This window comes from Condylostylus longicornis, unplaced genomic scaffold (assembly GCF_029603195.1).
Source record: "Condylostylus longicornis isolate FDR11 unplaced genomic scaffold, ASM2960319v2 ptg000124l, whole genome shotgun sequence".
Lineage (NCBI taxonomy): Eukaryota > Metazoa > Arthropoda > Insecta > Diptera > Dolichopodidae > Condylostylus > Condylostylus longicornis.
In genome coordinates, this window is record NW_026578092.1 from 311,327 (window position 1) to 599,684 (window position 288,358).

At 24.0% G+C, this 288,358-nt stretch overlaps 8 protein-coding genes across 57 annotated transcripts; 4 read left to right on the forward strand and 4 right to left on the reverse strand.

The window, feature by feature from the left end:
- Positions 1–11,679: 11,679 nt before the first annotated feature.
- On the reverse strand, positions 11,680–12,915 carry LOC129614861 (lactoylglutathione lyase). Its single transcript, XM_055529809.1, has 3 exons — positions 12,698–12,915; positions 12,146–12,369; positions 11,680–12,086 (listed from the first exon to the last, which is right to left on the reverse strand). Exons 1-3 carry the CDS (start codon positions 12,866–12,868, stop codon positions 11,843–11,845), a joined length of 639 nt encoding a protein of 212 aa, XP_055385784.1. The 5' UTR covers positions 12,869–12,915; the 3' UTR covers positions 11,680–11,842.
- Positions 12,916–13,675: 760 nt separating this feature from the next.
- Positions 13,676–15,297, forward strand: LOC129614852 (phosphoglycerate kinase). The gene is made up of 2 exons (XM_055529796.1): positions 13,676–13,907; positions 13,986–15,297. The coding sequence occupies exons 1-2, from the start codon at positions 13,799–13,801 to the stop codon at positions 15,122–15,124; spliced, it is 1,248 nt and encodes a 415-aa protein (XP_055385771.1). The 5' UTR covers positions 13,676–13,798; the 3' UTR covers positions 15,125–15,297.
- Positions 15,298–15,875: 578 nt separating this feature from the next.
- Positions 15,876–19,708, reverse strand: LOC129614848 (ATP-dependent RNA helicase DHX15 homolog). The gene is made up of 6 exons (XM_055529792.1): positions 19,536–19,708; positions 17,846–19,110; positions 17,526–17,789; positions 16,671–16,793; positions 16,233–16,586; positions 15,876–16,164 (listed from the first exon to the last, which is right to left on the reverse strand). The coding sequence occupies exons 1-6, from the start codon at positions 19,583–19,585 to the stop codon at positions 16,037–16,039; spliced, it is 2,184 nt and encodes a 727-aa protein (XP_055385767.1). The 5' UTR covers positions 19,586–19,708; the 3' UTR covers positions 15,876–16,036.
- Positions 19,709–20,291: 583 nt separating this feature from the next.
- On the forward strand, positions 20,292–24,495 carry LOC129614853 (kinesin-like protein costa). The gene is made up of 4 exons (XM_055529797.1): positions 20,292–21,642; positions 21,700–22,100; positions 22,166–23,056; positions 23,122–24,495. The coding sequence occupies exons 1-4, from the start codon at positions 20,522–20,524 to the stop codon at positions 24,027–24,029; spliced, it is 3,321 nt and encodes a 1,106-aa protein (XP_055385772.1). The 5' UTR covers positions 20,292–20,521; the 3' UTR covers positions 24,030–24,495.
- A 2,742-nt stretch (positions 24,496–27,237) lies between these two features.
- Positions 27,238–196,217, forward strand: LOC129614844 (cell adhesion molecule Dscam2). Of its 50 annotated transcripts, XR_008697410.1 has the most exons (25): positions 27,238–27,462; positions 51,737–52,445; positions 99,611–99,943; positions 110,942–111,130; positions 118,473–118,622; positions 123,061–123,187; positions 137,966–138,810; positions 138,908–139,069; positions 148,568–148,864; positions 167,890–168,009; positions 168,106–169,332; positions 169,398–170,237; positions 170,301–170,409; positions 170,467–170,643; positions 170,758–170,924; positions 177,716–177,928; positions 181,355–181,522; positions 183,603–183,752; positions 184,995–185,299; positions 185,377–185,551; positions 185,641–185,802; positions 186,794–186,808; positions 191,091–191,154; positions 193,048–193,189; positions 195,270–196,217. XR_008697410.1 is itself a non-coding variant. In XM_055529772.1 (24 exons), exons 2-24 carry the CDS (start codon positions 52,385–52,387, stop codon positions 195,346–195,348), a joined length of 6,108 nt encoding a protein of 2,035 aa, XP_055385747.1. In that variant the 5' UTR covers positions 27,238–27,462; positions 51,737–52,384; the 3' UTR covers positions 195,349–196,217. The 50 variants fall into 50 exon arrangements, 49 of the variants coding, with proteins under 49 accessions (XP_055385747.1, XP_055385752.1, XP_055385753.1 ...); XM_055529772.1 differs by lacking the exons at positions 110,942–111,130; positions 193,048–193,189 and adding an exon at positions 103,313–103,474; XM_055529777.1 differs by lacking the exons at positions 110,942–111,130; positions 123,061–123,187; positions 193,048–193,189 and adding exons at positions 103,810–103,971; positions 126,082–126,205.
- A 19,358-nt stretch (positions 196,218–215,575) lies between these two features.
- Positions 215,576–217,794, forward strand: LOC129614860 (sterol O-acyltransferase 1). Its single transcript, XM_055529808.1, has one exon. It carries the CDS (start codon positions 215,772–215,774, stop codon positions 217,488–217,490), a length of 1,719 nt encoding a protein of 572 aa, XP_055385783.1. The 5' UTR covers positions 215,576–215,771; the 3' UTR covers positions 217,491–217,794.
- A 1,357-nt stretch (positions 217,795–219,151) lies between these two features.
- Positions 219,152–231,537, reverse strand: LOC129614842 (probable serine/threonine-protein kinase DDB_G0282963). Its single transcript, XM_055529735.1, has 4 exons — positions 231,404–231,537; positions 226,562–226,758; positions 226,086–226,496; positions 219,152–226,037 (listed from the first exon to the last, which is right to left on the reverse strand). Exons 1-4 carry the CDS (start codon positions 231,421–231,423, stop codon positions 219,283–219,285), a joined length of 7,383 nt encoding a protein of 2,460 aa, XP_055385710.1. The 5' UTR covers positions 231,424–231,537; the 3' UTR covers positions 219,152–219,282.
- On the reverse strand, positions 226,815–230,228 carry LOC129614843 (striatin-interacting protein 1 homolog). The gene is made up of 2 exons (XM_055529736.1): positions 230,078–230,228; positions 226,815–230,000 (listed from the first exon to the last, which is right to left on the reverse strand). The coding sequence occupies exon 2, from the start codon at positions 229,912–229,914 to the stop codon at positions 227,188–227,190; it is 2,727 nt and encodes a 908-aa protein (XP_055385711.1). The 5' UTR covers positions 229,915–230,000; positions 230,078–230,228; the 3' UTR covers positions 226,815–227,187.
- Positions 231,538–288,358: the final 56,821 nt, after the last annotated feature.

Sequence of the window (288,358 nt, forward strand, 5' to 3'; positions counted from 1 at the left end):
ATTATTAAATAATCGATATACATATACATATTATATATCTTGTATATGTATATATAATTAAGTACATATATATATTATATATATATAATGTGTTATGCATATATTATATATATACATAATTCCGCAATAGAGTTAATTAATTATAATATTAACATAATTATATAGGTATTGTATAAGATCTAATTATAAGATTATTCTATATCAAATTTAATTCATATGCATACATTCATTCATACTATATATGTATTTAAATTTTCTTTAATTTAATGTTAATATATGTGTAATTAATTTATATATATTTAATATATATAAATATATATATATGCATATGATACACGCAAAAATATAAGTAATTTTAAACAATTTATTAGCCTTCCTCTTCCTTCTTCTGACCATAATAATTATGTTGTTATAGAATGAAAATAATCTAATAATTATTATTATAAGGAAAATTATAATTAAAAAAAATTATGATATAAATAAAGGAATAGTTTAAATATTATATACAATCAGTGAACAGAAATAACTGTATATATGTACAAGATTAGAATTATAATAAATACTATTCTAGATAATTATTTGCTATTGATTAGATATGATATTAATAATAAATTTAGTATAAAAAGAATGCATAATTCAATATAAATATATCTTGTATATATATATATATGGTATATATATATATATATATATATACATATATATACCATATATATATATACCATATATACATATACATATATATATATACCATATGTACATATACCATATATATATATATATATATATATATATATATATATATATACAATATGGTATATGTACTTACGCATGTATACAAATATTTATAAAATAATATTAACATAGGTATATAATATAGTTTTAATGTAATTAACCACTAATTGTACAGACAATGTATGGAATTTCTGTTATAACTATGTGAGGGTTTCCTATAGTCTAATATTATTCTTGAAATCATCGAAAATTTGCATAGAATTCAATTTTCACTTTATTGACTTTAAATAACAATTTACAATCAAAATCTTATAAGTAGAGCAACAATTAATTTATTCAATTGTAATTTTAACACAAATTATTTGGAATACAAACCCAAAGGTAATTCCAACAAATTATACATGACAAAAACAATCGTTACGGCAAAATGCTATTTCTTTTTGAATTTTTTGATGACTTTAATTGCTTTAATCCAATTTATGATAAATTTTATTAAACTACACTCTTTACAATTTTTGTGATACCTTCTATTTTCAAAAGATTGAATTAGATGTGTATATACATGCATATCGAGATAAATTCCCAAGTGAATTAAAAATTTCAAAATTTTTAACTGTAATTATTTAGGTAATATATATATGTACATAAGTAAGCACATATGTCGTCGTAGATTGTAGATTTGTAGATTTGTACAACTGGGGCAACATTGCACGGCGACCACATATAATAATTTATTGCGCAATTGATGTCAAGCAATTGATGTGGCCCGGGAGACCGCCACTCCATCGCCGGTATTTTATTAAAAAAATATTTGTCCATACATATGTATATATACTGTATTATAAAAGAAGAAACTGTAAAATCACGAATTAATAAAGGTGGTATAATTATAAAAGAACGGCTATAGAATATGCCAATAGAATAATAATAATATGCATTTTCGAAAAGATGTTCATTTGAATTTGAAACAATAATAATATCAATTAAAATTTTAATTACATTATACTGCGTAAAACTTATACATATATTGTGTTATAAGAGAGATTTTTATTTTATAGTTCCTATAATAATAAATTTTATTCAGAAAATATCAATTTCACGATACTCTTGTGGTGATTTTTGTTGATTTTCTTTATAATATAGACTAGATTTTGGAAAATATGTTGTTAATGGAATTACCTCTACATTTAATATAGAATTTTATGTAAATGCATTGCAAAGTAAATACGCACTTATATATAAGTATAAATTTATGATCGAATCGATAAATATTTGGAAAATATTAAAATATTTTAAAAAAATAACAAAGCGCCAATGATAAATTTTGTGTTCAATTGCAATCGAAACAACTTCCAGATAGGAAAAATTGCATTTTATATGCATCCGTTTATAAAATAAATTAAGAAAATTAGTTAAGAAAATTAAAATTTTTTTTCGGTACCCTTCATATACTTATTACTTAATTTGCTGAATAATTATTTATGTACAATATACATACATATATGTACACATAATACACATATTAAAAAATTTCATGTAACATATGCACTTTTGTTTTTATTCTTATTTTTCTTTTTTGTTGCTGAATCAAATCATCATCATACACTTAATCTTTTATATCATTTTAAATTTTATGTGTGAACATTCGTTCTTTTTTTTTTATTATACTCCACTATATGACATCTATACTCTTACATACATTTATGTACATGTGCTTATCTCTATTTACCTCATGATATTGAGTACATACATACTCGTATGTATATATTGTATGTACACAAAATACTGTTTGCATTCCACAATTCATAGGTATATACAAAACACTCAACATAATATTATGTAGGTTTACCATTCCATTGGTGTATACATCATGTTAGTAAGTAATGAAAAAAAAACAAAACAAAAAAATGAGCAATGAGTACCCTGATGATGACCACATGATATTTGATCCATAAATAATAAGTGCATAATAATAACAAAATGAAAAAAGAGAAGAAAAAAAAACCGAAGGTAAAATCATGTTCAAAATACTCAAAAGTAGGTACCTACAATTTTTTAAAACTACAAATAAAATAAATTATAAATATGTATACGTATGTATGTATGTATGTAAGTATAATGTTCTATTTATCTTTAGAATGAAAAATATTCAAATAACAAAACAATAATATTAAACTATTCCAAACAAAATTATTATAGATAAAATATAGATATGCAAGTAGATAGAACTAGAAGAGAATCGCAGTATACCCGAGTACAAACTTCTTAATTTCAAAATACACACAATCATACAACAATTTTTTATATCCCATACTAGGCCCATTAAAGTGTAATTTTTTATAATTTTTTTTTTTTTCTCTTCTTCTCCAATTCAATAATAGAAGTGCACCTATATTATCTTGATATTTTAAATAGAAAAAACAAGAATGACAACAACACAAACAAAAAAACAAAATTCTATTACAAAAACCATTTTGTATTGACAGTCTCGGGTAAACGAGTGAGTCTTCTTCTTCTTTCAAATACTTAACATTAAAAAAAATAATAATAATAAAAATAAACAGTAAAAACAGCAAAATTAAACAAGAAAGAGAAGAAGAAGAAGAAAAAAAATTTTTTTTTTTTATTCGCTCCCTTTATCTTCAAGTATTTTTCTTGCCGACCTAGAAACGACATAAAAAATTAAAAAAAGAAAAATAACAAGAAGAAGAAGAAAGAGAAAAAATTTATAAATATGAGTACAATGAGTAGCATAATGTGCGGTTGTTAGGTATGCATTTCCATTTCAGTATTTTCAATCTTTTCAGTTTGTTATACTTGTATATTACCCATAAATACCCTATATCCCTATATAAGTACCCTATATTTATTATAATATTATGAGTTTGTGTGTATATAATAAATTTTTTTTTCTCTCTCTCATTTTCTATTTTGAAATGATTTTTTTTTTTTTTTGTTATTTTTGGTTTCTCCTATTTTTTTCTTTGTCTATTTTTATTTTGTTAATTATTATTATTATTCTTGTGAACGAGCTCCCCTAATAATTTAACCCTTTTTAAATTCTTCATATAATATATGTACAAACAAAAATACATCCATACATACATACTTATATTTACATTAAAAACAGGCATTATAATATTATTGTAACCATTACATATACAAACATACATACTCGTATATCCATAACTGTTATACATTAATAGATTTGTATATCAACATTTATTTTATAAGTAAAATATTTATAAAAATATAACATTTGTAATGTATAATATGTACATATGTAAGTATATACTCTATATAATTGTCGTTGACATTACCACCTTCAATATTGCAATAGAACCGCCGCCAACAACCATTCACCACAAAAGAGTCAGCTTTCAACTGTGTAAATACTTTTCATGAAAAATAAGAACAAAAAAAATATAATATAAATGTTGGGTATGTATATATGTATATATATGTATAATGAAAGCAATATAATATTAAATAAAAATGTAAGTTAAATATTTTACATACATACATATATATCCTATTACCGTACTAGATATACTGTGTGTATACATAAATGTAAATTTATATGAAACAAAATTAAAACCTTAAATGTACAACAAACCATTATACTACATAATGTATGTATATATAAATCAGGCTATACTAAAATAGTATATTAGTACTATATATAGTGATAATATGAATTTAGTATTTATGTATATTAAGATTACTTACAGGCTATTATTATACACTCTATATATAGGTTCCCTTTTTTATATTACACAATGTATATATGTATATAAATGTATGACAGATAGATCAATATAAAATCGTACTAGAGGTGGGGGGGGGGGGGGGTTGAGGGTTAAGAATTACCCACAATAATTTCAACTGTAATATTGGTTAGAAATTTTACATACTACTAACAACGAGTAGTAATATAATATGTAACCGAAGAGAAATTTTTTTTTTATATGGAAATAAAATTCGCATATACATATATATGTATGTATGTACATATAACACATTTCATATTATATATTTTTTTTTTTTGTTAAGCATTGTATAATAATTTGAGCTCCATTTATATTCCTAATGGAAACTTCACCATAAAAACTTTTTTTTTTTTTTGTATAAACATACGTATACGTATACATGTACATATAATATGATAAGATTTATATGTATGTATGTATGATTGTATATAATATTCAAAAAAAAATTATTTTTTTTTATTTTTTGCTTCAGAACAAAATGTTGAAAAAAAAATTCAGTGATTAAATTTCAATATTGAGCAGATGCAAATTTTTAAGTTCTTCTATAATAAAAATTTGGAAAGAAAGATATTTTTGTTAATTTCCGTTCGACCGTCTGTTCTGCTGGCCGCCCGTCCGCATTTCCTTCTACCCATTCTTGTGTATGTATGTTTACAAAACTTCTGCATCGTCTAAAATAGAAAGTGAAAAAATTTATATACAAATAGGTCTTAAATAGAAAATTTTTTTTTTCTAGATAAAAATTTTATTAATCTATCACCTAATCTAAAAGTTATAACAGCTCAAAATCCTTAAAAATGCAATTGTCGAATATATATTTTAGACGCAGAAAAGCAATGGAATTTATTTTTTCTCTCTTTATCTTATAAATTTTTTATCAAATTTTTTTTAATTTCTTTTCCTCTTAGACGGTAATTTGTATAGAAGTTGACATTACTCGTACCACCTTCATATAGAAAAATTTTTAGTAGCTTTAAGACGTTAATTTATTCTCCAGTTCTTCTCATTTCCAAAGTTATTGCTTTCTTCAAATTATTAAAATTTAAATTTTCAATATCTTATATGTATATCCGAAACTTTGAGCTATTATTGACTTTGAGCGACTTTACAATTCGACAAACTTTACAACTCAAAAATCTTTTTACTTCGAAGCAATATGAACTGTTCCCTTGAATATTAGCATAACTTTTTCTTTTTTTCTCTTCAAATCAAAATCTTTATAACTCGAACTGTTTTTATAGAGGTCTCACTGTACCTAAAAATTAAATCTTAATAGCTCGCACTGTTTTTATGTGGGTTCCACTGTACCTTAAATTAATTATCGAATTTGACCATTATAATTATATTTCTTTCAAAAAAAAAATTTGTTTATGCCCCTAAAAGTATGCAATAATTTATTTTTTTTTTAAAATAATGTAATAGACAAATTATGGTGTAATAAATGGGATGTTTTTTAAACTCATTTTTTTCTACACTTGATAAGGTATACAGTTGAATATATAAGAATGTCTCTTAAATCATGGAACCTGTTAAATCGCATCTTTTTCATTATTTTTAAAAATTATTTTATTGAACATTGCGTTCCATTATTAATAAACCAACACTGATGTAAAGATCATTCAGCAGTAATTTTCATGAACCAACTAAAAAACAAAAAATAAACAACAGAATAATAATAACACAGAAAGTAAAAAAAAAAAAAAAGAAAACAAAATAAAAGGGAAAAATTATACATGACTACGCCACTCTATTATATATCGGATTTCGGGTTTGTCTTCTTTCCAAATAATAAGTATCTATAGAAACTTTTATTATTCTTTTTTTGCTCTTGTTCTGTTTCTGTTTTTGCTTTTTGCCTTCTTTATTCTCTTTTTTTTTCAATTTTATGTAAATAGGTGTATATTTTATGTTTGTATGTATGTTTATGTTTAATATCTGTGTTTTATATTACTTTTTTTTTTCTGTTTTATTACGTTTTTGTATTATTATTCTTTGCTGCTTACCATTTTGCTTATATCTACATTCCCAAGTTGTTGTTTTTTTTTTTTCCTTTTAGCGTTTCTTTTTTTTTCTTTTTATTTATTCCTCTTTTTTTGCTGTATTTAGTTATTGTGGATGAATAAAATTTCAACAACAAAACGTTTGATTCATATTCCATTCCATGAATGCATGTACATTTCTGTATATATATATATATATATATATATGTAACTATAGGTATATAAACATCCTTTATAGTTAAACTCATAGTTATACAAAATAATGTAGCTATAGTCATAGTTATTGTTAATAAAAAAAAGGTAAACATTCAATACAAACACGTACATGATAAAATTATTTTCATCGCCATTCAAATACTCCACGTGGATTAAATATGATATTTCTCTTTTATACATATTCAATTTTAATAAACTATCTCTTTTACACTTATATTGAATATAAGATTTTCTCTGTTTGGTTAGCAATATGTTGTTTCGTCGTTCAAGCAAAGCAAAATAATATCAAAATGAGTTTTTGCCTGCTAAAAGATTTTTGTTTTTCTCTTTTGTTTTTCTTCTTATTCTGTTATTATGGATATTATGTTGTATATATGTATATATGTAGGTAAATATATATATGTTAATGCTTAAAAAGTATAATTTTATATTTTTTTCTGTTTTTTTGCTTTCAAAACGTAAAAGGCGTCTACAGGCGTAGTTTTTATTTTGTTTGAAAAAAGAAAAAAAAAAAAATTTTTATTTTTTTTTTTTTCTTTACTTTTCCGGAGAAAAGAATTTTTATACATAAAATTATCTGAAGATATTTTTTTTATATGTAAACTAAAATGTAGATATGTATATATGTATATGTATAAAACCTTTATATATGGGGACTACTTAGAATTTGGTATCTAGACATCTAGACCCAAATATAAGTATGTTTGGCATAATAACAGAAAATTGAACTAAAGAAATATACAAAAAAAAAAATCTGTAGAAAAGGCAAAAAAGAAAAAATAACAAGAATATGAAAAAATAAAAATGAAACTGAATAAAAAGGAAATATATGTGGCGTATATTTTTTTTTTTTCTTGTTTATTGGAACTGAAGTAGCAAAAATACAAAATATAGGAACAAGAATTAAGAAAACAAAAATATAAAAAAAAAAAATTATAAATGAGAATTGAATTTATTTCTGTTTACTCTAAGGTTTAATAAATTTTGAGCTTACTTATAAAGTGACGTAAGATTTTTGTTTCGAATTTCGTATATATCGAAAATATACAAGTAGCAAATTTTGTATTCATAAAATCATAAATGCGTGTATGATTCTCATCATTCTTTACAAAAAAACACTAACAAAAATATATTGATAAAAAGAGAATATTTGGATCAGCTACGTGTACATCACTAAGTTCACGAGATACGACATTTTTTGTTTCAGAAATTTATGTTGTAACTCGAACTATGTCGTATGAGGTAGGAAACAAAAAAAATTTATGGCAACAAAAAGTGAATTAGACAAACTATTTTATAATATAATAGACCTATTTTTTAAAAAAAAAGGGAAAAAAATTAAAAAAAAAAAAAAAGCAACAAAATATAATAATAAAATTCAATATTGTTGATATATATCACTTTAATTCGTATTTTTATATATCACTTTACCAGAAATTTTCTTATAACAAAATTCGCAAGTCGCAAACCATATGAAAATTATCCAAATTTATATAATGTCGTAATTCGAAATGTCGTATTAGAAGATGTCGTATCTCGACGACTTAGTGTTATAATTGTCAGTTAACTTGACACATCAAAATATTGATTAAATTAGAATAAAAATTTTCTTTAGAAATAGCAAAATATACTAAACTATTATTGTGTTAAATATAGTCGGTATTAGATTTAAGATACTACCACTGTTAAGTTAGACTTTAGTGTATTAATGTACATAATTATTATTATTATTATTTTTTTTTTTTATTTTATTTAAAAAATTTAAATCAAAAGAGCTTTATTTTCATATTATTATCAAATTTAATTAAATTTACATAAATATTGTATAACATACATACATTAATTTTAAATTTTAACAAAAATAATCTTAAGAGCCGCTAGCAAGACATGAATAAAGTGTTTTAGTTTTTATTACCTTTGATTTGCTTACTTCAATTCTATATAATGTTCAAAACAAAGTTTACTACGCCTGTAGACGCCATTTACGTTTTATATTTAAGCACGTAAACATTGCAACTGTATGATCACATACAAATCAAACAGTTTGTAATTTTTTACATATAAACTTGTTTGTAATTTTTATTTTAACAAAAATCGATTTGAATTGACACATTTAATAATTGATGTATGACACTTAAATTGTAGTTAATGCCTTAACACAAAATGTTCGCATGTGATATGCGAAATGATATTACTGTAATATTTTTATTTAATTTATAACATATTGGAAACAATAATCTAACCAGTTTTTATATATGGTACTTATTAAGATTTAAACGATTCGTTTATTATTTTATTAAATTTCAATTACTAAAAAATTCAATCACTTTAATAATTAACAGTTTCATTTAGAAATGTGACATTTAAAATAGTATTCGGAATAATACCGATAAAGTACATTTTATAAAGAGTATGAGTAAATAAAAAAATGAACCGTTTAAAATTATTGAAATAGAATGTCAACAGAAATATTATGAAGAAATGTCAAACTTAATATGTCAAACTTTTATAATTAGACGTTCTTATTTATTTTTTTTTTATATTATAAACGCTCTCAGTATTATATAATGGAATTTAAAAGATTTCTTTAATAATTTTGGATATGGGTAGAGTGTATATGTATGTAGAAAATATGCCACAAAAAATCAAAATTGTAAACATTTTGGAATAAAAGAAAAATCGAATAGGTTTCTTTTTTTTTTTTTTTTACTTTATCTTTTGCAAAAAAAAAAATTCACTTTAACATTAGCAGTATATGAGTTGAATTTATGCATTTTTATATATTATATACATACAAAAATATATATGTATGTACATATTTATATGTATCCAGATTGACTTTAACGATTTTCAGTAATTTGGCAATTCACAAAAATATACTGGAAAAAAAAAATTAATCAGAAAACATCGACAAAAAATTGGAAAAAAGTTAAGGTTTTTACTTGCTTTTTTTTTTTGCTTCTTTTGTATACGTTCGCCTCAATTAATACCATTGTCAGTTAACTTGTTTTTAATCCTTTTTGTTTTTTTTTTTTGCATTTCGTTCCATTTCATTTCGTTTAAATTTTTCTTATAATTTTTTTTTTTTACTTTAATCCCCATAGAAAATTTATAAGCGTTATTAAAACAAGTAAATCTACCCTGAGTAATATTTTATATAATGAACTTTATATTTAAGTATATTTGAAAGTATATTGGATGTATGTATGTAATGTGTATGTGTGTATATGTTCTATTTTATTCGAGATTCTTGTGTATTACTTTAAAAGGCTTATGATAATTTTTTGCTTTACTTGTTATTCCTTATAAAAGTGGGTAGTGATTTACATTGCTATATAATATTTTTACACTTGAAAAACAATAAGGAGAAAATAAAATATTGGATAAAAAAAAAAATGAAAATGAAAATGATATGAAATGAACCAAAACGACTAATTTCAATACTTTGTAGGCGGTAAAAATTAAAAAATTGAATTTAAAATATATTCATAAAATAAATGATAACAAAAAAAAAAAAAAAAAAATTGAAAAATAAAAAAAAATTCTTAAAGTTAATTTTGTGCATCAGGGTCCAGGACATCTCGTATATGAAAAAAATAAAAATTTATTTGGTATTTTTCTTTCTTTTTTTTTTTTTTTGATTTTTTGTTTTTACAAAACAAGAATGATTGCACAGTCAGATCAAATTGGATTCTTTAAATAAAACTTGTGTTTTCAATTTATTTTTTAATCTTTTTTTTTTCTCTCTCCTTTTTTTTTTTTGGTCATATTTATTTCCTACTTAACATGAAATATTTATTATAAAAGAAGAACAAAAAATTTAAATTTTTTTTACGGTCATTCGCATTCCGTTTATAATGATAATGCACATACTATACAAGATGCATGTATGATACACAGGTATGTTTTTGTACTAAATTAAATTATAATAATATTGATGGGTGTTAGGTGATAACACAGTATGTCCTTGTAAAATATGAAACTTTATATTAGAATTTTAATAAAGTACAATAAGTACATTAATATTTACAATAATATTTACAGAGGTTAGATATGTGATACAAGCAAGAGTTGAGAATGTTATTTGAGAAAACATAAGAATTGAAGAAAACAAGTGTCATAGATTTTCAATGTGTTATATGTATATATATATATATATATACATAAATAATATGTGTAAATATCTTAATTTTTGATTAATTTAAGTAACAAAAAATAAAATAATAAAATATGTATGACAGATTCACATGTTTATATAATGTACATTATTTCGTTGTTAATTTAAGTTACATAAATACTTTTTGTAAGAATTACTGTAGTATATATCTAAATCTGTAGTATTATATATACAAGTCCAGCAAATGTAAAACTTTAGCTCTGTTCTATTGTAAACTTTTAACCAAGTTATACAGCTGAAATATTCAATGTACTTTGTTTATATGCAGATGCAATGTATGTAGTTTGTATTTATTCAGATACCGTTGACTAAGAGTACAAGTTATATCCTCTTGTATTCTTAATTAGTGGCACAGTCCCGGTCTATATAAAAAAAACTGTAATATACATAAGTACATAGAAGTTTTTATAGTAATAACAAAAAAAAAAACTTAGCTTATATTCAAGTATTTCTCATAAATGCAAGTGTAAGTTGTGCACCTTTTCGGTGTATTTATAAGTATGTGCATAGATAGATTCAATTGTAATTGTGATTTTTTTAATAAAAATCAATTCTAGGTACTCAAAATTATGGCTTGTAACAAAATTTCTTGAAAATCTATGTAGTAAGTTATAATTAAATATGTGGTACAAATATCATGTAACGATTAATAGCATTTGAGGTTTTCATATCTTTTCAATATTTAAATATTAAATAAATTTTAGAGATAAATTTAATTTTAGAATTATAATCTAAAAATTTTTCTTATTTTGTTTTTAAACAAAAATTAAAACTATTATAATTATAATAATATTTTCTGATTTATTGCTTTACAGCCTTTAAATTAAACATAAAACAAATTATTGAAAAATATTTTAAATATTTTAAAAAATCTTTATAGTGATTGCTTTTTCTTATAAGAAGTCTCATTGTATTAATGCATATCTGTATTAAGGCACAATTAATTAGTAATTAGCAACTGTATTTGAATTGAAAATTTCAATCCAATAACCATCAGGATCCTTAATAAAAGCTAATCCTCTCATTTTACCATCATCAGGTTTTTTAACAAATTCAACACCTAACTCTTCAAATTTTTTACAAGCAGCATATACATCTGGAACTTCCAATCCTATATGTCCAAATCCTCTTGGATCCGAATTTCCATTATGATAAGCTTGATTAGGGTCATTTTCAGTTCCCCAATTACTTGAAAAATAGTCTTTCTCAATAAAAAAACTAATAAAATGTAAATTTAAAATTCTTACTGAGTTAATTCAAGTGTTGCTTTTCTACTTAAAGCCCATTTAGTTCGTTCCTTTTTCTCTGTAGGCACTTCATCCTCTTTTTCGAACCCCATAAAATATAGAGAAAATTTAGCTTCTGGAAAGTCTAATTTTTGCAATAATGTCATTCCCAAAATTCCAGTATAAAATGGTATGGATTTATGTGGATCTTTTATACGAAACATGGTTTGTTGAAATAAAAATTCCTGCAATAAAAATGGACCTTTAATATGTATGTATGAATATAAATTATATGAAGTATTAAATACGCAGTTTTGATTTAGAACTAAAAATATAGGTATAGGTACCTAAAATATTTGCTCATATTGTTTACGTGTTTTTTTTTAAACCTGAATGCTCTATGTTTTTAGCTTTATCACATTAGTACCTGTATGATTTGTTTCAATATGGATATTTTTGTACTATGTACTGGTGCTGTACTATTTTGTTTAGAATAATCTAATAAGTCATAACCAATTTAACTACTTGCAAAGCAATAGGTATTTTGCATTTACATGCTAGTTCTTTATTTACCTTTGTTGAAGGGTCAGCCTTCTTGCATAATGCCTTGGCTTCTTCATCTGTTAAGCCTTTGGAATCGCTCATTGTGCGTTTAACAAATCTGGTCCCGTTTTTTATTCCACTAAACACAGGTAATTGGAAGAATCTCCGATAAATATGTGACACATTAGCCGGAAAACTCATAAATTTTTGACAGCAAAATTATTAATTGTAAAAATAAAAACAACTGTTGCAAAAAGCAAACTGAATGACAATGGCACATATTTAACGAACGCTTTAACGTCTTAAAATTGTATTCAAATAGTCGATCAATAAATTTTTTCAACTTTTTTTAAAATAAGATCTGATTTTTTACCTTTTTTAATATGAGATTGTTTTATATTACTTTTATTTTGTACGAATATAACACCATAAAGATGTTTAACATACAAAACAATTTTGTTATAAAAATTTTCAATTCATTAAGATAAATACTTTATAAATAAATGATCTTAGTAAAAAAAGTAAGCTTTCTCACGTGAACACGTTTGTTTTAATCAAGAATTGTTATTTATTATTTCGACAAGTCTATTTGTTTTACCATATACTTTGACGTTGTCAAAAAATCTTTTCTATATCTTTTATTTTTTCAAACTTTTTTTTTAAAACAATATATGTTTTGATGCTATAATTTTTGAAAAGTTTTGACCACCCTGCATAATATTACTATTTATATTAATATTATATTATATTAATAATATAATTAAATGAAAGGAACTTTATGATTGAAAGCAAATCGCATTCCGGATCTACGCGTTTTAAGAGTAACGTTATAAGAGTAATTTGTGAAAAAGTACCACCAGTATTCGCATGTTCAATTTTATTCTATTGTGAATTGTTTAATAGCGCTATGACATTTTGTGCGTTTTGACATGCGAGAAAAAATTCGTTGAACAGCTTGCAACTTGCATAAAATGTTTTTTCAATCATTTTCCAATCTGTCAATTTAAATAAGGTCAGTTGAAGGTTATATCTTCTGTGAGAAACCAGCAAAGCAAAGTTTTGGGTGCAATAAATTTTGTTTCTGTCTGTCAATTTTTCCAAAATATTAAATTAAATAAAAATTTAATCAAAATGGCATTAAATAAACTTAGTATTGAAAAATTGGAAATAAATGGCAAACGCGTTCTTATGCGGGTTGATTTTAATGTTCCAATCAAGGATGGAAAAGTTGCTAGCAATCGTAAGTTTAATCTTATCATGTAACAGAAATTTTGTAATAAGAACAAATTTTTTCCATGACCTTTGATTATAATTTTAGAAAGAATTGTTGCTGCATTAGACAGTGTGAAATTTGCACTGGATAAGGGAGCAAAATCTGTAGTCCTTATGTCACATTTAGGACGACCTGATGGAAACAAAAATGCAAAATACACCTTAGCTCCTGTAGCAGAAGAGTTGAAAAAACTTTTAGGAAAGGATATTATTTTCTTAAATGACTGTGTTGGTGCCGAAGTTGAAGAAAAATGCAAAGACCCAGCACCAGGATCAGTAATTCTTTTAGAAAACGTACGTTTTTATGTTGAAGAAGAAGGTAAAGGTGTAGATGCCAGTGGCAATAAAATAAAAGCTGACCCAGCCAAAGTAAAAGATTTCCGTGCCAGTTTGGCAAAATTGGGTGATCTTTATGTAAATGACGCATTTGGTACAGCTCATCGAGCTCACAGCTCCATGATGGGTGAGGGATATAGCCAACGCGCTGCTGGTCTTTTATTGAATAAGGAATTGAAATATTTTTCACAAGCTTTAGATAATCCACCAAAACCATTTTTAGCTATTTTGGGTGGGGCAAAAGTTGCTGATAAAATTCAACTAATAGAAAATATGTTAGATAAAGTACATGAAATGATAATTGGTGGCGGTATGGCATTTACCTTCTTAAAAGTTTTGAATAACATGAAAATTGGTTCATCGCTATTCGATGAAGAGGGTTCAAAAATTGTTCAAAATTTAGTTGACAAAGCAAAGAAAAATAATGTTCAGCTTCACTTGCCAGTTGATTTTGTTTGTGGCGATAAATTTGCTGAAGATGCTGCAGTTTCAGAGGCTACCGTTGAATCTGGTATTCCAGATGGTCATATGGGTTTAGATGTCGGACCTAAAACTCGTGCTGCCTTCGCAGAGCCTATCAAGCGTGCCAAAATTATTGTCTGGAATGGACCACCTGGTGTATTTGAATTCCCCAATTTTGCAAACGGTACAAAAGCTATTATGGATGCTGTTGTAGAAGCTACAAAAGGTGGTTGTGTATCAATTATTGGTGGTGGTGATACCGCATCATGTTGCGCCAAATGGAATACTGAATCTGCTGTTTCTCATGTTTCAACTGGTGGTGGCGCATCATTGGAGTTGTTAGAAGGTAAAGTTTTACCTGGTGTAGCTGCCTTATCAGACGCCTAATCATGATAAATTAAATTTCAAATGACATGTGTTATATTACATCTAATTAGAACTTAAGCCCTAAAGTTACGATAACTTTCACTGTGTTTATATAAAATATTCATTGTAAATTATTAGAAACCGAATATATTGTTTATTTTAAACAAATAAAAGAATTTCAAGTTTCAATACCATTTCGAATCGTTTCATTTCATTTAAGAATTTTGAAAAGGAAGTGTACATTTTCCTTTTAATAACTAAATAATTTCAAGAGTAGAAACGGTGGAATGTAAGTTAGTGTTGCTTTTCTTTGAATGATAAATAACAATTTTTAAAATACATACATAATTACCTAATTAATAAAAACTCTTCAAATTTGAATTCATTTATTTTCCCAAAAATAAGAACAAATTAAAAAAATTAAAAACTAAAGTAAAGTGCTTCTAATATAAAATTGTGAAAAAAACTACTTTTTCTATAGATACGTTATTTCGAACTTCTAAGGAAAATAAATTTTGAGTCAAAATTAATCCCAAAATCGTAAAGTATGATAACTAGAACATTAAAAATTAAATTTTGCTCAAATATTTTCTCAGTTTACATCATTGACTTTGGATTGAATTTTCAAACAAAATGATCTACATGTTTCATAAGGAAGATTTTAAATTTTTAAATAAAAAGGTTTATGACTTTTCAAACATATTACTTACACATAAAATATACGTTTTTTGCTTAAGAAATTATATAAAAAAAAGGAATTATGTACTTATAATAAAATTAAAATCTTCTTTGTTATTATTAAGGATTACCTTGTAATATTACTTCAAATACATATTTTTATATGCTATTTTAGTTTTCATTATTCTGAGTGAAAACTATTTCAAGTGATTAATAATAAATTTCAAAATACTAAATGTAAATTAATTTCAAGTCTTAAAACCCTTGCTGATACTGTTTCGATTCTAGCCGAGCTTGAAACATTTCCAATTGACGTTTAGCTTCACATTGTGGGAAGTTATTCATATCATAATATTGTGGCGCTATTTTTAATAACCATTCAGCTAAAAATACAAGTTTTAGTAAATCGAGATTTCATTAGTTCTCAATAAAATTGGATAGTATGAATTACCTTTAACATCAGTTACAGTTCTGATATAATTCTTTGTGGTTAATACAAATTCATTATACATAACCCATTCGGGCTTATGATCTAAGCAAGTTGACGGATGTAATTGAACATTTTGATTATCCTTTATTGTTAAATAATGCCCAGTCCGTTCTAAATGAGCAACTTGCATGAAAAATCCTTGTACCAATGCTTTACGTATATTAATATAATAATCCTTCGATTTGAAATCTGTACTTGTCCGTTTCAAATTGAAACGCTCCATGATACGGGACAGTTGTGTTCTTACGTTATCGGCTGATTTTAAAGAACGATAATTGATGAAATTTTCATAGCACCAATTGGGATCCTCATTACCTTAAATAAATATAATAAAATATTAGATATAATATGCAAAATCTAATATGTAATATGTAAAATAAAAAGGACTAAGATACTTACTCTGTTTAAAAGCATGATATACATTCAATAATGTTAAATGATCACCATCAATATGTGCAAATCGCATCTTTGCCTCATCTGCCGCCTTCTTAGCTTCATTTGGTCGTACAAAGCACTGTGAGACTAAATATATTTTTGGGGCGACGCACGTCCCGCATATATAGTTGATTTGTCATTTTGTTAAGTGATTATACACCTAAGGGCTATTATTTTTGTTCAGTTTCATGTGCGATATTATATTCCTATCATTTCTTACTTCATTTGCACTTATCTTATTTATTATAATGTAAAACTACCGCCTAGTATAGATACAAGTCGATAACTATAAAAAAATTCTTTAAAACTGCTAAACAATGTTATTTAAGGTTAACTCGAAAATTTTTAATATAAATTCGTTATTCAAATTTTTGTCGTTTTAAAATATTATTTCCTAAATAATTTATTACCAAAAAAGTTAGAATTAAAAAGCTAATTTTTTGAGAATTAATGGAAACAGTATGTAACAAATTTTCAATACTTCAAACCAAAAATTTTTATCCAGTAATTAAAATCTATTAAAAATTTCTACAAAAATAACCAAACCTATATAAAATGCACACTGTTTTCATTAATTCGGGTCGCACATGAAACATTTATCCTAAAGGTAAGTCGGTTTTTTTAATTTTGCAACATTTTTAAATACTATGCATTAGCAATATAAAATGTTACAAAATATGGAAAATGAATCTGATATGAGGGATTGTGTTAGTCTAGAAAAAGACTGAATAACTAATAAATATAAGAGGGGGTATAAGTAGTCCCTAACATTCTTAATTGGATTATTTCTTAAATACAACCAAAATCTTAAAATCTCACCCGATAACATTGCAGTAATTGAGAGAATTTCATTTGAGCAGTTGTGTTGGCAGCTGGCAATCAACATTTTAGCAAGTTGAGGATCTAGTGGAAATTCTGACATCACAGCTCCTAAATCGGTTAAATTTCCATCATCATCCAAAGCAGCAAGGTAATTCAACAATTCCAAAGCTCTCATTAGTGTCTCCGGAGCTGGAGGATCCATGAAATCAAAATGCACTAAATCATCAATTCCAAGTTTCTTTAATTGTAAAACCACAGTTCCTTAAAAAAAAAAAAAATTACTAATTTTTGTTTACTTTATTATTTCTGAATTTTACCTAAATTTGATCTTAAAATTTCTGGATAAGTATTGTCTTGCATTTCGTGTTTGTACGCCTTTTCTGTGTATAAGCGAAAACACTTTCCTGGTTTTGTACGTCCAGCACGACCAGCCCTTTGTTGTGCAGATGCTTTACTTATAGGAGAAACAAGTAAACTTTCAACTCGAATTCTAGGATTGTAAACCTTTTGCTTTGCAAAACCGGGATCAATTACAAACACAACACCGTCAATAGTTAAAGACGTTTCTGCTATATTGGTTGAAACAACAACTTTTCTACCAATCGCTCCATTTGGTTTATTAGGTGGTGGAGGTTCGAAAATTCTTTGTTGTAAATTTGGAGGCAAAGTTGAATATAATGGAATACATTTTAATTCACCAATTTCAGGACCTAAATTATCAGCTTCACGTTTAATTCTTTTGCAAGCTTCTTCAATTTCTTCTTGTCCAGTTAGGAACATTAAGATATCACCTTCAATTTCCTCACACATATGAATTTGAATAACCGTTCGTATTGCTGCTTCCAAATAATCCCTTTCTGGTTCGGGCGTGTAAAATATTTCAACAGGATGTGTTCGCCCTGGCACATTCATGAGAGGCGCGTTATCAAAATATTGTTGAAATTTACCAGCATCCAAAGTAGCTGACATGACCACAAGTTTTAAATCATTTCTTTGTTTGATTACTTCTTTTAGAACACCCATTAATAAATCAGTTGCTAAAGTACGTTCGTGAGCTTCATCTAATAATATTACTTGATATGCCTCTAACATTGGATCCGACATACCTTCGCGCAATAACATACCGTCCGTCATATACTTCAATATCGATTTTGCAGATGTACAATCTTCAAAACGAATGCTATAACCAACTTCTTGCCCCAAAATAACGTCCATTTCTTCAGAAACTCTTTGTGCAACAGACATTGCAGCTACTCGTCTTGGTTGAGTACATGCCACTCCCCTTTTACCTTTGGTTAAAGCATATTCAACGCACCATTGTGGAATTTGTGTAGTTTTTCCGGAACCAGTTTCACCAACTAATACTATACATTTATGTTCATTTAATAATCTCATAAAATCTGCTTGATACTCAAATACTGGCAATGTGATCCTTTTCTTGAATAAATTGTAGTATCTCTGGCTATATGGTTGCTTAGTAAATGGATTAATTGATTTAGATTTTTGGGCCGCCATATTTGCGTTAGTAACATATGAAGCTGTTAGTGCCGCTGCAATTGATGCTCCTTGATTCAATTCTTCCCTAAAATATTAATAATTAATAAATATATATTGTTAATTTTGACTTAATATTAATGCAGCAGTAACTAAATTTGGAAAGGTTAGTTGATTATCTATAACGATTAAAAAATCGATAATATTGGCAAAGTATCTAGTATAAACGTTTTCAGAAAACGTACATATTTATGGATTTTTGATCAATCGGCCATAATAGTATACGAAAATAAAAAAAAATTCAAGGTCAGCCCGTAAAAATTTTGTTACTGAAATTAATTTTATATATGTAGATAACTAGAAGAATGTATTCAAAACTAACAGGAACAATTTCACTTTTGTTAAAATGTGATAGTTGAATTCAGGTTCAATAAAAAAAAAATGTGCTTTTTTGTGATATTTTCTACGTTCAAATTTTTTCCAAACATGGAAAGCCACATCATTGTTACTTACTTTTTCTTTTTTGGAACAGTTTCACCAACTTCAATACGCCTTTTTGACATAATATACAATAAAACTTTTTTAAAATTAAAATTAAATAAACTAAAAAAACACCATAAAAACGCTTAAGCTAGATTTTCACAAATTCTTAGCTTTGAAATTAATGAAATGACGCCAGCTAAAGGAAGAACAGGAAAATTTTTGCGAAAAAATATGACAATTTACTTTTTTGACAATTACAAGCTGACAAGTTTATTCTGCCATCTTTTGAGAAATATATGCACAAGGTTTGAGTTTTTAATGAAAACGAAATTTTAATATTTTGTTCTTATATGCTACTTATTTAATTGCATCTTTATTTTATTACCCTTTTCATTCAATACTGAATTGTTTTTGTAGAAATAAGAAATTTTAAGGCTTAAAAATTAAAAGTCTCGGAAATAATGATCGGTAACATAAATTGTTTGGTTTTGTTATACTTTGTCCTTTATAGCTGAATTATTAGTTGAATAATATTTTGAGAGAATTTTTAAAAATAATTAATTTACATATTATATAGATATCAGAATATCGATATTCCACGTCACGTTAACAGATTTTTCTTAATTTTATTAACCTTTTATATATACCATAATTATAATTTACGAATGTTATTCACGAAATATTGTGAATTATATTCTAGAATGACATTAATTTTTCAACTCTTCTAGCTACTATTTTGATGACAAATATGTCAATATCAAATGCCAAAATTAAAACCCAAAACAATCAGTCAGAAATTAGAATAGAAATTTTTAAAGAAATTTTCCGCAAATAAATTGAGGAAATCGTGTGAAGTGATATTAAAATTATAATATGGAAAATTAATAATTGCTACAAAAATTATTTTGCTATTTTTTTAACATAAATGAAATTAAAAAAAAATTTTATTTCTTTAAAATTAAAATTTTAATGATTTTGATAAGTGGCTTGGGTGAAATTTGTGTGCCATAGCAAAAATGGAAATTCCTATTCAAGTGGCTGTTCGCATTTTGCCTTGTATGGAGGATTCACCATGCGTTCAATCGATACCAATGAGCCCAAATTTTTCCCCAATTAATGGTATTATGAATAATATCGCAACTGGTATAATTCAAGTTGGATCCCATTCGACGTTTCCAGTTACTCACTATCTTCCACCAAAAGTTCAGCAGACCCAAATTTATCACCAAACTGTTTATCCGTTGATTAGCCTACTGCTAGAAGGTTTTGATGCATCTGTTGTAACTTACGGGCAAAAAGGGACAGGAAAAACTTATACGCTTCTTGGACCAGGTTTTGATTGTATTTATAGTGAAGCAGAACAAGGTATTATACAGAGATGTGTTAGAGAAATTTTTTCCCAGCTGGCAACAACGCATAGAGAACGTAGCTTTATTATTAATATAGGTTGGGTTGAAATCAGAGGAGAACATGTTAGAGATCTCTTAGAAGTTGGAAGCGTCGTGTGTCAATCTGTTACTGATGTATTCCATTGGCTACAAATTGGCCTATCAAATAAAACAGATGATGGAGCTCATAATTTGTTTACCCTTACCCTGGAGCAGCATTGGGTCTCACAAGAAGGACTCATTCAACATAGATTGTCAACTGCAAGTTTTAGTGACTTGTGCGGTACTGAAAGAATGTATATGATGAATAGTATGGACCAACATTCTAGTATACCAAAAGATTTAGGATTACAGTGCTTGGAAAGGATTGTAACATCATTAACAGATCCATCGTTAATTTATAATAATAATATGATTGATTATAATCAAACAACTTTGACGACATTATTAAAAGATTCATTTGGTGGTAGGGCCCAAACTTTGCTAATTTTGTGTGTGTCTCCATTAGAACGGGACATGAATGAAACAATTTTCAATTTACAATTTGCTTTTAAAGCCCAATGTGTCAGAAATTTTGTAATAATGAATACTTTTTCTGATAACAATACACCTTTATCTCCAGATGTTAACGGAAATATTCCAGGCGAACAAGATATTCCAGTCAGTGGTAGTGTTGATAATTTTGGTATTCAATTTGCTGCATCACAGTGGTTGAAATTGGTATCAAACGCTGAAGGACTTTTTACAAAGTAATATTTAATGTGCGCTATCGATTATAATTATTTTGATTTCCTTTAACATTTTAGGTTACTTGGAAATAAGAGCGTTATTGACGCTGATCGTGAGCAAATTGAGGAGTGGTTATTCTTAAAGCAGGAATGTGAAGAATGTTTAAGTTCAAATGAAGCAATTCGACCACAAAAACCTTTGGGGCCTATTCAAGAAACCGAGGAGCCTGAGGAGGTGATTAGCGAACCTGAGACATCATGTCAGCAAAATTCTGACAATGATAGCGATAACGAAAGTGAAACTCAAGGAACTGATTTTGATGAAAAGATCGAACAGTTAATGCAAAACATGAAGATAAAGACTGATAATTTAATTCGGACTAAATATGACGATTTTATGAAGTCCCAACCAAAAGCAGTTATGGAAAGTAGTGAAAGTTTTAGACCGGAAGAAAGAAAAACTTCTTCGGGTTTGGGAGGTATACTTGTTATCAAATTATATGAATATGCAATTTAAACATTTTTTATAAATTCTATGTTGCAGGGCGTCGAAGATCTATTCAACCGGGTGCATCTCTTAGTAGTGCTGAGATAGCAATGCTTAGTCGCGTAGCTAGTCGAGGAGAAAACTTATCAAAATCTCCTGAAGATTTTCTAGAAAGTTCTTCGGAACATCATCCAATTCGTATTCACAATAGTCCGATTGATAATTTACAAAAGAAAATTCGTAAAATCGAAACTGATATTGAAGCAAAACAACGACAAATCAAAGAACTTGAACAAACAATGTCTCTTAAACAAAAACTTATTTCCGATCTCATAAAAAACAACGATACTCGTACTACAGCCAAACAACGTTTTAATAAGAAGAAAGGAAAATTGGAGGCTGAATACGAAAAAACAAAAAAACAGTTATCAAAAGCCGTTGTAAATGGACGTGATAAAAACGAAGTTGAACGGTTGAAAGCCTTAACGTCTCATATTGAACAACGTCTTCAAGATTTAGCATCAATCAAACACATAGCTGGAGAGAGTGGTGAAAAAGTAAAAAAGTTACAAAAATCTATTCATGATTCCAAAAAACACATCGAAGGGTTACAGAAAAATCTGAAAAAAGAAAAAAAGACTAAGGATCAATTAGAGGCAGAACTAAAATCTCTCAAAGAAAAAGAAAATAACAAATCATCTAGTCTGGATGAAAAAGGAAAAAATTTGAAGCAAGTTCAAGCTAGAATTTCTCATTTAGATCACGTTTTAAAAGAGAAATCTCAAAATTTGGAACAATTTAAGAATACCGAAGAACAGGAAAGCTTACGACACGAGATTCGAAATTTAAGAAGAACCAGGGATCACCTTTTAGAACAAAGGTGTACATTGGACCGCAAATTAAAGAAGGAAAAGATACTATCACATCGAGAAGAACGGAAGCTTTTAGGTTTGTACCAAATAAGTAGTTTAGCACATTGATCAAAAGGTTTTTTGTTTGTTTTTTTTTTTTAGAATGCGATGAGGCAATAGAGGCTATTGATGCAGCTATCGAATTTAAAAATGAATTAATATGTGGCCGAAAATCAATTGATACTAGCGACCGCGTTCAGCGTGAAAAGGGTGAACAAATGTTGATGGCACGTTTAAATAAATTAACTGAAGAAGAGATGCGAACACTGTTATATAAGTATTTTACGAAAGTAATTGATTTACGTGATTCTAGTCGAAAATTGGAAGTGCAATTAATGAATTTGGAAAGAGAGCGCGATGCATGGGAATGGCGTGAACGTGTTTTAAGTAATGCTGTACGTCAAGCACGCTTGGAGGGTGAGCGTAATGCTGTTTTATTACAGCGACAACATGAAACAAAGTTAACACTTATGCTAAGACATTTAGCTGAGGAAACAAGCACAAGTTCAAGTAGCTTTAACAATGATCGTATGCCATATCACCATCATCATCAACAAATTGCCATTGGAAACCATTTAACTTCCCCAACAAGTCCTCAGTATGATAGTAGTGGCTTAGAGTCTACTGATTTTGATATCGATTTATATAAACAACATGCAGTAGTTGCACCACACAAACAATTATTGAAAGTCAAGCACTCAGATTTAGGATTATGTCCTTTGCCACCAGATACTTTAACCAAATATAAACCTTTGGATAAAATAAAAGAAAAAGATCGTGAAAGTAAAAATAAATTATTTGCAAAATTTCAAGTTTTAACACGTTACCATGGCGGTGGAAATTCAAACCATCAAGGTAGTAATGGGGCAAATGATAAAAAATCATCTAAAGGAAATGATTTACCTATACCGGAAGAGAATTTAAAACAATTGTTGTCTGCCCCGCCATCAACAAAGGTTACAAGACAAAAGAATAAAATAATTATTCAAGATCCATCTCGGAAAAATTAATCTTTTTTGTTTAAGAAAAGTCGCATTATGATTTTATAATTCACTTAAAAAGATGAATGTAATGAAACAAAAAATCATTTCAAAAAATTATTCAATTACTTATTATCTATGATAATCAATCGTCTGACCGATTTTCTTCACACAATTTTCTTTCAATTATTCGTTTTTTTTTTTTTTTTTTGGGTACTTGGGTACTTATTTTCTGGATTTTTTAAATATGATTTTTATTATATATTGAGTATACAACGGTGTATTCTTTAAGTTAATGACAAATTATTGAGAAGATAAAAAAATTTTATTTTATTTTTTCATGTGACACCAATTTAGTTATTTCAAGAATTAAAATAAGCGTAAGGTATAAAATACTCAATTGTACTTAAAAGCAGATTTTATTGTAAAATCGCAATATTTTCGATTTAAAATTTTTTGATCTCGAATTTGTATTTTAAGGAACTACATATTTCTATAAAATTTGTCCATGATTCATGATTAATAAATTCTTATAAAATCGAGAAAAAAAATCGTAGAAAGTAATGTAACAATAATATCTTGACGTTAAAAATATTAGCATTTTATAAATAATAATGCAAAATTTCTCATAATTTTTATTAAAGTTATTCAGTAAAAAATAATTAGAAGCACATATACTAGAGTTTTATAACTTATTGGAAAACTTTTTTAAATTTTTAATGTGGAAACATAAAAATGATACCATTGATGTATAAAATTTGTGTTACTTAAATTACTATTAGATTTAATTTTTTTTATTTATTTGAAATTTAACAAAAATCATGGATATATTAAAAATATGTATATAAATATATGTATTTTAATATAAGTTTAATAGAAAACTTTACATATAAATATTGTAGAATTACAAATTTTCCTGCATATTTTTTTTATTTATGTAATTTCATATGAAACAGTTTAACTGGTGATGCAGTTACAAATAATATTTTACTTCGATAAATGCAATTACAGTAAATTAAAAAAAAATATATAATATTCATGATAAATTTTTATGAAAAATTTAAAAGATATTAAAATATTAATTCAAATAACATGACAAAAAAAAAAAATTAAAAATAAATAACTTGGAATATCGTCAACTAACGTAGTAGAAATAAAGATCATTTTTGCACTCGTATCATTTAAAAAACAAAATTTTTGAAAAATTGCTAAGTAGATAAGAATTTTAAAATTTTTCGTCCAAAAATATTAAAATATTAAAAACGAATTTATTAAATTTTTTTTTTTATTTAATGGAGAAATTAAAATTATTTAATGGCGTACTTTAAAATTAATTCAATTAATATATATATATGTATATATATATTTTTATTTTCTAAAAAAAAAATGCGCTTCGTATATTGAAAAAATAAATTTGTTCTTTAGATCTTCAATATTATTGGGAAGTTTTTGTGTATCGAATACCATTTATCAATTTACTAAAATCGTTTTTTAGACTTTAATGAAATTTTGAAATATGTAAATTAACATATTGTATTTATTAAATGTCCATATCGAATATTTTTTTTTTAGGTTCATTCATGTGAATGAATTTCTTGAATTAAATTTAAGTTATTAATAATATAAAAAAAAAGAAGTCATTCTACATTTAAAAAAAAAAAAATTTGCAATATTTGCAACATAAAATATCAAAGCCATAATTAATTTACAATACTAATGTAACAAGATATTCTTTATATTTAAAAATATAAAATTGCATCTAATGTCATATTAGATGCGAATAAAAAATATGTCTTTTTGAACTTGTAGAGGCAATTTGTTTTCTTTATGTGAATTAAATGTGAAATATTTGTAAAATTTAATTTTTTGTAATATTATAAAAATTTAAAAAAATTTTATTTTTTTTTTTTCCAAACCTTGTTATCGGGGTTTAGTTGTATAAAATATGTTAAAACTTCAACTATCTTGAAGAGAAACCATTTTATTTTTGCCATAATTTTTGAATAAGTTTTTTTTTTTTCATTTTAAATTAGTATTTTTTAAATTAAGTTTTCAAATTAAAACACTATAATTTGTAAATTTTTATATTTTTATAATTTTATTTGTATAGTTAATTAATAAAATTTAGTTTATGTAAAAATTTTTATTATGTAAGTTATAAGTGTATTTTAAGTCTATGTAAAACATTTTTCTGATAATATCATTGTTAAAAATATTTGGATAATTATGAAAAAGAAAAAAAGAAAATATTACAATAGATAAAAAGAAATAGAAAAAAAAATTATATAAAAAAATATAAAATTTATTTAAGAGATTAAAAGCAGAAAATAGAATTTGTGTTATTTAGATTTTAATTAATAACAATAAAACTTTTTAAAAATAATAATTATATTAATTATTTTTTTTATAGATTATAAATTTTAAAATTTAATTAAATTTACTTAATTTAAAAATTTTCAAAATATAATATTTAATTATAATTCAATATTATAAAGAAAAATAAAAACACACACACACATAAAAAATATTTATGTTTTTAAATTGCAAAAAGAAAATTTAAATAAATGTTTGGAAAAATTAAGCAAATTATAAAATGTGAGTTTTGATTTCCTTAATTAAAATATAAAATGCAATTCTGATGTTTATAAAATTTTTTAATGAAAAGTAATATGGAAAAATTGCCTAATGATTAATAAAAATTTCTAACAAAATCCTTAGGTCACAGTACAAAATTAAGTTTTTGTGAAGAAAAAATTATTTCGTCCTTTGTACTTGATCCGTTTAAAGTTAAATTAAGTCTGAAGCTAAAGTCTGGTAAATTTGTTCCGATTCGGAATATTGGAAAATTGGTTCACTAATATTATACTATCGCTCTATTTTATGATGTTGATAAGTGAAATATTTATTATTTTCTATTAATTTTTTTAAAAATAAAATTATAAAATTTGGCCATATAATTAATGCTCATAAAATATAAAATTATTACAATTATAACACTTTATTTTACTACTGTTTGTAATGAACTAAACAAAAAAAAAAACAAAATTTTATTTGAATCATAAAAATTTCTTATTTTTTTTTTTTTTGTTTCAATATATTGGAATTTATACTGGAATATTGGAATATATTGGAAATAAAATTAAAATTTCCAAAAAATCTATAGATACAAATACAAAGAGAGAAAGTAGCTTTACTAGTATACAATTTGTACAATTAAATCAGTCATCGTTGAGGCGTCGTTAACGGTGTGTCTGCGTCTGTTAATTTTTTCGTCGGTATAACCGTGTTGGTGCTTAGTCATATATATATATATATGTATAATTAATTTGCATATTTATATATGCATATATAAAGCATTTGAAAATCCATTCATTGATCATTTTCATTAAATTTAAACAATTTTAAAATTTATATGATAATTGTATATAATTAAATTTTTTTTTCGAATTTATAATAAAAATCGGTAAGAAAAAGAAATTACAAAAACCAAAAAAATAATATCTGGTTGATTTGTTTTTTTTTCTCTTAATAAACAAATATTAAATAAAAATTGAGTTAAAATTTCCGGCATTCATTCTGAACAACGAAATTATTTGGTGGGCAAAATCGATATTTTATTGTTACCAATACAAATAAAAGTATTCTGATTTTTTTTGTTTGTTTTTTTTTTTTATGAGTGGAAAAAATATTTTTAAATTGAAATTAAAAAATTTTTCAAATGAAATATAAGAAAAATTATGATTTAAATGAGTAGAAATTAAGAAATTTAAGTAGAAATTAAAAATAAAATGAGAAAATTTAATAAATAAAAAATGAAAAATAATTGCTAACATAAAATTTGCATATGTGTTAGTGAATAACTAGTATTGTGCAAAGGATAAGTAAAAAAAAAAAAAAAAATGAAAAATTTTAATTTTTGCATGGGTGGGTCACGAATTCTTTTTACCATAAATGTATGTGGATTATTTTGGATTAAAAACGCTATTTGGATTAAAAATTTTTATGGATTACAAAAACAGGATTATTAATTTTTAATTTTATTCAGATTTTTGCTGGAAATTAATAAATTTTATGTGAAAATTTTATAAAAAAAATTAAGCATCCCTAGTCTTAAAAAAAATTTTTTTTAATTTTTTTTTTTTTTTTTTTATAATTTAGTTTCTTCTACATTTGTTTATGGAAATATATTGGAAACTTTATGAAATTTATGATTATTTTTAAATATTTTTAAATTGACATATACTTACATTTAGAAATTATTTAAAGAGGTGAAATTTGACAGCAAAAAATAAAGTTTATTTAAAATTTGACTCTGGATCTTGAAAGCTGACTCTTGCTTTTATGTACTAGTTCGACTTAATAAGAAATTTATTTATTATTTATGTATTTATTTTGATTATTTAATCCATAATGGTAAAACATGAAATTCAAAATATTAATATTATAGTCTGTCTACTTCCTTTTTGGTTAAAATTTTGAAACTTCAGTTCACTGATTTTTTAATTTGTGAAAAAGTGTGCGAGCATTGTGTTGCAAAAACTTAATAATTTGGGAAGGAAAATCGGTCTCAGATGAAAAAATATTAGTAAAATATCAGATTTTTGAAAATTTTATTTTATTTGGTAAAATTTTAAAAAGCAGATTCATATTTTACTCATTTCTTTTTACAAGCAAATGATATTATAGCCGTTTCTGTCGCACTCATATTTCTATAAAACTTCAAATAAACATCATATTTTGTCGTTCGTTGTCAATTTGAAATAAAATATTAATTCAATGAAAAGGACAAACATTTTTAAAATTTTTTAAAATTTTAAGAAATAAAATTTTATACAGATTGGATCAAAGAAACTATTCTATAGAAATAATTTTAAATACAAAATAAAATATATTTTTGCAGGTATTAGTAAATCATATTTTGCGCAAAATCTATCACTAAGGATACGAAATGGTATCTATATATATATATATAAAAAATTGTATGTTTATATGTTGATTATTTGCTTAAAATATATCCTTATTATCTTTTATCTCATTTTAACATATTTGTTTACTTTAAAAGTGCTACTGCTACTGCTGCTGATGCTTATACTTTCTAATTGCTATAGAAAAATCAGAAAAATCAAAAGAAAAAACTAAGGATTAAAATATGCTTTTGAATGTAGTTTTATAAATAATTTTAGGTTTGTGTCTGTAAATATGTACATATTAATGTATACTTATGTGTGGTGTTAAAAGTACAAAGAATAATAATGTCTATAAAGGCATGTATTTATATAATATTTTTTAAGTACATACACATATATAAATTCATAATAATACATACTTATCAAAATAAAATGAAAAGGACCATATAACATCCATTTTTAAGTATAAAAATTTAAGAATTTCAATTTAAAGGAATTTATTTTAAAAATATTCTATTAAAAAGATTAATTTTTAATTAAAAACTATTTATTGAAATTTTAATTTTATTTATTTTTAAAGTTATTTTTGTATATTTAATTTTGTTATAAAAATTTTGTAAATATGTATATGTAAGTAATTATATATAGGTATGCATATTTAAATGCGTGCTTCTACATATATGTATGTAGGTACTATATTACAACAGTTCAAGAGTTCAATGAATTTTTTTTCGTAATTTATTTAAAAAAAAAATTTTGAAATATTTCGAGAATATTTACGTTTTTTAATTTATAGTTAAAATATTTTCATTTGATTATTAAATAAAAGCAAAAAATATTTGTGCTTATATTGAATTTAACGAAGATTGTTCTCATCGCATAATAATTATGTCACATAATTAACGCTTCATATTGCGTTCTGAGACTTCACAATAAACTTATTTTCTTCTTCTTTTGGGTTACAAGCCTGGATGGGTTTTCGCCTCCATGACATATCTCTTCCAAATTTCTCTATCTGTTGTTTTTCTCTTGTAAATTTTAAAATGCCCATTTTGGTTATTTTGTCTTCAACATTATTAAGTCACCTCTTTTTAGGTCTACCTCGTCTCTTCGTTTGGTCGAGGTTATATTGTAAAATATTCTTCGTTTTCCTATCATCTTCCATTCGCAATACGTGTTGCAGTTACTTTAATCTTTGCGATTTAATGAACCTGACAATATCAGCATTGTTTATTATTTCATTTAACTGACGACTACTTTTAATAATATAGTTCTTTCGGTCCATAAATTTTTCGCAGAATTTTTCTTTCAAATATGCGTAGTTTTTCTTCTTCATTCGATGTTAAACAACAAACTTATCGGTATACTAAATTCAAATGAAAATTTTTGACAATAAAAGAGAAATTCTCGGTTGACTATAAATTGAATTTATTAAATTTTTTTGACACAACATCACAAATTTTTTTTATCGGAATAACTACTTGAGTTTTAATTATTTGTCTAACAAATTATGATCAAAATTAAAATTTCTGTTGATTGTATAGCAAAATATTAGCAGTATTTCGTGTAACATACGAGTAGTTATTTGGCAATAAATCAGTGTTATATTTTAGAAATTACAATTTATAAGTATGCATTCATAATATAAAATTTCATTACATTTTCCACTGATACTTAAAATTTATTATTTAGCTTTACATTAAAATTGCCTTTATATTTTCGACTATACTCATGAAATCAAACGATTTACTTTGATTTCATTTATAACTCATTCATATTATCGGAGTTTTACTGTTGTGAGCAATGAATTTTTTGTATAATATGAAAATGAATGAAACGGTTTTTAATGTCATTTAACAATAAACAAAATTCAATAAACATAAAACAAAACTAAAGAAATGCATAATTATTAAATTATAAAATGGAGAGCAATATTAAGTATTTGCAATATCTTTGAATTTAACTAGATTGTAGGTAGATAAATTATAATTTCGTATGGGATTGAATGTGTGATGAATTTTAATTTTCTATTTTATAAATTGCAATTTAAATTGAAAATTTCAATTTTATTTAAAAAAAAATTCTTTACTTGTGTCTTTCTTTAATTTTATTCTGAAATTTATAAATTATTGTAGTTTTATTACGTAGCTATATATGTAGGTGAACATATGTACATACCTATGTAGTTTTGGGACGTAGAAATAAAATTGAAAAGTGAAACCATTTGCTTTTTATTCTCTTCATTCATTCGTAACTATTCTTTGCATACATTCGTGTTTAGTTTAATATTCTGTGAAGCATAACACTCAGACAAAATATTCAGGCATGACTGTAAAAAAAAAATGTAGATATAAATGTATACTATATTAGACGTACATATGTACGTAGCCCAACCATATAATCTTTGTCAGTTAAATGAAATTCAAAAAAATTTCTAGTGAGTTCATTCGAATTTTAAAGTTTATTTTGATTTGATTTGTTTTTGTAGTTAGTATCAAAAATTTATTGGTTAATGTTAACTATATTTTAAATTATTAAATCTGATGAAATCTATACATATTTATGTATATTTATTGAAAACACTGAAAAACTATAATAATCATTTATTTATTATGTTTTTAGTGCAGAATTCTGTATTTTAGCTTATTCAAATAGAACTAAGCAATTGACATGAAAATTGAGATTTTGCAAGTTTTCAAATTGTAAATTTCAATATATACAAAACAATGAAACCACAATTTAAAGCAAACACCTATATATGTATATAATTCTGTTCAAGTTAGATATTAGTAGGCGCTCATTTAACTTAGCCTTTAGTGAGTTTATAAAATATTTTGAGAATTGAATAGAGAGTTATAACTAGCAAAATTTTTATTATTATAAAAATTATGACTATGCAATTTAAATGGTACAGATTTTTAAAAATACGAGAAGGTCATTTTAAAACACATATTTGATGAGTGAAAAAAAAGTCGGTTACATATGCCACGATTTTATTTTTTAGTTCTAAACCCAATTTTAATAATAATTTTTTAAATTTCACTTAAAAACCATAGTACCTAATCTTTTAAGTACCCAAATTTTTTTTTAAATTTTTGTATTAAATTTTTCTTATTCATTATTTTGCAAGTACTTTAATATTTACTTAACCATATATATATATATATATATGTGTATGCGCTTACAATCCAGACAGACAGTCACATATTCATACACATTTCTATGGATTTATATTTCATTCATATGCGACATTTTGTATAATGTAAAAATCACATTTTTTCCCTGTGTTCTTATTCTAAAAGAATTTTTTTTTGTTTTTTTTTTCAAAAAACTTCTGGCATGAGTCATGCACATGGTTAAAATATCCCAATTCAAAAGGATAACGATCTCTCCTTTTATTTTATAATTTACAAATTTTTCATAAAAGTCCACTATTATATGTATACAATTTATGTATACAAAGTTACTCGACCTTATCTACTCGAATATAGTATAAGAGTAAAAAATAAAAAAAGGAAAATTAAATTCTAACGTGTTTGGCACCCCCTTTTTTTTGTATTCCTAAAATAATATTTATTATGCGACACATAAATTCTTGTAAAAAAATTATAATAAAAAACTAAAGTTTTTGCTTATGAATTTGTCATAAATGTGAGGAAAGTATGACGGTATACAACGTTTGTATATTTTATATAAATATGCGAAACATAAAATATTGTTATATATAGAAGAGGAATTGGAGAGGGGGGGGGAACAAAAACCTCTAAAGAATGAACCCCTATTATCAGAGCTGAAATTTATTTAAAACATATACAGAATTAATAAACCCCTTAATTAAAAATATCCTTTCTATTTTGCTTTATGTCTATTGTTTCCTGGATTTTATTCATGTATATAGATTTACTTATACTTATATTTTGTTGTAAATTATCTTGTACTCTATATATAACAAACGAGATTTTGTGTCTGTATTTAAAAGTAAAATTATCCTGTAATAAATTATAATTCCTTCATAGTTATAAGGTAAATATTTTTAAAGGATTTATAAGTTTTTATATATTTGTATTACATATGTACCTATATTTATGTATTGTAGGTATTCTGAGAGCCCTAAATACTTTATATTTTTGTTTGGGTTTTATAAACCAGTTTAATATAAAAAATTGCGGCCCAATTTCTTTTCAGTTTTACTACATTAAATTTAATTTAAATTTCTTACAATAAAAGAAAATAAAACGTGAAGAGAGGAAGCGAATTAAATTGTTCTATAAGAGATTTTAATTGTACTACATATTATATGGAGTGTATATATAGTGTCCATGGAATATTTTTTGCAAATTTTTAATAATATATAGGGATTATAATTGTTAATTTAAAATGGAATTTTGTTGATCGTAATTTTATTAAAATTATAAATAATTTTTTTCTTTTGCGCACAATAATTTTTAATAAACAAAAATTCTTAAAAAATTGAAATAGAAATTTTTTATAGGAGGAATCTGAATTATTCGACAGTAAAGATAAATTATTTATAGGAATATATTTTTATATATTTAAACATTATAATCCTTTTCATTACTTATATTATCATGCAAAGTAAACAAACACATTCATAATAATATTTGCACGTACATACATAGTTATAGTGTAAAAAGGTCTATTATAAAACAGGATTTTAATTGTTTTAATAGTAAAGAAAAAAAAGGAGAAAAATATTTTGTTGATTTAAGAAATACGTGAATATTTCATGAATTTAAGACGTAAATAAAATTCTTAAAAATTAAATTTTTCTGTAAAGAGAGCGAATGAAAAGGGTAAAGAAACGAATATGGTTTCTTATATAGAGAAAACTATAATTAATGTTTATACATATTTACCGTTATATATACATTACATTACTATTATTTTGTACGTATATAATCACATATTGAATACAATTTTATCCCTTTTTCTTAAATTTTAATTTTTTTGTATAAAATTGTGTAAGTTCTGTGTGTAGAGAATTTTATGAAATTTTGTATAGAAATATATATATATAGAATAGGTTAGGTTAGGTTGTCGCGGCTCCCTGAAGGGTACACATTGGCCAACTAGGTCCGTTGTGGATCTCCTCTCTCCCGGTCCTCATTTGAAGCAGCCCGAACACCTCAAAAATCGGTTCAAATTTCTAATGCTTACATTCGCTAAGTCATATATGTATATAGAACTACCGTAAAATTAAATTAAGAAAGATATTTTAAAACTTTAGTTAAAGATGATTATACAAGGGAATTGTAATATATTTGTAGCTCATAATATAAATTTTCTGGTAAATATCAGAAAAATTAAGAGAAAAATTAAAAATATATTGTTTAAGAGTTACGATTATACGCTGTGTTGTAAGTTTATAATTCTTTATTGAAAAAATAAATTTATATATTAAATTTTTGATGATTTAAAAATCTGAAAAATGTCAATATTGAAAATTATATTATGACGTTTTCTTCATTTTGCTTGATTCTTCTTGATTTTGAAGCAACTATAAATAAGATTTAATAATTTGCGATTAATTTCGATTAATAATTGAAATTGCTCAAAAATGACTCAAAATTAGCTCAAAAACGAGTTTTTCCGATAAAATGTTTGACTTACCTTCAGATAAACTCAGATATTGAAAGAGTTTATCGTCAACACATTTCTTGCCTACTTACAACATAATCTATATATATGAAAGTTATTTAATTATAAAAATATGAGCAAAATTATTTAAATTCAACTAAAATACATGAATTTTATATATATAAATGTATTAAGATGCACAATATTTATGCTCATATATCTTACCAAAAATTGATAAGAAAAAGCTTATATTTTTAATTGATAACAGGCCGGCTGTGAAATTTTAAAAATCTTTTAAAAAAAATTATTTATGTATATAGGTACGTTTTTAATATTGATAATTGCCAATTGAATTGTCACAATTTATTTACATAATTTTTCTCATTTTAACATTTTTCTCATTAAGCTTAACTGTAATCAGAGAATAAATTTTACTTTAATGAGCGATTTTTTTTTTCGAGTGAAAATCATTTAAAAATGTAATCGATATGAGTAAGAACTCCGATTAGTATTTCGGGTAACCTAATAAATTAAATGAGTATACGTTCCCCGACATATCCATCCATTGTAGATTTATTTAAGAGTTTTATAAGCGAAATATTTTCTGAAACAAAAATGAATAACAAATGAAGTTGGGTCAAATGAATAGTTTGTTGAGTATAGTTTTTTTCCTTGAACAAGTGAAAATATTGCTCTATTACATTTTAAATTACTTTCATTCATATACCAAAAAAAATTTCAAAAGATGCACTCGTTTATATAACGTCCTATATTTAGGCATATATTTAGGATGGGACGAAAAATAAAACAGAAACCCAAATAAATGTTAGTATTATGGTCGAATTTAAGGGTTAATTGCGTGAGTTGAGATAAATAATTTTTATTTGTTGATGACATGGAATTTACAGTGAAAATACGGAAATAATAGTGGTGAAGATACGGAAATAAGTTTCTAATAATAATCTATTTAAATATAATAATATTTCAGCTGTCTTTCATAAAGAATGCGTAAGAGTATTGTAAACAGCCCCGCGGGCGGACGGGCGGGTGGTATCTAATAAGCACTTCTTTTTTTTTTTAAATTTACGTAAAGTGCTGAATTATTGTGAATTTCATTGTGTAATAATCACAATGAAATTCACAATAATTATGAGTTCAAAATTTTAAAATTATTAACAATATTTTGGGTATAACACAAAAAACGAAGTTTTTCTTTAATATTATAACTGCATAAGATAACATTGAAAGAATCCTAGTATTCTAATTGTATGAACAAATGATTTGTACAATTGTTCTTACTACGCACATATCATGACATATGAGTTTATAATAAAAATGATAAAACAAAGCAAAATATTAAAAAAAAAACAAATGTTCCGGATTTAATGTTCTAAATAAACATAAAAGGAAGGTATAATGAAGAACTAAAACAACAACAACAATTTAGGAGAATAAAAATATGGGTCAATAAGGGGAAAAAAACGACATGATTAGAGGTGATTAAAAGTTCATGGAACATTAAAAATGGGGTGGGTGATTTAAGATTTAAGAATTAAATGATATGATAAACAAGAATATATAAGTATATATTTTGTAATAAAAAGAAAACATTGTTATTTTTTTTTGTATGTTAATTTGTTTTTAACATGTCTCTTTGTTATTATTATGACAAAAATATGTGAAATTGTAAAATTTTTTTACCTGTATGTATTTGAAATATTAAAGTCTGCATGTTTAAAGAAATATATGAGAGTTTATTTAACTTTCGAATTAAATATACATATACAGTAAGTATTATAGAGTATAATGTGTCAATAAAGTTGTAGAACAGTTTTGAATATATTTAAAGAATATATTCTTTAATTTTGTTGAAAGAATTCTTTAAATTTTTTTTAACAAATTAAAGTTTTTCATAAAATTTAGATGTAAATTTTAATTCTTAATTTTAAAACAATAATAAATTTTGTATAACAGTTGGTTCTGTTATATAAGTGAAATATTTTTCTGTAATTCAAGATTTAAACTAATATGTAATATTTAACCGGAATATTATTAATATAATCACTTGAAATATGTTATTGACTTTAAATTAATGAATTTAATTAATAAGACAAAGGACCTTTCTATAAGTAACGACATAGGTATAATATAACATTATGTTTTCTGACCAAATATTATTTATTAAGTAATATAAATAAATTTCATTCACAATAAAATTATTATATATTAAATTCTATTTGAAATAATCATTGAATTTTTGAATATTTAATTTATTTTTTTTTATTCAAACTTCGCTCCTGGGAGGAGCATACGGCTGGTGCACGATATTCTAGATAACTATGAACCACTTTCTTACCTAATTGATGTTTACTAGGCAGGTGACGGGCCTACCATAGTTTTATATTAAATATATTTAAGGTTATTTATTTTTACCATTTTATTTTGCTGGTATTTTATTGAAATATGGCAATTAATTAATATTAATTTTTTATTTTTATATGTACTATGTATAAAGCTATATAATATTGAACCTGACTGGGCTTTGAGCCCGAGACCATTCTGTTAAAGGACCAGTGTAATAACCATTGACACCATTGGTCAGGTCGAAATATTTAAGTTGCATTATTGATAAAATTGAATCTGAGTAATTTTTTAAAAAGAGAAATGATGACTCATTTTTCCTCATTGATATTTCCATTGTAAGTTGTTTATCGATATTTCAAATTGTACAAGGAAATTCTCGTATAGTAGTATCCTTGATAATTTGTATTTCTTGACAAGTTATTCAAAAATTATAACATATACGGAAAAATTTTTCTTATATTTTTTTTTATTATTCTTCCACAAAATTGTAAAAACCTTATTTACTTTTGAGTTCATGTGCTTAATAACTAACTTTAAATTTACAAAGGTTAAAAATATTGTTTTTGCATATAATATATTTTTTTTTGTAACATAATATACTTGTTATTAACATTCAATTTTGTTGTATATTAACCCTCATTACGTTTATTTTACTTTAGGCTATTTTTATAATATCAAGGTTTCTCCATTTTTTTTTTGTTTCTTTTTTGGAAAATTAAATAAATTCAAATACAATATTATTAAATTTGTATATATATACAATGTATGTGTATATGCAAATGTATTTTTTCCAAGTCTTTATTTTTTGAATATATTTCGAAAAAAATGAAATAAAATGGAAGTAGAAGTTTGTTTTTTAACATAATTTTAATTTACCATCCCCATATCGTATACATGCTAAGTATAGTGTTTTTTTTTGAATGAAAATCAATAAGGATTATAAGGACAAAAATATACATGAATATGTTAATAATTGCATATATGAACTACATACATATATATAAGGTTACATTTGCATATATTTTATGAGTGTATGTATTTTTTTTTGTATACAATCTAAATATAAATATTTTTTTTATGCGTTAGAGAATATATAGAAAAAAATAAAATAGGAAAGTTTTTCTTTTTTTCATTTAGAGGTCAAATTGAAAAGTAAAAACTACTCAAATTTACTTATATAGTTGTGTATTATATTACAAAATACTTATATATACAAATTAACATATATATATACTTGACGTATATATGCATACGTATATCGTAAGTAAATTAGATGTGTAAAAAAACGAAACTCTGTTGGAGTGTAAAATTTAAATATAAAATGATACTTTGCATATATACATATATATGTATGTAAATTGTAAATATATAAATATGTTTGTATATATGTATGTACAGCATATAAATAGAAACAAAGCAAATACAACAGACTAAATTGTATATATAAAAAAATTTTAAGTTCTTGTATGTAAAAATAATTTAATCCTGTGATGATGAAAGGATTAGTGCTATATGTGCAATAAGATCAAAGGAAATAACATCTATATTATACTTGCATGTGAAATTGTTAATTAATCTTGTTTTTAATTTTGTTTCTGTAAAAATTTAATAATTTTTGTTTTAATTTGAAAAATTTTAAAAATAAATAAATAATTTTTAATTTTTACATATTCCTGCTCCTGAAATCTATATCAATTGGATTTGAAATTATTTCAATTATCCAAATCAATTCCAAATTAAATTGGAATTCTAATAAATAAAGTCACATTTTGAAAATAATGCAAATATTCCTTTAAATTATGAAATACTTGTTAATTTTAACTTTTCGCTATTTTCATTATAATAATTGAGTGACTTTGGTCGTATTTTATGTCTTTGACTTTATTTCATAGTGGCATAGAAAATTTTATTTTATTTTGTTTTTTTGGAAATCGAAATTTTTTTAAGAAAGGAAGGGTCTGTATGTGGATATTTTTTTGACAAACACGTGTCTAAATGATTTGATTACATTGTATTATATAGTATATAATGTAGTGAAAATAGTGTTGCCGTTGTTATTATTATTAAGTGAATTTGTATCATAGAAACTTTTATTAAATACATATGTAAGTACTACAAAGTACTGAAATATATTGAAATTTTAAAATAAAATTGATAATTACTCTAAATTGATTGAAATTTATTTAAAATTATTCATTTATATCCCCCCCCCCCCCATTGTATATAGTTCGTTGAGTTTATATACATACAAAAATAAATTTCCAAAATTTTAATTAACCGGGCATTTAAAATTTATATAACACTATAAAATTAGTAACCAAAACCCTTCAAAACTTTGTATAACAAAATTTGTCCAATTAAATTAAAACAAAACGAAAACACAATTTGGGAGTAAATGAAATCGTATATTTTATTTTTAAATCATTTGATTTTTAATGAAAATTAATTTTGAATTGAAAAGAGGGTCTAAAATATCAATTTCTAAATATGTATGTATGTATAAAATAAATTAATTAATTTTTTAGGGAAATTTTTTGTTTGTTGTTGTTTTTTTTATTCATTTTATAATAAGGGTATTTTAAATAACAAAAAATAGTATTTGTAATATTTACTGTTTTAGTATTAGTAGTATTTGTTTTTTTTTTAGAATAGAAATTTTAAAATATATTGTACCTAATGTACCTACATATTTTCCATTAAAATTTTAATCACTTACATTAATTCCATTAATATTAATTAATTATCAATTCATATATTATAATTATTGAATTTGATTTAACAGTAATTTAACAACAAATTGTTATACCAATACGTATTACTGTTATACATATATTAATATTACGATATGAGTTATACATATATTAATATACATATATTAATATTATACATATATTAATACATGTATTATACATTACCATATACTGTTATACATATATTAAAATTACGATATGAGTACCGTATACGTTATACTTTATGTGTAAATTACATCATTCATATAATATGAATATTATAAACTATGTAAAATTGTTTATTCAATGCAATCAATGAATTTAATTTAAATTATTTATTTGTACTCGATATATTGCATATACATACTATTGTTATATATATATAATGAATAAATATTTCGTTTTTATTTTTTATTAAATTTTTAAATTTGTATTTTATATAACAATTTACAATATAAAGCCATTAAATATAACACTTTATAAAGAATGTTTTAAAAAAAAGGAATTAATTTTTTTGTTCTATTTTTATTTTCATCTTTTTATTGAATAGACTTTTATGCATTTTATTTACATTTTCGTTTATATACTTATATATTTAAAGTGCTACACCATATTTGTGCGGCTAACATTAATACAATATGTGTGAGTTTTCTATAGAATTGCATTTATAGATATGGTTATGGTATATCAATAAAAATCTCCCACATTTATTTAATTACAAAAGAAAAAAAAAAAAGGAAGGCAATAAAAGATCAACTTTTAATTTTAAATTGAGAAGTTTTTGGTTTGATGTTTAAATGAAAATAAACAGAGGCAATAAATTAAGGCCCTCGAATTTAGGTTTATTAAAGTATGCGATTTTTTCATAATAAGAAAATAATTTTGCATGTTTTAAAGATTTAAGGTTATTCTGTATAGATATATTATTGTCCTGTATATTTCGATTATATTTTCTGATTTTTATATAAAGCAAGTATAATAAACCCGCCCCGTTTCTCTAACCTTATATTTTTAGAAGAAATTATAATTTATGACCATTTACAAAATGAAAATGAATTCAGACGAACAAAAAATACGAATACTCAGAGATATTATTTTATTTCCGTCCTCGTCTTCCGAAGGTTACCACAACGGGCCGAAGTGGTTTAAGTGCACCATTCAGGGGCTTTCGTCAATCTAATATTCTGAAGTTATTCGGCTATCGCTTTCAGACCATCTACATATATACAAAAAACGTTTTCTCAAATTATTTTGATAAAGTGTGAAATTTCTAACCCAACAAAAATTTCAATTTATATAGAATTACTAAAATAACATAAAAAAACAATTAAAAATATTATAAAAAAAAAATTTAAATTAACTTACTATATTAGTGTATATATAGGCATATGTACACAATGTATATTATTATATAAATAGCAGCATCATCACGTCATGAGGTGTTAAAAGCACACACATTATGGTCATGTCATTTATTATTATACCCAAAAATACTCCACCATATAATATTAATGTACATTCGTACATATGTACATATACATATTATGTTCATAATATCAGCAGGTTTAAATTGATTTTCCTGGTTTTGTAAAATTTATAGTGGAATGGCTCATAGAGCTTGTATTTTTTTTCTGATTGTACACTTTTGTTCCAAAAAAAAAAATATACCAAATTTTATTAAAAATATTTTATACGAGTACTTACATATGTAGATATACGAGCATGATATACAAGCATGTGTAATAAACTGTGGGATCATAAATCGATTATTGGAACAAAAAGAGGGGAGAGATGTGGGAACTTAATGCAAAAAAAAATAATAATAAAAGCATCGCAATATCACTGCAACTATAAAAGATGTAAAACCAATCGCCAGATTGAATAATTATAGATCTTTTTATTTTGATACTATGATAAATTTTTAGATTTATTAAGTTAAAATAAACAAATAAAATTTGATTGGAAACTTAATAACCATAAATTTCAAGACTTCAAATTGAATATCATGCTCAAAATTTATAGGTTTCCGCTTTCAAATTTTATTATACAGCATGGTCGAAAATTCTTATTGCATGATGCAGTGTTGCATCATTAACAAATTTAAATATTAGATTCTAAGCTTTTATTTAAAAACAGAGTTGATTTCCAAGCAAAATATTGGATAAAGTTCTTTTGAGTATTTTCTTCTTTTTCTTAATTTCCAAAAATGTTTTATCATGTCGAATATAGTCAATTCTTCAGGCAAAATTCTAAAGTACTCGTATACAAGAATTTTAAAAGAAATACAAGAACTTTAATAAAAAAACTTTAGTTAACTATAACGTGAGAATGATAGGAGAATGCTTTTCATTGAATATTACACACAAGATATTATTAAATTTTTCTATGATATAAAAAAAGTTTTTCCTCCAAATTTTTTCAGGCAGTTAATGCTACGAATATGAAATTGTAATTTTATAAGAAAGCTTAGAGGCAATGCCGTTTTCTTATAAAAAATTTCATATATATTTATTTAGGTATTGCCTTCCTGGGTGACACTACGTTTTATATGAAAAGTGAAATTTATATTAAAATATTGCAGTAAAATTATGTGGTGTGTATATTATTGTACACTATAGTTAAATTAATAATATTGTACATTCAAAATTTACATGTAATTAGTAAATGTAGTGTAAAAATTGAATAGATGTAGTTAGAATAGCTTTTATGGTATAATTTTGTTTTTTTTAATTGCTCATATTCTTTGGTAACCGGTACAGGCTGCTGATACGCAACGCGGCAGTTAAGCAAGCCAATCAAAAATGGGCGAGTAAAAGCATGTGTAAAGTCACAACAGAACTGTGGTTAAGGATGGATCTGCTTCGCACTGGGGATCTGATGTCTCTCCGCCGGAGAGATATTGGAGCTATGATACGATTCATTGTCTAATTGGCGAACACGCCAGAAGAATGGGCTGCCCTACGAACAATCTCTGCAGGAGCTGTTATGACGAAGACGATGGCCTTTTTTCCTTTGCTCATGTCCGGCTTTGTCAGGAAGAAGGCGGATATTCTTTTGGTCACTTTTCTTTTGATAGACTACGGATCTGACGAATGTAAATTCTAGGGACATTAACCGATTTCAGAAAAGCTCAGGCTAGTTCTCGTGTAATACTGATCTATTTGTACCTTGCGGTAGCCGCGCTAACCTTACCTAAGCTAGTAACTAATACCTCTCGCCGTACTAACGCTCAACTAAATAGAGGCCACTTTTCAAAATTCGAAGAATAAAAAAGGTTTTGAATTTTAAGTCACAGTTAGATGCTTACACGTCTCGGATTTGCTATCCGATTATGAGTTGAGATTCTATTAAAAATAAATAAATAGTGTGTATATATACAGTTTATATTTATTTTTAAAAATAAATAAGGATAATTATTTCCAATTTATAATAAAATTTTACTATATTAATTATAAAATTTAATGATTAAATATTTAATAAGATTTTGTAAATATTTTGTTAATTTAAGCATAAAATTTTGTAATCCCAACATAAATATTTTTAATTTTGCATTTAAATTATATTAGCGGATAATTTTGAAAATTTCTGAACTAGATGTGTTTTTTCATGTACTATATACATTATGTTGGCATATAGGGTGATTATGGTATGAAAATGTTACCACCTAGAACTTAATATCAGTTTATGTATAAGCCAATTTGATGCTTCATAAGTTAATAATTACGTTAATCTTATAAAATTTTTAAGATTAACGTAATATGGATTGCTTTTTTTACGGTAATTAAAACTTAATTATAATCTTAGTATTTATGTACATAATAAGATATTAAATTTCATGAAAAATTGCATATATATAGGCGCAATACATATAAGATTATAAGAATATAAGATTATAAGAACAAATATAAGAATATAAGAATATTTAATTAAAATGTTAAATGATTTTATTAAAATTTAATTTAGAAAATTTAAATATAATTGGTTAGGCATTGATTTCTTGGCACATAATGGAGTACAGTGCAAAATTTAATATAAATATTTTAACTTTTTAAAAAAAATTATCACTGCTTTAAAACTTCGTTTACAGAAATTTAATTTCTCGAAAAGTTTTGAAGTGAAAATATAACTTGAAACCTTTATAACCCTTAATTATTATTTTGTTAATTTAAATTTATAAATTTAATTGTTACATAACAATACAATTAAAATGATTAATATTTTGTATATGTTTTTTAAATTTATGTTTTCAAAATAGCTAATTTAAGTACCTACCCAAAATAAAGTAATAAATTTTTAGTATTAAAAATTAAATTATTAAAAAAAGAAACATTCTCAACAATATTCCGAATATTTGGAATTGGAAAACAAAATTTAAAAAAAAAAATAAATTTTGTTCTTAGCTCATTGTGACCATAAAATAAAATCGTCATTCCAATTGAACTACCATTTTAAAAGGTCATCAACGTTTTAGGAAAAATATTTCTATATTGTGTGTATGAATTTCTTTATTTTTTTTGGTGATTTGTATAACAAAATACTTGTATACAATGTAAAAGTCGATTAAACAATGTGTAGTAGCCATGTTTCATAGCACATTATAAAGTAACCATAATTAAAACTTAATTTACATTCCAAATACTATAGGATTGTATTCATCGAATTTTATTAAAATAATCGGTAAATATTTTCACCGCATAGCCTATGATATCTGCTTATTTAGAGCAGAACTATATACTAAGTTCTAAATTTTTTTTTAAAAAATATCCCATATCAGTTGCGCGTTTGAAAGGGATAGTCTGTACATAGATGATATGCTGTACCTATTTTAAATAATCTAGATGATTGTCTGTAATAATCGTAAATAAAATATATACAAAATTCATGTTAACATGGAATCTTCATCTCAAACTAATACAGGGGTTTTTACCGTTTGCTATCTGTCTTTCGAGAATTTAAATAGAAATTGAATTTCGACATTTAATTTGCTTTCCATTGGGTACTTACATTTTTGAAATTATTATTTAATTATAGAATCTGAAGGTATACAAAAAACTTCTTTACACAAAAAACCGGAACATTTGTGGTCGATCATATACTATATTCGTATAAAAAGCTCTTTCATTCAATTGTGTCACAATTGAAGCGGTATTTCGAATCTGCATGTGTTATCTATGTTCACATAATTCATTATTAATCAACCCGTTTGTTTCTTTTCCAATCTTGCCAATTACAATAGAAAATTTTTTTAAGCATAATATAGTAAAAGCAAGTTCCTCTGTTGGTACTCTGCGGTGTTTTTACCAATTTGCATTTAATTCCAGCCAGTACTTTAATATTATCTTAATGATTCTTTAATAAACTACAAAATTATGAGAATATAATATGGATTCAGCTTTAACTTAACAATTTTTATATTATAAACAAAATATCGAATTTTCAATTCATTTTGAAATATTTTTATCGTGTACGAGCTACTACACAAATAAAAAAAATTTTTTATAAAAGAGTGCCACTAGATTAGACACTAAACATGTTACAATAATTTTTTTTATATTTAAAAAAAAAAAAACAGATCTCCCTTATCAATTTGACCTCTCACTAAATAGTAGCATTCTACAGATACATTAGAATTTAGAAAGCAACAATGCCGAACATAAAGAAAGAAACACACAGAAGAAATGTAAAATAACGCGTTAAAAAAAAATTTTTTTTTTTTATTTTTCTTTTTCTTGTTTTTAATATTACTTTTATTTTTATATTCTTTTAATTCTTCAAAAACAAATTATATTGATAAAAAAAAATTATTTTTTTTTTTTCTGTTTTTATAAAAATCATAGAAGCGCTCAAAATCAAAATTATTAATGTTTATAAAAAATATCATACATATACCTACATACATACGTGAATATTTTATATGAAGTTTTGGTTTTTTTTCCCAATACACTTAATAATATAATTTAAATATACATACATGCATACATAATTAATGTTAATATATTTGGGGGAGACATTGCGTGACAACTTCCGGGCCCTAAATAATATTGAAATATTGTAAATATATATATATATATATATTTGAATGGACATTTGTATTATGTATTAAAATAATATTGATTGTAACATATAAAGTTCTATACAGAATTAAATAAGTAGATATGTACAAATGTATTTTATATGGTTTGTATATTTTAAATACTATACAATTGTTTCTTTTGCAGACGGTAAATAAAAAAACTACACAATATTGTATGTACGATGATGTTAAAAAATATTTGAATACATATGTACATATATAGGAATTCATTGACATGGTCTACTATGTACATACATACATATACACATATATTTTGTACTATAAATTAATAATATGTATGTGTTCATCATATCATTTAAATGAATTTAAAAAAAAAAAAAAATTAATATTATAACGGTAGATACGCCATTTATATCCGAACCCTCGTTAAAAATGTTTCTTGTTTTTTTTTTTGTTGAAAAGTTTTTTTTTTTTTTGTATCACTTTTGCAACTTTACTAAATACAATTTGTATACATACATACATACTTTTTATTTGCGTAGGATTGCGACAATATGTTATGTATGGAAGTGTATGTTTGTTTGTGTGTATGTATATAGGATGATGAATTTCAATTTAAAAATTAAAATTTGTTGAGATGGTATTTTTTTGTGTGAATTAAATTAAAAAGAAAAATTTACAAATATATACTAAATATGTTATTTATATTTATGTGTAAAGACAATTTGTATAATAATTATATTACGAGTATTATGTGTTATACGTATTGGAAGATGTGTGTATTACATGTATGAGTTTATTTTTATTAAATTTTTACCTATATATACATATATATTGTATATAGCAAATAATATGTTAAATGATTGCTATTTATTATAAATGACACCATTTTACATTGCCTATATATATGCAATTTTTTTCAATATATATTATAACACATTTTTAGACAAAATTACATGTGTATAACAGTATTGTGAGTGAATTAAATATGAAATAATATGCGATAAATTCGAAATTGTGCAAATACATATTTTAACTACATACATATATGATTATGAAAAGAATTTATTTTCTTATTGTATTCTTTTGTTTTTATTCTTTCTATATATGTAAGTATATATACAAAAAAAAAAAAATTTGTAAACGGAAGAACTCTTATAATATGTAGCTCTCTACTCTAGTCTACTTATAAATTTTTATGTAAAAAAAAGCAGGAAAATATTTTATGTCATGTAATATACAATATATATATAAAAGTCAAATCATCAGAAGGAAGATTAAAAAAAATATACACGGGATAAATTGAACAATTATATAAACATATACATATAATGTGGTGATAGTATCTTATATATGCACTTACATTATACTCTTGTATAAAATTTGTATACAGAAAAAAATAAGAGAATTTTTGATGTGATTGCCCTAGGCATTATATATGCAGTGTATATATGAATATATCTTCCATATACAAAGTAAAAACTTATATATGAATTATTATAAATAGTTATACTTATAATAATTGAGTATCTACTTGTATACATTGTATAGATTTTATTATGTATATAGTCTACAAGTTTAATTTATATAACTGCAATATGTTGTACGTAAACACATACATATTTACTTTATACAATAAAGATATTTATATATATGTACAAAAGTAGATTTTTTTCGAGATTGTTTAAGGTATCGAATTTAATTCGAATAAGTACCATTCATTCTATATAATATGACAAACGAAAATCTTTAAAAAATACTCAAAAAAAAAAAACATATTCATTCAAGTTCAATATAATAATTTTTGAATATTGTATTTGTACATGTATACGTATGTATATATGTATATAATATGAAATCTATGAAAATTATTGAGATATTTTTGTATATATTTCATACATAACAGTTAATATAATCATGAAGTTTAATCAAATTTTACTCAATTGCTATAGTTTATTAGATTTTTAGTACTTAAATAAGATAACAAGTGTGCCATTTTATATAAATGTAAAATTTTTCAGAAATTATAAATAAATTTGATTCTTTTGTATTCTAACCTCACATTTATTTTGATTATTCAAATGGGAAGTTGAATTTTTTTCAGAAATTTATTTAATACTATTTTGTACTGTGAAACAAACTGTGACTCAACTTTGATAAATTGAGGTGTTTATCCGATTCAAAAACAAGGATTTGTGCTTTCATTACTTTAGGTCCGCATTTATATGCAATTATAATATGCAAATATTATAATGTTATTAAATTTTGCAAAAAAATAGGTATTTAATAAAATATATTCAAAAACTTGCACTAAAAATATTAATTTACTTAATATTAGTTCTCATTTGATTGTCAAATTTGAGAGAAAATTCGGACAAAAGTTACATACGCAAACAGCATTTTGAGTTTTTACAGCAAAAAACATTTGATAGTGAATTTAGGACCGAGTTGATTTATGGGCGTACATTTGATATAAATGTATTTAAAATAAAGAAATATAAATTTTGGAAAATGTTAGACGGGCATTATGACAAAATAAAAACCATTTCCGAAGTTTAAGTTATTTTATCGTAAATAATCTGTTTTCTTCATAATAATTCATAAATTTAAGGAGTATAACAGTTTAAGTAGAAAGTAATTTTTAATTTGATTTTAATACGAAAATTGTTTGAAAATTTCTTCATTTTGTGTAATAATATTTTTTTTTAAGATAAAATTTTATCCTTAATTTTTTACTTCCACATATTATATTCATTACCCGCATATACATACACATGTGAATATACATCATATACATACATTTATTCAACTGCATTATTCTATTGTACATATATACGAATATGTATAGAATAATACATACGAGTAGTATATATTATTCTATACATACTATATTTATGTATATATACGAGTAGTAATAAAAGTATAAAGACAGGAAAATTTATTACAAATTAAAAAAATTAACTAGAGCTTCATTACCTTCTGTAAAACCATCGTCTTTCATCACTATATGTTCTGATGGTTCTCATCAGAGTTGAGTGATTCTTTTGAAAAGAAAATTTTTTTTTGTTTTTTTTTTTTTATAATGTTTTATATCCGGCTTTTTGTCTCGATTATTTGATTTTGAAATTTCAAACTTTAATTTCTCTTTTATATATATACAATTTTTTTTTTCTTTGTTTTATTTTTTTGTCTCCTCAAAACGAACGTTATAAATAAATCTATAAAAAAAAAAATATTAATGCAATTAGAATTACTACTATAAAAAATAAAAATAAAAGTGATATTATAAAATATATGACATGATATAGTAATCTAAACATAAATGTACATGCATCAGTATGGACGACTTACATACAGAAGTACACTACACACTATACAGTATATTAATTATAATATACGACATTCATACATGAATGGTGTATTAGAGTGTAAAAAATTGGATAGTGTAACATTTGTGTATAAAATAAATTCTTATTTTTTTTTTTGTATAAAAATTATTAGACCACAATTTTATTTAATTACTTTATAATGGACGATCGTATAAGCAATTATTAGTGTACACTTACATGTGTTCTGTGTTATACATACATGGACATGAATGTAAAATGGAAATATTTATAAATTGTTTGAAAACTTTTGTTTTGTTTAACTGAAATAATGGAAATTTTTAACTATAATTAATATGTTTAAGTATTCTTTTTGTTATAATTGAAATAATTTGAAAATATTTTGTTTTTAAATTGAAAAACTTGAAAGTTTTCATTCAAAATTTATAATAGTAAATTGCTTTTGTGTATTTAAGGTGGTGGTGATTTTAAACAATTTTTTTCTTTTATTACAATAATATTTTTGTTTTGGTTCTTTTAATGTATGATTTCTACATTATTTTATGAATTTTTAATTTTCGAAAATATTGAAAGTCTTTTTGGTGAAAACGAGGGGGGCAATTATATTTATTATTATACTTGAGTAGTTTTATATAGTTTAATTGAATTAAAAATAAAAATTACTAATGTGACTTTTTCGATAGTTATTCGAATTGCAATAAAAGAAAACCTTTATTTATTCCCCCACCGTCCTCCCGCTCACCAATTCCTAAAAATGCGAATTTTTGTTTATTAATTGTAACAAACTCAAAAATATTTTTTAAACACTGCAAACACAGAAATGTAGTAGCTGGGTTTTTTTCACAGCGACGTAGCATAACTGAGAATGAAAATGACAAAATGAAATTAACCGTTATCTGAAACCTGTTTTTTTTTTTAATTTTTGATATCATTTTTCTTCTAGACTGTAAATTGTAAGGATCTGAAATATGTATGAGCAGCCACTCTATACTATAATAAATAGTATATTTCGTTGGAAGAAAATTTTTTTCCACCTCCATGCTCTCTTCAGTTATCACCAAGTCAAATTCATGAAATTTGAATTTTCGACACCTTATATTGCCGGAACCTGTAAGTTTTTTTAAATTTTTAGAAATGCATAAATGACATGCAATCAAAAAAAAAAAAAATTATTTTTCTTAATTCATGAAATTATAACCTTTTTAAAATGGCTATTTTTTTTTGTCTCATCCTAAATATATGCAATAATATGAAATATTTTTTATTATATGAATGAAAGTAGATAGAATGAAGAAGTTGGTTTTTTAATGTAATAGACTGTTTTGAAGATCAATATTTTCACTTGTTCAAGAGAGAAGTACTAAAAATAGTTCTTAATCAGATTAAATTAATTTTTTTTTACCATTTGCCCGTAGTTGTTTGAAGCTCGCTGAAAGGAAATACATAGTAGTGACATTGGCATCTATTAAAAAATTTCAAAAAATTCCGAATTAACCACATTATTTTGAAAATCACTTTCAGTCACGTACAGCACGTAAATATATTACAATTTTAATTATATTCAAATAAATATTGAAAACTAGTTCAATTTTGAAATATTTGATTTTTTAAATATTTTTTTTTCGTTTGATTTATTTATGCTCTTTGATGTTATTAAATGTACTTTTAAGGTTTCATACATGCATATATAAATAATAAATTTTTAAAAATTATAATTTATCATAATAAATTTTCCAAATTTGGTTTATTTTAATGCATATAAATATATAAAAATTAAATATGGGCATATGACAATAAAAATATCAATTATATGCTATAATACTAAATAAAATAACATAAATTTAAAAATATTTTCCACTCAATTAATTTTAAAAGTAAAATATAAGAAAATTTGATCCAACAAATAATTTAAAAAATGGAAATAAATTCATAATAAAATAAAAAAATAATAGAAAATCTTTAAAAAACAAAAATGAATCAACCAGATCAATTATAGACCTATTAATATTTTAAATAAAAACAAAAAAAATTTACCTTAAGGGCGTATGAGCACAACATGTTTTTGATGAAAAAAAAAATTTCATTAAAACAATATTAAATATACGCCCTCAAAGGTTAACATAAACCAATCAACCAACAATAGAAAATCCAAAATTTATTAATATAGTTAACATCTGTTATACAAATATACAGAAAATATGCATTTCGAATTATAATTACTTATTATAAAATTAAATTTGACAATTTTTCACATATTCCTACATTTTTTATACCTGTACGAACGTATGTCCGAAGGGTGTACTAAATTCGTCTTACGGTTTGTAACGCTAAGAAATAATAATCTTAGATATAGACTTAAGTATATGTTTTTGATTAGCGTCGACTTCTAAGTCGATTTAATCATGTCTGTCCGTTCGTTCGTTCGCCCTGGCGATAGGATAAAAACTAATTGAGCTACTCTTAAGCTCACCAAATTTTCACAAATAATTTATAATAATAAATATCGGAACCCTATTTAGTGTTTTGGGTAGCTGCCTTACAACTTCGGTATTATCACAGTTATTTGGTATTATCACAGAAATTATCACACATAGTTGACAGTGTCAATTTTATCTATACATATTCTCGTTTTTTGAATAAAATTAATTTTTAAAACAAAAATTTTGGATTTTTTATGCTGGTGTCGTGGGTTAAATCTTAAATTTATGAAATAATATTTTAATTTTATTTAAATTTATTTTTTATTTTTCTATTACAGATCGAATCAACAGCATCGTTTCACTCTTAAAAAAGTGATCGGTGTGCGAATAACCGCACCGCGTCGTAACGTTTTTTGTTTTGAACAAAAAAACGTTAACCGCGCTTACTCACCATCTATCTTTAGATTGCGAATTTTCGAATTTTCTTGGTGGTTATAATTCGCGACGATATTTTCGCTTAAATATTTGTATAACAATTTAACGATTTTAACCGTTATTGTCTCTGCCACCATTCAATACGCTTTACAAAATTTAAGAAAAAAAAAAAATTGGAAGTGTTTATTGAAGTGAATAAAAGAATAAGAATTTGAAAAATAAATATTTAAGTATAAAGAAATAAAGAAGTAAAAAATAGAAAAAGAGTGAATTAAAAATTAAAAATAAATCTAAAAAAGAAAAGTTTTCTGAGAAAAAAAAAATATTTGAAAAATTTAAAAAAAGAAAAGTCATTCAGAATATTTCATTGAAGTGCAAAAAAAAAAAAAATTCTTTAGTGAAAATTTGTTGAAAAAAGTTTTCCAAAAAAAAAAAAAAAATTTTAAGTATAATAATTATTATTATAAGTTTTATATTTAAGCTCAAATATAAAATTCTCATTGGATTAAATAAATTACAACAACAATAAAAGGCGAAATACAGCAGACACTATGGGATTTACTATAATAAAGTGGATTACGTTTATTGGATTTACGGTATTGATTGGTTTGGGTAAGTTTCAATTAGAAAATTTTTTTATTCTTATCTTATTTGTCTGGGTTTTGCCCTTTTTTTAGTTTGAAAATAAAAAAAAAAATTTGTCTTTTTATCATTTTCAGGATTTTCGTTATATATACGATAGTAGTTTTTATGACCATTGAAAAATTTTTTCTTTGATTTCAATTCTATGATTCTTAAAGGAATCGTGTAATTCAATTGAAAAATGAACATTTATTAAAAGCAAAGTAAATTTTGTTTTTCAAAATAATTTTCTGTCAATAAAATTATTTAATAAAATTTTGTAAATTATTCAATAAAAAAATGAAATTTGCACAATGTAGATAATGGCCACACGATCGTACGAATTACGAATACTTGAAAACTGGTAATAAGCATTAGAAAGTAACATGTTAGAAAGCTAGTGTCAGAAATTAAATTGTAAACAGCTTACATCTTATTTATTACATAAGCGATTTTAATAAATAATAAACTCGAAATTTCAATGATCATACAGTAAAATTTCGATCAACAGAATTTCGTAAAAATATTACGGAAAATTTGATTGACATTGCGACATCTGCGACATCTTTTACCAGAATATACACGGTCCTCGAACATCTAAAAAAAAACAAAAACAAAATTGAATCCTGCAAAAGCAATTGCTAAGAATTCGACTTTCCTACTCTAAGTGTGAATTATTGGAACTAAAAACTACTTATGTATTTTCAATTTTTGAGTGCTTTTGACGTTTTATACAAATGTTAAACATCGGGTAACCGAAAAATGAGTATATACGACATTTTTTTTTAAATTTTTATAAAGTGCATTCGTTTATTACTCATTCTAATTACGGTTCGTTGAACTTTTTTTGTTTTTGTTAGAATTATCTTATATGCGCAAGTAATATGCTCTATATTAATATAATACTTAACATTTAAAATAACATATGATATCATTTAGGAGTTTGTTGACACAATATTTATGTAAATTCGAAAATTTTTCGAAAATCCGTTATCTCGAATATTTAATTCGTATATTAATTATAATATATATGTATATAACACATAAGTACAAACACATATTTAGGTTAATTACCCACTCCTTTTTGGTGTTAAAGTCATTTATCATTTTGTTTAAAATGAGCCCATTTAAACAATAAACATAATGTATGTTATGTATGTATGTCGAATTTCACTTTTGTCTTTTTATTAAAATTGTCACTTACAAAGAGTTGAAATCTTATATAAGATGATTTTAAATTTAAATAAAAATAAAATTCTTTTTTTGTTTTTTTTTTTCTTAGCCCTTTTTAAGCATTATTTAAAAAGTGTTTTATGAGTACATAAGTATGTATATATGTACATATCATAGTTTAATGTTAAATAATGTTCATACATAATAATGAGAAAATAAAACATTAAATAAACTATACCTACATAATAATACGAGTATAGGGTCGGAAAACATACCAAAAAAGTAAAAAAAAAAAACAAAATAAGAAAATATTTGACTTTAATACGAACTTACTTAAGGTGTTTTTACCGACCGCATTGCATAAAATAAGGGAGGTTGTGTGATAGTTTGATTGTAATTTTTGATGGGAACGAAATTCTCCACGGTAGGGAAGGATAAATAAAAGTAAAATTTCGGTCTGTCGTTTTACTGGTTTGTCTTTATGTCGGTCTGTGTGTTTACGTGAATATCTCAAGTTCAGCTCAACCAATTTTGAGAAAATTTTATATGTGAACTTATTTCGGCTATGTTACGGATTGATCAACTTTTGAAATAAATCAAGCCAATACTGGGCAGGACAATTTTACATTTTTGCGCGCATATAAAGAGTCGACCATTCAATTCAATTGAAATCTAATACATACATATACTTAAATTCGGGGTATTAGCACAATGAGCCTACCAATTAAACCAATTGAAGAGATCAGATTTCGGTCATATGTTGCTCACCTCCGGTTTTTTTTTTATTTTTTTCTATAAACATTGGTGTGTATTCTTTTTTAAAATGCTCATATTATATGTGGTGTTAAAATATCGTATACTTATATCGTATATAAAAGATTAGTGTAACAATGACAATCATTTACAAACAAAATAAATATAAAAAAAGAAATTTTAAATAAACTAAAAAGGAGAAAGAACGACAACATTTTATGTGCACTTGATTTTTATACTTTAACAAAATTTATTACTATAAGTATACTACATAATATTTAAGTAGAAGTACACATATTGTGCATTGTGCCATTGGATTCTCGTATAAATAAATAAATATTCTTATATTAACATATTATATGTATATAGATTATAAAACTTTGTATATAGAAATATTTATTCATTTCACACATACATAACGACATATTATTGAAGTGAATTGTTTTAATGTACAAAGTAGAAAAGAATTCAACTTAATTTATTGCACAAATCTACTTAAGATTTTTTTTTTAAATGGCTGAGAAAAATTTTAAAAAAGGCAAACCAACTAAGTGAAGTACCCATTTGCGTATGTAGTTTTTTATAGTTTGACGGAATTTATTGTCATTACTCGTTTATATTCGTTTGTAGTTTGACATTTTATCTTTCAATATTACTTGCCTCTTGTATACGAATCAATGTCTCTTGGTATCTATAAAACGTGTACCATTAGAAGTGGAAAATTGTTTTTGTTAAAATTTAATGAACCTTAATTTTATGAATGATCTGAAAAATTATATTTTCTGCTCTTTTATAATTATTTGATTTCGACTTAAAATGCTAACATATTGAAGTATGTACATACTTACATCTGTATAGTTTGCGGTCTGCATTTTTTCTCGAATATACTTGGTTTAATAAACTGAACAAGTTTTAATTAAAATTTATATCAGATTTTTATCTAACAATATGGTGAATTCACAAATTTGCTGGATTATTTAGTAAATATGATTGAATTCTATTAAAATTTAAGATATTTGTTCTGTTCATTGTGGGAATTATTGAAAGTTTATCTTTCGTATTCATACATATAATATTTTTAACCTTTTGTGTTATCCATTTACTAAACTAATACTATAATAGTTCTATATTAGTACGAGTATAATAAAATACACCATGTATGGGGAAATGTACATATGAACACATTATACTACGTACGTTCGTTTATGTGCTGTTCCCATCAAAAGTTTTTTTTTTTCTTGTTGTCATTGTGTGTACTTTAAAAAAATCCTGTAACATATAATATACATAGTTAATATTCATAAAGATTTTAAACAAAACTATAATAAACGAGAAACCAGAAAAAAAAATTATTATTCCCTTTTAATTTTTTTGTTTTGTTATAAGACATTTTTGAGGAGTCGTTTTTGTCGTCTCTGTCATATCATCATTTTAATCAGATCTGAATTTAAGTAAGTAGTTCGCACAACTATTCATATGTATATAAGTATATTATATGTGTTAATGTGTATATAATTTCATATTTATAATTTATTATAAGCAAGCTACTGCTTGATGTTGGTGACATTGAAATTATAGTACATACATATTCGTAATGCTTTGCATATCATATAGTTAATATCTATATATACATAAGTACAATACATATAAATTTGTATATGTTGGCATATACGTACATACATATATGCATATTATGTATGTACATCATTAATGCATCATTGTGTTTAATCCGATTCAAAGAATAATGTCACATTACTGTTGTATCTCTTTACAAAATGAAAAAAAAATATTATAAAAAAACATTTTTAATTTTTAAGTTCCTAGACTCTACTATATAAATAAGTTATAAAGAAAATGCCGCATATCTTATACAATTTTTGTAATAATAAAATTTTTTGTTGATTTTGTAAGGAAATGAATGAGGATGCAAAAATTAAATTTGTTATATATTTTAAATTAATAATTTAATTATTATGAATTATGGAAATGCAAGTTTTATGGATTTAATGTAAGGTCCCCAGTCAGGAATAATGGTGTAACACACAAAAATATATGTATACCTATGAAAGACTAACAACTATATAGACAATGTTACAAATAATTATCCTAGAGCTAAAAGCGGAAATTGAGTAATATGCAAATAATTTCAAAATTTCTGCATGTAATTAATATTTTACTTCAGCTTTAAAAAATAGATGATAAAAGTGTTAACATACTATTTATAATGAATGTATAGAATAGTGCTGAGTCCAGAATTGTAGAGGAATTTGTAAAAGAAAAGAAAATTTTTTTTTTGTTTAAGAAAGAAACTTGTTTAAGTGGAATATTGCTTATAAACCGGTTATTTAACTACACATAAATTGTATAAAGTTCAAGATCATAATGTACATTTGTGCAGATAGAAAATCAGAAAATCAGATATATATACATACATATATTTATTTATGTTGCATGTACATATGAAAATATATGAGATAAAAATGATTTTTACAATCAATTGTGCATTTATATCTAGTATGACATCACAGAACAAAAATATTCAAAGGTTTAAGTATGTACAATAATATTTTCGTACAAATTTTAAAAAAATAATTATGTAATTTAAGTATGCACATAATATTAACAAACCATATAGTTATACTTACAGTTCTTACATATTCAGAAGAAAAAAATCATCGCTATACTAAGTAAGACTCTTAATTCGTTCACTTGCACTATACTTGCCCGCCATTCTTTGTAAAATTTGTTAAAATCATAAATGATAAATAATAATTACAAATTTATTAAAGGTTCTCCATGTACATATACGAGTATGTATATATATCAATATGTGAATGTATATATATACAAAATACCTTGTTTACATAAGGTAATTCTTCACAGATCATTGGCTGAATGAATTCCTCAAAATTAACTGCAGTATTAAATTTCATCTGGTTGTTTTAGAAGATTTTAAAATTTTTAAATAACAAAAAAAAAAAATCTTGAGAATGAAATAAATTTATCGTTATTATTATTATTACTTAATTATACCTATTGTATACCCATAAAAATTAAATTATATTGTGTTGCTTCATATTGTGAATTATTAATGCTATTTAAATGTCATAACAACACTAATTTTTTAAAATTTTTGTACACATCTAAAATAAAATAGAAAATTTAAAAAATAATTTAAATTCAAGAAGCAAAACCAAGTTTATTATCACAAATAAGTATACGGAATTAAAATATGAAATGACCGGGAAATTGAAATTTGGAAATAAAGCAAATGAAGTATGTACTCAATACTCAATATAAAACAAATTGCTGGTTTGTTTCAAGTACTCGGGGGGGCTAAATGCAATATTTTTCCTTTTTTTTTTAATTAATACGAGAAAATAATTTATATTATTCAAATATTAATTAATAAATGGTATTATGGCCTCTCTCGAATGCGAAATTATAAACCATGAAAAAAAAAATAATAATTTTTTTTTTTGTTTTTTCTCTTCAACACCAAATTAATTTTCAATTCATTTCAATTAAATGTCACATAATAATATAACAAAATTTGTACAATATCATAAAAAAATTGTAAAAAAAATATAAAATTAAACCGATTTGGAATATGATAACGTTTGTTTTTCAATATGTATATTTATGTCATTATATACTATTTTTATTTTAATTGTACATTTTCGGATTATAGACAATGGAATCTCTATGTTATACATAGAATATTTTATACGCACGATTCTATCAATTTTCCATATATGTAACGATGTATGTACCAATGGATTTACTTACTTGCGCAACATGAATATTAAAGAAATGTGTATATTGACGGAAAAATGAAAAAGAGAAATAAAGTTATTATGACCGACTTTAGGGTAATTTTAATTATTTTTAGTCGGTATGTTGTTAATTGTAATTTTTAGGCGGCATGTTGCAAGTATGCTGTTAGTGTGATAGAATATGTTATAAATTTATATATTAGCCTGAGTAGAATGTCATCCGATTAAATAGGTAGAAAAAAGAATTTCGCAAACATATCAAAAACGGATGCCTCTGGCGCCCTCAAACATGCTAATTTGAAATTTAAATGTAAGGTATAGATATTTTTCTACTAAGTTCTATATTCTCACCCTGGAAAGCCAAATTCGCTTTAAAAGTTTGATTAAACAATACATAGATTCAAAGGTGTTTTATGTGACTGAAAAAGCTAAGATTTTTCTCAATCCTGAAAAAATTCATGATCACTTCCCGTAAACGTCACAATCGCAAATTATGATCACTCGAAACTATCATGTTGTACGAGTACTTTACGTATGTGAAATCAAACAAAATCCAATTAATTTGCAGCCCTATACTTGAACACTTTCTTAAATTTATTGAATATATTATAAATGGATAAGAAATTCGTAATAAATAATTTACGTAATTCATTTACGTATTTTACATCTATAGGTCCAGAGCGTACAATTCTATGAATCAGTATGTAAATTTTTAAAAATAGTAAAACATAAAAAATTAAACAAAAGAGAAAAAAAATTAAATTTTATATAAAGACATGATTAATATGGTTTTTGAGGTTATGGACAAATATTGGCAGGAAGTTAAAAAAAAAAAAGTTTTGTATTTTGCTCTTTGCTTTGTTTTTGTATGTTTCTTTAATAATTTTTAGTAGGGAGGATTAGAAATTTTTTTTTTTTCCAAAACAATAATTGTAAATTTAAAATTTTTAAATTTAAATAAAATATTTTGCTTTTTTTTTTTGTACATGAATGGCATACATCAAAAACGCAAAATGATTGAAAAGAAAAACAAAAAATGTTTTGGCATTTTTATAATGCATATGTAAGCATGTATGTATGTATGCACACATATGTACAACTTACATATTATCAAATCTCATTTTAGTATGAAAGTATAATACATGAATCGTGATTGATAGGTTGATGCCCCCTACTTGATTGTACGATATATTTTTCCTTTGAATTTTATAATTTATTGTTATAGGCCATATATGTACATGTTTGTGTATAGATTTAAATATGCTCTATACTCTATTTTATTATTTATAGAGAAAATAGAATTATTCAATTGTAATTTTAAATATTTGTAAGCTATTTTTAAAATTCCCTATGAATTAGAGTCTCTTTAAGGGGAATTTATAAAAGAATATCTTTACTTAACCATTTAATTACCATTATATTTTCTAAATTCCTTAAATACATGCACAATATCGAATTGATAGAGATAAAAATATTCTATTTTATATTCAAGATTATGTAATTTTAAATATAAAATAAAATTATAGATTTACTCGTATTTGTTCTGCTGCGGTACATTTGGTCAATTCTTAAGAAGTTCGAATTTGATTTTATTCAAAATAGTGTTGCAATTTTTTTTATATTCTAAATTTCAGAATTTCTTCTTGCCCTTAAAATAAATTGTTTTTTTTTTTTAATATTATATATAGTAATTTATGCATAGCTCTTTTACAGTATTTTAAACGTATAATATGAAACATATAAATTTACTTCTTAAAAAAGCAATTGCTTGATCAATTTTTAAAGTTAGAACGCGTCTTGTAGATTCTGTAGTAATAGGTCTCACATTACTATTATCATCTAATAATTCATAATTATAATCTCCAATGAAAAAGTTCCTTTTCCAAGTATCCATATTTATAATTATAGCTCTTGTTTGGGAGTAAAATTTCAAACCTTCGGTACTAAGTTCAGTAGCAAGTTATTTAATAAAGTTCCAAAAATACAAGAATTTTGAATATTTTAAATTTCACTAGTGTGTACTAAAATAAAAAAATGTTATTGTAATATTTTAAAAATTTTCCTCTTGAATTTCAATATAAAATTTTTTAGTGAACTTGGTTGAAATTTTTTTTTTTTAAGTTCTCTGAATTTAGGTACTCGTATATATATATGTAGGTACTAGGTAATATACATACATATATATGTAAATGCAGTATGTACATTTTCACCGACGGTATTACACGCAATAAGTAAGGTATGTGATGGTACCAAATTTTACATGTTGAGTTTTTGATAGAAATCTACTTCTCCGTAGAAGGGAAGTCTAAATAAACTAATTTTTAGAGAGATGTTTGTCTATTGGTCTGTTAGACTTTTCGACTGAACTAATTTTTATAAAAATATTACATCTGAGCTTACTTTGTCTATGTCACGATTTGATCAACTTTTGGAACATGTCTTGTATCGTAAACAATATCTTTACTGCGGATCGATTTTAATTATTTGATTATTTTTGAGAAACTGTTCATTAGATTGACTTTAAATCTTACAGATATATATGCTTTATTTGACTATACATTAAGCCAATTAGCTTTTTAAGGAAATCAGGCGTCAGCAACTGGATTTTGTGTTCCCCAGTCTATTCGTATATATCCCAGTGATAACATATAAACTACTTAATTTATTTAAACCAATAGTTGCCATAAATTTTCAAAAAAAAAATATGCCCATCTCTCAGAAAATATTGTAGCTAAAGAAATTTAAATGGCAGTTCCCAGGCAATTTTAATTTTTATAAGTATCAAAGACGGTCGAAATGTTCAATTATATTCCAATATATTATGTAAGAGCGTATATTATATTTTAATTTAAAAAAAAATGAAATATTTCCAAATAATTTTAGTATTTTATAAAATCCTTTCACGTAATTTTAATACTATTTAAGAATTCTATAAATAATTTTTTAAATACACAATACTTATATGTACATATATGTACATATATAAAATTAAGCAATTCTCTAAGGGTGCCAACACATTACTTACGAGTATCATACTTGGTTAATTTTTGTAATATGTAAAGTACACTATGAAAAATTATGTTTATTAAACTATACCTCCATAATGTGACTGCCATCATCACAAATTCATAATAAAATTATCAATTCAATGATTAGCATTATCATCATCATTTTAGATGTATATCGACAGCCGGTGTCCCAATTTGGCTTTTTTTTCTGGACAGATATATTTGTGTATATATATATGATTGTATAGCTATAAATAATTTTATATTAACAATAGAAACAAAGTCGTAATATGGTGTGCGTATTTTTTAATTCTGTTCCTATATGTACTTTTTTTTGTTTTTCGAATTTTAATCACGTTCCCATAAAAATTCATTTCTTCTTAATTTTCTAAAAGTTGCCCATATGCATATGGCTACAATTTGAATTTACATGCACACAATATACAATTATGTATTGAAGATTTAGAGGTTCTTATTTTTTCTTTTGTTGTATTCCATTTTATACGAGATTAATTTGAAATTTTTTTAAGGAATTTATGGCTGCATTTTGATAGTCTTTATTATACTCTTTCTGCATAATATATCATAGATATTTCATTTAAAAAATTTTCAAAAAAAAAAAACAGAGAAAAACAATAAAAAAATCCTTTGCCCTCTCAAATTTTGAAAAACAACAAAATCTATTTTGGTTTCTTGGCATTTATACAAGTATGACACTGATGAAATTTGAACATAAAAATTTAGAAATCCAGAAAAATTTTTGAAAATATCAAAAGAAAACAAAAACTCTAAAATACAAAAATTTCGAAGAATTGGGGAAGGAAAAAAATTTTTTTTTTAAAAAAAAAAAAAAGGGGAATTTCTAATTTTAGAATTTTATTTGATGTGCACTGAAAATGGTGATGCATTTTATTAATATAAAAGTGGGTATGTAGTAAATTTTAAAAAAAAAATTCTTTTACAATAAATTACAAAATTGTTTATACCACAAGTGAAGTGTTTTTTTTTGTAGAGTAAACGAGAGGAAAATTAAAGAGAAAAAATGATGATGAAGGAAAGGAATAAAGTGCATGTTATAAAATTAGACCCTTAATGTTATTTGTTGCGTTTGTAATGTTTTGTTTTCTCTTTAAAATTTTAAAACTTTCAAAGTACATTAGGTTGGAATTTGTATGGAAATTTGAAGCTCAAATGAACTTCAAACGATTTTTTTTTTTTCAAATATATGGAGTAATGGAAAGTGTTGCAATGGTCGGTCAATGATTCAAATATTGGAGAATCATTGCTATTACTATATAATGTTCTAACACCTCATAAGACATAACATGCATGACTTTGTCGCCGTAGCCCTGTAATAGATCCAAATTTCACAATTCTAATAATGTATATTAAAAATTTTATTATTTGCTAAAACCGTAACAACTATTCCGTCTTACAGTACTTAAAAAGAGTTCATCTCCGTTTCCTTCTTCAAAACACAAAATCTACAAAGCTAAACTGATTTATTCCAAATTGCTTATATGAGCAGCAGTGAAAGAGAGGTCCTAATACCTGAATCGCTTTTTTAAACCAGCAGATAAAAGATTACAGAATTTTTCATGTTAAGAGAACAGTTTCTCTTCAATCCACTTGGCAAAAATATTTGCCTCATCATTGCCGTATTTATTCGCAAAAAATGACCGATCTCTACGACAAAACGATTTTATTTTTCCTACCCTGACTCCATCAGTTTCTGGAGTATAAAGTAATTAAATTTTATTGAAAATAATTTAAAAAATTAATAGATTTTTAAAATCGAATTAAAAAAACGTATAAAAATATATGAATGGAAATATTAATTTGATTAAAGATAATTATTCAATTAATATATGTACATATGTATATGCATGTGTACTCGTATCTAACGAAAATTTATATATGAGTTTATAATATTATGCATATTTTATTCATTAGTTGCATACTAATTAATTGCATATACTATGACTATGTAGATATTCTTATAAATTTATATGAAAAATTTATTTGAAACTATATTTATTTAACACCTGTACGATGAGGTGATGAATTTTCTTTAAATGCCAAATTATTTTCTAATTTATAAAGATAATAAAATCTAATATAAATTTCCGCTAAATTCTTATAAAAATTTATTTTACTTTCCGTTTTTGTGCTATGCTTTTTTTTTTTAAAATTGTGATAAATAGGAAATTTCCTTAATAATTCGTAAAACATTCTGTGACGCTACAAGTAAGTATATATACACAATTAAATATTTATTTAATAATATAGTATATTATTCTATCAAGCATGTATACTTACTAAGTATAAAGGCATAATTCTATAAATATATTTGTTATATTCAAGCTTATGTGCTACTTATATAGATTTTTGCTCTATAGTGTAGTATTCGGTTTATAGTATTTTTTAGGTAACATTAATAATATTAATTTATATTCTATGTATGTCTCAAATAGTTTTCTTATAAAGCTTTTATTTATGCCAAAATATATAGTAGATTCGTGGAAGTAAAGACAGTTTTTCTTTTATCATACCTGTTGACTGCTATATACTGTCTTTGCTAATTAACTTGTTTGTTATTTGATCTTTTGTTCACTGAAGCTTTTAATATTTTTTTATACCTGAATCTTATAATATCTTTTATATGTTAGTGTGTAAGTTTTATATATAAGAAAGTGTTTTAATTTTTTTTTTTGCATGGAAAGAGAATTTACTACAAAATCAGATGTAAATGTTTTATTATGTGTGTATTTAAAAAAAAATATTGAGAGTTTAAATGCTATAATTCGTGCGTGTTGTTTAAAAATTAAAAATATTATTCAACAATATTTTTGTAATTAATGAAGATGATGACATTGTATTGAAAAGAAAAAAAACTAGTTTAGTTATAGTATAGTTATATAACATTTTATAGTGTGTATTAATAAATTTTATAGACCATTTGTGTACTATGTATATATATATAGGCACTCTCTGATATTAAATGTCATATGGCAATAAAATGAGGTACGCTCTTAAAATTTTTCCAATTTACACTTTAAATTTTAATTATTTACGATCTTTTGACAATAAAAAAAAAGAAAAAAAAATTTGAGAAATTTTTCGTTTTTTAACTCAGAATATCATGTTTAAGTAGCTCACACAAAAAAGATAAGCCTAACGTCTATCATTTGTATTATCGCCATGTTGGTCTATTAATTGAGAAGATAAGTTGCACACAACAACTTAATATAATTTCAATAGCTTTACAGCTGACAAATATCCGCTATTTTTCGGATAGAATTTCTTCAATCTGATTTTATTTCGTTTTTCAAAACTGCCCCGATATATAGATAATCGAATTCCTTCCTCCTCCTCCTCCTCCTCCCGCTACACACAAATGATTTTTAAACTTCAAGGGATTAACTTCCGAGAACATTAACGCCAGTTACGAACCATCCTGAAAATTTCTATAATACATCGAAGTCTCTGTCTTAAGTACAAATTTTACGGGGAGTTTTAAGTGTTCATTCAATAAAAAAAACTCCGTCCCTTCTATTTTAACCGTAAAAAGCAGAATTAAAATTTTCAATATTTATTTAATTAGAAAATTTTTTTACCGTAAAATTTCTACACAATCTTTAGTAATATTTAGTCATTTCATTTGCAGAGGAATTTTATTCGCAATTTTATAAATCTAAAGTTCATATTCTTGACATTATTTTCAGAATTACATAATCACACAAAATATAATATTTGAAAATAAACATTTCTGAAGGAAAAAAAAAACATTATAAAGTAAATAATGTCTAATTTATCTTAGACTTGAAACAGCTCAATCAATTTAAAAATATTGTTGCAGTTTGTGTCATTATACTGATCTACATAGAGATACAAAATGCTTCTGTTCTTATGTTATTGTTTTATAATAGTACAGAACAGAGCATAGAGAATGTAACGCCTTGCATCTTCCATGTGTTCATGCAAAATCAACATATACAAATTTCAATCTTATATATTTTAAAAATTATTCTAATTTTATACATAAAAAAAAAACAAATATTTTTTTATAACCAATTTTTATTTTTATAGAATAAAATCAACAAAAGCAAAAAAAAAAATTGTATTCTAATATCCTAGATTAGCAACAAGACACAGAACAGCCAAGTTTCAAATTCCATATTGTTACAATTATTTTTTTTTTTTTAGAACAAAAAAAATTATAGGGAATTTAATTAGCATTTCCCAGTATAGTATGGGCCATAATTCGCCACATGTTTATTTCGCTCTTAATTGAATGGAATTGAATAATAAAGTAAGAAAATAAAAAAAGAGCGGCAAAAGGTCGCGTTTGGTCCAACATTGGATCCCTAATATTATTTTTGTCTTTCTACGTTTTATTTTATTTTTTTTTTTTACTTTTTGCACATTCACAATAATGTAAGTGAGTTTTTTGTTTTTTTATTGTAAATTTAGATTTTTGCTTAGACCAGATGCGTTCACAATGCTACATATAATATGTATGTAGATATTATACCTATTTTGACAAATTTACACAATGTACACATTTCATTTCTCGTTTTCAGAATTATTCGATTTAATTAAGAATAAAATGGATTCTGTATGTAGTTTTTTTTTTTTTGTTACTCATATTTTCTTGATTGAGTGGGTCATCATTCAATTAAAAGTTATTTTTCAAATTGAAATAAATATGATCATAAAAATTTTCGCCATTTTTTTTTTTTTTTTGTATAGTAACTGAATACGCTTGTGTAATAGAATATTATGAATATAAAATGTAAACATGTCTTGAAAATAAAACTTTTGTACTTTTCATATTTTTGAATAAATTCAGTCAGTATAATTTAAAGTTTAAATTTTTTTTTTATTCTCGATTTGTAGACTCTTAAGATTTCAATGTTATTTTTGTGTAACGCAAAAATAGACATTGATCATAAGATTTTTATATTCGTTGAATTCGAATATATTACAATATAAGTTTTATAAATTGAAAATTTTCAAGTGTTTTATATTATTATTATTATTTTTGATCTGATGGGATCCATTATCATTTACATCTGAATATGTACGTATATACGAACATGTATTTCGATACAGATACTAATGGATGATAGTGAATATTTGTATGATATAATAAGTATATACAAAAAAAATTTTTTTTAAATATTATTTCATATTTAAGATTGAATGATTATCTCAAATTTGTATACTGAAATTTTTATTGTGTAGCAGGCAAGTTAGAGCAATCAAACAATGTTTGATTTTATAAAATATTTTTTTTTTAAATGTGTATAGGTATCACAAATTCTACACAGAATTGTAGAGTTGCATTGTAAAGGTATGATTTTCTGTACAATTTCTATTTTAAACTGAAATAATTGAATAAATTGAATCAAACTGAAGAATTGAATTATTCGAAAATTCGAATTAAAATCAATTACATTATTTTTTAATATAATATAGTAAAATATTTCTAAATCAAAAATTGAATTTTCAAACAATTCAAATATAAAGCGCAACATTTTAAACAAATTTAGACATAAATAGTATTGACATTGTTATTTATTATTTACAAATAATTTTAACAATAAAAAAATTGATTCGAACATGTTTGATTGTGATGTTGTAGGGTTTGATTGATACATATTATTATGAACAACTTTTGTCATTTTAACATTATATTGATATTTCTTTAACACGTCTTAGAGTAAGACTTTGAAGGGTTAAAAATGATATTTTAAATTTAAATTAAATATGGAAAAATTCTGTAAGGCGGCAAAAAAACAATTTCCTTAAGCGCAAATATTAACCATATAACATTAATTTTTTAAATGTTACAGAGACTTTGCATACATACTTAATGTTAAAGAGACTTTGTACATACATATAAGTATGTATAAATATGATGAAATTTAATTTCCCGAATTGGATTATAAATTATGTTACTTAATTTTTTAAAAAGTACTTAAAAACTATTGCTTATTTTGCAATATTTTTTTAATATTTATAAAGAAGCACTCAAGTACTTAATTAAAAATAATATTGAAAATGTTTTCAGACAAATTGATTTTATAAAAAATTAATATAATGTTTATAAACATACAAACGAACATAAGTAAATATATATAAAGAGCCATTCAATTAACACGCATTTAGATTTAATGATGATACGTGGGTTAACAAAGTAAAATTGCAATATGACTAGAATTTCATTTTGTTTTTTCTTACACACTCTGGTTTTTTCTTTTTATTATTCAATTTAAATAATATTATTTAATATGTGTAAAAACACATATGAATATATATGTAATGTAAATGTAAATTGTGTTTCTTTTTTATTAATTTAGAATTTGACACAGTTTTAAATTTTTACAAGCGATTTCATGTCATATAAGTACATTCACGTCTGTTTTTTTTCTTTCTATAATATCTTTAATTTCGCGATTCATGTGTGGTTGGTTGAACTACATACGCTGAGTTTTTTTTTTAAAGATAAAATAAAATGCACAATCAAATGCACTATATTTAGTTGTACAATAATAATCAATAAGAGTTTTTATTGAGCCCCCACAAATATATGGTAAAATTGTGTAAATTACAAAAAAAAAAAAATAAGTAGAAAATTGTAGGTTTTTGCAAAATAATATTTAGAAAGGTTCTTATGCATTGTAATGTATTTGTGTGTGTTTGGTTTTAATGCTGTTGCTAATTGTGTATAGTTTATTAAATTTTTTAGCTTTCTAAGTAATTCTTAGAGAATTTATTGAATTATACCAATTATTACTGTTTTTAAAATGTAAAAGGTTTTATATCTCCATCTGCAATGTTATAATAAATATTTGGAAATCTGAGATTTTTTATTAGTGTTTCATTTTGGGTATAATTTACGGGTGTGTACATTTTCAATAATTGCAGAATTTTTCATTAAAAAAATTCAATAATTATTCCAAATTTTGTATATCAAAACTATAACATAATTTAATAATCGTATACAATTTGCAATTATGAGCCGAGTGCATTCGAAAAAGTTCATTGAGAATGAAAAAATTCTGTAATTTTAATAATTAAAATTAATAAAAAATTTTGTGTAATTTTTAAATAATTAATAATGTATATCCTATAGTTGTGCTGATTAGAATTTTATCATTTTTATTTTGTTTAATATATTCGAATATATTTTTATCGTAAATTTATATTGGGTTGGAATGAATAAGTAGGTTTTTTTGTAAAAACAACTTAGACAACATACTAAAACACTCAGTTTTGCTCTAAATATGCATTTATAAAATTTTGATTGAATACAAATGAATTTTCTTATGAAGATCTTGTCATATTTAATTATGTATATTAGAGTTTTGTAAAACTTGACCAAATATTTTTTTAAGTGATGTCAGAAAAGAAATATTAGATTCTATATAAATCGCACATTTCGAAATAAAATTATTTAGTTTGTGTTCTTACGCAGTATGTAATTCCGAAAAGTGATATCTTTTATAATATACTTACTTATTAGAAATAAACTTATTCTCGAAATAAATTTGAATTCATAATTATATTTCACATATTATACTATTTTAAATCTGTATAGCAGGTTTGCTCAAGCAGACGATCGCGATACGAATTTCAGTCGATTTATGACTAAAATCGAGAATATTAAAATAAAATTTTTTTTTTAAAAAAATTTAAAAAATTATTTTAAAAAAAAAAAAATAAAAAAATTTTTTTTTTAATATTTGATTTTCTAAAAATTTTTTGCAAGTAAAATTTCTCGAAATTTTTTTTTGCAAATAGGAAAATTTTTTTTTCTCTAGTCACAATTTGAAAAATTCAAAATTATACTTTAATACGACTATAGTAACAATTTGGCGATATCGCGACATCTATTGATTTTTTTTTGAAAGATAATAATTCAAATGGCTGATATTAGGCTTGCAGTGCTCAATACAATTCCAAAAAGAGACGACACATAAGAACATTTGGTTCAACATCAACGGGCATACATTTGACTAAAATACGATCAAAAATCTAATTAATTTGATATTTCCTAATTTTTCGATATTTAATTTATTTAGTTTTTTATTTACTGTTTAGTTTTTATTTACTATATATGACTAGTTTTTGAGGCAATTGGATCTAAGAAACTCGATTTTAAATACAAAAAGTAGGTTGAGCAGCTCCGGCTGTATAACACTTCCGTTAAGAATAAATATTTTCAATCTTGCGCTTTGATTATTTACTGCAATTTATATTGTTCTATGTTAAAAAAATATTAATGAAACTAGTTGATTTATTACATTTAAAATCCGGTATTAAAAATTAGCTTTATATTTTATTCAAAGAATTAATGAACTTAACCACTTGATAACGAAATGTTTTAAAATTTGTAACATAATGAAAAAAAAAAATTTAAAAATTCTAAATGGACAAACTTTAATCATTTATAGTAGGTACGTGACATATTTTTCTACCATGTGTGATGTGTGCTACTGTACATCTATAGTGTACGTCTAAAGTTTTACAAATAGTGCTGTTTAATTTCATAATAAAATTTGTATGTGCATATATGTATGTAAGTAGTTTGTTAATGAATCATAATTGTCACTCATGTAGCTTTAATCTCAATTTATTATGAAATATTTCTTATTTTTTTTTTTTTCTTTCGTTTATAATAAAAAATTTTTTCTCTTTAATTATTATTTTAAATTTCCGCAATATCATCCAATTTGCCAATACAAATAGCATTTTAACATAAGCATATATAAATTATAAAATATAATTAAAATGGACATTTTTCATACTTTGTTCGTATGTACATACATATATAAAAATTTAACAAAGGGATGATAACCCTTTGACTTCAATTAATAGGAAAAAATAAACAATTTATTTGAACGTACACTTTAGAACAATTTATCTACATACATAGATATTAATTTTCTTTAAATAGATAGTATATAAATACAATTGTATATACATAATTATGTTGTGTATTGAATTGAGAAAAAATTTGTGTAGGAATAACTTAAAATACGACATTTAAAAAGTAAATGTATGTATACAATCATTATAGTTTAGATGTGAAGACGCGTCTATGTACATAGATACGTTTTATAATAAAGCCGGTTCTTTGATTAAATCATTTATCTGAAATGTTTACGCAGCTGTATGTTATGTTGAAACTTTTCTTTTGTACAATGCTATTTATACTTATAGTTTATTGCAAAATAGAAAGAAAAGAAAAAGAGAGAAATCATCAGAATAAAATCGCAATTTTTTTCGAAAATTATTAAAGATTAGATAAAAATTCAGATTTTTTTTTTAACGTGACATAGAATAAACGCATTAATTAAAATTATTTTTGTGTGTTAATTTATGTTAAAGGCATTCATTCATTATACGTATTGTAAATATATGAATGATTAAAAATGAAAAGAGATTTTTTTTTCTATTGTATAAATTCAGCTAGATTCTTTATTAGTACAATGACTTAAAAACATACTATTTCCTATTTAAGTTAAATATTATGGAATTTCTAATAAAATGATAAAAAAAAGGAATAATAAATATTTTATTATGAGGCGTCTAGAATCTAAATATTTAGAAGCTATATAAAGATCATTTGAAATAAATCATATTTATGTATGCATGGATAATTATGAAAATATTTTGGTTTATATATAATATAATTGAGAAATTTTTCATAAAACAAAATTTTGAGGTTTAATTGTTAAAAAAAAACATGGAAAATAAACAAATTATTATTAATAAATTTTCTGTATAGTACGTTTCGAGTAAAATTTTTTGAGTTATTACTTAAGTTTCGAATTATTATGCTTACATTGGAATAACAGCAATAGAACTTAACCTGAATTATGTAGTTAAATAATAAATTGTATTAAAAAATTGTATAATTATGTAATTATTTATTTTTATTATAGAAAATCTTATTGAACCTATTAAAATTATTGCATATTTTTAGGAAATTATTTTGATTTTGCCGTTTTCTTAAATAAATGCGCATATATATGTATGTGCATTAAACCACGAACAATTTAGTGTGTGGTTATAAGTTATAGTTTACATTTATATTTTAACAATATTCAATATAAGTTCTTTTAAATTTTCTACAAAAACTTTGATATAGATAATTAAAATTTTTAATTCCTTATACAAATGTCTTTAATACAGATAAATTATTAATAGAAAATTTATATTTATTTTTTCGATTTCTGTCAATCGCTTTTATAAAATAATTCTGTGCGATCGTATTCTGTCAAAAATTTGATCTAAACATTTAATTTGAACTTAAAATACTGCAGATTATGTAGATGTAGAGTACAAGATTTCCGTACAGAGCGGAAAAGTAAAAAAGATAATGTGTATGTAGTCGAACTGTACCTTGAACTAAAATAAATATTTATTTATATTTTTTGACATTAGCTTTACACAAATTTTAACTAAGTGGTTAATAATAAAAAATTTTTCAACATCTTGAAACGAAATAAAATCAATTTTATATTATGACTCATATGAACCATTTTTTTTTTTAGTTTCATATGAACCATTTTTGTTAGTTTCATATATAATCATAATTTTTTCAATTTTTTAACGCAGATACAGTACGACTATAAAAAAAAAGAGCTTTTTATGAATACCCTCTTTCATTTTTTAAATTTTTATACAAAAATTTATGTTTAAGTTTAAAAACAGTTTAAAGTACATGTAGGGGGCTTTCATTTAATTCTGTTTAAAAATAGTGTATAATATTTTTATTATAATAACAATAATCAATATATGTACATACATACGAGTATAAAGAGATAAAGGCAAACAGTAAAAGACGAACAGATACAAATATACTCGTACGTATTCCATCACATTAAGTAATCTAAGCGGTTTGATATGTTTTTGATAACCAGTTTTTTTTATAATTAAACTTTTTAATATCTGAATTATTATTGATATTCCAAATCTTTGTATTGGTATCAATGTATGTGTACAAAAAAAAAATTAAAAAAAAATTGTAGATAGAAAGAGAAGTTCTTGCAAATTTTATCTTATTGTATATATGTACATACATACATGCATACATATGTATAAGTAAATTTTTTCGATACATAATTAACTAGTTTTGAGAGAAATAATGTTAAACAATAAATATTTTTTTTTTATTATTATAACTGCTAAACTTAATTAATAATAACTAGTTTACAATGAAATAATTATAAAATTTTAATTACAAATGATTAAATTGCATTTTAGTGAAAGTATATAAGCTATGAAATATTCATATTAATTATCTAATATATAAATATGTATAAATTATTAAGTAATAAAAATCTCAAATGAATTGATAGTGTCCGCTTTTTGTTTAATGCACGCTTAGTCTTATGCAATTGCAATTAAATTAGAAAAAAGAAATTATTTTAAAATTATTTCAATAGTACTAACAACTACAAAATGTAACACTTTGTGTCACATAATAATTTTATAAGCAAAAATTACTCATAAATTGAAATATTTGAAAAAAAATATCTAATTGTCACAATCTAATTATGTTTTCTTGCATTAATGACTATTTATTCATAAGTGGTGTGTGTATAAAATTCCTGATCAGTCTGTACAAATGAGTCTCTGAGAGAAGTAGCTACGCACAATTATTCACATTTTTATATCGAAAATAAAAATTAAATTTTCAATATGTATTTAAATTATTTATAGGTTCTCATTCCTGTATAACAAAATTTTCATACAAAATAGTACTTTCACTTACAAATTACTCTCAAATACTCCTCCAGTTACTAGTTTAATTTTAAATTTTATATTCTTGTAGATCGGGCAAAAGTTACATAATGAAGCTTTTAAAATAATTTTAAACCCTGTTTACTATTGGATATTCAAATTTTTTTAATTAGAGGTTTAAATTTAAAATATAATTTCTATAAACATATTTATAATTCAATTATTTTTTTTTTGTTTTTGTGCTATATTGTAGTTGTACCATAATTATTTTTAAAACTTTCACATGAATAAGATTTAAATCACTATATATTATGTTTCAGAATTTTGTTGATAATGCAAAAAATGACTAAGAATATTCTGTATCATAATTTTATACTTATATTTTTCGTCTCCATTTTACATGGGTAAAAATAATATTGAACTTGAATGTGTCACGTTTAAAGATAAAATTGCAAATTATTAAAAAGTTATAGATTATTATATACATATAAATATGTAAAAATATAGAAATATTCTTTTATATTAAAATATATTTTATGTTATATATATATAGATCTAAATTTATAATAATAGAAATGATTCATTTAATTTCTGAAGTAATATTTTTTCTTACAAAGATCATTTCAAATTTCTAAATATAATGAAAAAATTAGAAAGAAAATTGTTACCTGTTTCATTTTTTATTTAAGTTTTTAAAAGACTTCATGAATAATTAATGATTTTGTATATAAAATATGAAATATGATATATTCATGACTATACATTAAATTCTTTTTTGGGGGTTTAATAGAAATTTTGTATTACTTAATAAAATAAGTGCTCATAAAAACTAAATCTTACATTATAGTGTGCTTAATTAGGAAATTGGTATTTGAGTCTTATAGTTGAGTTGGTAACTATATTCCTATATTTTTTCTATAAGTGCGTTTACTGACGGTTGAAAAATGAAATTTAAGATTTCCCAAATAAAAAATTTTTATTTAATTTTTAAAATATTCATTAATAAGTAGTTATTTTTTATTTCCAATAAGAATCTAAATGTTGTAATGGTATTTTCCTTTCTACAACACCACACTATATACAAAATACCTTACACTTTTAAAATTTAAAATGTTATATTTCGCATATAAATGGGGGACATACAAATTTTATTAAAATTTATAAAAAGTAAATTAAATCGCTTATTTTTTGAGGTCTGGTATTTATACCATCCCACATACATAATTCGTGGAAAGAAAGTTGAGTTAATTTCGTTTTGATTTCTGCTACATTGTTTATAACTTGGATTGTTAAATTAAAATTTTATGTACATATTTTTAAATTTTATGTACTTATACCTATTAATATATTGAAAATTATCTGATTTTCATTTCATGAATATTTAATAAAATTTAGGATTTGAATAATATGAGATTTGTGTTGCAAAACCTTATTTGGAATGCAGGAATTTATTTAATCGTAAGACAATACACTAAATAATTGAATTTTAAACAGATTAATATTGAGATTAGTAAAATTGTACAGAATAATAAGAAAACTAATGAATGTATATATTATTTACATCAAATAAAAAATACAACTTTTTTTAAATAATCTTGATAATTTAGAAGAAGGTGTAATCTATTTTAAGAATGTCACTTTGAAATATGCTTATATTTTGGTCGTATATCACTATTCGCGTTTAATTTTCTTTATTATATATAATTATTATAAATAAATAAATTTAATTATTTTTGTATGTATATAGCACTTAATTCAATATACAAATGTTCACAAATATAAATGTACATATATTGTGCAAAATTAAAAGTAAAATTGTAGCATACTTGTAGGTATGCTGTACTAATATAGGCAGTCATAGTATGTAACTAATTTTGCATATAATGCTTACTTAAGCTAAATATGAACTCTATTACTCATTAATAATATAAAATGTATTAGCTGTCTTATTAAATTATCTAAGAACATTAAATTTTCCTCTAAAACATGCAAAAATATGAAATTTTTTTCTAAATTTTCTTTTTATATTTAATTTTTATTGCTTAAAATAACAGCTTTATTGATATGCAAGTACAATTTTCTCTTTTATACAATATTAAATAAACGTAAAAATAATTTTTTATATTTTGTAAAAAAAAATTTGTAAGGTTATGTTTTACATTTAAATATTATGTATCTATATACCAATATTATGAATTGGACGTGTAAGATTGAAGTAAAGAATAACAGATGAAATATCATTGTGTGTATATGACGTGATGGTATACAAGAAACGAAAAGAAAAATTTTGGCATGCGTACTAATTGCAATAACTTTTATAAATACATATACAATATACTTGCATATTATATATTTAATATGATAAATTTGTTTAAATATATCAACATACATATATACAGAAGAATATGTACGTACATTTTTGATTTTTTGTTATATAGAAAGTTCGTTCAACTAAATTGATAAAATAATTTTCTTTTTATAATTCGTTTTATCGTTTCTATTATAATAAAAATATAAAAATATTTTTTGAAAATTTTCTTTTTGGTATTTATGTTGTAATTAATAATTTTTTCTTTTTGGTTTTGTTTTTGTATTTATTAGAGAATATTTCAAGAATTTTTCTTAAGAAATTCTTTCGTTCTAAATTCGTAATAATTATTAATGATTCCATAAAAATAATGTAAAAATTTACTATTTAATAAATTTAGTAATAATATGAAGGACTATTCGAATAGTTATTCGATTATTGAGTATAATATAATTATGCAAAAAAAAAGAAGAATTTAATAAAATTTTTTTATATTAATTTAATACTAAAAATTTTCCAATTTTAATTGAGAAAATTAATTCAAAGCATTACAATAACTTATTTGCAGTGATTTACAACTAAAATATTTTATGAAAAAATTCATTCCTTAAATATTTCGATTTATTTCGAATATTTTATAAGAAATTTTCTATAAGATTACGTAAAATCTATGAGTATTATAAATAAAAATTTTCAATATTCTTATTTTTAGGTACACATATGATACAAAGACTTTGTAATATTAAAAATTGAAGACTTTTACATTCGATTGCAAAATAATTTTCCTAACAAAAATATTCAACTAAATAATCAATTAAATAATATTACGTTAAATGCATTTAAGATAAATAATGCTTAAAATTATAAATTATTTTTAAAAGTAGATTATTATAAAAAAAAAATTATTCAATTTTTACAATTAAATTAATTTATGTATACACAAGAATGTAAACTTAAATCAAACTAAATTGATTAACATATAAAAAATTCTTAATTAATTTTACGTATTGACAATTTTGTAAATTTCATTACATATCTACATTTATTTTACAAGGTTTTTTCATTTGCATAATTACACAAATTGTGTGTCAGATCAAAACACATAAATTTTTACAATGGATCCCAATTAAATTCTCACAAATCCAATCTTATTTGTTAAAAACTACATTCCTCTTAATTTAAATGTGCACACGGAATTATGTAAAACGTTCAATATTTTAAAACAGCAACCTAAAAAAGAAAAATAAATAAGTTTTCTATTAATTTTTATTTTTCAAAAAACCTCTCTCAACTATATTTAATTTCAACTTAATTTTATTATATACTTAAAAAAAAATAAATTAAAGTTTACAACTCTTAGATGCTTCTCTGTAAAATATAATTTAATAATGTAATTTTATATTTTCTAACATTTTTGTGTTTTTAAGAAAAAACTTCTGCAAACATATCTACTTATGTAAAATATATGTACGTCTACACATAGGCACATAGTCAAAGAAAAAAAAAAACAAGTAAATAAAAACTATAGAAACACTTTATAAAAGAAAAAAAAATATGCCGTTATTAAAGTTGCTTAGGGAGCATTCACCCCCACAATTTATATTACAAAAAAAAAAGAAATAAAAATAGAAATAAAAGACAAAAACAAAAACTATATAAAAATCTTAAAAAATGGAAAAGAAAAATTGCAATACTTTTAATTTATTGTAATCGTTAGTCGGAATTACCATAGGGATTGATTTAATGAAAAACCATTTTACCGTTATAATCAAAATTGGAAAAAACTAGAAAGACTTTTTTCACTCAAACGAGCGTTTACTTCTCTGTTTATAACGTTGAACATTTTAAAAATGATGTGGTTATTTGCCAAAAACTGCTAGCCAAACTATACCAAAGAGACAATACCAAAGAGTCACTACTTTATGTAACTTATTTAAGTTAAACAATGCTAAGGTGTAAAACGAATTATGTACTTTTGTAAGTAACAAACAGCCGCTATTCGGGAAAATAATGGTTTACATTAATCTGTTTTGCAGCTATCACGAAGTTCTCTTACACCCACTCTATATTCTACAGGGAATCCCATAGGGGCTATTAACATTAACTATCTTCATTATTATATAATATTAATATACTATATTACATTTTGCTATATTTTGTACAATATTTTTAGTAATTAATAGGGAATATTAATAATCAGCGAATTAATTTTAAAATTTCCTCAATAAGAATGTATATACAAAAATCTCAATAAGAATGTTGTTATAAATTTAAATACATACATAATCCTGAAAACGTATCATCATATCCTATTACATACATTATAATCTAATAACGTATTTAATATCCACACTATACCCGTAATTTTTTTGGTTCTTTAACATAAAAATCATATAAAAATATATTTAAAATGTATGAATCATATATATATATATATATGAGTATGTATATGTACTTGTAAATGTGTGAAGTATTGAAATAATGATTTTTCATTTTTATTTTTTATTTTCTCTTTGTTTTTCTTTTGTATAATAAATTATGTATTTTGATACTACTTTTAAAAAAATACAACAAACTATGTTATGTAGTGTCTTATAATTCATTAAATCCTATGTGCTCATACAATTCTCTCTTTATTATTATGTTAAATAAAAAAAAAAAACAAAGAAAAAATAGTGGTAAATCCATTCAAATGCAAACAAAATATAAAAGTCCTTGCTCAGCATATTTATATATTATGTATGTATATCATATAAAAGTATGTTGGCAAAAACTAACTAGAAGTTTTTTCTAAAATTGACTGATGTTTTTGGTCCATATCACGAATACTATTTTTTTTCTTCTTATTTTGTCCTGTATTATTTTAGACTTTATGTCGTTTTATGTATGTTTTATAACGAAAAAATGTACTAGGCGATATGTGCATAAATACATTTTAAATGTGTTATATTTAAGTATACGTATATATGTACATATATTTATGTATCTATATACATATAACAAGGAATACAAACACACTTTTCCATAGCACTGCAAAATTTGTGTATATTGAGAAAAAAAAAAAGAAATGTGACAACGCTGCTTTTATTTTCTTTCTCTCTTCTTTTTTTATGCTTTGTTTTTATTTTTTACGAGAGTTTTGAAAAGTTGACATTATTCCCGTAAGGATAATGATTGTAAGGATTTTTTTATAATGTAAATACACATACATGTATACGTACATACTTATATTCTTTTATTGAATTTAATAGGTGTATTTTAATAATGAAAGAATCTTATGAGAATGAAGGGAAAATTGTTTATTTTTCTCGTTTTTTTTTTTGCATTTTATTTTTTATAATTCTTTATTTGGTAAAAAAATCGTATTTTTCTATTTAAATTTTAATATACGGAACTATAGACGTTTTGTTGATAATAAAACAAAAATGTAAGGTTGCCACATTTATGACAAAATTTTACATTTTGGAATTTTTTTTTATTATTATTATTCTTAATATGAGAGAATAGTTGCATGAAATTTTTTTTATTAATTCTTTATATAATAAAAAAAAAAACAAACATACTTTTTAAGATGAAAAGAAAATTTCCTTGACATAAATATATATGTAAGTATTTAAGTTTGTATATGTATGTAAGTACATCACTTACTTAGCTAATAATGTGATTTTTTGGAAGATTTTCAAAAGTAAAGAAATATTATACATGTGACTTTAAATTAAAAATTCAGAAACTACTTATTATTTGGGTAATTTAAATTTTAGTTATTGGTTGTAATTTAAAATGGTTGAAATTTTATATAATTATGTATATACTTATACATACATACATAAGACTGTGAGCGTCAAAAAAAACCGCTCAGTAGAATCTTTGCAATTTAAAAATAAATTTATAAAATTGAAAGTTCACTCAATTATTAACAAAATTTATGAAAAAAAACTAACAATTGAAAAACAGTAATAAAACCAAAATTAAAAAAATTCACAAAATATAGCCGTTTTTACGCGCCAAAACAAAATCGCTCAGTTACAAAAAATATTTTAAATTTTTGGAAAAATAAAATAATACTGCGTTTAATCTCCTAGGCCTAGATTCAACCAGTATTTCTGTTAATTCAGAAGATATTTTTTGCCATTTTTCTAAAATTACTTGCTTCAGCTCTTGCTTGTTACGTATTTCTTTTTTTTTTTTATGTACTTATGCAAAAGATCTCACAAATGCTTAATAGGGTTAAGGTTTGGGGACTGGGGAAGATGATCTAATTATTTGGGTGTTTTATATAGCAACCATTCTTTGACAATAAGGGCTGTATGTTTAGGGTCATTGTCATTTCCATATATAGTGAAAAAGCGAATATTAAACAAATCACTGTAATAGATCTGTATATAACTTGATATAATTTAACAAGAGCAGAAAAATGGCGATTAACTTGTTTGGATGTTAAATGGGCCCAAGTCAATTAACCAAATTAATTTGGAAAGTATTAAGACGCCGGTCAATTTAAATAAGCTTTTCTTTAAACTTCACTATAATCTTGTAAAGGGTAATTTGTCTTCTAAACGTCAACTTGGCTATATATATATTTTATCGAACTTTTATAAAAGTGAAAAAAAATATAACAGTTTTGATTTTTGTATCAAAAAAAAAAAATATGTGTGTATGTATAACTCAAAATAATTTATAGTTATTCATTGATATTTTCATTGAAAAATGGTTCTTTATTATTTTTGACGTAAAGCTCTATATACCTAGACTAGATGATTTAAATTGTTAAAGTTAACTCTGTTACGTGCCATATTCTAAACCATGATAAATTAATTGAATTCATTTTTTAAAGGTAGGAAAGACAACCTTTAAGAATTTTTAGTAAAAAGAAGAGAATTAATTTCTTAGAAAACGTTCTATTACTATACGCTCTATATATATACAAATGACATCCTTTAGAAATACTCATGTAAGCTGGTATTAAAACATGTATAGTTTATTTGCTAGACTCGCATACATACACACATTATGTGTTTTGGTGTGTCTGGAAAATGTTCGTGTTTTTAATTAAATGTAGAAAAATAATATGTTTAAATAAATTTATTATTATTATTATGTATCACTTTATTTCATCTTTGAATTTATTCAAATATTCAAGAAACGATTTCCTTTATTTATTATGGTTATTAATTAAAGGATAATAACAAAAATGTTTTAAGTATTCTTAGTTTTTCTTTGTTTTCTGTTCAATATTAAATAGGTATATTATTAGGAGTCACGCAACAAATAACGTACATATATTATTTGTTTACTCTATATTATGAAGGAGGAGGATTTAAGAAAATTTTATATTATTAAAAGTTATTCCTTTTTTTATTTTGGATTTTTTTTTTTTCAATTTTCTTTTATACTTATTTAGCTAATAACCTTTATTATAAGGATATTTAGTCAAGTTAATTTGAATATTTAGGAAATTTATCAAAAAATTAAAAATCGACTTATTTATTTTAAGTTACGTATTAATAATATTGATAATATATTATCGAAACGTATTGAATTTAGTTTTAAATCAAGTAATTTATAATGGAATCTTGTGTCTGATATGAAACTATATAATTTGAATGTATAATTTGATGAATATCAAATTCTAGTACAATAAGTGTAATGTAATTTTACTAGAACCAGTGCGTACTAAGTGTATATACTGAAGTAATTATTGAAGGTGGTGGAAATTTTAAAATGACATAATCAACTATAATTAAAAATAATATTTTGAAATTGTTCTTATACACAAAATTTTGTATTTAAAATAATAATTTTTTTTTTAGTATGGTGATTAAAATTATTATTATGAATAACTCCCACATGCAATATTTAAATTATTATTTATATTTTTTTTATCCTTTTTTTAAATTCTTTTAATAACATACAATTAATTTTTGTTAAAAGTCATAAAATGTTATGAAGTTAAATATGTTGGTCATATTTTTTTTAAATTTGATTAAAAGTAGGAAAAGAGTTTATTAATGTGTTAATTATTATTGTTGTAACGAGAAATTAGTCAACCTAACACAATTAGACAACACAATAATCAAACAATAAATAAGACAACACAAGTTACTACTGTTAAGCATAAACTCCGATCAAACATTTAAATTACAATGAAACTCTGAACCTATGTATAAGAATACTTTTACTAACATCTAAATCAAAATTTAAATTGGCAGCACGCAACATTTATTCCTATCATATACTTTATTGTAATGAGGAAAATTAGAGAGCCTCACCGATCTCGAACTTTCGATTGGGACAGATATCACCCAATAAGAATGGCGAAACAACAATAAGATTGCAATTGAAGGCGATTACTGTTGTTCTTCTATATATTATTTAAGTTTCTACTTTATTGATTAATAACTTTATTATTTTTATAAAGAAAAGAGCATGATGGGATTAAGTTTGTGACCTGGTTTCTGTTAATAGAAGTGTGTCAGAGCTATATCCTTGTGTTACTGTTACGTACGTGTTCGTAACTGTATTAGGCGTTGCCGGGAATCTGAATTGTCAAATCAATTATTCAATGAATAAACTGAAATTCGATATTTTCCACGTACCATCCCAAAATATATTAAAAAGTTTTGTATTTTTGTTATTAATCTATTTAGTATAACATACGCCATATCGTTCATATCAAAATATGAAATCAATTTACAAAAAAAAATTTTATAAATATTTTTTTAATTTTTTTTCCATTTAATTTATTTTACAAAATCACTTACATATTACACATGTTCATTTATTTTTCCACTTTTTACTTTTTGATCATCAATCCTTTTAAATTGAAAATTTCTTTATCTTTCTTATATTTTTTGTCGTTTTTATTGTTTAAGAACATTAATTTTGCCATTGAATACCTAAAATAAAAAAAGAAGAATTAAAATCATTAAAACCTTTTTATATAAAAATTTCTTATGTTAAGTATGCGTAATAACAAGGGTGCGGCAGGTCGAAAGATCCATAAAAAATTAAAAGAAAACAAAAAATTATTCATTTTAAAGTGAAAATTTTCATGCTCTATTTAGAAAAATAATCAAATTGATCGTTATATCAATTGATCTTCAATTGAACTCTTAAAAGAAATTATCATAAACAAAATTGGAATGACTTTAATGATCAAAACAATAAAATAAAAATGAGGTATACATACATACATAGTTTTTTTTTTGTTTAAAAGTACTATTTGTTTTGTAAATTTTTTGTAGAGTACGGCAATATAGTTTTGTGGTGTACTGAGGTGCGAAGTTCTTTGATAACATATTCGTATAAAATTTGATTTTTCAGAATTATGACAATTTTTATTATACTGTTGACTAGTTTTACTTTAATGTACAAGCCTAAATATATTATATTTTATTGTATCTTAAATGTAGAACTTCAAAGTTTAAATATGAGGTTCTTAACATAAAAAACTAACTTAAAACTAAAAAAATAAACCATATACATATAAAAACTTAAAATGCTAAACTGGTTACGAAGTTGTTAACCAATTTTATTTTATATCAAATCTCTAAATGTTAAAGAGAATATCCAACTACCGGTTTAATATTTTACAGTTTATAGAACTAAATTATGTAGGCTACTTTATATCAATGAGTAGTTATACAAATTAGAAGTGTTAAAAATTTTTGAAATATTTTGTTATTAATAGTGCTAATACGCAACAAATTTGCAATTTTTTGTTAAATTTAATACAATGTGGAATTATTTTTACACATTTATTATCTTTTACATTAAAACTTAAAAATAAATATATACATATACATAATTATGTAGTAAGTATACTTTATAAGTTCCACATAAGAACCCTTCAAAACTTACGTAAAATAATGAAAAATAATAATTGTTTTCTATATATTTGTTCATGGTGTGAAATTAAAAATTGTTTGTGGTCTTATGTTATTAAGTTTTTTCGTAGGTGGTTCATTCAAGTACATCTTGTAAAAATTAAAATATATAAGCATGTAAAAGTTATACTTATAGTATTCAATAGATATTTTCTTTTCTTTTTGTTTTTCTAATTTTTCAAACCACCTACCCATTTTATTCATTTAAATGCTTAAATATATTAAAATGGTTAACTAGAATTTTTCATTCTGGTTATTTTTATGAATTTTTGTCAATTCATTTATTTGGTTATTATGGTCAGTTTTACTAAATTTGGAAATGGTTAAATATATACTATATACATATAAAGAAAAATTATATTGAAATTTATGTTGAGGGTTATTTTTTTTTTCTGTAATTTTTAATTATACATTGTTGGATTTCTTTGAAAAAAATTTAACGCGGAGGAAATAATAAATTTTTATAAATGTAGTTATTTAGCAACTAATATAGTATGAAATTTTTAATTAAAATTTACTAAGTTCTACTATAAACTATTTTAAATAGTTGTTGCAAATTGAAACAGATGTTTGAAATTGAACAAATATTAACATTAAAAAAATGTTTTGTTAATAACGAGTGATTTAGGCACGAAGATTTTGAACTATAATTTAATGGTGCTCAAATTTCAAATGAAAGTGGAAAGATTTCATACAAAAAATTTGTAGTTCATTATGCTTAAAAGCTTTCACGTACGATTTTTTGCTAGTCTAGAGATTATCAAACAATTTTCAATTTTATTGGAATCCAGTGAAAACAGAATAAATATATTTATTAATTTAAAAAACAAACTATTACTTAATAAATTAGTAATTTATGATCGAAAATCCTTATCAAAGAATTCCTACAAAGCAAAGTTATTATTTATATTTTGTAAAATAATTTTATGCTTATACTCTTATACAAATTCGATCGATTATTATTATTATAAAATTATTTTAGATCAATTTTTTTTTTAAATAAAATTCACTATAATAAGAGAATCAATATAATGAACGGGAAGAAAAGATGAAAAAGAAAAACATTATTTGTTCATTATTTGTCGTCTGGGGTCATAAAACATGCAATCAGAAACTTTTTAATTTATTATGTTCCTTTCTGTTGCACTTTTTTTCTCTTTTCCTTAATAGTATGAGGGGGGAAGACTATTCAAAACAATAAATTGAATAATGCAAAAAAAAAGAATGGAAAAAGAACAGAAAAGAAAAGAGAAAAATATTTTCTGTCTGGCGATGAAACGTTACGATATTATTGTTGAACTTGCTGGATTTTATTTCATTAACTTTTTTTCTTTTTTTTTTCTTCAGTTATTTTCCGCCCCACCAAAGCTACGTTGTGTAGTTATTTTCTTTTTTGATTGAAAGTTTTAATGGTGCAGTATAGGAAGTATAAATTTATTTTATAGAAAAAATCCTTTTTTTATCCTTAATTTTATTTATTTTTAGTCAAAAGAATATAGTTTATGTCTTTCTTGAAATTATAATATGAGTTTGTTTTGGGTATAAACAATAGAGTCGTGTCAGTCATAGTCACGGTTTTTTTTAAAGTGATAAAATTTTTAAAATTATTGAAAAACTTGAAATATTTTAGAAATAATGTATCATTAAATTTCGAAATAAAACAAATTATATATATGTTGCCTGAAAATATGCAATTTGTTGCCATTAAAGTTAATTTAGAAGATAATAGCAACTAAATATTAAGTATTTGAGGATCGAAGTCGCAAAAGATCCTATGGATCAACGTTAGAAGGACCTCAGTTCCTAACGGGAGAAAAAAACTATGTGTATGTATTTCTATCTATGAGATAAAATCATGAAAAATAATTTTTAGAACCACTAAATAAACATATTTTTAGTAATTAGCAAAAATTATAAATCCGTGAAAAATTTTGTGTTGATTAATGAAAGCTTTCTTTTTTTTCTTACTTCTCTTCGGAGCATAGGGCTTCCATTTGACTTCTCCTCGTTATATTTTTTGGTATTTGCTTGACTTGGTCCCATGTTAAATTTGATTTTTCTAGTTCTGACTTTACCTTTCTACGCCAAGTGTTCCTTGGGTGCCTGTTTCTTTTGAAACCTTGTCAGCTCATATTAGTATCGGGTTTTTTTTAGAGTTTGTCTGACCCAATTCCACTTTCTTTTTGCTATTTGTCGACCGATAGATTCCTCGTCCGTTATTATCCAGAGATCTTCGTTACTTATATATGTTGACCAGAATATTTAGGTCAACATATATTAATACATTGATCAACATTGTCGATTTTGAAGTTAGCCAAGTTTCGGTGTCGTGTTATGTTAATATTTTTGCGAAATATAAAATTTTAGATATAAGAAACGAAAACTCCCTTAACAACTTTGATAAAGTGCGTATACTTATAGCCCACCAATAACTCAAATCTTTAAGTTGTTGGTAATTTTGAATACGCCACTTCTCTGTGAGCAGGGGATTTGTTGTATGTTGTCTAACACAATTGCAAAGAGCAGCAACGAAAGTGGGCAACCGTGTTCGACTTCTGTCTGGATGGTGAATAGCTCGTTTAATTTTTGCTCTATGTATTACCGCGACCCCAGCTTCTTCGTACAGCATTCGAATTATGCTGATTTATTAGTCTGGGGTTCGTGCTTAATGGTGGCGAAAGCCATCTTGAAGTTGATGAAGAGCATGAATAGTGATGTTAGGTATTCTCTTGACTGTTGTACTATTATTCAAAATGCGTTCGTTTGATCGACAGTACTCTTCACCTATTGTATTTTCAAATTTTTCTCTTAGCCTATACTGGATAATTGGTGTCAACACCTTTGGTGTTATATTTGGTAGTGTGATGCTCCTTCAATTATCGCAAATATGAGCCAATTTGCCATTTTTTGGTAAAAAACTTTTCTCAATGAAGACCCCAATTGTAGTCGCAATTTCCATAAGTTCTTGACTAAAAGTATAATATTAATAACTTTACATTAAAGTGTTATTTTTGTCTTTTGATTTTATTCTTATTTGAATTTTTATTTCATATTATAAATATTCATGTACATATGTTTAAAAAAAGTATGTATGTATATACATACTTTTTATTTAAATTATTAATACAGTATTTGATAATAAATAAAATATTGAAAAAATAATATTTTATGGCATTTGCTGTCATAGTAAATAAATCAAAAGTAATTTCGCACACTATCATAAAACAGTTGTTCGCGCTTTCAATTCTAATACTGACACAAATTTATACGTATGTGTTTATTATCACAATACATAGTAAGAGTACCCTACTGTATAAAATTTGTTCTATTATGATTCGACTATGTTAAATTTAGTTGAAATCGTGTCGTGTGTACGAATAAAATATACGAATGAACTTTCAAAAATAAAACTTAAATTGAAGGTAAATTTGTTTTTTTTTTTTTTTTTTGGGAAAAGAATAAGAAGAGGAGTAAAATAAAAAATTATAAAAAAAAAAACGAAAAAATTCAAATACTATGCCAATAATTTATTGATCGACCAAGTCAACGACTCTTCGAACAAAAAATTTGGTTTGTTACGTGTTTCAATAACAAAAAGAAATTTTTAATACAACAAGAATTTTTTTTTAAATGAATGGACTCTGTTAAGTTAAGTTATAATTGAAGTTTTTGTCGATTCAACTTTGATCGAAAAATTTAACTCATCGTGAGTAAAGAAAAGTGAGCACAACCACTTATACGCACTAGATAAACTCATATTTTTAATTTACAACGATCCACCGTGTGGTTTCACAGTTATTTTAGCATTTAATTGACATTTTAGCTATAAAAAAAATTAAGGTTATGTTTTACTAATATATCAAAACAGGCCGTTCCATTTTCAAACCACGTATATAAGCTCATGAGTAATTTGAACGTGTAAATTACGGTCAAATTATGTGTCAATATTCAACAAATTTCTGCGTTTTTGTTTTCACTTCAAACTTTGTATCTAACATGTATTTTGCCAAAAATGTTTAACACCGAAATTGTGTTTTGATCCATCTTTCGATTATGTTTCACCATAACTTTGAATTCAAAAGTTGGTGCTTATGAATAATTTTGAAATTTAAATGAAGGGGAAATTGTCATCATAAACCGTAACTATAATACTTCAAATTTTGGATTAAAAGAAACAATTTTTTTTACTACGCTAAGCACTTTACTCAGTTGTTTTATTATTCATGTAAGCATGTGTATAATAATTTTAAACTTTTCTACTTAAAATTCTATTCCAAATACAATTAAAACCAGTTAGTTACCTGTCAATTAACCAGTTACCTGTCTACATAATTTTTTTTTTTATTATTATCTTAAGTAACTTGGAAGTTATAAAAAAAAAAACAACAAAATCACGAAATATTTTTATAAATGTGTAATTATTAGAAAAAAAAACAAAATAAAAGAACAAATTTTTGCATAGGTGACGTAATTTCCGTTTTATCTATAGTGATCGTGTGGCGTACGTTGGGAAGTAGTGTTCGTTTTTTGTAATGTACGATTATTGTAGATTTATTGAAGTTATTTTACGTGAAAAATTTTGAAAAATGTATGTATGTATGTTAATAGTGAAGAAATAAAAAAATATGGACAACAGAAATTTAGTTGTTCTTGGTATTTTTCTTTTATTATTTTTTGCTACTTATCTACTTTTGTTTTAAATTTTATTTATTTGTACATACATATTGCAAACTTCTGTCTTGTTTTCGAAATTTTGAACTAAGCATGCAAACAAAAATTATTAACAAGTTTTTCTGTTCTATTTGTTATCGGAATTTTGTTATGAAATTTTAAAGAATCATTTTCATCATTGAGAATCGATTTTTATACAAATGTATATATGTACATATGTAAATACATATTGATTTGATGAAACCGGAAGGTAATAATTTAGAATCATGTCACTACACCTAGTAGAATATACTTTCTAAAAGAATTTATAATCATTTTGTTAACTGGTTACTAGAAAATAATTGATTTTGAATTCTGGATTCAAGAAGAGAATTAATTTTTTTTTGTAATTCTTATGAAATGAGAAAAGAATTTCTCATAATTGGAGATAATTAAAATTTCTTTATGAATTGGAGTTTACAAAAAACTATAATCAATTGAAAAATTTTTTTAGTTCACGCAACGTGTAACTCGAGAAAATTCAAAGCAATTTAATCGAATTTAAATTGAGAGCTACTTGTACAGCAGTAATCATAAATATTTAAAATTAATTCGTCACGATTGCATGCAAATTCTTTCTACACATAGCAAATCTGTAGCTCATTATTTTAATCACTTCCTTAGATGCTTTTCATATTTCCTAATATATTTGGAATATTTTCTAAATTTGTCATCATTCAAAACAATATGATTTAATGTGGTATGTATGTAAATTGACACCGATTTTTGTGAAAAGAGCCAGATATACGTCTATTATGTACACATGGTTTACCTAAAAAAAAATTAACCTAACCTAAAAAAATTATGCTTGTACTTACCTGAATAATGAATTACTTACACAAAAAAATGTAAAATATTCACTGACTCGTTTTTCAACTGGGAATTGTTAATAAGGTTATTTATTAAAAATGATGTTCCATTATTTATAATTGAATTCACGGAGCTTCAAATGCTTAGAATGATCGATCCTTCACGATTTGCCTCTAAAAAGAAAATTTATTTTATTGTTGTTTAAATTTGTTTCACGTAATTTTTTAAAACTTTGTATTTGATTTAATAATTCAAAGAAAGTTAGTAATTTTCTAAAATTGTCAATACCCAAAATATATTCCATAGTTAAAAAATTTTCGTTTTAATCTATATTTATTTATCTACATAATATACATACGTAAATATATAAACATTATTATATAATTTCAATATCCCTGAAATGAATTCTGAAAAAAAAAATTTAAAAACGTTTGTTCAATACGTGAATTGTTTCATGCATACTTAACTAACCAGCATTTTTTAGTTATTTACCATAAATTTAGAATTCAATTTACTTAATTTACGTATAGAAAAACTTTACTAAAAATTATTTCGTTAAGCATTTGAATATTTAAGTACTTAACGAAAATATTTAAATATTTGATTCTCTTTTAACTAAATAAAAATAATTAGGTACATTGAAATCGAAATGATAAGACAATACAAATTAAAAAGTAATTATCGAACGGGTAATATATTTTTCACGTTCCTCCATTAAATTGTAAACAACTAGCGTAAAATGTTATAAAAAATTATACTTGTGAGAAAAAAATTAAAAAATAATATGCTTTGAGTTTCACTTTGAAATTATCGCATCTGTTTAATTATATTTACGTCGATTTACTATTAAATATAGAAAATTAAAAAGTAAATCGAAACAAAAACAGAAAATTACTTTCAATATTGTTTTACTTGATCCATTTTTTTTTCTTTTGTTACCATAATTTGAGGTATCTACGGTCATATTGTTATAAACGCACGTTTTATTTTTTTAATTTGAAATTCTTTACACACATGTTTCCCTTTATTTATAACAATTAAATTAATTTTTTTGATTACCCATTGAAATCATAATGAAGTAGCTATGATGGCCACTTTAATTCGTGACATGAAGTTTATGACTAGTTTATGTGAGCACAGTTTATTGTACTTATAGAGCGGATTAATTTGTTTTCAATTTAATTTTATATATATATTTTTTTTTATTAATTTTAATTTTTTTTCTAATTCGAATTAATATTGCGTATATTGCTATGAAATAATGAACATAACTTCTGTTACAATAAGGCAAAACAACCTTAGTGAATTTGACTGCAATTTATCTTATAACGCAGCAATTTTAGATGGTTTTATATACTATTCCATTTTGATTTAGGTTGTGTTTCTTTGCCATAGTATAGTAGATATTTAATTGTAAATTAGCTCTTATTTAATTGTATTTGTTCTTTCATATGTGTGCATTTAAGTACACAACGTTTCTTCTTAAATAATCAATTGAATTTCGATTTTTTTTTCAAATTTGATTCCATTTTTCTCTGGAGATGTTATAATTGTATGTTCTTAATACACACATACATACATATTCATGACTTAGATAAAAATCTTATGAAATTTAATTAGAACTTTAGTAATAAGAGTTTGTGCTCCAAAAATTAACACATTAAAAATTATATGGAGAACACATTTTCAGTTCCCAAGATTAATTGCAAATACATGCATATTAAATAGTACGCTTGCATAAAATATCAGTATATACAGTTTACGAGTAAGCTATAATTTTAAAATCATCCGCAATTTATTCCATTACTGCAATGTAAATGAAAGTTTTTAATTATGAGCTCTTGAACATTTTTTGTATTCCAAAGAAATAATTTAAATTTTATTATTTTATTTCAATTAAAAAAAAAATTTAATTCGTCTCACCAGTGTCAGAAATTTTATAAAGAAAGTCGGTACGCTATTTTCAGTTATGATGATTTTTTTTAAAAGGCCGCGAATTTTAAAAATATCTTAGATTTTTTTTTTATTTCAAATAATTTCTGCTCGAATGAAATATAAATTCCATTTTGAGAATTTTACGATTGGTTAAGGTCAGCAGATGTTCAACATCTGCTTTAAATTTTTTCTTTTGTTTTTGACTTTTTTCTCTTCTCCTGCATTATTTTTTCTTTTTTGTTTTTTAGGATGAATAAAAAAAAAACCGGTTGAATTGTTACTGTAAAATGCACAACTAAATCTTAAACAATCCTGAATACGTACTTTTATAAATGAGATTTATATTAACTTACATAGCTTATTTTGTGTGTATGTTTCTATGTAGACAAGCTTAAGTATGTACATCTTTGTATAAAACGTGTCATGTACAAAGGGAATGATGAAAGTATTTCATTTCAAGTGTTTGCGTAGGTTTTTTGTTTGTGATTTTCATTATTCTTTTTCTAACTAAGGTACATAACGTACCTAACCTATAGCGATATAAGACAAGAATTGAGATTTTTAAAAAATATTTTTAGGTTATGATACAAGTTGTAAAATAATATGAAAGCAAATTTGTATAAAAGAGGGGGAAAATTAATATTTGCAGATGTTCTGAATTATTTTGCAGGAAAGTAGATCTACAAATTTGGTTTTTTTTGTCGGAAATAAAAAAAAAAAAACATTTTAAATTGGAAAGGATGCGGGTGTGATTTTTAATCTTTTTTTGTGGATATAACTTCGCAGTTCACAATATAAATAAGTTACAGTAGAAGAAATTTAACAAAATAACTTTAGATGCAGTTTTTAATTTTGTCTTTCGTTTAATCGTAGACGGTACCACACAGCCACTAATTTAGATATAGACCGAAATATCTCGAATAAGTTGAAATAGTTTTTTTTTTTATATTTGTGCAACGTCTATAATGTGTTTGTGTACATTGAATTAATTCCGGAACATTATTGTGATTTTTTCATATTACTTACTATTCGTATTACATTATAAAAAATGGGAATTGAGATTAACACTATAAATGTTGCCAAATTTGTATCCAAATTTCTTAAAACTCATTAAACAAAATTTCAGTCTTTCTAGTGTTAAAGAAGATATCCCAATAAAAGAATACAAACATCACAATTTATAATGTGATGGAAATGTACATCTAAAATTTTGTAACAAAACTTGTTTTTCTTATCTAGCACAACAGTATTTATAGATTTACATATTTGTGGTTTTACGACAATAGATGAAACCAAATAGCTTTAAATGAAAGTTTTTTTTTTTAAATGAAATATTTTCTTTATACATTTTTCTTTTATACAGAGTATTATAGATATATTGTCTATGCGCCTCACTAATGTTTAAGTTCTGATTTTATGTTTCTGTAAAGTTCAAAGAACTTTCATTTTATTTCTTAATTTTTTAATTTATACTACATATTGTACTCAACTATTTGAAAGAATGGTTATGGTTTTAAATATTTTGAAAATGCAATTCAAAATAATATTAGCTAAGGCATTGAAAAAAGGAAAAACGATATTAAAAAAAAAAAACAATTTTTGAAGAAAAATTATAGATACTTGTGGGTATACATACAAACATATAGTAACAAATGAACAGAAAATTAAAAATTATAAACATGCACACGTAGTCGCAATTCTTGTAAAATTTTATTTTTGTTATACCATCGATTAGAATGCTGCAAAATGTTGTTATTTGGAAAACGTGATTTGCAATTGAATTTTTTTTTATTCATTTTAAATTTAAATGCCTAAATACACAATATGACGTGTTAACCCTATACCAATTTAGTATTGATAGAATTTTTTATAGAAATTGTCGTGATTATTCATATGTGTGTATGTACTGATTTCGTTCACGTGAATATTTAAGTGGGTTTTTTCAGACTTTTTTTTGAAAAAATATACTCAGTTACCTGAGTTATTTTCTTAGGCATTTTAAAATTTGATTTAATAGAAACCAAATTACAATGATAATGCACAAAATTTTAATTTGTTTTCAATAACGATTGTATATAATTCTTTATGCGGCAGTTGTCGGGAGTTCGGCAAAAAAAAAAAAAAAAAAAGAGACGAATTTTTATTACCTCTTTGAATGTCCAGCTCTGCAAAGAGCTAAATTGTTCTCGTTGAGTGAGATGAGCATGCATGATGAGCATATTATCTGTAGTAAAAGTATCAAAGATTTAGACAGTTTCCTTAGGAAGACGGAATAGTTCTAGTGACCGACCTTGTATTTGAGCGCATTTTTTGAGAGTGCTAACAAAACGGCACATCTATGGTAGTTGGAGAGCTATTCAGTCCGATTCGCACTAGCCATCTAAACCAACCAACAACCCTGAAAAAAATTTTTGCTTAATTTCAATTTCAACATTTAAATTTATTGTTGTACATAGTTTTATTTTATTAAAGATGATAATATCAAGATTTTTACTGATTTTATTTGCAATTTCCAGTATATTTTTAATTTCCGAGATTAAAAATTATTAGATTCTGTGACTTCAAAAATGCAGTACAAAAAGTTTTAAAACAGTTTTAATACAGTTTTACTACCGCCGCAAAGCTTTTAATACCACTGCGTTGTATTAAAAATACGAAAGCTTTTACTACCTTTTTGAACATGAATTTGACGATCTATAAACACAAAAATATTACTTTTGCTTTTACATAATGAACGTTACCAAAGTTTAAAAAAAAATAGCTCATTATACTAAATTTTAGAAAAAAACTGGACGGCTTACAATTTTCTGTCAAAAATTAGCTTTTGTTTATTTATTATTTAACACTGGTAACATATTTATGACATGTATATAAAATGCATCCTAAATTTTTTCGCTACTCTCCGTGACTTCAATAATGCTTTAAAAAAGATTTAAGTACGGTATTAATACGGTATTAGTACCGTCTCAGAGCTTTCAATACCTTTACATTGTAAAAAAAACTACTAAAGCTTTTGATACATTTTGGAATACAATTTTTACCATATCAATACAACTTTGACATTTGTTTGAAAATTTCAATTTAAAGTTTTGTGCAAATGTTAATTTTAAAAAAATGAATGTGTTCGCAAATATTGTTGTAAATAATTCAATTGAATTGAATGGGAAATCCGGTTCTACATCAAGGATATCATTATATATTTTGTTCCATAACGTGGATTTCTTAAAACGTTTTGATACGAATTCACTTTCGTATTTCAGCCTCACTGTAATCAATAATTTTTTCCTATCCACGGTCCATTTCTTATTACTGCAAAAATTAAATGTTAAATCAATATTACATTTAATGAATTAAGGTATAACTTACTTCTCTTTTTCCATTTTTTTTTTCAAATTTTAAAAATATACGTGAAGGTTTAAAAAAACTTTTTTGTTTATCAATTTGAAATATGACAAATGACACTAAATTTTGTATACCTAACAAACGTTACCACACCACTGGAAAAATAGCATTCTTATGCTTTATTTTGGAAAAAACTTGATAGCTAGCACTTTATTGCTGAAAATATATGCTAGTTTATTTTATCGGTTATTTCTGGTAACATTTATATGACAAGGTATAAGAAAAGCGTGCTCGATTTTTTCGATACCCGATTTACTTTTATTTTACGTCTCCATTACGTATAAAACGCATTTTGGAAAAGTGTACAATGTCAAGAGCTTTTAGTAAACTTTTTGGAATTTGATACTTTGTAAAATTTTACGTCTTAAGCGCATTATTGAAGTCACGGTCTCTCTGCTTTTATTTTACGTATCCACTACATTTATTTTACATTTTTGAATATGATACAACGTCAAGAGCTTTTATAATACATTTTTGAATATGATACATTGTAGCAAATACGTTTTTACTGCATTTTTGAAGTCACAAATTATCAACTTTTAGATCATGTTGATTCATTTTTTTTTCATACAATTTATGTACATATACATATATGTACACAGATGGGAAATTGGAAATATCAGTAAATTTGAAAAAAAAAAACTTTGTGTTACAAACTCTTTTTTATTGAATTGCATTTTCAAATAAAGCAGTAGAGTCATTATACTATTAATATGGCCAATAAATTTTCAATATAAAGTGATTGATATAGATACAGGAATAGTATCCTCCCTATAATCTGCATAAATTTAATAGAAATTTATTTTCTTAATACATACACATATTTTGTATGTACATATAAGTATAAAACTTGGTACTCATGATGCACTAAACTACTCGTAATTCATCGGTTATATTTCCTTTATTATCTACTATAAAGAATTGGGCACATAAATTTAAACACATTATGCATACATACGTGTATCAAGAAGGAAATTGAAAAAAGGATGTAGGTGGACGTTATAAAATATTTATGATCCTATTAGTTTACTGTCTAACTACCTTTTTTATATGTGTTCTTATACTATACAATCATATTATTTAAGTATTTAGTACTTCTGTATACATATAACATATTGTTACATTTTGCTTTTGCTTCTTCATATTATTATTTTATTGCCACTTTAGGTAAGGTGCACGAGAATTAAGAAATCGAGGTGCAATGTATATTTTATTTTAAAAAGTTAATAGAATTTTAAGTTACAATTATTAAAAAATGTTGTCTTTTATTTTTAAAATAATTTGAAAATTTATTGATTTTTAAAATTCTTAAAATTTTGTTTAAAAACAAAGGTCGGTACAAAATTGTACAAATTTCCTCTTTCTCACTTTTATTTTAAAAAGTAAATTAAAAATATTTCAATTTAAAAATATCTACGTATGTATATCTATTTAATAGTCAGAAATTAAATGGAGAAAAAATTAGTGTTTGAACAAACTTTCCAATTAGTAATAAGATTTATTTTATAGGTAGTTTAAAAGTTTAATATCGTTTTAAAAATAAATACCTATGTAAGTAATAAAATGTTTTATGATTTATGTCAAGGGTAACACTATTAAATAAAATAAACTAAAATTTATAATTAATTTATAATTATTTTTAATATATTAATTTATAATTTTATGTGTATGTAAAAGTTTTGAGTTTAATATATTTACTTTATTTGTCTTACCCACAATAACAGCGCATTTTCTCAAGTTTTCAAGTAACCCGAGCTGGTGTTTAATCTAAATTTAAGTGTTTGACCATCACCTCTCGATATAAGCAATTACAAATGGAATCTAGTGCGTGTCTTCATAATTTTAAATGTATAAAATTCATAACAAACTAATTAGGTTTTTAGGTAGGTCTCAAATTTTAGAATGATTTCAAAAATGCTATTCATTTTAAAATTTTGTCGGTTAGGTACTTTTTTGAATTTTCTAAAATTTAAGTTATGTACAGTTTTCTAGCAAATTCATAAATTTAGATCATTTTTATTAGGTCTAAAGATTTGCGGTGCCACCTGATTTTGGTTTTTTTTTTGTTATAGTGTGCTAAAAAAGACGCCTTTTAGTGCCAAAAATAAAAAATTAAATAAACATATTTTATTTCTTGTTTATATTATACACATATTATACATATATGTACATACATCCATTCATGTTAATATAGTCCAGACTGATAAATTACCCATATTGGATGTATAGATATTTATTGAACCAAAAATATTGTTTATTTTATCATAAAATAAAGAATAAGAAATTTTTTGGTGAACTTTTATATTGAAGAAAATTCAAGAATAACAAAAAAAAACTTTGATATTTTTGTTCTCAAATAGGTACATACATATATACATATGTATTTATTATCGAATTTTCGAAACCTTCCGAAATAAACTTTTTATAAAATGTTTACTTATAAATTACAAACAAATAATATATAATTGATGAGGAATATTACGAGGCAATTGTAGATAACGTTGAAAAATGATTGTATTGAACTAACTATAATGGTTTTATTTCAATTTATCTAAAAATGCAAATTGCGTATCTACTTAATTTAAGATTAAATTAAATCTTAAGATGCATCACAAGATGCATTTTGAGTTGTTCACTTATTTTAAGTGCAAATTCGTGATACATTCTCATGTTTAGTATATTATGTTTTTGCCTTATATAATCAGTTACGTTATTCAAATTCTAAAATGATGTTTGACTTAAATTTACTTTTTATTATCTATAATATTTAAATAATTATTATAAAACTCACCGTTTATATAAGCATTCATAAAACTCCATACTTCATATTGGAAATTTAAAGCTTAGCTATATTTTCAATAATCAGTTGAAATCAGTTTTCCGCTCCATCAATGTTTAATTTGTATTAACAGTTAAATAGTTCATTAATCGTTTTATGATCTTCTTTTGCCAAGCCAAAGCATTTCGATTAAGGTCCAAATGATGACAAAAGAGTTTATTATTATCTTAAAATTTTTTAATGTTATTTTCCATAAATTCATATTAACTGAATCATAATTTTAAATTGTCACCATTTTATTTTTTTTCTTTTTCATAAAATTTATCGCTTACGTTCTATATTATGTACATAGCTGGGATTCAATGAAAATTTCAAAAACATGTGTTGGAAATATTAAATTTTCATATGAAATTGTTCTTTTATACATTAAATACATCCGTTTTTACTTTTTCTTTAAACAAAAACAATAAGTTTATAAATACATTTATAACTAGTAAAAAAAATTATGCAACGTAATAAAATTATATTTGATCCATCAGATCAGATTTTCTTTTATATACCTATGTAGTTAATTTTAACTACATGTAATATACCTATGTAGTTAATTTTAAAATTTTTCGAAATGGAAGTTTTGACGAAAAATTTTGACGAGTTTTTAACGAAACTCCTTTCCATTGGACGTTTCAATTGATTGGAAATCACTAAGCCTTTCCATATCAATTCGATTCGTTTTTTTACAGTTGGTAGCAGTGTTCCCACTCGGTATAAAAAAATGTATCCAATTTCCAAAAAAAAAATGTATCCAAAATGTATCTAACCTCTTAAAATAGAATTATTATACTATAGTCGTCTTATTTTGTACAAATTAACCCATAATTAATATTAATTTGCTTTATTAGGAAATGTGAGTTTTGTTATTTATAGTAAATTCTTTAAGAAAACACACGCAACTTCTATTGCATTTTAAATGTAAAGGTTAAGGTCAGAAAATGTATGTATATGTCCTGTTGTTCTTGAACTATGCGGTAAAGACGATTCATCATGAAAACGGACAAATTTTAAAAAATATAAATTTGGTGTAAGCTAATTTAACGGACATTTCCCGTTCCTAACGGACTAAAATATTTCTGACACGTTCTTGTCTAAATATTCTAGATTTAAATACAGGAAGAGGCAGCGCTTATTTAATAAAGTATTTTTCTTGCTTTCTTTTAAAAAATTAGGAAACCTCCTTAGAAAAGTCAGCAAACAACATTTTTTGAAGATAAAGGAAATTCGGGATTTAATATTAGCAGCATTTTAACTGTTTTGTAATACTTATTTAGTGTTTGAGAAATAACTGTATCCATATTTTACCAAAATTTTCAAATGTAGCCAATTTCGGCATTTTAGCAGATTTTAGTATCTTTGTAGCCAAGCTCAAATTTAAAGCAAAAATGTATCCAAATGGATACAATTGTATCCAAGTGGGAACGCTGGTTGGTAGTTTGCCTTGTATGATTTAAATTTTACATTTAAGAATTATTTATATACTTCTTTTGACACTTAAAATGTGACAGAAGTGCTTTAACAATTCTGAATTTTAATATTATGATTTTTATTGAGCATTTTCGAAACAAAATGAAAACATCCAATGACTGAATCAAATAAAGCCTTTTCTTATGTAACGTAAAAGATGGCGATACCTTTTTGACATTTTTTCAAATGTACATACGAAACGGTTATGTAAAATATTTAATTGGGGATAAACGCATATTTTAGAAATACATATTTATTTCTTTAGGACAATTATGACTTTATCATCGATTTATTTTGTTTATAAACATAAAAATTGTTTTGCAATATGGCTAATGCTATAATTAAGCTCGGAACATTTCATTTTTATTATTTTCATAATTTCAATTTTATATGTTATGTACATTATGCCTATACATACATACAAACATAAATATGTTTCGGTTTTTGAAATTCGTGTTATGCTTTGAATTTATGTCAGAATTTTTTTCTTATTAAAATAATTTATCAAATTCAAACGTGAATACAAAAAAAAATATTATCTAATGATCTGAAAATAAAACCTCTGGTTTTGTAATTAAAACGCATTCATTATTCTCATTTCTTATTTTGTTTTTTAATTATGTTTTAGTAAAATTTTAAACACATTGCGCAATCCAAGTTTTGTAATAAGACTTTGCGTGTTACTTTGATAATGTTGAAACTAACTGTCTGTCAAATGTACACAATGATATTTTATTTTGATGTTTTACTCAATTTCTTCGTACATTAGTCTTATATTATTTGTCACTTCATCTTCGTGTTTGTTTTATTATAGAGAATATAAATGTAAATTCCAAAAAAAATTAAGGCTTTAACCGCATTGGACGGATGGTACGTAGTGATTAAGGTCCTCATACCCGTATATTATTTAAATTAAGTGACTTAAATGAACTACGCGTCACACAAAGTATTATAATTTTCGATTTGGTACATTTGGTACATGCGACGCGTTGGTACATTTTTTTTTCTATTTTTGGATTCTTTTTTTTACTGTCATATTGATAGCTAATGTCAATTTTCATGTAAAGCTACGATTTTAAAATTTAACGATAACTTATCTACGCTTCTTTCTGAAAATAAGTGTAGTTTTAATTTAAGAGATTTAGATTTATCCTTCTTTTGAAAAATTAAAAAAATAAATTAAAATATCCTTCTTTTGGAAAATAATTTTAGAATTTTGAAAGAAAAAATTAGAGTTGAAAATTATACATACATACAAACATATGTATGTATGTACATCTAACTTAATATTTATTAACAGCAACATACTTAAAATTCCTTTTTTAATTATAATTTTAGTTGATAGTGCTACAAATCCATCTGATGCTGATGCAAAAGGACCAACATTTTTAAAGGAACCCACAAATCGTGTCGATTTTTCAAACTCAACTGGAGCAGAAGTCGAATGTAAAGCAAGTGGTAATCCAGCACCAGAAATTATTTGGATACGTAGTGATGGTACAGCTGTTGGTGATGTTCCTGGTTTAAGACAAGTATCTTCTGATGGAAAATTAGTTTTTCCACCATTTAGAGCAGAAGATTATAGACAGGAAGTTCATGCACAAGTATATGCTTGTTTAGCACGTAATCAATTAGGATCAATTATTTCACGGGATGTACATGTTAGAGCTGGTAAGATAAATTTTGTTCTAAAGAGTGTAAAAAAATTGGTAATCAAAAAGCATTTTATGTGGAAATGCAATGAAAAAAAAATTTATGATTCACCAATTTTTAATTTTAATATTTTAAAAAATTACTTTTAATTCGGGATTGTAAATTGAGCGAAATTTTTAGTATTTTTAACTCAGTTTTATAATGAGTTCGAAATATTGATTGAGTTAATTTATAATTTCTAGAATTCTAGAAAATTTGTGAACTGCGATAGGTTCATTGTGTATATCAATTTTTCAGTGATCTTTTTTGGTCACATTCAATTTGAAATTTTCATTTTATAATAATTTTAACTTTGAACTTCAATTGAATTTTATCATTTCTCAAAATATTTAAAAATTTTTCAAGTATCCACCAAACTTTCACTTTAAGTAAGACAATGTGACATGATTCCAATTGAATATTGCTTCCAATTGATTTAGAAAAAAAAAGCTTACAAGTAATATTTTTTTACTTGAGAATTACATTATACTAGTGTTGATATTTACTAGTCGCTTATATACTCTCACATGCTGGTTAAAAAAATGAAATAAAAAGTGAGGCAAAAAATTTAATTTGAATTAATTGATATGAAAAGCTTAGTGATTTGAAAATTAAGCTCTTTACAATCCCGTAAGTATTTCAGATAAAAAAATTTTAGGTTGTTTTTAGGTTTTTTTTTTTCGTCTTGTTGAACTATTTGAGGTTGAATTTTCTTAATTTGGTTTTTGTTTGATTTAATGTTTTACACATCGTTTGCTGGCTTCGAAATTGTCATGGTTTCACCGAGATTTGAAGAAATATTCTGCATTCTTGCAATTGATCCACTCTGTTCAATTCAAATTTGACGATGGTTTTTTTGCAATATTTAAAAATCTGTTATGCAAAAGTTGTTGCCGATGATAGCTTATTACTCTATGACCTATGTTCTTAAATAAATCACGCAATTTCTGGTACTTACACCATATCTACATTTTTTGTATTTGGAATTACCATTTCTGTTCTGGATAATACGATAATTTTCTTTTGTAAAATTGATTTACTTGTCTGAAAGTTAATCTAGTCATAAAACATTGATTTATTTTAGTTTTTTTTTGTTGCAATCAAATTTTTTTAAACAAATTTTTTGAAAAAACAGGAACAATATTTTTTAAACAAAATATTGTTCCTGTTTTACAGTTTCACACAATTTCATATTTATTTCTGTTTTCTTTCCTTTAGAAAGTGACTACTTTGTCGCCTTAGTGACAGGTCACGCAAATCTGAACACTTTTCCATCACATAATTTTATTATGTTTATAAGATCTATGAAAATACATATTCAACAAAATAATCATAATAATGTGTAACATGAAAATTATATTATTGTTTTATAAATAAATGCTTAATATTAAGCGGTCACTGTAAACTTTTCAGTTTTGGTTTGTGTTTCACTTTCATATTCGTGCAATAAACACCCAAATAGTATTATTTATTATTAAGAAAATGTAAGTAGTTAGTATAGTTGTGTTGAATTTATTTGCATTTAATATCAAGTTGTATAATTAAGCGTTATGTGTGACAATGCCACTATAAAGAAATGGCGACAGGTACAAAAAAGAATTAATAAACAATTTAATGGATTTTGGCAATTAAGATTTAAATATTTGCTTATATGCCATGCTTACATGCCAATTCAAGTGTGTAAATATTATGAAGTAAATAAAATACAAAAAAAAAATGTTAGTCATAACGATTAAATTTTTATACATACATACTTAGTAAAAATGCTTTGCTACTTTTTCTTTATTATCTGTATATAAACTTTGACTCACATATATGGTTTATTGTGTATGTGAAATAAACAAGAGCCTCTTAAGGTCAATGGAAATTGTGTTGAAAAAATTAATATTTTTGTTTTATTTTTGCGCATTATACGCAAACAAGTTAATTTTCTTTTTAATTAGTCTTTATTGTTTAAAACATGTTATAAGAGATGTTTTTAATTAAATATTTGTATGTATATACCTATTACATACAATTACATTTTGATATATTTTGGTTATACAGAAATATTATAAATCAAATTCCTTTTAAAATTATACTTAAGTTTTAATAAAATAGAGAATTATATTTAACAAAGACCAATGCCAAAGGTCACGAAATTAAAACAAAAAGTACATAATTATGTTTAATTAGCCAAACATATATACATAAATACGCGTGTTTGCGTATATGCATATGAATAAACTTTCACTTTGTGAATTATTCGAAAAATATTTTCATTACCGGTAATGAAGCGATTTTCACATATTATAAAGTATGTACGTATATATATGTATTTCAAACTTTCAAATTATTTTAAAATATTTTAAAATTTTTTTGTTATTTTTGAATGTAAATTAAAAGAAGATTTTCATTTTTATTATTTTTTACGCTCCCCTTGCTGTAGATAATTTCGATTGCAACTACAATATTTTAAAAATAAATCCTGCATTTAATGAGAACGTTAAAATCATATAAAAGTAATACTGAAATATTATTTTTCTTATTAAATAAATATTTGACCAAGCCTTTGTATTTTTTTTTTTGTTTCAAAAATTTAATAGTCCTTTAACAAAAAAATGTAATCGGGAATTTTGTTTTTGAATTTGGAATGAATTAAAAAGCGATTTATATTATTTATTTAAAGTTAGCATTCAGATTTTTTAACTTAAAATTTCAAATATTAAGAAAATAAAGTTTTGTTTATGAATAATCAGAATTTTTGGACCCGTTTCTTTAAGTAAAGCTCGAAAATTTACCGAAATATTTCAAAATTTACTTACATTTTTATAAAAGCTCATTTACAGCCTTTTAAACGCTAATAGAATTTGTTTTATTTAAAAAAAATTGAAACACAAGAGAATTGATTGAAAATTCGATAAAAAATATTTAATATTTAGTTCGACTACACTATTATTATTTATTTTCGTTCAGCTGAGTTGCAGTCATAGTGAGTTAGAAAAATTCTGTTTCACAGTTTTTTAATCAAAATAGTACACCATCATTTCATATTTGTCTTCTCTGTACATGGACGTACAGTTGTTTTCTTTAAATGTGCGCCATACACCGTTTACGTCATTCTGTATAGTAAATTCCTGTTGTAGACAAGTATTTTTATATGAATTTTGCATATAATATGTAGTTACTACAGTTTAAAAATTGAATACTTTATGAACATGCGAGTTTTTTTTCTCTACGGACTATTTGTATGTCGTATACATACTTAAAATATTAGATTTACCTATCTGTCACGAACTAAAATCCTTTTATTTCTTGTCAGTTAAAGAACTGAAAAAAAAAAATTAAATAAAATAATTTTTCAAACAGTTGTTGCACAATATTATGAAGCAGATGTTAATAAAGAACATGTTATACGTGGTAATTCAGCTGTGATTAAATGTTTGATACCATCATTTGTTGCGGATTTTGTTGAAGTTGTTTCCTGGCATACAGATCATGAAGATAATTATTATCCTGGAACTGAATATGGTTTGTTTTTTGTGATATACTGAGAATATTAGAATTAAAAATCGTCATTTCTCAATGAAAGTGTTCTTAGAATTTAAGAGTTAAATTTATTATATTAGTTATAGGGTTTCGTTTTTAAAATAAAAGTAATTCCTCTCTATATCTCTCCTTAAAATTTTTTTGTCCGATAATATTTTACAGAAAATTTTTAATTGTTTTTTGATTTTTTACAATCACATTGTTCTACAAGTTTATTAAAGGTTTTCATTTATTATTTTCTTTTCTGTTATTTCAAATTTTACTATTTTTGTTTTTTTTAAATGTAAATTAACTTTTGAATCATATTCAATATATAGTTGTATCACAATATTATGAAGAGGACATTCATAAAGCGTTTGTTATTCGAGGAAATTCAGCAATTTTAAAATGTGATATACCATCGTTTGTTGCTGATTTTGTTAATGTTGTATCTTGGCATACGGATGAAAATGAAAATTTTTATCCTGGAACAGAATATGGTTGGTTATTGATTGTTATTATCCCAAAAAAAACTAATCTAAATAAAATTTAATAATTTGAAATCTTTAAATTTTAAATTTGTTTAAATATAAACTAAAACAAAAGAATAATAAAAGGAAGGGGGAAAATAATAAATTGTAGTATAACGTTAATAATTACATAATTCATATTGTATAATTATTTTAATATTACATTTTAAAATAAAAAAAAATTCCTTTGGATCCTGTTTTACTAGAAACCATGTTGTTAATCTTGAAATAATTTTATTGATTTTTATATTCTTGTGGTTTTTTTTTTTACAATTTTTTGGTTTTTTTATTTTCCGTTCGTCAATGATTATATATGTATATATGTTTTTCTTGGTTTTAAGATGCTATTTTACATTTTTAGTTGTTACACAATATTATGATACCGATGTTAATAAAGCATATGTTATACGTGGTAATGCTGCTGTTTTAAAATGTGAAATTCCATCATTTGTTGCTGATTTTGTTAGTGTTGTATCATGGCATACTGATGAAAATGAAAATTTCTTTCCTGGAACGGAATATGGTTTGTTCTATTATCCTTATATTTAAGATATAATATTAGGGATATATACTTATATACATATACAGAAAATTTCTTTGAATACTCATATCAAATGAAAAAAGTCTTCTTGAAGGGGGAATCAAATATACTCAAATATCCTTTGAAGTATTCGTATATATCAAAAATATCCAAATAAATAACCTTTTGTAAAACATTTTATTATATAATTATTTACTTTTCTATTAAAATTGTGTGCTTAAGTATAATTTTTAATTTAAATTTTTTGCATTCTTGTTTTTGGTTAAATACTTTTTGTTTTCTTTGTTTTTGTTTCTTGGATGTTAAGATAGAAAAGTTAAACACAGTCTTTTTTGTTTTGTTTTGTGAAAAGAAAATTTTTGCAATAAAATAAAAATTCAATTTGGCTTTGTATAAGGGGGAAAATATTAATAATTTTTGTTTTTGTAAGGCTTCTTTAAAAAGGATAATGAAACGTGTTATATTTTTTGTTTTGTTTTTAAATGTCTATAGGGTATAGAAATTGAATTCAAGTTCATATTATAAAGATAATTAAGATTTTATAATTATTCTACTACAAGGTTTTTTATATTTGAATTTTTGTTCTATGGTAATAAGACAAAGGAAATGAATGTTTTGTATGAATGTAGTAAGTACTTTCATGTGTGTCCTCAATTTGTACGAGTACTATAATCATACTTAAAGTTTTTAATTCAATAGTACTTTTATAAATTATTGTTCTTAAATTAAATTTATTAATTACTATTATTCACTCGTTTTCATTATTTATTTATTATTGAGGAAATTTTGCTTCCCTTGATAAATATTTAATTTGAAGATTAAAAAATTCCATTATTTTGAATTACGTATTTAAATCATAAAACTTCAAGTCTGCATAACTTTGTAAGGAGTTTAGAAAAAATACAACAGCTAAATTTATGCGGCATAATTCAAAACTCTGTATTACCGTTCCGGTATTACCCCAAAGTTTTGGTTGCAATAACTCACGCTTGAAATTGAACGTATAATTGTAGTTGTTGAATGAAAATTTCGTGGTTTTTGAATGTTTGTATAAAATAGGATTCTCTGTAAAATAATATTTTATTAAGCCTTAAAATTTTTTTTAATTAGTTATTAATTTTCAATTTTAATAAGAATTTCTAATTATATGTATTTCAGAAAAATATTAATCGGGTTGTTCAACTCATTATAACAATATTATATGACAATTGCAAAAAAGTTAACGACTTTAATAAGAAGTCACATCAGTTCAACTAAATATTGTTCACTTTACATACTCGATTTACTAACAAACAATAGTTAAATTATAGGAAAATTAGTTTTTTTTTTATTAAATTTTCACAGGTTTGTTTACCATAATGTAGATTAATTTTGCTTTAAATTTTAAAGTGATGTCTTATAATAAATTACTTCAATTTTAGTTTCTTTAGGTATGTACAAAATAAAGAAGATTTTTTAAAAAGTGTGTGAACAAAAACATTCTATAGAGCGTGAAAAATAAAATTCAAACAATAAGGAAACGACGGTGACTAATTTATATAGCAACACCCTTAAACTAACAAAAACAAGGGGAAAGAACAACAAACACAAGAATAACAATTAATTGCAAATAATTTAAAAAATAATTTGAATTGGTCTTAATAGTTTGAAGTGGCCCTATTTTTTAATATCTCCTTAATACTTTGTGAATAGATCATTTGTTATAGTTGTTCTTTTTACATAAGTGAGGAATAATGACTAATGGATATTTAAATTAGAATTGGAAAATGTATAAGGAGTGAGAGATATAAAAGAAAAGGGGGAATAAGAATTGATGTTCCAGTAGAACGTGGATTAAAATTAATGCAACACAAAAGTAATATAAAAATTTACGGAAAAAATCAAGTGCTTCTATACACAAAAATCAACAAAAAATTTTATATTCTCATTTAATAAAGGTGAAACCTCATCATAATGGCTTTTTGAGTAACAAGTTTTCCTACTGCCGGAAAAGATATTAGAATAAAAATCGACTTTTTTCAAGTGATCTTACTGTCATTAGAAATTTTGTTATTAGTGAAGTTTATTATTTAAATTAAAATTCTAGTAACCTTTCCATTCACTAGATAAATAATACCTAAATACAATGCTGTACTTCTACAAACATTTTAAGTTGTTTAAAAACAAAACTTAATTTCAAATAGAGTATAACATTTTCGTTTTTAAAAATAAAGACTAACCCCTAAATAACTTGTTCACATTACTGGAAAAACTTTTACACATTTTAGGTGATGAGAAGATTTAATAAAACTTTGTTTTATTCAAAAGCCACTGTTAGATATTTTCCGCTAGAGTAATTCTTTTTAAAATTTCGCTGACCTTGTATTATTTAATATGTTAGACGTATAAAAGAAAATGAAATTTTTTTTTGTTGTATACATATTATTTACTTAGTTTTTACTTTAATATTTACAATGTGTAAATAAACTAGATGATTTCAATTGTTTTAACCTTTTTTACGTTATAACTTTAATAGTGTCTGCCTACCGTTTGGTGGTTTTACTGATATTTTCAGCGTATAAAATAACTTTAGTTATTTTTTCAAGAAAAATTTTTTGTTAAATAGTTTAAGAATATTGTTTAGATAGATCTTGGCAACAAATTTATTCAGATTTATGCTAATTGAGTCATTAAATGGAAACATTTTAGGTGACTAATAACCAACTATATGCTTTGTGTGAGTTGAACGAAAGAAAATTTTGGATAAGGTGCAAATGATCGAAATGAATTTTTCTATTCTACTGCATAGCTTGTAACTTAGATACGTAAAAGCGTTTAATGTTAAATTATTTTCTTCAATGATGAAATTTGAGGTCTCATATAGCGCCTTTCCTAGCTGCTTATCATTTACAAAGTGCAATTTGGATTGCCGAAATGTTAATCTACATGCAATGCATGTTATGTTTCTTCTTTACAACCGCCTGGTTAACTACGAATAAAAAATATTTAGTGATTAAAGCTTTACTTTTATAAAATATCAATTTTTTACAGTTCATTTAATAGAATTTTGAGTCGTTAAATTTTCGTTACCAATGTGTTCACTTACTACTTACTGCAAAATTTTATTAGAAATAAATTGTTAGTATTTATTATGCAAAAAGAAAAAGGTGTTTATTCACATCAATGAGTAATGTGTATTCATAGAAGTTAAATATTTTAAAATAATGATTGTGTGATGCTAGTAAAACTACATATTATGTACAAGTATGTGAGTAATAATTTAAAAGATGCGCGTTCTTAAAAAATTACTTAAATACATTTGACATACCTATTTTTTTTTTTATTCCGCGTTTTTTTTTTATCATTTGTTTTTGTTTTAAATAACATGTTGGTGTGACGTTTAACATGAATGCTATATAATATTTAGGTATAATTTTTTTTAAGGTGAGGTTCAAATGATAGTTATTCATTGTTGTAAACCTATTAAAATAAATAAGGATGGAAATAAAAACAAACTACAAGTTCAATTCATTTATGGTGTGAAATTTTGTATTTTTGTTTTTTTTTTTTATCTCTTCTAGAATAATTATAATTTAATTCATTTCTTTATTGTAAGTTTTAATGTTTCATTAAATAAAAAGCAGATTAAATTGAAAATTCTTTTGTGATAACAATCTTAATTTTGTACAAATATACTGGTACATATATTTAGGTACACATATACAAATCAATTAGGTGCAGTAAATGTTACTCAGTCGGTGTTAAATTTTTTACTATAGCACTAACTAGTTTTAGTAAGTAGGTACTGTTCTTTTTAAAAAAAAAAGAAAAGGGTGCAAAGAACTTTAAGTACACACATTAAATTTTATTTATTTAATTTTCTAGTGAATGCCAAATAAAGATTTTTTTTTTATTCACAACAATATATTTTATACAATTTGATTATGTGAGCTACATAATTATGTATTGTAGTGGAAATAGGAACTTGATTTAATTAAAATTTTTTGTTGACGGATTTATTTCTGAATATTCTTAATCTTATACATAAAATTTTAATTGAATTTTAACAATATGATAATAAGGAGTAACTGTGCATTCGGGTAATAAATATTTTAATATATAAAAAAATTTAAATAAAATATTAGAAGATAAAGTAAAGTGTTATACAGAGAATTTTATTATTTTTGCATTCTTTTGTTAAAAACTTCTTTAAATAAGATTAGATCATTCTTGGTTTCTTAATGCTTATTACAGATTTGGAATTATATTATTTTTATTCAAATTGTTTATTGTAGAATCTGTATAAATGGGTTGATAGAGTTGGTTTAAGAGAAAATTTGACGAAAATAAGCAATTAGAATTCCTTAAAAAAACTCCAGAAGAGATGAATAACTTTGTCAAAGGAACGAGTCAGTTACCTACCGCTTTTTAGGCAGAAACTCTACCAACTGAGGTACAGAGGCATGAAGAAATATTTGCGACATAATATAAATGATGACTTTTTCATTTGTGAAAGTTTTGTGTTAAAGCTTTGTGAAAGCAAGGAAAACAAATTTAGTAATGGCTCCCAGATTCAGAAACATTGTTTCTTTGCGAATACGCCAACTCATTAAAATAATCCTTTTCAATAAAATGCTTTAATCAAAATGTTTATCATATACCTGGTTATTAATAATAATAATAACTAAATTATAATTTATTATCATGTGAGCCCATTTACCTTATACGTGTACATACATATATACGAAAAATATTGTTTTACGTGCGATTGTGACTATATAAATTTTTTTTAAGATTTCTTTCTTAATATTATTGAAACGCTTTGTTAAATTATTTAAATTATCACATAATTTATAACATTTTTATATCAAATTAACCTTTTAAAGTGTTTGTTAACATTTCAACTTAAACGTATTCTAAGAAAAATTTTTCATTTATACCCTACCTTACATTTCAATATTGAATGAATCTCTAAGAATCTTTATTTTACGGAGATGGATATAATAATTTCGGAACAAATAATATTGCATATTGAATTTAATGTTTGAATTAACAGGAGTTAATGATTTTCACATTTTAATAATTATATTAACAAATATTATATTATTAATTTTACAAAAAAAAAAAATTCATTATCGATTTTGTATAATAGACCCTAAAATGTGAATCTATATAAATGATAAACATTTTCAATGATTTTTATGTATTCTAGAACTATGTAAGGAAATCGTATAATCTATTGTACAAAAGAATGAAAAATTTCAGAAATGAGAAATTTGAAGTTTGATATGGATTTTTTCTAAATGATCGAAAATGGTCTTAAGAAATCCAAAGTCGGGTTTTTTTCTGGTAGAACTTTATTGGAAATCGTGTGGACCAACCTGTCACTTAGAGACCCGTGTGTAAAAGTTAAATATCACAAATGCATCGGGGTCGTCAAGGTCAACATCCATCACGCCAAAGTTACCTTAATTAGTTCACCAAAGAAAATTTGGACATCGTCATGAGGGCACTCATAAAAATGACATTTTAAGGAGTATCTAATTCCTATAACTATCCACATTAAATGTGGGGTATAAATGTCATGGGAATAAAATTTCAACGTTTTGTTTTTGCATTATTAAATATAATTTTTTGAATAATCTTCTACTAAATCAGTGAATTAACAAAAACAATTTAATCATAATAAGAAATATAATTTATAGTTTTGCTTTCGAATCTCATGAATTGTCGTATGTATTTATGTTAACATACTTGTATGTTTGTAGAAGCTTTCTTCTTTATAAGCGTAAGTAGGTACAACAAATATTATATTTTTGTCACCATATGGGAAAAGATGATGAAATATAATTTTAGAGGCAATATTAGAATCACGTTTTTTATGTCACGATCTAATTCATAGCAGGAAATTTTCAGTACTTATGATTCAGTGTAAACAACAATGATTTTTGTTTTAGGATGATTTCATTTCAATCAATTTTGATGATATTTTCTAATTTATTTTATTATTTTAAATTTAAAAAAAAATTGTGTGCTTTTTCACTTTTATGAGATTTTTTACTAATATCGTGATTGTGATTTTGAACTGATTTTATAATTCGAGTTGAAATAATCAAATAAAGTAGGTTTTTATGTTAGGAAGGTGGACATTCTATTCACAAAAATATTATGATAATGTCCAATAAAAATGTCCAATAAAAAGTAGATCATCTTTGTCTAGATGTATAAAATTTTTTATCACAATATGAGAAAATTCACGTTCTCTTATAATGGAATTGTTATGATTTTTAAATTAATATAAATTTAAAGATTAAAGTTTTATATTGAAAAATTGTTACAAAAAAAATTATTATTATTATGTTTATTATATAATAATCGGTAATAAACTTGTAATAATTATGTTACATAATACATATATAGTTGTTCAACAATATTATGAATCTGAAGTTAATAATGAATACGTGATACGTGGTAATTCAGCTGTTCTTAAATGTTCTATACCATCATTTGTTGCTGATTTTGTTCAAGTTGTTTCATGGCAAGATGAAAATGGTGATTTATATGGGACATTAGATGAAAATAAAGGTCAACATCAACAATTATCAGCTGGTATATAAAAAAAAAAATTATGGATTTTTATATTTTTGTTTAGGTTGTAATTGCGTGATTTTATTATTACAGTTGTTGTTTCCATTGTATTCTATTTCCCATGAAATTAATATCCTTCCCGTTATTCCTTTTGGATTTGAATTAAACTTGGTTCAGAAATCGAAAAAAAGAAAATAAATATAAATGGAATTTTTTATTTTTTTTAAAATATTTTTTTTTGTTTTTTTTTTTTAAGAAAAATTTTCCTTTATTTTTGGTTGTAATTTTAACACTTTCATAATTTAAATTTATTTAGTTGTTAATCAATATTATGAAGCTGAAGTTGTATCAGAATATGTTATTAAGGGTAATACTGCTGTTTTAAAATGTACAATACCAAGTTTTGTTGCTGATTTTGTTAAAGTTGAAGCATGGGTTGGTAGTGATTCTACAGAATATTTGCCATCTGATAATTTTGGTATATATAATGAATTAATTATAATAGATTATATTAAGTATAAACGAATAATAAAAGAAAATAGAAAAATAAGTGTAGGTATTTAAAAATTAAAGGTATAGGGCTCCATTCAACACCCTTTTTTTTCTAAATGATTATGAAAAATTGAAATGATTTCAAAAATTTCCATTTTATTTGGTTTTAATTACCAACTTTTTTTTTTAAATAATTTTATTTTTTGCTATTTTTTTTTTTTGGGTTTAATAGTTGTTAATCAATATTATGGTGCTGATATTCTTATGGAATATGTTATTAAAGGAAATTCAGCAGTATTAAAATGTTCGATTCCTTCATTTGTTGCTGATTTTGTACGTGTTGAATCTTGGATTGATGAAGAAGGAACTGAATTAAAACCTTCTAATAATTATGGTTTGATTTTGATTTGATTTAATTATAAATATTGGATTATTTGTTACTAGAAACTTAAAAAAGAAGTTGTATAAATAATTCCTTGTCCTTATTGAATCTGATTATTAAAAAAAAAAAACCTTTTCTAAGAATTTTTGTTAATTAATATTTTAATTTTTATGGTTTTCTGTTTCTCTATTTCTTTAACATGGGTAATATTATATGGGTTCTAATTATATGAATTCAATTTTGTAAAATTAAATACTTCATTCTTAATTTTATTAATTTTTAGTTTTGTTCTAATTTTTCTTTTGTTTTGAATTTTTCATAAAATTTTTCTCAAATTTATGTGAATTTTCGCAAAAACAAACGTTTGCATTGCAGTTGTTCCCTTTTTATCTCGAATTTTAAAATAGCATTTTCTTTTAATTAAAAATTCCAAAAAGATTGTCATAATTACAGAGTTTTTCCAAAAGGGTTTTTTTTTTTTTATTTCGAATAGTTTGACGAATTTACCAATTCCAAGGATGAATATTTTTTCTTAGAAATTAATATCGCAGTTTGGAATACGAAAAAAAATGTGTGCGATAAAATTTTTTCATTTTCAATCAAATTGTTTTTGGTTTTTTTTTTTGTTTTTGTGATTTTTTCTCTAAAATATCGGAAAAAAAATCACTTTTATCAATTTTATAAAACTAAAATTATAGAAAAATTTTATTTTAGTTGTTAATCAATTCTATGAAGCGGAAATTATGACAGAATATGTTATAAAAGGCAACTCTGCAGTATTGAAATGTTCAATACCATCATTTGTAGCAGATTTTGTACGAGTTGAATCATGGATTGATGAAGATGGTGAAGTTTTAACGATAACTGATAAATATGGTTCGAATCTCGATAATTTTTTGTTTCTCTCTAATATAATTATATTTTATTTTCGCTCGTCTTCTATATAAAATAATTACGATTAAAAGTTGTAGTTAAAATTTAAAATTTGAAATATGTACATTGTTTTATTCTAAAAAATTCATTGTACAAATTATATATAGTTTTCAATTCTTTGATTGATATACAATAATATTATATAATTGTAGTAATTTCGCTGATAGTGTGTGATTCTCTTCCTTTTACAATATTCATACATATATACATTATATACATATAATTTTCGTTGTATAAAAGAAATTGACGAATAATAAATTAATTTCCATCTTTTGTACAGCACAGGAAAATTATTCCTTATTCTTAATTAAAATTTATATATATATTTTTTTTATTGCACAAATAATTTTTAATTTAAATTTATTTTTTTATTTATTAAAATATTAATATTTATATATATTATTATTTTTATAATTTTTAAATTTAACTTTATGTTTCATATTTTTTCAACATTGTATAATTTATTTTAACCCGTATAATATTAATTTCTTGTATATTAAAAAAAGAAAATTTTAATTTTTAGTTGTTTCACAATTTTATATAACTGAAGCTGAAAATGAATATGTTATAAAGGGTAATTCAGCTGTTGTTAAATGTAAAATTCCATCATTTGTCGCTGATTTTGTTACGGTTGAAGCATGGGTTGATGAAGAGGGCAAAGAATTATGGCGAAATGATTCATTCGCTAAATATGGTTAGATTTTTTGTAAAATTGAAACTTTAAATTATCATCTAATTATATACATATATATATAATAGAATAGTTGATAAATTATTATGTTTATATTGTTTAAGCATATTTGCAGGCATTTTGTATTTTTTATAATCCTTTTTCCAAATTATCGTTATATTTTATTGAATACTTAAATGTTATAATGTAAGTGAGGTTATCGCAATAATATTTCCATTTTTTTTTTTAAATTTTATGTAAATTTGTTATACTTTCAATTATGTTTCATTTTATTATTTAAAATATCCAATTATTTTTAATATATTTATGTAATTTCTTGTATATTTGCCTATACTTATCACATAGTTGTGATTCAAACATACGAAGCCGAAGCCGATAATGAATATGTTATTCGTGGTAATTCGGTTGTTATGAAATGTGAAATTCCATCATATGTTGCCGATTTTGTTTTTGTTGATCTTTGGATGGATTCTGATGGAAGGACTTATTATCCTGATAGTGATAAAGAGATTGGTTCGTGATTATAGCAAAGAATCTTTTCTATATATTGTTTAATTTTATAATAATGTGTTGGTAGATAAATGATTTTTTTTTTATAAATTTAGCTACATATTTTAGATTTATTTTCATTTAGGGAAATATTTTAAAAATTTAAATAAGCAACATAATGAATGAATTTATAATTTCTTTTGAGCTGTTATTGGGTTGATATTAAGCATTTTAATAGAAAATACCACAAAAAATAAATGGAATAGTAGTTTTTAAAATAAAAATACCCAATTTCTTTTTACCCATTTCTAAATATTTCTTGGTTATTATTATTATTTTCTTTTAATTTTTTAATTAAAAATAAAAAGTATAAATTTATTAACTTTAGATTTTGATTATCTTCTACTATATTTAGTTGTTCATCAATTTTATCAGACTCGTGTTATAGATGAATTTGTATTGAGGGGTAATTCAGCAACATTAAAATGTCTTGTACCATCATTTGTTGCTGATTTTATTGATATTGAATCATGGGTAGATGATGAAGGAAATGAAATTTATAAAACGGGAATTGAAATAGGTAAAAAAAACTGAAGAAATAATTGATGAAAACTTCAGTTCGATTTTCTTTCTTCAAAATATGTTTTAAGATCATTTCTCATAAGATAATATATGTGGTTAAGTTATCCTTAAAAATATCCTTTCAGATTTTATCAATTATATATATTTACTTATATGTATGTATTTTATATATTAATACATTACTTTCGAAACAATAATTTTATCCTACCTTAACTTGATTTTCTTTTTATTTTTCTTAATAAAAAAAAAAACTTTAGTTGTAAATCAATATTTTGAGGCACAAGTTTATGACGAATATGTCATTAAAGGAAATTCAGCTGTTTTAAAATGTCAAATTCCATCATTTGTTGCTGATCATGTTGAAATTACTGAATGGGTTGATACTAATGGGGATCATTATATTAAAAATCGAACGGGTATAATTAGAAAATAATTTTTAAAAATAAATAAAATTTTCAAAAATTAATAGAAAAAATGAGTATAGAAATGGTTTTTTTCAAAATCAGATTCCCATTCCTAATCGTGTAAGGTTAATTTTTGAGGTTAATTTTTTTCTTTTTATTATTTATTTAAATCTCCGTACGTTTAGAATAATTTTAGAAAGTATATGAATATAGGTTGTTAAAGAAGAGAATTATCTTTTAAAAAAGATTTTATAAATGTTTGTAAATTTTATCCGCTAATATAACCCTGGTGGAAAATATAGGAATAAATATTCTCTCACGATTATAATTAAAATTTAATTTTTAAATAAATTCCTTTTCAAACCTAATTGTATAGCTTTTTGAAATTATATTTTGATTATTTCAAAAAAAAAAAAACAAAATTTTCCAGTTGTATCACAAAGTTATACTGTTAATGTTATGGATGAAGCGATACTACGTGGTAATACTGCAATATTAAAATGTCATATTCCAAGTTTTGTTGCTGATTTTGTATATGTTTCATCATGGGTTGATGAGGAATCAAATGAAATATTACCAGCAACTGATAAAAATGATTTAAGTACTGGTAAAATAAAAATATAATTTTTAATAAAAAAAAAAAAAATATATAAAAGAATTCATAAAATATTTTTAGAATGAAAAATAAAATTAAAAAAAAAATCATACCATTTCCATACAAATATAAAATTCGATTTCCGAAAAATATTCAAAAATTAAATTATTTCATTTAATAATTTTTTCTATATTTATAAAAAAAATTGAATAGATGCAAGTATATTTTTTGTGAAAATTATTTTCGAAATTGCAATCTCTTTCGCCAATTCATCTACCATTTCTTATTTTTATGAAATTTGTTTCACTCTTATTCGCACCCGATTTTATTGTATTGCGTAAACTTTTTTTTGTTTTTCGAAATTCGAAATTTAAAGTTTCAGTTGCTCTCGCTCGTTCCAAAGGAATTATCAATTAAAATAAGACATCAGTTATTAATTTTAATGTTGATTAATTTTTGGTTTTGTGATTTTTTTTTTTTTTTTGATAACTGAAAAAAATTAGGGGTAATAACCATAAGACTGCAATTAATCAGGCCTTCAAATATTAGATTTCTAATTTTAATTTTTTGTTAATTAATTTTTTAAATTAATTAAATTTAATTTTTTTTTTTTTGTAAAATAATTTTATTTCTTTTAATTTATTCGTTTCATTTTGTTAATATTCGTTATTAATAATTTCATTTTTCTTTAATGATTCTATTTTATTTTTTTTTTGTTTTGATTCGAAAGTTTAATTTGAACATAATCATTTCTATCCCTTAATAATCCTATGCTCCAAATAATCCATAAGCTTCACGGCTTACCTTAATCCTTAATATTCCCCCTTCATATTCGAAAATTAGTTTTTTAATATATTTTGTAAAGAAAACTTTAAATCAAATAAATTCAATCAAACTACATATATAAATTAAATAATAAATTATTGCATTAAATACCTTATTTTATTGATGTTTGTTCTTTTTAAATATTGTGTAAGAATAATTTTTAAAAAATTATTCTAAACAAACTACAATATAAAATAAAGTTTACTAATATTTTAAATGCTATACACCACACTTATACACACATCCAAAATTGGTATGGTGATTTGATATAAAAACGCTGATTTGACACAGTTTATTTTGGCGTATAAAGACTTTGATGTCGAAAGACGCATTAGGCTGTGTTGTCTTGACATGAAAAATTGTTCATACTTTAAAGAAACTTTACAAAATTAATTGATAATTTTCTGGATTTTTAATTTTCTGAAAAAACAACAAAATTATTGTTCTAGTACAAATAAAATGTCTTTTTGCAATTAAAAAATATTTTGGCAAATTGTTCTTTTCAGCTTTTTTGATGGCATTTTCTATTTAAATAATAATATAAAAATTTAATGAAACAAACATGATCATACAAAATGTTTGATTGTTGTTAATATTGTATTAACAACATATTTAAGTATTTAAGTATTATAAATAAAGTTTTCTTTACAACATATTTTCATTGTATAGGAAAATTTAAATAATATAAAATTAATTGAATTTTAAGGAAATAAATTTGAAATTTCTTAACTTAATTTATCATTAATAAAAAAAAAACACTTTTAAAAATTATATTATGCTTTATAAAATATTAATTAACATATTACAATATTTATTGCTCACTCCTAAGAGCTGTATATTATTCACAAAATTAACTAGCATTTTCAAAATATAATGTTACTTTAAAAAATAATTTGTAAATTATAATTAGAATAAAATATAGAGGAACTTGAAAATAAGACAATAATAACAAAATAATGTAAGAAATTGCAAATTTATTTTAAAAATCCTTTTAAATTGTAAATGAAATGTAATTGTTGTACAAGAATTATAAATATTTTTATTTTTTTAATTAATTGAATAAAATTCTTTCTCACCAACCAATTTTCTAATATATGTACCTAATTCATGTAATTATACTTTCATATATAAATTATTTCATTTTTATATATGAGAAATATTAAGTTCATTTTGCAAATTTAATTTAAATTTAATATAAAATTTCTTGTAAAGTAATAAATAATATGAAAATCAGAAAATCAAAGAAAATTTCATTTACAATTTTAAATATTCATAAAATTCTAAAATTTTATCAAAAGGTTTTTAATATTTAATTAAGTAATAATTAATCATAGAGATTCACTTTGGCAATTATATAGCATTTAATTGATATTAATTAATAATTAATTAATATATTCATTTAATAATAACTTGCTTAAATATCTAAATCATAATTAATAAAATAACAATTTATTATTATATTAGTAATGTTAACTGAAATAAAATTAATGTTAACTGTAATAAATTTAATTATTCAAAATATTTATAATTAATAAATAAAGTGTAAATGATTAATTATTACTATTGTATAAAATATATTTGTATAAATTGTAATTCTTTCAAAAAAAAACAAGTTTTTATTAAATAATGTTGAAAAGCATGTTTATAACAATATAAAATGTAAAAATAAATTAAAATGTACATAAAAAATTTGAAAATTTTGTAAAAATGAACAAAAAAAATAGCAATTATGAAAGAGATACAATTTTTATAAAATTATTTTTAATAGCATGAATTTAGTTTAAAAATTAAAATCATGCATGCTTTTCAAAAAACTTAGTTAATGTTTACATAAAAAAAAAAATTAAAAAATTTTTAACAAAAATTTCTAATATTTAAATTTTATTTTTTTCTTTTCAATTTCTTTCTTTATATTAATTTTTGTTTTTAATAAAACAAAATATTAATATTGCAACAAATAATATGTATAGATGGTAAATATTTAGTTCTTCCATCTGGTGAACTTCATATTCGTGAAGTTGGTCCAGAAGATGGTTATAAAAGTTATCAATGTAGAACAAAACATCGTTTAACTGGTGAAACACGATTGAGTGCAACAAAAGGACGTCTTGTTATTACTGGTAAGTTATTTTGTTTACTAAAATTATAAGAAAGAAAAAATATAATATTTTTCTATTCTAATAATTTTCTATTTTAATAATTCAAATAGAATAATAATAATAGAATAATAAATAAAATTTTTTTTTCGAAATTAATTAATTTGTTATATTGTTTTAGTTAAAATTTGAGTAAACGTTCATATACTTATAATAGAGGATTGCAACTCTTATACCTCTTATCGTGCGGAGAATATGAAATTGTGAATTCCGATTTTTTGTTAAGCGTAGTACAGCTGCAAAGTATAAAAAATACCTACTTTCCTTTTTTTTGTAATACACTTCTCCAAAATGGGAAGTGTATATATAAAGTTCCAATATAAAGTTTTGTTTATTTTGTTTTAAAATTTAAAGAAAATTAATAAATTTAAGATTTCAATTTATTTATTATTCTATTATAAAATTAAAGTTATACAGTTTTGTAAATTATAATCAAATTTAAAATTTTCTAAATTTGTAGACTTTATTTTTTATAATTTTAAATTTACAAAATATTTATTCAAATTTTTCATTTTGAAATTAATATTTTTTTACTGATTAACTTTGATTTTATTTAAAATTTTATAATACAAAATATCATTTTAATAATTTTTAATTTAAGATGCCAATTAAACATCAGACTAAATGTGTTTTTCTTACTGAATTTTCAACAAATTTGGTTTGCACCATATTACTTTTAAAAATTTGGTGAAAGTTCGGATAGTTTTCTATTTTTCCAATTAGATTTTGATACTTTGATTTTCAACAAATTTTCATTTGATCAGATTTTATTTAAGATTTAAACTGATGTGTAAAAGGCACTTCAAAATTTTAATCAAAAATAAAATTCATATTTTAAATTAAAATATGAAACAATTTATATTGGTATAATTATAAATGATATTTTGGTCAAAGAAAAATAAATTTATGAATAAATTTTGAAATCTAAAAAATTAAATTTGAATAATTGAATCAAAAATGTACAAATATTGTTTTTTCATAATATTTAACAAATTTTTTAAATATTTTATTTTTTAAATTTACAAATAACTAAAATTTTATATGGCCATAAGTGTTTCTTTAAGAAATGAAAATTATTTTGAATGATTGTTTTCGATATTTCAGAATTAAAAATTTTAATTTTAAATTTCATGATTTAAATTCAAATTGTCAATTTGAATTAAATAAGAAACTAAAATGTTAACATACTTAATTGTATTAATAACAAAATTAATTGTATTATTTTAAAAAAAAATAATTTCAAAATTATTCATAAATTTATTTTAATTAATCTTTAATTAACAAACATTAAGAGTTTTGTAAATTGTAAAAATAATAACCAAAATTTTTTTGAAAATTAACTTTTAATGTTTGTTAAAATTATGTTTAATATTTAAAAGAAAAAATTTATATATATATATATTATATTGTATATAATAAAAGCACAAATATTAAAAGTTGTTGTAAATTATGTTTAATTATTTTAAATTCAAATTTTGTTTTCTTAAATTATTTTAATTTTAATATTAATTTAATTAAAATTGTAGTGAAAAATATTTTTGCTTTTATTAAAAAAGTTTTAACTGCCTGAATGTTGGGATAGGGTACCCTGTTTGTCGCGTCGGTTATAATTAAATTGAAACTAAAGTAAAAATTAAAATTTAAATTAAAAATTTTATTATTAATTTACAATTGTAAATTTTTTTAATAAATTGGTTTCATTCGTTCTTAGTTTTTATTGGAAACCAATATATAAAATTAATAAATATTTCATTTTAAATTAAAATGCTTTATAAAAAATCAAAATGCTTGACTTGAACTTGAGAAGCGCCTACCTATCTAATTACCTATGTATTAATTCTAGAAATAATGAAAATTGAGAAATTTTGTTTTTGTTTCTACAGAAGAAAGTTTGTCTGTTTGTTTTTTCTTATTTTTCTTGATCCTTAAATATTTAAAATTTTTCACCAGGTAAGTGAAAATAAATTTTCTTTACAAAAACTATTTTTTGACTGATTAGTTTTACACGTATTTGATATTTCAAATGAATATTAAATATTTTGTTTTTATTTACAATATGTTATTAAAATTAAGATAAAATATAATAATAAAAAATAGAAGGATTAGAACGAATGAATTTTTTATTAAGATAATTTCTATTAGGATTCCCAATTAATTCTTTAATTGATTAGCCAATATTTCTTTTATTATAAATTCGAGATGGCTAGGAGTTCATAAAAGTTATTATATTGAAATTGAAGTAATTATTGAATTTTGTTGTGATTTAAGATACTAGGAAACTTTTAGAGAATGTAGTAAATCTCTGCGAAAATGGGAAACAGTCTTGGAGTTTAATTTAATTTTACTTTATTTAGCATTTAACCGGACAGGTGGAATGCTCTAAGAGATATTCAGCTTTTTAAAATTATTTTTGGAATTATTATTCGCATTTTGAGAGTGCTCATTGCCAATATGCTGGAATAAAATTTTCTTGTTCTGTAATATTCTATATTAAACCACTACTAGTTTTTTGTTCCAAAAGCCGAAATTAAAAACGAAAAAAGTGCAACTGCTTGCAACTAACTTTAGTTGTTACTATCGGTAACTAAGTGTTATTAATAAATACATTTTTAATTATTGGTTGCTCTCTATTCCAATATTTAGTTTTACATCTTTGAAAAAATTCAAGCATAAATTGTAACATTGTTATTAATCTCAATTTGCTTTAAAGAGCCTGTTGGAAGTGTTGGTCCTAGATTAACTTCTGGAAATGATATTAAAGTCCTTTTAATGCCAAGAGATTCATCTATAACGTTAATTTGTCCAGCTCAAGCTTTCCCAGTTCCTGTTTTCAAGTAAGTGAATAGCGATACTTATTTATACGAGCTAATATTTAGTGAAATACATGTTTCAACTATTTGCTTATATTCTTGTTTTGAATTGAATAATTAGAGCTAGAGAAATTGTCTTTAATAAAAAAAATTTAAATTAAAATATTGGTCCCAAATCCCAACTATTTCTATATCAGAATATTGATAAAGTTTATTAAGATTTTTATCTAATAATCAACTTCTTTTTGTCTGTTAATTTAGAACCGGTTGGAAGTGTAAGCCCTAAAATTAATGTTGGAGATGAATATAAATTATTAAAAACAAGAATCGGAAATTCTATAAATATATTGTGTCCAGCACAATCATACCCAACTCCTGCATTTAGGTAAGATATGTGACAAATATTTAGGGAAGCATTTTTTCATACTAGTTTTTAAACAAAATGAGAAAATTTAATTTCAAACGGGTACCAGATCTCTAGATTTCATTTTTTTAAATTTTCTAATTATTTGTTACGCGAGCATTTTATACTTTATTTCTAATAGAGCCAGTTGGTAGTGTTGCACCTAAAGTAAACTTTTTAGAAAAATTTAAAATGATGGATTTACCTTTAAATGGAAGTATTTCAATTTTATGCCCAGCTCAATCATATCCGGTACCAGTGCATAGGTAAAATATTGATTTACAACTGTTTTGAAATTTTAAATTTTGTCCAAACATTCAGGTTTGAAATTAATTGTATTAAATGTTTTAATATTATGTTAAAAATAGCGCAAAATTGATTATGAAAAACTTTTAGAACCCGTCGGAAGTGTTTCTCCAAAAGTTAATTTTCTTGATAAATTAAAAATGATGCAAATTGCTCAACAAGAAAGTTTGTCAATATTGTGTCCAGCACAATCATATCCCATCCCAGTATTTAGGTAATTTATTCCAACTAATTGCGATTTTTAAGTTAGTATTTAAACAATTATAAATGAAAAAGACATTATAATTTCAAATATGACATATTTCAGAGCCTGTAGGATCCGTTGGCCCAAAAATAAATGTTCAAGATAAACATCAGTTTATTGATGTAGATTTTGGTAGAAAATATTCTCTATTATGTCCAGCTCAGTCTTATCCAGTTCCGGTTTTTAGGTAACTTACCAAAACAAAGTTTGGAATAATTTTTTTCTTTATGTTGTACTGAAAAATTGCATTTAAAATAGCAACATTGAAAAATCATCTTGTTTCGTATATCCCAAACCAACATTCTCGCATAAAATTATAAAATTTATTCTAATTCAATTTTGACAAATTAATTTTAGAACCTGTTGGCAGTGTTAGGCCAAAACTTACTATTAATGATAAACATCAATTTAGTGAAACACAAATCGGTGACACTTTTTCGTTACAATGTCCGGCACAATCATATCCAATTCCAGCTTTTAGGTAGATTATTTTTTATCTTGTATTGTTTTAATTGCACACCTGAATATATTCTATAAATTATAAAAAATAGTTTCCGATTCCAACATTCATAATTCTTTAGAGATTAATTGAATTTTGAACTACAATACTTACTCATATTCACTTCTTTTCATCTATAGAGCCCGTGGGTAGTGTTCCACCAAAAATTAATCTTCACGATAAATTTCAAGTAGTTGAAGTTAAGAATGGAACTGATTATTATTCTTTACAATGTCCAGGTCAATCGTTTCCCATACCAGCATTTAGGTAAATACCATTCGAAATGTTAAATTTTTAGCCCCTTTTTTGTAGAATATTATAATTGAATTGTTGAAAAAAAAATCTTCCTTTATAGGGAGTGGTATATGAGTCAATTTGATAAATTTTGCAAGATATATAGCTTGGTCCGTTTACTATTGAATTGTTGTAGTTTAATTTATTTTATGTAATAAATTGCTCACATCTCAACATTGCAGTTAAATTTAACTATAAACGGAATTCTTTACAAGAGCTTCCATATTTTGTTATTTTTAAAATTTACTTTAGAACCTGTTGGAAGCGTTGCACCTAAAGTAGATATTAAAGATGAAATTAATTATGCAAGAGTGAAATTAAATGGAGAAATTGCTTTAATTTGTCCAGCTCAAAGTTATCCTATACCAGTATTTCGGTGAGTTTTTGCCAAAAACTTTTTCAAAATAGCTAATATTTTTCAATTATCCCAACATTGTGCAGTCTTACAGCTTTTTTCTAAAATTTTATTATACTTCTCTGAACACTTTTATAATATTAAAAATATATTCAAATAGAGCCAGTAGGTAGTGTAGCTCCAAAAGTTGACATTAAAGATAAAACAAATTTAGCTAATGTTAATTTTAATGGTGAAATTGCACTCCTTTGTCCCGCTCAGAGTTATCCAATACCTGCTTTTCGGTGAGTTATTGATGATTTAAACACTTTATCTTGTATACTAATTAGATTTCCTTTCCCAACATTGAGGTTTTTATTGTTATTTTAATATTACATCTAAATATTTGTTAATTATTATCCTAGAACCGGTTGGTAGTGTTGCTCCACGTGTAAATGTTAAAGATGAATTTAGTCACGCTAGAGTTGAATTAAAGAATAGTATTGCATTAATTTGTCCAGCACAAAGTTTTCCAATACCGGCCTTTCGGTGAGTTTGTATGAAATTGAGCCAATTTGTAAAAACTCAATTACACATTTTCAATTAATTAAAAAATTTAATTCGATCCAATTAATTATGACTGAATGATGAAAGTACATACTATCAGAAACATTATCCCAATATTTAGGGTTTTAACGAATTTAATTTTATGATTTTATAAAAAATAATTGATGGATAAGTTGAAATATGGTTTTTTATAATTATGTACACACATAAAGAGCCTGTAGGAAGTGTAGCGCCAAGAGTATCGCTAAAAGATGAGCTTAGTTTGACCCGAACTTTATATGGTACCAGTATTGCGTTGGGTTGCCCAGCACAATCATTCCCTATACCAGTATTCAGGTAAATATTATTTCGGCAATCTTACCTTAAGAAAGTCATGCAGCTTAAAATATTTTTGCTAAAACACTAAATAATACTAAAATTTCGCATTCTTTAATTGCTTTAAAAAAAACTCAATTTAGAGCCTGTTGGAAGCGTTGCTCCAAAAGTTAATATAAATGATGAGTTTCGTGTTGCCAGAGTTCAGAATGGTGGTAGCGTTTCTTTAGTATGTCCAGCACAATCATATCCAATCCCAGCTTTTAGGTAATTTAATCTTTGTTCTTATATATTCAGGTAGTTTGATATGAGTAAGTACGTAAAACAAAAATATTATTCATTAATTTTTGTTTTAATCATTTATAATAGAACCAGTTGGGAGTGTAGCTCCAAAAGTTGATATAAGCGATGAGCTTCAAGTTGCAAGAGTTTTAAGAACGAATAGTATCGCTCTTATATGTAGAGCTCAATCGTTTCCAATTCCAGCATTTAGGTATTAAAACTTTTAAGATTACAGTTCTTTTAAAAATATTTGAATTCTAGGCAGTTGAAATCTTTATGCAATGTTTTATTTTAATTTGTTAATATAGAACCGGTTGGAAGTGTAGCTCCTAAAGTTGATATCAATGATGAATTAAAAGTTGCTAGGGTCTTAAGAAATTATGCTACAGCTCTTGTTTGTCGAGCTCAATCATTTCCAATACCAGCTTTTAGGTAGGTGCATAATACAAAAGCCCGAACAAAACTGCAATCACAAATTTAAGCTTAGTCCCAACATTCAAAAGAGCTATGGCATTTATAATATTAAATTTACTTGTTGATTCACCTTGGTTTTTCTTTTTTAAAAACAATATTAAAAAATTTTGTAGAACCTGTTGGAAGCGTACCACCGAAAATTGAATTCAAAGATAAATTTGCTCATGCTCTAGCTAAAAGTGGTGTTTCATTCAGTATTTTTTGTCCAGGTCAAGCATATCCAATGCCTGTTTTTAGGTAAATTTAAAAAGGTTATTTATTCAAGCATTCAGGCTCTTATTTATCTATTTAAAATATTAATTTTATATTTTATCTCTCAAAAATTGTATTATGATTTTAATTATTTCAAATTTGTTCTTTCATATTATAAAGAACCAGTTGGTAGTGTAGCCCCAAAAGTTAACAAAAAAGATGAATTTTCTCATGATAGTGTAAATAACAATGAAAATATAGCATTAATGTGTCCAGCTCAATCTTATCCAGTTCCCGCTTATAGGTAAAAAAAAATTAATGAAGGCTTTGTTTAAAAGCAAAACTGATGTACCATTCATCCTATGGAAAATGTTCAGGCATTTAAATTTAAATAGTTGAAAAGAAAAGCGTCTGTTCGTAATTAAATGATTCACGTAATTTTTCAGAACCAGTTGGAAGCGTAGCACCCAAAGTGAGTGTTGCTGATCAATTACAAAACGCTGCTTGTAAATTGACTACTGACATTGCATTATTTTGCCCAGCACAATCTTTTCCTGTGCCAGCGTTTAGGTATTTTTTTATTTTTATTTATTTGCTGTTGTTGCTCTAGCTATTACCCCAATATTCATGGCAGTCCAAAGTCTTATTCGACCAGTTAATCATACCAATTTTTTTTTTGAATTTGAATTTTTTATGAAATCAGAACCGGTTGGTAGTGTTCCACCAAAAATTAGTGTTGCAGATCGTCGAAAAGATGCGGAAACTGATATAAGTTTAAGTGTATCAATATTCTGTCCGGCTCAATCATATCCAGTACCTGCCTTTAGGTAATTGTTTTTAATCAATTATTGGGTCGAGATAGTCTGTAAAGTTGTGTTAGTACTTTATTCCAACATTCAAGGTCAAAGTTTTTGTTTTTTGAAAACACTATTAAAAATCTTCCAATTCTTAGAACCAGTCGGCAGTGTTCCTCCAAAAATTAATACTGGTGACAAACTTACAGATGCCGGAGCTGGCGTTGGAAATGCATTAACATTGTTTTGTCCAGCTCAATCTTTTCCCATTCCAGCTTTTAGGTATACTTATATTTGCATTTAATTTTATTCAGCAAATTAATATGAAACAAAAATATTCAAAGTCCCAACATTCTTCATTTTTTTATAGATTAATTGTAACTTTTTAAAGCTATATGAAATAAAACTTTTAATTTTCAATTTTAAATCAGAACCAGTAGGAAGTGTTGCCCCAAAAATAACCGTAGAAGATCGTTTTAAAAATGCTGAAGCTAGGATTAAAAACAACTTCAATTTATTTTGCCCAGCTCAGTCATATCCCGTTCCGGCTTTTAGGTATTTATAAATAAGGTCGCAATTCGATTTGAGTTTTAAGAAAAATTTCTGTGTAAACTTATATCTTGAATTTGTATTTCGTAACTTATATCTCGTATCGGTATCCTATAAATTTCCCAACATTTAGGATTTTTTGAAAAGTTTTTGCATCAAATTAAGAATCTAACAAAAATTTTTAATATGTATAATTAGAGCCTGTTGGTAGTGTCGCACCGAAAATTGGAGCTGAAGAAAAATTAAAGAGTGCTGGTACTGAAATCGGAAAATCATTTAATTTATTTTGCCCAGCTCAATCGTATCCCGTCCCAGCATATAGGTTATTATTATTATTCTATAATTCATTAATTTTATAATTGTGGATTAATTTTTAATATTTAGGCAGTTAATCACTTTAGTAAATTTGTTAAATTTGAAATTCTAACAAAAATTTTTTACAATTTAGAACCTGTTGGTAGTGTCGCTCCAAAATTGGCTGAAGAACAAAAACTCATAAGGGCAGCTTCTAAAATTGGGAATTCGTTTAATTTATTTTGTCCGGCTCAATCGTTTCCTGTTCCAGCTTATAGGTTAGAAAATAAAATAAATTGAATTACAGGCGAGTCAAGTAGTCATATTGTATAAGATCAGTGTTTCTCGCAGTTAAAATTTTCGGCAGTTAAAATATTGTCAACTTAATTGAAAATATTTCATATTAGTCTTTAATTTAAATAGAACCTGTGGGTAGTGTCGCTCCAAAACTCTCTGAAGAAGAGAAGTTTAAAAGAAGTTCTATTCAAATAGGAAGATCATTTAATCTTTTTTGTCCTGCACAATCTTATCCTGTTCCAGCTTACAGGTTAATAACTTATCATTCGTAGTTTTATTTTAGAGCTATCTTGATACAACAATCAGGCATTTTATTTTTTTAGATTTTGATTTAATAAGAATATTTTATTTACGAATACTTTTAACAGAACCGGTAGGAAGTGTAGCACCAAAAATTGCATTAGAAGAAAAACTTAAAAATGCTGGTGCTCAAATCGGCAGATCGTTTAATTTATTTTGTCCAGCGCAATCATATCCAGTACCGGCATACAGGTTTGCCTTTATCTTATAATTTATGTATTGCAATATGGTTTAAACTCATAATAACGTTTAGGCAGTGAAGTTTTAGTAAACTTATTTTTAAGTAATTGTTAAACGAAAACAAAATAAAAAAATTTCAGAACCGGTTGGTAGTGTCAGTCCAAAATTCAATGCTAATGATGAATTAAATGCTGTTCGTGGTCGAATAAACAATTCAATAACATTGTTATGTCCTGCTCAATCATATCCGATTCCTGTCTTTAGGTAAGAGAACTAAGAGATGTCTGTTTAAAACAAAAAGTAGTAGATTGCAACATATCTGGCAGTTTTTAAGTTTTTAGAAACTAAAATTCAAATTCTTAGTTGTAATTAAGTTGTATTAAAATTATATAGAGCCCGTTGGAAGTGTAGGTCCTAAATTTGGAGCTGAAGAAGAATTAAAAGCTATTCGAGGAAAACTAAATGGTTCAATAAGACTACTGTGTCCGGCACAATCCTATCCAATCCCTGTTTTTCGGTACGTTTTCATGTAGTAATTAAAATAATTTCTGTTTTCTATGCGAAATAGGTGCTTCTCAAATTCAACGCACATTTTTAAATTCAGTGAATTTTTATCCCATCATTTCCTAACTTAAACTTTACAAATATTCGATAGTGAAACTAATTTTTTAAACATGTATTTTAGAACCAGTTGGTAGTGTTGCTCCTAAATTAACATCTGGTGACAAAACTCGTACTGTAGATGTTAAAGAATTTTCAAATTTAACATTATTGTGCCCAGCACAGTCGTTTCCAGTTCCAGCGTTTAGGTAAAGTAGTTCGAAAATATGCGCTTATTTTAGATCCCCAATAAAAAAGAAAGTAGAAGTGTTCTGACATTCAGGCGGATTTTATTTAATTTAGTTTTAGCCAGATTTTGTTTTTATGCAAAAATTTATTCAAACAAATGATTTTTTGGTGAACACATATATGTAGAGCCTATTAGTGGAACAGCTCCAAGAGTCGCTAATATACAAAAGTCTGGAGTTGATTTTGTTAGCATAGGTAAAGCAATAGCCATTATGTGCCCAGCTCAAGCATATCCCGTGCCGAGTTACAGGTTAGAATATTTTATTAACATCCCAACATTTAGTTGCGAAAGTCATGTTTATAAATTTTTAAAAATATATGTAAAAAATACATATTCAATATTTCATAATTTTCTTTCCATTACTTTTTCTAGAACCTGTTAGTAGTGCTTCTCCAAAGGTATTGTCTGTGTCTAAATTTGATGTTGTTATGTATCCAAAAGCTTCAAGCATTGCACTGCAATGCCCAGCCCAAGGTTTTCCTGTACCTGTTTTTAGGTTTGTAGGTTATTGCAATTGACATAAAGGTGCCTTTAAAGTTCAAGTTTAGCATTTAAATACTTTTTTATATTTAATGGGAACACTATCCAACTACGTTAATCTATCCAATTTGATTTAATTTAATAAATTCCACTTTGTACCTTTATTATGTATGTATTATTATGTAGAACCAGTATCGAGCACAGCACCAAAAGTACCACCGGTTAGTGCTCGTCCAATAACGTCAGGTGGGGGTGATGCTGTTTCTATTTTATGCCCAGCTCAAGGTTATCCTTCACCCAGTTTTCGGTACGTATATATTAAAACTGCAAAAAACGATACATACTGAACCTGTAGAAATTTGGTGGAATACTTTTAAAGGGTTCCGAAGCTTTGTATACATGCCCTCTCAATCTTCAGGCACGTTTTTTATAATTATGTAGCTTTATTAATCAATATTTTTAAGTTATTTGAAAACTTTAACTTTTCCTTAATATAATTTAATAGAGCCTGTTTCAAGTACACCACCGAAAATTAATTCGTTAACTTATAAACCAAGTATAGTGGAAGAAAATGCAAGTGTATCGGTTTTATGTCCTGCTCAAGGATATCCAGCTCCCAGTTTTAGGTATAAAATTTAAAAAGTATCTTGTTTTCTTCTCAGCTGAGATTGGAAGGGAAAAAATCTTAAAACACTTAAGTCCCTACCAGGCATTTAAACCTTTACATTCCTTTATGTGGATGAAACCAATCTGGCTTATAAATATTAAAAGATATATAATAAAAATTTCGACAAATCACTTGAAGCTTTATCGCAATATTCAGGCATTTAATCAATAAAATCTCCTTAAGACGAAATAATAAACTTTTGATACAAAAATAGAACCGGTCTCAAGTACAGCACCAAGAATTCCATCAATGATGTCTAAACCATTTAATGTACCTATAAAAAGCGATATATCGATATTATGTCCCGCACAAGGGTACCCTGCCCCTAGTTTTAGGTAAATTTAAAGTAGAATTATTAAAATTTCAAATAACTTTTAAGTTGATTCAAAGATAAAAACTGATGTTTTTTTTTTTGAAATATATTTAATTCATATATATAGAACCTGTTGGAGCAAAAGCTCCAGCGATTTCAGGTGATTTGAAACGTATTTGGATTGAAAGAAATCTTAATCAAACATTTGCTATATTTTGTCCTGCTCAAGCATTTCCTGTACCAGCATTCAGGTTAGATTTGAAAAAACTCGTATGTTATTTAAAAAATCAAATGTAGTATATACGAGTAATTGCGAAAATAGTGTTGCAAAGCAAAAAAAAAAAATTAGTGTTTTAAAATAAATATTAAACAAATTCTATAGAGCCTGTGGGAGCAAAAGCGCCAACTTTATCAGTTAGCACTAAATGGTCAGGAATTGAACATCCTTTTGGTTATGATTTAACGTTATTATGTCCAGCTCAAGCATTTCCAGTTCCTGTGTTTAGGTACTAAAAATAGTTTAAAAATTCTATTTTATAAAATACTCTACTAGCCAACATTCAGAAAATTTTGGTTAAAAGAATCCAATTTAGTTTTTATAATAGGTTATATGAAGTTTTCAAGTTTTTTTTCGAAATATTTTAGAACCAGTAGGAGCAAAAGCACCTACATTATCAACTGATACAAAATGGTCGGGAATTGAAAGACCATTCGGTCATGATTTTACATTATTATGTCCGGCGCAGGCTTTCCCAGTACCCGTATTTAGGTATAACAATAAAGTATAAGCAAATTTTATTCATACTCTTATTATTTGGGACATAATTTGAAAATTATACTACTATTTAGTAAACTTATTAAAATTATAGTCCAGTGATTCTCTAATTTCCTAAAACATGATTTGAATCATAATAAATATGTTATTGTTTATTGAACTTTTCATTAAGTGCACTAACACAAAATGAAAATACAAATTTCCGCATATTTATCACGTGTGAAAAAAATTTAAGGTCATAAAAAATGATCGACGTGAAATACCGCTATCAATTAACTTTGTATTATAGAAAATTTACAAATAATTAAAATTTTCTAATTATTTATTTACACATTTACTCAAGCTGAAACACAAACATTCTACATTTGTATAAAATTTAATTTTTCAATAGTATTCACACATTTGTACTATAATTTACTAATTACTATATGTACGTATATATTTTATTGCAATAACAATAAATTTATCTTGTTGGTGTACCCCCCCCTCTACATTCTTTGTACTCTTTACGCATATTTTAAAAGAAAAATCCACGTTGTTTTCGTTCATTAATAATTATTATTTACGTTTACTACGACATTGTCAATTATTTTTTTTGCTTTTTTTCTTTTATTTTACCACTACATATGAAATGGAATTTTCTAATACATGTACAATTTAAAAAAAAAAAATAAAAATAAAAAAATAGTACTATTCCAGTATAACTTGTTGATTCCAAAGTTTAACTCTCATTCCAATAATTTTTATTGGAAAGTAAATCAAGAGAATAATTTTCCAATTGAGTAAATTGGAAATTTTATTCTCTCTTTTTATGATTCCATTTGGAAAGTGAAACACATGTTCTATTATTGTTTACAAACAATACACTTACAAAGTTGGTCTAGGTCATGTTTATCTGCATTTATATTCTATTATATTTTCAACACAAATAAATATACGTACATATTTGTAATTTAATGTATTAAATGTAAAGTTTAAGTGTGTGCGATAAAAATTTGTAAACAATGATTTGATTGTGTTGAAAATATGAATGTGTTAGTTGTGATCAGCTGATTATTATTGTCAAATATTTTCTTTCTTTTTGTTTACAAACAAATCGTATTAATAACGTGATACAGAAACGTGACTAATTGGAATTTGTAGTGAAAAAAAAAAATTCATTCATAAAATTCTATATTATTGCAAATCTATGTATACTAAAGTTAAGCGTTGCCACATTAGTAATATATTATTAGAGATAGGTATGTGTTGTAATAATTTTTATATATTATGTTCGTATGTAAAGTAAACTTGCGCAGTTTCATTGTTTTTATTAAAATTTTTATTTTCATTTTTAAAACAGTATAGTAATCTTTTTTATATTGAGGATTTTCTTTCGTAGTTTTCCGTAGTTTTTTGAAAGGTGACAAGGAAAAATCGTGATTGGAACTTTTTTCAATGGTGTCTGCAAAAAAGAAGAGAAAAAAGGAAATTTTTATTGTGTATACCATATACGAGTACATAGTAAATTTAAGAAATTATTGTATATAAGGAAGGAATAACTTGTGTTGAATTTTAAGTGATAAATTTAAGGATGTATAGTGAAATAATTAAAGGAAATATGAAAAGTGAAAGTAGGTTATTTTTTTTTATTGTGAACCTGTTGATATTAGGTCAGATTACATGCACTTCATTTTGTCTGTACATATTTATTTTTTACTGTGTGTATACACAATACTACTTATATGTACAATTAGAATAGTATGCTATATCGTATCTTTTTGTTTATTATTTGATCACGTGTATCATATGCATAGTATGTACAAGTACCGGTTGTTTGTATATATCGAAATTTTTTGTGTATTTTAAAAAAGGAAATTATCAATAAATTCATATGAGTAGTATTGTGAATTCTTTTGTATTTGTAAAAATTATCTGATGAAAAAATAAATGTGAATAAGTATGTAGACTAGGCGAATGACCTGGAAAAAAGGATGCCGTCAAAACAGAGACTTTTGTTATTTTTGGCATAGGTTTTATTGTTGGTTTTTTTTTTTTTTTTTTTATGAATTCTTGTGTATGTATGTATGTATATGCTAAGCATATTATATTTTTACTATAAATAGAAATTCTAGAAAATGAAAGTTTATTTTCACTTTTTAAAATAGCACATATTCAATGGCATACCTATAATATATTGATGTACGTATGCAAGTATGCATATGTAATAGATGGTTTTGTGAAGTGAATGTGTGTATTAGCGCAAGGGTATATAGTGAAAGTATCTTGCTGCATAAAACAATAAATAATTGTTATTATCAGTGGTGTAAATTAAAAATAAAATTTTATGAGAAAATTTTATTTTGCATTTCAAGCTTTTCTAGGTTTACGTTCATTTTTTTCTGCTACAACGGTTATTAGACCTAACTAGTTTTATATTATAATTATTTATTAAATATATATTCATGGCAGTTGAAAATCAAATAAGTTTGTAAAATTTTCTAATACATAAGATGTAATTAAAACTTCCATTTAATATACAGAACCAATTGGTTCAAAAGCGCCTGCATTTACTACAGAAGTAGCAACATTTTCTCATAGATCACCAGAAAATATTTCTTTAGCATTAACTTGTCAAGCTCAAGCATTTCCAGTACCTGTTTTTAGGTAATTTTTTTTCTTTAATAATAAAATTTCATATTATTTAAATTTTTTTAACGAAAATAAAATTGAGTATTTGGTTAACATTTTGGCAGTCTAAACTAAAAAATTCGATTGCTCGCATAAAATATAAGGTGTAGATTTTAACTATAAAAAATTTTTTATAGAACCTGTTGGTCATAAGGCGCCATCTTTTCCAAGTGTTGCCAGCACATTTACAATTTATTCTCCACAAAAAGAAACACTTGCATTAACTTGTGAAGCTCAAGCATTTCCTGTTCCAGTATTTAGGTGAAAAAAAAATATTTATGTTTGTCAGGGAAATAAACGCATATATAGACTTATTTTTTAAAGAAATTATATTTTAAATCTTTAGTTTACCTTGTTCTTAATTGATATTAGATATATCACTTTGATTTAAAGTGTTATTATAGAGGAATAAAAAAAATTTTAAAAATATTCAGAGCAGTTAAAATTTTCTATTGATTTTGTAACATAACAGAAGATCACTTATGTAGTAAATACAAAATTACAGAGCCTGTTGGTGCTAAAGCCCCAACATTTTCAAGTGATTCAAAAGGAAGTATATTTGTGCGTTCTGTTAATTCAAGTTTTGCTCTCTTGTGTCAAGCTCAAGCGTTTCCGGTTCCTTTAATAAGGTAAAAAAAATTCACTTATATATTGTTGATTAAGTCGCAGTTTCATGTACTTAACTCTTATAAAATTTCAGGTTGTTAAATATTTTTATTTTTTATAAAAAATATTTATATTTAATTATTTTATTTGTTGTTAAAATTTTAAGAGCCAGTAGGTGCTAAACCACCAACATTTGCTTCGGCTTCAAAAACTAGTAGCTATGTTGAAAATCAGGGAAATAGTTTTTCATTATTGTGTCAAGCTCAAGCATTTCCGGTCCCCTTAATAAGGTACCTATTAATAAAAATAAATACAAATGAAAAAATCCGTTCATTCAGGGCAGAGGTTTTTAAATAACTGTAAGGATTAATGAATTTTTGTTCGTCTTTATAAAATATTATTTTAAATATTTTTAAAAATTTTTAGAACCAGTTGGAGCAAAAGCACCAACATTCTCAACCGATTCAAACGTATTTTCATATACTAGAAGTATAAATCAAAGTTTTGCACTTCTATGTCAAGCTCAAGCATTTCCTGTCCCATTAATTAGGTAGGTAAAGAAAAATTATAAAATTTGCCTTAAAGAATGTTCAAGGCGGTATGAATGTTAATAATTATTTGAAGTTCAGGTGGTTTTTAGGTCGTTTTTATAAATTTTTTTTTTTTGAAATATTTATCACTTTTGTTGAATTTAAATTTTGTGTAATATCAGAACCTGTAGGTGCAAAACCACCAACATTTTCAACGGATTCTGAAAGTTCTAGGTATACAAGACATCTTAATCAAAGTTTTGCTCTTCTCTGTCAAGCTCAAGCATTTCCGGTTCCATTAATAAGGTAATTTTAAAAATAATTAAGACAATGGAGATATTAATTATGCGGTGTTACGGGAAATCGTTATTAGAATTTGACAAAACCATTTTCATTTCATTTTTTGATAAAGATGATTTTGAATTTTAACGATTAAATGATTTTTAGAACCGGTTGGAGCCAAAGCACCAACCTTTTCAACTGATTCTGATATTTCACGATACAGTAGACATCAAAACCAAAGCTTTGCACTTTTATGTCAAGCTCAAGCTTTTCCAGTTCCATTAATAAGGTAAACATTTTATAAATAACTACAATTCAATAAATAGTTTGTTTATTATCCAAACTTCTTAACAGTGTCAATATTTTACTGTAATTTTACTTTGCTTATGAGTTTTGCTATTTTTGTTCGTCTGTCCGTGAAATTCGTGAACGCAGGAAGAGAGCGATTTGAAGCATATAATGAGACGAAATATTGCGTTAAAATAATATATAAGAACTCTTACATACATTGTGTATGTATACACAGCTCGTTTACATAAAGTATTTTGTATAATAGTTTGTTACCTTGTAACAATTTGAACACTATCTCTATACGTCTAAAGTTACTAAAGGTACTAGCAAATATTTATAAAGTCCCAACATTTAGTGAAGCATATGCATGTACATATATATTCAAGAAAGATATCTTAGTGAAATATAATACAAATTTTAATATGAAAATTTTCATGTTACAAATAGAGCCTGTTGGAGCTAAAATTCCAACTTTTTCTAATGATGCCAAAAGTTCAACTTTTATAAAGCATGTCGGTCAAAGTTTTGCCATGTTATGTCAAGCTCAAGCATTTCCAGTTCCGTTAATAAGGTACGTTAAATCGTGACCATTCATTCATTTGTCCTATTCATTTGTGAAATTTTCGTCTATAACAAATGCATAGAAAATCTTTTTGGTATTAGTATTCGTAAATTGCTCTTAAAATTTGTGGTAACTAAAATTTTAATACAAAAGTTGTATCCGTTCCCGTTCCCATAACCAGGCACTTTTTTTTTTTAAAGTCCAATTAGAATTTAATTTCTCATTCATAAATTTTTATAATTAGAACCAGTTGGTGCTAAGGCTCCAACATTTAATACAGATTCCAAAATATTTTGGTATACAAGAAATAAGGATCAAAGTTTTGCTTTATTATGTCAGGCTCAAGCATTTCCAGTTCCGCTTATAAGGTATAAAAAATTATTTGTAAGTCAAATATAGTACTTATTTAAAAAAAAAATATTTTCACATCTTTCTCTATCCCAAACAAAGGCACTAGTTTATTACTTCTTTTAGTCTATACTATTTGTACTGATAATATTTTTGACATTTTAGAACCTGTTGGTGCAAAGCCTCCAACATTTTCAACAGCAGCAAAAAGTATTTCATACGTTGAAAAAGAAGGCAATAGTTTCTCATTATTATGTCAAGCCCAAGCATTTCCTGTACCTTTAATAAGGTGAATTGTTTTTTTAACGAATTTTCGTGCAATTTAAAATATCGAACATTAAGGGTTTTATTTTCCTAAGATTTAGGCGGTTGTTTTTGGAAGATTTTTATAATTTAGTTTAAATTTTAGAACCAGTAGGGGCTAAAGGTCCAACATTCTCAACTGATTTAAAAAGTTCTTCTTTTGAAAAACAAGTCGGTCAAAGTTTCGGAATGTTGTGTCAAGCTCAAGCATTTCCTGTGCCACTAATAAGGTTTGCAATATAAGATATTAAAAATATTTATTGATTTATTATTCTAATTTTTTGCCAAGGTGGGCATACGTGAAAATTTTTAAAAATTTTTAATTTTGTCAAGGTAGGGTTACGTGAAACTCTTTAAAAAATTTTTGGTTTTTTTTTTTTTTGCAAAGGGGTACGTGAAAATTTTTAAAAATTTTGGTTTTTGCCAAGGTAGGGGTGCGTGAAAATTTTTACAAAATTTTGAGTTTTTTTTGCTAAGGAAAGGGTACGTGAAAATTTTTAAAAAATTTTTAATTTTTTTGAAAAAATAGGGGTAGTTCCAACTCCTAACATTGGGTTATTTACATATTAAAAATATTGTTTTAATTAAAATAGAAGTTTTTATTTCAAGAACCTGTTGGAAGTGTTGCACCAAAAATCTCCGGCGGTCGTTTACAAGAATCGACTATTACAAACAAAAGTAGCTTAGCAATCTTGTGCTTAGGGCAATCATTTCCCACACCATCTTTTAGGTATTTTTGATTTGAAAATCGTAATGTTCTTAAAATTTTTACATAATAGCCCAATCCCAATATTATTGCAATTATTTTTTGAATTTAAATTCGAGCTTGTCAATAAAATATTTAAAAACTTTCAAAGTTTGAAAAATTCAAAAACACTTTCAGAACCAGTTGGAAGCGTTGCACCAAAAATATCTGGTGACCGTCTCCAGGAAATGACAGTGAAAAATAATGCAACACTCGCAATTTTATGTTTAGGACAGTCCTATCCGGTTCCGGTTTTTAGGTAATTACATAATTTCGAAATATATGCAGACGAAAGGGTACCAATTTCCATGTTCTGAGTTAGTGCTTTGATAAGTACGATAGAAACTCTTCTATTGCAGAGCCAATTGGTCATGTTAAACCTAAAGTGTCTTCTAAAAGCATTGAAGTTAGAGATGTTCCAGTAAATGGAACTTTTGTAGGATTATGTCCGGGTCAGGCTTATCCAGTTCCAGTGTATCGGTAACACAAATACTTTGATTTCCTTATAATTAGGCATCCCCAAACGCGTTTATTAAAAAAATGCTTTTGGAATATATTATGCAATGCAAAAGTGAAGCTATCACCTAATTTTTTTTTAATTTCAATATTGCTTTATTGCCATTTAGTAAGAAGTAAAAAATCAAGTTTTAGTCATGTTTGCATTGCATAAACCAAAAGCTGTCCAATGGAGGATATCATCTTCCGAAAAAATTGCTTTTTAACTAATGACATAATTTATTTTATTCCACAGATGGTATAAATTCATTGAAGGAACCACGAGAAAACAAGCTGTCGCACTTAATGATCGAGTAAAACAAGTTTCTGGTACATTAATAATTAAAGATGCCGTTGTTGAAGATTCTGGAAAATATTTATGTGTTGTGAATAACTCTGTTGGCGGTGAAAGTGTTGAGACCGTTTTAACTGTAACAGCTCCATTATCAGCGAAAATTGATCCACCAACACAGACGGTAGATTTCGGACGACCAGCGGTATTTACTTGTCAATATTCCGGTAATCCAATTAAAACTGTATCATGGCTTAAAGATGGAAAATCAATTGGTCATAGTGATCCAGTTTTACGAATTGAATCAGTTAAGAAAGAAGATAAAGGAATGTACCAATGTTTTATACGAAATGATCAAGAAAGTGCAGAAGCAAGTGCCGAATTAAAACTAGGAGGACGTTTTGACCCACCAGTTATTCGACAAGCTTTTCAAGAAGAAACAATGCAACCAGGACCAAGTGTATTCTTAAAATGTGTAGCTGGTGGTAATCCAACTCCAGAAATTTCATGGGAACTTGATGGTAAAAAAATTGCTAATAATGATCGGTATCAAGTTGGACAATATGTTACTGTAAACGGAGATGTTGTCTCATATTTGAATATAACATCTGTGCATGCAAATGATGGTGGTTTATATAAATGTATTGCAGCTAGTAAAGTTGGTGTTGCACAACATTCGGCAAAATTAAATGTTTTTGGTTTGCCTTATATTAGACAAATGGAAAAGAAAGCTATTGTCGCTGGAGAAACATTGTTTGTAACATGCCCTGTAGCTGGTTATCCAATTGAATCTATTGTATGGGAACGAGGTAAGTATATTAAATTAAAGAAAATAAAATAGTTTTTTTATTTGAATAAAATTAAACAATAACTATCAAAATTATTCAATATTTGTATAAATTTCAGATAATCGAGCACTCCCAATTAATAGAAAACAGAAAGTCTTCCCAAATGGTACACTTATTATAGAAAATGTGGAACGGAATTCAGATCAAGCTACATACACTTGCGTTGCAAAAAATGCTGAAGGATATTTAGCTAGAGGTTCACTTGAAGTACAAGTTATGGGTAAGTTAGAAGGTTTCATTTTTTTCCACTTTTCGTTTAGCAGGAAAGTGGACACATAACAACATGGAAAGTATTAAGGATGAATAAGAAGAAACGAAATTGAAGTAATTTCGGTGCTAAATCGAATTCAGACTCAATTTATTTCAATAAATTTTGTGTCCTTAATGCTATCCTGAGTTAATTTTTTGCATTAAATTTTTTATATTTATCAAAGGATACAAAGAGTAAAACAACGAAAATATTTCATAAGATCATAACTTCGTTGAATTTAAATGGTTTTAGATTGTTTTGTTTTCTCGATTAAGTGCCCCCATTTTTGATTTTTTGTTTTTTTTTATTAAATGATATACGTAACTTAGTATTAAATGATATACATACTTAGTTTTACCACAAATTGTTCCGTTTGATTTCGGCGATGAACCGATTAATATGTATGATATGGTATCAGCGACATGTACTGTAAATAAAGGTGATTTACCCATTGACTTATATTGGACAACATCACCAAGTCCATCTAATGGACGTGAATTACGTACAAATGATGGTATTCTAATAACAAAAACAACTCAACGTATCATAATGCTTAGTATTGAATCAGTTCATGCAAGACATCGTGATAATTACACATGTGTTGCCAGAAATTTAGCTGGTGCTGCTTATCATACAGCTGAATTAAGAGTTAACGGTTAATAATATGTTCTAAAATTAAATAAAATTTATGGTTTTCATAATTTCCTTTCTTTTTTTTTTATTTTAATTTAGTAGATATTTGTTTTATTTAATTCATTTAATATAACAACTATGTACAGTAAAACTTATTTATAATGCCACTTGTAAGGAATTTATGGTCATATATATTCATGCAGATAATTCTCTAACAAAAACGCTTACTAATTTTTACGCTTAGTTAAGCACTTATATTTAAATAATTTCTCCACAATAAAATTTTGAAAATATGTGAACTTAAATGATTCAAGAACATTGAGCATTTCAAAAGTGTTTTTAGAAAAAACTGTTCAGAACTAGGTCTTCTCAGACTTAAATCCCATTTTTCTGGGTAAATACTTCTAGTGGCTTGAATATCTTTGATGTTTTGGCATTTGGGATCAAAGTTTTCATGATTTAAGAATTATTTGGTAAAAATTTTTAAATTTTAAATTGTAACTTGACTTAAAATTTGAATAAGTGATGAGAAACCGAAGATCAAAATTGAAATTTATGGATCACAGTTACTTCTGTCTATGACATTTTATAAGAAACTTAAGTACTGTTTAAAGCTGTTAAGCTTTGTGACGCTAAAAATTTATCACAAATGTCAAAACAGAATTATTATCAAAGTTATAAATCGAATTATGTTTAAATAAAATACTAGAGAATGAGAAATTCAATAATATATTGCCTAATTTGTTCAAATATTTCAATCGCAGACTAACTTGTAGGAAATTGATTATTTAATGAAAATTCCTCATGAATACACTGTGTTCCTCAAAATAGTTTACTGTATTGTAAATTATTACTTTATATAATGCGTAAATTAGTTTTTTATTAATTTTCTTTGCTTATTATAATTTTATTTTAAAATTTTAAGTTCTTCCACAAATTGTCCCATTTGATTTTGGTGAGGAAAGTATAAATGAAATGGATATGGTTTCGGCATCATGTACTGTCAATAAAGGTGACATGCCAATAAATATTGTATGGTCGAAAGATAATGGTCGATTATATACAAGTGATGGTATTTCAATTTCACGTACGAATAAACGTATAAGTGTTTTGAGTATTGAATCGGTAAGAGCTCGACATGCTGGAAATTATACATGTATTGCAACAAATCCAGCTGGGATGGTACAATATTCTGCTGAATTAGCAATTAAGGGTGATTTTGTATATAAAAAAAAATGATTTTCTTTTCTTTTCTGTAGTTTATATGAGCGATTTTATTTTATTTATTTAAGATTTAATTTGCATTTTATTTTCGATCCTTCCTAAAAATACTTTCTATCGAAATGAATTGTGGTACATATTTTCAAAGAAAATCTTAGTACTATATTACTTATTCAGATGATAATTTTAATAACTTATAAGAGTGTATTACAATTTCGAACAGTTTTACCACAAATTCTTCCTTTTGATTTTGGTGAGCCGACTGACGCTTTTGATATGGCAACCATAAATTGTGCTGTTAGTAAAGGGGATATACCAATAGATATATTTTGGAAATTTAATGGGTATCGTTTAAGAGGTACAAATGATGGTATTGTAATAACAAAAAGTGGTAATAGAATTAGTATGTTGAATATTGAATCAGTAAGATCGCGTCATAGCGGTACTTATACATGTGTTGCTGCTAATGCAGCTGGAAGTGTTGAACATTCAGCTGAATTGCATGTTAATGGTATATACTTGATAAGTTTTCGATTAGTTTCAATAGTAAAATAAAAATTAATTTATTTCATTTTTTATATATTTTTTCGAATTTATTTAGTTAATTAATATCCTTAAAAATTTCCAATTACTGTGTAGTTCCACCTCAAATAATGCCTTTTTCTTTCGGCGATGAATCATTTAATGCTGGGGATAGTATTGGTGTTCAATGCATTATTGTTAAAGGTGATGTTCCATTAGGTATTAAATGGACGCTAAATGATAAACCAATCAATGATGATGATGGTATCACTATTACAAAAATGTCTAAAAAGACTAGTCTTTTGAATATTTTATCGGTTGAAGAAGAGCATCGGGGTATATTTAAATGTATTGCTGAAAATGCAGCGGGGGTTGCTGAATATATGTCTGAATTGAAAGTCAATGGTTCGAATTGTTTGAATATTTAAAGAAAATTTATGCACTTTTTTTATTTATGTTTGCTTTTTTAATTTATTATTTTGTTTAAAATCCTGAATTCAAAAATTTTGTTCTCAAAAGTTAAGAGAAAATTTCATATGAATAGTTTTACCACAAATTTTGCCATTTGAATTCGGTGAGCCAGTAGATGCTTTAAATATGGCAACTGTTAATTGTGCTGTTATAAAAGGTGATATTCCAATTGATATTTACTGGAAATTTAATGAATATAGAATTCATGGATCAAATGATGGTATTTTAATAACACGTAGTGGACAGCGAATAAGTGTACTAAGTATAGAGTCGGTAAGATCACGACATATGGGAAAATATACATGTGTTGCATCGAATGCAGCTGGGAGTTTTGAACATTCAGCTGAACTACACGTTAACGGTTATTAATAGAATATTATCTAATTAATTCTGGGTTTTAAATATTTATTAAGTTTTTGATTTGCAGTAAAAATTTTAGTTAATAACCTCAATTCCAATTGACAGAACTCTGATAATTAACTTGATTATGATGACTTTTCTTATATTATCAGTTCCACCTCAAATAATGCCATTTAGTTTTGGTGAAGAATCCTTCAATACTGGTGATAGTATTGGAGTTCAATGTATGATAGTAAAAGGTGATCTTCCTTTGGGTATCTTATGGACCTTAAATGGATCTCCAATTGCTGAAGATGATGGAATAACCATAACAAAACTATCAAAGAAAACGAGCGTATTGAATATAGCTTCGGTTGAAGAAGAGCATCGGGGCATTTTTAAATGTATTGCTAAAAATGGTGCTGGATATACTGAATATTCTTCTGAATTAAAAGTTAACGGTTGTTAATTTGTGGTTTTTGTTGGTGTTTTCTTTTTTTGTTTATTGTTAAAATAATCCTTTCTAACTTTGTATTTATTTTAATTTTCAATAAAATTTATTCCCATCCCCTAATTCAGTCGCGCCACAAATTGCTCCATTTACTTTCGGAGATGAACCGTCAAATACTGGTGATATGGCCGGTGTACAATGTATGGTACCAAAGGGTGATTTACCAATTGAAATAAATTGGACATTAAATTTCAAACCTGTTATTTCGGGGGATGATGGAATTACATTGCTTAAAGTAAATCCAAGAACAAGTTCCTTGAATATCGCATCCGTTGATGCAGAACATCGTGGTACCTATAATTGTATTGCTAAAAATAAAGCCGGATTTAATGAATATTCATCAGAATTACATGTTAATGGTATTTTACAGAACGATTAAATTTTAAAGTTCAATCTTATCTTTTTTTTATTTAGTTTTAATTTCCATTTTCCTTCCATTTTCCTTATGAATAACAAACTAAACATACAGAATTTAATGAATTCCTTGTTGAATATTCAAATTATAACACAAAAAACAGTGTCTCCTCAAATTCTTCCATTCAACTTTGGAGATGAGCCATCAAATACTGGAGATATGACAGGTGTGTCGTGTATTGTACCCAAGGGTGATTTACCGATTGATATTATGTGGACCCTTAATTCACAACCGATTATAAATGGTGATGATGGCATAGTTCTATTAAAAGTTAATCCACGAACAAGTTCCTTAAGTATATCATCTTTAGAAGCTGAACATCGTGGCATATATAAATGTATTGCTAAAAATCAAGCTGGAACGGTAGAATATAGTTCTGAATTACATCTGAATGGTTAATTTCACATCTAAAACTCATTTTATCTAATATGTTATTAAAAATTATTTTTTTATTTTTTCTGCAACATTATTAATATTGATTCCAATTCCTATTGTCCTAAATTCTTGCCGTTGAATAGTGGCTCCACAAATTTTGCCATTTACATTTGGTGATGAACCATCTAATACCGGTGATATGACTGGAGTTCAATGTATAGTACCAAAAGGTGATTTACCAATTGACATCATGTGGACTTTGAATTTTGAGCCTATAATTTCTGGCGAAGATGGAATATATTTATCTAAAGTTAATCCAAGAACAAATTCTTTAAGTATCTCCTCTTTAGAAGCGGAACATCGCGGTATTTATAAGTGTATAGCTAGAAATCAAGCCGGGTTTGCTGAATATTCAGCAGAATTAAATTTAAATGGTTTTTATTATCAAAATTTAGATTTTTTAAAACGTGTTTAAAATTTGTTTATTACAATATTTTTTTATTATTATTTTCAAATTATCCTTATTTCCTTCCGTGTGCATCATTCCACAAAATAGTTGCACCACAAATTTTACCATTTAATTTTGGAGAGGAGCCATCAAATACTGGGGATATGACTGGTATTCAATGTATCGTTCCAAAGGGTGATTTGCCTATTGACATTAATTGGACTTTAAATTCAAAACAAATATCCTCTGATGAGGATGGTATAACTTTATATCGAATGAACGCTAGAACAAGTTCGCTCAATATTGCTTCATTAGAAGCGGAGCATAGGGGAATTTACAGATGTATTGCGAAAAATAAAGCTGGATTTACTGAATTTTCGTCTGAATTGCGTGTTAATGGTTCGAAATTAAATTCCTTTCTACTTTAGATTGTTTTACTTTAATGTTTTTGTTGTTTTTCTTTTTTTTTTGCTTTAAAAATGCCTATTAATTAATTTAATTTAATCCGGAAATTAGTTTCACCACAAATAATGCCATTTACGTTTGGTGATGATCCATCAAATATGGGTGAAATAGCCAGTGTTAATTGTGTGGTGCCTAAAGGTGATTTACCACTCAATATTTATTGGACATTGAATTCTGCACCGATAGTTACTGGCGAAGAAGGGTTTACGATAATGAAAATGAATGCTAGAACAAGTTATTTAAATATCGATTATCTAGAAGCAAAACATCGCGGAATTTATAAATGTATTGCAACCAATTTGGCTGGCACAGTAGAATTTTCCGCTGAATTATTTGTTAACGGTTAATATGATTCTTTACAATTATAAGTCTGTAGAAAGTTTTATGATTTTTTTTTTAATTTTATATTAAATTTGTCCTGAGTTCCCGTGTTAAATGTTTCGCCATTTTAAAAAAATGTTTAGATTTTAAAAACTCAACAGAAAAAAATTAATAAATAACTTAATTATAAAGATGAAATGTGATTGTGCTCTGTTAAGATTTTCTCTCTATTTTATTGCAAAAAATAATAAATATTAGTTGCACCTCAAATTATGCCGTTTGCATTTGGTGACGAACCTTTCAATACGGGTGATATGGCTGGTGTTCAGTGTATGGTAATGAAAGGTGATTTACCATTAGATATACATTGGACTCTAAATTCAGAACCAGTTATTTCTGGAGATGATGGAATTACAATTTTTCGAATGAATGCCAAAATTAGTTCTCTTAGCATTGCTTCTGTTGAAGCTGCACATCGCGGTATTTATCAGTGTGTAGCCCGAAATAATGCCGGATTTGATGTTTATAGTTCTGAACTTCATGTTAATGGTTTGCATAAATTATAAAATATTAAAAAAAAAAAATTTGTTTTTTATAATTTTTTTTATCTATAATTTAAATTCCTAAATGTCCACCTTAAATATAATTCTAAAAGTGATTCTTCTTATAACTGAAATTAAAACAGTTCCACCACAAATATCACCTTTTACATTTGGTGACGAGCCTTTAAATCGTGGGGAAATTGCAAGTGCAACATGTATGATACCAAAAGGTGATTTACCTTTAGATATTTATTGGACATTGAATTCAGCTTTAATTGTAACTGGTGAAATGGGTTTTAGTTTATTAAAAATGAATAGAAGATCAAGTGTTTTAAGTATCGATTCATTAGATGCCTACCATAGAGGAATCTACAAATGTATTGTTAATAACTCAGCTGGATATTCTGAATACAGTGCTGAATTAATGGTTAATGGTGTGTTAGCAAAAAATTCTTGATTCTCTTCTATACGATATTTTTATTTAATATTTATATTTTATTCTTAATTTTATTCCCAACCCTTACAAATTTTTAGGTTTAATTGGATATTAAGATATCAAATTTAATCCGTTCTTCATATTCGTGTAACTAGGGATTCAAGTTCATTTCACACAAAATACTTATTTTTTTTTTTTATTTTAAATACATATGTAAATTTGTAATATAGTTGCACCGCGAATACTTCCTTTCGGTTTTGGAGAAGAAACGGTAAATGTTGGTGAAATTGCAAGTGCTACTTGTCTTATACCTCAAGGAGATTTTCCCATTGAAGTTCATTGGACCTTAAATGATTTACCTGTAATCAATGGCAAAAATGGATTTACAATTTTACGTATAAACCAAAGAACAAGTTCTTTATATATTGAATCATTAGAATCGATACATCGGGGTATTTATGGTTGTATTGCTATCAATAAAGCCGGAAAAAGTGAATATTACGCTGAATTACAAATAAATGGTGTGTTTAATAGATTTTTTAAGTAGCACTAAAAATATTACATAAGCAACTATTATTTAAATTACTCGTATAGAGGAAGTGGATTTCAACTAAATTTGATACTTTGTAAAATTGATACTCAAAAAATGGTGTGCATTTATTGCAGTTGATTAAAAACTTTATGGTGTTACTGTAAATCAGATATCTTTACATTAATTGATTTGATTTCTCCTTTCATTATAAATTTTAATTGGTTTTTGAAGGATATTTTTATAAGACGACTTTTATACCTTCAGTTTCACCACAAGTTTTACCATTTTCATTTGGTGATGAGCCTGCAAATACTGGAGAAATTGCAAGTGTTAATTGTGTTGTTCCAAAAGGTGATACTCCAATCAATATTCATTGGACGTTAAATAACGCTCCTATAGTAAATAGTGAAGATGGTTTCACAATTTTGAGAATCAATCCGAGAACAAGTTCTTTAAATATTGATTCGTTAGAAGCTTTACATCGTGGAATTTATAAATGTGTAGCGATGAATGCAGCGGGTCGTAGCGAATATACTGCCGAATTACGAGTTAATGGTATATCATATTGGGTCTTAAAATTAATTTTGATGTTTTAGTATTTTTTCAAAATGGTTTTGTTATAATCTAATTTTTTGCCATTATTTTCTTTCCAAATCAATCATATATGTTCGAGTAAATTTAGTGTGCATTCTTTGCAGTCGAATTGTTAAATTGTGTACTATAAATTCATTTATAAATATAAAGTTCGAATGTATGCTTTGTTTTTTAATATGTAAAAATATCTATTTGCATTTAATTATTTAAAGTACCTCCACAAATAATGCCATTTATGTTTGGAGATGAGCCATCTAATAATGGTGATAGTACAGCTGTTAATTGTATGATAACTAAAGGTGATTTGCCATTACAAATTCAATGGTCTTTAAACGGTCAACCGATAACATCGAGTGAACATGATGGAATTACGATAGTGAAAATGACACAGAGATTAAGTTCTTTAAGTATTGATTCAATAAAGGCTCATCACCGCGGTACTTTTAAATGTATTGCTACAAATAAAGCAGGAATTGCTGAACAATCTTCTGAATTAATTGTTAATGGTTAATTTTTTGTATTTTATTTATACATACTTTAATATTAAATTTTAGATTTATTCAATTTTGTACCCATAATCTGTATGTACACACAGAGTAGTTTTTGTATTTTTTATAATAATTTTTATATGAAACTACTTATGTACCTATTGTTGTGTTTATTTTTTAAAAACAAAATTAGTTCCACCACAAATTGTCCCCTTTACCTTTGGTGAAGAAGCAACGAATTCTGGTGATAGTATGGGTGTTCAATGTACTGTTACTAAAGGAGATTTACCAATTAATATAATTTGGATGCATAATAATAGAACAATTGTATCTGGGGATAATGATATTATATTGGGTAGAATGTCTTCCAAATCAAGTACATTAAATATTGATTATATATCAAGTGATCATCGTGGAATTTATTCTTGTGTAGCTGTTAATAAAGCTGGAATGAATATTTATGAAGCTGAATTGAAAGTCAATGGTTATAATTATAAATTTGAATGTTAAAATTTTTATATTTCATTTCTTTTATTATTTATTTATATTATTGCAATCCCAACAATATTAATTATATATATTTTTTTTTGTCGAATTACAAAATTTCGATTTATATAAACGTTTAAAATTAAATATTTTTGTATTACCCCATATGAAAAATTGTATTGCGTTCAATCGAAAGTCGATATCAATGTTTTTTTCCAGCCCATGTCAATATTATGCTAATGATTATTATATTATGTAAAATTTGAACAATATTGCACATAAATTTATGTTTAATTTTTTTATTTTGCTTAATGAACATTAAATATAGCATAAATGTTCATTATTCATGGCAAAATTTGAAAAATATTATAATATTTAATAGTCATACGGGGTGATTCATTTATAAGTGTGATATAACCCTTTCCAAAAGGTTAACAAAGTCTCTTATACAATTAAGAAATTTGCTTTATTTAAAAATACTTTCTCAGATATTGGACATTTCACTATTACACATGACAATGCATTTATTAAATGAATCATCCGGGTGTCGTACAGGAACTTATTATAATTTTATTAATTAAATTTTATAATTACAATACATTGTAATTATTTGTTATGGTATCTATATAATAAATATTTCTTATTCTTCTATACACAATATAATTATAGTATTACCAGAAATTTTACCATTTCAATATGATGGTATTTTAAATGTTGGTGATTCTGTTGATTTAATATGTCAGATATATAAAGGTGATAGACCAGTACAAATTTCATGGAGTTTTTTACGTTTAAGTCATAAAAAACATAAAGATATTCAACCAGTAATGCGTACACATCGTATTAGTGCACAATCAAGTGTACTTTCAATACCACAAGCAACAGCTTCACATACTGGAACATATATTTGTACAGCAACAAATATTGCTGGACAAACTTCATATAGTACAAATTTAACTGTTAATGGTATTATTTTATATTATCTATAATATTTTACCGATAATTGCTAATTTTTTTTTTTTTTTAAAATAAATTATCCAAAGACTGATAATTAAATAATTAATTAATTTCGATATAAACAAATCCAAGAGGTGTAAAAAATTAAAGTGATAATCTTCTACTAAATCAATATAATTGGAAAAGGTTTGGAGTAGGCTTACCATACTAACATAATTTATAAAAATTTATTAGAGCGTATATTCTTATATGTAAAGCTTTTTTCTGTTTTAAATTAATAAACGCAAATCAAAATTAATTCTTTAATTGTAATGGTTCGGTAATTTTGTAAGGTTCATCAATTTCGAAAATTGTATCTAAAGTCATTATTTTCTTATAAATATTTCATTTAGAAACATTAATTGTAATTATTAAAATCATTTATGTAATTACAATAAGTTTTTAACTATTTTTTTTTTTTTTGAAAAATCCTTTTTATATTTAAAATTCAAATTATACATGACGCAATCACATGTTATTATATATATACATATTTGTACATTTTCTTCAGTTCCACCAAAAATTGTACCATTTACGTTTGGTGATGAGCCAGTAAATTTTGAAGAATCTGCTTCAGTAACATGTTTAATATCAAGTGGTGATTCTCCAATTGATATTGAATGGTTATTCAATGATTATGGTTTAAATTCTTTTTCTGGTGCATCGGTATTCAAAAGTGGAAAAAGAACGAGTATTTTAACAATTGATAGTGTTAGTGCTAGAAATGTTGGAAATTATACATGTAAAGCTAAAAATCAAGCAGCTGCTGTTAGTTATACTGCTGCACTTATTGTTAATGGTTATTATTCTATTATTAATTTTAAGAAATTTTGAAAAATTTTCATTTTTATATTTTTATTTCACTTATTTATGATTTTTGCCACCACCTAAAAATATATACATATATTATTTTTTAAATATATCAAAATATTTATCTAGTTTACTCCTATATTTAAGTAGACTAAGTTGATAACGTTATTAAAACTTATGGATATGTCATAATTGATAAAAATTCGATTTTTTTTTTTAGTTTTATAAAATTAATTGCTATTTCGATACATTTCTCTGCAGTTCCCCCTAAAATTATTCCATTTACATTTGGTGATGAACCAGCAAATTTTGAAGAGTCAACATCAATTACTTGCCAAATATCTAGTGGTGATCCTCCAATTGATATTGAATGGTTGTTCAATGATTATGGTATTAGTTTATTTTCTGGTGTGTCTGTTTTAAAAAGTGGGAAAAAAACAAGTATATTAACAATTGATAATGTAAGAGCAAGAAATGCGGGAAATTATACATGTTTAGCCAAAAATCAAGCTGCAGCCGTAAATTATACAGCGGAACTAATTGTTAATGGTTAAAATCTCTGCAATATTTTTTTTTGCCAAAATAATATTAATTTTATTTCTTTATTTTTTAATTTTTGATTTCCTTTATAAAATCCATTCCTCTCTTATTATATTTGGAATATTTGGAAATTTCAGTGTATTTATGAAAAAAAAACTGACTTAAATTTAAAACTTTTATTTTAGTTAAAAAAAAAAACTTGTATTTGAAATAAAAAATAAAATAATTGACTAGTACAAAATAATTGTGTAAAATTAACAGTCCCACCAAAAATCGTTCCGTTCTCATTTGGAGAAGAACCAGTGAATTTCGAAGAGTCGGCATCAGTTACATGTCTTATTTCAAGTGGGGATTCTCCGATTGATATAGAATGGCTATTTAATGACTATGGTATAAGTGCGTTTTTTGGAATATCAGTTGTCAAGGGTGGAAAACGTAATAGTATGCTAACTATTGATAGTGTCAATGCAAAACATGCTGGGAATTACACTTGTTTAGCTAAAAATCGAGCCGCGGCTGTAAACTATACAGCTGAATTAATTGTTAATGGTTAAAATGAAAACAAAATTCTTTTGTTTAAAAAAAAAATAAAATTTTTATTTTATTTGTTTTTTGTTTAAATTGAATGTCATTTATAAATCCTCTCCTCTGTCATAATTTCTAAATGAAATAATTTAAAATATAAAAATTAATACTCGTATGTTAAAAGAAATGATTAAAAATTATGTTCATATATAAAATAATTATAAAAATTTCACAGTTCCGCCAAAAATAGCTCCATTCTCCTTTGGAGAAGAACCAGTGAATTTTGAAGAAACAGCTTCAGTTATGTGTATTGTTTCAAGTGGTGATTCTCCGATTGATATAGAATGGTTATTTAATGACTATAGTATAAGTGCGTTTTTTGGAATATCAGTTTTGAAGGGTGGAAAACGTAATAGTATGTTGACGATTGACAGTGTTAATGCAAAACATGCTGGAAACTATACTTGTTTAGCTAAAAATCGAGCCGCGGCTGTAAATTACACAGCTGAATTAGTTGTTAATGGTTAATGAAACCGATATTCTTTTGATTTAAAAAAAATTTGAATTTGTTTTTTTATAGTTAAATTTTTATGTCCTTTAGAAGTCCCGTCCTCTCTCGTAATTTTTAAATACAATTATAAAATATAAATACTAATAGATATGCGTATTTTGAGTAAAATACATGACTTAAGTTAAAAGTTTCTTTTAGTTTGAAATCTTTGCAATCAAAATGATTAATAAATTAATAAGTTATAATATATTCATAATATATTCATACAACTCTAATATAGTTCCGCCAAAAATTGTTCCATTTTCATTTGGAGACGACCCAGTGAATTTTGAAGAAACGGCATCAGTAACGTGTATTGTTTCAAGTGGTGATTCTCCGATTGATATAGAATGGTTATTCAATGACTATAGTATAAGTGCATTTTTTGGAATATCAGTTTTGAAGGGTGGAAAACGTAATAGTATGTTGACGATTGACAGTGTTAATGCAAAACATGCTGGAAACTATACTTGTTTAGCTAAAAATCGAGCCGCGGCTGTAAATTACACAGCTGAATTAGTTGTTAATGGTTAATCGAAAATTTTTACATATTGCAATTTGTAGAATCAAAAATTTGGTTTTTTAATCAATATTTATTATTTTATTTTCTTAATTTTTTTCAATTATTTTTGATATAGTCCCACCAAAAATTGTTCCTTTTACGTTTGGGGAGGAACCAATCAATTTTGAAGAAACGGCTTCCGTTACTTGTATTATATCGAGTGGAGATTTTCCAATTGAAATCGAATGGTTATTTAATGGTTACGGTTTAAGTACGTATACTGGAATTTCAGTATTAAAAAGTGGCAAAAGAACGAGTATATTAACTATAGATGGCGTGAATGCCAGAAATGCTGGCAATTATACATGTTTGGCTAAAAATGATGCGGCAGCTGTAAATTTTACAGCTGAATTAACTGTTAATGGTTATCTAGCAAGAGAATTAAAATTATTTCAGTGTCTTTTATAATTGATTTTAAAATTTTTTTTAATTTTAAATTTTAATTTCATTAAAAAATTTCCTAGATCCTTAAAAAACTTATGTATATTGTTTTTTTGTTTTGTTAATGTATATGTATAAATTATAGTGCCACCGAAAATAGTTCCTTTCTCGTTCGGTGAAGAGCCAGCTAATTTTGAAGAAACTACTTCTATAACTTGTATCATATCAAGTGGTGATCAACCTATTGATATTGAATGGTTATTTAATGGTTATGGTTTAAGCACATTTTCTGGTGTATCAATAATCAAAGGTGGAAAACGTTCTAGTATATTGAATATAGATAGTGTTAATGCTAGAAATGCTGGAAATTATACTTGTAAAGCTAAAAATCCTGCAGCAGCTGTAAATTATACAACTGAATTGGTTGTAAATGGTTAATATTTTTGATGAGATTGGTTTTTTAAGAATTAGATTTTTTTTTTCTTTGTAAAGCTCAGTTTCTAATTTATTTCATTTCATTTGGTATTTTATTTAATCCTTACCTAGTCCTTAATCACGATTACAGAAATTATGAACGCCATATTTAAAATGCATAAATTTATTTAAAATCTAAAATAAACTTATATGAATAGTATTTTTTTTGATTTTATTGAATAATTTGATCTTAAGATACAATGAATAATTGTTGACTAATTTTGAAAATGCCGTCATTTTAATAAATAAAAAATATTTGACAGTCCCACCAAAAATTATTCCATTTACTTTTGGAGAAGAACCGGTAAATTTTGAAGAACCGGCAACTGTTTCTTGTTTAATTTCGAGTGGAGATTTTCCAATTGAAATTGATTGGCTTTTTAATGGTTACGGATTAAGTACATTCCCTGGAGTATCTGTAATTAAAAGCGGAAAGAAGACAAGTATATTAACAATTGAAAGTGTAAACGCCAGAAATGCGGGAAATTATACATGTATAGCACGGAATTCTGCAGCTTCTGTAAATTTTACTACGGAACTGATTGTTAATGGTCAATATATATATATTTTTTTAAAGATATCTAATTTTTCTGTAGACTATTTTTATTTTGTTTAATAAATTGTTATCCATTTTTATTTTTCCCCATAATCAGTTACTCTAAATTGTATGATAATTTGAAATGTGTTCAATGTTATGTAAAACCACGCATAAAATCCTTTATTAACCACTTTTACGTGCAATAAGCACAATATGTTCTTGAAATTTAAGAACATATTAAAAGTAAAGATTAAAATTTGTAAAAACTATTTTTTAAAATTTTTTTATTTTTTTTAATCTCAGAATTAAGAGTATGTCAGTTTTTGTTTTGCGAACAACTCCAAGACTACATAAGATTATTATTATGACAATATTCTCATATTTTAAAATGTGTGTATTCAAAATATTTTTATTTAATAGTGCCACCAAAAATAACACCTTTCTATTTCGGTGATGATCCTGCAAATTTTGAAGACTCAGTTTCGGTATCATGTGTCATTTCTAGTGGTGATATGCCAATCGAAATTGAATGGCTTTTTAATGATTTTGCTTTAAGCGAATTTTCTGGTGTATCAGTGGGAAAAATGGGTAAAAGAACAAGCATTTTAAATATTGATAATGTTAGTGCAAGACATGTTGGAAATTATACTTGTTTAGCTAAAAATCATGCCGCAGCTGTTAATTATACAGCAAATTTAATTGTTAATGGTATTTGCATAAAAATATTAAATTTACGTTTGAAGTTTTTTTTAGTTTTCTTTTTCTTATAATTTCATTTTGTTTGATTTGGTATTTAGTAATTTTTTCATATACCTTTATCGTAATGATTCTTATTAGTGACAAATAAAATAAAATCCAATTGATTACCCTTAAGTTAAAAAAAATTGTAAAGAAAAAATCACTGATTTTCTATACTTACAAATAAAAATTTAGTTCCACCAAAAATAACGCCATTTGATTTTGGAGATGAACCTATTAATTATGATGAATCAGTTTCGGTAATGTGCGTCATTTCAACCGGTGATATGCCAATGGATATTGAATGGTTATTTAATGGTTATGGTCTTAATTTATATACGGGAGTTTCTGTTGTAAAAGGAGGAAAAAAATCTAGTATGTTAACAATTGATAGTGTTAGTGCGAAAAATGCTGGAAATTATACATGCAAAGCAAAAAATCATGCAGCAGCTGTTAATTATACTGCGACATTAATTGTTAATGGTTATAAATTAGAATTAATTAATAATTTAGCAATTACTTTTGTGATTTAATTTTTTTCAACTTTTTTATTTTGTCACTATTTTTCTACCTCTGAAAATATTTTTTTTTTTTAAACGTGTCCTTTAAATCCGCATCTAGTACCGCCAAAAATTACTCCATTTGATTTCGGAGATGAACCAGCTAATGTTGAAGATTCAGTATCAGTTATGTGTTTAATATCAATTGGAGATATGCCAATAGATATTGATTGGTTATTTAATGATTATGGATTAAATTCATTTGCTGGAGTTTCAGTTGTTAAAGGTGGAAAACGTTCAAGTATATTGAATATTGATAGTGTACGAGCACATAATGCTGGAAATTATACATGTAAAGCAAAAAATTTAGCAGCTTCAGTTAATTATACAGCAAATTTAATAGTTAATGGTGCGATTATTATAAAATTAAATTAATTTTAGTATATTGTTGAGTAATTAATATTTTTATTTTATTATTTAATTTATTCCTATATAGAAACCTAGTATTGTAGCAGTCGTAAAATATTATAAGTATTGCGGAAATAAATAATTAGAATAGATTGAACTTAATTTATAATCTATTCATTACAAAAAAATGATTATATTAAGGTTCTTCTAACATTCTTTCTTTTTGTATAAATTGCATAATTTCAAATTATTATTTTTAAAAATTAAAAAATCAATTACTATATTTTATTAACTAAAAAGTCCCGCCAAGAATAACACCATTCGATTTCGGAGAATATCCAGCCAATTTTGAAGATTCTGTTTCTATAACTTGTCTTATTGCAAGTGGTGATATGCCAGTTGATATAGAATGGCTTTTTAATGGATACCAACTAAGTATATTCTCTGAAGGTATTTCAGTAGTAAAAGGTGGAAGACGTTCTAGTATTTTAAATATAGACATAGTAAATGCACATCACGCTGGGAATTACACTTGTAAAGCTAAAAATCATGCTGCAGCCGTTAATTATACGGCCGAATTAATTGTTAATGGTTATTTGGTTTGGTTTTTGTGAATGCAATTATAGCTAATTTTCTTTTTTTTATATTTAAATTATTTTGCTTTTTTTTTCTTGTCTGTTTTAGAACCGATTTCCCGCACTAGTTAATTATATAACGTATAAAGAATATTAAAATAATTTTCCAATTATTGTATCCGAGTTTTATTACTCTAAAATTGCTTGTACTTGTTGATTAAATAAAAATAGCCCTATGGGTAATATCAAAGATGAAACTGAGGTTTTCAACTGAACTAGGAGAAAGTAAATTAATTGAAAATTGCGTAGTGTGTGAGTAGTAACAAAAAGTAGACTAGGGTTATTCAACTTGTAAACCACAAGATAATCGGTTTTTCTTATTTTTGAACTTAACATATTTATAATTTGAGTATTAACGTAGTTAATTATTATTTAACATGCTATATAAATACCTTATTGTTGTATTTTATTTTAAAAGTTCCACCAAAAATAACACCTTTTGGATTTGGTGATGAACCTGCTAATTTTGAAGAATCAGTTTCAATAACTTGTGTTGTATCAAGTGGGGACATGCCAATTGATATTAGTTGGCTATTCAATGATTACGGAATTAGTTCATTTTCTGGAGTTTCGGTTTTAAAGGGTGGAAAACGATCTAGTATATTAAATATTGATAGTGTTAATGGAAGAAATGCAGGAAATTATACTTGTGTTGCAAAAAATCATGCTTCTTCTGTTAATTACACTGCAGAACTAATAGTTAACGGTTAATAAAATATAAAAATTTATAATTAAGAATTTTTTTTTTATAATTTTTATATTTTTAATATTTATGTTTATTATTTTAAGAAAAAACACAAAATCCTCCTTTAATTAAAACCTGTAATGGACCGCTAAATTGTTAATAAAAAAAAAATTATATATAGTGCCACCGAAAATTTCTCCATTTGATTTTGGAGAAGAGCCAGCAAATTTTGAAGATTCAATTACAATTACTTGTGTTGCCTCAATTGGAGATATGCCAATCGATATTGAATGGTTATTTAATGGTTACGGATTGAATTCATATTCTGGGGTTAGTTTTATGAAGACTGGTAAACGTTCGAGTGTATTAAATATTGACAGTGTTAATGCAAGAAATGCCGGAAATTATACGTGTATTGCTAAAAATTATGCCGCATCCGTCAATTTTACTTCTCAGTTAATAGTTAATGGTGATTTTACACTCTCTTTACTAAACAAGTTTTAGTTTAAGATAAAATTTTATTTTTAATTTATATTTTTGCTAATAATTTAAGAATCCCAATTCCCATCATGTAATTAAATTCTCTTTAAAATAGAACTATATAGTTCTTGAAAGATATTTTTCTAGTTTAATATTTAAAAAAATATTTAAATTGAAATATTTAAACAGTTCCACCTAAAATCGCGCCGTTTTCATTTGGAGATGAGCCAGCAAATTATGAAGAATCAGCATCGGTTACATGTTTAGTTTTAAGTGGAGATTTTCCGCTTGATATTGAATGGTTATTTAATGACTATGGTTTAGATTCATATTCTGGTGTAAGTTTTATGAAATCGGGTAAACGTTCAAGTGTATTAAATATTGATAGCGTTAATGGCAGAAATGCTGGAAATTATACATGTATTGCTAAAAATCACGCTGCTTCCGTGAATTTCACAGCCGAATTAATAGTTAATGGTGATTGATAATATTTAGTTAAAAAATAATTTGATATTGAAGTTATGTTTTTAATTTAAATAAAATTTATTTTTTCGTTATCATTTTTTGATTAATTACAATTCCTAAATTGCCGCTGACCGAAATTGAGATTGTGTTGTGTATTTTTTGTATTATCTAAATGTGAATTCATAAATATTTTTGGCTATTTCAAGTAATTTTCATTTTTGAATATAGTTCCCCCGAAAATAGCGCCATTTTCATTTGGGGATGAACCTGCAAATTTTGAAGAATCCGCATCAGTAACATGTTTAGTGTTAAGCGGAGACTCTCCAATTGATATTGAATGGTTGTTTAATGGTTATGGGCTAAATTCATATTCAGGAGTATCAGTAATTAAGGGTGGAAAACGTTCTAACATGTTAAATATTGATAATGTCAATGCTAGAAATGCTGGAAATTATACCTGTACAGCAAAGAATCAAGCTGCAATTGTTAATTATACAGCAACTTTAATTGTTAATGGTTTTTAAAATTAATTAAAACTAATCAAAAAATCATATTTTTTTTTCATTGAAAATATTTGATATTGTTTGTTTTTTTTAATGTATTTCTTTGCGTTTTATGTTAAGAATATTAGTTTAATTTTGTTATATCCAAATCCCCTGATATAATTTAATTCGTTGTTTTTCTTAGAATTCCAATACTCGTATTATAATACAATTTCTTGGTAAAATTATTATTATATATATGAATTATTTATCAAAAGTACCTCCAAAAATTACACCATTTTATTTTGGTGATGAACCTGCAAATTTCGAGGATTCAATTTCTATAACTTGTGTTGCATCAATTGGTGATTTGCCAATAGATATTGAATGGTTATTTAATGGCTATGGTTTAAATTCATATTCTGGTGTAAATTCAATGAAAACTGGAAAAAAGTCAAGTGTTTTGAATATTGAAAGTGTGAATGCTAGAAATGCTGGAAATTATACATGTATTGCAAAAAATCATGCAGCAACAGTTAATTATACAGCTGAATTAGTTGTTAATGGTTATTTTTTCATTATTAATATAAAAATATAATTTGAAAAAGAGTTATATTTGTTTTGTTTAGAAATTATTTTATTTTTCAATTCCGATTTTCCAAATATCGTTCATAGACATTAAATCGGGATAACTTTACAATTTTATTAAATTTTTTTTTATTTTCTACATTTTCAATTCTTTTTTTAATTTTCATACTAAAATTACATTCTAAACTACATTCTAAATAGTTCCTCCAAAAATTACACCATTTTATTTTGGAGACGAACCGGCAAATTTTGAAGATTCAATATCAATAACATGTGTGGCAGCAATTGGTGATATGCCAATTGATATTGAATGGTTATTTAATGGTTATGGATTAAATTCTTATTCTGGAGTATCAGTAATTAAGGGTGGAAAACGCTCTAGTATGTTAAATATTGATAGCGTTAATGCTCAAAATGCTGGAAATTATACATGTAAAGCGAAAAATCATGCAGCATCAGTCAATTATACTGCTGAGTTAATTGTGAACGGTTATTTAAAAAAAATAATTTATTTTTTTTGGCATTATTTTTTTCTAATTTTTTTGGATTTTATTTTTTTGTTCAATAAATTAACCTTTATATATATAGAAAAAAAAATTTTAATTTAAAAATATTGAATGAAAAATTTCAGTTTCACCAAAAATTGCTCCATTTAATTTTGGTGATATACCAGCAAATTTTGGAGATTCAGTTTCAGTTAATTGCCTTATATCAAGTGGCGATTTACCAATTGATATTGAATGGTTATTCAATGGTTATCCAATTAGTTCATATTCTGGTATATCAATATCAAAGATGGGAAAACGTTTAAGTGTTTTAATGATTGATTCGGTACATGCTGGTCATGTTGGAAATTATACATGTAAAGCAAAAAATCAAGCAGCAGCAGTTTATTTAACTGCAGAATTAATTGTTAATGGTACACTTTTTAATTTAAAAAAAAAAAATTATTTTAAATCTTTTAAATTTAAATGATATACTTATCTCCTCATTTTTTTTTAAATTATGACTACGAGTATTAGTTTGAAAATATATTTTTAATCTTTTAAGTTGTATAATTTTCTATATTGATGATTTATTTTGGGAATCCTTCTTCTATTTTTTAAAGTTTTTAGTTTAAATATGCATGCATGTGGGCTTCTAATGACACCAGCTTTGTATATATTTTAATTTTAAAATCACAATAATATCGTATTCCAACACAATTTGGCAGTAGTCATTATAAGTTGGAATTATGAAGGAATCGATGCTATTAAAATTTTAAAGCTAAAAATAATGATTATTGTTGTCGTATAATTTATGCTGCCTTAAACTGCTTTAAGCTTAAGAATGTTAATCGCTTCTTTTCATATTGTATCACAGCTTTTTTGTATTCACATTTCTAGAACAGAATAGAATATTGTTGACGCAAAATCATTGAAAAAATTATTATTAGTTTCAATTTTTCAAAAAATTATTATTAGTTTAAATTGTTCAGTAATTTTATGTATTTTGATCAGTTGAATGAACAAACTGATTTTGACTTAGAAATGTTAACGTTTTTCTCCGATTGTCTAGCTGGGTATGGATGTCACATCTGACTTATAAAATTATAATTTTCCTCAAATTCGTGAAATCGAGCTTACTTCAAAATTTTGTGTTGAAAAATTTCTCGTTTGAGCCTATATATGTACCTACATTAAATGAGTGAATTTTTGGGATAAAAGTTTTAGAATAACAATTTCGTTGTTTGATATTAAAAAATATTTTTTTTAGAAAAGATCTTAAATATCACATCTTGTTTAATAAGAATATTATTTGAAATTTTTTATTTGAAATTAATAAATTTGAACGAAAAAAAAAATTACATTCAGTGCCACCAAAAATCACACCATTTGATTTTGGAGATGAACCAGCAAATTTTGGTGATTCAGTAACAGTTCAATGTACAATTTCAAAAGGAGATTTACCAATCGATATTGATTGGCTTCTCAATGATTATCCAATTAATTCATTTTTGGGTATAACAACATCAAAAATTGGTAAAAAAGTTAGTGTTCTTACAATTGATTCAGTAAATGGAGATCATGTTGGAAATTATACTTGTAAAGCACAAAATTCTGCTGAAACAAGTTATTATTCAGCTGCATTAGTAGTTAACGGTTAATATATAAAAATTCATTACATAATAATATACATATATATTTTTAGTTATTATTTAATATTAATTTATTATTATCATATACCTGCATTTCCTATAAAACATGTATACATTATTACGTATTATATTATAATATTCCCTGTATAGTTCCGCCGCAAATCTCGCCATTTTCTTCTGGAAAATCACCAATTCATTTAGGACAATACATAACCTATCAGTGTACAATAACTGAAGGTGATGTTCCTTTAGATATTTTTTGGACATTTAATCATCAACCGATTCCAGTTGATATGGATGTAATGATATCAAAATTAGGTCGTCGAAGTAGTGTTTTAACAATTGAAACTGTTAGTGATCAACATGCTGGTATTTATACATGTCGTGGAGAAAATTTAGCTGGCCGTGCTAGTTATTCTACCGAATTGAAAATTATAGGTTATAATAAATGATTATATGTACTAAATTTACTGTTATATTGTCGGAATATACTTAAGTATCAACTGCAAAATTTGTTGACTTGAAAAATATTTATTTTTTTGCTTTATTCTTTTCTTATATTATGTTATTTAAATATTTTTTTTTTCAATACTGAATTATTTTTTTAATTTTAAAGTCCTACCTAGAATTGTTCCATTTGCATTTGAAGAAGGACCAGCACAAACTGGTCAATATTTAACATTACAATGTTATGTACCGAAAGGTGATTTACCAATTAAAATTACCTGGACATTAAATGAAAATTTAGTCAACGATATTGCTGGTATTACAACAATGAAGCCAGGTCGTAGAAGTAGTGTTTTAACAATTGATTCCGTTGATCGTCATCATGCTGGAAATTATACATGTAGGGCTGATAATCGAGCTGGATATAAAAAATTTACAACTGCCTTAAATGTATATGGTTAGAGCATAATATTGAAGTATATAGCTCAAACAATTTAATACTAAAAATATGAAATAATTTGAATTTAGAATAGAAAGAAAATATAAAAACTACGAAATATATATCTTTCCTTTTTTCCTGATAATACACCATATTATTATATTCTTATTAAATATGATAAAATTTACAATATAAAATTGTTGAAATCACTGATATATTTAGTGCATGAAAATTATATCTTGATATTTATAATATCTAATCTAATCAAAGCATTTATTTAATTATTATTAAAATTATTTTAAAAAACAGCATGACAAAAATGTTCAGCACATGTCAAAATTTAATTATAAAAATTAACATGCACTATTTCAAGGCATTATTTTTTGTAGAGTTAAAAGGGTTAAGACTTCATTTAAATTCCATTAAACAATTAGAAGATTTTGACAGCCAATAAGAAAAGGCGACATCTTTTGTTACATTTTCAAATATGAGTTGAGAAATTTATTGTCAATTTCTGCATATTTCTAATTTTTTTTTTTTGTTTTCTTAATTTACAAATATTTAACATATTGGTTCGTATTATATATAGTTTTGCCAAAAATAGCACCTTTTGCTCCTGGATCAGAAGCATTTTATCCTGGTGATTATTCAACTTTACAATGTTCAATAATACATGGAGATCATCCGCTTGTTATTTATTGGGAATTTAATGGTGTAAAATTAAGTGATTCCAATAGTGAAACATTGGGTATTGTTATGTCTAAAATGGGAACACGAAGTAGTGTTCTTACAATAGAATCAATACAAGGACATCATGCTGGAAATTATACATGCTATGGAAAAAATGCCGCTGGAATGACAAATCATACAGCAGAAATAATTGTCAACGGTTGTCATTTTATTGTTTTACTTCGATTGTTTATTTTTTTCTTGTTTTCAATTTTACATTATTTATTTTCATTTTTACAAGAATAGTCGTATTTATTTTTTTTATTTTAAATTTTTTTTAGTTCTTCCAAAACTCTCTTTGTCTAATGTTGGTGATGAACCTTTATTTGTTGGAGATTATTTTCAATTAAGTTGTCATGTTGTACATGGTGATTCACCTTATAATATAACATGGTATTTTAATGATGAACCAGCTGATCAAATTAAAGGAATCACAATATTAATGTTAGGAAAAAGAAGTTCAACATTAAATATTGAAAATGTTCAGGGTGAACATGCTGGAAATTATAGTTGTAGAGGAGCTAATAGAGCTGGTGTTACTAGTCTTACAACAAAACTATCTGTTAAGGGTTTGTTTTGCTAATTTAATTCAATATTCGATTAAATGATAGGATAGAAATACTATCTATATATAAAAGAGAATAGTGCACGTTTGAGAAACAAAAAAAAACAATAAAAATAAAAAAGTGTTTTGCTATTCTTTCTTTTTTGTTATTTAACTAAATTATTAACGGTAGTTGGTTTTTCCTCTTATGTGTTTTCTATAGTGAATCATTTATGTATTTGCTTATATACATTTTGTATAAAAGTGCTTAAAATATCGTTAAAAATTTGGGATAGGGAATACATTTTAGTTTCATTTTCGAATAAAAGAAATTAAAAATAATAGAAATAAAAATCTAATAACCATTTGTTTTTTATAAGATACAAGATCCAAGTGTTTTGTTTTAAGTTAGAGTCGTTTGTAATTCGAATGTAATGTAAAACAAAAATTATATACACTTTGCCTATATAATGTAGAAATCTCTCAAATGGAACAATTTCCATTAAATGAAAATGGTGCTAATGGTGGTCAAACAGTTCGTATTGTATGTCTAATAAAATAACTTCAAGGAATTTATTAATAGACTTATATTGGGTTTAAGATAATCAATATTTTGAGAGATCATAACATAAAATTAACGAATTAATGTTATCGATACGTCAGGTCAGTGTTGTTGATTACTGGAAATTTTACATGAATTGTTAAAATTTGTCTGGTGGTATACGACGTCATTCTATTTTGAAAGTCAAGGGTGAAATCTTTGATAATAATGATAACAACATTACATGTATATTTTTCCTATTCTATATGCATTCGTAAATATATGAAATATCTAGTTTTTAAAAATAATTTTATTTTTTTTTTATTTGTTTGTAAAATTTTTTTCTCTGACCTATTTCTCTAATTTTACATTGTGTATTTTTTTTTTTTTTGTTTTTTCCATATACATATAAACATTTTCAAAGAAATTCCATCCTTGGCTCCATTATCCTTATCGGCAGAAATCAGCCAACAGGGTGATTATGTTCAATTTACATGTATTGTTACAAAAGGCGATATGCCAATACAATTTGAATGGATGTTAAATGGTAAAATAGTAACATCATCATTAGCATCTATAACAAGTGTAGGGAAACAAACAAGTTTATTAATAATACAACAAGTAGGATCATATCATGCTGGAAATTATACATGTAAAGCAAGTAATAAAGCTGGTAGCACAATGCAATCAGCTGGACTTGCAGTTAAGGGTACAATAATATAAATATATAAAAATAAAAAAAATAGAAAATAAACTTTTTTTTCGATAAAAATTTTCTTAATGTATCTTAATATACATGTATACATGCATATATTTTGTAAATTTTATTATATAGATTAATACACAAAATTTGTACACTTTTATAATTCTTCACACTATATTAGCGCTGTATATGATTATGGCTTTTGCGATCATATTTTGTTTTTCTTTAAATATTTTATTATAATGAAAAAACGGAGGAGCTTTTTGTAATATTTTGCTTATTAGCTGTGTAAATTAATTGTGATCTCATATTTTGTTATAATAGATAGGATCGTTGATTTTAATGTTTGGCTTCATTTTAAGCATATACGTAAAATATCAACACACTATTACACTTAAAATATATATTATTAGTTCTACTAGACGGTGTTATATTTTTATATGGAATTATGGAAATAAAAATCAAATTTTGGTTTTTCACGGATAAAAGAGTTTTCAATTAACAAACCAACTACACTAAAGATTTAATTGGTAGTCTTTATACACTCTTTAAAGAAGTACAAGCAATCATGATGTAAGTCAATAAAAATATTATTTTCAAAATTTCAACAATTCCATTATACGTATATTGTTATTTTGTCGGAATTTAGTTGCAGAGCTTTCCTTATTTTTGTTTTTGACTTATACAGTTGGAAATAAAATTGTGATTGAACTGATGAATTTTTCAAATATTTGTGAAAATTCTTAAGCATTTCAACTTTTTAATCGAATTCAAAACATTTTTAAAAAAAATTCACTTTTTATTAGGAAAATTTATAACAAAATTATGAAAGTGGTTTATTTTAGCTATAAAATAATTTGTCTATTCTGAAAATTTCCTTGCTGTATTTATTGTGTGGGGTTTTTTTTTGTCTTGTTCATATTTTGTGAAAAAACTTGTATCATACACAATACTTTTTGAAAAAAAAAAAACACTAATCTTAACAATTCTATTAACTGAAACAAAATTTTATAACTGACTTTCAAGGATGTTGGGGATTGTAAATAATTTAAATAACAATGAAAGAAATACACATATGTTAGTATATAGCCTTTATTAATAACTGTTATATTGCAATAATATTGTGTATAATAACCAATTTTTTTTTTATAATTTCTCAAATAATAATCAACCCATTATTATTAAAAATGATATATGTTTTATGATTTTGCTGGCTGCAACAAATATATATATATATATATATATATATATATATATATATACATTTTTAATTTTTCTTTTTAATTTTTTTTATTCATGCTGTAAAGAATGTATACAAAAATAATGCGTTAATTTTGCATATTATATGAGATAAAAATATTTACTCATAATAATTACTTACTATAATAACAATTTATTTATGCAAAAGTACACAATCAACACACTACAACTATAAATAAAAATAATTCAATATACACAAATTAAAAAAAAAAAAAACTTATATAAAATATATTTTATTTACACACAAAATTTAAATTATGCATTTGAAAAAAATGGCGAAACAGCGGATATCCTAATCCTTTCTTATTTTTTTTATTATTCCTACACAAAATAATAATTAACAATTAAATAAATTATTTTATGCACAAATATTTATTTTCAAATCAATATAACATTAACACATCAATCAAATTACATATACACATACATTTCATTTAAAATAAACATTACAATATGACAAAAACATTATTTAAAAAAAAAACAAGGAATGTTTTTATTTAATTTTTTTTTTTATTATTATTATTCCTGCATAGAATGCACACCATTTACCGTTCATTTTTAATTATTTTGTTCACGTACACAATTATAAATATATAATAATTAAATGTTTTTAAATATTCCATTATTATTATTAATTATCCTTATCGTTTTAATTGAAATTGTGTTTCGTTAATTTTTTTTTCGAACTTCTAAAAAAAAAATTTGTTTAATTTTGTTTTTCTTTTTTTAACTTTATTGTAATTTAAAATTTTAAAAATTATACTAAATATTTTATTATAAAAATATTTAAAAAATTTCGCTTTTTTTCATTGGTGTTTCCTGGGGCTTTTATACATAAACATATAAAAAATTACATTAACATTCGGAGAATATTATACGGATAACGATAAATATAGTATATAGAATCTGTTGATTTCTCTTGCTTTTCCTATTCATGAGAAAATTAAAGAACGAACTACTAATACGATGAATTACGATTTAATTTATGAAAAGAAAAAATGAAAATTGATTTTAAATATAAAAATCGTAAATTTTCTACAAAAACAAAATTAAAAATAATTGTGTCGTGCATATTTAATAAAAAATAATAAACAACATTTGATCAATTGGAATTGCAAAGAAAATTCATACTAATAACCGGATTTCAACCTTCGAACAAATCCTTTCAAATTCCGTCCAAATCCTATCCGTTTTCCAGATAATTTCCTTTCTAAAATCTTTATTTCTTTTAGTAAATTTTCTTTTAAATTTATTAATTTTATTTTTAGTTCTTAAATAAATTAAAAAAAAATAAATAATAAAATTTTAATTTATGGTTGTAAATTTTGGTCAAATGTTTAATAGTTCATTCTCGTGAAAGTGATATTTTTGAACGAAAATATCATGGTTTCTTAAAAATACAAAAAAAAAAAATTAATAAAATTGTCTCGAACTTATATTTCATATTTGGAAATTAATAGAACTTGAAAATCGAATATACCTCTTAAATTCGTGAGATCTCTAAACTACGATATAAAATGGACAATCAACTAACATCAATATATTCTTATGCAAATATGTACAGTTACTTCTAATCTATGTTGTTGTTCATAATATAATATACTTTACAATCTACTGTAAATTGTAATAAGTGAAAAAAATTATAACTTTAAGAAATAAAATAATTTTATATATTATAATATACAAAATTTTGTAATTACTTACAAAACTTACTATACTTACTATGATAAAGTAACCACTCTAAATTCTTTAATATAAGTCATTCAACTGAGCCATTTACTAATTTTTACATGTAACATAGTAAAAAAATATAAGTGGTCGAAAAATTTAACAAATTCTGAACCCAATGAATGGGAGTAAGAATATTTTGTAATTACAAGAAATATGTTTATATTTTGTAATTTAAATAAAATGTTATTAAAAAAAAAATGTAAAATAGTACTGTAAAAATTGTATAATTTTTATCAAACTATGAAAACTGTTATATAATATATTGATGTATTAATCTGCTTTAAAAATATTTATATTATTCTATAAATAATATAATTAACAATTATAAATAACATTTGACGAAAATATAATATACCATTATGCATGCTCTGATTTTATTTTAATTTTATATTAAGTTTTTTACACCTCTTTTATTTGTCCTGTTCATTTATGACTTTTAGTTTATTTTTAATTTAATTTCTTATTGATGTTTAAAAAGCTTTATTATAAATCAAATATTGATTTGTTCTAATTTTTATAAAAAAAATTTATAACATAAATTATTAGTCAAAAGTAACAATTACGAATTTTCTAGATAATTGACAACTACCCAATAAATTGCATTTTATTTCAAATTGTAAAAAAAGTGATGTGGTTGTATTTAAAATTAACTTTAGTGCTGTGGTAAGGCAAGTCCAATTTTAGCGTAGCTGCAGCAGTCGTTTAAAGTGACAGATCGCGATAATAATTGCTTTTTTCAAGTTGAAAAATAAAATATTATGCATTTGACAATTAAATTTTTTGTTTCTTACAATTTAATTTTCAAGAATAAAATTTTGAGCGAAAATTTATATAAAAAGAACAAATCAATAGTTGCATTTTATAAAATTTGATGGAAAATAAATTAATTGAGATATAAATTTTTATTAAAATACGTTTTATCTAAATCAAAATTTTTAGTTATTTATATTTTATTATGAACTATGTATATGTATGTAATATGCATATACATATGTATGAGTATAAAAATATTTTCCATTAAATTGAAAGCTTATTATAATTTAAAATTTTCAAACAAAAAAACTAACTTTAAATTTTTATTTTCTTCGATTAAAAAAATATAGTACCACCAAGATGGATACTTGAACCTACCGATAAAGCTTTTGCTCAAGGATCAGATGCTAAAGTTGAATGTAAAGCTGATGGATTTCCAAAACCACAAGTAACATGGAAACGTGCCGTTGGTATGCATTAATAGAAATTTTTCCTTTTAAATGTTTTACAGCCTGTAAACTTTCTTATTAAATGAAAAAAAAAAAAATAATTTTTATAAATGATAGGTGATACTCCCGGAGAATACAAAGATTTAAAGCAAAATGATAATATTCGTGTTGAGGAAGGAACCCTATTCATTGACAATATACAGAAAAATAATGAAGGATATTATTTATGTGAAGCTATTAACGGAATTGGTTCAGGATTAAGTGCAGTTATTATGATTAGTGTGCAAGCTCCACCAGAATTCACAGAAAAATTCCGTAATCAAACAGCTCGTCGTGGTGAACCAGCTGTATTACAATGTGAAGCTAAAGGTGAAAAACCAATTGGAATTTTATGGAATATGAATAATATGAGATTAGACCCAAAAACTGATAACCGTTATACAATTCGTGAAGAAATTTTATCTGCTGGTGTTATGTCAAGTCTTTCTATTAAACGTACTGAACGATCTGATTCTGCATTATTTACATGTGTCGCAACAAATGCTTTTGGAAGTGATGATGCCAGTATTAATATGATTATTCAAGAAGTTCCAGAAATGCCATACGCTCTTAAAGTTTTAGACAAATCCGGTCGATCAGTACAATTAAGTTGGGCTAAACCATATGATGGAAACTCACCATTAAAACGTTATATTATTGAATTTAAACGGTCACGTGCTTCATGGGATGAAATTGATCGCGTTATTGTTCCTGGACATACGACTGAGGCTCAAGTACAAAAACTTAATCCTGCTACAACATACAATATTAGAATTGTTGCTGAAAACGAAATTGGAACATCACAATCATCGGAAGCTGTAACAATAATTACTGCTGAAGAAGTACCATCTGGAAAACCACAAAATATTAAAGTTGAACCAGTTAATCAAACGACATTGAGAGTAACATGGAAACCACCAGCACGCTCAGAATGGAATGGAGAAATTTTAGGATATTATGTTGGTTACAGACTTTCAAGTTCTAATACAACATACATTTTCGAAACTGTTAATTTCGCAACAGAAGAAGGCAAAGAACATAGTTTAGATCTCACAAATTTAAGAGTATATACACAATATTCGGTTGTAATTCAAGCATTTAACAAAATGGGCCCTGGACCATTAAGCGAAGAAGAAAAACAATTTACTGCTGAAGGTACACCAACACAACCACCAAGTGATACTGCCTGTACAACTTTGACATCACAAACAATTCGAGTATCATGGGTAAGCCCTCCATTAGAATCTGCCAATGGTGTTATTAAGAATTATAAAGTTGTTTATGCACCAAGTGATTTATGGTATGGTAAGTACTGCATTATTAATAATTCAGGTAAGAATAGAAAATTATCAAATTTTCCAACATTTTAGATGAAACAAAACGTCAATACAAAAAGACTGCCTCAAGTGATACTGTGTTACACGGTTTGAAAAAATATACAAATTACACAATGCAAGTTTTGGCCACAACAGCAGGAGGCGACGGTGTTCGTAGTGCTCCAATTCATTGTCAAACTGAACAAGATGTCCCTGAACCACCCACCGACGTTAAAGCTTTAGTTATGGGTCCAGAAGCAATTTTAGTATCATGGAGACCACCAACTCAACCCAATGGCGTTATTCAACAATATACTGTATATAGCAAAGCTGAAGGTGCCGAAAGTGAAGTAAAATCACATAAGATTCCGTATTACCAAATTAGTTTTGAAGCCAATGGATTAGAAAAAAATAAACCATATGAATTTTGGGTAACTGCAAGTACTGTTATTGGCGAAGGACAACAATCAAAGAGTATTGTAGCAATGCCAAGTGATCAAGTTCCAGCTAAAATTGCCTCTTTTGATGACACATTTACTGCCACATTTAAAGAAGACGCAAAACTGCCATGCTTAGCCGTCGGTTCTCCTACACCTGATATTACGTGGAAAGTTAAAGGAGTTGAATTCTCACAAAATGATAGAATGCGTCAATTGCCAGAAGGTTCGTTGTTAATTAAATCTGTTACTAGACAAGATGCCGGGGAATATACATGCCATGCCGAGAATTCAATAGCTAAGGATTCAATTACGCACAAATTAATTGTTTTAGCTCCACCGCAATCACCTCAAGTAACTTTATCTGCCACAACAACCGATTCTTTAACTGTAAAACTAAAACCACATGAAACAGACACTGCTCCTCTACACGGCTATACGATTCACTACAAACCAGGTACAATTGAGAAATATACTAAATTATTTTAGAAAATTTTAACGTAAATTAATTTGATTTTAGAATTTGGAGAATGGGAAACTGCTGAAGTTTCGGTTGATGCACAAAAATATAATATTGAAAATTTACTCTGTGGATCAAGATATCAAGTTTATGCAACTGGTTACAACAAGTAAAATAAAAATTCATAGTTTATAAAGTTGTTTAAATTCTAAATTTTTATTTTTAGTATTGGTGCTGGAGAAGCTTCTGATATATTGAATACAAGAACAAAAGGATCAAAACCAATTTTACCAGAAACATCGAGATTTATTGAAGTTTCATCTAATTCAGTTAGTTTACATTTCAAATCATGGAAAGATGGTGGATGTCCAATGTCACATTTCGTAGTAGAAAACAAGAAAAAGTAAAAAAAACAAAAAAATTTAAAATAATTACAGTCCTAAAATATGTTTTCAATTGACTTTATTTAAGATTCATTTCTAAAATCGAACCAATTTTATTTTTTTTTTATATTCAGGGACCAAAGTGAATGGAATCAGATTTCAAATAATGTTAAACCTGATAATAATTATGTTGTTCTTGATTTGGAACCAGCTACATGGTATATGTTGAGAATAACTGCACATAATTCAGCTGGCTTTACTGTTGCGGAATATGAATTTGCCACACTTACTGTTACAGGAGGTATTTATTGTGTTGCTTGGTTGATTTTTTTTATACGCTTAAATATAGAAGATTATGCAAAAAGTTATCTAGTTGTATGAAAATGAATTCTTTATGTTTAAATACCACTAAATCCAGATTTAACTTGTATTCTTAAAGAAAATAATTGTAAATGAAAAAGTTTTCAAAATATTTTAAATTAATTTTGCAATATATTTCGAGTATTTTGGAGTTATAGTTTAGTGGTACTTAAACTTAATAGAAAATATATATAAATAAAGTGAATAATTAGCGATAAAACAATTAAAATTTTCTTATATTGCGATATTTTAAATAACAGAAAAATCAAAAATTAAAATCTAAGATAATGCTTAATAAAAAAATTCACTTTATTTCTTTAATCCTATATCACCTGTTTGCAGCTTTTCACAAAGTTTTATGTTAATTATAATTCGGTTTTATTTTATAATTTTTCGAGTTTCCCTTGTTTTTTTTTTAATTTATTTACATATTTTAATGACAAATTTAATGATTGGTTTAGAATATTGTTTTGTTTCAAAATTTATACAAAAAATATTTTAAAAATTTTAAATTTTGCATGGTCAAGTAAAGAAGAACTGAACTAAATAGTTTTTTTTTTATATTCGCGGTAGTTCCCGCTCTTGATTTACATTACATTAATACTGTATAAAAACTACGGCAGAAATAACAATGGGTTTGTTAACTAAAACAAGTTGAATCAAAAATTAACTTCATTTTGAATAATAAAGTTAAATTACTCTAGAGAAAAGTGTACATGATTATGTATGTTACTTTCATTAAAATTAACTAATGCAATCAAGATCATATTCATCATTCACAATAAATTATTATAAATCATGTTTCTAGGAGCCATAAACAATTTTTGATAACGAAAACTTCAATTTTTAAAATTGATGGGACATTAATATTTGCATGCAAAGCTGATGATTTTTGATTTTTAAAAAATTAAATGTTTCAAGAATACTTTTGATATTTTAAAAACAGTCATAATCCATATATATTTTAATAATTTTAAAAAAGTTATCGTGTCCTGGGAATATTCACTATTGAACATCAACTGAAATCATCAACATTTTTGTTTGAAGTCATTGGGCCATTCTTCAAATTTGTAAAGTCTGTTAGTACAATTTTTAAAAATATATTTATGTTACATAAATTATTATAAATGGGATCTAAATAATCGATTATAAAAAAGATGTTTAACTATAAAATAATATTGTTAAAAATTCTGATAATAAAAATTTTACATAATTTTAGAAAAATCAAAAAATGTATTGCCATCAGAATTATTAAAGAGAAGAATATCTTCTGAAGAAAATATGGCGTTAGTGGCGTCGTCAGAGTCTTCTCAATTTTCTTCAACACTAAAAAATAAAAATGATTCAGAATTATTAAAAAAGGAAATTGTATATTCAAAAGACAATTGCATACTGACAGAATCAAAGGTTTCAAAAGAATCTTCTTCACTACCGTATTTTAAAGATGATGTGGATTTTTTCAACACATTGTTACCTTATATTAATAATATGTCAAAAGAGGAAAAAATGGAACTTCAAGTTGGCATTTTGAAGTTAATGTTACAAATGTCTCATAAAACAAAAAAACATAAATAAGAGATAAAATATAGTTACTGAAAAATATTTTAATTTTAAAAAAAGTTATGAATGTCTACTGAAATTAAACTAGATTTAGTATAGCCTATACACATTATTGTCATGTTGGTAGGAAAAATTCAATTAACTATGAGCTCATAAAATAATTTTTGATTATTTTAAATATGAAAATTTAAACTTTCATTAATTTTTAATAAAGCTTTAAATTTTTTTACATAATTTTCGTTTTTCAAATAGGTACAAATAATTTCGATATTTTCGGTTTGGTTTTTTCAATTTGTATGTTTGTATGTATTTAAATATATCAAAAAAATTTCAAAGACTTAAAAGTCCGAAAATAGACATTCTTAATAAATTTCGTAATTACAAATTCGTAATAAATATTTCAATAGAGTAAATAGGTGACAAAACTTTTTTAATAGCAGATATTCATAACCGGACCTATTTCGTGAAAAGCTACTAGAATTATCAAATTTTATTTCAGCTTAAATGCTGTTCTAATATGTAATAATGGGTATGATAGATTATTATATAAATTAAATTTTTCGGCGGTTATTACTAATTGTTACTATTATATAAGCTTAATTATTAGAGCTTCAATAGCGCAATTTCATAAAAAATTTTCATATTTCTTACGCCAAAAATTTTATTTGTCATTAAAATAGAAATAAATTGCTTATTGTGTTTGATTTTAAAAATTAAATTTTATTTTATTATTATATAATAATATTTTAATTTTTTTTATTTTTCACATCATTATACAATCTTGAAATAAAAAAAAACAAATAGTTCACATTTAAACTCAACAACATAGTTAACATTTTAATTATACAACATTTCAACACACTACCATATACAATAATTATCTGTTAGAATCTTAATTTTTTTAGTTTTCGTTTATTAAGTTTTTGTGTTTTTCTTAGAAAAAAATAGTAAAACAAAATTGAGTTAATTTTTAAAAATTTTTTATTGCGTAAATGCAATTTGTTTTTCTTCCCATATAAAATAAAAAAAAAAAGTATATAATTATATAATAAATTTTTTTATTTATTTTTAATTTTAACATTTTTTTTTTTCAAATTAGTAGGAATATTTTAATTTATTTGAAAATATATCATTTATAGATATAAAATTAAAATGATTACGATTTAAGTGCTCATTTTTATAATATAATTAATTATAATAATTATATTACTACTATACACCATTTTTAATTGCTTAATTAATAGTTACTTGTTAATTAATTAAAAATTAGTTTTCTATATATACAACTTTAAAAATCACAATCAAAAAAATTAAGAGCAATATTTTGTTTTAAGCTAGAATTATAATTATAATAATATTTAATTATTAGAATATCACAGTAATTATTATGTATTGTCTGGGTATCTTTTAGAGTAATCTTAAATTAGACTAAGAAAATTTACAAAAAAAATGAGAAACAAAGTTTTTCAACTTGTCTTATAGAACAATCAAGTTTTAAAATTGATGTCGTTTCTCTAATGCATTTTATAAATAAAATAGATATTTTGCATTTCAATTGTAAAAAATTTATACCTAAAGTGATTTTTCGCTACAATATGAAAATCCGACAAATTAATTTGTGAAAACTTGCAAAGTTGAAGCAATTACATTGCCTCAAATACATTTAATAAAATAATGCCCAAAAAATATATTTTTCGTTACGAATTACTTAATGTTTACTATTTTAATTTATGAAAATCTCTTTTAAAATGAGCATTGCATATTATAAATAATGAAAAATAAAATGCATATTTCAAATCCAAATCATTTTAATGTTTTCCTATAATGATATTATTAAAAAAATTATAGTTTATTACAATTTATTATTTTAAAGTCATTTTTTTTTCCAGCAGTTATTAATTTTTATTTTTAATTACAAATAATTATCTAAAATTTTAAAATTAAAAATTAACCATAATAAAAATATTAATTATATTTTATTTTATTTTCTAATATCAGATATCATTTTTACTATTAAATTTTGTTTCGATTTTGATAAAAAAGAAAGTTAAAAGGTTATGATATGATTATGAAATAAAAAAACTGTTCTCAATACGAATGAGAAAAAAAAAAAAAAATTCGGAAAAAAAAATTTTATTAAAAAAAAAATTAAAAAATGTCTGTACCGCACTTTTAGAAATTTAATTTCGATTGAATTGTGTTTTTTATTAATTTTAATGAAAAAACTAAAAATGAGAATCGAGAATTTTGTTCCTGAAACAACTGATAATATGGAAAAGGATGCATTCTTTTTTTTTTTTTAAACGTTAAAGGATATTTTTCATTTGTTTACAATTTAAAATTTTTTTTGTTTTTGATTATTTTCATGTATGTATGTAATTACATTTAGTTTTAATTTAAGGTTATTTTTGATATTAAATTTGTATAAAAAATTTTGGATAAATTTTTTTTTAAATTAATGATGATCAAGATGGAAATGTATTTTTCTTCAAATACATAAATATGTATATAAAGTTATTTAGCAAACTTTATGCTTAAGAATAAAACACATAACATTTCCAAATAATTCAAATTAAATATGTAATTATTAAATGTGACAGTCGGTAGATAATATTTTAGTATTCTCAATAAAATATACAGCTTATGTATTGGAATTCACTAAAAATATGACAATTATTTCTGATTAATTGCCAATTTTATTTTATTAAGGCGTTTTTTTCGTTTAAATTTTAACACAAGAAGGTGTAATTGATAATTTCAAATGCCGGTCTTGAACAATTTCACCTGACGGTCACCAACTAGCAATCAATGTATAAAACTTTTGCATGCCATTTTTTGATAACTGCTTTAGCAACAAATTATTTCTGATTTGAATATTTCTAGAACTAAATTTCATTAAATAAAATTACTTAATACTTTTCAAAATATTTCATTTTGCACAAAAAACAAAATTGAAATTTTTTTAAAACGAAAATGTAAAAATAATTTTAAAAAATATGACAGACAATTGACATTATTAAGTAGTTACAATGCAATATCGATTAAAATGCAATGCGCATTTTATATTGCGTTTTTAAGAAATTCATTTTACATATCTTAATTTGTGAAATAATAATCATTGAGTGAAACATTAATCTCTAATTAGACATTTGCATATATATGTGCATATTAAATACAATTACAAAACATAACAGTCATTTATACGAAAATTAATTTCTATATAAATTATCATGTTTTATTTAATAAAAAAACAATATGTTAATAATGTAAATAAAATAAAATTTATCCAAATTATGTAAATCAATTATTTTAATTTGAAATTAATTTCATTAAATATAATTTTGCAAAAAAAATTTTATCCAAAATGAAAAGAATTAATTTTTTTTTTATACCCCTTTTTGAATATATAGCAAAAGCACACTGAAACAAAATTAAACGTTCATTATAATTTAAATTAATTTTATATTTTTTTGTATTTGATATTCTGAAAGCTTATTTCTTTTTTAAAATAAAAATGAAAAAAAAATTAATACCTTCTTTTTAAGTTAAATTAAATAAATTCAGTTTTAATTTTTAAAATATTTATTTTAAATAAAATTTTAAGAAAATTTTTTTTCTAAATTTGTTATTGATTATGATTATTATAAAAAAAAAATTGTTAACGCTGTTCTTTTGGTCTATGATCTTTTTGAAAATACATAATAAGTATATATAATATAATATTTAAAATAATTTATTAGGAGATTATGATTTATTTAAATAAATAAATAAAAAAATTATTATAAAATAAATATTTTATTTAACAAATTTAAAAAATTATTCAGAGATAATACAATAAATACTTAGATAATTAATTAAAAAATTTGTAATATATATATTATTATATTCTTTTTTTTTTTAAATTAAATAATTAGAGATAAACAAATTGCATTTTACTATTTATATATAGTTAGAAAATATTAAAAGAAAAAAAAAAACAAGAAACTAAAATTAAATAACAAATTATTTTAACCTTTACTTAATTCAAACTAAATACTACTATACTTTTAATCAAAAAAAAAATTAATTAATTAGTTTATTATTATTAATATTTAATATTCAATACATCTTTGATAAAAACAAACTATTAATTATAATTGCATTTATTTCAAAAATTACTATATAATTCATTTACTTGGATTTTTTATTTGTTTATCTTGTCATATATTTCTTTTCGAAATTCTTTCTGTTTTGTGAAGTACAAATTCTTATGTTACATATATATGTATAAATATATATATATATATATATATATATATATATATATATATATATATATATACGTATATATACTTATATATATACATATATACATATATTATATTCTATCTGTTAAAAGTAATTTTATATATATAATACAAAATCTAAAATAATTTTAATTAAAAGAAAAAAAAAAAATTAAAGAAATATAGAATTAACAATTTATTGAATATTCTTAGGACAAATTTAAGGGAACCATTTCAAAAATAAAAAAAAAAATTTATCCATAAACTCTATAGCTTTTTCTAAAATCAAAACATAAAAAAAAAAATAGATTTCATTTACTGTGAACCCAACATAGAACTATTATTATTTGGTTGTTTCAGGAACAATCGCTCCGTCGCGTAACTTACCGGAATTAACCGCTGAGGATACAATCCGAATCATCTTATCGAATTTAAATTTAATAGTACCAGTGGTAGCTGCTATTCTTGTTATAATTATTGCAATTGTTGTTATTTGTATTCTACGTACTAAAGGCAACCATCACAAAGGTATAATATAACTAATAATTTTTTTTTTCTTTTTTTTTTCTTTTTTTTTCTTCTTGGTTATGTTTTTCTTCTATCCATTATTTGTTACGAAAAATCTGTATAAAAATCTACTACTACTCCTTATAAAATACAACAAAAAAAAAAAAAAAACAAATGCATATATGAATGATTAATCAATATACAAAAAAAAAAATATAATTAAAAAAATATATATATTACATACATATATAAATATTAACATAAAAAATAATCGAAATGGTCAAATCTACCACAATATTAATGGATTTATCAACATAATATTTTAAAATGGGTATGTATATGTAAATATAATTTAAATAATTTACCAAAATGCGGGAACAAAACAAAAACAAAATCGAAGGAACTATTGCCCCACCATCGGGTTCAAGTGGCATGGGACATGGAAATCCAAGGATAATAATGCCAGCGTGGATGCCTGAATGGTTAGATTTAAATTTTATGGTGCCTTTAATTGCCACTTGTATTGTTGTTGCGGTGGGTATTCTAGTAATATGTGTAGCTGTTTCAAGAAGACGTGCAGATGATTTACGTGGAGGACAAAAAGATGTTTATTGTAGGTTTTTTCTTTCAATGAATGTCTATGATTTGTTTTTTTTTTTTTTTATATATAAATATTGTGATAAATTCATGACATATCACAAAAACAAGAAAAATAATACAAATATTTTTGTTTTCATTAATATTTGATAAAAAGCATTATTTAATCAACAGAGTATATAGTAATATTTCAACCAAAGTTTGCAATTGTATGAACCTTCATTCTCTTGTTAATAGTTAAAAGATGATCAATATACGTTATATGCAATTTGAAATTGCTCAATTTATTTTTTTGTCTTAGAAACCCGAAGTTTATTTTGTAGAAGTATTCGGGTGACATGTAAAAAAATCCTTTTTTCCGTTTTTATTTTCGGCACTTAATTTTCTTCTCAGTAATGGGAAAATAAAGGGTTTTGGGTAAGTTAAATACTTGTAATGACATTAAGCTGTTAAACTATTTAAAAGAACAAAAAGCCCTCCTCATTTTAAATATCTTTATTGACCGGCATATTCACACAGTTGATTAGTACACCAAATATTAGTTTGAGTTCAGGCAACGCCGTGAAACTCTTTCAACAATGATTTGAAGTGAATTTGAAAAATTTTTTTAAATGATCATTCGGATAGCGGGAATATTTCAATTTTGGTGAAGAAAGTGAACATTTTTTTTTTTTAGTAAATTCATTCCCTAAATCAAATAAAAATTTACTCTAAAATTTTTAAATAATACGCTCATTTGAGTACGTTTTTATTTTCATCAAATCTTTTTGTTGTAAAATTTTTGAAGGTATTTAAATTTTTTGAATTTTTATACAGTTTCTTCACAATATTTATCAAAAGATCACTAAGCTAATACAATTTAAGCTTATCATTATTAAATTAATAAAAAACAAAAATTAAATAATGCTTTTAATTCATCTAAAACGATGAAAATTTATACAAAAAAATAAAGTAAAATTAGATTATTTTTTAAAATACTTTTATTTACAGCTATATATAATATTTTATATAATATAACTACTTATACGTATTTAATATACATAATATTATGAAAATTAATAATATTTTTATAATATTTATTTAATTAAATCTTAAAACAATTATTTACTTTTGGTGTTTTCTTTTTTAAGTTTTTGTTTTTCAAAAACTAAAAAATTTTTCTTTTGTCTCTTAGAGACTTGAGTGTTTTGACATGTTTTTTTAAACAAAATAAAACATTTTTTTTTTTTTTTAAATTTAATTTTAAATGTCTATAATTAATACATATGATTTTCATTTTGAATAGTATAAATAATAAGAAATCATTACTAATAATTATTAGAATATTTTTTGTCTAGAGGAAGCATGATCGTTTCATTAAAAATATGTTTGAAATGTTAATGATATTTATAAATAACTTAAACTCAAATATAAACGTTTTTCTTTTAGAAAAATAAAATAAAAATTTAATTCATATAACTATAATGAAATTGCAGTAAAAAAATGCTACACAATTTAGGAATTGTAATTTATAAGCTGAATTGCAGAAACTATAAGACATAATTTAACTAATAAGTTTTACTTGTTGACATTAGAATGAAAATAATTCTGCTCAAAGAATACTTCTGGCTGACATCAAAAATGCAGTAATATTCAATTTCTCAATATGTCAAAAATTTTATGATCCTGTAAATCACGTCATTCACTTGATTTTGTAAATGACAATTATCTGCAATTTATGGAATTTTCGCAATTAACATTTTGAAAGTTATTTCTCTCTTATGAATCAACAACTTTTAGCGAAATGGAAAAAGAATACTATAAAAATAATAAGTTGCGTTGGCAACGTATATTAGAATTTACGACATGTACATAATTTCGCGTTATTATACAATTTGGCTTAAAGAATATTTCTTGCTGACATCGAAATTGCAGTAATAATGGAATTCTATAACATTGACATAAATGTGCATGCCTGAAGATTTAATATAGATATGCCTTCAAGTTTAAAACGAAAAAATTATTTGAAAGAAAAACGTTTAAGAAAATCTTAATAAAGAAAAATAATGTTTCTATAATTTATGTTTTATAAATAATTTTTGAAACAAAATTCTAAACTTTGAGTATAATTTTTGTTTTTTCAAATTGGTTTCATTTTTAAAGTGCTAAATGTTCTTAGATTTATTAACCTAATCGTTCATGTACATACATATAATATGAAACTTAAATATTAAAATCATAAAAATAATCTTTAATCTTTTCTATTTCATCAAAAATTTCCTTCTTAATTATTTATTTATATTTTTTTTCTCCTTTCACATTTGTTTAATTTCCTTCTTCACATTATTACATTTTAATTATGTCTTCATTTCAATTTTCCTTCTATTTCAAATTTAATTTAATTAAACAATTTTTTGTTTTTTTTTTTCAATTTAATTAACAAATTTTCTTTGTAAAAATTTTATTTAATTTAAAATAAATATTAAATTCTTTAAAAGATGCTTTCATTATCGCCAAACAAGATTGAAAACAATAACGTAAATCAGAATACAGAGTTCAACTAATATCGAACATCAAATATCATAAAATTTGAATAAAAAAAAAATACATCAATCATGATCAATCATCATTATCATTTTAGAGCTTTTTTTTTAAAAAAAAAAAAAAGAGAGCTTTTTTGTTTTCATTTTTTCTTAATTTAATTAATTTAACTACAAACTATCTCCTGTATTTTAGAGTTGAACATTTTGTCGGTGTATCCTGTTTTGAAAATAATTTTATATATATATATATAAAAAGAGAACATTTGCATTGCTACATGAAATTAATTTTCCTTAATTCCTTTTTACATAAACGTTCTTTTTCATTGGAATCTGGTAAATTTATTTTATTGTATTACAAAAAAGTTAATAAAAAATTATATGAAAATTTAATTCTCGCACCAAAGTAAAAAATTATATAAAAGATTTGATTAAAATTTTTTTTATATATTAATTAATTGTTTTAGATTAATTAATAATTTTTATAATATTTATACATAAATTATGTAATAAAAAAATCAATAAAAATTTATTTTAAGAGCTTTTCTATAATATTAAGTGCACAAAAACGAAAGAGAGAAAAATATTGAAAAATAAAGCTTTTTTCTACAAAGAATGCTTTTTAATTAAGTTTCATTGAAAAAAGCTTATTTTCATTGTTCTTTCTTAGAATTTTTATATTATTCTGCACCAAATTTTTCTTATTTGTTTTTTTTTTTTTTTTTTTTTAAAAATTGAGAAAATTTTTTTAAAATATGATAAGAAAAAAATAAAAGAATTAAATTTGAAATAATTATAAAAACAAAAAATTTTTGGGATTAAGTACAAAACACAAACAAAAAAAAAAAAAATTAAAATAAAAAAATGGTAACAAAAGCATCTTCTGAATTTATTGAGTATTCGATATCATCGATTAATTTTAGACGATGTAGTTTACAATCAGACTATGGGACCTGGAGCAACGTTGGACAAACGCCGACCAGATTTACGTGATGAATTGGGTTATATTGCACCACCAAATCGTAAATTACCACCAGTACCAGGATCAAATTACAATACATGTGATCGCATTAAACGAGGTACAGTAATAAGTAAGCAAAATTTTACTAACATAATAATTAAATTAAATTAAATTTTTTTGAATTTCCATTATGAGGAAAAAATATTAAAGAAAAAAAAAAAAATATTTCTAGAAGAGAACACAAAAGTAAACTTTTAATATTAAAAAGATTTCTTTCTATAATTTTTTGATTTTTTGTTTAATCACATATAATTTACATGTAATTTTTAAATATTTTATATATATATATATTTATATTATATTTAAATTATAAATAAAATTGCTTTAGATGTTAGATTTTAAAAATGATACGTAATAGTTCTTATCGCCTACTAAATACTCTAAAATCCGAAAGCAAATGGTAAAAATTTTACAGAATTAATTTGATGTGAAAACTACACGGTGATGTATAAAAATGTAGATCTGAAATTAACTTGACTTATTCAGTAATACCGTTGAATAAGTCAATTTAACGTTAGATCTACATTTTTCTTTAGATTCCCTACCTATCTTATCTTCAAATTTAATTATAAAGACTAAATTTTACGTTTTAATATTAAAAAAAATCGATATAATAATTGACAAGATTTGAATTGAATTTTTAAAACATTATAACGCTATATTTTTAATGTATTTACAATTAAAATTACATATTTTATACTTCCAATCACCCATTTTAAATTAACAGCGTTCTATGTGAATCTAGTATTATCAAAAAAAAAATCTGACAATTGTATTTTAAGCTACAGTTGTCACATTTTCTCATTCCAGTCATTAAAATTATAAAAATCAAACTATGAAATATTGTCAAATAAATCATTTGTCAAAATGACAGTATCTCCAACGGTATTGTCATATTTGACAGTATTTCCAACGGTATAGGGTATATAAATAGAGTATTATAGGTGGCGTAAAAGATAAAATTTTTTTGCATGCGCTTTTGATGTTCTTATTAGTTTTTATTTTAAATTCTAAAGAATTTTATATAAAATATAAATATTTTTATTTATAAAAATGTTCTAGAAATATACGTGTACGATATTACAATTGACAAAAAAATTTGATTTAATATATAAAAACTCGCTGAAAACTATTATTAATATAAATAAATATAATAATATTAAATGCTTCGGGTAGCTTTAATTTCAAATAAATATACTAAAATAATGAAAATAGAAAATAACTTTTATATGGAAATCATAACTATGTCTTATAAAATAAAAAACCTTTGCAGACAATTGTTATATTCAAAGTTTTACTAATTTGGAATTAGCTTATTTTTTTTTCTCAAATTTTTTATTAATAAATTAATAAGGTATTTTTGGAAGAATTTTGGTGAAATATTTTTTTTTGGTTAAGAAATTTCATTTAATTCTATTTTGCGTTAACACTATTAATTAATAATATTAAATAATATTAAGGCTGGGAATATTCTCAATTCAATTCAAAATTTTGAATCCATCATATACCAATTTGTTTTTTATTATAAAACTATTTTTTCTAATTTCTTTATAAATCATGATTATATGTGTATACCCAACTATTTAAAGCACAAAAAATGTAATATGCAATTATAGTTTTCAACGAGTTTTTAATGAGAATTTTTTGAGTTTTAAATATAGTAATGTATTTACTCTACGATTTACTCTATGTATTTACTCTCGTATTTATAAAGTAGAGCAAATACAATTTTTAAATATTGAAAAACTCAAAAAAAGAAATCTCATTTTTCAAAATTATATCACTTGATTTTCAAAATTTTTAAAATTTAGACTACACAATGCTCTAAGTTCCAATAACTTATGGCGTTATTCCAAATTCAAAATTTTATAAAAATAAATTTTTTTTTTCTTTTTCATGTTTAATTAAATTTACTTTTATACTTAAAAAAACAAAAAAAAAAACCCTGAATGCACTTATTTTGTTTTGTTGTTTTGAAACTCCCCTCTCCTTCAATTTTTGTAAATTTAAAATCAATGTATTTGTGTTATACCATCCCTTATTCGAAAATATATTCAATAACAATGTTGAATAAAAACAAAAAAAAAAAATCAATAAACAATTAAACAAAAAAAAATTGCAATTGAAAAAAAAATTTGCAATAAATAAAGGCCGAGGAATGAGAGCGAATCTTTCGACATGGGATCCACGTCGTCCAATTTATGAAGAATTAAGACCACCACCGATCCCACATAGATTTGCTGGGCCAGGTGGATCTACAGAAGAATGTGCTTATCATACGCATCCAGGTAGAATTAAATGTAAATTATCATGGTTTATTTTGGGATTTTTTTCATTTTTATTAATATTTTCTGTTTTTTTTTTTCTTTTTGTATTTCTTTCAGTTAAAAAATATTATTTAAATTATATTAAATATTTATTTCACTTTAGTTTATTTACTAACAAATTAATCAAAAGCATATAAGAGTAAAATAGGGTGATTAATAAAAATTATGTGGAAAAAATTTTTATAACAAATTTAGTACAAAATCAAGATATTATACTTGAGCCCTCCATGTTCAAATTTAAAATTCAAGCAAATTTAATCCGTTCGCGATGATAAAGTATTCAAATTAGAGTAAGAAATCTTTGAAGAATTTTGATTATTTTTTTCAAATAAATAATTTTTTAGAAAAATATACCATGGTATAGAAAATTTGTTTGATAAAAATTTGTATTTAAGTAAAAATTATAAAAATTATACTAAAATTCAAAATTTTTAAGTAGAAATTAAAATTAAATAAAAATTTACATAAAAATTTTGACCTAAATTCTTGAAACTTCATTTTTAAATATTCAAATTTCATTTGCTTAAAATTAGTGATTCTAACTTAGATCATTTTGACTTATTGTTATAGATAATTATCTATATAATAATTGAAACAAAATCATAAATTCTAAGTACTCGATTAAAAAAGAAACGTTTTACCACATATAATTTGAATAAATTCGAGTTTGCAATTAGCCTGCAGTAATATTGATGGCGAGCATCAATAAGTATAAAATGATTCTGGCTTATTTTTCTCTTATTTTATTACATTTTATTTTATTTTATTTCAATTTTAACAATTAAGTTAATTTTTATTTCAAATATACTAACAAAAAGACATCAAATATAATATAAAGTTGTGGATTTAAAATAATAAATAACTGATTGATTACTAACTCACAAAATATATTCAATTAAAAATAATTATGTATGTAAAACTTTGAAAATAAAAAAAAAAAAATTAAGAAAGAATTTTCTCTGGTAAGCGCAAAATGACACCCCCAGAAAAATTTCCTTCCTATATATGTAGATTATTTGCATGTTTCAAATCCTATCACTTTAGTTCAGTAATATTTATAGTACAATGCTATATTCATGTAAATATTTGGCACTTATTCTCAATGTTTTGTAAAAACTTAATCTAATGTAAATATATTTTTTTCTATTTTTTTTTTTTTTTTGTCTTTATTATGTGATTCAAACATTCATCAAATTGTGTTAAAAAAAAAAAAAGGTATGGAAGATGAAATTTGTCCGTATGCTACTTTCCATTTACTCGGTTTCCGTGAAGAAATGGATCCAACAAAAGCAATGAATTTCCAAACTTTCCCACATCAAAATGGTCATACTGGTCCTGGTCATGCTGGAACAATGGGTCCACCAGGACATCCTGGACACGTTCATTCAAGATCTGGATCTCAATCAATGCCAAGAGCTAACCGTTATGCTCGCAAAAATAGTCAAGGTGGTCAAAGTTCTATTTATCAACCAGCACCAGAATATGATGATCCAGCTAATTGCGCTGAAGAAGATCAATATGTAAACTAAAAAAAAAAAAATTAAATTATAAAAATTAGTAATAAAAATGAAATTTATTCCTTTATTTGATTAAATAGCGTCGTTATACAAGAGTTAATTCTCAAGGTGGTAGTTTATATAATGGTCCCGAATATGATGATCCAGCTAATTGTGCACCTGAAGAAGATCAATATGGTTCACAATATGGCGGTCCTTATGGTACACCTTATGATCATTATGGATCACGCGGATCTGTAGGAAGACGTAGTGTTGGTAAGCTTAAAAAAAATATCAATTAATAAATTTGTGTTGTTAAATATTGCATATTATGAATATTAAATTTTTATATTTATTGAAAAAAGGTTCTGCACGTAATTTACCAAATGGTAACGGATCTCCTGAACCACCACCACCTCCACCACGTAATCATGATATGAGTAATTCATCATTTAATGATTCCAAAGAAAGTAATGAAATTTCTGAAGCTGAATGTGATCGTGACCATCCAAGAGGCAATTATGGCGGTAAGAAATTTAATTTGATTTTTATATTATTTACAAATTTCTTAATAAATGAAACTATAGGAAATTGAAATATAAAATAGGAGGACATTAAAAAAAAAAAAAACAAACAAAATTAAATTTTTAATTTGTTTTCTTTGACAAAAATAATATTGGCACTTTTATTTTTATATAAACAATTTTTTTTTTTTTTGAATAAAACTTTTATTGTACTTTTGATTTAACAAATTCATAAATTTTGATTTGTATTATAATTTCTAACAAAGTATTCAAAATTTACTACAAAAATTTTTTTCCAATTGTATAATAAATTAAGTATAATAAAGTATAATAGTTTTGAGACCCGTTAAGACTTATAATAATGATTTTCTATAACAATATTTCAAGCCACTAGGTTATTGTAAAATGGCAATCTTTTCTAATTCAATAATAAATAATGGAATTCAATTGAATCTCTTAATTCAAAAGAAATTATTCATGCAATACATTTTAAAATCGTATATAACAATATTTTAAATAAAGAAAAATCTTTTAATGCGTTTATCAAAGATAAAATATTAGACATAAAAGTGCCAAATATTGAGAAAATAATTAAGAATTTTCAAATTATCGCTAGTTTATATACTTTCATTACAAAATTCACAATTATTTTAATATGTAAACATAAATTGAATCCGAAACTGGTGAATAAATACACCCTAAATATACAAATTTAAATGTAAAAATACATACATATCTACCTTATTATAAAAATATTTTTAATGCTTTTTAATTATTATAATTTTTAAGCTAAATCAAATATATACATATATATATAATTATAATATTAATTAACTAAAATTGCTAAATTTATATATTTTTTTTTATATTTTCTTTTTTTTTTATGTATTTTACGTTACGCGAAATTATGTAAAAAAAAAAAAATCTAAAATATTAAAACCAAAAATTAACAAAATGCAAAAATCTCAAAATTAACTCATTTACCAAACCCCAGAAGATTCAGCTGAGGGTGAGTGAAAGAACAACTTAATCAAAAACCAAAAAAAAAAAAATAAAGTTTTTTCTTTAAAATATATAATTTCTTTTAATTATATTTTATTTTCGCAATAATAATATAGTTATATTAAAAAGTTTTACCCTTCTTTTTATAATTTAATTTTGAATTTTTATAATTTCTATTTAAATTATAATTGTTTATTTATTAAACATAAATAATATGGGGTCAGTGTAAAACCAAACTGAAAAATTTCGAGTTGACATTTGAATTTTTGTTTATTTTAATAAATATTTATATTATGTATAATTGAAATATTTAATAAAAATTTAATTCAAACCCAATAAAATCATTTAAAAATTGTTATTGTTTTCGATTCATTCATTTCAATTTTAATTGAGTTAATAAACGACACCGATTTATACAATATAATTATTCTCTTTTTTCTTTTGCAACACTGAATTCATTGACATAAATTGAGTACAATATAAATGTCATATTCACATAATATTGATAAATGAGTAATTTTAATAATTAATTCAAAATTTAACTTGTATTATTGGTAAAATGTACGATATAACTTAATTAAGAAAAGAGAAAATTTAAAAATTTTGTTTATAAACAATGTTGCAAAAATTTCACGTTGCGTTTCCACAATAAAATATTAGTAACAACTTTTTTTTGTTTTATAATTTATTTAATTAAAGTAAGGTTTTTCATTAGCCCTAAATTTTTATTTCTATTTCCTGAATAATTTGTTTTTGTTTCACTGAAATCTAAAATTATTTAAAAACTATAAAAATAAAAAGGAATTCTTTTGTTTCATTATTTATGTGAAAATTTTTAATTCACAATAATTTCTTTTATTTTTCTTAATATTGTATCTAAAATAATATTAATCGCTTGTCAAAATTTTGAGTTTTTATATATTTGATTTTTGTTTTTTTTTGTTTCTTTCATGTCATTTTGAAATTTGAGTTGTTCATGAATTATACTAAAAAAAAAATGAATTATTAAAAATTATAATATAAAATTCATACAAATTTAGATAGCAAATTGATTGAATTTGAAATGTTTTTTTTTATGTTTCTTTAAAAAAAAAGTACCATAAGTATTTAAGAAAAAAAATACCTTCGTTCATTTAAGAAAAAAAAAAAATCACTCACCTCATCTCATAGAATATTTTCTTTTTTATTTTTTATTTTTTTTTTCCAATAAAAATATCATATAGAAATTCATATTGTTTTTTTTTTTTTTTGTTAATTAAATTTGATTAATATTAAACGTATGATTAGTAATAATGTAAATATTTTGTATAATAGAATTCATTGATATTAAAGTAAATGAATGATTTGAAAAAAAAAAAAAAAAACAAAAAAAACGTCAAAGTAAGAAATAAAAAATTTAAAGAAAATAATAATGAATCTCTCTCCATTTCAAACAGTAATACCATTTTTACCATTATTTAACAAAAAAAAAAAATAAATATCGTAAAAACATATAATGAGTGCATTTTGAAATTCATCTGAGTCATTATAGTTTGTGTACATTATATTGTGAATGTTTTTTTAAATCATAATGTAAATGTATAGCATGATTGTTATTCATGTCGCATATATATAGTATTCCTAAAAGTTTAATATGGCAAGGAAAGAGTAATATCTAAATTTAGTATTGCATTAAAATTAATTTCCCCCATAATTTACCCAAAAAAACCAGAAAGTACCTATAATAAAATTGTGTGTTTTTTATTTAATTAATTATGTACCTCTATTATTTGTTTTTTTTTTAATTAATTTATTATTAATTTGGTTTCGTTTTTATAATATGAAAACATATATGATTTTTTTTGTTTTTGATTTCATATTGTGTATAATATTTGTATTAAAATTTTTTTGTTTGAATTTTGAAAATTTTGCAAAAAAACAAAAAATCTGTTTTTTTTTTTTTTGACATTTGTAAATTTTGTGTGTATTTGCATGAATATTAATTGTGAATAAAATTTCATTGTTTTTTTTTTTTTTCTGTTGTGGTGTTTGAATTAATTTTAAAACGAATAAATATGATTTATGTTATAATATTAATTTGTCATAAATTCAAATATTATATATGTATATTTATTTTCATATTTTGATCAAATTTTAATTTTATAATTAAAATTTTTTAATAAAAAAATTCGAAAGTTTATAATTACCTTTAATTTTTTTTCGTAACATGTAAAAAAGCAAATATATTGAAAAAATATTTGAAAAGATTTAGGAAAATATTACGTCGGGCTGTGATTTTTTTTTTTAATGAAAACTAATTCTATAAAAATCTGAAAATATTAATTTATATGCTAGTTAGTATATTAAGAAAAATATTCTTAATAATATTCATATTTCAAATTATTGTAAGGAGATACAAACTTTATAAAATATGAAGACTTCAATCTTATTGATGATAATTTTCCGGTGTTACATTAACTATAAAAAATATATATTAATATAAAAATATATTTTTGAAATCCTAGTTCATTTTAGAACTATTGTTTAATTTAATATAATACGCTTTCTTAAGAAGTTTCAAAGGTTCTTAATAATAGTTACGAGTAATTACAGGCAATATATACTCGTACTCTTCTTATTTTTGGTTTATAATTAATGGCTTTTATCACTAGTCGATTTCGAGTAATCAATCGATTTTTTTTCCAAGATTATATCTGTATAAATGAAAATATTTGTTTCACTTAATCAAAAAATTGCAAAATTAATGAAAAAACTAAATTTTTTTAATTAATTTTAATTATTTAAAAAAAAACAAAATAGTTAATTCAAATTTTTCATAATATGGCTCTTACGTAAACCGTGCTCGTTCAATATAAAAATTATTTTCAGAATAAAAAATATTGAAAAATTTTCCAAATTTTGTTACCCCGATCTCGTTGAATTACAGAAATTTTACTTTAAAAAAATTGTGTTTTTAAATTTTTTTTATTTTTCCCGCAAAAATATTTTTCTTTATTAACTTTTCTTTTTTTCTTATTTATATTTTTTAAAGAAAGATGCAAATTATGTTTTCATATGTTTTCTTTTTTTTACTTTCTTTTTCATAAATTGACAAAAAGAATAAAAAATGGATATATTTTTAATTTTAATTCGCTATATCGTTTTTTTTTAATAACAAACTAAATGTACGTGCTTTGTTCAATAGTTAAAACGTTCAATCATTTTACTTTTTTTTTTTCCTTTTTCATAATAATTAATTATTTTAATCATATATAATAAATTATATCCAGTCATATTTTTCTAAAATGTCAATTCATAATATTTATATAATACATTAGCTATACGCATCAATTAAATATGATATTCATCGCATCATTTATAATTATAAATATACGTTCATATAAAATATTTATTGATTCATCTCGCTCATTATTAATTAATGCCAAATTGACAGCCTATATATATATAATGTTTATCAATCATGAATTATTTAGAATTAATTGTTTATAAAATATCCTATATTAAAAACCTTTTTGCTTGAATCCATATTGTTTCTATATAATTCTAAAATAATAAAAATTTGTAAAACAAAAAAAAAAACGTATAAATTATTTAAGACAAATTATTACATAACCATTTGAAGCTGGGTCCAAAGTACATAATCAGCTTTCGATGTTATTTTTGTACAAATTATTTTATTTTTGTTTTTTTCTTATTAAATTTTTCATTATTAAATTCATTATATTATATTTTTTAATATAAATAATTAAAATCTATACAAGCCACAAAATAATTCAGTGTATATAAAATTATTTTATTATTTGTATATCAAATTTTATCTCGAAAAATCATTATTCAATAACCTATACATATTATTATCATTTTTATTGCAAAAATATTTTTAAATTTTAATCACAAAAAAAAAAAACATACATTTAAAAAAGTAAATTTTTTTGTTTTTAATTCTAATCAAAAATTTACACACTAAAGACTTTCAAAATAAAAACAAAAATTCTGTTTTTCATTTTTATAAAATTTTACATTTTGCAATTACAAAATAAATAAATTAAATAAGAAATATAAAAACTAATTAAATAAGAATTAATTAATTAATTTTTTGTTTTTCATTTTTTTTTTCTTTTTACATTATATCTTCTTTTTTTTTTTTGATTTCATTGTTTTTTTGTGGGACGTATTTTAATTTATTTGTAATTTCCATGAATAAAAACAAACGAAAAAATTTTGAAATTTAATTGAATAATTGTTATCATAAAAAACAAAAAAAAACAAAAAAAAATTAAATAAATCAGCCAAACGTTCCCCAAATCAACGGGACCAGCGTTCAACTGAAGAAATGCGAAAATTAATTGAAAGGTAAAGTAAAAATCAGAAATATTTTCTTAAAATTAAAAAGCATCATAAAAAAAAAGGGCAAAATAATGTAAATAGTTTTTTTTTTATGTAAAAAATAAGAATTTTTGATAGAATTTTCAAATTCATCTTTATTCGAACTGTATTGCTCGAAAAATTTTCGAAAATATTTAAATTATGTAAAATTTAAATATGTTTAAATAATTTTTAAACGAAAGTTCACTTCTGCCACGATATTGTGATTTTATGCAAATATTTATTAGAAGTTTTTTCTATGGTTTGTAATAGATATTTGCATAGACATATTGTGTCGTAAACGTAATTGGAATATCAAACTCAAATTCCATTCGAATTGAAAAATATGAAATCTATTTAAATCTCTAATAAGAATTAGGCTATTTTCTAATTAAAAATACATTTAATATAAATGTTTAAAAAATTAAAAAAGCTTATATTAAAATATATATTTTGGCTTTGAAAATACTATGTGTATAATAATTTCAATTATTTTATGAATTCAATAAATTTATATAAATTAAATTTATTTAATCTTCAAAAAAATTTAAAATATAAATTATTTGTATTTTATCAAAAATTCTTTTCTGCACAAATTTTATAATTTTATTTTTTTTATATTTTTCGAATTTTTTGCCCTTTTTTTTTTGGTTTTGCTATTTTAATAAGAAAGTTGCTCTTTTACTAATACAAAATCAGTTTTTTAACTAACATTTTATACTCCTATAAATTATTATTATAACATTTTCATAACGGTTTTTTTGGCTAACAGGAAACAGTAAGTTTAATTATTGCATGTTAAATAAATATTTTTTTTTCATTTAATTATAGATAAATTATATTAAAAAAAAAATAATAAAACTGTGCCGTTTTTTATTTAAGCATTTTGTTTTCATTTTTTTTAGTAGAAAATTAAATAATTAATAAGTTTTAATTAATAATAATTAAAGTAGTTTCACTATAATATTTTTGCATAATTAATTGGTTTGCAAGTTTTTTTTTTCCTTAATTATTTCTCATTTTTTTTCTGCTTATGTTGGGGTTATTAATTTGAAAATTAGATTTCTTTATGCATTTTGACTGGCTTTTATTTTAAAAAATAGTGTTTTAGTTGTAGTTGCCCATATATCTAAAAAAAAAAAATTTGGATTTAATTTTATTTTTCATATTAATTTATTTTATTTACCTTTTCAAACTTTGATTTCATAAATCCTATTATCCCCATTTCCTGAAAATTAAAATAAAATATTATTGTTGTATAATTCATTTATAAATAAGAAAATTATTGAATTTTTATTCTACTATAAGAATATATTTTTGAATTATTATTTTTTATTTGAACATTGTATACAATACGTTAAAATAATAAAATTCGCCGAGATTCAAAATTATTAAATTAAAAAAAAAAAATATATATAATTTTGCTCTTTAATTAAAATAATTAAATATTTCATTAATAAAATTATTTCAATCTCTTTAATGAAATCTCTAAGCTGATAATTATTTTTTAATATTGAATTTGAACAAAAATAAATTTAACATAGTTCAAATCAAAATATAAAAATGTATTCAATTGCATTTAAAAAATAGAAGTGAAAATATTAGGAATTTTAAAAGTTTAACTCACTTTTTAAGTGCCCATTTATTAATAATAAATTTTAGTTTAAATAATATTTTCTATAATTTTAATATTTCTGTAATTCATTATCATTAACTTTTTTTTTTTTGAATTAATTAAAAGTCGACATAAAATAAAAATGCCAAAATAATTTTTCATATAGTTTTCGGTGGTAAAACTAATTTTACTAATTAATAATTTGAATTCAAAAGTTTTCAATTAAATTAAACTATAAATATAATAATACATATTATATTTTACAGTTTAGAGGACTATTATTTAGGGAAAAAAAATTAAAATTAATTTTTTGTCTACCACCTACTTAAAGTAATTAAAATTATACCAAAGAATTATTAATTATACCTATTATATAATTATGGAACAATATTTATCAATATAAAAAAGGTAAAAATTGAATAATTACAAAATGTTTTTGTTTAAATTATTATTAAATAAGAAAATAATGTGATATAACGATTCTTTTATATAACGAAACTTTACTAGAAAAATAATAAAAGTAAGAAATGGGACTAGTTAAATTTTTTAAATAAATTAAAATTTAATTATTAATATAATAATGAAATAATAGTTCAATTGCAAAAATAAAGTTTTGTTTTGTAGATTAAAACCGAAAACAGTAGTCTCGTAAAATAGTTATACTAGAAAATATATTGCTTTTCCAATTATTTTTAAATCAAATGAAATTAAATACTAACCAAAACCAAATAGAAAGGGAAATTTAATATTGACCAAAAAATATGTTACGTGCCCTTTGTGAATTGTTAATAAGCTTACTGATGCTATTTATTTTCAGGTTAAATAAATCTCCAAAATTTAATCGTTACAATTTGTACTGCAGAGTCAGTAATTTATCCATTCTTTTATTAGATTTTATCCATTATACTTCTTAAATTTTATCTTCAAAAAACGCTCCAATATATCCTCTGCCTTATTTTGTTATAATACTTTACTTATTCGGTGAAAAATTTAATTACAACTTTTGATTAATTGTCATCCATTTTATAATTGGATTAATTGTCATCCATTGTATAATATTTTCAATGAAATGAAATAAAAAATAGGTGTGAGTTGTACTGAATTTTCTAAAACTAAAATGTTCAAATTCTTTGTTTAGTTGAGTCGGTAATTAAATTTTCTAGATATACTATAGAAATGCAGCTACATATTTTTTTCTTATTTATCGCCATATTGTAGAATGCACGGTACTATTTTTATTATGTTCAAATATTTTATATTATACTAAATATAAAATTGTTACCGGATATTAAACATTGAATGTGTACAGTCGCAATTACAAAACTATTCTATTACTTGTTTCTTCAAATTTTCAAATGCGAATGAAGTATAAGGAATGACGTTCATCTCTTCTCGTTATAACATTTTTCAACTAGCACTCGTTGATTGAGTGAAATGAAAATTGACGTTCATCTCTTCACGTTATAACATTTTTTAACTGGCACTCGTTGATTGAGTGAAATGAAAATTGAGTGAATTTGATATAAATTATCTATCTCTTTAAATAATAGAATTGTCAGATTGTATACTCAATTTTTATACCGAAATAAAATTACAATTATTTTATTGTGAACTAATATTTTTTTTAATTGACGCGAAATTTTTAATAATTTGACATAAAAATGTTTTCTGTCAATTTTTTTATTGTAACTCTAAACCTCAAATCAAATTGGTTTTAAGGAGAAATCATATTAATATGTAAATATCCAATATTATTGTTCTTAATACACCCCACTCAGCATTTTTCGTACAAATTGTAAAATATTGTTGCTAATTTTAAATTAAAAAATTATTTTATAAGAATAATAAATAAATAACCTTAGTTATTCTCTTGATTCCAGCAATCTTTTATTCAAATGTTAATATTAAATCAGAATGAAATTGTAAGAATTAAAAAAAAAAGTTTGTGCATGTTAAAAATTTTTCTAATATTTAAAAATTAAAAAAAAAGTAAAGTAAGTTTTTTGTAAAATTTTTTACTTTTGTTTGAATTTTTTTTTTTGATTCTTTGTTCTTTTTATTTTCCCAAATTTGTATTGTACCTTGACTTAGAAATTTAAAACATTAAAAACTTAGAAATAATTTTTATGTTTATATACAAGAAATTTGAAAAAAAAAAAAACAAAAAGCTTTAGTATTTCTAAAATAATTAAAAAATATTTATTGATTTTATAGATTTATATATTTATAATTGAAATGAAAATAAGAAATGAAAATATACCTATAAGAAGCTTTGCTTATATCCTTTAATTGTTTTTTTTTATTATAGTTTCAAAAAAAAAAAAAAAATTTCATGTTTATATAATATATTTTTTGTTTAATTCGATTACATTAAATTTTATTACATAAGAATAAAAATATTAAAATTTAATTATATTTATATTTTTTTAATATATTATTCATTTTTTTTTTTTCGTTTTCTTCACATATAAAAAACATTTATATATAGAAACGAAGCCGGCCCAACAAAACAACTCCAACAACAAGGTAGCGCAGGACTCACAGCCTACGATACTATGGCAGTGTAATTTGTAAGAAATTTTTGAATTAATCAGCAACAAAAAATCTGAATGCACATTTATATAAAAAAAAAGCAGAAAAATAGAAAAAAAAAACAAAAAAAAAAATATCATAAAATATTATAAAAAAGAAAAAAATGGAAAAACTAAACCAAATATTTAAAGAAAACTAAAAAAAATTTAAACTAATTAAAAATTATATTTAAAAATTACTATTATATATTATTATAAAATTTAAGAGTGAAAAATAATCAGCAAACAAAAAAAAAGAAAGAAAAAGAAAACAAAAAACAAAATTAATTTCATATAAAAAGTAAAAGAAACAAAAGAAAAAAAAAATTAATTATCTCTAAAAAAAATATTAAATATATTCATTTATATATTAAATATCAAAATATATAAAAAAATTATAATTGAAAAAAAAAACAACAAATATAGCAAACCAAAAAAGAAAGAAAACACACACACACACAAAAATAAAACACAAAATAGCCATATGAAAAATAAAAATATTTGATTGTAATAAATAATACATAAATAAATAAATAAATTAATAAAAAAATTTCGTAAAACAAACGAATAATAATGCGCAAAATATTTGTAAAATTTCAAATACTGTCACGACATCTATCCATATTATTATAATATTTTTTTTTTAAATAACATTAAAAAAATTTTTTATATTAAGTACCAAAATATTATTAAAGTATGAGAAAAGGTATAAAATAAAGAATATTTTTTTTGAGAATTGCAGAAAAATAAAAATATATGAGAGAAAAGATAAAATTTATAAGTCCATTTTATAATTCCAAATCTAAGAAATTTACAAAAAATTTATAAATTTATAACATTTATTTGATCATCATCGATCAAAATCAAATTGCAAAACAAAAAATAAATGTCATTGAACAATTCGAGTATCGATTAATATTGCATATTCACATTTCACATATTTACATCACATGTATTCAATATCGTTTTCTCTTCAAAATTTTCCTATTTCTCTCTTAAAAATTACATAATTCTCATATATTCTTCACCTAGTGGAAAATTTTGGAATTAAAATTTCGATTGTTTTATTTCAAAGTAATTTTTAAACATTTTGTTTTTTTATTGAAATATTTTATTGAATAAAATTGTTTTCGTATTTTTTGTAATGCAAAAATGTGTTTTATAAAAAAAAAATATTTTTAATTTATATTTTATATACTCCCATATTAATTATTATTTTTTTTTTTTGCAATTATAATTTTGTGTGTTTTGAATTTCGATTTTTTGAAAAATAACAAAAAAATAAACAAAGTGTGTTTTATAATTGGAATGTTTTTTTTTTTCATTTTGTTTTTTGTAATTTTGTAAAAAAACTTTTTTTTAATTAAATAATGTGTTTTTCTCTTAATTATATTTAAATAATAACAAAATATCGAGACAAATAATTTTTGCCATTTTTTTTTTATGTATGTTTAATTTTAAAAGCTTCCATATTATATTGATTTTTAAAATCAATATTTTTTTTTTTTTACAATAATTATATTAACAACAATTACATTTTTTGTAGTAAATACATTAAAAATATAAAGAAATTAGATTTATACAATAATAATATTATGTTGCTCATCGATCGAAAGAAAAACAAATATTTTTTGTCGTTATAATTATAAGAATATTTTTAATTTAAATGATTTGTATGTATATATAGTTAAAGGAAAAAAATCAATCATTTTATTGAATTTCGAAATCATACTTTTCTAAAAAAAAATCATACTAAATGTATAAAAATTTTTTAAATATGGTATTAAAGTATTATCTTGTAACCATTGTGAATAATTTATTATGTATAACAAAGTAATAAAAATTACATTTTTTTGTATTTCATTAGAAAATATAAAATAATTAAGAATTCTATTTCAGTAATTCTATTTCATTCAGACTAATTTTAAATTGATTCATAAATAAATTTAAAATTTAATTAAAGTTTTAATTATACATTTTGGAAATCACAATAAAATAATTCTATTAATATGTAAAGCGTTTACACTAAATGTAAACTCTAGTCTGTATTCAACAATTAAAACTGTATTAACGTAAAACGAAATAGAATTATTTATATAATTTTGATAGAATTTGTAATATTATGATTGAAATATTTCTCTTTACATACATACATACATACATATTATATTATATGAATTTTTTTAGTTTTCGAAATCTGTATCCTATTTAGATTTTAGTTTTATATTCATATATATATTATATTTATAGTTTTATTAATTATAGTTTTTATTTTTTTTTTTTTTTTTAAATGACTTAGTATTAAGTTTAAAGAAGTTTAAAAACAAAAAAAAAAAAAGCGAACTAATTGGTATTAGCATTAACTGATTTTATGTTTTACAATATTATAACTATAAAAATAAGAAATTAATATTGATTCTGCGGAAGAATTTTATTTTTTTATTCCTTACTTATATATGTATATTAAATTAAAATATTAAATTTTAATCTATGTAGATTTAATTTATAATTAATTATAATCACATAATTTAATTTTTATAATTTTAATTTAAATTTTTCTTTTGTTTTAGATAACTAAACACCCACAACTATAATGAATTTAATTTAATAAATTCAAGTTATTCAAAAAAAAAATTAAATAAAAGAAAATGAAAAAAATGAAATTCTTCGAAAGAACGCAGAAAAAAATTGAAAACTAAGAAAATGAAAAATAATTATTGTCGAAATATAAAAGTCAAAAAATGTGATATTCTTGTTACATAAAATTAGTTTTTGCAAAATATGTAAATAGTTATTCAATTTTTATAGATAAATTTAAATTAATAATATTTTTTTTTTTTGTTTGATTTTAAAAAATTAATTTATAAATTTAAGTTTATAAATCTAAATTAAAATATGATTTTTAATAATTTTCGATTTTAATAATTTTATAATTTAAAAATCATTTAAATTCATAAAAAAACATTAACATACATTTATTTTTTTTTTTTTTTTTGAAAATTCGTGATTTTTATTTAAAAATTTTTTTAATAATTTCAAAATCTATGTAATAGAAATTTAATAATAAATGAATAATTTTCTTTTTTTTTTAAATAAAATCATTTTTATTTTTTAAAATTCATAATAAATACTATATAATGTAAATTTAAAATTAATTAATTTTCAAGTCAACTTTATTAATTTATCACTGATATTATATTTAATATACAAAAAAAAAAAAAAAAACATAAGAATTTTTAGAATAATGATATTATATAATTTTGAAAAAAAAAAAACAATTCTAAAATGAGAAAATTAAAAATAATTATTAATAAAAATTAAAATTAGGCATTTTTTATTCGAAAATTTAATATCTGGCATTAATTTATTAATTATAATATTTAATTATTATATTATGTAATAAAATAGAACATTACAAGAAAAAAAAAATAAATAAAAAGTAAAAAAAAACAAAACAGAAAATAAAACAAACAAAAAGTTAACGAAAAATAAATTAATTTAATTTTTTAAATTAATTAATCATAATTAATTTATAAACAATTAAATATAGAGCTAGCTTTAAAAAAATATATATATTATGCAAATGTTCTTTAAATTACAAAAAAATTAATATATTAATTTATTTAAGTTAAAATAGAATTTTAAGTTATTTCTAAAAATGCAATTTTTAATGTTAGAACTGTAAAGCATTTTAAAATCTTTACATTTAATTTGTACATAAAGCTTTCAAAGTTTTACAATTCTAACTTTAAGAACTGCATTTTTTAGAAATACCTTTTTTTTTTTTTGATTTCGAATTTCTATTTCACAAAATTTCGAACAGAAAATTTTATTTTAATTAATGCCATTTAAAATTATTTAAAAAAAAAAAATAACGTAATATGCCTATTTTTTCTATTTTAGAGATTAAAGAAAATATTTCAATATTTAATCATAAATTATTCAGATATTTTAGTTTTTCAAATAGCCTATTCATATTTCGAGTGTATGTATAGTTTTTTTTTTCTTTTCTAAACAATATTCATTAAAATTTTTTCAAAGAATTATCACAGAAAATTCATTTATAATAATAATTTTCAGGTATTTTTTTTAATTTTAGAATAGAAATATAAATTTCAATTAAATTAGAAAAATATCACAAAGATGACTGTGATGAATCTTTGAAGAAAATTGAGTGATTATTGTTGAAGAGAAAAAAAAATATACATATATTTTTTTTTAAATTAATATTGTGTATTTTTATTATTTAATTAATCATTTTTTTTTGTCGTGATTTCTTTATTTTTTTTTTTTGTCATTTTGTACTATATTACGTTCAATAAATGTGTATTTTAAATTTAATTATGTATTTTATTTTTTTTTTATTATTTTATTTATTTGTCTATAATTTTTTTAATTCCCACAGAACATCTTTTTTTTTTTAACTCATTTTCACGATTTTATTTGAATTTAAATGTTTTCAAATAATTTAATATAATAGAAAAATAAATGAATTTTTAAATGCGAAAAAGAATGTGATTTTTCTTAACAAAATACTTAATTGCTTTATTTACAAATATTAAAATTAATTGCACAAATATTTTTGAATAATTTTTTTAAGCACATTGATTTTCTAGTTTTGTAACTTTTTTAAAGTAAATTTTCCAATTTTTAAAATTAATTTTAATAAGTTTTTTTTTAAATATTTTATATTTATTAATTTTATTATTGTAAAATTTTGGTTTTCTATTAATTTTACAAAATTTTTTAAAATTTTTTACAAACGATGCTATTTTTCGACAATATTGGAAAATATTCAAAAAAAAAAAATTTATTTTTAATTATTTAACTATTTAGTTTTTTTTTTTTGCTTATAATATTTAATGCGTAAAATTGATAATATTTCATACAAATTTCATAATTATGTTTCAAAATTTTCGATAATAAATTTAAACAATTTAAAATTGTTAAATTTAAAAATTTTATTCTTAATATAAAAAACTGTTGAGATTATGAATTGAAAAATTCTCAAAATAAAAAATATTCTTTTAATGTTGGTATAAGAAAGATAAAAATTATCACATAATTTACATTATTATTAATATACTGATCAATATTTAAATAAGAAAACAAATTAATTATAATTCATATAATCTTTAAATGAATTATTTAAAATAAAACAAGACAAACGAAATAAGAAACCAACACTGCTGCATTAAAAATATTTTTTTTTAAATATTATACACTTAATATAATTTTGATAAAACCTTTTCTTAATATTTTATAATAATAGCAATTATTCAAATAATAATTTACAATATATTAAATAATATTTGATATATAAAAACAAAATATAACATTTATAATTTAATCTTTATATACAAATAAATTAAAAAAAAATAATAATGATAAAATATAAAAATGGAAAACAGTTCTATACTTATAACCACCAAAATCAATTTACAAAACGAAAAAAACAAAATCTGAAATATTTAAATTAAAAAACAAAATTAACTCAAACTTTGGATAAATTTATATTACTCTCTATACTATACTACCATATAGCTAAAAATTTAATCTAAATATATAAAAAAATATTTAATATAATATTATAATTATAATAATAATAAATTAATTAAAATATTCAAACGATTTATTAAAAAAAAAAATAAAAATATTTAATATTAAAGAAACAAAGAAAAAAATTATTATAACAAAATTTTGGAAAATCAAAAAAAAAAATTAAAAATTTTTTGCTTTTAAATTAATAATCCAAAAAAAACAAAACATAATGAAAATGTAAGGGTTAATAAATTTTGACAAGAGTGTAAAAATTCAAAAAAGCATTGAAAAATTCTATTACACGAGAATAGTTATTTGAAAAGAAGAAAAACTGCTCAAAATTTAATCAAAATTTTTAATGAAATTGTAAAAAAAAAAATTTTAAAAATTTCATAAATATATTTTTGTAATGTTTAGGCAAATAAATTATTCTTTAAAATACATTTTTATATTCCCTAAATATTTAATTATATTTTTGTAATTATTCAAATCCAAATGATTCCAGAAATTATTAAAAATTTATTTTGATGCTTTTAATCATTGCAATTCATCTGAAAACCTATAACAAAAAAAAAAGAATATTAACCCTTACAATTCCAAGTTTCTATTCACAAACAAAAACCAACAAAAAAAAAAAAAAAGAAAATTAGTTATAAAAATTGAAAATCAAAACAAAACACAAAAAAAAAAAAAAAACGAAACAAATAAAATATAAAATTGCCAAATTTTTTTAATTTTTGTTTTTTAAATTTATAAAATAGCTTTTAAGAATTAAAATTGCAAATATTTTAAAATATATATATATATATATATATTAAAATAATTATGTACTTAAAACTAAAATACACAGACTTATACACATACACACACAAACAAACACAGATACACACAACACTAATACAAAATTTATTAAAACAAAATAAAAAATTTAAAATTTATATTATAGGAAAATTATTAGAAAATTATAATAAGAAAACAAAACTACATATACGTACATTTATATTTATATATAAAAAATAATTACAATGTACATTATAATATAATAAATATGAATTATTAAAATAAATAAAATAATATATATAATATTATATACTGTATTACAGTAGAGAATAATAATTACAGTAATATTGAATATGAGAAAAATTTCTACATAATTAACTTTGTTACAATTAATTTACTTGGAAAGATTTAGTAAAAATGTCCCGTTTTTAATTTAAAAAACTAAATTTTTTTTTTAGAATCAGATTTAAATATATGAAAGCCAAAAAATTAAGCTTTATATTTTCAAATAAATTAAGATTATAATAAATAATAATTTAAATATAAAATATAAATCTAGTTTCTAGTATTATATATTTACTAGAACATTCCACGCTCAGAAATATAAATGATCGTTCCACTTTTAAATTACTCATAGTTTGTATTTGGGAGTAATTCAAAGTGTTATATTTTTTGGTGTTGTAAAAGGAACACAAGCATAAGATTATTATTTTCTAATCATTGCTCAAAAAAAAACTCTTGTGCGAAAATTAATTATTAAAAATCATTTTAATTAATTAAAGACTAAAAAATTTAAGCATTTTTAGCAAAAAATTTTATGAAATAAATTGAAAAAAAAAATACAATAATAATTTTTGATTTGAAATTAATAAGAAAGAAATTTATTTATTTTTTTTGTTTTTGTCCTATTAGGATCTTAATATAACCAGGGAATATATTATTTTTTTTCTGATTAACATTAAAATTCTCTTATAAATTAAGTTTAAAGTCTTAAAATTTCAAGTAAATTAATGTAGAAATATATATAAAAATTTACTCTATAATATTCTGTATGTATTCAAGTATATTTAATATAAAAATCTCCATAAATGTATATATATAGTGAAGTCTCTGTATAACGAACATTTCGTATATAAAGAAAATCTCAATATAGCGAGCATAGTAGGCATAGTAATACTCATTTTTGATTTTGATGAAGTATAATGTATACTAAAAACAAGATCATAAAATTTTTATGCTAACCCAGACAAGATTTGTAGAATTTTGGATGTTTGTTATATAGAGATTCTACTGTATACTATAATAAAATAAATGAATATATTAAAATGACACTTAATAAAAATTAAATATTATTAAATATAGCAAAAAAAAAAAAAATATTGAAAATAATTAAAAAAATTTAGAAATGAAAATTATTAATTTTTAAAATTAAAATTACAAAAATTTCGACAAAAATTAATATTTCAGAAAATTTTTTTTGCAAAATTTTTAATAAAAAAAAAACAAAAATTTAAAAATTCCAAATTGTAATTGAAATTTTGTGTATGTTGTTGCTTTTCTAAATAAAAAAAAAAAACCAGAACAAAAAAAAAAAAACTTTTTTTGAAAATTATTATAATAAGAAAAACAAAAAAACACAAATAATAATAAAATTTTTAATAAATCTATCTCTCCATCATAATCATCCTATTACATAAATATATATACATATACACATTTATATCAATATAGCTGAATATGTATTTTATATGTATTTAATTAATATTATAATTATAAAACAACAAAAATTTATTAATTGTATTTCATTGTAATTGTAATTTTTTTGGAAAATTTATTATGAAAACAGAAAAAATACAAAAAATTCAAAAAAAAAAATTCAATTTTAAAATATATAAGAAAAATTATGATGTATACATACATACATATATATATATATACTTATAATATATTTAAAAAATTATGCTTAGAAATTTTAAACGAAATCATAATGCTTATTTAAATATTTAAGGGAAAAAAGTGTGTAGAATAAAAATTTTAAATTGTAAGGATAAAAATTGTAAGGATAAAAAAGTATGATGAATTTTAAATTATTAAATTTTTAAAATTTATTATTTATTTTACTCTTAATTATTAATTTATATAAATTTATATTAAAAATTATTAATTATTTAAATTATTCTTTTAATTTATAATTTAAATGTTATAATTTTTTCCGAAGGGAGTATTATGACTTTTTAATTAAAATTAAATTCAAATTTTTTTTATTTTTGGAAAATAGAGATTATTTAATAATTTTTTTTTTTATTTTTGATTGTTATGAAAATATTTTGTTTAAAAATTTTAACTATTTGTTCATTTATTAATTATTTTTATTAAACAAACAAGAAGCAAGAAAATGATTCCCATTTATGGTTGTCTCAATCATTCTAAACGTTTCTGCACATTATTATATATTATTATGTATACATAATATATGCATAATACATTTCTACATATAATAAACTCAATTTAGAATGATAGTTCGTACGGAAGTATTTATTTTTTATAAATTCAGATTGTTATAATTTAATATTTTTAGGATACAAATTACAATAGTGATAATGGGATAAAAATGGATAATAGTTTCATCATAAAGACCAAATTCTATTTATGATATTTGCGCCGCCGGACAACTAGTGTACAATGGCAGTCAGAAAAAATATGTATTGTAATCTGCATAAAAACGATTCTAAGTTGCTCAGATTCTGCAAATAAAGAATTATCGAACATAATATAAATAATTTTGAGGAGAATTTATTTTAGTATGACGGAAGAAACATCTTTACCTGAAGACTCACACAGTCCTCTATTAAAAAATTGAAGTTTTACTATGGAAAACATCATAAAATTACCATAATGATCAATATATGCATAATACAAACTGGTTACAATTGTATGAAGTCAAACACCTCATTTTAGTGCTAGCTAAATCAATAATATTGGAATATTGTTTTTAGAGGAGCGAAATAATATGGAGATCACAGACGACTAGAAATTTAATTACTGTCATCATTTCATTGTCAGTCAAATACTCCCTTCTTTTTATTTTTTTTTAACAAATTGTTTCATTTTATTTCAATATTATCATTATTTATTTTATAAAAATTATTAATTTTTTATAATAAATATTAAATTTTAAGCTAAAATAATAGAAAGGAATTGCTTCATCATATTATAAAAAAAAAATTTATCAAAAAAAAAAATTTGCTTTGTGATTGTAATTGCGAATATTACTTTTTTTTTTTTTTTAAATTTTAATAAATTATTATTCTATTATAGGTGAAATTAAAAAAAAAAATAAAATTACAATATAATTACGAATTATTTTTTAACTTGGAAAAAAAAATTAAAAAGAAAATTAATGAAAATTAAATAAAAAATTGGATGAAATGGAATGGATTTTATTAAATTCTTTTATTTTAAAAAATTTCAATCGGAATTCATTGTTTTTTTTTTTAAATTAAATATTGTAAAAAACAAAAATAAAAATAAGTTCCTTATAAATAAAAAAAATATATTTAATTATATATTTTCTTTTAAATTTATTAAAATCTTACTTAAAGCAATTAATGATTTCAAATTAAAAATTGTTAGACAAATTCAATAATTATGGAAAAAAAAGAAAGAAAAAAATTATTTAACAAAAAAAGACAGAAAGAAAAACCTTCCCTTTCATCCATATTCATATTAAATTATGAAACGGTTTAACATTATGTAAGGCGCGAACAGTTATAATAAAAAGAAAAGATATTAGAATTTAGAAGAGTAAGGAAAATTATTTAGAATTTGTCTCAACCATAATCAAAATCAAAAAAATTTTACAAAAAACCAAAATTAAAATATTTATAAATGTAGTGTTGTGATTTATTGAAAAAATAAAAAATAAAATTTAATTAAATAAATAGATTATAAAGTAATAAATAAAAACATATAAAATTATTATAATAAATATAAAATTTTTAATTTATAATTAAAATTTTGTAAAAAAAAAAATAAAAAAAAAAATTTAATTACGATTTATTTGCATAGCAAGAAAATTGTTAATATAAAACAAAAACTATGATTATAATTTGAAATCAAATAAAAAATTGGAATGCACTTTTTTTTTTATAATTATTAATAAATAAAGAATTATTTTGTTTTTTGTTTTTTATAAGTAGAAGGAAAAGAATTACAATTTAAAATATGTACTAAATATATAAAGAATTTCCCCGTAGATATTCCTGAAAATTAAACTTCAAGTAACATTCACACTAAAAAAAATCTTCAAATTCTCTTAAACAATTTGAATTAGAATTTACCAAAATATTTTCCATTTATATATATATTATTGTATGTATATGCAAATTAGTATATGTGTTATTATATATTTACGAAATTCTATAAGAAACGTGTGTATATAAAATGTTTCATCAAATTTTATTATTATATGTCAATCAGAAAAATGTATGAATAAAATTACATACATTGCATTACTTCTAATTCCATAACTGTTATATACACGAAAACAAATACCTATATATAATAATATATATTGCATTAATAACTGATCTACAATAAAATTCAAAAGGCTTAAGTTTTTTTATTATCATAATAAAATTTAATTAAAAATAAATAAATAAATTTATTTAATTAAAAAAAAAAAAAATGGCGCCTAATTAAATGCAATATATACAAAATTCTTAAAATAAAAACAAAATAATCGTTTAAAAAAAGTGCATTTTTCTTTCATATTTTATTTGATTTTTAAATTATATGATTATAAAAATTAAAACGCCACTATCAATTTTAAGTTATTTATAAAAATAAATATTTATAAATTTATAATGTATATTTTATTAAATTACATAACTACAATTAAATTAAAAAAAAAAAATTATAAATTTAATTAAAACCATTTTATATTTATACAGAATGTGTATTCAGAATAAAAAGAGAAAAAAAAAACAAAAAAGCTGAACAAAACATATTAATAAAAGAAAAAATAATCAAATCATAAAAAATAAATAGGCCATGCACAAAATTAATTAATTAAAATAAATTAATAAACGAAATAGAAGAAGAAACAAAAATAAAAAGAATATTTACGTTTATCAAACAAAAAATACCACTCCCTTACAAACCAAAAGTAAATTATATAAACTCATGTACATTAAAAATAACCATAAAGAAAAAAAAGAATACAAAAATACAAAAAAAAAAAAAATAAAAATTAATAACGAACCGTTACATTATGTATGTATAATCTTTTAAAGTAAAAAAAAAAAATTTTTGTACTTGATTTTTTTATATAACAATATAAATGTATACTTGTAAATTAATTAAAATATTTTGTAATTGTATAAAAAAAACAAAAAAATATTTAATATAAATATTTCATTATTCTTAAAAATACAATTATAACTTTATATATAAACAAAACATAAAAAAAAAATGAAAAACAATATTTAGATAAAATAATAACATTTTTTTATTACTTTATATAGACTTAAAAATAAAACAAAATAATAATGAAACAACAAAACAAATATTATGAGAAAATTTAATTAAATAAAAACCAAAAAAAAAAAAAATATTCAAAATTAAGAACAAAAAATACAACAAACAAACAACAAAAATAACAAACAAACGAACGGTATTTTTTCATAAAATTAATATTACATAATTATATAAACTAATTATATTATACATTTTCTCAAAAGAATGCCATATACATATAAATATATTATTAATTAATATATAATTTATAAACGTATAACAGTTAAAGCAACAAAATATAAAACATTACAAACAAAAACATATACTTATATAATATACACATATTTAAATATTAAACAACAATACTACATACATAACAATAATTCAAAAACAAAAAATCTAAATATATTTTTTTTGTTTTTGGGATATTAAAAATAATCGAAAAAATCCCGAAAACAAAAAAAAAACAAGACACAAAATATAAAAGAAGAACAACAAAATTTAACAATAGACCAACAATTAAAGAAAATTTACTATAATTATATAAAAGAAAAGTAAACCAAAAAGAAGAAAAAACAAAAATTTAAGATCAAAATTAAAAATAAACAAAAGAAAACAAAAAAAAAAAATTATTAACAAAATTAATAAAAATATAAGAGAAAAGTTAAAACTACATTAAAGAGAGTAAAAAAAAATAAAAGAAAAAATAATTATTTAAATAAAAATCATAAGCATATTTTAAAAACAAAATTAACTAATTACTAACAATTATTATAAAAAAAAAATAAAAAAAAAAATACAAAAATTATAAAAAATATATAAAAAGTCAAATAAAAATTAAATAAAAACAAAATGTTTGGCAAAAAAAAAACACAAACAAAAAATATATTGTTTTTCTTTTTTATTTGACAGTTATTTGACAGATTTTCAAATAAGCTATTACAAATAGACACAGATTTATAAACTATTACCGACTTCCAAAGAAGGCCTTTGTATATTTACTGAATATATTCAAGGGAAAAACGAGTACCCGTAAAAGGCTTTCTCTGTCATGAAATTTCCAATTCTTCAAATTTATAAATTACTTTCACGCTAAAAACAAAAATTAAATTATATATTTTATGACTTAATTTATGTATAAAATTAATTTTTTTTTTATGATTTTGTTAAATTGTTTTGTTTTAACTTGCATTTTTTGTGTAGAACGTCATTTCTCTACGACATATCTTGTATCAGAACGACAACTGGAATATGGCTGAAGCATATTTTCCCCTATTCGCCGACAAGTGTCACTGCGATCGCCGCTTAGAATATCAAATTCAAGTCGTAACGACAATAATTGTCGCTCTACTTCGACAACTAGAATAAGACTCAAAATCTTTACGAAACCTTTGATATTAACAGGTTCGGGAAGTTACCATACAATTCTTAAGGTTAATTTTAAATATCTTTAAAATTATATATCTTATATTTATTATATTTAATAAATATAAACATTAATTTAAAAAATAATAAAGTTAGATGGGTAACATTTTTACGAAACTTTGCAGTCATGTGATCAATTATAAGTCGGACATATCCGGGAAGTTTTAATAAAATGGTTTGAGAGTATTTTCGAGTATACATAAAACTTTTTAATTTTTATGCTTGTAAAAATTAGCAAGCAGTATATAAGAACATAATATAAACATTTAAATACATCAATGGATCTTATTTCTTCCAAAAAATAAAGTACAACATATGGATATGGACAAGAAATGATTTCAACAAGATGTGAAGAGACGAAGTGTTTTACGTTTACTGTCAACCAACTATTCAAATCAAAATTTGATATCTATGACATGGTGAAATTTGGACCTGCCAGTTAGTTTTTCAAGATCGTTGTATTTTAAACGCATTTATTACTTAACCGCTGAGGTAAAATATGATATGATTTATATAGTGTAACAGGTACAACTATTGACATTCTGAAAAACAGTCATTGACTCCCCAATTACTATAGCGCTTTTCCTTTTCTAGATTAAGACTTGTAAAACCTGAGATTAAACCCTACACGTGTAATTAACATTGCTTAATGGTACAATATTTTTACTATTAAGCCGTGTTAATAGTTGTACTAGGATGTCAATAATTGTACTTTTTGGTATTCATGCAAATAAATTTAATTTTTAATATTTTAAATTAACATTTGATAAATTTTAGTATATGATTGTGAAACAAGAATATTCAATTTATATTTTACCGATGCTCAAATTTTTATAATTCGTTGTAGAAAAGTTTTATGAGAAATACCGCTTAAGAGTGTCAATAATATTGTAACCGGTACGCTATATGTTGATAAAATAGCAATAACTTGAAATTCTTTGTGTTATTCGAAAAAAAAAGAGTTCTATTCAAAATTTGTTCTTAAAAGCATTTAGTCAAAAACAGTCGGTAATCGAGATTTATTGAAAATCATTTTCAAGTGAAAACAAAAGAACAACAAAATTGTTCTTTTTAATACTTCATTATTCATCAAACATTAACGTTCAACTTCAAGCGTATTACACAATACTCATAAATTATATTCTTTATTAAAAAAGTAAACTTATTACTTATTACAAATTCTGAAAATATCAATATTTAGTAAAAACTGATCTAGATGTATGTATGTATGTATTTATACATTTATATAAGCCAAAAAATAAGCTTCTCACATATTCTTCAATTATTTTATAGCTCTTTCTGTGTATACGTATAGTCAGTCCGTCATATGTAATTTTGAGTTTAATAATGGCTAAACCACCCCTAAGCGTATGTACTTAAAATAACTCGGCGATCATAAATTTAAAAAATTATATAAATTACTTTAATATAGAAATTTTCATTCATAAAACTTGGATTAAAAAATAAAAACTATTTTTTTTTTTTTTATTTTTGTTTTTGAGAGCTGAATTTTTCACCCTTGTTTAATATGAGTGATTGGCGCTTGTTCGTTTTTAGTTTCTTTATAATAGAGAAAAATATTTTGAAATTATGATAAGGAGTAAAGAGAACGATTTTCTACTACATAGAAAGTGTATTGCTAAATAAAGTATGTAAATCTATAATTCAATATGACTGATAAGAGACACAATACATAATGTTAATGTAATCCTAAATAATAAAATTATTACGAACAAGGTTAATTTTTTATTCTTAACTAAAATACTTAAGTAAATTCTATACAAAATAATAAGGTGAATCTTATAAAAATACCCCACATTCCAATGAAAAATGTTAAATGTCGGGAGATCAAGTAAAAATATTAGGTAAACATGAACGTATATAAGAAAGTAAACAGAGTATTTTGTTTTGTCTATGACATGAATAAATTTCAATAAGTAATTTCAACACTAACATCCAAGCACATTAATATTTTACAAAAAAAAAATTTACAAAGAAAAAGTAAAAAGGAAGAACTCAATATTTTCTAATTTCTATTGAATTTTTTTTGAATTAGAGAAGCTAATTAAAAGCAATTGGCTTTTTTTTACATATGGTGTTTTAAGACTTTTGGAGACTTTGAAATGATTAAATGGCTTATGTGTAAAAAATTTTTTACTTAAATATATTTCAAATTCTTATATTCACTATTATTCCGAAATAAATCTACTTTCATTAATGACGTACCTATAAAAAATACATGCTTATAAAGAAGCACAATGCCAAAATTTAAATGAAAATCTGCTTAGCATAGTTTGGCAATCTGACCTAAAACATTTCCAGCCGCTCACCACTTTTCGCAGTATTCAAATGCCATTCTAATCTTGTAACATATATTTCTATTAACACCCGCCGTCCCTCCTCCTTCTCCGACATGTTTTCATCATTCATCATATTCCCGCCTAATAGAAGATTACTCATAGTATTAAGTATTCTACTAAAGCTGCCTTGAATAGAGTCATTCCTTATTATCCAAGTACATATGTATTACGTTTACGGTAAATCCACCCTTAAAGAATTAGTTGAAATTTTAAGAAAGAAAATAAAAGTTGTATTTTTTTTTTTTTGTGGTTAAATTGAATTAAATAAAATAATAATGAACAGCAATGAATAATAAAAATAATATTTATTTTTTTTTTTTTGTAAGAATGAAGACATACAATAATCTTATATTTCTTTTATCATCATAATTTTATGAACAGAGTGTATGTGTAGTGAATACACCAACGCTTAAAGGTGCGGCAAAATCTTGTTGAATATTTATAAAGGAAAAGAAAAATTCGTTTTCGGCCGCAAAGATCAATTTGTGTAAAAGATTTTAGCTTTAAATCTTAAAGTGTATAAAAGATTTGTGGTCTAAGTAACTTTTGAAATTTCAATTCAGGAGAAGAAAGTGATGGAAAATTAAACATTTACATTGGAAGAGTTTCGATATTCTGGTTCTTATAATCAAGTTACTGAAATCAGGCGAAAGAATAACAGACACATGCTGACCTAGCTTTATGTATATATTGTGTTCCTTGACACTCTGTATGAAAAATTCTGTTTACAATAAAAATATGTTATATGTAATCATATACATATATGTACATTGCATTGAGTACGTACCTACTTGATATATGTTTTCATTTTAACTACAAAATGACTGATACCAGAAATTATTTTTAATATTTTATAATATTAAAAAAAATTATTTTTCTTCATTCATTGTAGTTCTGAACATTCTGAAATCCTAGTAAAATTTTTGATAAGCATTTTATACTTTATATTTTTAATATTTTTTATTTTCTACCCTCTTATCTACCCTCCTATAATATGAATGAAATAAATTCATTATTTTTTTTTTTAAATTTTAAACTGAGCACAATAAGCTTTTATGCATAAATAATATTTTCCAGAATTTATTAAGTTGTAAAATATTAAAATTACATAAATAAAAATATTTTATTTTGACAAAATTTTAACGATTTAACCATAATTTAATAATAATAAATTTAGGTATTTTATGTTTTTCAAGAGCTAAGATATTTATGTATATATCTACATAAATATGCTATTATTGGCAATAGTATGATCTAGACAAAAACCTCATTCAAATTATAATGAAAATGTAAGAAAATTTCAAGTACATACATGCATACGTTACACATAGGTTAGTATTAATTTATTAGATAAAACATATATATATTGATATATATATATACATATATATCAATAAAATTTAAATTATTTCATAAATTATAGCAAAAATTCTAATATAAAACTTTTTAAGCATAGGATCTTTCTATGGATCAGCGAAGCGAATGAAATTTTTGCCAAATATGAATTTTTGGTATTATAATTAGCGAATTCGCCTAAATTTTAAGCGAATTAGATGTCAAATCTATGTCGAATGAAAATTCTGTGTGACAAGCTTGGCGAATGAAACCAAAAATCAAAATAATAGATAAGTGTTTTTTTTTTATTGGATATTATACATAGCATTTATAATGATATAATGGAAAAATCTAAAAATTTGATTGTTTAAAATTTAAGTGTGAAAAAAACGAACCAAAAACAATTCGAATATTTAAATAAATTAATGGACAACAATCCCGTATAATTGCTGAAGGGATAGGAAAATTCCATTACTGTTTTTGCAAAAAACCAAATACAATGTACATATGTGTTGTGTTAAACCTTATTATTTTCGGTAGGTTTTCTGATGTCTTGCGGTACCAAGATTTTGATTCTGGCGAATGAAATAATTCGCCGATCATAATTTAATATATCATTCGATTCGCCTAATACATTCGATTCGCCTAGCTATTCGCTTCGCCAATCATAATAAGGGTAATAATCAACTTACCACTGAATTATTACTGATTTGCTAGTAATAATTAAAGTTAATGTTACAATGAATTCCGAAAGTACCTATTTGTTTAGGAAGCTAAAAATACCGTTCCCTTTATATCATAACAATATTGTTTGCCATATTTTAATAAAATATCTCGTTTTCCTATATTTACCTAAATTTATTGTTATGTGTAATCACACAAGTTATTCACAAGTTCTCGCATTTTTTTTTATCTTTGCTTATTGAAATTTGTATATGTATAATAGCAATTGACTTGTCTCTCCAACAATGTAAAAAACGATATTAGAGTCCAAACATTTTAAAGAAGAAAAAGCATTGTGATAAAAATAATTTTATTATTAAATGCAAAAAATATGAATCATGTATCGCTTTTATTACAATATAAATATGTATGTTTGCATAAAGTAGTCAAGTGTCCCAAAACTTATTATATGTGAAATAATATTTGAACTTTATTTTACACATAAACGAATGTATATGAAATGAATATACACTTTAATGCTTAACAATGACAATATTATTAGCCGAGTGCATAAGCACTTACATTATCACCAATTAAGTACATTGAGTACACAATTGAATTAAAGAATAATGAAAGCAGACGTTGAAAACATTTTGTTATCAGTTACAGTTAAGAAATACATATATGTATGTATATTATCATACTTACCAGTACAAAGTTTTAAATGGGAGGATCTATACTTATAGTCGTTCTATATGCGTTTGTTTATTTCGTGTTTGCTTTCTGTTATGCATCTTGAATATTCAATAAAATTTATTAAATCTCTTAGAATTCTGTGTGCAAGATAATAAATATTTAACAATATTGTTTTCAATATTTGAACAACATTTACGTAAGAATTTCAAAAATATAAGGGGTATTTTCTTTTAATTTTAAATTATTATAAAAATTTTGTTTGTATAAGTATACAAAATGATTATTTGCACAAATACGAGTATTAATAATTTTTACATGACATGAATACAATTATTAATTTGTACAAAAATTACAAAAAACAGAAGAAAATTTAAAATTATAATTTTTTTAAAATTAAAAGTTAATTAAAGTACATTTATTATTTTGTTCTTAAATATAAAAAAGAGTCATGTCTGAATTATATTTGAATTTCATGAAGGAATTTTACCCAACCTTCACAAATAACATCACAATATGAAAATTCAAGATTTCAGTCACTTAACATTAATTATTGCATTTTCTATTAACCCTTAATCACTGAAATGAAAGTTGTGTTAATATTGAGCTACATATGTTTGTATGAGACAAAGAAAATTTTAAAAATTCAGAATAGTTTAATTATAATTTTTTTTAATTATTTATGTCATGTGTCATCTGTTTGTCATCTTCTACATTCAAATGTTGTCATCTTCTGCATTTTGATTATCTGAATTTGAAAAAAAAAAAATTTTAGAATATCACAAAACATTAATTTATATAATATAACAGTACATAATATAAACTAGCACCAAGTCTAATTTCTTTCAAATTTAAAATAAGATTTTAAATTTCATTTTAGGGTTTGAAGAATATGAGAACACTTAAAATTTATTTTTCTATTATAACTATACCGTTCAGGTCAAGACATTAATAAAAAATATGATTATTAAATAACATTATTATTAATTTAAAGTCTGCCGAATTTGATGGACAAATTTGAATTGCTTGTAGGCTTTTTTTTTCCATTTTTGCTTAATGAAAAAATGAAAGTTTAAGATTATATGTATATGTATGTATGTATGTACATAAATATCATCGTTCTCACGTTTTTTCTGATTCATATAGGCATTAATTTTCTAGTAGGATATCGAGCAAGAAAAGGTTGGACCGACAATATATAGACGGTTAAATGGACGACTAATTTCATATATGTATGTAATCGCAAAATATTATAAAATAATTTTTTATTTTTCATATTTTGACCGTATTTCCTTAATTCTTATCAGAATGTACTTAAATATCAATCATATAGTGCTTGACTTAAGTACAAAATTTACAGACAAATTCAATAATAAATAAATAGAGAGAGAGAGAGAGAGATAATTAAATTGTTTAAAGGCTTTAAATTCTAGTCTATATAAGTATAAAATAAAATGACTTGTAAATTACATTAATCATTGTTATCAATTAATTATAATTTTCCTATTATATACCCTTAATCTATTTATTTCATAAAATCAAACCTGAATTTCTGATAAATCCTTCCCATTTATTGAGTTCTTGTAAATTATATTTACAATATTAAAATATACGCTCTCAAAATGATAATAAAGTACACCAGCACTCAATTATATGATTGATTAAATATTGGGAAAGTATTGTGAGTGTACTTAAATATTATATAAAACGTATGTACATGTAGAAATTAACAATAACAATTTACAATTCAAATTTAATACTAATCTTATCGACAACGATAAGTCCTCTATATTAATATGTATGAATGTACATAACATTAAAATGTGCTCTCATTTTTTTTTTTTATTTCTAATTCTTTTGTATATATTGTGATTAATTTTATTCAATTTTGGCATTTGGAAAACATCGCTAGTTAATTTCAGATCTAAATTTTTTTTTTCTTGCGGTTAAAATAAAATGAGTAAATTTATTCTTCAAAAAAAAAAATAGTAATAAAAAATTGAAATATTAAACGGAAAAATAATTAATCAGAGTAAAAACGCAAAAATTTTAATTTATATATAAAAAAAAAAATTGAGTTTGAAAATTAAATAGAAAAAAACAACAATGAATCCAGAGGTGACAGGAAACTATTCAACTCCAAATGAAATTAGAGAAAAGGAATTAAAAATGACGCAGGATATAACATTGCATTTAGTTAAAAAAAAATTGGAAACATTTCAAAATAATGTAATAAAAGATGTTCAAAATAAAATGGATGATATGGTAGAAGGATTAATAAAGGAGATTCAACGTCAAGAAATCCAAACAAATGATTTTAAAAATTTTGCAACAGAACAATATGCTCAGATTTGGTCCAATAGAAAAATAATTAATCACGATAATGAAAACAACAATTCAACTACAAATACAAATAATGTTAAATATCAAGGAACAGATGTAAAAAAACCAAAATTTAAATTTCCCGAAAAGATATTTATGCCAAGGGAATCATATTTAACAGCATTATTAGAAATTAAACATATGCGTAGCATTTATAATTTCTTTTTTGTTATTTTCATTTTTGTATTTTTAAATAATGGAATGCATGATTATTTTATTGATGGTAAAATTAAATTTGGTTTTGAAACGATAATAACTGGATTTGGAAATTTACATATAGCATTTTTGGTATGGCTTGGTTTACAAATATCAACAATTGGAATATATTTTGCATTTCAAATTTGGTCTAAAATTCGAATAACATTAAGATTTAATGAATCATTAGAACGTTTATGGAATTATAGTTGTTTAGTATTTTTTATATCATTTTTACATATATTTTTTTATACGGCATGTGTATTATGTCCAAAATTAGATTTACCATTGATATCATCATGTTGTGTTCTAATGGAAGCGACACGTTTTATGATGAAAATGCATGCTTTTGTACGTACAAATGCTGTAAAACAATTTATTGGTAAAGAAAAAATTGAAATTTTAGATAAAGAAAATGAATTTAATAGAAAAAATCATGATAATATTGAATGGAAACCATTACCTTTACCACCATTCAAAAATTATTTATATTTTTTATTTGCTCCAACATTAATATATCGTGATTCGTATCCGAGAACAAAAAAAATTCGTTGGAATTTTGTTGTTGCACGGCTTTTAGAAGTTTTTGCTATAATATTTTTATTAAGTCAAATTCATGAAAGAAATATGCGTCCATTATTTATTGATTGGTGTAAAAATAATAAACCGATAACAGCTGGTACAATGGTTGCATCAGCTTTTGGTATGATGATGCCAGGTTTAATAACAATGTTAACTGGTTTTTATTGTATATTACATGCATGGATGAATATTGGTGCTGAAATAATGCGATTCGCTGATCGTATGTTTTATAGAGATTGGTGGACTTCTGGTAATTATACAGCATATTATAGACATTGGAATATTGTTGTTCATGATTATTTATATGAATATATATTCCGAGATATTTATTATTTAACAAATGGTTCAAAAAAATTAGCAACAATTGCTGTTTTTTTAACATCAGCTATTATACATGAAGTTATATTATCATTTGGTTTAAGATTCGTTTATCCAGTTATGATATTCTTTTTTATTATAATTGGTGGTATGTTAATATTATTAACAAGTAGATTATCACAAACAGCTGGAAATATAATTATTTTAGCCGGATGTGCAATGGGTAATGGAATGATGATGGCATTCTATTTTATGGAATATTATGCAAGACAAAATTGTCAAATTGGTAATAAATTTACAGATTATTTCATTCCAATTTCATTGTATTGTAATGCAAAATGTAGTTAATTTTTATTTTTATAATATGTATATTATTAAATAATAATTAAGTAATTAAAATTAAAAATTATATTTAAATAAAATTTATTTCTTATAATTTATATTAATAATTTTAATGTTATAAATAATACTTTAATATTATATTTTATTTGGTGAAAAATTTTTTTTTAAATTTTTATATTCAATTATTTGGAATTATAGAAATTTTTATATAATTTACTTACATATTAAGAAATTAGACTTTCTAGGATGAAATATTTATTGTTTAAAATTTAAAAAATTAATATTTAGATTGAAAAATAAATTTACGTAATCAGACTATATTCTGAACTTTTGATTATTATAAGAGTAAATAAATCGTTATCGCCATAGGTGTATAATAAAAATAAAAAACCTAAATAAAATCTTAAAAATTAAAATTGTTTTTTGAAAAAAAAAAAAAAATTTTTTTAATCTAATAAATATTTAAAAAATATCTATAATTTGCAAAGAATGATAAGACCGGAATTCATGGCTCTTTAAAATTTTAAGACTCTTTTACTGTGGGTTTTTTTTTTATTGAAATTTTATAACTTTTCGGCTTTATCGCTATTTTACTATAATAAAGCAAATTTACTACATTTTGTTTTAAAGTAGATTGTGCTACAATTTTAATATATATGTATATTGTTTCCCTTATTCATTTTAGGAGGTTTTCTTTTATTCAGTTCTAGAATAGTTCTAACTTGTAGTACGTTCGAAAATTCATGCTTACATACACTGAACATATAGATAGTTCAGAAATGGCTGCAATAATAAAGTGCATTCGGAAATTCAATTTGCAATAATGAAATATTAGAAATGTAGCGCAGACCTCTAGTACAAATTTTGTTGCTGTTAAAATGACATTTTGAAATTCAAAAAAAATTTTAAATTTCAAAATGTCATATTCAGATATTGAAGGGTTATTAAATTAAATTTTAATATCTGGCTAAAATTTCCTTATTTTGCCGTGAATTGGAAGGCGAGAAAAGTATTGGGACACAATTTCATAAACAATGTCATTTCTGTTATTTTCGAAAGACAGATTATTTCAGAAGTTTCAGAATTTGTGAGACTGCGTAAACAAAAAAAGGTTAGCTAAAATTTTTTCATACAGTTTTTGACGCTGCGCAACTTAGAAATTTTTTAGTTCTAATGTAGAACTTTCTGCACAGCGTGAATAATCAGAATAATTTAACTACTTTCAGAGAAAATAATTTAATTATTCTGGTAAATTATTAAAATTATTTTAATTCAAATGTTGAATTTTACTGCTATAAAGAAAATAATTCTTAAATTATTAATCTAATTTTCAGAATAATTCCTTATAGTTGAAAAATTATGAATTTTCTTCAAGCCCAGTATTTTGCCCAATATTTTAAGTCATAACAATATTTTAGCAGTCTATGTTCAGCCGAATAAAGTTAATTTTCAAAAAAATTAAAAAAAAAAAGTTAAATATTAAATATAATTATTTTTATTTATAATCATATAATATAATTAAATTCTAATTTACATACAAATTTTTTTTTGTTTTTAATTTATATATATGTACATTTTTTTGAATTTGTTAATAATTTAAAAAAATTAACAATTAAATTAGATAAATAACAAATAAAATATTTTATAAAAAAATATTTAGTCAAATTTATTAATTTATTATTTACAAATATATATTAGAATTAAATTAAAATTTATTAATTATTTATTACAGTAAACAGTTCGAAAAAAAAACAAAACAAGTTTCAATTGAATTTCAAGATAAAGTATTGCAAGACATTTACCAAACATTATTATTATTAGAGCAAACCTTATCATTTATTTCAGGACATATTGAACTCAAATTAAAATTTGGTAAATTACCAACTGATGCATTTTGGGAATGTGTATTTATTGGCATCTGTTCAGTATTTAAATTTGAATTAATTAAATTTTGTTGTTGTGGAAATTGTACATTTAATCCTGTATTGCAATTATTTTGTAAACAACCAATGACATTTGATTTTGAACTATTATGCCAACTATTATATTGATAATTATTGGTTACTGTCGCCGTTGAATTATTAATAAATGAACTATTATTATTATTGTTACTATTAGTATTACTATTATTATTATTATTATTATTATATGAATATGATGAGGATTCACAATTTTCATTTGTTGTGCCAGACGAAATTAATGGAGGAACATTTAAATAATTTGTTGATTCATATGAAATATGATGTGAATGTGGAAAATGTGATGATGGTATTGTAGATGATGTTGAATAATTTGAAATAAAATTTGATTTTTTTGTATCTTTTAGAAATGCTGTAGAATTAGATTTGTTATATGAATCATTATTGAAATCAGTTGAATGTAAAATACTTGCACCTAAATAATCAATTTCAGATGTTAAATGATTATTATTACTTGATGAATATGATGAAAAATAATTTGTATTATAATTTTGTTGATCAATTAATTCAGAAGTTTGTGTTAAAGAATTAAAACATGGATTATATAAACTGGTATTATTATCAAAGGTAGTATCACAATTTTGAGGTAAAATCTTTGAAGATTTCTCTTTTTTCGATATAAGTGATTCAGCTGAATAATTACAACTTAATGATTGATTTGATTTTGAATATATTTTTTGAGATTGATGTTGTTGTTGATTCGAATGTTGATTTACGTTTGATTCATCGAATTTAATTTGATTATGGGAATTAGTTTTTATATTTTCCTTATAGTTTACATCTTTCAATTTATTTTGGGAAACTTTTTTCTGATTATTTACAATATCATTTTTATTTTTAAGCATTTCATTTTGCTGAGAATTTATTTGATTTTGATCAATCTGCTGGTTTTGTTGCTGTTGGTTATGTGTATTATGGTAATTATTGAAAATTTTTTGACCAGTTTCATTGGAAACTGAAGAAGATGTTTGATCAACAAATTGTTTAATTGAAAAAAAATTATTGCTTGTATTTTGTTCTTTAGAAGATGATTTTTCTGATTTAATCTGCTTACCAGAGGAATTAGATAAATAATTATTAACATCATTATCAATTTGAAAATCATTAGAAGTTCCATAATTATTCTGATTGTTATAATTTTGAACAGACTGATCAAAAATTTTACTTGGAGACCATGTAACTAAATTTTCATCTATTGAAGGATAATAATTTGATTTTTTATGGAAATCATTGTTGTTATTTGAAACGTTAAAGGTATTGTTAAAATCTTGATATACTGAAGGATTACATTCTGAGGAAGATTGTGAGGAAATTGGGCCAGTTGTCATCCAATTTATTGTACTTTTTTGTAATGTTTTAATTGTTGAACTAGTTCTATTCATTTCACAGTCATAATAACTTTTATTCTGATTTGATTGTGTTCGTTTTTCAGTTTTAATTGAAGAGGATGCAATTTTATTTTTTGATTTAATAGTACTTGGTACTTTAAATTCTTGATTATTTGAATTAATTTCATTTCGTGATACTGAATTAGTTTGAATAATTGGATTCTTTGAATTTAATTGAGAATCAATAGAAAAATTGTAGTTAGATTTTTCTACATTACTATTTGTAATAGAATTATTTTTGTTTGGGGATTTTTGTAAAGAAAATTGAAAATTTGTTGGTTCTGTTGCAGGATGTTTTACAGTATTAAAACCCAAACCGAAATCAAAAGAAGATGCAGTTTGATCGTAAAAACCTGTTTTACTAGGAAAATTCTTTATTTTATCATTAATACTAGTTACTGAAGACGATGTTTTGGGTGTTGTAAGAGAAAATGAAAAATTAGTTGTAGCATAATGATTGCTTGTTGTAACATAAGAGCTTGTTGTCGGTGTAAGACTAAAAGTAAATGCATTGTAATCAGTAGTAGATAATGAAGTTTGTGAAATGGTCGGTGGTGGTGCCGCCATCCAAGGCAAATCAGTCTTTAAATTAGGATAAGAAATTAAACAAGAATTGTTATTCGTTTGATCCAAATTGTATGAATTTGATTGGGAAATTATAGGAGTCATTGAATAATTATTATAAGAATTACAGTTTTCCCCTTGAATAGGATAATAATAATTTTTTGAATTGGCATAAAGACTATGATTCGAAGAAGAATAAGTATTATTTGCAAAGCTGTTGGAGTTTGAAATTATAGGGTCCATATTTTCTTTTTGATATTTATTAGAATAAGACTCCGAGTTCATTCCTAAATTATTATTAATTGAAGAATATAGCATATTGCTTGTTGAAAATTCATGAGATTGTATAGGAAAGTTTGAACCATAAAGACATGTTGAAGGTTTATTTTTTGTTGCGGCAAAACTTTCCTTATTACCAGACCCTTCAGAAGTAACTTTAGTAGAAGGTAAATTTAAATTCTTAGTTGAATCAAAGTTTGTGAGAAATTCGTTCGATTTCGTAATAGTGTTAGTAGTTTGAGAAACTTTATGTGAATTCAAAGTAGTTAACGAAGCATTTGCAGTGTTAAACACTGAGATATTATTCGAAATTTTGTTGTTTACTTCGTTATTTTGAATTATTGGATTTTTCGAATTCACCTCCAAATTATTGGCGGTTAATTTTGTCGAAATTTCATTTGATTTCATTTTTGATTTTGATACTAATTTCTGTTTAGAATTTGATAAATTACTGTCCTCCATTGAAATTAGGTCAGCTTTAGAATTCCCGTTGCTGACAAAATTGGATTTTATAAAATTAGAATTTATATTTTCAGATGCTTTCATTGTAAAGTTTTGAGTAAGAGATGAACGGGATGAAGATATCGTCGACGTTGATGATGTGGATTTTACATTCTTGAAAGGTGGGGTTCCTACCATAGTACTAATATTTGACGAAGGTAATTCAGGGAGAGTACAATCGGATGTTTGAATTTGTGTTGCATCACATTTATTATTTGCATTGAAAGTTTTGGAACTGACCTGAGGGGAATATGTTGATGTGTTTGAATTTCCCTTACTTTTCGATTGAATAACTTCCTCATTGTGCTTTGTATCAAATAGATTTGTCACAGAATATATTATATCTTTCCCTTTACTTCCCGTTTTATCAAATGAATTTGGATGATTACTTTCAGAGATAAGAGTTTTATTCTGTTTTTCTGAAACTTTCGTTGGATAATAATATTCCGATTGTGTAATATGCGATGCGTAATTACTGGTGTAATTAAATCCAGAATACGAGCATAAAGGATTTTCAAAACCAACATAATTATTTGAAAGGTTGTTCTGAATATTCAAAGTCCATGGTGGAATATCGGCATTTGGAACTTTAACGTTATTCAAATTTGAAGATTTTTTAACAGAATCGCCAGTATAATCAATTTTAAAATCACTCGATGTGTTAGATGCAGTACTTGTTGCAGAAGCCTTTGGAAAAATATTAGAATGTGCTAAAGTATCTATTAGCTCAGGTTTGAATTTAGTTTTTTCTAAATTTGTTGTATTGTTTGAAACCTTAGTTAATGTGTCTGTAGTATGGCTAGTTGATTTCGAAATAGCTGCTTTTGTATTTTTATTATCTGCTATAATGTTTTCATTTAAATTTTCATTAACATTAGTTGTTGAATTTTTGGAAAAAGCTGGGAAGTTATTAGAAGTAGTTGGAATATAAGGTGGACAAGTTGTAAAGATACTGTCAATGGTCCTTAAATTATTTTTTGTTATATTGCACATATCCTTATTGTTATTGATAGTACTGGGAATTAAAATCTCTTTGCTTTTCTTCTCATTTTTATGTGTTGCTGATGATTGTGATCCGGTTGTTTGCGCGCTTAATAATTCTTTATTTGATAAATTTGCTTTACTTGAAGTATTAGAACAAAAAGTTTTTGAGTCAGTCTGATTTAAACAATGGTTTTGGGTTTTTGAAACTAAACTGTCAGACAAAGAAGTCAGCGTTGAAATATTATAGCTAGGCTGCAATAAAGTTGCAGAAGTTACTTTAGAATTTGAATTTGATGGCAAAATAAGATGCGAATCGATTGTATTATTTGAAATTGCAGTGTTTTTTTCATAAAAACTTGTTATACCACTTGACATTTTAGAAAATGTTGTGAACGTACTTTGTGTATTGGAATACGCCACTCCCACACTGTTAGAAGTGACTAGCGGATTACTATTAATATTAGATGAGGTCGAAGTGTTTACGATTGGGTTAGCTGAGAGGCTTGAAGCTGTATTTGATGAAACTGATTTACTGAAACTTTGGGAATTTAAATCGGGTAGCTGAGAATAAATACACGTTGAAATCGATGATTTCATTTCTGGTAATGACTGAGTAGTTGAAGTGAGGGAGAAAGTAAACGAAGGATATGAATTTAATTTATTTGAACACTGATTATTTAATTCAGTGTTTTTAATGCTTTTCGATGACGTAAGCTTTGAACATTCTGAATTTTGTTTATTATCCAAACTTTTTTGGATATTAACATGTAACACTTTATCTGCCTCAGGCACATGGGGTGATGTTTTATTTTTACAAACAGTTTTTATTTCAGTATTAGAAACAGTACATGTCACAGTTGTTATTGGCGGACTTGTATAATTCACTGCATTCGAAACGAAAGTTTTACTCGATTCTGTATTATTTGAAATAGAAGTCGTCCCTAAATTTGGATTAAATACCGGCAAAGAATCTAGATAAAACGGTTTTGTATAATTAGTATGTGATGATTCTGTAATACAATGTGTAACAGGTGTGGTAATAGAACTCCACATGTTTGGTAATGTTAAAGGTGTATACGAAAATAAATCTGATACTAAAGAATTAGTTGATGTAGGACAAGATCTATTCGGGATTTCACTACTTGACCTAGTTTTATTAATTTTATTTTCAATATTTTCTTTTAGTTCTAAATTTTCTTTAACACTTTTAGCTTCAATTTTATCTGCTAAACCTTTACAATCATTTTTACTTTCCTCTGGAACAGTGTGGGAAGCTATTGAAGGAATTGAAAAATTGAAAGGAGGTGCCTTCTCAATTTTTTTATTCTTTTGTGTATTTTCTAAAGGCAATGGAGTGCATATTGGACCTTGAGTTGATAAGTTTAAATTTGATATGGATACGGGAATATTTTTAGTGGACGATATTGGTATTGGTTCGTCAAAGTAAGGTGAAAATATTGGCGTAGGTTTTGAATTTCTGGTATATAGTAAATTTGATTCAACATTGCTTTTCACTTGTGTAGAAATACTAGTTGCAAATGTAGTAATTAGACTATTAACACTGCTTAATTTTAAAGGTTGCTCATTTTCACACGAAACTATAATTGAATTATTTTCAGACAAACTAAAATTTTTTGAATTTGCAATATCATCAACAGTTGAAAAAGCAGATTCTACTTTGTGTAAGTCAGGTTTCTTTGTTTCTTCTTTTTCATTCACATGTTTTTCACTCTTTTTATCATTATATTTTGAAATACTCGAAGTATTTGTTCTATTATTTTCAGCAAGGTTGCAAAATCCGGAGTATGATTGGTTCGGTATGGAAATTCCATCTTTGTCAATATCTGTATCATTTTTTGATGCAGAGGCAACCTTTGGAAAAGATTTTAGGAACGCTGCTGTTGGTGATACCGTTCTGATATGTGCATTGACATTTGGAAGTTTCAATTGAATTGAATCAGCGTTTTCAATGATTTTTTCATCCGATTTATCTTTTATTGATTCATTTTCATTTAATTTTTCTATAATTCCTGTTTTGTTATCAGGAGCATCGTTTTCAGTTGAAATTTGTTTATTTGACGTTGCTGAAACTCTTTCTTCATCTTCAATTAGTTTGTCACATGTTGTATTAGTTTCATTTCGTTTTTCATTTGTGTTCGTATTTGATTGTATGTTTTTATCATTTTCACATAATTTTTCAATACAGTACGCTGACAAACTTGTTACGACGTTTATTTCTTTCGTTACTTCAATTTTTTCTTGGGAAGTGTTTTCTTCTTCTTCGAAGATTTTAATTTTTTTAGCATTATTTAAAACAGTTGTGATATTTTCGGGTTTTCTTTTTTTGCGTACTTTTTTGGTTTTAATAATAGTTTTTTTTCTGATAGGTGGAATTGGAATTTTTCCATCAACACTCGGATAGTATAACTTAACAGTTGGTTGTGGCAAGATTTTAATTGTTTTTATGCCTGTTTGTGGTTTAGTATTTGCATCTGCGATAAGTTTTTTCTCATGTGAGTTTAATAGATTTTCAAATTTTATAATTGTTGGCAAATTACCTGGAGGTAGTGTAATGAATGGAACTGATATTTGTTCAGTTGACAATACAACTGAATTTTGTTGAGCTTGTAATGGACTTTTTACTAAATTTGCGACATTTTTCATAGGCGATGCTGTAGATGTTGAAATAAGAGTTTTAGGATTACAGTCATATTTTATATCAGTTGATGTGATTGATATAGGAGTTGATAAATTTACGGTAATATTTTCAGAACTTTTTAAAGTACATGAAGTTGTAACATCTATAGAATTTGCTTCCGCAAATTTAAGATCAGCATTCAAAGGAAATTTTTCGGATTCTAAAAAAAAAACGAACGTAAGATTAATTTAAAAAAAAAAAATCTTACCTTTAGAAATATCCACTAAATTTTTGTTACTTTGAATTGCGCTCGAGTCAACGTCTTGTTTTGAATTCACAAACTTCGTTTTTTTTATTATATTGTCATGTTCAGTCGCTTTATTGTTATTTATTTTTAAAATTTGATCTGTTTTTAAGAGATTATCTTCCTTGATATTCGCCCTTCTTTTGATTTTTGTGTTACAAACATTTTCATCATTCGTTTTCGTTTTGTTATTTTCATTATTTTCAATATTATTTTCAAGTTCCTTTAATTGCTCATAAATTTTTGAATTACTTCCACAGAATTTTGGCAAATTAAATGGGGGTAAAGTTATATTTGCGGCTTTTAACAATTCGGAAAGCTGAAGATTTCTTATTTGATAACGTTTAAGTACTTCCGTCAATTCTTTATGATTATCTAAAAAAAATAACATAATTTTATTAATACAAAGTTCCCAAAACAAAAAAATTAAGTACGTTTACTTAAAAGTTCAGGGTCTTTTGCAGCTATATATTTTTCTGTTCTCTGATGTAAATGTTCGATATGGGCGATTGATTTTTGAATAATCTCGATTTTAGTCCATGTTATTGATGGATCGTAATTTGGTAACAATTTTGCTAAGTTTTCAAAAGACTTATTAAGCCGATCACGTCTCTCTTTTTCCCATGCTTTATTTTTTCTGAAAGTTTAAATAAAAAATTAAGATGAAATAAAACAAATTAGTTAAATCTTTATAAATTTTGTAGGTTTTGATTTGTTTGATTTTTAATCCGTTATAGGTTTTTATTAACTATTTTGCAAGTACAAAAAAGAAATTACAAAATCCAAAAACTTAATGCAAATTGAGTAAAGAAACAAGTGTCTGCTATGTGAAAGCTTTTTATTCTCCTTTAATCTTATTTTGTTTTTTTTTTGTTTTATATTGTTACATGATTATTTCATTCTCCAAAATCCTATTGGAAATAAAATTTAATAGTAAACATATTAATAATATAATATGACAGTGCATTTTTAAAAACAATGTTTGCAAAATTAATTTCATAAAAATATACAAATTAAAGTAAATGTTTAAATAAAATATAGAAATAAAGAATTATTTCGGTTTTTTTTAATTTAACATTTCACAATATCTAATATCAATATTATTATCTAATAATGCATCCCAGTCGACTTGTTGACTAAAAACATCTTGTAACCATAATTCATAGTTAGCTTTAAAATCTTCAGTTAATTCAATTTTCTTATCCCATTCACCATATCCTAGAGAATAATCATTGCCGAATACATTATTTGAAAAATTTCCGCCATAGTAGTTGTAGCCATAAGTGCTGTTTCCTATAATACCACTACCATTATTATTACTGCCTCCATTTGTATTTATCGACATGTCATTATCATAATTATCATGAATATCACCATCACTTCCATCTCCATTATTTCCAGAATTAATATTTCCAACATTATTTCCGCTACAGTTAGTATTACTGCCATTGCTACCATTTTGTCTATTGCCAATAGAATTACTGCCATTATTTGTTTGAGCGTTACCCGTACTACCGTTGTTAGCACCCGAAATTGATGTTTGACATTTTTGCATTGCCTCAGGATATCGACGATTATTGAAACGATCAACGCATGTTCTTAAGGTACATTCTTCAGCCTGAAAGTCCCAAGGTCGAGATTCTAAATCATTGCCAAATGCCCAGTCATCATTTAATCGATGTCTTACTTTAGCATAAATAGCACTAATTGTTTTCATATTTGCTTTACGCCATTGACGACCCAAATATTTCGTTTGCATTTTAAGTAATTTTAAAACATATAACTGCATCATTGCGTGACGTACTTTCAAAGTTTTCTTTAGTATAGGTGCTGATTTAAAAACAACTAACATCATAACACGTGAATGTTTCCATTTGATCAACTTATTTAATATTCTCAGTAGATTTATGCAAGAAAACACATTTCGCCAAGAATATGGAGCAGAATCACCAATTACTAGACTATCTGAAGTTAATTCTGGCTGTTCCCCAATAACACATGATGGAAAATCCATGATTGGTATAGAATTTTTTGATCCAATATATTCCATTATATTTTGATTGAAAAATTTTAGTACTAGGGGTATACAATTTGCGAATACCAAATGTTGTGACATGAATTCAAATTGATAAATATGGTTTATTTTAAAATGTTTTAAGTATAAAAGTAAAATAGCTGAAACTGCTTTAACAATAATTTCTTTATGACGATTAACATCAATACCTAATTTGGTTGATTGTTTTACAGTCATTGGTACCTCTTTTGGTAAAACGTCTGCCATTATATTTATACTTTCAGCTTTAGATTTTGATGTTGGGGAGGCAGCCAGCAAAATTTTTAGAAGTGCGATCATATACTGAGGCAAATTCGGTAAAATCGCTTGATATAAAATTTCAGCTGGTGTCATTTGAATTTCTTCTTTTGTTGATATTGGATTTCTTGTAATTTCTTCCTCCTTTTTAATTTGAACATCAGCAAGACTTGTATACATATAACGTTTCAATGTTTTAATGCCCTCATGTATTGGTTGAGGTAAGCCAGCTAAACTTTCATGATCATCAATTAATGTATAACCAATAAATTTATTTCTAGAAATATCCAAAAATTGATCAATGTCTTTTTGACGTACCTTCGGAGCCCATGGTAGTCTTGTAATATTTCTTATTGGATAAACATTATAAGGTTGTTGATCATATCGTTGACCCGCTGGACCAGGAGCTGAAGAATTTAAGGCTGGATCGTCAAATGGTCTGTAATAGTCAGATAAATCTTCCTCTGCATCATTTGGCTGAGATTCCATATCCATTTGAAGCTGTTCCTGATCATCGAATGAACTTTGTTTCATTAAATTTTCTTGCAGTACTTCATTAGTACGAATTCTTCTGAATGCATTTCGCTTTTGATTTTGATTATCTAATATATCAGCCGCTGTTGTTGGTGGTGAACTGGCTCTCATGCATTTTGTTATTTCTAAAGTATCCTCAGTTGCTTCTGGTAAGTTATATCGAGCGCGATGCTCGTTTTTTAATCTTTTTAATACATCCATGCCCCCTAAACTGACTAAAGAAATTTTCCACAGCAATAGCAATACTTTTTTCATTGGAAAATGGGGTGCGGTTCCACTACAAAATCGTGTTATCATTCCTAATAACTTAACTGCTAGTAGTTCATCACCATAAGGATTATTGATTTCATTAATAAAATTTTCACAAGCTTCTTTATATTCTTCACCTTCATTTTCTTTTTCGGCCCGTATTGTCTCTGTTATTATGTATAAAACTGATAAAATGACACGCAAATCCATTGAATCCGCTAAAGATACAGCAACTTTTACAACTCCACCTTCAGATATTGTGTTTTCTATCTCTAAATTAAGTAATTCAACAAAAGCCGAAAATACTCCATACTCATAGAGCAGTAACACATTTTCTCTTGCAGATTTCAATTGCTCTTCATCAGATTGTACCTCGGCCCAACATCCTTGTGCTAAATACAATATGCATCGTGCTGCCTGCATACGAAACTGTCTCTTCGAAACATCTAGTTGATCCATTAGCTTCATAACAATCGATCTACGCTGTTCCACAGTCAATTTTTGCCAGCTTGGTGGTAGTTTGTATATTTCCATTTGGTCTTCAAACGCTTTAACATTAAGTTGAAATTCATTGAACTCCGTGTAGCTGTACAATTCTGCGACTTCATTTTGTGTTGTGTCCGTATCACTATATATAAAATCTAAATCAACATTGTCGGAAAGACATCCAATTTTGCAACCATTCGCATCATTCATCATGTCGTTTTCTTCCTGTTCATAGGTAATTTTTTCTTTTTACGGTTGTTGACATATGTATGCGTATATATTTCATATACTCTATAATCCTACAAATATATTTATACATGTATATATTTTAGCTTCCTCTCTGACTTCATCAAACTTTCAAAAACAAATATTTTACCTTTACGTAAAATTAATTATTTTAAAATAATTTCAAGTATCTTTAACACATACTATTTAAATATCTCTTGGTTTATTTTTTTATGCAATTTATGTTTTATTGAAATTTTTCTTTGATTTTCTTATATGTAAAAATTGTGTCTGTATACAGAAAAGCGAGAAATTGATTTAAAAATGTCACTTTTATACTTCAATACTTTTTGACGTTTTTAAATGTGATTGCTATTTCCGAACGCGATTTAGTCAACACTTCGCATCGCGTTTACTTTCAATTGTTAATAAGGAATATTTCGCATTAGTTCAAAATAATCATAATCAGAATTATGCCGAAAAATATTTAAAATATTTTTTAGACATTTTTCAAAAATAAACGTTTGATAAACTTATATAATTAAAACTACAAAATCATAATAATATGCTATTTTTATCTTTTAAATAAAATCTAAAATTCAAAAATGATTTATTGAATTGATGAAAAATCGGAAATTTATTTAATATTTAAACATTATTTCTAAATAAGAATGGTTGTTAGAATCTTGTAAAAGAATAGTTGACGCACTCTGATTTTTACTTATTTGAAACTTAAGTCCGAAGTATTATCACAATATCATAAGTTTGATTTAGCAAATTTTGAATTATATAAAATTTACAATAACTTTAAACCGTATACTAAATAGTGTTTGAAAAAATATTTTGTAAATGAAACAATTAATACACAATCGATTTGTCAGATAAACTCTTTAGATCAAATTCAAATTAATTCGCGTATGGTTTTACTGTATTCCCGTGTCATGTTACTTGCGAGTTAATGTCAAGCTCGTAGCTATTTACATTTTTTACTTATCAAATGCCATTCAAAAAATAATTTTAGAACATAATACAATTTACGCTTTTTTATGTTTATATATGCACTTAGCTATACTCTTTATTATTTTCATATAATCAACGTAGTTCCAATAACAATCTTCATAGTACTTTGAAAATGAATATTTATCAAAACTATTCATGAATACAATTTTTCAATATACATATGTATATATTCCGTATTATCTCATCTCAACTAACAAACTTGAGCACAAAAAAGTTTTGCTAAATTCACAAATAGAGATCCGGTATTAAAAAAATTCAAGTTCCTATTAGTAAATATTTACTATTTCTCTTTAATTCGTAGAATGTTAAATACATTTGCTACTTGAACTGATAATTTCATATAATTTTGACTCGAATGTTCATGTCTGATTATTTAGTTATGATAACTTTTAGACTTTTGTTAAAATCAAATATTACGGAATGTTTAAACAATTTCTTAAGCACTTTATTTACTTACTCTGAAGGCTTTTTAGTCATCGCACCATTTAAACTACAACTAATTCTATAAATCTGTATTTAATCTTCATTTTATTTTATTTTTCAAAAGTAAAAATAAGAGTAATCATTTTATGATGTGATGTTTTGTTTACAATTTAAAAACTAAATTAACTTGTCAAAACTATCATTCTTTGTTTGACGTTTGTTTCTTTCTTAAGGATGATATGGTAATGTACAATAAGTTTGCAGACACCTCACATTCAATATTGTGAATTATGCAGTTAAATGAGCCATTTATTTCAAAAAATTTTCCAGATATTTGAAAATACTTTCAAACATAATATCTAACGAGTCATACCACATACTTTTCTTGACTTTTCAAAAATTGTGAATGAATAAAAATTTAAAGAGAAGAAGGTTGTTAAAAATTGTGAATTAAATATTTTTATAAAGAAAATTTTTTTAAACTGTAAACTTATGAATTTTTTTTGAAAACTATAAACTGAAAATTTGGAAAACTACAAATTTTAAAAATTTACCAATTTGGGCACAATTCGTTTATATTATATATATTCATATATAATGTTTGTATGTGCATATATAATGTTTGTACAAATAAGTACGCATTTTGGGCATTTATTAAGGACGGATTAGTCCAAATGTATTTATGTACATATCCGTTTATCAAATCTGAGAAAATGGATTACTTCTGGTCACAAATGATGATAAATTGGAATCTACATTTTGCAAAGTCACAGGATGCTTTGATGCACTAGACTTACATATGTACATATGTATAGATATATTTTTAGAATTGTGGCAGTGGCATTCGATCGAAAATTAACGGTTTGCAAAGAGTCCAACTATTTGAATACATACTTTGGTTTTTCTAAGTGAAATTGTGCATTTTTTGGAGCCGCGCTTCCTGTTCATAGGTAATTTTTTCTTTTTACGGTTGTACTAGATGTAAACGAATCACATAAATATATAAGCAAAATATATATTACGTAGTATACACAGGTAATATACAATTAAATTATATAATCAATTTATGTGTGTATATTAAAACAGGGGCCAGTAACCTTTTTGCGCGTGGGTCGAAATTAACCATAATGTGGATATTAATAATAAGTTTGGATTATTGATGTCGATATATGAGAGGTTTGGATATTTTAACATTAAAACAGTCTTCATAAATAATAAAATTTATATATTTTTTAGAAAAATAATTACACAACAGAGAGGAAAAAAGGATAAAATTTGTAAAATGTGTATGCAAGTATATGTATGTATATTGTTACATAAATATTGTAATTTAAAAATTCTCATAATTAAGTTAGGTTAAAAAAATTACCTATCTGATCATTGGTGCAGTGGTTATGGCACCGGCCCTTTAACCGAAGGGTCTCGGGTTCAAACCCCGGTCAGGTCACTATAAAAAATTATATTCAATATTATATAACTTAATATGCAATACTAATAAATATTAAAAAACAAGTAATTTTCAAATATTCATAATATTCGATACTAAAAACTAAGAAAAATAAACAGTAAATATTAATAACCTCAAATAATTAATATAAATAAAACTACGGCAGGCTAGTCACCTACCTAGCTAACTCTCTATGACTATAAGAAACTAGGGCATGATAGATATCATGCACTAGCCCTATACTCCTCCTAGGAGTAAAGAAGGAAAAAAAAAAAAAAAAAAATTACCTAAACAAAAATTTTCTTGAGCACGTAATTATAAGTTTAATTTTTTTTTGGATTTTCGTGTCTATATGTTTTGTTTTATAACTTATTTTGGGACAATAAATTATGGGTCACTTCAAATTATCAAAAGGAACCACTCCATATGAAACGTAAGTTTCCATTCCATTGTACAAAACAGCGTATTTTTTTGATTTTTGTTAATAGGTATTTATCGAAAAAGCGTATAGCTCGGTTATTCCAATACTATACAGTATTGAATATCTTTATTAATTTTTGTACATTATACGATGAATTATATGCATATTTATATATACATATGTAGTTAATATATGTATGAACTTTTCGAATTTTTATAAAATAATCAATTTCATTATATTTTATACATTAATGAACAGAAAACAAAAAAAAAAAGAGCAAATAATTGAAATGCCGGCAAATTTTTAAATTCAAATTCATTTTTGCTTTTCATATTTAAAAATTCCACATTAAAAGAATTATGGAATTTCCGCCCATTTTGCATATTTTATCGATAAATTAACTGGACAAACTAGTTCTGATCGGCTAACCTGGTGATAGGAATATTTTTATACTTTTTGTATAATCGATTTTTGATTGAAAAAATTCGAAAAATATAAAAATTTGTTAATTAGATTGTGTTTATTCTTCTTTTTTTTTCTCATTCATTAGTTTTGGACAATTTCTATACTGAATCATCATACAATCTTATATTATATTATATCAAATCACATAGAAGAAGTTATTTTTATTTTCTACTACTTTTTTTCGGTTTTTGTTTTCTATTTCTATTTCCATATAAAAAACAAAAAATAAAAATAAAATAAAACTACAAAAAGAAAAGAAATTTACCAAACGATTCCGCCAATCAAAATTCAGTAAAACATAACCAAAAAACAAAAAAAAAAAAATAAAACATAAGATAAAATATTAAAAAATTTTACAAGAGTATAAAACTTTTTCAAATAAATTTAAAAATTGGATAGTTTTAGATTTGGGTATCGAATATGCAAATTATATGGAGTGAAAGTCCTTAGTTTTTTCTTCTTTTACATTATTGTGAGCCCAACTAGATTGTAATGTACCAGAACTATATGTAATAAACATATGTATTTCAATTAAAAAAACGAATAGTACAGTGAATTCTCGATAAATATACTTTCTTTATTTTAATTAAATTTTTTTAAAACTAGATTTTTTATCATTTTTTTTAGTAAAGTTTTTAAATTCGTTATATTGCACATAACATATATGTATATACATGAATTATACCATAGAGATACCATTTCTAATATTTCTAATAAGTAAGATATTTAAAAAAAAATATTTGAACAAGATTACCTAAAAAAATAACTATGTGGCTTCATTTATTGTGAATTTTGTACAAAAATTGATTCTTGGTAAACCTTTTCTCTCATCTCTAAACAGTATGGCTTTTTAAAGTTCTCTGATAATGCAGAATAATAGCGATTTTTTTCTTTCATATAATGGAACAGTACAAATACAAACACTTCAATGAATAAGTGAGCCTAATTTTTGCAAATTAATATCACTCAAAATAAGAAGGAAAATTCTAATTTTCGGCTTCTAATATTTCTGAAATTGTAAGTTTTTTCAAATATCTATGAAAAAAAAAACTAACATGTCTCCTTATCTCTCTTTTTTATTATTTATTTTAACTCATAATGAACCAATGAATTCGACTATTATATTAGTTAATTTTTATTCTTCATCCGAAAAGTATGCAATAATTTTGCTATAATAATGAGAATAGTTTAAGTAGAAAATTTATTTTTTATTTAAACTTATATTTTTTTTTTGTTTCACTTGTTCAAGGAAAATATGCTGCTTCAAAAGCCATTAATTTGCTTCAAATCTATTTCAATTTTATCTTCGACTATTCTATTTTTTCAGCCCCACAATAAATTGCAATAAATCAATCATGGAATTTTAATAAACGCAACTCTTCTGCAATATTTTAATTTGAATGTATTAAAAAAAATTTTGGTTTTGGATACGCTAAAATGAAAATCTTTCTTTCATTTTACAATATTGTAATTGTTTTAGGAAATGAATGCCAACAACAATATTATTCAAGCAGTTCCTTGGTTTTTAAATACCTATAAGATGTGTAAATAAAAACAAAATTGGCTTCTTTAAATAACTCTACAAAGAAATAAAGAAAAAAAAATTTTCTCTAGAATTTGAAAATTAGAATAATGTTAGACCTTTTTCAAATTTTTTATATATATATTTTTTTTTTATTTTAGCACTATGTTTGAAGCTAAATGCATTCTTTATTGTCATTTGCATCTATATGGATAAAATGTATTTAATAGTATATGTTTGTTGTTGTTCTTTTTCTTTTTTTTTATTTGATTTTATCGTATATATTGTGTGCATTCTTTAAAATCATTTTGTACCTTTTTGTGCGCCTTGTATCTATTATAAGTATTTTTTTTTTCTTGTTTAAATTTTATTTTGAAAAGTTTTTCTTTTTTCAGGAAATTTTATGGTCTTAATTTTTTGATTGAATTGTTTTTTAAGTGAGAGAAAAAAAAAATAGAAATATTCCTGTGTATATTTAAAAATTTATAAAATGAGTCCATACCGTATTACATTAACAGAATCATTAATTTAGTATAAGTATATTTTTTGTTTTGTTCTACCTTTTCTGGTTTGATGGAAATGAAATGTTGGATATTTTTAGCAATACGACAATAGACACTTTTATAATAAATATATACATAAAAGAAAAATAGGAATTTATAAATACAACATTATATGTATATACATAAATATGTGTTATAATATGTATAACATATTTATTCAAATACTATATATATATATATGTATATATATATATATGTATATTTAATAATATATTATGGTTTATTTAAACCGAAATGACTTTGTTTTAAAATTTTCACATTTTCTATTTTTCTTTTATTATTTATTTTTGGAACAAATTATTATATTGTATATATAATATGTATGTATATGCATATGTATATATACAATATGATATTATTATAGTATAACATTTTAGAAACGGAAAAAACTTTCAGAAAATTAAAAATTCCTTGACTAAATAGAAAAAAAAAAGTTTTTCTTTTTAATTAAAAAAAATTTTTTTTTTTCTTTCGAAATTAAATTTTCTTTTTTTCTTTTTATAATTTTATTTTTTCTTATTCTTTTGTAAATCATCTCCTTTAATATAAAATTTCAGTATAATTTATAATATATACATAGATTTGATACCCCATTGTCTTATAAAGTTATTACTTATATATTTTTTTTATTTTTAAAAATACATTTTATACATTTTGTCACTGTAATGTCCAAATGAAGCAACTCAAAATATATTATTTTTCAAAACAAATTACTTTTAATAACGTAAGTACGTACAGAGTAGTATAATAGTAATTTGTACATTCATCAATGTGGAAATTTAGAATATTATTCACAATAGTACATTGTTATATATGTACAAAGCTTTTGAATCGCATTTTTTTTTATACTCTGCACCTTCATGAAGGGTATATTAACTTTGGTATGGAGTTTGTAACTACTTGAAGGAGTCGTCTGCGGTATAGATATATATATATATATATATATTCTTGCTCAGCGTAAAATTCTGCGTTGATTTAGATATGTCCGTTCGTCCGCCCGTCCGTCCATGATTCACATAATTTGGCACATAACTCAAAAAATTACAATTTTTTTACTTAATACGATTTCGAAACAATCGAACAAAATATCTTTGCAATACGTATTGTACTACGAGTATTTTAAACTTTAACTCTAGGGAAACGAATCTTATACATTGTATCACTACAGGACATACATATTGTGTAATATATATACATATATATAACTACATATGACCATATAATATACAACGTCAGTTGAAAAACATTCATATGTATATCGTGCATAATTATATGTATACAAATATAAATTTTTTAAAAAATTATATATACTTACATATTTGTTTTCTTGGTTTGAAACCATAATAGTATATTTAAAAAAAAAAAAGCAATATTTCACACTTTTACGAATTTTACTACTCGTATTAGAAATTTATTTTGCCTGTTAAAAGCACAATTTATGATTAAATTGAATTTATAAATTTCATATTATTCTCAGCCGAATTAGATTTTAAAATCTTATATTAAAGAATTTCAGTTAATCCAAGTTAATTGCAACATCTAAATTTTTTTTCAGCTCTACAGAATTGAGCTGTAATATCTTTTCACGGAAATATAAATTGCTGTTTCGCTTACTATTTTCAACTTTTTTTGAAATTTGTACGGGAAAAGTGTTTTGCTATTCAAGGCAAAGGATCGAATTTTGATTCTTTGATTCGTTTAAACTTATTCTGTACATTTAAAATACATAAAAAATAATGTAACTTCCATAAAAATTAGTGTAATTTATTTGCCCTGTTACAATATTCAAAGGAAGCAAAATAAGCAAGGCACAGTCATTAGACAAGTTTTCAATATTTTTCTCCCTTAGTCTATTTGAGAGCATTAGAACTTTGCTTCAATAATTTTTAGAGTCAAACTTCATAATCATTAGGTTTACTAGGTGGTGATCATTCTGTAATAATTAATATGTAGTTATTTAATTTTTTATTTAATTTTATTTAATAATTCAATTAATAATCAAAAAATGCATTTTCACAAAAATATACTTAAGTTACTATTATTTTTAATTTAAATAAATTAAAAATTAATATTAATTAAAATTTTTGTTTTTTTTTTTTGTTTTGAAATTTAATTGTAAAAAAAAATGTGAAAGGCTCAATTAATTCTCATTTGCATTACAAAAAAAAATTTCAAATAAATTTTTTACATAGTTGAGAATTTCGGAATGCCGGAATTAATACATATTATGATTATTATGTAGAGAGAGAGAGAGAGAGAGAGAGAGAGAGAGAGAGAGAGAGAGAGAGAGAGAGAAAGACAGACGGAAATTAATGATATTGAAAAAGATCTGATTTCTCCAAAATTGTAGGCAAATGCAAAAAGAAACGCGTTTATTATTTTTTTTATTTGAATAACAAAAACACATTCATTTCAAAAAAAAAAAAAAATTAAATAAAAATTTCGACAAAATTTTTTTCATTTTAAATTTTTTTTTTTTTTATTTTTGGTTAATGTTATTTTAGTTTTCCGTTTATTTTTTTTTTTTTTTTCTAAATTAAAAATGAAAAAAAAAATTGTCATTAATAAATTCAAATTTTATTACTTTATTATGCAAGGTATCACATTCAATATTATAAATTTTTCGTTTTTATATTTTTAACATATTTTTAAAACTGTTATACATACATACATATTTATGTACATATACATATTTATACAATCAGTAATTTTTTTTTTCTCTTATTCAAGAAAAAAAATAAAAATAAAAAAGGAATTTTATTTCGTCATTAAAAAGATTTTTGTTTTTTGGGTCATTTAAAATTGAAGAAATGAAAAAAAAAATATTTTGATTTTTAACAATATTTTTGAATTTCTATATATTCTACACACACATACATAAAAGGCGGCGATTAACATTTTAACCATTAATAAACTTTTATTGATCAAAAATTTTTAACTCAAAAATTTACCGAAACTTATTTTAACATTGTTAAACTATATTCTTCGAAAATAACAATGTGTAATGATAATGTGTAATAACTACTCATTCTTTGTTTAAATCTATACTTATTTATGCAAAGAAAGATATAACATTAAATAGCCTTTTGTTACTCTTTAATCGTCAAAGCTAATTTGACCCTAGCTATAGTTTAAAAGTCAATAGGGTTTCGGCATTTCTAATTTTTGTTCTAACCGTTCATTAATTAAATTATTTTTCAGAAAAAGAGAAAGTTTTTTTTTTTGTTTTAAGATTTAGTTTTTACATTAACAAGCAAGTCAATTTCAATATATATGTACATATGTCATAATTTAACATTCATATGGCTCCGATTTGTAGCTCACATTAGTTTTTATACTGCAGTTTTGTAGTTTAAGTTAAATTTAACTAAACCTACAATTTTTATTGAAATAATAATTTTTAAAGATAATTTGTATTTAAAAATATTTTAAATAAAATAATATATGTTTGCCTTTTACGTCAAATTATGAATTGAAAAATTAATTTTTCATAAAATTAAAATATTTTCAAACTTTCAATTTACTATTTTAATTCGTATTAAATAATAATTTATTAAAATTATTATTTTATTTGTTTATTAAAATTATCTAGCAATGAAAAGCAAAAATTTTAACAACAAATGGACAATTTTTTTTAAATAAATTTCAAATATTTTATATTACGTAAGCTGAATCAGTGGTTTGAGCCAATTTTCAAGTTAAGGACTGAAATTCAATGTAAATATATGTATGTATGTAGAAGCAAAAGTATGAGAGCAAAACATTGAACCAAAACTATATGAGAAAAGGCCTGATTATCCGAAAAAATTGAATTCAAAAGGAATATTATTTTAATGAGAAGAAATTTAAATTAATTGTATGTACAAAGACATTGTGGAATTCCAAAAATTAAAAGAGAATTGAGAATGGTTAACAGTACGAAGTATGTAAGTACTATTTTGTATAATATTTTTATTATATTAATTTTTTGCTTATAATTCTTTCATATGTATGCATTTACGGTACATATGTATGTTATTCTAAAAATATATGTGCATCTTAGTCATTTAAATTTGCACTGACTTTAATTCTAAAAAAAACAATGTAATTATAAAAAGTTTTTACATTGAACAGAAGTGGAGATTTGCTTATATAAATTCTCTACAAACTATTGCAATGTGTAAAATTTTTACACATACATTGTACATACATAAATGTTATATCAATAATTGTTAAAGTGTTAAATGGCAATTTTGTAAGCGAACATCGTCATATTTTTCTAATAATCTTCTTTTTTTCTCCCCGAAAACGTGCTATTAAACATGAACTTCATATTAGGTTCTACCTATTAGGTTTGAATTGTTCTACATATAAATATACTTAATAATATTTATCAAGCTATTTGTATTTTTGTATATTAAAGATAATTCTTTATTTTCAATTGCAAGCCATTGTTTAATTGAAAAATGACCTTTGATAAGAACGTCTTTATTATTTGTTGAATTTATGAAATGATTAAATTTATTTCATTTCATATAGTTTTTGATTATTTCATAATAATTTTACATTTAATTCAAATATTGTTTATACGCTTATATGTTTTTTTAAAAACGCGTATTAAATAAGCTTCATATCTAGTATGTATTGCTGTTAGGTATTTACATCTTCGAAGAAATAATCGCTTAACTAAGGCAATTTGGATTTCGATCGTTTTTTGGAATTTTTAAAATATTTGATAATATAAGTGGGATTTGATTAATATCCTATAAGTTTGTGTATGTGTTATGCCATTTAATAAAATTCAAAAGCTGTGTCCAAATTAATGCGGTATACGGTATAATGCGGTATAATTAGTATACGTATATCATACGTAAAGCCATCAGAAATTGCCATGTATCAACCCCATTAATTTCAATATTGCGACTTTAAGCGAGCCGTGATTAAGCTAAAAATTTTCTTTGTCGCATTACTTTGGTAAAAAAAAACTTAATTGTCTATCTCAATCATATTTTATGTAGATTCTATTTTATGTAGACTCTATTAAACTTTAAAATGTAAATAATCGATAAAATTAACATAAGCTTAATCACAATAGCAAAGTACAATCTATATTTGACATAAAATTTCAATTATTAAACATGTAAAAGTAATAAAATTATGAAATATATTTGTAGGTTCACTTGCCTTAAATTATAAATTACGTCAATGCAGTGTGTGTGGTTCAATCCTATCGAAAGCTATAAATTTATTACACAAAAATTTCAAAAATCTTTAAAATATTGGATTATAAATTTATTGCATATTTTATCTAATTTTTCCTTTAATTTTATTGAAAATTCAAAATACTTCAATTAAAATATAAATTTTTCAAAAAAAAAAAAATCTAGTAGCTACGAGTATATCATGAAAACAACATATAAGATCATTTACAAATATTTTTCGAGAACTCTCACTTTTATAAAATTAATCAAATGGCAAATATTTTTCTATTTAATATCATGTATAATAATAGAAAGTGAATTATTTTAAAAAATGGCGTTTGTTATTATTTTTTTTTTTGCTTTTTGCTCTCACATTAAATTAACTATGTGATTTTTGTTATTTTGTTTTTGATCAGGCGCAATACGCCTTAAAAAATTTAAAATAAAAATAAGAAAAATGAAAAATAGATGCTGCTCTGTACGTGTACACATCAAATGGACCAAGTTTTTTTTTTTTTTTTGTATATGCGAAAATGTAATGTTTAAGCAGGCGGCCCCTCTACTTTTTTATGTACGTACCTAGATACATACATACAAACATATTTATTCATTCACCCTTATTTTATTTCCCATTTTTCAATTTATGTATATATAAACGAGTTTATGTTTATTTTACTTAACGTTGAGAGAATTTTATTATTTTAATATTAAAGAAATATTTTTCTTTTGAATATATTCCTATGTATGTATGTATAAATAAAGCAACAACAATTACACGGTAAGTCGCCATTCTATTTTAGAGAATTTAAGAATTTAATTGGCGAAATAATTATAAAAGATTGTTTCTAATAAAAAAAAAAAAAGAGAAAAATAAATCAAAATAAAGAAAATGTATGTATGTATGTAAAAAAGAAAATTATTTGAAAATGGAAATTATTTTAAATTAGATAAAAGAATAAAAAAAAAATGGTTTCTTTCATTTGCGTTTTCATTTTGAGGAGATGAAGAAAATAAGTGCAAAATTATATATAACTAATTATATATATATATATATATAATGTTCATACGTATACATGGGAAATAGCGTTAAATTAAAATTTCACAGTAGCAAAACATTTTAATTATGTTACACATACATACACGTAGGGTTTTCATTAAATGTTATAATAAATTGTATAATTGGAGTTGGAACATTCGAGGCATTAGGTATTTCTCATATAATAATAATTATATGAGATAACAATAAAACAAAATTTTATGCACTATTTTATATTAAATTAGAATTACAATTTACAAATAAAGCTGCTCAATATGAAATTTATATTGTTGAGTATGTCACAAATATATACTTACATAATGTAGTTAGAAGTCTCGCTTATTTCTATTCCATTTGTTTATTCATAACAATATAGAAATAAATGATTGATATGTATAAAAATTATACATACTAAAATAATTTTAATGTATACAATATTGTTATAATTAAATTTACTAGTATACCTTCTTAAACACAAAACATAATTTGTCAAAGTAAATATGCATAATTATTTATAGTTTATCATATATTAATCGAATTATAGTTTGATTGTATAACGAAAAAAAAAAATTGAGTTGATCGTGTCAACTTTGTGATACAAATATGAAAGTTTTCTTCATTATAACATTTCATTTGAATAGAATTTTAGCTCTCTTACTACTGCACTTGCTTAAGACCAAATATATAATCAACTCTTCTAGATATGATCAACTAATTCTAGATATTATATAACAGTTATTGTAAAAACTCATATAAATCTACATAATTTTTTCAAAATATTAACCCTGTTCCGAATTTATTGAGGCAAAATTTAGTAACTCTGTACTTCATGGCAACTCTTCTATTCTTTGAGTGGAATGGGCAGAAATACGGACATAAATAGCTATAATTCGATTCGACAATGGTAAAAAACTATGTCTATATCTCATATACTTATGTCTATATCTTATTCGTTTATTTCTTAACGTTACGAACCGAATTGTAAATTCTCTCTACAATTACTTAAAATGCAACATGTGCAATTTCTAATAAAATATTCATTGAATAATATTTATGTACTAAATTTTTTAACGGGTTATTTTTACCTTTTTCTGGTTTGGTATTTGTAATTTTATTTTTGATATATTAGGCGTTACTTGTTACAGTTTGTAAAAGTCAAATTAATTTAGTTTGATTCACAACACTTCCAAATTATTAGATATGTTTAACAAATTTAAAAAATTTATTCAATTTGTCATCACATGCCACTGAAATCATGTAATTTCACGTATCTGATGGAAATCTTCTGTGAAATTTTTTCTCTATATATATACCGACTCCGATCCGGTATCGTTTACTATACAATATAATTTTGGCAAAAAAATATTGAACGTTTCATTTAAAACATCATTAGAACTTTTCGAATGTACGGAATAGAACGCATAAATTTTGTTGCACGCTCTCTTTAAAATTCTCAAAAAGTAAAAAATGTGCAGAAAAAAAATCACCCATTACAAATTATTGATTGATTTTAGCGAAAAAGAGTTAACTGAAATTTTATATACTAGACTTTAGACTGATATATAAAAAGGATATTTTTATTATTATATTTCATGATTAATAATAATTGTTATCAAAAAACAAATAAATAAAAGTTTTTTATTATATGGATGTACACACACATATGTATACTCGTATGTATATAAGTAGGTATATATCTAGAGTATGTACTTGACTATCTAACAATATGAATAGCCGGAAATGAAAAATAATCAATAAATATTAAAGTATTATAAATCAAAATAATTTATAAATAATTTTTTTATTAATTCATAAGACTGTTATACATTAACAAAAGCATTATACTTACTATACATATTTATATATTATACGTACGTAGCTGTGCATGTATTTGTAATGTAAATAAATCATAGTAATATACTTTAAATTGAAATTGATATTCTTAAATATAAAGTAGAAAAAAAAATGTTTTCACAAAATCAGGAATCGCATGACTTTTTTTAATATCGAATTTTATTTGATATTTTTTTGTTCTAAATTTTTTTTTTATATTATTTTGTGCTTCTTTTCTTTCAGCGATTCAAGTTTTTTTTTATGCTATACATACCTTTATTAAAAAAATAATAAAATACAAAATTTTTGGGGGGTAATAAAAAGTAAAGGTTGGCTAAAGCATAGAAAATATAAAAAAATTAAAAAATGATCATAATTTGTTTTGGTTTTCGTGTTTTTTTTTTCTTTTTATTAAAAAGGAATTCAAGACATTTTAATTGTCTTCAAATGGTTTCGCATGAGTGGTTTGTCTATGAAAAAAAAAAATCTTTTGTATAATAAAAAATTAGAAAAATATTAAAATAAAATGTCAAAAAAAAAAAAATAGAAAAAATTATTACATTAAAAATGAAAATATTTAAGCAATTTTTTTTTTTTTTTTTTTTTTTTAAAAAAAAAATATAATTCTTTTTCTTTTTCATTTTTAAAAATTAACGATTTATTATTATTTTTGGAAATATTCCAATAGTCGAAATATTAGTCGCCAGAGGGAGATTATATTGGAAATTTTATGTCTTTAATATTTAAATTTAATTTAGAATATAGAAGAATTTTATTTTATATAACTAAGAAATTACTCATTTAATAACATTATGAGCTATATTTACTTATGTATATACTTTTATACAATTTAGTAGTAACGATTTATGTAATAATTTCGTGATCAGTAACTGTTATAGTTTTCTTTCAGGCGGAGATGCACACCAGTTAAATGTGCACGCCAATCTTGAAAGAGGATATCGGGAACTGCAGATCCTGATCAAGTCAGACAGTCGAGCTGATATCGGCGATCTAAAATCATTTTGAGTATCTCCCGGGACAGTAAGGGAGAATGTCAACTAATTTGGTTGATGCAACCGGGACATACTGTGCTGACTGTTTAGATATGTGGGCGTGGAAGGAAACGAGGAACCCTATACGTTGACGAGAAATGGGGTAGCACACCTATTTTTGACCCCGAGCTCTTCTGCGTAATCGGACCAAATACGGTTCGTGAAGAATTAAGAAAGGAAAGGAGAATTCTCACTGACCTCGTGAAGGGCCAGTGCAGACTTAAAGGAGACGCCTTAGGAGTTTGGGCCTACAAAGTGAGGGCGCGTGCAGATTTTGCGGGGAGAATGAGAAAACTTTAATGCTCCATATGGGAAATTGTGGAGACTTTATCTGCAGAAGAAGGAAAATACTGGGGAGCTATAGCTCACTTCGGTGGGGTTGCGATCTGTCGAACCTTTCAAGTTATTTAAATTCGACAGGGGAGTAAATCTCAAAGTGTTGCGATAATGGGTTTTTCTCGTGCACAATTGATCCTTTAAGTTGGTCGCGGTGTTTTTTGATTTATTTTCATGAAAATTTTCTTGTAATCATTAATTAAATGAATATAGAATCATTTAATACCTCATGGACTAATAAGAACATAAAAGTGAGATTTACAAAATATTGCTATTTTATTTGTATTATTTATAAAACAAATTTTTAAAATGTATAGGTATATTATATGTACATACATAGTTTTTCATACTTTTATAAACACGTATGCAGTGCCGAACTTATCTACAGCCTTGAGCTCGTTTGTGGGCCTTATAATTCAAAAATTCATTTTATTTTCTGCCTGCATAGCCAAACATAATATGTGTTTATGTAAATTTACTTCTGAAATGAAGTTATTCATTTCGGAAAATAGAAACAGTTCCGAAGCAGATTTACTAATTTTCCTCTTAATAGATTGAGAAAAAACAAAAATTTACGATTAATTTACACTGGAAGGTAAAATTTAATTCCTATACTATTTAAATTTTATTATAAGAAAAATATTGTAAATTATACAATATTTCTGATAATTAAAGGATTTTCACTATAGAATTTAATAGCTTGGAACCCTTTACACATTTTCGTTCCTTAAGGCATTCCATTTGCTTAGAACGGAAATCCGACTCTGCATTGCATATGCATGTACGTACATATATTATTATATTTTGTGTATACATAAAAGTATAATTTTTAAAAATTTTATTTTATTTAACAATTTCCAAATGGGATATAAATCATATTTTTAAATGTATTTTAAAAATAAATAAAATAAAAAGGTTTCTATAAATCCAGTTTATATTTAAATTTTTATTTTTACATACACGTATACATATAGCATAGATAGCGCATTTATAAAATCAAAAGTTTTTAATAAAATTTTAACCAGCATTGTATTTGACAGCTTATAAATGTAATCTTTGATGAATAGTTACTTTTATACTTAAATTTATTTATTGCAAATAAACTGGTCTCATAAAAATGGAAACATTTTAAAACTTAATCTTCTTCTATAAAGTATTTTCTGTTTTAAATCTATATAAGAATTGTGAACGACAGCCTACATAGATTTATTTATTATACCTTTCTTTTATTATAAGTTGGTATTTAAAATTTGAAATAAAGTGTCTTTTAAATGTTAAAAACTTATTTTTAATATCTCAAAAATTAGACTTATTTTTTTTATAAACAAAGATTTAGTATAAATGTTTCAATATAATCTGCCCGTATAAAAATTTTGACACAATATCAAATATACTCACACATTTTGTATACGTACATATGTAAATGTCTTGTTAAATTTATTTCAAATGCACAGTTAGATTGAATGTCTTTCATTTATAAAAAAAAAAAAAAAAATTCTTTTAAGATCCGCCATCTTTAATAAATGAATTAATTTAATGTAATCACCTAATTTTAGTTTGAATGCTATATAACAATCGTTATTGTACCATACCTATACGTATAGAAAATTATTGTCCCACTTAACTTAAAGGTACTTCTTAAAATGAAAAAAAGTGCATATGTACTGAGAAGTGCTTAAGACTTCGCTTACCATGCTTGTATCGATGAGTTAAACGAGTTCACTCAAATCATTAAAGTATCATGTTCATGACGTCTTAAATTTGAAAAATCTGTCAAATTATCATATTTATACGATGATTTTGAGAAAACATTTAAAAAAATATTTGTATTAATAAAAATAGTAACAATGTAAGCTTGCATTTCCATGCTAATAATATTCCCTTACAATTTCAAATCTAGCTTTTGATTGTAACGAATTTGAGTGTAAAGCTGTCAAATTCTAGCAATTCAGATAATTATAGTCCTTTTGAGTTATTTTTGTATGTTGAAATAAATGCGCACTTAAATACTATTTAAATATGCTATGAAAATTGTATGACATTTTTGTCAGGTAGTTAATCTGCAAAGCATCTGCAAATACGAAATATCCGCTCCAATTTACGAGATAAAGTTAAATTTTTTTTGTGGTCAAAAGGAAATCTTCAAATAAACTTAAGATATTATAAATTAAATAGAAATTTATGAATACTTATTTGAATATTATAATAAAAAAATTTTTTATAAAAACTTCAGACTTTTTACAAAAAGGAAAAAAAAATATTATCAAATTACAAAATTTTCGTAAAGGTAAAATTTGATGCTCTATTCAATGATTTTGAAATATTTTTTTTTTTTGAATATTAAATTTATCAACATGTATTACAACTAATACGGTTCCATTCATTTTTGATTTTGGTTTTTCCGTTTTGGACTTTGTCACAAAAAAATTTAGCATAAATTAAATAAGAAACAAAAATATTAATAAAAATATATATGTAAGAAATAGAGAGAAAAAAAAACGATAAACCTACATACCGCAACATTTGAATTTGGAATTAGGAAATTTATGATTTAAATTTTCTTTTCGGAAAAGAAAAGTAAATTTATTGTGACCTAATTTTCACAAAAAAAAAAAAAAAAAAATTATAATTTTTGTATATATAGGTATGCATTAAATATTTCGGTTGTAAATCTTCATTTTTAAAAATAAAAAATTCAAAAAAATCTTCTATCGGATTAAGTTGAAAAAAAAAAATTAAGATTTTTTTAATGATAGCGCATTACTAAATTAACTATATAAAAGATAAAAATTTTTCTCTATGTATACGTGTTTATTTTTTTAATTTTTACTAATAAATTGTAATGTTATGAATTTTAGACCGAATTAAATTAAAAGTATTTTAGTGTTATACTTATTTCACTAACATATACATATATGTATACATATAGAAAAATTAAAAATATATACTCTTATATGCATGCATTTTGAAATTGTTAAGCTTGTAATATATCACAATTTACAATTCATCTATTTAGACACAAATATATTTACAAATTACAATCTATGTATTTGAATGTTGACTGTCAAAATATTGACTATAATAATATAATTACCACAGAAGAATAATAATTATACAACGATTTTATATCAATTTTTTATTTGGGTAAATTTATGGTATAAAATTACAAGTAAATTGACTTCCAAAACTGAATGATAGTGTCATTTTTAATTTGGCAAATTCAGATAGTAGGTTATAAATACATTGGACTAATAGTTTAAATAATAAGAAAAAATCTGCTGTCGGTTATGTGCTGATCACAGCAATGTGTATTGTAACATTTAGCCAAAGTATTACAGATGATTATGAAAGTGTGTAGTTAAACATTATTTTCTAATTGTAACATACCTAGAAAAATGTTAACTTGGCTCTTAGTAGGATTTCGATTAACCATCCAAATTCTCTCAAGAGAAGTCCGCAAGTTAGTTTCAGTAACACCTAGAAGTCGACAGAAAATTTGTAAAATCGGCAGCCGCTAGTTCGATTTCCGAACCCTAATCTTTTCAAAAAATTTAACAGGTTATAAATTTTTGAGCAATTTGGTTAATTATTTCTCTTTATATGCGCAAAAAATTAAAATCGACCGCAAAAAGATCCAGTTCCCGAGTTCTGATATATTCCAAAAAGTCGTCAATCTGTGTAGAAACTAGCCGAAACATGTAGCCGAAATAAACTCACATATAAAATTTTATGAAGATCGGTTCATCCGAATTTGAGATACACGAGTACACATACACAAACAGATAGACCGACATCTCTTTAAAAATTGTTTATTTTCGCTTCCCTACCACGCCGAAGTTCCTCTCCACTGAAAACTCAATATGCACAATTTGTTGCCAACCTCCCTTATTGTATGCAATGCGGTCGATAGAAATGCTAATCATAACGTAATTCATAAAATTGTAGAAAGTTTTCTAAATAGATGAATGGATTAACGAATTAAAATTTTATTAAAAACAACAATTTTTAATAATTTCGCAAAATAAATTACTAAATAAGGCCATGCCAAAGCAAATTATTTTCAAATAAAAATTTCATTTTCAATAAATTTGAATTTGAAATACGAAAAAAAATCTCCGATTTTTAGTAAATTAAATAAAAAGGTTAATCATTCAGTAAAGTCTATTTCAGATAATCATCAAATACAATTAAAAAAACCTATATTTCAAAATTTTAAAATAAAATACAGCTATGTGTATAAAAATAAAAATTTTTGTCGGTCTATTTTAAAAAGTAAAACAAGTTTTGAAAAAATCAGATGCAAAAAATAGAAAGTATCAAGCATAATTTTACGTGATGTTATCTGGGAATATTAAAATTCTTGTGTTAATTTTATGTTTAAAAAAAAAAATTTAAATTTTATTATTGAAAAAATATTATTAAGTTTATTTTTTGTATGTAAAATATTCATACAAGCCCAACAGAAGTGAATATGTATTCAAATATGAAGCTGATCACTAAACTTTTATGGATGCTTAAAATAATAAAAAAACGCGGAACATCAAAATTATTTTGATTCTCATAAACTTTTACCTATAATAAAATGCACATTTTTCGACATAAATTAAATTTTTTTTTTTTATATATTTTATAAATTTATGATAATTTTGTGGAAAAATCATTCTATTAAAATTCAATTTTCTAAAATTCTTTAATGAATTTACATTTTTGTTTGAAAAGATTTTAATGGCTTTTTTAATAAATATTTTCTTACTGGGGATTATAAGCGTTTTAGTGACCTTTATTATAACTCTTTAATATTCATATGAAATTTAAAATAGCTTACCCGTCGAGCGTTGTTCTTGAAGTCAAGAAAATTCGATATGATAAAATGCAATTTACATTAAAATATTTTTCTATAACAAAATGTGGAAGTGTAACATTCTGTTAGTACGCAAAATTAATCTGATATAAGCAAAAGCAGCCCGAAATACTACTCTGTTTGTTTCTGTCCGTCTCACTCGCAGAAATAGTGAAAATGTGTACTTTTTTTTCCCCACCTCTCGGAATTTGCGACACGATGCATTGAAGGCAACACCAGCCGGACAGAGAGCAGTGAGCATGTGGCTAGGCTCACCCAAAATCTAGCATCTCATGTAGATCATTAGGCTGGTTATACTACCTCGAGACATTGTCAGGAGCCCCTGCGAACATTTTTTATGCTGTCCCACTCCGTCTATAATTTTTAACCTACGATCAACACAAGGTACGTAATACCTATTAACATTTATTTTAACGGTGTTGATAAGAATCAAAACCCGTTTTCTCCTGGCCGAGCCCCATCTAGCCAACTCATCTGCCCTGTAGATTCGAGAATATTTTTGGCTAGAATTGGACCCGGCTGTCGGCTATATCCCTGTATGGCAACGATTTCATGACCATTAGATGTTTATATAAAATTTATATTTAAAAATATTATAATTATTTTCCTAATTATTTTGTGACATGTCAGCGGAAATTCCCATATATAACTATACATATAGCTATTACTTGCAAGGACTATAAATAAGAAATACTATTTGAAAGTATAATAAAATAGTTGGAAATAACAAAAAAAACAAAATACACATTTATTTGTAAAATTCGTAAATGATTCAATTCCCATATAAACAGTTGTACAAATTTAACAAATATTTACATTTTCTGTTTATAGGTGCCTATCTCAGGTGAGATAGCATACCGTTTCCTCAAAAAAGAAGAAAAAAAGGTTAAATTTATTTGATTTTTTTTTTTTTCTTTTTTTGGTCTAATTTTTTTATTCTCTAATTGCAAACAAGTGATGGGCTAGTTAATTCTCATATCTGTTATTAAAACAAATATTGTTTTAATTTTTTCTTTTCCTCTTTTTTTTTTTTTTATATTTTTAAATGAACCTTGGGTGTGTGTACATGTACATAAATATATATGTATATTAAAAAATATGTACACACAATAATGTCATAGATTTTTAAAACATCAAGTGTCAACTTCAATATTTTTTCCGTATACTCAGTCTTCTAAATACGATAAGGTACAAACATAATAAATTCATTCTTGTACATAATGTGATATAGGATTAAATAATATTTTGTTGAATAAAATCGAAAAGAAAGGATATCCTTGCAGCTCCCTACATATGTATGTATGTACATTTGTATAAATATATGTATATAAATTTCTTTATATAATAAAAAATTATAACAATACGTACATGTTACGCAACAAAAAAAAAAAAATTACCTTTACCGTCATTAAAAATAAAAATAAGTTGAAAAAAGTGAAAATTTTTCTCACAAATTGTTGATTTCGTTCACGTAAATCTATAGGGAACTAACCCTCTCATCCTTAAAGAAGTTATTTGTTAATATTTTACCAATATGCCTATATATATATATTTTTAATATATAAATTATATACATATATAAATACAATTTATACACATGTGTGTAAATTTTGTGTAAACGAGTATAAATATAAAAATGTTGATAAAGAAAAGGTGTGTTTTAAAGGTACAAAACACTTATTTGCGATAAATAAAGTCTGTTATGTCTATATGTAAATAATTTGTAAATAATTTTATTAAAATGAATTTTGTATCTATGTAAAGATCCTCTGCAAAAACATTCTTTCGGGAATTTTATATTAATTTCCAAGAAGGTTTTTCGGGTTCCTTTTTTTGTTTTCATTATATTATTAAAATTATTATAATTTTTCTAAAACAAAAAATTATCATTGACTTTAACAAGGAATATTTTATAACTTTTAAATTTATTTCTTAAATTCAAGTCGAGCAATAAAAATTTTGTTAGTTATATTGCCTAAACATTTTATAGTTTTCATCGCAATTCGGTTGTCAGAAAGTTTAAAAAAATCTTAAATGTAATTGATTGAAGATGGTACATGTTAGAGAAAATTAAAAATGATAAGTACAAATACCTAAAATAATAAACAATAAACTTCTTTGGAAGTACTTTTTTAAAATCTATTAAACTGAGTGGAGGCACTCATTTCAATTTTGTGAACTTTTCAATCTACACTTGTATATTTTGTTTAAATGGGAATATAAAATAATTTTTATGGCATACTTATGCTAATATTAAAATTAAAAAAAAATATATGTTGACATACATCATTGCACACATGTATACATATATTATGTATAAATTTTTGACATACAAACCAGGATATATGACATAATATATTTATGTATGTCAGTAAAATAAAATATCCTTTATTGAGTAAATGTATACATTGTATAAAATTATTTAAAGATTCTACCGTATACTTATGTGTGTTAATTGCAGTTAAAAATTACAATTGTATATAAAAACATTAAATTCATTACAATAATTAATTTTTCTTTTCTTTGCATTTTGTTTTATACAACTTTTTTTTTTATTTTAACTTTGGACGAATAATAATTATAGAAGAAAATGGGAAAGTTATTCATTATAAAAGGAGAAAAAAAAAGCAAAAAAAAAAAGCAAAAGGATAAGCAAATAAGAAAAAAATTAGGTTAAAAAATTTAACTTTCGTTTTATTTTTTTTTTTATATTTTTTTGACATATTATAATAATTAACGATGACGCGATCTTATGATACCGTAATTGTTATTAAAAATTATAAATAAAAACAATTATGAAAAAAAAAACAATACTGAAAATAAAAACAACTTCCTCATTTTAATTTTACGCGAATATTTCAAACACAAATTAAATTACATTAATGAAAATAATTATAAAATTAAAAAAATAGCAAAATAATTTATTTAGGAAAATTATATGTAAAGAAAAAGGGTTTCCTAAAAACAAAAAAAAAATATTTCAAGCAAAAAATTACACCCAAAAATGAATTTAATATTTTTTTTTTAAAAAATTATGCCAAATTTTTTTTTTTATTTTTACTTTCTTAATATTTAACCTAAAATTTTGAGTTATAGAAGTACCGTCGATAGATTTATTTTAGATTTTTCACATTTGCATTTGGAGACCGCAACACAAAACAACGCTAAAATTTTTGTGATTTTTGGCGAAAAAATGAACTAACATTACGCTAAAATTGAGTGAAAAAACTGTTCTGACCCTCAAATTCGCTCAAATTAGCTCAATCGCTCAAATTAGCTTAATCGCTCAAATTCGCTCAATCGCTCAAGTTCGCTCAAATTCACTTTTTCACACAAATACCACATAAGGCTGCAAATGAACTTTATACGTTTTTTTTTTTGAGCTGCACCATCTAAATTTAAATTAGTTTAAATTTAAAAAAGAAAAGTGCTATTTTAAATAACTAAAATGAAAATGTCGATTTCAAACAAATTTTATTTCTTAAAGTTAATGTAGCATTTATAAAGTAAAATAAAATATTAAATTTTTAAATAAAAAATTCTATAACCATAATCTTTATATACTACATACATAATGTTGTATATACACAATAATACAATGTATGTTAATTTAACATAATTTCAAAAAAAAAATGTTATCAATGAAGAAAAAAAAATGAGGAAAAAAAAAACCAGAAACCTTTGCAAATCTTAAATAATAATTTTAATTGATTCAAATTTAAATCATCCGTGACATGAATTTTCGTATCTCATTTCCTCTATTATTTCATATTTAATATATTTTTATATACATACATACTTATACTTATTGCCTCTCCATTAAATATAGACAAAGTCATCAAAAAATTGTCAATATCTATGAAATGAAATCTTTGAAATAAAAATTTAAATTTTTTATTAGTTTTTAAAAAAAAAAAAAACTAAAATAATTTTATTTTAATATTTTCTATTTAATTTTGTTCTTCTTATTTTGCAAAACACAAATATATTTTCCCTTCAATTAAAAAACAAAATAATGAACGAAAACTAGAGCATCAGCAAATCTTGAGAGGTCCTTCTAAGGTTATCAAAATTTCAATTTTTATGCCAAAGTCATGTATAATAAAGTATAATTTATTAAAATGAAATTTATATGAAAGAAAAAAATTGGATTCTAAATTTAAAATTGATGCAAAATAGCTCACATGTTTTGATTTTTATGTTTATTTTTACGAGTACCACATAATTTACATAACAGTTACTAACTGAAAAAAAAAAACGTGTTAAATTTTAAAAATATTAGAAAAAAACCTCTTGTTTACAAGAGCGTTTTAATCGCTTGGTATTAGATGATAAAATTATAATTTTGTATTTTGTTAATTTGTTTAGTCCTACAATAATTACATAATGATGAAAGTTAAAATTAAAAAATCTGATGTGTTCAGCACATAACCAATCGTAATTTGTTATATAACCAATCGTAATGGTTTAGTGAAGATGTTGCAGTAGATTGTGAAAATGCCTTTTTAAACACTTTTTTCTATATTTTAAGGGCGTAAGTAAGCTATAAGTTAACATACCTAGAGTAATATTAATTTACTTCTTAGTAGAGTCTCCCATTGTGCCATCTAAATTCTTGAAAATTTTACCTCTTAGTTTCAATTATAAACTGAAATATTAAATTTCAAGAAATTTGATTATTTCTCTTTATATCCGCGCAACTGTAAATTTTGGCCATAGTAAAAGTCCAGCTTCTGTCACCTAATTTCTTTCAAGAGTTTAGTGATTTCTCGTACTGTCAAACCTTATATTCGTCCAACCTTATATATAAAATTTCAAGCTAATCTGGTGAATACTTTCTTAAAAAAAGTCAAAAATGTAAAACCGGCCCGTGAAAAGACCTACTTCCCGTTTATTTGATATTTTCCAATATCAATATAAGATTGAAAATAATGTCCCCATATAAACAGTCTAGAAATATAAATCTTTTCAACTATAATTATAGTTGTTATACTTCAAAAATTTAAATGAAATTTAAAATTTTAAATAGGGTTTACTGCCATTTTGATCCCCTACATTTACATATTAAAAGGATCATTACGTTATACAACTTACCATTTAATAATATTGAAATTTCTATACGAAACTATTTTTATATGTTCATGTGCATACATGACACAAAACGTATGATAGAATACAAAATGTAAATTCTATAATATAAATGGTCACTTCAAATTTAACCTCTTAAAATATATTTTTATTATACGAACAGGAAGCAACTTAATCTTTTTATATTTACCCAAAAGGTAAAAATATTTTGCATTTATTATCAAAACATTTAAAACTTGAAACTTTTCTTTAAAAGTACATAATAAGTATATTTGTATATGTATATAAAGCAATGAAATGAACAGTTTCCGTTTAAAGGAAATTAAGTTTTCCTGTTCGAGTATAAATGTACGTCGAGTAAACGACGACAACGACAAGGAAAAGACATTGAATACGAGAAGAAGGCATTGTACATGAAAGAGAAAATCGATTTTTTAAATTTATTTTATTATTTTTTTTTTTATTTTTCTAAGCATTTTTTAAATTATTTTGTGCAAAGAGCCGAGCACGTCTTTATGTCAAAAATGTACGATTTTTCATATGTACAAATATAAAAAAAACAGTGTGTGTGTATAGGATGTTGATAAAGGATTGCAATGGTTCCGAATGGAAACTGTAATGGTACATTGATTATGATAATAAAAGATGGAAGAAATTATAGATTAAAGGTGTGTCCTTCTTCCTTTGATTCAAATTTTGGCAGATAGAAATTAATAAATTTTGCTTGGGTGCTCACTACATACATAACTTACATATATGTCTGCTTCATTCCATTTTCTTTGATTACAATAACTAGAGTATTTGCAAGTACATATGAACATACCGACATAAGCGTAGACAGCGCCAAATCACAATATAATTATATGGAAAATTTTGTGAAAGGAGAAATATTTGGTTTGCAAAAGCTTTTCAACACAGTCATTTCTCCTTTTCAGGTACAATACTATTTATGAGTAAAATATTGCGTCGGCGCAAAAAATAAGTTTTTTGTTTTTCTTTAATTTTTTTTTATGACAAAACTTTTAATATGAACGTACACATTATACGTACATATTACATACTATATGTATACATATAAGTCTTTATTTTCTTAAAATGGATGTCTCAATCGTCGGAAGGAACATCTGCATGCGATAGAAAACTGTACATGCGAATGTGAGTACAATTAATGTCGAAAATATAAAATTTAATATTTTATAAAAATTTCGTATAGAACACGACATTTTATTTTTTTTTTATTATTAAATTTTTTTGTTGTACAAGTTGATTGTTAATTTATACAATTCTACTTACATGTATGTATATGTACGTAGGTACGTACGTATATTTGTAGTTAAAAAGGGAACAAACAATATGTGTCGCAAAATAGTTTTTTTTTTATAAGTCATTAGTGAAATTGCGTTTTCTTTTTGTTTTTAATTTACAAGTGGGTCAAAAATTTGTGTTTTATAGTTGCATATTTAATGCATAGAGTTATGACAATTCATAGTTTTTTTTTCAATGTGATTAATATTTAAATATACACAAAGGTTTAAACATAGCTAACATGGGAAAAGTTAATAAATTTGTATAAAAACAAAATTTTTTTGTTATGTTGCATATTATATGGCGTAATTTGTGGCATGTTTCAGAAACCCTTACTTAGTATACTTGAAAATTCATTTAGCCCCACAATTATTATAAAATTAATTTGCACCCTTAAAATGTTTAAAAATGTTGTTGTTGACCTATTTAAGCTTAGAAATATTTTATTTTCAAGAATTTTATTGTATATGGTTCCTTTGTATAGTTTTCATTGTGGTCTCGCAATAAAGTCGGGGCGATTTTTGAAATAAAAACATGGAAAAATTGAAATTTCGAATGTAATTTTTGTTTTAATCAATCAATCAATGGTGGTCATCAATCAATGTCAATTTCTTAAATATAGTTTTTGTCTAAGACTTTACTGTTTTAGGTAGTCATTTTATTAGATCCAACTTTATGAGGATATTTCAGTCGTAATACTATCATCAGGCACGTTCAATTGCCCCAATATTGTTTTCGAAAGCTGTAATTAGCATTATCAGGAATGGTTCATGTAAACAAGTAAAATTCATACTTACTTCAAAAAAACATTAATCTTAGCAGTCAACAGACAGAAAAAATAGATTTAATAATTTGGCATTGTTATGTGGACATCGGCTTCTTTATCTTGAATTAGTAAACTAATCAAACGAATCGATTTGATGCCGTGTGTGGGTTAGGTTAAAAGAATTTCATTTTTCCATTTACAACATCTGCACGTTGTTTTTTTAATATTTACAGTAAACGTTTATAATTATTACCCGTAAAGTTTAATGGAAAAAGAAATAAAAAAAAATTTAAATGTTAATCTATAGATTACGATTTGCTATATAACAATTTTGTTAAATTTATTACTTATTAAAAAATTTATACAAACTTATTGAAATCCTACTGATTTGAAATCAAATCAGTAGGATTTGATATTATAATATTACCATTGTATAATAAACTTGTAAACGTTCAGTCTGTTTTCTTTGTTATACATTAATATATATAGTAGGTTTCCATATCAATTGCAAGGTACATTGATACATATATCACTTATGTACATGGTCACGACAATGTTCCAATTAATTATTTTAATCATATATATTATCTGAATGCACATCTATACTCTGTTTATAAAATGAAATAAAAATTTTGTATTAAAAAACTTGTACTTTATTAATTCATATATGTATGTAAAATGTACATACATATACATATATATATCATAGGTATATATTGTAATTATTATGAAACAAGATCCGAGTATATAGGCAAACTGTTATGTACAATTTGTTATTACTCGTATAGGCATAAAAATTCTACAAATATTTTATGTTTTATTAAAATTTCACATGAAATTCATGCTGAGAAATCATTTGTTTTATGTATATAACATTGTGTTTTATGTACATAATTGTATATACAATATTTAATAATAAAAAAACATTGTTTTTTTTTCCGTTGTATATTTAAAAAATTTATTTAGTTTAAGAAAATTTTAATAAAATATAAGATTTTTCTAAAATTTTGATTTGAATCTTATAATTTTAAAATATAAATGTATTAAAAATTATGTTAAATTTGATTTCTGTTATACAGGAATATTTTGCATATACTCGTAATGAACTGAAAAAGTAAACTGCTCACTTTCCCCACCTTTTTTCTCAAAATTTTAATTATGCTGCTGAATAAATATACTGAGTTTGAATTCTTCCGATATAGCTTATACTTATACAGTAATATTTTTTCATTTGATTCTCAATATTTTCGAGAATTATCCTAAATATGAAATGTCTTGCTACAAATGTCTTGTTTAAATATTTATTATTGAAATCATTCTGTGAATGCTTTACTCATTAAATTACAATTATTTTAAATGTAGAGCTCTAATTAACTTCAAGTTTAATTTTAACATTAAAATCATCATTTCACATAATAACACATTAATTATGTTTAAATGAAGTATAATGAAAAGAAATTCTTTCTAAATTCTAAGACTTATCTACGTCTATTTAAATAATAATTATATATACTTACACTTATAAATATACATAAATATTCATTTAATAAGCCTTCCATTTAATTTGTCACACATTGTTTAATCGGCGTATAAATAAAATTATTACAATATAACAAACCTTAATAATAATGAATGATGCGATCTTTATTTATCCCCATGAAGGATATTATTAAAAAAAAAAAAAACACCAACAAAACAAAAAAAAAAGTTATCCTCTTAATGTTTATTTAGTTCTCTCGATATACATACTTGACAAAACAAAACAAAAAAAAAAAAAGAAATTACTTATATAATGATGTTAAAAAAATATAAAAAGGGTGCGTGCCACATAGTACATTATATAAACGGTACACAAATACAATGTTACAGCACTCTTGTGGTTTCAATTGCTTTTTTAATATTATTTTAATTAAATTACACATTTAAAAGCATTTAATTAGCTAGTAAAGGGTGTGAAATATTCTATATGCTACATAAATGTATATATATATAAAATAATTAATAAATATAATTATGCGTACGTTTTGAGATATTGAAGTCATTTAATATTATCATTAGCCAAAAATAAAAACTCAACTCAAACTATATGTGGTTTGTAAAGTAGCGCGTTTTCCTTACCAATTGTAAACAATTTATACACTCTTCTTTTAATAATATCATAATATATGTCGTCATATTGCATAACTTAAGGATTAATAAATAAATTATAGCGAAATTTGTATTCTTGGATAAGAAAACATAATTTAGAACAGCTTTCAAACTCGATGAAATAAATTGCCAATAATTGAAATTTAAGAAGCAATAATATGAGAGAGAGAGAGAGAGGATATTTGTGTATAAAATTACAGCTTCCTATTTAAGAGTTACATCTAGAAGCTTTGCAAATAGACTATACAACAAAAGAGCATTTAGATTATATACATACATTTTTTTTTTTTGAAATTATGTTAAAAATATACCAAAAAACGAAAACTTGTAAACCAAATAAGAAATAATAATGTGGGCATTCATTATGACAAAAGTATATCATATGTAAGATTTAACATGCAATATAAATTACCCAACGTTGTACCTGCTTTATACGAGTGATTTGCCACAAATAGAAAATGCTACGATAGCCACTTTTGCTGACGATATTGCAATATTGGCAGTAGGAGCGAACATTGACAATTCGACAAAAAAATTACAGGAGGCAATTAACAAAATAAGCCAGTGGACTAGAGATTGGAGGGTGAAGTTGAATGAAGCAAAATCGGTTCACATAAACTTCACCAATCGGAATATAGTGAATCCACCACAAATTAACGTAAATGAAACGAACGTAGCGATCCATAACTCGGCAAAATACCTAGGGATGACTTTAGATGTCAAGCTAAGGTGGAAAGAGCATATAAAGAAGAAACACATAGAATTAGAAAATAAATATAGAGAAAATTATTGGCTCCTAGGTCGTAAGTCCAATTTGGCAATTGATAATAAAATCTTAATTTATAACCAAATCGTTAAACCAATATGGCGATATGGCATTCAGCTGTGGGGTTGTGCCAAGAAGATTCACATTAACAAAATTCAAACCTTCCAGAATAAAGTTCTACGGGGCATGGTAAATGCGCCATGGTATATACGTAACAGTGATATCCACAGGGACTTTGGAATTCCTTTCGCTGTGGATGAAATTAGGAGTTGTGCTATAAAGCATAGGGCTCGTCTAGAACAGCATGTAAATATGGAAGCAGCTCGGCTGCTAGACAATGCCGTTATGACAGAAAGACTTAAATGAACAAGACCATTCGATTTAACACGAAATACCAATTTCCTTATGGAAGGTATTTAATTCCTGCACGGAAAAACCAAGTTAGCGCGGAGGTAATAGTTGGTCTGTAGGACCAATTTTATCCGTTCAGAATTTAGGTGATTTTTTAGGGTAGGAGTCACACTCCCCCACTGTCGGAGGAAAAAGGCAGATAGAGTCGTCCTTCTTCGTCTTTCGAGATTTTTTCACCTAGTAGGAAAAAAAAAAAAAAATATATAAATTTACTTTTACATATAGTAAATGTTTTAAGGAATTTTTTACAAAATGATAAACACTGAATGTATAATCAATGTAGGTAAAATGCATAACAAAAAATTGTGATTAAATCTACTCAAATTTATTTTCTATTGAAATTTCTATTAAAACGTGTTACAATATTTTGCATTTGAAACGTTTACTAAACTTATAGATCAAAATTTTGATTTTTATAGGCATTATTTTATATAGAACCGCTCGCAAAATAAGTAGCTAAACTTCCGACTAAAAATGACTGACAGAACTCTCAAATTTGTTTGATACTTTTAAGAAATTCGAAAATTTTTTATCTCTATTTAAAATTATCAAATCGTGTGTACAGTATATAGAAAATCAATTAAAGTATTTTGAAAGGTTATTAATTTATTTTTATGATCAATAAAATTATTGTCATTATTATTATACGGGAAAAATTTTTTAATAGTTATTGATTTGACCTTGAATAAGGAATAAGGATTTTTTATTTATTTTATTGAATTATCAATGTTATTTTTTATATTTTATGGTTAATTTAATTACATATTTGGAAAAGTTTAATTCGATGTTAGCTTTACATTTGAAAAATATTCCAAATCATAAAATTAGAAAACATCACAATTGTTTACAACAATTAATTTTGCCAGGTATGCGCCGTATTCAATTGATTTTATATTATTTTCTCCTATCAAAATTTCCGTAATTTTTGACTAGCCGATAATATACGAAATTAAAATTACATTATGGACTGTGCATAACCTACTATAAAACTCATAAATTTTTATATAATTTATCCGGCCAATATCTTCAGCTATCATTCTACTATGTTTGTTTCTATGAATTATCATTCAGTGAAATAACTGATGATAAAACGTAACCGTTACCCATATAAATCGTAATCGTAACGTATAATCGTAAATTATATTTTTTTAAAACTTTACCAAAATCTGAAAAATTACTAAATATAAATATTGAAGTTTTTTTATTTTTACATGTTTTAACATGTTATAATCGTAAATTTTTGAATCTGTTCAAATCAAAAGTTGAGAATTTAATATTAAACAAAAAAAAATACCATTTTTATTATAATAGTTAGCCGTTAAAAAATAAAAAAAAATAATATAATTATGTTAATAGAATTCAGCAAAATCGGATTTCTCTTCTTCTCTCTTGTTTTTTAAGTAAATTTTCGAAAAATATGAAAAAAATATACTTACTAAGTTCATTCTGGCCATTTGTCTATCCGTATTTGAATTAAATACGCTAATAGTTTTACACCCTACATATATAAAAAATGTCTATAACGAAAATTTTTAAATTCTTCAAATGAAACATATAATTAAGTTTCTGCAGTTGACGGTGCAGCAGTTCAAGTCTGGTAAAAAAAAATATTTTTTTACTTTTAGTCCGGTAGAAAAACGTGGCTTTTTAAATTTTTTATTAAGTAATATTTTTGTCTTTTTAGATCTGTCTGATCAGAAGTAACACGTCTTATTCTCTACTACTTTTTTTCTTTATCTTCTTTCTCGCATTCAATCTTCCTCCTGCTCTCTCTCTCTCTCTCTCTCTCTCTCTCTCTCTCACTCTGTCTCTGCCACTCTGTCTTTCTCCCTCTCTCTTTCTCTCCCTCTCTCTCTCCCCTCTCTCTCTCTCTCTCTCTCTCTCTCTCTCACTCTGTCTCTGCCACTCTGTCTTTCTCCCTCTCTCTTTCTCTCCCTCTCTCTCTCCCCCTCTCTCTCTCTCCCTCTCTCTCTCTCCCTCTCTCTCTCTCCCTCTCTCTCTCTCCCTCTCTCTCTCTCCCTCTCTCTCACTTCATCTCTCCGCCTTTTTTTCTTCGCCTACATTCAATTTCCTTTTCTCATTCCCTCTTCATCTTATTAGGGTATCGCTTTCTATACCTTTCATCTTCTTCTCCCTCAAACTTCCTCCATCTCCCGCCTATCTTCCCGGGTACCAATCTCCTTTGTTTTCTCCCGATACTTTTATACATATATATATTACATATTCCAAAAATGAATTTCCACACCATCTTGTTGAACCAACAGTGTTCAAATATTGAACTATCATGGAGAACTGATATATGGACAAAATAATGCGGAGATTTAATATCGCTTAATTTAAGTGGTCGAAAATTGAGTTACAAAATTTGACGCAAATAAAATTGATCGTCATTGATAACAAAAATATGGTAATCAGTTTGATTAATGAAAATACTTTATAATATGTTAAGTTATTCAAGGAAATGAGCTAGTTTACAAACCATTCATTTCGTTAGAATTTTGTTTTCACAAAATACTTTTATTATAAAGTGTATAAATGTATTTTCATTTTTTAATAACGCAACCAATAAAAAAGAGGTCAAATTTAATCAAAAAAATTGTATAATGAAAAATATGTCTTCTTCATTTTTTCGTTTACTTTTGAATAAAAAATAAAATATTTATAAATTTATTTTTGTGTAAAATTCTTAAATATACTAATATGAAAAGAAATATCGGTGTGAATTACTATTACAACTAAACTCATGTACATATATGTACATACTTAAACACATATAAAAAAAATATGTAAATGGCAACTTAAATAATCGAATATCTAGAAATCAAAAATCGAAAATATTATAATTAATTTATTCGAAAATCAATTTTTATTTTTTTTTTATTTTTGCTGCTTTGTTTGCGTTGTCTTACGTTATTTGTCATTTCTGTCGCTTATCATATTACACATACATACATATGTATATTGTAAAATATATTTAACATACACAATTACAATATTAAATATGTACAACAGTTATACAATATAATTTTAAAATATTTCATTTTTTACATTATTTTTATAAATAGATTTCATTTGTTTTTATAATTTATTAAAATTTCTTTTAAAAAAATGTATTACATACATATTCAATAAGAATAATTTTGTTTTTATTTAACATTTTGGCCTTTAATCTTGTTCACCTAAAATTATTATATATAGTATTTAATATAATCGAAACATAGACCGGAGAGCGTACAGTCATAAAGTCCTTGCGATGATAATTTTTTTAATATTTTATGTGCATATACAAAATTCATATATATACAATATACATGTATATTTAGCTTTTAGATGGCATAGGATTCGTGTCATATACAGAATGAGTAGACGAGAAAAAAAAAATTTAAAAAAAAATTCAAATACGATTAAAATCACAAAAAATCAGTATTTTATATTTTTTTGTTCTTTTAAAATTAATTAAATTATATTATGCAATCGATTTCTTATACAATATATTGAATATCAGTATACGGTATAATAATATTGGAAATGAGGCAAGAGCAAATGAAAACAAATTTATGAATTATTATTATAAATGACATCTTAAAATAAAAATCAGATGAGGTCAAGCCGAATTATATATTTACTTTCTAAGTAAATACCTCAAGAAATGGAATTTCAAAAAAAAAAAAAAATGTTTTAATTTTGTGTTAGCATTCTGAAATAAATATTTGAAATCTGCCCCACTTAATTATACATTCTAAAATTTTGGGTATATTTAAATACCCCAAGAACTTCCTTCTCATCGTAATGAGGTATCCCTGATAAATTTTTCTTAAAGGTACTAAAGTCTGTCAAATATCAGTGGATCAAAATCTGTAATGCGTATAGAATTGAAAATATATTTTTGCGGAATTCCTGTTTTGAGATCTGAAGCTTGATTTCCAGGATTAATTTCCAAAAATCTCCTGGAACAAAAGGTGTAAGTTCCAATTGAATCCTTTCTATCCAAATCAAATTTGAGCAGCAATACACCACAAGATCAAATTTGTGGGCTTCCAGTTTTAGTATGTAAGAATTGAAAGGGTTCAAAAAATCGATTTGGTTGGGTTCCCTAAAAAAAATTTTTTTTACTAGAAACCAAAAATTACCGAAACTGCTGAAACACTTCCTAATCTTTGATGGTGATCGAATTGATAATGTAGTGGTTTATAAACAAAATCGGACACATGTACACTCGTTCTCATATGTGTATAAACATTAAGCATTATATTGACCATATACCCTTTGTTCAAAGCTTAAATCAATTTTGTATTCATTGATTTTTGAATGAATCGCATACAATTGTATTACAATGATCTATTCTAATTTGATTATAATCTCAACTGTCCGCTAACTTAAATAGTGCAACAATGTAAGTTAAGGTTGTTTTCAATATTTTAAAATAAATAAATTTTAAAATAATCATTCTCAAATACAAATATTTTTTAATCTTATTTTATAACAAAATATTATTATTAGAAAAAATATTAAAAATAAAAAAAACAAATCTTATTATTCTAACTAAGTATGAACCTTATCTGCCTTATCATTTTGTACATATATAAAAGTATATAGGAGTAACGAAAAGGTCATTACTGATTTTGATTATTAGAAAATAAATAGGAACAAAATATTTGACATACAAATGTGTATAAAAATTGACATGAACATCATAATTTAAAATGGTCCATAATTTTAATTATCATTTTCCCTGTTTTTTTTTTGCTTTGTTATTTTTATTTTAATTTTATGATGTCGTTATCAAGAAGTTTTAAGAGCCAGGCTGCATATTATTTGATTAAATTTTTCCAATATTCATCAGATGTACAGCATTTATAAGAATTGTTACGTTCGCTTTACAGAAATATAAAACTCCAAATTATTCCGCAATAATTGGAAATTCTGGTTTAAGAAGTTTTGTACGTAGGATTAATAGCTACAATATGAATTTGAATATTTAAGATTTCGTATGACGTTTATTTTACTTACAAAAAAAGTTAAGCCATCTATCGAAATAAATGTGCACAACTATATATTTAAATTATTCTTTTGAATAGATTAGTACAGTTGTACCCGCTGCCAGAATGGTGCATAGCCTATAATGGAACGATTAACATGTAATAGAAGAGTAGAAAATAATAATATTGAATTTAGGGTGATTATACAAAATAAAATTGAAAATTTTAATGTGATGATTTTTTTGTTTTAAATCCTAAATTTCAATTTTAATCATAACTAATTTATTAAGCATAGTTTTTTTATTTTAAATATTTTTAATCTGATAACTTTTTAAACCCACTTCACTCATTTTTCTTATTATTGTTTTTTTTTTTCTTCATTATTTTAATATACTATGTATTATGTATGAATTTTTTTATGTGCTTTTATAATTAGTTGCCTTATTTTTTGCTTTTTATTTATACATATATATACATATATATATTTATATTTTATACAATTTGAAATTAGCTGTTTATAGGCAGCAATCTGAATTTTATTATAATTCTTTTATTGATAATAAATATTTATTTAAATATACTTTAATTAAAATAACAAAACAAAAAAATAATAAAAAACTTAGTAAAAATAGAAAAATTACAACAGCTGGCATTATCTTGCGCACGTTAAGACCTTAATTTGTATACGTAAGTACACAGTTTAAGGATGAGTTGAATAAATACAAAATATTTTGCAGATGTTTAAGTTCAGGGATATTACTGCAGAAGTATTCAGACTGATCATTAGTACCTTTGAATTATTGCAATAATTGAAAAGACGTCACACTACTAAAAACAGCATAAAAAACAAATATCCAGAATCGCATAAAAGAAAAATCAACCGCTTCAGAAAATAGCCAATAAAGTACAGAACACCATTAGACATGGTCTGCATCGGCTTCAAGACAGCTTTTCAAGACAAAATTAAGCACAATGCAGCACAAAAGCATTAAAAGATAGCGGTACTCCAGACAAAATAATCTGCATGATTTGAGCGCTGTACGAAAAAACAAAGCTAAGCAATACTTAGAGGGAAAATAAGCGAACTATTCACCACTCAATCAGAAGTTGAATAAGGTTATCCATTTTCACCACTGCTCTTTACAATCGAGATAGACAACATACGTCACTTGCTCATGAAGAAGGGGCGTAATTTGGAAACTCAGCCAACATCTAGAAGATCTGGATTAAGTCGATGACATCTGCCTTCTTTCCCACAAGATCGGTGACATACAGAGCAAGTTAAAATACCTTGAACAACTGGCCAAATATGTGGGTCTAGAATAAAACATAGACAAAATCAAGCTGATGAAAATAAAATATAATAGCACAGTAGTGTGAAACTCACTAACCAATAAATAGAGGCATCAAAACACCTTATGATGGGATTCAAATAGATGAAGACAACAGGCTGAAGAAAGCAAGAGCAGCATTTGCTCGTAACAATAGATATAGGGAAGCAGTCAGATATCCGGAGCGACTAAGTTTAGAATATTCCGATTTTGTGTGTATAACATGGGTTTGGTGGTACGGTAGTGAAATTTGGCTAACATAAAAATCTTTCAGCATAAAGTTGCAAGTTTTCATCAATGAATGCCTCAAAATAACACGCCGAATATTCTGTCCCACATATATAAAAAACGAAAACATCTGGATTATAAATAACAGGTGTGAGGTAAGGAACCTATCAGTAGACGAATAAAAAGAAAGGCATACTTGAACAAAACCCGCCAATAATATCGCTAGAATGAGCTTTGAATGGAACGCACAAGGTTCAAGAAAGGTCGGATGTCTCAGAAAATTTAGCATAGATCTGCAAAGTCAGAACTAGAAAAATTGCATCTAACATGGGGTCAAGTTAAGCAAATAACAAAAATTAGAACGAGCTGGATATATGGTGCGCTTTATAGAAAGCAGCTACTTCGTTCTTAACTAGAACTTTTAATTTATTTTTAAAGTTTATATAAAAGCTAAAATTATTAGTCATTTGACATGTATTAAAGTTTTATAAGCTTTCTTATTAATTTATCTAAAACTTGGGCTAGTATTCCAATGATATTTACTAACGAAAAGAAGTAAGTTTCTGCGTCTGCTTTATCCCCGCTTTTCAACAATACCCTCGAGTTACGGTTACACTGTGTAATTTAAAAAAATTAATTTTTATTGATAACAAAAAAAAAAAATAATTCAAAATCAGATGAGCCAATCAGTAGTTCGATTTATTAAAATTTCAATAAACGATTACACATTAAAAAATTTTAATGGATCAAAGAGTTCAAACTAACTAACACAATTTCTTATAAAAGCACTCAAAAGAAAAACTGATCGAAATTTGTTCAAGACTTTATCTCTCTTTCAAGAAATCTTGTTGAAATCATAAAACATAAATTTTTTAGTTGTTTATGAAAATTATATTTATAGTTTTTTTTTTTTTTCAAATAAAAAACTCAAAATATAAATTTGAATATTTTATTATTTTACTACTTTGAATTTATTCTTACTATTCTGTTTTTTGTTTGTTTAAAAAAAGAATGAATATAAATTTCTAAAATACAAAGAAAAAAAATTATTATAATTTATTTTAATAATACTTTTATAATTCGACATCATTAAACTAATTTAGATTTTATTTTAATCATATAATATTAAAGAATTTATAACAGTTTAAAGTTTTTATTCAATAGTATGTTATAATTAAATGTGTGCCAAAGATATTCCCCATATATAATGAAATGGGTGTTTTCGTTTTTTTAACTGAGTGGTTGAACTGGATCTGATTCAGAGGTCTCACTCTGTTCAGATAAAATAATTTTGTGTACTAATACCATTATTATGATCGGCGAAGTGAATAGCTAGGCGAATCGAATGACATTTTAAATTATGATCGGTGAATACTTTAAATTCAACAGATTCAAAATGTTGCTACCGTAAGACATCAAAAAACTTTTAGGCGAAAACAAATTTAGGCGAATTCGTTAATTAGAATAACAAAAATTCATATTCGCTAAAAATTTAATTCGCTTCGCTAATCATAATGAGGCCCTTACCTTAGACATTATACTTGAGCAAATAATAACTTTCTTAGTTCTATGCCCTAAGAAATAAAATATTCAAAATGAAAAGTTTGAGAAACAATTTCATTAAAACTAAATGACATAATTTTCTATTAGTTATTTAATTACAATTTTTACGAAAAATAAAAAAGAAAAGTAAAAAAATTTAAAAAAATGCACGAAATCAACTAAAGAATTTTTTCTTTCTTAATTGTCAATCTTTTCATCATGACATACATTACCCTTTAGAAAATTATGCGTATTTTTCTCTCAATTTGTAGATGTCGCTTTTTTATGAACTTATTTTTTTTTTTTATACACAATTCTTATATTTTAATTATTATAAGTATTTTTTTTTTACATATATTTTTCTTGGAATCTAATATGACTTATTTTGCACATTGTTAGTTGTGTGATTAAATTTTATGTACGTAGAAAAAAAATAAAAAATAAAATTTTAATGTGAAAATCCTATTTATAAAAAAAAAAAAATAATAATCATAAAATAATATAATAATAAAATTAAAGAAATTTTAAAGTGTCTCAGACAATTGCCAATGCTACCAGACTGCATGAATTTTTGCTACTGTTCCAATGCCACAGTGATTTTATTGGTGCATTAAAATTCCATGCAAGTGAATCTTGTCTTTTTCTTTCTTTCCGTTTTATTCTTTTTTAGTTTCACATATCTACACCATAATATATTTTATTCTCTATAGTTTTAGTTTTCTACTATTTGTTTTATCTTTGTACGCACGTATAAATTAATTCTGTGTACATTTTATTTATTATTTTAAGTCTCCCACAAGGTGTTTCGTGATAAAATGTATACCTACTACCGTATAAATATTTTCTTTCTTGTTTTTAAAAATTCTCTTGCTTGGCGTTTTCGAAAATTTAGAATTCTATTAATTGCAATAAAGTCATTTAAATTATCAAGTTAAAATAACACTTATAAATATTGGTTCGCTACTAATGAGTTGTGAGATCAATAATGCATTTGTATAAGCTTTAAGTGAAATTTTAAACATTGAAATGTAGTATTTTATTTTCAAATTTCTTAGCTTCGATTGTCATTGTTTATTTTTTTTGATTTTAAAAAAAATTTATTCTTAAGACTTAATTTATAGAAATTATGTTCTGGCGAGTTTTCCGTTATTTATTTGTTACTTCTATAATTCCAACGATGAAAATACTTTGTGCAGAAATGGAATGTTGCTATATGTTACATTATATTATGACACACTCTGTTCTACAGACATGCATAAATATTATACTTGCAGTAACTCAATAATTATTTACTAATCAAAGCATGTTTTTTAAATATTAAAAACATTAAACATTAAAGTTAAATAAAATCAAAAAAAAAGAAAAAACAACGAAAAAAAATAAATAAATGTCTTCCGAACATGACCAGACACAAATATTATTATGAGCAAGCATATACTATGAGTATTGGCAAATTCATATATAGCATAGAATTTACACATAAGTAAAAAGATAAAGTTAATTTACTGCCTCCCTTTTCACTCACCTTTTTCCTTTCATTTCTATCATTTTGATATTTCACATCAAAATCAAACTACACACAGGTATACATACATATGTTAAACTAAAATATTATTTGATTTTTTTTTTTTTGTATTCTTGTCATTGTCAAAAGTTAATTTTTGCACGTAATTCTGAATTAACTTTGGATAAATGAATAATGGATTCAATGATTTTCGTTTTTTTTTTTATTAAATACGAAATCGTAAAGATATCGTAAAAACACTTAAAAATTAAAATATGTTTGCTTGCATAACAAAAAATTTAAATGTTGTATTTTAAGAATGTTTTGCATTTTTCAAAAAAAGAAATTTATAAAAATAGCAAGAGAAAAAAACAATTTATGTATTTTCTATTTAAATTAAAAATATTTTTTAAATATAGTGAGTATTGGTATTAATAAATTGTATAAATTAATTAAATATTCTTTGTTGAAATTTTAGTATTAGTTCATTATACACAGGTATTATTTATTTGTCGGTAATGTGTATCGGGTATATAGAATAGCTAAATATAAGCAGTCTCAGGTACTTATTCTTACTGATATTCTTAGGCATAAGAAATTTCTGCACCTTAATGAGATCTTTAAAGTAATTTTAAAATTTCATCATAAAAATATTGAAAATCAAAAAATACTTACAGAAAATCTGACAACAAATTCATTTTCATTTAAACTCAGTAAAGCATAAAGGAAAATATTCTCTAGAATTTATTAATAATTATTGTTTTATTAAACTCACCCCGGGTTGTAATTAGTACTACAGCCCGGGGTGAGTTTAATAAAATTATATAAAATAATTATTTGTAAACAGTCTATTATTTTTATATAAATCATAAATTGTTAATGACATAATAAAGATCATTGTAATTTCAGCGATTATATTTCTTATGTATACGTTAAGTGTCTTATACATTTCTCTAACACATAATTATAACACGTAGATAAAAATAAAAATCCCTCGTGATCAGCACTTTGTAGATTGTAGATCAGCACTTTAATAAATATGTTTAAAGAAAACATTAACATTTTTAAAATTTTTAAAATTCTTTTCAAATATAAATATTTTTATATGGCAACTATATAACTGTATAAATGCGAGTTGTGTTCGTTAAGGATTGACACCATTTGGTGCTCTATTTGCTTCCATTTCGGTTTATAGCCATCTTAACCTTTATGCTTTAATGTACTTTATAATATCTTCATTATTTATAAGATCCATTGATTCTCGGTTTTACCTTCTTTCGTATTCATTATGCTCGATAATTTTTAGTCCAAATATTTGTTTCAATATTTTTCCTTCAAATATTCTGAATTGTATTGATTTCACATTACGTTAGTGTCCATGTTTCTGCACAATAAGTTAGTATAGGTCATAATACCGTTTTATATACTGTCATTTTGCAGGATCTCGACAAAATTTTAGATTTGAATAGCTTCGCGACAGAATGGTAAGCTCTGTTAGCTGCCACAATTCTTTGCTTAGCATTTTTGTGTATATCGTTGCTTGCATTTATTTGAGCACCAGCATATGCAAAATTGTCGACTCCTTCAAAATTATAGTTATTGACTGTTAAATTTTGGGTCGTTCTCCTAGTGTTTTATCTTGGTGCTATCATGTGCATTGTTTTACTTTCTTTTATATGCAGACCAATCCATTCTGTTGATTCTTAAACTTCCACAAAAAGCTCTACTGAATTTCTTTTACTTTTTTGAAATCAGACCGAGTTGTGTGGTTAGACATTTTGTTGTGTTATCATTAAATCGTATTTGAACGAACATTTTATTTAATTAATTACAAATTAACATAATTTTTCATTCCACACCACAAAGCTACATCTTCAAAACTGACCAATAAATATAAATACTTACACAATATTTTTAAACTCTTTAAATTTAGTTTCTTAAAATTAATGTTGCACCACAATATTTATTTGTAATTATTAATTTAAAATTTAAAAAATGTATAATTAATTTACAAATAATATTATTATTGTAAAATATTTTTTTGTTCCGCAATGAAATCGTCACCTAATTTCATTATTTTCATTTCTTTTTTCAAAATTTTTTATTAGTTTGTTTTTCTCATAACCTAAAATATTTGTAATTTTAATATTTTTATGAATGTATATACTTAAAGTATTCGTAACCATTTACTTTTAAGTTAATAATACTTCTACATAAAATATAAATGTCATGAATCACTTTCACTATTATAATCTTTAATAATCTTTAGCTAGACCATAATATTACAATATCGAAATTTCCATACGTATATTTATACTCAAATGCATAGAACATACGTAAATAAAATAAAATATAATTAATATAAAAATTTATGTACATATATAAAAAAAAAAAAAAAACTAAAAATGTCTCTTTAATAATCATAATGGAGGCGACATCAGTTTATTTACAACATTTTTCATGGACTTAAATAAAAAAAAAAGTCATAAATTGGCGCTCCCTCTACCGTATTCGTTCTTCTTCATGTCTCTTGATCTTGTACTAAAAAAAAAAACTGTAGAGTCATAAATTAGGAGCAAAAATTTTCGTATTTTTTTTTTTTTTTTTGGAAATCTCAAAATTTTGTCTATGAAATCAGAAATATATTTTTTTTTTACTTACTTATATTTAAAGGAAAAATTCTTATTATATTCGCATTTTTAATGAAAAATAAATGGAATGATAGAAATTATGTTTCGTTTGCAATTATTTATTTATTTTTTGACAGGTATTTACAACGAAATTTCACAAACAAAAACTTGTCTATCATACATATTGTATGAAGGAGAAAAATTGTAATATATTTACTTCACCTACGAGTATCTCTATAACAATTACATAAATGGAAATTTTTGACAAATTGATTTTTCCTCTCTCTGTCAAATATGACATCTTACAGATATCGCAAATATTTAGTAAATCTACATTTTCTAATGTTATTCTAACGGCCTTTAGCTATATAAGAATTTTCTATTCTCTTTGGAACATTTTTCAATATAGCAAGTCCGTAATTGGCACTGTTATATTTTAATTAATCGGATATTACGCATAGCCATTCAAAATATCCTAGAATTGACTTTATTTATTTTATGTATTTTTTGTTTTTTTTTTTAATATATTTTTTTGGAAAATAAAAATGGTCGATTTCACCTACACAAAAAGTTTGTCAACATCGTCATCAGAGCATTTTCCATTTGTTTTTTTTTTCTCTTATTTTCCATTTTTTATTAATTTTTTTTTTTTTTGCGTTTTGCTTTTTACTCTAAAAATACACAAAAAACAGATCAAAACTTCGAAATATAAGAATGAAAATATTTTGTGTTTGCTCTTTCTGTTTCAATTTTTTTTAGATTTTGAGTTTTTTCTAGCAGATTTCCAAAAAAAAAAAAAAAAATTAATGATTTCTTCCATTAGTAGTCCGTTCATCCTACTTAGTTCATCGGTGAGTCCACTTATCTATACTAATATAAGACGACATCAATCAGAAAATATTAAAATCACAAATTTAATGTAAATAAATTTTCCAATAATCTGTATTTAATATAGGATTGCTGATTAAGAGATGTAGTTTTTCTGGTTGAACCTTCCAGTGGTTATATGTTTGTCGCAAAGATTAAGCCATGTATATCTAAGATTCATTATATAAGTTATGGTTCCTTAGATCGTTAACAGTTACTTGGATAACTGGGGTAATTATACAGCTAATACATGCAATAATAAACACTAACTTTTTGGACATGTGATTTTATTATCCTAAAACCAATCTTAGTTGTAATTTGAACTCTACAACTTTAACGAACTCAAGATAGCTTACTGACCGTATGGTTTTGTAGCGACGATAGATCTTTCAAATGTCTGACCTATCAACTATTGATGGTAGTATCTTTGATTACCGTGGTTGGAACGGATAATGGGAAATCAAGTTTCGATTCCGAAGAACGAAACTGGAAAACGAGTACTACGTCGAAGGAATACAGCATGCACGTAAATTAACCACTCCAAGCTCGGTCTATATTTGAGATCCTGCACTTGGAACGAATACACCTTAAATATTTTATCACGGACCTATTGGAAAGTAACTCTAATGCCAACTTCCGTGATAATTCACGGTCTAACAGCGAATATTAAAATCGTTCCAGTTAAAATGTTCCTATTTGAACTTGTGCTTCATACGGTGTGGTACACTTAAGATTAGTACTAAACTTATATAACGTTTATATAATATATTCTTCCTATATAAACTTGATTCAATATTCTTTATCGAGTGTTATGAACAATGAATAATTGTAACAAAACCCGTACTTTCACATCAAGCTCTTAATATTGGAAAAATTCCCTTTTTATCAGATGAAGTACTAAAATGAAATGTGCTATTTTGTAAACAATTGATTTGATCGATCGCATTGCAAACTCATCATATCCATAATATTCTTTTAAAATAGAAAAATAAAAAAATTACTTTTTGGAAATGAAATGTGAAAAATAATAGAAAAACAAAAATTTTTTAAATAATGATATTAAATAGCGTGTTTTTTGAAAACTTCTGATGATCTTTAATGTTTTTATTAGGCAAACATAAATTATGTTAAAACATTATTTCAAATATTTGTTGGAAGGTGATGGTGGTGGTGGTGGCGCGGTGATACACATTTTTTTTTTCTTACTGAATATTAATTACATTTTACTCTGATCTACTTTGAAAAATTCAAAAATTAATTTTTCATTGTATAGCTTAGTTTTATATTTGTATTTTAATGGAGAAATCCTTCCAAAACTTATAATTTTCTTTTTTCGAATCTGTTATAAAAAAGTATCAGATACGGTGGAACTAATTTTTTATTTAAAGGTAAAGTTTAAAAAATTATTTTTAGTTGTATGCGAACAAAAAATGGAATTGAAATGGGAGCAAACAATCTTTTATAAAGTTTTAATACACAATAGGGCAGCTTTAAAATTTTTAATGCGGTTATATAACAGTATAGTGTAAAATTTATTTTGTCTTCTTAAAAATGTTTCCGGTGGGATATTTCGTTTTTCATTTTTAATTATAGAAAAAGTATTTTGACATATTCTTCCGCCCTCTATTTGAAAAAAAAAAATCTTTTTTTTTCTTCTTCCAAATTTTTTTTTTCCCGTTTACATTTTAAATATTTTATACAAAGTTTCTTAAATGAAGATGAAAAGCAATACATTGGCTTTAATTAGCTTATCTTCACAAATATTAAAATTATTAACTGAAAGTTATTAAATTTTATATTTTTAAGTACTTAAATTTTTGTCCATATTATTTGATTATAGTGTTTTTTTATGAGTTTATAAAATAAAAAACAACAGCGTTAATCGTAAGAGCAGGGAACGAGCAGAGGAATAATACTAGAGTGTGGCAATAAGTAGAATGCGTGATAACAAAATATAAAGAGACATAGTCCTATAAATTAAGAAGCGAATAAAATAGGTAAACAATCAAAATGAGACAAAAACTCGAAAAAAAAGGACGAATAGAATAACAAGACGAAGTTCATGAAGAAGCAAAACGGTATGACATTAAGTAATATTAATAGCGTTTTAGATTCACTGTGGGACAGGTTCTGATTTATCAGGTTGATAACTGGATGTCAAAAATTATAGCAGGCAGTTTCATATTTTTAAGCAGTAAGTCACGAAAGTTAAAGTTGTTACAGCTCCGTTTACTGATTTTGTTTTCGTTTACTGATTTATTGAAAATCCTTATGGGCTAGCTATTTCATATCTGTAAAATTGATCATCTTTGAAGGATTTTATTGATGAGCTCTCTCTATATTAGTCTCTATGAAAAAAAAATTTAGCTCATAATTATATTTTAAATTGAAATTAAATTATAAAATTTGAAAAACATCAAAAGGAAACAATAAAATTGGACAATCCTTAAATGAAAAGTTTTAAAGAACAATTTAATTTTACAAATTAGTGTACAAAATTTACACTTCCCTACCTACATATGTATATATATTTGCATTTTGTATATATATATATATATATATATATATATATATATATATAAATATATATGTGTAAGAGAGAGAAACTTAAAAGTTATAATTCGTGTAGTTAAATTCGTAATTAACCAAAATAAAATATGATTTACGAGGGAAAATATTTCGTAAAAATAATTTAATTTTTTTTTTTTTTATTCATTTTCTTTGGTTATTTATGTTTTATATTCGTATATGTACAATTTTAATTTATTAATGCCTGTTCATTAAAAAAAAAAATAATATATATAATTTAAATAAATTATTTGATAGTGTAAAAATATTATCTAAAAATATTCACTTTTTGATTTTAATATTTTATTTAATTTATAACCTTCATAAAGTTAAAGAAACCTTAAGAAAAATTTATTCAAAAAAAAAATTCTTAAAAATTAATGAAGTAATTTTAAAATTTAATTTTTTTTTTCTTACATTTTTATTTAAAGTTGACCTTAAAAATTTTCCATAGAACTGTGGAATTTATGCCTAACGCTGCATAAAAAATTATTGACCTTATTTTCGAATAGAGGAATCGAAATAACGTTTTATTTTGAACGGAATTAGAATTTGAATACTAATTGATCGAATCAAAATTCAAGCACAATCCTACACTATTACAACGATATTCATACAAGACTAAAATGGTGTGAAACATAAACAAATTTCAAAATCTCGATAAGCTTTCAGTGACAACCAATGACCCTCTAGCACATATTTTCATGAACCGTTTGTGGCACGGTTTAGGCCTTGGTGTACACACTATATTCCAGAATTCTAAAAAAATATTCTACAATTATAATTATATAATATAAAAAGGTATTTTAAATACTCAAGAAATTATTTCGAAACTCTATGCTTTTTTTTTTTGAAAAATCAAACAAAAAAAAAAAAGAGTTAATTTGTTTTTTATATTTTTTTTGTTCTATTAAAAATTCTTCCAAATTCTTATTGAATTCCATTTGCTTTTACTTATATTTATGCTAAAGTATTAACGTATTCATAAATTAGCATAAAATTAAGACAAACAATAGAAAATGTTCTTTCCCGAATCGAATTAAAATTACGAATAATAAAAATAACAAAAAAGTGGCCATCAGCACCACAGAATGAATAAGTGAGTAAGCTTTCTATTGAAAGAGAGAAGAAAAAATTATACAGAAAAAAATTTTAATTGCTTAAATTATCATAAGAAGGAAATTTGCTGAAGCTACAGTATAATTTTTTATCATAAAACCGAAATAAATTATTTATATATAAATGTGATCCTTGAGATTTATTAAACTCGATCAAAATTGCTACAAGATTTTAATATGGTCATAATTTATATAATTAATAAATATGAATAACTTGAAAAATAAAATTTTTGCAATATTAAAATAGTGCAAAGCTTTTCATTTTCATATTTTATTAGAATACGGGAAGTTATCGCACCAACACACAAAGTACATATTATTCTGCTTTTACAATTATTTCTCGGATTACCTCTGAGATCAAATTTTTCTTGTTTTGGGAGAAGTATCTTACCATAATATAAACATTTCTTCAAGCAGTACCATTTTAATTGATGAACAGCATGTGACTGGTCTAGAGTGACTGCTTGTCTTGAATTTTCCTTTTAATATTAGTTTCACCAATAAGTCTGCTTGGCTAGATGCAAGGTTGCAAGATAGACTGGCCAAAATATATTAATAATAAAACATATATAACCTCCTAGCATTGTCTACACTGGAAGGAAACTGTTGAACGTTGGAAAAAGGAAGAGTGCGCGAAGATTTGATTGAGATTGCTTCGATGTTTAGTTATTTAGGTTTTCCTTATATAAACGTACCTATCGCATTTTATTTTTTTTGCAGTGCTCTTTGCCATTATTAATGATTATATTTAAACTTATATTACATAAATAACAGGAAATGCTTTGTATAATTACAATTATTTTATGAATATTAAAATTATTAACATTAATTTGAATTCGAAATAAAAATTACAGGAGCAAATTGCTGACAACATTTACATAAAAATTTCAAAAGATAAAAAATTTATGAGATTAAAATTAAGTATAAAAATTATATTTCAACAAAATAATATTTAATATGATATTATAATGTATTTATAAAGATTAATAATTAATTATTTATATATTGTAGATATATATACATATTATTCATGTAATGTAAAACCTTGTAATTAAGTATTTATGTTAATTAAAGGCAAAAAACACAACAAGCTTGAATTTAAATACTTGTTATTCAGTACTAAATTCTTGTAGACAAAGAATTAAATTATTACACCACATTTTCATGTTTAATAATTGAATCGGGGAGGGAATTTTCATTAGTTCAGTTCTAGAATAGTCCTGGCTTGTAACACGTTCAAAAATTGTACGCTGCACACACTGAAAATATTAATCGTTCGGAAATTACTTTCGTTATAATAAAGTCCGTTCGAAAATTGTCAAAAAAATGTCATCGGAAATGTAGCGCTGACATCCAATTTAAATGTTTGCGCTGCCGCATAAATTTTTTTTTAATACATATAAAAACTTTGAAATTTCTGATAAATTGATTATTTAGAAATTTCAGAATTTGCAGACTGCGTAAGCATAAAATTCTAAATTGTTTAACGCTGCGTGTTAGAAATTTAAGTTTCTAAGATAACAAACAGTTTATAATTTCATTTTGCTCTTGAGAATAAAATAAATGAAAACGGTAATTCAATGAGCTATAGGTGAAACCTGGAATACCGGTTTTCAATTTTACGATTTGATTCTGTAACAAATGCAATCTATTGGACAATCCTGATTACATCAAAAACATTTTCTAACTGTAAAACTGAATTTGAATTTGTTTTTGTCGAATTTCACAAATTAATAATTTAAAAAATATAATTTTAGTACAAATACTATAAATTCCATTATACGATCATACTGAATACGAATTTTTTTTTGGAAAATTAGAATTTATTTATATAATAAAATGATGTTTTCTTCATGGAAATAAAAACTTTTCTGTTTTTTTTTTTTAAAAGTTATTTAAAATAAAAAAGTTGTTTAATTTTTAACAAAAAACAATGTGATATGGGCTTTCAAATTGACTAAAAGTAAAAATAAATAAAAAGAAGAAAAATTTGTTGCCAACAGCTGTTCATATAAATTTGACTAATTTAAATTTTTAATATTTCGAAATATTTTTCTTTTCCAAATTCTTTTTATATTTTCTGCTTTTCTCTAATGTTTTAAATTATAAATAATACAGTAATATACCTTCTTATATGTGTGTATGAATGTGCATATAATTATTTTTTATGATATCCGAAAAATAAATTCATAGGTACTAAAATATTTTAATATGTATTTAGATTTTTTGAAGTTTTCTGTCTTATAATATTGTGGTAAAAAATTTTGACGTGACCTTTTTGATTTTCGAAATGAGATGTTTTGACAATTGCAAAATGAAAATGAGCTGAAAATTATTTTATAATTATTGAAACACCGGTTTTTTCCTATTATTACAAATTCAAACTAAATATAACGTGTTTTAAACATTAAAACTGGTCAAGAAATTAATTTAAACAGCCTTGATCAGTGTTCAGTAGATAGTCGCTGTTAATTTGTTAGATTATAATTTTTTGTCTTAATTAGAAGAAAACGAGCTTTAAAAAAAGTGAGTATGCAGCGCATGAAATATATTTTTAATTGCAAATAAATATTCCGAATACGAAAAATGGGAGTTTTCTTTTAATTCATTAAATCGTTTTTTGTTTAGTATCCGGAAAAATTATTTACTTCTTGAATAAATACTTTTTTTTAATAAACAATTAACTAGCTATTTTAATTACTTTAACTAAGGTGTCAAAATATTTTAAATTTTTGCATACATTTAGGGTAAATTAAAAAAAATTGAAAGAAATTTCAACTTAATTGTCGAATTTAATGGCCAATTACTTAAGCTAAGATAAATGTAATTGTATTTGATGGAAAGGCACTTACAATTAAATATTTTGCTTTTATAGAAATTTGGAAAAGCTTGCAGTTTCGAAAATACAAGGCGCCGATTACTAAATCAATGATCACTTGTAATTAACATTTTAAACATTTGTTCTTAAATGTTTAAATTGGATTAACATAATAAGCAATATGAGCGGTTAAATCATAAAGAACCAACAATTATAGCTGACTGCATATCCTATAGAACCGATAAAATATCATCTATTGTATGTACACTATATTATGCAAATTAACACAATTTTACCTACTGTTATAATTTTCCAATATGATTTAAGATAAAATTTTAATATTAATTTTTATCTTATTATCATAAATAAGATTAGAAGAGAAAAAAATCAAAAAATTTTCTTTTTTCCAATATAATTGAATTCAATGGCGATTTCTTATAATTAAAATAAAAAAAAAAAAGGAAACTGCATTATATACATACACTAATACAAAAAATAAATTTAAATGCCTGATTAATTATTAAAAACATGATATTTTTTTAAAGCTTACACAGTGTTAAGCATATTTGTGAGGAACCCATACAATAGGTTCATTACTCCCGTTCTTTTTTTCCTCTACATTTTAAACATTCTAATTCAGTGTTCGACCTTTATGCCATTATATGAATACATAATATGTATGTAGTTTTAGATAAATGCTGTACACTCTTATTCTTTGAATCCATAATGTCTCAAATGCTATGCGGTCAATAAAAAACAACTGTAAAGATAAATTTGAAAATGTGAAAAAAAAAAAAATAAAACCAAATTTTTTTTTTTTTTGTCTTCTTTTGAATATAATTTTGTTTTCGTTCACAACCTTTTTGTCCGACGAGATTTTTTTTAGTCTAATTTATGATATTTTTTCTATACTCTACGGACATTTTCTTAAATCATTTTTTTTTTTATAAAATTTGGTCTTTTTCTTTTTTCAAATATTAATTTTTGAATTTTTTTTTTTTGTTTTCTCTGTTAAACTCTTTCTTTTATAGATAAAAAAAAATTTATTTTGACAATAAAAAGAAGAAAAAAAAAACGATTTTCACTCAAAAACGGCGTTTAACAAGTTCAGATTATCTCCGTTATTGAAATTAACTCAAATTAAAAGTTTGAATTAAAAAGGAGTTTATATTTAAATTTTTAGAGTGAAAAGAGGTCATTGATCGAATTCGGGTCATCATATATTTCTTTAAATTTCATATACTGCTATTGAAATTTACTCTCCTATTATAATGGTTTCAGAAAAATAGGTGTTATATTTTGTCGATCTCGATTGCTGTTACGTACAAATTTTCAATTGTTTACAAAAATTTATTTTGATTCAATTTAATGTAAACATACACATGCCAAATTGAGTAAAATAAAACGATCTACAATATGTCAAATACAAATTTATACCATGCTTTAAAGAATTGTCAACTTGATACTAACTAGATCAAGAATTAAAAATATAAGGTATTTGTAGATTATAAGAAAAAAATATCAACTTTGTTTAACAAATGACAGTCTCAATATTATAATGAGAACTATCTCAAAATTATTTCTAGAGTAGTTGAGTATTATTTTTTAAGAGGAAGAGTATTATTTTTTGAGTTTTGAGAGTTAATTTAAAATCAACATTCATTTGAAATTTGCAAACGTTTAAAAACCTTGATCAGCTTGCTCAGTATAACGTTTGCTAAGTACCCCTAAGTTGAGCAAGCTAATCCCATCAGTTCCTGGTTTTTCTTTTTTGTAATTATTTTACAAAACTTTTTCAATAATTTAGTTAGATTATTTTTACAAGTGATTTTTTTTTTATTGTAAATAAATTTTATTATAAGAAAAAAAATTTTCATCTCTTCATCTTAATAAAATTTCCATAAATTTTGAAAATTTGTGGCAACAATAAAATAGAAAAAAACATACATACATATATGAAGAAATAAAATTTCAAGTTGTTATCATAATTAAAATTGATTATGGTATTTTATCTGTTAATCATTTTCTCTGATCAAATTTTAAATATAAATATTATGGAAATCATATTATAAGCCGAAAAAAATTAAACAACTAAATAAAGTATATGAGAGAGAATCCAGTGTTTCTTAATGCATTTACAACCACTGCATATTATTTTAGTTAAAATTAATTTGAATAAACTTAGCCCTTGAGCGAAAACCAGTATAATTTGGTTACTATAAAAATATTTGCAGATTTTTATTTTAAAATATTTTTAAAACAGACTGGAATTCGGTGTAAGCAAATAACAGACTTGAAACTTCGCAAGATAATTATTTGAAAATTTTGTGTATTTCCCACAACACTGTCAAAGAGTCAAACGTCATTATTATATTTACTATTAGCGACAGGAAAACGACACTGTTATCAACAGCTTTTGTCATAAAAACTAATTTCAATATTAAATAGATGCCTTGTCAATATTTCTTGTGTCCTACATATTTTAAATCCATTAATAATCGACATACGGCACAATTATGTCGGCAATATTGTCAAGCACTGTTTAAAATATTGTTAAATGTAATAAAAGTTTGCTTCTTTTTAACCATGAAAAATAAAGTGAATTTTTAATTATTTGTATCAAGGCAATGATTAAAATTATATACAAATTATATTTAAAATAGTATAATTTAAAGATTATAAACTTCTTAATGAAACGAAAATAATAAAATCAATAAAATTTCCAATAATTAATTTAATTTAATTAAAAAACCATTTTATCTATGGTTAACTAACTAGCACCCTAGGCAGATTTTTATTATAGTTAAACAAAAAATGTTGTGTACATTATTCTTGTAATATATAAAATACAAGTTTTTTAATATAAAAAAAATATTGGATCATATATAATTAATGAGTTTTATGAGTTTTACTATGTTAGTATATGTTTTAAACAAATTCAAATAACAAAAAAATATAAAATGTGTTAAGAATAAAAGAGAATTACTTAAAAAAGAATTTTATAGCTAGTTAATAAATTTTTTTTGGTCAATAAAATACCGTTAAAACTTTAATTAAAACATACTTAATTAAAAATATTTAAAAATTTCTTGTGATCAATTTAAATTTTGTTATTTTTTTCGCTGTAATATGTTTATGTAAATATATTATTTGTTGACTATGGAGTGAAAATCCTAGCAAAAGAATTTTAATGCAAAATCTTGCCAAGACAAGACTATGTGGAGTGCTCTGTCAAAACAGAGTTATAACATGTCTCGGTTATAACATGTCATATAAAGTCAAAATAACTCTACATGCTCCAACTTAGTTACAATATTTAACCATTTCAGTGCATACATTCACTGTTCATTACTTTTCTGTTATACTATATTTTTGTAGAATGTTTATTACCGGCAACTATTTATACTGGATTGGGAACGAATAATAAAAAAATCTGACAATCGACTAAGCAATAGAAAAGAGTTCATTACGGTCCACATTCAAATCGTACAATAAGTCCACATTCCTGTTTCTGAAGTCGGGCAATAAAAATCTTTTATTCATTACGAAGGATGGGGATAATTAAGTTAAACTCATCAAAAGTGGTAAACTTCGATATCTCTCTCTTTTTGGTACAGTAATTGCGTAATCTAAAGAGTTCAAATATGCAAGAGCGTCTGTGGAGAAAAACTAACTTGGAATATTAAACGAGCCAGTTTACTGAGAACACAAAATATTTTCTTGATAAGAGTTAGGAGTAAATCTTGCCAAGAAAACTTTATAATTACATAAGGCATAACTACATAACGAGGTTAGTGCATCTAATTATAACACACACTCCTTTGGACAGACAACACTGCATTAGATGTACAAGTTTTCATCAAGTTTTAAAAGCGCCACACTATTTTTTAATATAGTATTTTTTATAGCGGAAAATTACAAAATTGTTGATGTTAAATTAAAAAAATATTTTTACATTGCCGTAAAATTACACCATCACTGTATTCAGTATTAATGTCTTTTTGGAGTACATGTTTATTGTAAAATTTAAAATTGTAATTTTTCAAAAACAACACAATTAACAAACAAAACAATGAAATTTAAGGGCATATGAGAAAATAAGGTAGCTGTACAAACTCTTATATGTGAATCTTATATATATAGATAATTAAAAATAAGACCAAAATAAATAAAATCACCATAAACATTTTATTTGAAAATAATTGTATACATTGTTAATACCTTTATTTATTTGTTGTTTTCAATTATATTGTATTTTGAAAATAGCAATAAAACATTATTAAAATAATTAATTACACATATTTGAATATTATAAAAATTATATTATTTTTATTCAAGGGAAATTGCTAACTATAACAAGAATGTAAAAGAAAATATTGGCTATAATTATAATTAGCAAGTATACACTGTTAAAAATAAAATAAAATTCTCAGTTAAACGGGATAACATTAAGACATTAATACGTAAGTAGATGCAAACGAAAAAGAAGACCTGCCAAAATTTAATACATCAAAAATTCTTTTGGATAATTAAACTTCAAACTCTTACTCCGCTGTATAGCAAACCTGACGTATATCCAACCTGATGTACGGTGCTTTAATATAGTGGCAAGCGCTCAGCATAACTGTTAACTTTAGATTGATAAGCAAAATTCAAATAAGTATGTGGAATACGCAGTATGAGTGGCAACCGTGTCTCATTTGTCATTTGACCATAGGGGACATGTTTTCGTTCTTGCGGACTGGGGAAATGTAGTTGGAACAACTAATTTTCTTCTTTCTGTGCTCTCATTGACGAAAAACTTTGGGACTACGATTCCGTCGAGGCAAACCTAGCTGAACGAAAAGAGGGCCTGGGGCGTCCATTTTTACACGGACGGATCCAAACTTGATCAATTCTGAGCAATTGGATGTTGAACTCTCTTTCCGTTTACCAGGTCACTGCGGTATCTTTCAATCACATGTGGTTCCGACTGGGAAGGCTCTGCACAGGGGATTAATGTCTGACGTCTCTATATCCAGAACGGTCGTAGAATCATTATTTATTATTCATCATTATTTTCACAAATTATGAATTTCAGGACACCACGGTATATTTTTAATATGTATTCGTAAATATTGTCATAAAATCAAAGTTGATTTTACTTATTTCGTTTTTCCGTTCGGTACATAATTTTAGGCCAACCTATCGTGTTTTGATGATCTTATTCTGTAGGTGCAATACTTCAATGTACTTCTACATTTTTGGCATTACAAAAGAAATATTACAAATTTAATAAAATTTAAAAATAAAATTTTTTTTTAACAAGAAGATAACTGTTTCGAAAGCCATGATGTATATGTATAAACAATTAAAAATCAATTTATTTTTTTTTTTTTAATTTGTATTCATAATACGAACCTTTTTTAATTGACTGGTCTTTAAATCTTTTTATGTATTTGCATTAAATTTAAATAATGTAAAAAAATAATCAAATTGAAATTATTTATTTAAATTTTAATACCCAATGTTAGTTACATTTAATATGTACATAAATACATGTATACTTGTATACATAATGTATGTGCACAATATTATACTAAGGGCTCATTATAACCGATTGAATTGCTGAATGCTCATTAGTTAAAATTAAATTTTTTTTTAAATTTAAAAATGAATTTCGACTTTTTATTTATGTACAAATGTATGTATATGCGGTTCTTTTTTTTACCTTAAACATAATTTACATAACAAACTCTGTCACTCATTTCCTTATTTTTATTTTATTTTTTTTACTATTTTTTTTACATATATACATATGTAAGTACTTTATTAAGCTTTTAGCATAATCTAAACATTTTGCAATTTAAATATTTTTTAATTTCATTGACATTTTAACTAAGAATTTTTTATATTTTATATTTGCATACTTCATACAAAAAAAAAATAGTGACGCGGTATAACCTACCTTATAGCATACTTTAGCATAATTTACACTTTTTCAATTAGAAAACAGAAAAAAAAAACAAATAAAACTTTTAACTCACCTTTACTTAAAAAAAAGCAAAAAGTAATAAAAAAAAAGTGAAAAAAAAATGTGTGCCATGCAAAAGGTCAGTCTTGAAAAGTCAAGTATGTAAACCTTTATAAAGGCCTATATACACTTAAACATATTCATATGTATGTGTACATGTAGTGCAAAGCCCAAGTAAAACGTTAATGGTTTTTAATTGAAATCAACACTTTTACAAATATAAAATAAAAAGAAAGAAAAGAAAAACATAAAAAAATATTTAAACAAAATTTGCTCTTATTGACAATAATTATGTGCATACTTATGTCAAACATTAGATTTTGACATTTTTATGGTTACCATATTTTCAAATATAAATTATAAATTATACTTGGATTTTATTAAAATAAAATCATTTGTTAAAATATTCAAAAACCAAATTAACAATTTAAAGTATAACAGTTATTTAATTCAAATTCGATGAAAAATAGAAAGTTGGCTTTGCTTAACATACCTAGAAAAATGTAAATGTTGATCTTAGTACATGTTCATTTTCTGTGATTCAATTTCCATGCAAAGTTTCCCAGTTAATTTTGATAACAACTAGAAATGAAATAATAATTCAAAAAAATTCCGTAAATTAGTTGCTGGCGGTATGGTCAAATATGGCCCCTTATTGAAAGTTCTGTTTCCGAGCTCTAATAGTCCCAAAACATTTAATGCTGCTTTGTTTTAACACCTTATTTTAAAAATATTACATTTCAACAAAATTGATTATTCCTGTACGCATAGAGTTCACTTGATGACACCTGCTTTCCACAAAAAATTGTTGTATTACCACAAATTCCACATATTAAATTTCGTGCCATCACATAATTACCTCCTTTATTGTATGCAATGCGGTTGGTAAAAAATTGAAATTTTAACCTTAATTTTAACCTTGATTATATTTTTTATCCAGCAAAATTTTTCGATTATGAGCGTAACACAAGAGCAAACATTCACAATAGTATTTAATTATTCAGAATAATCCTCTAATTTATGATCTATGTTAATTGAGAATATTTTTAAAATAACAATGAATTTTAATTAATTTCTTGTATCTAGTTATTCTACATAATTTATTCAAAAAATTAATTTTTTCGATTTAATCAAAGGTTTACTTAAGTTACTTTTACTATAATGAATTCATGTGTTTATTATTAATAGAATTTCAGTAGAAACTTAAATATATTATAATATTATAATTGAGTTAATCAATTATACTTAACTATAAGTATGTTTATCTGCTGATTAAGTGTAGTTCAATATTTTCTCACCTATTTATTATTAAAATAATAAAATTATTATAGTAATAATCTATAATTATAACGATAAAATATGTATATATGTTAACATTATATAATCATTTTTTAATTATTAATGATAAAATTTAATTAATGAATTTTTTTGCTTTTTGTTATTTTTAATAATTCTAATGCATAAATTATAAAAGTATACCTATATTTTTTTCTATGTTATTTAAAAAAAAATTTTTTATATAAGTATAAAATTCTGTTTAATGTTTAATTTAACTTGAACCTATAAATAATTTAAAATAATTTATCTAAATTTTTTCTTCTTTCATTTTTGTTATTCTTATGTTTATAACTTGTCTATTTCTTTTATGCCCGCTTTGAATTTTGCATAAGCTGTTTAACTAGAACCACTTTTCATATTTAATTATTAATTTCTTATAAACAGGTATATATTTATATAATATACATTTATATATATTATATATACACTGGTGGCCAAATAGATAAGGCACCCTAGATAATATTAATCTTTTGAAATGTACTGCGTTCCTCAGTTAGAGTTCCAAAAGCATTATATACTTTTTTTATGTTAACTTGTAGAATTTAAAAATACGTTTGCCAGATAACCGGAGTTTTTGTTTTCGATGTAACAGATGCCTTAAATGTACTGTTTCAATTATACTGTAAATTGTGAATAATTGAAGCAGTAGAAGTGTCTGCGGCAACTATTAGAAGATGTTTATTAGACGCCGGACTCAGAACACTCATTGCCAAGAAGAAACCCCTTGTGCCTTTAAAAAATAGAAAACGTCATTTAGAATTTGCAAATATATACGTAATACAGTTTGTAGCGATGGTAAATGCTACATTCGTCGTCGGAAAAATGAGTCTCGCAACCCACACTACACTATAAA

Coding starts and splice junctions, on each gene's coding strand:
- LOC129614852 (XM_055529796.1), top strand. CDS start 13,799: ATGGCATTAAATAAACTTAGTATTGAAAAATTGGAAATAAATGGCAAA. Junction 13,908..13,985: donor TGGAAAAGTTGCTAGCAATC/GTAAGTTTAATC, acceptor TTATAATTTTAG/AAAGAATTGTTGCTGCATTA.
- LOC129614842 (XM_055529735.1), bottom strand. CDS start 231,423: ATGACTAAAAAGCCTTCAGA. Junction 226,759..231,403: donor ATGACTAAAAAGCCTTCAGA/GTAAGTAAATAA, acceptor TTAAACTTTCAG/AAAAAATAAAGCATGGGAAA. Junction 226,497..226,561: donor AAAAGACCCTGAACTTTTAA/GTAAACGTACTT, acceptor TATTTTTTTTAG/ATAATCATAAAGAATTGACG.
- LOC129614861 (XM_055529809.1), bottom strand. CDS start 12,868: ATGAGTTTTCCGGCTAATGTGTCACATATTTATCGGAGATTCTTCCAA. Junction 12,370..12,697: donor AGGCTGACCCTTCAACAAAG/GTAAATAAAGAA, acceptor TTTTTATTGCAG/GAATTTTTATTTCAACAAAC. Junction 12,087..12,145: donor GCAACACTTGAATTAACTCA/GTAAGAATTTTA, acceptor CTATTTTTCAAG/TAATTGGGGAACTGAAAATG.
- LOC129614848 (XM_055529792.1), bottom strand. CDS start 19,585: ATGTCAAAAAGGCGTATTGAAGTTGGTGAAACTGTTCCAAAAAAGAAA. Junction 19,111..19,535: donor ACTGTTCCAAAAAAGAAAAA/GTAAGTAACAAT, acceptor TTAATATTTTAG/GGAAGAATTGAATCAAGGAG. Junction 16,165..16,232: donor AACTGTAACTGATGTTAAAG/GTAATTCATACT, acceptor TTGTATTTTTAG/CTGAATGGTTATTAAAAATA.
- LOC129614860 (XM_055529808.1), top strand. CDS start 215,772: ATGAATCCAGAGGTGACAGGAAACTATTCAACTCCAAATGAAATTAGA.
- LOC129614853 (XM_055529797.1), top strand. CDS start 20,522: ATGGAAATTCCTATTCAAGTGGCTGTTCGCATTTTGCCTTGTATGGAG. Junction 21,643..21,699: donor GCTGAAGGACTTTTTACAAA/GTAATATTTAAT, acceptor TTAACATTTTAG/GTTACTTGGAAATAAGAGCG. Junction 23,057..23,121: donor AGAAGAACGGAAGCTTTTAG/GTTTGTACCAAA, acceptor TTTTTTTTTTAG/AATGCGATGAGGCAATAGAG.
- LOC129614843 (XM_055529736.1), bottom strand. CDS start 229,914: ATGATGAATGATGCGAATGGTTGCAAAATTGGATGTCTTTCCGACAAT.
- LOC129614844 (XM_055529737.1), top strand. CDS start 52,385: ATGGGATTTACTATAATAAAGTGGATTACGTTTATTGGATTTACGGTA. Junction 111,131..118,472: donor ACATCAACAATTATCAGCTG/GTATATAAAAAA, acceptor TAATATGTATAG/ATGGTAAATATTTAGTTCTT. Junction 139,070..148,567: donor ACTTGAAGTACAAGTTATGG/GTAAGTTAGAAG, acceptor ATATAATTATAG/TATTACCAGAAATTTTACCA.